At 34.1% G+C, this 288358-nt stretch overlaps 8 protein-coding genes and 1 long non-coding RNA gene across 19 annotated transcripts; 4 read left to right on the top strand and 5 right to left on the bottom strand.

Annotated features, from left to right (window-relative positions):
• Positions 1 to 1368: 1368 nt before the first annotated feature.
• On the bottom strand, positions 1369 to 24466 carry LOC148623239 (copper chaperone for superoxide dismutase-like). 2 transcript variants are annotated; one of them, XM_088564934.1, is made up of 7 exons: positions 24364 to 24466; positions 17734 to 17794; positions 17096 to 17227; positions 11694 to 11883; positions 9989 to 10028; positions 7270 to 7409; positions 1369 to 6331 (listed from the first exon to the last, which is right to left on the bottom strand). In XM_088564934.1, the coding sequence occupies exons 1-7, from the start codon at positions 24379 to 24381 to the stop codon at positions 6196 to 6198; spliced, it is 717 nt and encodes a 238-aa protein (XP_088421060.1). In that variant the 5' UTR covers positions 24382 to 24466; the 3' UTR covers positions 1369 to 6195. The 2 variants fall into 2 exon arrangements, with proteins under 2 accessions (XP_088421060.1, XP_088421061.1); XM_088564935.1 differs by lacking the exon at positions 24364 to 24466 and adding an exon at positions 23963 to 24085.
• LOC148623240 (uncharacterized) lies at positions 24374 to 57930 on the top strand. 4 transcript variants are annotated; one of them, XM_088564930.1, is made up of 10 exons: positions 24374 to 24505; positions 29946 to 30009; positions 38257 to 38366; positions 39498 to 39602; positions 40906 to 41030; positions 45252 to 45432; positions 48308 to 48414; positions 51462 to 51578; positions 52643 to 52764; positions 54139 to 57930. In XM_088564930.1, the coding sequence occupies exons 1-10, from the start codon at positions 24482 to 24484 to the stop codon at positions 56076 to 56078; spliced, it is 2895 nt and encodes a 964-aa protein (XP_088421056.1). In that variant the 5' UTR covers positions 24374 to 24481; the 3' UTR covers positions 56079 to 57930. The 4 variants fall into 4 exon arrangements, with proteins under 4 accessions (XP_088421056.1, XP_088421057.1, XP_088421058.1 ...); XM_088564931.1 differs by having other exon boundaries at positions 24475 to 24557; XM_088564932.1 differs by lacking the exon at positions 24374 to 24505 and adding an exon at positions 24564 to 25006.
• A 1002-nt stretch (positions 57931 to 58932) lies between these two features.
• Positions 58933 to 139977, bottom strand: LOC148623241 (leucine-rich repeat-containing protein 9-like). 7 transcript variants are annotated; one of them, XM_088564924.1, is made up of 35 exons: positions 139930 to 139977; positions 136722 to 136856; positions 133040 to 133261; positions 130975 to 131115; positions 129669 to 129732; positions 128105 to 128175; positions 127330 to 127509; positions 124804 to 124959; positions 123199 to 123291; positions 114224 to 114318; positions 112887 to 113018; positions 110287 to 110475; positions 106253 to 106376; positions 105715 to 105841; positions 104404 to 104464; positions 103901 to 103968; positions 103366 to 103472; positions 101488 to 101636; positions 99989 to 100175; positions 97561 to 97617; positions 93276 to 93407; positions 89899 to 90165; positions 88909 to 89019; positions 85796 to 86083; positions 84231 to 84353; positions 82630 to 82805; positions 80237 to 80300; positions 78867 to 79048; positions 78063 to 78136; positions 74114 to 74331; positions 72491 to 72559; positions 70136 to 70264; positions 68335 to 68482; positions 67448 to 67610; positions 58933 to 63081 (listed from the first exon to the last, which is right to left on the bottom strand). In XM_088564924.1, the coding sequence occupies exons 2-35, from the start codon at positions 136830 to 136832 to the stop codon at positions 63051 to 63053; spliced, it is 4509 nt and encodes a 1502-aa protein (XP_088421050.1). In that variant the 5' UTR covers positions 136833 to 136856; positions 139930 to 139977; the 3' UTR covers positions 58933 to 63050. The 7 variants fall into 7 exon arrangements, with proteins under 7 accessions (XP_088421050.1, XP_088421052.1, XP_088421048.1 ...); XM_088564926.1 differs by having other exon boundaries at positions 67469 to 67610; positions 139897 to 139977; XM_088564922.1 differs by having other exon boundaries at positions 139897 to 139977.
• Positions 139978 to 150561: 10584 nt separating this feature from the next.
• On the top strand, positions 150562 to 179255 carry LOC148623242 (dehydrogenase/reductase SDR family member 7-like). The gene is made up of 9 exons (XM_088564936.1): positions 150562 to 150694; positions 159700 to 159865; positions 160798 to 160950; positions 161324 to 161430; positions 163041 to 163233; positions 166547 to 166593; positions 168001 to 168120; positions 173233 to 173399; positions 179101 to 179255. The coding sequence occupies exons 2-9, from the start codon at positions 159754 to 159756 to the stop codon at positions 179165 to 179167; spliced, it is 966 nt and encodes a 321-aa protein (XP_088421062.1). The 5' UTR covers positions 150562 to 150694; positions 159700 to 159753; the 3' UTR covers positions 179168 to 179255.
• Positions 179256 to 181655: 2400 nt separating this feature from the next.
• LOC148623243 (uncharacterized) lies at positions 181656 to 213699 on the bottom strand. The gene is made up of 2 exons (XR_015919399.1): positions 213209 to 213699; positions 181656 to 184813 (listed from the first exon to the last, which is right to left on the bottom strand). It is a non-coding gene; the product is annotated as an uncharacterized LOC148623243 (long non-coding RNA).
• LOC148623244 (uncharacterized) lies at positions 193436 to 194786 on the top strand. Its single transcript, XM_088564938.1, has one exon. It carries the CDS (start codon positions 193847 to 193849, stop codon positions 194774 to 194776), a length of 930 nt encoding a protein of 309 aa, XP_088421064.1. The 5' UTR covers positions 193436 to 193846; the 3' UTR covers positions 194777 to 194786.
• Positions 213700 to 220308: 6609 nt separating the features above from the next.
• Positions 220309 to 232642, top strand: LOC148623245 (uncharacterized). Its single transcript, XM_088564939.1, has 4 exons — positions 220309 to 220498; positions 225058 to 225582; positions 228410 to 228564; positions 230785 to 232642. Exons 2-4 carry the CDS (start codon positions 225063 to 225065, stop codon positions 231034 to 231036), a joined length of 927 nt encoding a protein of 308 aa, XP_088421065.1. The 5' UTR covers positions 220309 to 220498; positions 225058 to 225062; the 3' UTR covers positions 231037 to 232642.
• An 8176-nt stretch (positions 232643 to 240818) lies between these two features.
• Positions 240819 to 261960, bottom strand: LOC148623246 (ras-related protein Rab-4B). Its single transcript, XM_088564940.1, has 7 exons — positions 261803 to 261960; positions 256139 to 256219; positions 251947 to 252061; positions 251198 to 251260; positions 248168 to 248322; positions 246509 to 246604; positions 240819 to 245037 (listed from the first exon to the last, which is right to left on the bottom strand). The coding sequence occupies exons 1-7, from the start codon at positions 261816 to 261818 to the stop codon at positions 244925 to 244927; spliced, it is 639 nt and encodes a 212-aa protein (XP_088421066.1). The 5' UTR covers positions 261819 to 261960; the 3' UTR covers positions 240819 to 244924.
• Positions 261961 to 280666: 18706 nt separating this feature from the next.
• Positions 280667 to 285787, bottom strand: LOC148623247 (uncharacterized). Its single transcript, XM_088571129.1, has 3 exons — positions 285324 to 285787; positions 282997 to 283199; positions 280667 to 282172 (listed from the first exon to the last, which is right to left on the bottom strand). The coding sequence occupies exons 1-3, from the start codon at positions 285508 to 285510 to the stop codon at positions 281870 to 281872; spliced, it is 693 nt and encodes a 230-aa protein (XP_088427255.1). The 5' UTR covers positions 285511 to 285787; the 3' UTR covers positions 280667 to 281869.
• Between the last annotated feature and the right edge of the window lie 2571 nt (positions 285788 to 288358).

Below are 288358 nucleotides of genomic sequence, written 5' to 3' on the forward strand. Positions count from 1 at the left end.
TTATAAATATGTTTTTCTTTACATTGTCTACTATACATGACAAATATGTTGTCGTACCAGCAGACAAAGCAAAAACAACATTGTTTTCGTCTGCAAAATGTATTACACCCAATGTTTATTATCAGAGGTAGACGTATGGAATAATAGAAGTAATAAGACCTATACTGCTACCACACTCTCCAAAGAAGACATAGTGGAAAACCATAAATCTGTGCTATCCTCTTTTGGTCCTTCTACCAAAGACGATGATTGTGATCTACCGTCTATGTACTGGATTTTTTAACTCCGCAAGAATCCATACAAACAACGTTACATAGCTGGATCTGCAAAATGTACCACCAAATTAAACCTCTTTCAAAAAATTTAACTACTGTACTCACAGCTGTCAAAGAGGGCATTCAGTTCTACCACGACACTTGTTACTCCCGTAGTGGTATCCATTCAAAGTGGATCATGAAAAATTCGAAAGATCTTCGGGAACCCTCAATTTAAGATTATTATCAGAATACAATAATATTTACCCTATAATTTTTAATTTAACTCTTTATACTTTTATTCCCATACCCAGTTAAAATCCCGACTCAGTACTTAGTAGAGATTCACGAGTATTGATTCGTTCAACGTGTCATAGTTTTTCTTTCCTCTTTCGTCTACCCTGAACTTGACTTTTTATAAGCAATTCGGTGGGTGTTTCTAGAAAAGCAGAGGATGCTTACCGTACAGGTACATATGGTTCATGCTCCCAGTTTTTAGTGGAGTCGAGTTGCTCATTTCCTTTTGTCACTTTGTATGTATTATTTTAGTTATTTTATGTTTTTTGTTCATCCTAAAAATAAGTGCGTCACAAGGAATAAAAATTCATCTTTGTAATGTTTAGTTTTTTGTTTTTTTTTTCTTCATGAAACCACTTCATTAGTAGTACCATTAAAAATATCCTATTGTATCCTTTGTGCCGGAGGAAAGGAAAGTCAATTTTTTGTTCTTTATTTATGTCCCTGATTTGAAACATATATTATGCATTATACTGACCAAATGGAATTTACATGTAATTTACATGTCAGGGGCGGATTCAGGCGGGTGTGCCCCCCCACCTAAAATTTGTAAAGCATGGGTTGTCAGGGGTAGATTTAGGCGGTTTTAGGTTGAAACTTTAATTTCTCACTAATTTTACCATAAAAGATACTTGTTGCACCTACTCTAGAACAATATTTAAAAACTTTAATCTCAAAAAATTTTTCGCCTCGCCGTGCTCGGCGAAATTTTAACTGTACGCCTCACCCAATCTAAAATCCCCTGTGGAAAGGAAATTCGCATTAAGTACTTGAAGGAACACATTTAGTTATACTTTTTAGAAATTATTTGCACACATAATGAAATATAATGTTTTATTTACAGTCTTTCCATACCATTGAAGCTGTCATCATCAAAAAAGATGCCTTGGGGGTAAAGCGTGATGTCATAAATCTCTTATGGTCTCAAAGAGACAGCATTTACACTACACAAAGACAGCTTGGGTGTCTGTTCAATAAAACAGTTAGGGTGGCAGACCTACCAAGGCCGTACTAATTCCAAAAACAATCTCCAAAGAAGATACTTGGCAAGTTAAATATTTTATTACAAGTATCAAATATACCTCACTTAAAAAAAATGTTATTAAAATTAAAGATTAAAACGGAATGCTGAACAATAAAACAAGCACAGGTGTTAAAGTACTGGATTGATCAAGTGAAATGGAAAGCTCAACAAATAACAGAAAATGATATCCCTTAGAACAGAAATCACAAAAAAGATCACAAGCATTTTCACATGCAAAGCATTATAAGGTTAATCAGTCTACTCTAGGTGTAATTAAACTCTACGAGGAGATAGCCAGACAAGCCATGATCATGTGTAATCTGGACGGACGGACAGGGGTATATTAATATGCCCCCGACTGTTTGTCGCGGGGTCATAAAAAATATTTGCCAGCTTGTATGTACTTAAGGAAAAGATCTGCAGTAGAAAACTTAAAATATTATTAAAAATGATTTTTTTCTAAATTCAAAAGGACTTACAAAGATATTTTTTAAATTTGAAATAACAGACAAGTCACGAAATGAAGGAAAATGACAAATGCATACTGCAACAAAAATATCTCAATTACACAATACATATATTTCATATGGATATAAGGGACCACTCAAATCAACCAGAATACACTCCACTGAAATATCAGGGGACCAAGTCTCATTATTTTTTTGGCTAATCTCCAAACCTTAAGGAAATGTCTAAATTTCCTCTGGAACACCAAATAATCTTTGAAACTGGTACTTGGTTTGTTTCTGAACAATTCTTTTGAGTATATATTTTATTTTATCTATCATTTTGTTCAGCATTCCTAAGATTTGAAAGTCTCAAAAACACTTCACTCTGAGAAATTTATGTAACTGATATTCTTGCATGACATCCGAGTATTAGTTGGGATTTAGTGTCTGTCCAGTACTACTTTTTCGTCTGATTCAGGTCAAAGTTTATTAAAAGTATTGGGTCATAGATTGAATGATTATGGTTTAACATCCTATGGCAGAGTTTTTGTACATTTCAAGGCGATAACAATTAACCAATTGAATAGAACCCAGGAGTTTCATTAATTTTTCAGACAGGAGGTACTTTACAGAAAGTAGGAGGTACCAAATAAATTCGGCAAGGGATCTGGGGGCTGCTTAAGGCCCTCAGTTGGTCCAGGGCATGGATCTTGCATGTTAGCCTTTTTGATATTTAAATTTTGACTTATAAATATGGGATTAAGTCTGCAATATTTGCTTAGGTTTTGTTTAAATATATGAATTTGAAATCAAGATATATGAATCATAACTGATTTAGTCTCAAAGTCCTGAAATCCAGGAGCTCCCCATGATTCCCACCAGATCCATTTCTAGACTGATGCTGTTGTTGACTGTTTAATACTATGCCATTTTATATGAAATTCTGATAAATGTCATAATTTGTTCTTAGTCTTTTATTTACTTGTTAAAAAATTTGAACACTAACACATACAAATAAAAGCATAGGAACAAAACTAAACATTTATTAAATGAGATTCCATATCATATGGTGGTTCCTAGTGCTGATTAAATAATTTTCATCATAATACTTTGTTGTTTATTGCCTAATTATTACTGTGACATGTAGTGCAATTGCATGTGTCTTATTGTGAAATGCTGGTCTTAAAATCATAGTCTGATAAGAAATTCTTTGCTTCTGAAAAAGAACAAGGCTGGTAGTTTTAGTCTGGTTGACTTCAAGACTGACAGAATTTTTTAAACATTACAATGTATTTATTTTCTATCATTACATGTGTATCTATAGCCGTGTTGAATCTCCGATCTTCTTGTGAGCAAAAGCCAGACACGTTCTTTTCAAACTTAGGGTTGCCAGAATATTTTTACCAATACTCTACCTCCCTGCCAAATCGAATGGTTGTCCCTTAAATCATATTCTGTAAATGTTTGCTTCAGGTGTTGACTCGTTGTCAAGGGTGCTAGTTAAAATGGCACTTGGTCAAAATGGCACCTATGTAAATAGTTAAAATGGCACCTAATAAAGTCAAAATGGCACTTATTTTCAATTTTTATAAAATGGCACTTGGTTTATTACTGTATTTTTTTGTGATATATTTTTTAATTAATTGATGTCCCTGCTGTAATATGAATATAATGCCTTATCATTCTAATCAAAATTTAATTTGTGAAAGTGATTCCACTGATAAAATACAGTGTAGTAGCAAATATCATCCACAGGACACACAAAGATCTTCAACAACTTCAATAACTTGGCATGAGGTTGACAATTGTAAGTTTCACTATATGATACATGTATAATAAAATAATCAGAAATTTTCAGTGTCTGTTCTTTTTAAATCCTTGGAATACAAGACAATTTGAAATACGGAAAAATGAACAAAAATGACTGATCATGACAATGCTTATCTTACTAATGCTGTACATATAGAATAAACACAACAAGCAATGAACACAGTCAACTGGAGTGTAGCTGAAAATAAATAAGAATTGCCATATAGACCCAACCAATGACAGAATAAATGTTTATTTTCATTAAACATACCAATGTGGATTCACACACACACACATTTAGTCATAAATATCACCAATAAAATATTTCTATTATTTATTTTATTTATTATTTATTTTCAAGAGTTAATTTCATTCAGAAAAGGAAATTTTGATTGCAAATTCATTAAGTAAATTAGTTTGGGTATTGGTTTATGGTTTATGGCTTTGCTAATTACCTAGAATTTATGGCTATGTATATTTAGTAGGTGATACAGGTATTTTTATAATTATTTAATTAGATTATTTCACTAGTTTAATTATCATCTTGATATGTCCTGATATCCACATTACTTTTGTAAAATGTTTTATAAGATTATTTACAAAGTAATAAACGATGTGATATTTACTTCTGTATTTTAATCTAGTTTTTATTTGAGATAAATTTCACACCTTATTTTTTAGGGGTATTTCATTTAATTTCACAAAGTATTATTATTACGTTATATATATTTCCCATTTTTATAAATAACTCAATGAAAATAATAAAATATGTGAACAAAATATTGTAAATGAAAGGACAAAATGAAATTTATTCAGGTGAAATTATAAAACATTTTTTATCAAAATTAATGCATGATATGTCCTGCAAAAAGAGTTTAATTTTACATCTATCCAAAATAAATAACCTCCAAAAAATACCAGGAAGAATACTAAATAAATGAGAGGATTTATTTTTATATTATTAAATAATTAAACATACATTTATGATGGGTGCCATTTTGACCAAGTGTCATTTTAAGTAAGTGCCATTATAACTAGAATTCGTTGTCAACACTGAAAATTCCTGCACTCGTCTGCACAAATCATAATAAATATCATGAAAAAAATGACGGGTATGGGACAATTTCATTTACGAACGGTATTTTTTTACACGTTTTCATACAATCTTGTTTAGCACAAAATAATCAATTGCTTTGACATTGTTAAGTCACCACATGTTTTCTATAAATAAACACTGTACGTTAAATCGTCATAGGTTAAAGGGCTTTACCGATTAGATTCCGATGCAGACCTCGACGAAGGTACCCATATAAACAATAAATCACGATTTTGGATACAAAGCCTACATACGGAATGATCTTGGATATCTATTTACTAGATTTTTCCTCATTATTTTTTTTTTGCTTTATTTTATTCTGCCGGTACCAGACGCTACTGTAGCCGGGTAAAAGAACCGGGTACCGACTCTAAATGAAAGCACTGATAAATCTGCTTTGTACTAGTCCAACACACTGTGCCAGGTTTTCATTGTGCTAGCTCACAGAAGTAATAGCCTGCTAGTAGGCATGCCACCACACTGGGACACAATTACACAATTAACTACACATGTGATAAGAATGATATCAATTACACAATACAGATTACATTAATTACACATGTGATAAGAATGATATCAATTACACAAAACAGAGTTGACAGATGTTAACTACACATGCAATAATTTAATGTTCCTCAAGGAGCTTGATTAAACAACAGAGATCATGCCATTAACAATTGCATCAAGTACATGTATGGGCACAACATTCAAGCTAAATAGAAATCAGAATTAGGCTGTTATCATTATACAATACAAATGACAAATGGCTACTGTTATCGTTATACAGATGACAAATGGCTACTGTTATCTTTATACGATACAGATGACAAATGGCTACTGTTATCGTTATACAGATGACAAATGGCTAATGTTATTGTTATACAGATGACAAATGGCTACTGTTATCTTTATACAATACAGATAACAAACGACTACTGTTATCTTTATACGACACAGATGACAAACGACTACTGTTTTCTTTATACGATACAGATGACAAATGGCTAATGTTACAGTTATACAGATGACAAATGGCTAATTTAATCGTTATGCAAATCATAAATGGCTACTGTTATCGTTATACCCATACATAATTTTTCCTTGGATCCATTCTTTGTCACATCACAAAATATGTGATTATTGAATTATTGTGTATAAATTAAAAGGGATGCTTGTTCTGATTATTTGTATTTTTTTCAAACTGATAACTAGAACTGATTTTCGTTCCAAATTTTGGTGATGTTCTTGGATGAACATGTTACAGTTTCATATTTTAGCTTTTCTGCTGACTCCAGCAACTGGTTTGTTTCTCTCATCCCAGACTGGTACCCCATCACAGGCACAAATTCTCTTAGTGTTCTGGAATAATCCAGCTGATCTAGCTACTATACCACACAGTAATCTAAAAGTAAAAATATTAACAAAAACTAGACATGACAGCAGTTTACATCATAAATACTGCAAATATGGTCAATGAGTAAAATGTATTTTATTAAAAGAATATACTGATCCTTTGTTTTGTGTCTAGTACACCCAATAATGAAGATCAGTTTAAATGTAACTCAGTAATATTATATATAAAAATAAATATAATATAATATAAATAATATATCCAAAGCTATAGAAAATAGCTTGAACACATCAAACACATAACAGTATAAAACTAATAAAAAATTAAATGTAGATCAAATCAAATTTGACCCCAAAATGCCAAAGTTAATCTGTAATAAGTATATACGTGTACATAAAAATCAAGAATTCCTACAGATCTATTTAGTTATATCAAATGCAACATCCACTTAATTATGTTGATTATTCTAAAGAAAATCATAATTTCAACTTGCAGGACATATTCCTCATAAAACTAATTTAATGAATTTAACCATTGACCATAGAATTCAGTTTGATTTCAGTCTGACAGAAAGTAAACAATCAATTTCCTGCACAAAGTCAATCATTACACATGATACTGGATACCTTATGCATTGCCGTTAGTAGTAGAGAACAAAGTCTAGACACTTCTGACAAGTAAGGATTGAATGTTGTTTTACATCTTGGTATATTTGAAAATTCAGAAAACAGTTTTTGACAAGTATTAAGATTTAACTAATGACATTTTTTTGAAAAAGCCAGATACCTTTTGATGCCTTTTTGTACTTTTACAGAGTACACTTGACTTATTAAAAGTAGCCTTGCAATAAAAGCAGGACTCCATAAAACAGTGAGGGAAATTAAAAGAAAAGTTTAAATTATTTTCTGGTTGATTTTTAATATATTAAATGTATGTTCTGTGATAATAAACCTGATAGAAGAAAGAATAATTCAAATATGTAAACTAACCTATCTTCTTCATCTGGTAGATTCTGGTTGTGTATGACACATGACCTTCCTATAATATCCCAGACTTTAAAGTTTTGGTTAGTAACTCGAAATTCTGCTCTACCATTCTCCGACTGGATATAACCTATTTCTCCAATACTCTGCAAAACATATTAAAATAGGCTCATTTGTAAGGGATATAGTTATGATACAGTTGTCAAATCGTTAAGAATAACATTTTTTTTGGTATTAACATTGTTTGCTAATAAGGTCTTTACATAAAAATAAAAACACTATCTTTTAAAGCAGTTTTTCACGTGACAAGGGTTGAGTCCTTATTGTATGACTGTATGAACCATGGTTCTCAACCCCACATGGGAAGAATTGGGATTGATTTTAGATATGATGGGGACATAACTTTTTGTAGGTTTAAACTGGAGTTGGCATTGTCAGTTAACAGCTGAATGTCCTTAGTTTGTACATTTGTGTAATTTATATTCAGTTTCTTTATTTCCATTTGTGTAATTTATATTCAGTTTCTTTATTTCCATTGTAACAAGGGACTAAGGCTTTTTTGAACTGATTTTTAGGTGTGTTTAATTGTGTAATATTTTTTCCACAGTGGCCAGATATGATAGGGGAGGGTTGTGATCACGTCAAAGTACTTTCACCCCAAATTTTTTGCACCTGAACCAAGTCAGGAATTTCTGGCCTTTGTATGCCTTGTTTCGTTTTCACCTTTAGTTTATTTTTATGTTACTAGAGTATATAGGGGCAAGTTGCAGCTTGCCCAGTATTATGAGGATTTCCTTGTAATTCACTGAAGACCAATGGGTGGCCCTGGGCTGACTTTATCTCGAACATATACATCATACCTATTCTCATTATATTTGAGTCCTCATAAAGGGATTTCTTTCTCTTTTCGTGAACTTGTTGGAAAAGAAAGATAAGAAAATCTCAAACACTGAGGCATGCAACAATATCATTAGTGCAATCCCTCAGCGATGCCTCAGGTTGGACATATTAATGAAGGGGTGGACAAGAGGGGGTACTTCATCCCTGCTTCCCTACCCCATGACAACCACCTCCCACCCTCCTGACCACCAATTTCCAACCCCTTTCATTTTATCCCTGGTTACGGTTCCAAACATAATCCCTGCTTCTAATATTTTTGACATGCAACTTTGACTTAAAATTTATTGGGATCAAAATCTAACTAGAGGCTCTAAAGAGCCTGATTTGCTCATTTGGTATCATTCATTACGTTCTATTTTTTGTAAAAACAGCCATGATTTTTCTGCGATAAAAATTTCACCTCCCCACCCCCCAGAAAAATACAATTATAAGAACTTTCATTGAATTCTATCTACTAGTTTCAGAGAAGATGACTTTTGAAAGTAGTAACATGAAAAATAGCAAAATACACCTAAAGGCTTTTAATTCCATCATGGGTAAATGAATTTCACAACAAGAGGCTCCCAGGAGCCTGAATCACTCACCTGGTTAAAGTTTGTCTTTCAAGGGCAATAAATTTAACAAGGAGTTGACCAACAATTTTGACTCAAGAAGACTTTGGTAGGACTATCATAAGGACTATCATCATTTCAGTGATTGAAAGTTTCTTTCTATCTATTATAGTTTTCAAGATATTGACTGAAAACTGTAAAAAAAACATTTTTCATCTTTCAAGGACAATAACTCTTACAAGGAGTCCACTGACAACTTTGATCCATGAAGACTTTTGAAGGCCTTATAATAAGGGTCATTTCAGCTATAGAAATAATTTTGCTAAACCTATGGTTTTGAAGATACATGCGAAAAACTACTGTCTGACCCCTTTGTTCTACTTATAGTAAAGGTGGCCATGTTTTTCGACGGATCAAAAATCCCCACATCAGTTCTATGCATGATAACCCAAGGAACATTCATACCAAGTTTGGTTCCAATTGGTCAATTTGCGTCAGAGAAAAAGATTTTTGAAAGAAATAACATTAAAAAAGCAAAAAACCGTGAAAAAGGGAAACTACTCCAACATGGCTAAACTGATTAAAACGACAATCTAAATCCCAGTAGATCTCGTCATGCTGAACACTTTTACCATGTCAGAATTTGGTTAAACCTAATGGTTTTGGAGATATATGCGAAATTCTACTGTTTGACCCCTATGTTTTATTTTTAGTAATAGCGGCCATATTTTTGACGAAATCAAAAATCCCCATATCAGTTCTATGCAGGATACCCAAGGAACATTCATACTAAGTTTGGTTCCAATTGGTCAAGTAGTGTCAGAGGAGAAAAGTTTTAAAAATTTTTTAATAACAACGACGACGACGGATGTCAATTGATGGCAATGGCTCACATGACTTTTGGCCAGATGAGCTAAAAAGATATATACAATTACACTCAAATTATTGTTCAGACATGAAATGTCTAAGGATGATGACAACTCTGACACTGACAACAGCCGACACCATTATAGGACCATTTTTTTTGCAGTAGTATAAAAATTCACATAAAATTTGTCAAATTTCTCCATTAGAGGTGGTGCACATCTTCAATATGTATTTAAACACTAAATAATAATATTTCAATACTTTTTGGGTTATAGATTACTCAAAGTTACTATCATTCACAACATACAGCAGAGAAATTGTGATGTGAACATGCTTAAATTGTAAGAAAAATTGGTAATACTTTTTCAGTGATAATTAATACCTATAATATCGCAAGATAAACTTACTTTTGAATTCTGTAAAGATTTTCCAAGAACATCACCACAACTATAAAATTAAAAGATTAAATCGTAGTAATAAACTGAGTTTGGACTTGTTGATATTCATTGGTGACAAACAAAGTGTGGTCACGGCAATTACCACACTCCCAATATAGAAGAGGGAAATCCTGGTAAGATCATATCCTATCAGTTTCTCTGTTAATACATAAATGTTTATGAAATTACTCAGCTGTCCTTTGGTTATTAGTATTTGCAATGAGTTTGTCTTTTACTGAGAAGATCATTAGCAAATAAGCATATATTGGGAGTGTGGTAATAGCCTTAACCACACTTCGTTTCTCACCAGTGAATATTAATTTGGTGTTAATATTTTTTTCATCTTAGATGAGTGTTTTCTCTTTAAATTTAATACATGATTCAAAGTAAAAGTGAATTTCTCCACTAATTACACCACACTCCCTGTACGTTTTATTAGAAAAAAATTCCCATCTCATAAATATGATTTGATGAGACTGAAAAAATAAATATCAAACTTTCCATATGATAAACTAATGCTTTGTAAAAGTGTACCTCAAAGTGTTTTCGTTTGTGTTGTGTTTACAACTTTAAAACTTCTGTAATATTGTTAGAGTTGTGTTTTGTAACACTGCCTGTGTAGTGTTTTTAAATTTAAGCCTTCTGTAAAATTGTTTGTGTTGTGGTTTTAACTTGATGCCTTCTGTAACACTGTTTGTGTTATGTATTTACCTTAAAAACTGTAACACACACTGATTGCATTTTTAACTTGACGCCTTCTTTAACACTGTTTGTGTTGTGGTTTAAACTTTACACATTCTGTAACACTGCTTGCGTAGTGTTTTTAAATTTAAGTCTTCTGTAATACTGTTTGTGTAGTGTTTTTAAATTTACACCATCTGTAATACTGTTTGTGTTTTTAACTTTACACCTTTTGTACAATGCCTGTGTAGTGTTGTAACACTATTTATTTTAAGTATTTAACTTTACACCTTCTGTAACACTGCTTGTGTAGTGTTTTTAAATTCAAGCCTTCTGTAACACTGTTTGTGTTGTGTTTTTAACTCTATGCCTTCTGTAACACTGTTTGTGTTGTGGTTTTAACTATATGCCTTCTGCAACACTGTTTGTGTTGTGTATTTCACTTGACACCTTCTGTAACAGTGCTTGTGTTGTGTTTTTAATTTTACACCTTCAGTAACACTGTTTGAGTTGTGATTTTAGCTTTATGCCTTCTGTAATACTGTTTGTGTTGTATTTTTAATTTTATGCCTTCTGTAACACTAAGTTGTGTTGTGGTTTTAACTTTAAGCCTTCTGTAATAGAACCCACTGTGTTGTATTGTGTTTTTAATTTGACACCTTCTGTAACACCGTTTGTGTTGTTTATTTAACTTTAAGCCTTCCATACCACTGTCTTGTATTGTGTTTTTAACTTTAAGCCTTCTGTAATAGAACCCATTGTTTGTGCTGTATTATGACCCTTTATATCTTTAGCACTCAACTGTAATAATAACTCTCTAACATTTATATCTTCCTTGGCCAGTCACTAATTATTCAAGCTCTAATTATTATCATTGTAATAAATATTCAAAGACTTCAAACCATGCCAGCAAACAAGTATCAAACAGCCATCAGAATTGAGAAATATGTCACATTTGACTCCATAACTGCCTGCAGCAATGCAAACAACTAACCTTGTACAGCCATCAGAAATATCCCCATACTCGTGAAGATAGACTCCATAATTGCCTGGAGCAAATCCATCTAAAGTACCATCTATTACACAGGTAGAATCATCAACTTGTACAAATCTAACAACACCCTTGTAACCCGAGTTAACACCTACATCCATTAAAGCTACTGCTGTGGCAAGATTTGGAGTACCTACAATATACAGAATTACTGTCATATCCCATCCACACTTTATCCCTCAATTTTCACCTAATTTTTCAAATTATAATTTATAATACTTGTATAAGGTGCTTAATATCATCAAATGATAAAATTCAATAACATTTTAAATGTTTTTAGCAAAAATGAATCATCAAATTAGAATTATATAATACTGTGAATGAATAAGCTCATTAAGATAAACCCCTGCTTTACATGGAGTGAAAAGTGGAATGTTATCAAAGTGCTGTAAGCACTGGATGTTTTTGATTCTTGTGAAATTGCAACATTGATTACATGATGTAAAATAAAACTGTGACCATACACTTGCATTTTACATATTATTATTAACTGTTTTTTTTTTCCCCATAGTATGTATAAACTGAATATCAATCCATACTACTGATCCAACCTCACACACATTTACAAATTTTGTTCCATTTCACCTTTTTCCCAAATTTTTAAACCTGTTCAAAAGTTAATGTGCTTTTACATTCAAAAACTATATTAACAGTGTATTTATCCTACACTATAATTATACTCAAATAAAACAAATTTTAGCTTAAGAAAATAATTTCCTTGATGAACAGAAGATTTTCAAAAACTAGACACTTTTATCAACTTGAATTTTCCTGCTTATTTTACTTGGTTAAAATCACTGCTTTTCACTTTCTGTTTATTAACGGTAAAATATTAATGACAGGATGAACATTTTGACTGATAAGTGTGTTAAATGGAACATTCTTAACACACTTTACAATTATTGACACATTACAGCAAGAACTTAATTCCCTAAATGCAAATTTATTACTAAATATCTTTCAATGTCAAATCTTCAGTTGATATGAAGATTAGATCTTAGTTTAATATTTTTGGGCTGAATAAATGCAAGAAATATATTTACTGGTTATAAAAGAGGTATTCAGGGGCGTAGCTGCCTATACGCAAATACGCAGTTTTAGATCTTAGTTTAATATTTTTGGGCTGAATAAATGCAAGAAATATATTTACTGGTTATAAAAGAGGTATTCAGGGGCGTAGCTGCCTATAAGCAAATACGCAGTTGCGTACTTTCGGAAAAAGTCACAAAAATAAAAACACACATTTTAAAGATGAAATAAAGGTTTTATGCAATGACTCACTGGGGGCCTTGAGCGACCCCCCCCAAAGACCCCTAGCCATAATTTTGCGTAGAAATAAAACAGGCCTAGCTACGCCCCTGGTATTGAATGATATAACAGGAAATACATTTGGACTATATTTTTGTGTAGTGTTCATAAATAGTAGGGAAGTTCCAGTGATGAACAGGTGACATAAGGTATTTTGATCATAAAGGAAAACTATAAGGTGAATAATTTCTCTCACTAAAAAATAATAACAATCTATCAAGCATATCTGATGGCAGCCTTTCTATGATATATCATTAAAATCCATAAACCTGCACATAATAAGTTTTCATATCTAAACCTCTTTAGATGGATTATCTCCCTCTGTGTCCTCCAACAATAATTATATCCCTTTATGCACATCTGCATAGGCAACCCAGCCTTCTTATAGAATTTCATCAAAATCTTTGGAACAGATTAAGATGTGTTACCCTTACAAGGTTATAACACTTTTAAAATTTGGATTCTCTCACATTGAAATCAAACAATTCTTTCATACACATAATAATAATAAAAATAACAAGACAATAACACAGTTATTTTACACTTCCCTGAGGCCCCCATACAATAACAAGACAGTAACACAGTTATTTTACACTTCCCTGAGGCCCCCATACAATAACAAGACAGTAACACAGTTAGTTTACACTTCCCTGAGGCTCTCACACAAAAACAAGACAGTAACACAGTTAGTTTACATTTCCCTGAGGCCCTCACACAAAAACAAGACAGTAACACAGTTAGTTTACACTTCCCTGAGGCCCTCACACAAAAACAAGACAGTAACACAGTTAGTTTACACATCCCTGAGGCCCCCATACAAAAACAAGACAGTAACACAGTTAGTTTACACTTCCCTGTGGCCCCCATACAAAAACAAGACAGTAACACAGTTAGTTTACACTTCCCTGGGGCCCCCATACAAAAACAAATATACACAGGTTAATTTCAACGCCACAAAAATACATAAATACATGCATACAAAGTTTAACATTATAGTACATGTAAATACAGTTGAATTATTCTTTAGCCTGTTGTTCCATTAGAAAAAAAAATTAATTTCTGTTGAAAAAGACTTATTCCTTTTGCACTTCTCATTCAATTAGGGAGTGTATTCCTGGGCCAGTAAACAATTAGGGAGTGTATTCCTGGGCCACAGTAAACAATTAGGGAGTGTATTCCTGGGCCACAGTAAACAATTAGGGAGTGTATTCCTGAGTAAACAAAAGTATGTCTTTATTCTTAATAGTTCTGTCTTAGGTTTAGGAATAAACAAAAACATTGTTCATGACATTTTGCGAAATGGTATGATTTAATTCAGAAACAAATTACATTTTATCTGCTAAATAAGATGGTGCTAACCCATTTAATCATTTGAAGATCAATAGGCACTTGTGATATATAATTCTATTCTCTAGAGGGTATCTGATGGGGCACAGAATTCTGCATCAAGTATAAGCCTGGCTGCCCTCTTTTGTAGTCTAAGTACATGTTGTAAATTTTCTTTTGTACAATCGCCTCAAATAGAACTACAATAGTCAATGAGTGACAGAAAATATCCTGAGTAAAACAGTTCTCTTGTTTCAAAGTTTAGATACTTTTTAACCCTGGGCAGAAGACAGAAGTCTACTAGAAATTTTTTAGCATACAATGTTTACTTGTTCTGACCAGCTAAGTGTCTGATTAATTTGGACTCCAAATAATTTTTCACATTCTGAGTTCTTCAATACCTCAGATTTTGTCAGTAACTCTGGGGCACTATTTTTTTTCACAAAATCTTTTGTTTAGTCCCAATAACAATACATTTTGTTTTACTACAATTGATAAACATTTTATTTCTACTACACCAATTTTGTATTTCATACGAGTCTTCATCATAACAAATGATCCGTTTTCAACGAATGAATTTCCTTGGCCGTTTCCACCTTTTTTTATAGAGTAAAAATTCATAACATGGAAACGTAAAATTTGACATTTATACAAATTGGAAGGGAGCTTATGTCAATAGATATGAACAATTCACCAAAGTATCATAAAAGATAGTGATAGTGTTTTTGAGTCATTGTCAGAAAAATTGAAAACCCCCCTTTTTTTAAGTATAAAGATTCATAACACAGAAATGAAAAATCTGAAATTTATAAAAATCAAAAGGGAGCTTGCATCAATAATTATGAACAATTCACCGAAGTTTCATAAAAGTAGGTGAAAGTGTTTTCGAGTTTTTGTCTGAAAACTTGAAAATCCCCCTCTTTTTTAAATAAAAAAATTCATAACATGGAAACGAAAAATCTGAAATTTATAAAAATCGAAAAGGAGCTTACATCAATAGATATGAACAATTCAGCAAAGTTTCATAAAAGTTGGTGAAAGCGTTTTTTAGTTATTGTCCAAAGTGTTGATGACGGATGGACAACTGTATACCATAATATGTCCCTTCTTAGACGGGCATATAAAAATCACAGTTACAGTTTTTAAAATATAGTGGAAGGTCATTTAGATAAACAAGGAACAATAATGGCCCAAGAATGGACCCTTCAGGAACACCATAATTGATTGATAATTCATCAGATAAAGTACACCCAGTTTGAACAATCTGAGTCCTGTTTTGTAAATATGTTGAAAAAATTTCAAAGCCTTTTAATTGCAACCATAAATTTCTTATTTTTTGCACAGAATTTCATGATCTACAACATCAAATGCTTATTTGAACTAAAAATACTTTAATTTTTAATATCACCTTATTCACTTCTTCTAAAAAATTTTCAGTGATGTTTATAAGAGCTGTTTGACATGAATGAAGATAGTACTGGGTGTAATAAGTTAGATTGTACTAAATATTTATATAGTTGCCTTTGCACATGTCTTTTACCGGTAATAAGTTATGAAATAGTTGGTAAGACTGAAATTGGTCTGTAATTTGATGGGCTGGTGATATCCCGTTTTAAATATAGGGAAGACTTTAGCATTTTTAAAACACCAGGAAACATTCCTCGGTCTATTATCGTGTTAAAAGAGAAGTTAGGGAATTGACTATTATTTGGGCACAAATTTTCAATAATTTTGGTCCAATTTTGTCTGTTCTCATAAATTTACTTTCATCAAGATACAAATCATTTACAGTTATAGGTGGAATTGTTATAACAGAGCACTTAGTTGAAACAAATTTCCTTTAATCACTGAAATTTTGTTCTGGTAAGTTCAGTTCACACATATTTCTCATTTTATTCAGGTATTGGGTAAAAATTTCATCAAATTCATGTGATAAGTATATCATTGTAGGAAGGATTTCTTGTGATCAGGATTCACTTCAAACCATAGTGTTTCAATTTTTGACATTTCAAATTCTTTTCTTCTATCATGTTTAATTTTTTCAGAAAAGTAAATAATCATTCCACCTCCAGCACAAATATTCCTATCTTTTCTATCTAAAATATTACCTGGACTTTCTATTTCACTGTCAGGTATTCTGTCAGTTAAAAAGGTTTCACAGTAACCAATTACATGTGGGGATTAATGGATTAAGGAGAGGTAGACCAGAAATAAAGACAGACAAACAGACAGGGTGATTTCAATATATGCCCTAAACTTTCCAGGGGGCATAATAAAAATCAAATTGGAATGTACCATATTGCATTACCAGATAATAATTCTCTCCTAATATCTAAAATATTTCTGCCAAGTAACATTAAAATACATTAAATGTTTGAGGAGTAACAGTCATTGAAGACCTCTGACTTACTTACAGAGCCACTGTATCCTTGAAGTATAGCCCTTGTTACCTATAAATATCAAATGTACCCCTGTAGTACAACCCTTGGTGACCTATGACTGACCTATAGAAACACTGTACCCTTGTAGTACAATCCTTGGTGACATATGACTGACCTATAGAAACACTGTACCCCTGTAGTACAATCTTTGATGACCTATGACTGACCTAAAGATCCATTTTACTCCTGCAGTACAATCCTTGGTGACCTATGACTTACCTACAGATCTACATTACCCCTGTAATACTACCCTGTTGAACTCTGACTTACCTAAAGAGCCACTGTACCCCTGTAGTACAGCCTTTTGACCTGATGTTTCTTCAATCATTCTGTTAATGTTTGTCACACTGAGATCAGATACAACAAGCAATGATCCAGACTTGATAGAAACTGATTTTATTCCTGTTACAAAACAATATAGTGTGATCTGTATGCTCAAATCAACAAAAAAAAATATGCACATGCTGTTTAATTAACATAAAAACTCTTGTAGATTTGCAGTTTTTGGTTAATCATATCTTATTCAACTGTAAAATTAAATAAAAAAGGTGTGTTAATGATTTGTTTGTGACTGGTATTCTTTTATGTTTTTTTCTTTTCTGACAAAAATCCTGCCTTAAATTTGGATTGCACTGAAGCTACTATCTTTCAGACAAGCAGCATGATTATGCTGAATTATAGCTCTGACCATATCAAGTGCTACTATCTTTCAAAGAAGCAGCATGAATATGCTGAATTATAGCTCTGACCATATCAAGTGCTACTCTTTCAAAGAAGCAGCATGAATATGCTGAATTACAGCTCTGACCACATCAAGTGTTGCCATAGATTAATACTTTCCAAATTACACATGTATGTACTTGTTTACATCTATATATGACAAGAGCTCAACCTAGTAGTACACTTACCTTGCTTCCCCTCCAAAGTTTGCTTTGCCTTTTGAGGACAACCCTCAACAGCAAATTCCATCTGAATAGAATAAAAAAGTAAAGCACATGTAATTATATCAAGTTGATAACAAATTAACCCCCAACTCCCAGAGAACTATCAAATTAAAAGCCTTGTATGCAACATTTTCATACTCGATTTAAAACTCAATGCTTCTGAAGTTGTAGCTTGTAACTTATTTGACAAATTCCACTTAAAGATAATAAACCTGACCACTTATTCATTGAGATCAAGCAAAATATAGGAACTTATAATCTTTGCACGAAAGCTTTGTATTAGAATTGAACAAGAAACAGTCAAGAAATTTCTGCTCTCTCTAAATGGTAGTACACAGGATTGGTCAATATTCACCCTCTGATTATCAAAAGAACAAATGTATGGCAAAAACTTATCAAAAGAACAAATGTATGGCAAAAACATATCAAAAGTACAAATGTATGGCAAAAAAGTTACCAAAAGCACAAATGTATGCCAAAAAGTTACCAAAAGCACAAATGTATGGCAAAAACTTACCAAAAGTACCAATGTATGGCAAAAAACTTACCAAAAGTACAAATGTATGGCAAAAAACTTACCAAAAGCACAAATGTATGGCAAAAACATATCAAAAGTACAAATGTATGGCAAAAACTTACCAAAAGCACAAATGTATGGCAAAAACTTACCAAAAGCACAAATGTATGGCAAAAATATATCAAAAGTACCAATGTATGGCAAAAACATATCAAAAGCACAAATGTATGGCAAAAACTTACCAAAAGTACAAATGTATGGCAAAAACATATTTTAAACTTTGGCATTACTTTATCAAAGTATGCTGATGTTGGGAAATTATTCAGAAACCATGGAAAAATGAGTAACTCAAATTTTTAAGAAAAGGCTTTAAACTTGATGAGACCAGTTAGTTTGATGACAAGGTTGGGTGGTAAATTCCACCCCTGGTATTTACTGCTTCAATTTATGGGTATTTACCAGACCTGCAAATAAGTCTTAAGGAAGCAAATACTAGCAAATAGTGGTCGATTGAACTTTCAGTAAATTAAAATCTCTAAAATAATTAAAAATGTGAAAACTGTTTTCTTCATTAATTGTATCAACATTACAATTGATAATCAAATTATTTACAAGTTTAAATCAAAGATTAGTATATTTTTTACAGTTTTATGTAACACTATAAATACTATGACAGTTTATCTTTAACCTCATATACAAATTTAAATTAAATGAAAAAAAAAACATCTATAATTGACTTATTGAACAGTATAATACAATCAATAATGACACAGTTAAAGCAGGTAAAAGTCTACATATGCACCTGGTCATAATTAAGTCAGTTTAATAAGTTAACAGTTGTAGTGAATATTCCAACCAACATCACGGAGAAACTGTGCGATGGTCTAGTTACCATCAAGTGGTAGAAGCATCCTTGGTGGTCAATGTGTCAGCCCAACACTACTTTCACTGCTCGAAGTACACCGTCTTCAAAGTCAGTTACAACAGTCTGTACTGCCATCTGGAGCTGTGTACTTTGGCAACTATCAAGAGTCTGGAATAGCTCTGTGCAGGTGTCTTGGTTCTTATTTGGTAGTAAGGCATAGACTGGTGCGATGGTAATGGAATTCTGATCGTGTAGAGCTGCTTGAATGGATGTGGTGCATCAGCAAAAGTACTGTTTATGTAGAAGGTAAAGGCATCAGCTAGGCATTGCAAACTGGCATAAGTACAAAAGACAAGCATTCTGTTGGCAGCATCTGGACCATTATCATACATCAGGCAAAGACTGTGGTGCTGGAGGTGTTGGTCTCTGGTGTCTCCTGATCTTTTCCAATTTTCCTCTTTGGGCAGCATGGCTTGGACATCATCTGTACAGTTGGCTACAACTTGGACAAAGATCTGGCTTAGCTTCTCTCTGGTGTTAGTGGCCTGCTCTTTCATGGTCAGTCTGGCTTTTGCGTACTGTATACTGGTATCAAATGATCATGGTTTTGGGGCTGGCCTACAGTTGGGTTGTCATTCTCTAAGGATGTACTGATGGATCCTTTGCAGTCAGTGCCGGATCTCCTCACACACTTCCACCACTGCAGTGTCTTTCTGGTAGCATGCTTAGTTTACACATACCCCTGGTAGCAGATTTTGACACCCCCCTTGTCGCTTCTGATGACCTCCTTTATTATAATGACTAAGGACAGAAGATGTTTTATTTTTATGAAATGAAGCTATATTTTCACTCAAAGTTTGTTTTCATTTAAAGCCATTTCTGAGCCTTTTCATGGTAAAACAATGTTTTTGTTTACTTTAATTGCAATCTATTAGATTTTATTATATTCTGTGTTGTTTCTAATCGTAAGTAAAAATAGTAAATATTTAAAACTAATTTTACAAGTTTGTCACATAAATTTTATATTTTTTTCATTATTTAACATTATCAATCTTACTGAATATCAATAATAAAACTAAAAATTCTATTACATATCATCTTTAATAATTTTTGAAATGCATGGCACCAATTTTTGTGACTTTTTTCTTTACAAATAGTGACTTTATTTCCTGTGACTTTTTTTTTCTGAGACTTTTCTTCTCTTAACCATTAAGAAAAGTGTGTTCCGCTTAATAGCTGTGAATTACAGGTAAAAAAGGTAAAACAGTACATAGGTGAAATGGGAACTTTTATACTTTATGTTCTAAAAACAAAACTGTAGACTAACGAGGTGGTGTTACAATGATTATGGGAAAATAGTTATGAAATCAATTCTTATCAGTTCTTTTTACGCCACTAATTTAAAATATTTGAATAATTTTCCAGTTATGACTTGTCTTGATCAAAAAATTATTTTAAAATGATAATAATAAAATATATGTCATTTTTTTCATGTTTTAGTACACATACAATTCAGGGATTATTAAAAAAAAACATAAATTGAGTTAAAAAATGAAATATAATTTTTTAAAAATAACTTTAATGAATGTATGTGCATAGGATAGAATTAAAACTAATTAACTTATTATCGAAGTACTTAATATACACATATGTAAACATGTTATCTTCATATTTTTTTGCAAATTCAATACCAATAAATTGACATTATATATTTTGGAGCATAAATAAATTTATAATTAAATGAAATAAGCTAAACATCATATAACTGAACATTAACTTGCTTATACTTACAGTTTTGTAACATATTACAAATTAGTTCTTAAAAATGCTATAACAATTTTTACCATTGAGGTACATGTATGCTAGTGTCACAACCAGACTTTTTTGCCAGCTTCAGTCTGACTACTGCAGTGAGAAAAATTGCATTCAATTTGGAGATGCAGCTTCACACATCTTTAAGCTTCACTGATTATTATATATGGTCTATGAACCATTACAATTGTGCTGCTGATCTCAGACTGAAACTGTCTTCCGCTGTTGCTTTTAATTTTGTTGGGATGGAATCATGCTTTTATTAGGATTTTGCTCAGTCTTTGTTGTATGTTAGTGAACATTTGAATGGCAACAGCTTAGATGGCCTATGGCCAGGTGAGGTAAAAAGAAGTGATTGAGTTTCAATTTCGATGTCGTACAATGTACCTTGTGTCTTTCCCTGTACCAGTAAAGAAAGGATATGATACTGTCCAGGATAAAAAAATAAAGTCTCATAAATAGAGTCTTCTGCAATTTTAATTTATCTTCAATAAAAATTTTGATAAAATGTGAAACAAGCATTGAAGTTATACAGATAACAAAAAATATCAGACTTGGATTTAGAGTACAGGAATTTTGATTACAAATTTTAGACCTTTTAAAAGCCAAAAATCAAATAAAATTATTTAAAAAAAAAAAAAAAAAAAAAAAACATTTCAAAAAGCATTAATTCTAGCCTAATCAACATGTTATTTTGTAAATGTGTACCAACTTTCAGCTGAAAATATGAAGTAATAATGAAGAAATTGGCAAAATAGTACACAATTTAGGTACAGGGAATAGTTGGTACAGCCGGGAGTGAGTGACTACGGATTTCGGCCACAAATTTTAGACCCTACCATTCTAGAATTATGGTTATATCGGCACTTGGTTAAATCAGCATCATGCACAGTAAAATCAGCTCCAAGTCTGGTTAAATCAGCACCTTGTTTTTTTTGTCATTTATCAGTTATAAAACAGTTATATCTAATCCCAGTTTATTTTCAGAATTTTATTAATATCACCACATACACAACAGTACTGATAAAACACATACTACACAACCATGTAAAGTTGTCAATTTGACCAGGTGCCGATTTCTACTTCAACAATCTACTGACCAACTTCAACATGCTGAAGATACTGTCACTTTTCTCTGTGCATGCTATTTACAAAATTTCCAAACTAAATGTCTCGAATGAATAACTCATAACAACGTTCACTGGTATACTGTTCCATAATTTGATGGTTCTTGGATAGAAAGATTGTCTGACTTGTTACCAACACTGAGGAATTTTGAATAATGAGTGTATGTTTCACAACTATCTGAGAGGTGGAATTAAGCGGTCTGTTTTAGAGATGGCAACTATAGAACAATCAATATTGTTTAACATTATTCATTTTGTGTCTGATCTTCTAAGGGCTAGGCTTCTCCAATTTAAATGTTGTATCATTATGGAGACACTGGATGTATTGTGGTACCTGTTTGTCACAAACGTTGCTGCATGCCTTAGAATCATTTCTATTTTGTTTATGTCATCTATAGTGTATGGATCCCAAATAGGCATACTCCAGTGATGGCCTGACTAGTGATTTATGGAATTGTATTGGAAACAAGACACTTCGGCACTAGGACAAATCGGCATCCGGACATTTCGGCATCAGATTGTTAGACAGCGCAGCATCGATATTTATTTCAATATTAAAGACTTTTAAAATTATGTCAGGCATGATTTTTTTCGATGATTTTCAACACAATTCTGGTGATTCTCGTAAAACAATGTACTATGTACTATGCTAGACTTTGTGGTTAAAATAAATTTGAAAAAAAAGAAAAAAATGTCAAAGAGACTACAATATAATCGAGAAGGAGAATTAACAATACATATGTAAAATAATACATGTATATATATAAATACATTAAAAACAAATTAGTATTTTTTGTAGAACTAGATTTAATAAAACTTTATTCTTTTTTCAGCTTTACCTAGGTTATCTAGACCAGGTAGCTCCAGTGTTCTTCAAGAAAGATGTGTATGTCACTAGCAACAACAACAAACATTTTGGTATTCTTTACTGACACACAACTTCAGCTTCTGGCTAAGGCCAAGACGTGGTACATGGACAGCACCTTCAAGATAGTCAACCACCCATGGCAGCAGATTTTTTCCATACATGCCTTTATTCATTCTGGTGACTGTATGAAGCAAGTACCATTGGTTTTCTGCTTTATGTCTGGCAACCAGCCATCCAGCAAGTCATGGATTATGTCTACCGCACCTGGATTAAAAACACAGTCTTCAATATTCACCACTGGTCCGTATTCATGTCATCTGTCCATACTAACAACGATGTGGAGGGGTGGCACAACCACATCAACAGTAAGGTTGTCACCAGGGGATCTGTTCTATTTTATTCAGTGCTTAAAAACCTGTTTATGGAAGCAGCAGACATTCCTTTACAACAGAAGATGGTGTCCAAAGGAAAACTACAACGCTATCAGCGAAAACACATATGCCAGATTCAGGGAAAGCTGTTTTCTCTTTGGGACCAATACTGTGCATCTACCATTTCCACATCAAGACTACTACAGGAATGTACAGCCATTTATGGTCCACCAGCCAAGTAAAGAACTTTCGTTAGTGTCAGAACTTTTAGAACATAATAATATTTCATGTAGTGCATATGTCTAGTGCTTATCTTGAGAATACCGAACTTTGTTTCTTGTCATTTCTTAAATGTATTGTCATGAATCTAGTGCTTTTTTCATAAATCTTATGTCATATATCTTGAACTGTATTTGAGAACATTATCATACATCTTATGACATATCTTGAACTGTATTTGAGAACATACATTGTTGTTGTTATTGTTACTTATCTGAATAAATTATATATCGATTAGCAGTGCTTTATTTATCATTTCACACAAATACTAAAGCTAATGATTGACCAAAAACAAGCAATATTCTTATTTTACTTAATATCATCCTATACACATACATTTAGCAAACAACTTACGAAACTATATATCTTGCTGTCAAAACAATTGGATTGTGTTCACTTCTCACTTGAATATACATTGTATACAAATCAAATCAGTTTCATGAAGCAAGACACATTACATGGTATTTACTGTGCTGTAGACAAAATACTATTTGTGTGTGCATTGGGTGCTGATTTGTCTGCATTGAGTGCCGAGTTGTCTAGGTCCCGAATTGTCTAAATAGATGCCGAAATGTCCCGGTGCCGAAGTGTCTAGAATTCGTAATTTATATTTTTTAAGTGCCAATTCAACCAAGTGCCGATTTGACTTGTTACCCCATTCTATTGTATTGTAGTACCAGTTACTTCGATCGTATAAATTCCCTGATAAGTTTTAGCTCTTTTATGTAAGAGATTGGAAAGTTTAAAAATCTTACTGTGCACGTTACGGACATATCTGAAGACTTAACAACCTCCGTTATCTTTCACTGGTTCATCTAACAGCTTATTAGCCGGGAACCAGTCTAGTCATTCGGTCCCTCTTTGGAATGTCCTATGTCAACGCCGAAAAGTCACGTGGTAAGTTCAACACCCGCTTTAAAATTTGAATGTTTCTGTGATTTCAGACTCAGTAAGTAATCAACAAACACTTCATTGCTCATCTTGCTAAGAAGTCTAGTAGATAAACCAAATTTTTAAGCGTCATTTTGTAACATGACGAGTTGCAGTATACGACGGAAAAAAAAATTCTTGGTGCTTTATTATTTTCGGCACCCTGACTGGCCTTAGCCGTCTTTAATTGTATATTTCAATATCAGATACATAAAAATGTAAACGTCTTAGTTATCTGAACTACAGTAATTCAGAGTGTTTTGATTTTCTGATGAATACAAGTTTAACAGGTTCGGAGCAAGTCCTGAAATTAGCCGACGTTTTGTGCTTGAACTACGGGCCAAGTACCTCTATCATGTCTATGGCAGTGGCTGCATTCGTGGACAGGCAGCCTCTACAGGTTAATCATCCACACATCCAGTTTGAGCCAGTAACACACGGAAATCATGATGCAAATGGTTCATTTATGTTAGTGATGTGGAAATTATGAGAAATTCTTTTTTTACAAATATATACAAAATGATACGAATACAATTTAAATTGTAACTGATGTAATAAATGATGATTAAAATTCAGTAATACAAAATACACATTTAACAAACTTGGAAGACTATTTTAAACAAAGTTTGCACATAGAGAAGGATTGTTTTGGCACATGATTATGGCCTCCACATTTTAAATCATGATGCTGCCATTTCAGACAGCAGATGTGAAACATATCCAATTACACTGATCCTTCTTTGTTCCATGCGTTTTTTAACACCTTAGTTACATTGTAATTATATTTTTGACCATGATTTAATTAATTTTTTTTTAAACATCTGGTAAAGATGATGCATCGACTTAGGCACCAGTCATCATAACTTCTGTGACTTGTTTTGTGTCTGACCAACATAAAACTCGCCCGTTTTCAAGTCCCACTATCAAATATCAGTGATTTAGCTATCGCTTGTCATTTTCGCCATTTACGAAAAGATTTCATTAATGATGAAAATGTTTTAGATCGTTTTCGTCACTGATACTTTGGAAAGTGTTCATAAAAATTCCATTTAAAAGGTATTTCAGATAAATTTTCGTCACCTTAAATATAAATGTTAATAGAAAGTTACATAATTTCACCTGGCCTTACACCCTGACGAGTTTATGACCCCACCTTTGGTAATTACATGTACCTGGTTAACCAGATGTGAAATAATTCTATTGTTGTTAACCTGGCATCCCTGATATGTGCATGGTTGATAATCCTTTAAAATAACCACAATTAATCAATCTTTCGATCATTAGGAAAAAAAAGATAATCCCAGGGTTCTCACTCATCTTCAGCCGGTCGTTTTCGACCACTGAAAAAGCTTTGAGTTTACTCGAGACATTTCTGATGACATTTCTGATTTTAAGTACGTTTAAAATGTAACTTATATATATCCTTATTTTAAGGATTAGTCTTGTTAAACAATTTTGATCTTTAATGGATGCCGACCTATATTTACTCCCATATAAAAACAAACCCTTCATGAACCTCGCACATATACATGTATATAGCTATCTATTTTTAGACATTTAAATGCACACATTATCTATACAATGTCTCTAATGTGTGACTGGTCATCTAATGGATTTCAATTAATTTTAACCAAATACTGGACAGTTAGGAAGTATTAATCAATGATAAATATTTATTTTATGATTCTCTTTTCTTCTTTAAATGGCCCCGTGCAGGTCCAGGTGTTAAAAGAATAGGCCTGAAGCAGCGCTAAGCTTGTCGTATAAGGGCGACTAAATAGTGCTCAGAAACCTAGCCGGGGGCTAGGCGCTCTGCCCACAGAGCAACTGGGATGTGTGCCCCAGGTGGTGGAATGGGGTACCCCTGGCGTGTTACATGCTGGGGTTGTCAGGCTATAATACGGAAAACCTGACCGCAAACCATAGTGGTGCACCGTGTTGGGAAAGATGCCACGTTCCTTGCACGTTAAGAACCCTGCTGTGGTATTCGATAGGAGTAGGAACCTTTGCGCTCCGCCACAGGAGGCTAAATTGCCCGACCTTACCCATCCCCCCTTTTTCCAGTGGCAATCAAAATTTGTCGACCCTATTGTCCTTGTGTCCCATCCTTTTTTTTTTCATTTCATGTTCATTTTATCATCCATTTCATGTTCATCGTCTGAATATAGCTGAAATATTGCTGCTCGGACGTTAAACCCCAACAAACAAACAAACAAAATCTTCTTGAAATGAAATCACAATAATAACAAACTTCTTCAATTTGACTCATGAACGGGGGTCAGGGTTACTAAAAAATTACCACCCAGCAGTAGGACATCATGGAGCAACTGCTTACAGAGTTCAAAATTCTACAGTTGACTATGCCAGTGTGGCCAAGCTCCTTTCTATATGTTTTGCTTTACACAAAAGTGACTGAAGCCCTAAAGATCCTAGCTAAAACCCTGAATATGCAGTCAAAATAGCATATAATGCAAACAGGAAACTGTTCAGTTTATTAAATTATAAACACAGTTTGGGATGACATTACATTTGCGAATAAGTTTGACAACATTTCTGTAACGAATTTGGCATTTCCGTCAAAATTCTGTATGTTTTTGACGTAAACCCAATGTATAGACAATTAGCCTAAAGAGGCTCCCTGTCCACAAATGTGTGAACAAGGAGCCACTGCTTTGGTAAATAATTTCTTTGGTGTACATGTATGTTGTAGTAGGGGCTTAATGATTAAAAGGTATATTACAACAAATACAAAAAATTAATGTCTGTTAAAAATTGATAAAAAAAATAAAAACTTTCAACTCTTATATAAAAATAGATCAAGTGTTTCCTTAACATGGTTCTGCACAACTGTCTTCATGAAGTCTGTCGGTCTGATGGACAAAACCAGCAGTATTGGGATTTGATCAGAAGAAACTCATTTTCTGGAAGTCTGGCATTGTTCCATAGCTTAATTGTGAAAGAATTGTAACTCTTATTAGATTAAAGCAACATGTTGGGACTGAAATATGAAAACAAAATTTGGTCCTGTTAAAGCCCTGCTTCTCTTCAGTCCAGTATTTCTTGAATATATGGTGGACCAAATGTCTACAATTTTCTGAAAGATCTTCATGAAGACTTTAATTTGGCCACCAAAAAAATCTGTCAGTGACTTTAACATGTTTCTTGACTCAATTCTTTAGGACTTTGAATAATTACAAATATAGGTACATTTACATTTTTGTACATGTAATTTTAGTATCAACTGACAAAGTTGATTTGTCGCATAAAGATTTTTTTTCCTGTAAGTGTACATGTTTTAAGCCCACACCAATTTTTATGGTCTGTTTACAGGGTTTTAGCTAGGATTTTGAGGGCTTTAGTCACTTTTGTGCCAAGCATAAACGACATATTATGGGCAGTAGATTTTTGTAAATAGTATTATAAACTATATAAAGACATATATATATTTATTTTTATTTTAAGTTTACAGATACATACATACAATAAATATAATAAATATTACAATAAAATAACTGTTATTTTCTATAAGAAAACGTGTGTTACATAATAAAATAAAATAATTACTGTTAGAGAAATAGGTTTTTTTACATCATGACAAAGCTTTGATGCATTTAGTCTAGAAATAGTTACAATTTGACAAAAGCTACTATTATGGTATGAGAAATTCCTCCTGTCCTTTCCCAAAGACCACACCTCAAAAGCCTCCTTCAACCTAAAACTCCTCAAATCAGAAGGACGGAGACAGATCTTTAGAAGAGAACAGACTAACGAAACCTTGAGTCTGTTCCTAAGATACATGTAGGTCTTGATCAGATTGTACCTACTAAATCCCCTCTTGGGTCACCAGATGATAAAGCTGAAACTAGACAGATAGAAAGGAGCTTGGCCACATTGGCAGTCATTTGAACTCTGTAAGTGGTTGCTCTGTGATGTCTTACTGCTGGGTGGTAATTTTTAGTAACCTTTGACCCCGGATCATGAGTCAAATTGAAGAAGTCCGTTATCATTGTGATTTTGTTTCAAGAAGAAAAGAGAATCGTAAAATAAATATTTATTGTTGATTAATACTTCCTAACTGTCCGGCATTGCGTTAAAATTAATTGAAATCCATTAGATGACCAGTCACACATCTGAGACACTGTTTTTTATAGTGTGTGCATTTAAATTTCTAAAAATAGATAGCTATATATGTGTGAGGTTCGTGAAGGGTTTGTTTTTATATTTTTTTGCATCCATTAAAGATCGAAATTGTTTAACACGACTAACCCTTAAATTAATTATATATATAAGTTATATTTTAAACGTACTTGAAATCGGAAATGTCTCGAGTCATCTCGAAGCTTTTTTTCAGCGGTCAAAAACAATCGGCTAAGACGAGTGAGAATCCCGGGATTATCTTTTGTGCTCTTAATGTAATCCTTTTTAGGATTCAGCGCTGCAGATATTTTTCGTGGCGGTCAAAACAATATCTCCAGCTCTGAATTCCAAAAGGGATTACTCCTAATGATCAAAATATTGATAAATTAATTGTTGTTATTTTGAAGGATTATTAACGATGCACATATGAGGCTTGCCAGGTTAACAACAATAGAATGTATTTCACACCTGGTTGACCTGGTAATTACCAAGCAGGGCCGCAGGGTCATAAACTTGTCAAAGCGTTAGGCCAGGTGAAACTATGTAACTTTTGATTGACAGTTTTTAACAACTTTTATATTTAAGGTGACGAAATTGTTGAAAATTTACCTTAAATACTTTTCAAATGGAATTTTTTTTATACACTTAAAATTTTAAATAACGAAAACGATCTAAAATATTTTTGTCATCTATGAATTCCTTTTGTAAATGGCGAAAATGACGAGCGCTAGCTTAATCACTGTGTTTGCCAGTGGGTCCTGTTAATTTCGATCCCTGGGCATATTGTGCACTTGAAAGCAGCTGTTTATTTTTATCATTTCAATCAATAGACACATAGAATGTACATGTTGTTAAAATTAGCCCGTTTAATTTACATTTTACAACAAAAGTACATTAATAAGTTGTTTGTACATTTAAGTTGAATAACTGGCATTTTTCTTCTATTTAATTGTACAACTGTATAATAAATTACTGTGGAAGTACTTTTATTTGTGGAACCAATTTTCATGGTTTAGGGAAAAATATTAGTAGGTTCTTGATTTTAACAACTTGACCTTATATATTTACTGGAAATTTCTTTTTCATTGGGAACCTAATTTCATGGTTTACCAAATCCAGAAAAACTATGAAAATTACATTTACCCTACTAATAATGATACTTTCACAATACTATTCACACTGTGAGACACTGTTAACTTACATGTACATGTACTAGTTTTCAGGCTCTTTGATGCATCTTGGTAGGTAATGTTTAAATCTATACTTTCAGATTACCTGTATGATGACATCCAAAAAGAAAAGAAAGTCAGATATAAGTGTTGCTTCATTGCTGAGTAAGTTTAAAGTAACTAGTGCATTTGCAGTGTTACATTTAATTAAAAGAACTTGCAGTGTAATCCCCCAAAAAGCACAGTTTCTTGTTTCCCACAATACCTTGAATATACATATACTGTACATGTATGCATTGTTCAATGTAGAAATTTGCACTAGGGGTCATGATGACACAACCATAGTCTTCATAAGTAATTCTGTCCAATGGTCAAACTGGAAAAATTGCATTGGACCAAAAATATTTCACATTTCTAGGACCTGAAGTCCAGTATCAGTATCCTTTTGGAACTTAGACCTTTGTGTGGAAGATAAAGTTCACTTATCTGGTCTGATTGTATACAAGGACATTTGCGGTCACATTGTGGTATGATGTTAATTTTTCCATATCCTTGAGATGAATTAAGTCATGATACAATGTATTTTTATGATATTGTTTAGAATATTTCCTGCTAGAGAAAGCTTGCTATTAAAAATAGCTATTAAAAAAAACTGACCCCTTCTGTTCTGAAAATGGGGAATCTTGAACGATAGCAAGTTGATGATGGAAATTCTCAAAATGAAAAAAATTTCATAATCAACAAGCTAAATTTTTAGATTCTGTTTCTTTTAATTTTTCATAACAAAAACATAGGTGTCACTCCGCATCTGTGTCATGGCAGAAAGTCAAGAAACGTTGCTTTTCGACCAATGATGTTTCATAGACAGTGCAATACAATCACGCAACAACCAATTTCGGCCTGAGAACTCAAATCTCTCTAAAGACAAGAAATATTTTACTCACACTGCATGGTCAAGAAATGTGAAAATCAACTTAAAGTTAGAAAAAAAAGGAGCCAAAAGGGGTATACAGTAGGTGTTTATTTAAAATTAATGTGGAGTATGCTTATTATTCCCTCCACTTGAAAAGTTGGGGTATATAGTGATCGGGGTGTCCGTCATTCTGTCTGTAACAAATATTTCTGTCACAGATTTCTTGGATTCTACCGGAGGGAATGATTAGGTATTAAGTAATTTGGGAAAATTTCCATCACAGTTTTCTCAGCACCCATTCGAAGGAATGATAAGTTTTTTTGGTATGTGGCTAAAGCATGATGATTTGTACCATGCCTTCTTTTTCCAGGTTGCTAGGTCATGTACTTCCTGTTTTCGAAGCGACAAATTTGACATGTGCAGTATTTGGAAATTTTCAGTTGAAGATTTCTTAGCACAAATTGGAAGGAATGTTTGGTGATATACACTGTAGTAATTAAATAATCTTTTAAGATTTTTCTATTTACAGATTACTGCTTTAGATAAAATATTATTTAATTATTTAAAATTACTGCTTGCAAGAAACCATGATGCCACTGAGGACATTCACTTTGAAGGTTACATGTACATAGCACTTTTGAATATAACAAGAATGGATTTTGATAATACAATGACCCAACTAAGGTAAAAAATATCAGAATATCATTACAATTAAGATTTCTGTGTGTCATATTTGGCGGAACAGGGGGTATATATTTAGAGAGCATTACTCACAGTTTTTCTAGTTTTTCATTTAATTTTGAAAATTGTTTTTTTAAATTTGTTTCTTATGAAGTTCGAATTCGGTTTTAAGAATATAAAATAGATAATCAGATTTTAAATAGCATTTAGCATTTTTATGTTAAATGGGACCAACTTGGGCCACACCCTTAAAACTTTATTTCTGGTATGATTTAATTATTTTTAGCTCACCTGGTGGAAGGTCATGTGAGCTATTGCCATCACTTGGTGTCTTTCGTCATTAACAAATTTTCAAAACTCTTCTCCTCTGACGCTACTTGATCAGTTGGTACCAAACTTGGTATGAATGTTCCTTAGCGTATCTGGCACAAACATTATGTTTATATTTTTGATCTGTCAAAAAAACATGGCTGCTGTTACTAAAAATAAAACATAGGGGCCAAACTGCAGTTTTTTGCTTATATCTTCAAAACTGTTAGGTTTAGCCAAATTCTGATGTGGGTAAAAGTGTTCATCTTGTGGTAAAAGTGTTCAGCATGATGAGATCTATCTGTGGTCAAATTTTCATTTTTATCAGTGAAGCTATTTAAGAGTTATTGCCCTTTTTCGATGTTTTTTTGCTATTTTTAATGTTATTTCTTTAAAAATCTTCTCCTTCAACCAGGTAAGTGATTCAGGATCCTGGGAGCTCCTGTTTCTACATGCTTGAAGATTATGACATGATTTTTGGTATGTAAGTTCACCATGATAAGTTACTGGTCAAGTGTATGTTTTGTTCCACTACGATGATATTTACATTGGATTAACTAAAGGTCTAAAGCCTGAAAAAACACTCTTTTTCATTTTTTTATTGGATACCTTCTATATGAATTTCTCTTACGAACAAATTTACTTGAGTATCCAGCATTGGGATGCGTGGTCTCTAAGGTTCTTTAATTTCTTTCAAAAGTTTTCTCCTCTAACACTACTTGACCAATTGGAACCAAACTTGATTTGAGTGTTCCTTATGGTATCCTGCATAGAACTGATGTGGGGATTTTTGATCTGCTGTTACTAAAAATAGAACATAGGGGTCAGACTGTAGTTTTTCGCGTACATGTTTATCTCCAAAACGGTTAGGTTTAGCCAATTTCTTGTAATAGCTGAAATGATCCTAATTATAAGGCCTACAAAAGTCTTCAGGGATATAAATTTTCAGATTACTCCTTGTAAGAGTCATTGTCCTTGAAAGGGGAAAAATTACTCTTTTTATGCCCCTTGGACAAACTGTCGGGGGGCATATTAATTTACCCTTGTCCATCCGTCTGGATTACACATGATCATGGCTTATCCGGCTATCCCCTAGTACAGTTATTGAACTACATCTAAAATATTTTACAGGATATTTCTACACATGATGAAGGTGTGCAGGGCCAAAAAGTTTCGATTTTCGTGAAATATTATGGAAATTGGTGATTGTTACACTTAGTCATTTTACTCAGAAATATATTGATCATGGCTTGTCCAGCTATCTCCTGGTACAGTGTTTTGAACTACATTTAAAATATTTTACAGGATATTTCTACACATGATGAAGGTGTGCAGTGTCAAAGGATTTTGATTTTTTTGTGAAAAATTAGGCTTAGTTATTTTCATCAGAAATAGGGCTATATGGGTTGTATGGCTATCTCCTCCTGTGGTTTTTGAACTACATCTAAAATATTTTATGCAGGATGTTTCTACACATAATGATGGTGTGCATAGGATCTTGATTTTCATGAAATATTATGGTACTGGGTGATAGTTGGACTTAGTAATTTTTGTCAGAAATATATATCAAGCAACAAAGTTGGGGATTTGTTATTGGGGGTATTAACATTTTTATGTGTCCGTCAGTCCGTCCATCAGTCCGCTTTTTCTCATCGCAACCAGTCTGGCACTACCAAACAGAATTTCATGACACTATGTGGCCAGAATACATTATGTAGATATGCCTATATTTAGGAATTTCTCATCCCCAAATTGATCCCCAAATTTTTCTAGTTACGGTACTAGAACAGTTTGTCATTGCAAGTCTTGGAAGGATTAAGCTGAACCAACAGACCATGAGTAGCACAAGTCTTGGAAGGATTTCTGAATCTGCAAACCATGTCTTCATACAAAAATAAACATGTTCCTAATTTGGCAATCCGGCGAGCGGGGGCATCATTAGTGTCTAACAGACACATTTGATTTACTAAAAAAAATCACTACTAACAAATGACGCGGGGGCTTCTGTGATTAACAGGGCTTCTAGTTTTTTTTACAGATTTAGTCAATGTCTTGAGAACTATGATAGATAGAAAAAATATTTTCAATTGCTGAAATGATCCTTATGACAATTCCTACCAAAGTCTTCTTGAGTCAAAATTGTTGGACAACTTCTTGTAAAATTTATTGTCTTGAAAGGCAAAATTCAACAAGGTGATTGATTCAGGCTCCTGGGAGCCTCTTGTTTTCATTGGATAACTCTTGAAAATCTCTGCTTGGCCAGCACTCCACAGTGTAGTTTAGTTTCACACTTTTGACTAGGGATGAAAAATGACATTAATGGAAACCAGTGGTTGCTATAGTGATTAAAAATGAAGAATCTATTGTTGATAAAACATTTTCTGAAAAGGGAGACTTTTCAAAGTATTCTGCAACTGTTTTATATATTTTCAATGTTGAAGGGGCTTTTTCTCAATGACAATTTGACTTCATTGTGAAAGTGAAAGTAAGTCAATTTTTTACCATGCTAAATTTAATAAGTGGATTATAAATTGAAAGAGCTCAAAATCTAATGGCGATGCAAATGAGGACGGGGTTTTCGAAGGAAAAAGTTTAGACAGTTTCAGGGCATGAAATATAAATTTATAAAAGATATTTTGCGGAAAATTTGATATTTTTAAACCTGATTTTATGAACTTTTTTGCAAATTTTCGCATATTTTTGCATGGTTTTTATGGTTACCCTATTTGTTGTGGGTAATTTTTTTCCAGAAAATTTTCACTGCACCCTGAAGGCCTTGGCTTGAGCTATTTCTAGATATATAGATTTAAAGATGCTTGACAATTTTTTAAAGTGATAAATGTTACAAAGCATCAGATAACAAGACCAAAATTAGGCAGTTCTACAATACTGTGGAGTGCTGGCTTCAAGGGAGCTGCCAATACCCCTACACATTTAAAAAAAATGCTTTACATCTTAGAAACTAGTGTTTTTATGCTATGCTTTGATACAAGGGTTAAAAAAAATGTAAAATATGGTATGGACACATGTTGTTGTTAGGTAGGAAGTTCCTAGCAACCAATTATGCTGATTTTTTGCAAAGTTAACAGAACAGTCATTGAACTGATTCATGTGTGAATATGGCTCTTGCCATCACAAAGAATTGGAATATATTTTTAAAAGCTAAATATTTGTGCAGGTTACATGTAAAATAATTATCCAGGCAACTTTTAAGTGCTCAATAAGCAAAGGTTTAATAACCTTAGACCTGGAGTGGACTTTTTAGTATTTGGTTCTCTGTTCATCCAGATTTCTGTGATTTTTCATGCGAAGAACTTCAAATGCACTATTTTGGCATAAAACCTGTGTTAAAAGCTTACAAAACCCCAAATTTAGGGTTTATAAGTACATATGGGTTGTCATTTTGTATGTTTTAAGTGAAAATTATCATTTAAAAGATGAATATAGCAAAACAGGTGAAATGCATATCTGCACTTAGGTATAAGGAAGGTTCTCCACTAATGAAGAGGAGATAGCCTAATATGAGAATGCCTCTAAAATTGTTATGAATTGTCCAATTTTGATAAATTTGGTATCATATTACTGGTAAGAAGGTAAGCTTTCAAGATATAACTAGAAAATTACAATATTTAATATTGCATTCTGCTTAAGCCAGCACTCCACAGTTTAGTTAAGTTTCACACTTTTGACTAGGGATGAAAAATGACATTAATGGAAACTGTTGGTTGCTATAGTGATTAAAAATGAAGAATCTATTGTTGATAAAACATTTTCTGAAAAGGGAGACTTTTCAAAGTATTTTGCAACTGTTTTATATATTTTCAATGTTGAAGGGGCTTTTTGTCAATGATAAGTTGCCTTCATTGTGAATTGAAAGTAAGTCAGTTTTTTACCATGCTAAATTTAATAAGTGGATTACAAAGTGAAATAGCTCAAAATCTAACTTGCGATGCCCATATGAGGAAGGAGTTCTTGAAGAAAAAAGTTTAGACAGTTTCAGAGCATGAAATAAAAAATTAAGATATATTGCGGGAAATTTGATATTTTTAAACCTGATTTTATGAACTTTTTTGCAAATTTTCGCATATTTTTGCATGGTTTCTATGGTAACCCTATATGCTGTGGGTAATTTTTTTCCAGAAAATATTCGCTGCACCCTGAAGGCCTTGGCTTGAGCTATTTCTAGATATATAGATTTACAGAAGCTTGACAATTTTTTAAAGTGATAAATGTTACAAAGCATCATATAACAAGACCAAAATTAGGCAGTTCTACAATACTGTGGAGTGCTGGCTTGCATTTATCAATCAGTTTTGGAATATCACTAGTTGTTTTTGAGTTTCATGTAAGGGGTTAAAATGGGCACAAAACATCTTATGAAAGACCTTCTGATTTTAATGAAGGAATTTTGCAAATTGTTCATCTTGATATGTACATGTACATGTATGCTAACTGATTTACTCTATCATTATCCCTTTATGAGATAAAGGGATCCAAAGTGGATCATAGAACTTTAAACTAAAATTGAATATCAAAACGTTGTGCAACAGTGTAATTGTGATTAGTGTAATTGATCATTTTTGCAATGTAATGGGTAATTTAATTAATTACATTCCAAGTCCATACCACAAAAGGAAGGTTTGCACAGATTTGGGGGTAATGGTCCTTACTGTCAAGGGACTTAAGGCAAATAAATAAACATATAGACATCGGCTTGACTTGAGTAGAAGTTGTTGTATCTCTATTATATTGTTTCTTCCAAACCGAAACATAGGGTTGGAACTGTTAAATGGGGGCTATGGTCTTATACTTTGAAAAAACTTTACATTAAATGAACATTTTTCCTTCTTTTTCTCTCCTGTGGGCGCACAGTTTTCCGTTGGTCAATCTGAATTTCCAGATTTTTTTTGGTTCTGTATCCTGATCTGTTTCGTTTATTTAAAGTACCAATGAACTTAATGGGTCACAATGTTCTAGGAAAATTACAGGCCATGGGACACAATTGTTTCTTTTAACCTTGCTGACACAGCAAAACACAGACAGAAAACAAACAGGCACTGCCAGCCAACCTGAAAAAATTTAAGTATATTGAAAATCGAGTATCCGTGGGTGTGGGCGTGGATGGTATAAGAAGCCTTTAAGATAGAAGTGTAGCAGCAACATCAAAATGAATGATAATTTGCATCTGCAGAATGTCATTAATAAATAAACAACTCTGAAAATGAAACTATAAAGTACTGTACTATAGTGAAAAATTGTGGGAGAACTTGATTTCAGTCTAATTCTTATGCTTAACTAAATGAAATTATATTTCAAATTTTACAGGATAGTTAATTACTGTATTTAGTTGATCATATTGCATTTTGATTCTTCTACATGTAATTTTACAGGAGTTATGGGGTCTTTGTTTTTATTTTTTGGCTGCAGGAGACATATGTATATCAATATGTCAAAAATAGTAATCTTACTATACATGTAGCATTGTAAGTCAATAGTAATCATACATGTAGCATTAACGGTCAGTAGTAATTATGCATGTATCTTTGACAGTCAGTAGTTATCATACATGTAGCATTGACAGTCATTAGATATCATACATGTAGCTTTGACAGTTGCTAGTAATCATACATGTATCATTGATAGTCAGTTGTAATCTTTCATGTAACATTAACAGTCAGTAGTAATCATACATGTAGTGTTGACAGTTACTAGTAATCATACATGTAGCATTGAGTCAGTAATCATACATGTAGCATTAACAGTCATTAGTAATCATACATGTAGTTTTGACAGTCAGTTGTAATCACACTTGTAGCATTGTCAGTTTTGTGTGGAGTCAAAGTCTGTAATATTCAGTAGATCTCCTATGACATTATTCAGATTTACTCATTATCATACTGACATAGATGATTTTTACACAATATGAAATTTTTGTTTCTACATATTTCAGTTACCTGCCAATTTGTGATCATGGTTTGCCACAAATTGACAACATAAAATTGTGTACTGTGAAGGATACAATGTACACGTGATTCTAAATAAAATGAATAAATTTGTTTTTATAAGGCATGCGTGTACATTGTTGTAAATTGTAGGCAGTTTATGTTTAACTCCTGGCGTCGGTTTCACAAGAAGTTGTAAGTGTGATATTGATCGTAAATTATGACGTCATGATGCTATTTTAGTTTATGACGTCATTACTTATGATCAACATTACACTTACAACTTTTTGTGAAATTGACGCCTGGGGTCAACTTCTAGTGAGTAGCTAATAAATGTAGCTATTAAAAATTTTAATGAGCAAGAAAAGTCTCATACGGTAAACACTAAAAATTCATTTTATGCAAATTTGGTCACTTCACTGAAAATGTAAAGCCTATTCCCTGAGTCATTTTATTTAATAAACAAAAATGGTCCCATGCCTTAAATTATATACTACTGGGGATAAATAAAGCCTATAAACCTATAAGCCTAGCTAATTAATAAACATAACTTATTTTTATTTGTAGGTATAGATGATGGGGAAACTTGTATATTTTGTCTGAGGAAAGATAACAATGAGGAGGACTATGGAAAGTTCATAAAAAAATGTGGTTTACAGGTTCATTACTTTTGTATGGTATGTATAAACTAGTAGAGGTACAATGTACTTGTATTCTATAAACAGACACAGCTAATACACATATTCTATTGACCAACACAGCTAATACACATATTCTATTGACAGACACAGCTAGTACTCATATTCTATAAACAGACACAGCTAGTACTCATATTCTATAAACAGACACAGCTAGTACTCATATTCTATTGACATACACAGCTAGTACTCATATTCTATAAACAGACACAGCTAGTACTCATATTCTATAAACAGACACAGCTAATACACATATTCTATTGACATACACAGCTAGTACTCATATTCTATAGACAGACACAGCTAGTACTTATATTCTATAAACAGACACAGCTAATACACATATTCTATTGACAGACACAGCTAGTACTCATATTCTATTGACCGACACAGCTAATACTCATATTCTATAGACATACACAGCTAGTACTCGTATTCTATTGACAGACACAGCTAGTACTCATATTCTATAAACAGACACAGCTAGTACTCATATTTTATTGACATACACAGCTAGTACTCATATTCTATTAACAGACACAGCTAGTACTCATATTCTATTGACATACACAGCTAGTACTCATTCTATAAACAGACACAGCTAGTACTCATATTCTATAAACAGACACAGCTAGTACTCATATTCTATAAACAGACACAGCTAGTACTCATATTCTATTGACAGACACAGCTAGTACTCATATTCTATAAACAGACACAGCTAGTACTCATATTCTATAAACAGACACAGCTAGTACTCATATTCTATAGACAGACACAGCTAGTACTCATATTCTATAGACAGACACAGCTAGTACTCATATTCTATTGACAGACACAGTTAGTACTCATATTCTATTGACAGACACAGCTAGTACTCATATTCTATAAACAGACACAGCTAGTACTCATATTCTATTAACAGACATCTTACAGAAATACATGTATCTGTTCACATCAAACAGAAATACATGTATCTGTTGGGATCTAATAGAAATATATGTATCTGTTCACATCTAACAGAAATACATGAATCTGTTCACATGTTTAATGAAAACATAATTAATGTTAAATTTTTGGCCATTTTCTGACTAATTATGTTTATTGCAGTTATTTGCAAGTGGTTTATGTCAGCGTGGAAAGACTGAAGATGTTGGTATTTATGGATTTCTACCTGATGATATAATGAAAGAAATCAAAAGAGGGTCCAGGCTTGTGAGTATACAGTAGTCAAATCTCAGTTCTTGACTCTAAGACCATTTAAATGAGTAATCTTGAGTTTAAAACTGAAATTCAGAGATTTCAAAATATTTTTCAATTTCCAGGATTGACTTTGACTTAATTATTGAAAATTGCTTACATCCTTCAATTGTATGTGTTTGATTAAAAAGGTTTTAGTTCGTTGTCAAATTCTGTTTTCATGTGAATTTATTTATCTTTTCCATTCAGCTGACTTCAAAGTATGCTCTAATTTATCCATAATTACTAATAATGACACCTTTTATGACCCCAGCACTTATGGCTAGGGCCCCGTGCAGGTCCGGGTGTTAAAAGAATAGGCCTGAAGCAGCGCTAAGCTTGTCGTAAAAGCCGACTGAATAGTGCTCAGAACCCTAGCCGGGGGCTAGGGCGTTTTGCCCACAGAGCAACTGGGATGTGTGCCCCAGGTGGTGGAATGGGGTACCCCTGGCGTGTTACATGCTGGGGTTGTCAGGCTATAATATGGAAAACCTGACCGCAAACCATAGTGGTGCACTGTGTTGGGAAAGATGCCACGTTCCTCGCACGTTAAAGAACCCTACTGTGGTATTCTTCCGGAGTAGGAACCATAGGGCTCCGCCACAGGAGGCTAAATTACCCGACCCTACGCACCTCTCCCTATTTCCAGTGGCAATCAAAATTTGTCGACCCCATTGTCCTTGTGTCTCATCCCTTTTTCATTTCATCATCATTTCATGGTCATTTTATCATCAATTTCATGTTCATCGTCTGAATATAGCTGAAATATTGCTGCTCGGAACCCAACAAACAAACAAACAAACTTATGGCTAGGGTTGCCATCTGTAGTCATAGCTAGGGTTCCCATCTGTAGTCATGGCTAGGGTTCCCATCTGTAGTCATGGCTAGGGTTCCCATTAGTAGTCGTAGCTAGGGTTCCCCATCTGTAGACATGGCTAGGGTTTCCATCTGTAGTCATGGCTAGGGTTCCCATCTGTAGTCATAGCTTGGGTTCCCATCTGTAGTCATGACTATGGTTCCCATTAGTAGTCATGGCTAGGGTTCCAGTCGGTAGTCATGGTTAGGGTTCCCATCTGTAGTCATAGCTTGGGTTCCCATCTGTAGTTATGACTATGGTGCCATCAGTAGTCATGGCTAGGGTTCCAGTCGGTAGTCATGGCTAGGGTTCCCATCTGTAGTCATAGCTTGGGTTCCCATCTGTAGTCATGACTATGGTTCCCATTAGTAGTCATGGCAAAATTAAACAAATTATTAATTTATGCTTTAATTTATTTTATAGCGATGTTACTGTTGTAAAAAGAAAGGCAGTACAATTGGATGTGTTGTTGGATCATGTAGTAAGAAATTCCATCTTGGATGTGGACGACAGAATGGTACCCTCCATCAGTTCTTTGGATCATTCAGGTAATAATTATCTTGGTGTTTTTATAGAATTTGTATTCTGCTCAGGTCAGTAATAGTCCTACTATTCCACTCAGGTCAGTAATAATCCTACTATTCCACTCAGGTCAGTAATAGTCCTACTATTCCAATCAGGTCAGTAATAATCCTACGATTCCCCTCAGGTCAGTAATAGTCCTACTATTCCAATCAGGTCAGTAATAGTCCTACTATTCCACTCAGGTCAGTAATAGTCCTACTATTCCACTCAGGTCAGTAGTAGTCCTATTATTCCACTCAGGTCAGTAATAGTCCTACTATTCCACTCAGATCAGCAATAGTCCTACTATTCCACTCAGATCAGTAATAATCCTACTATTCCACTCATGTCAGCAATGTTCTTTGTATCCCACTCAGGTCAGTAATAGTTCTATTTTTCCACTCAGGTCAGTAGTAGTCCTACTATTCCACTCAGGTCAGTAATAGTCCTACTATTGCACTTAGGTCAGTAATAATCCTATGATTCCACTCAGGTCAAAAGTGGGCCTACTATTCCACTCAGGTCAGTAATAGTCCTACTATTCCACTCAGGTCAGCAATGTTCTTTGTATTCCACTCAGGTCAGTAATAGTCCTACGATTCCACTCAGGTCAGTAGTAATCCTACTATTCCACTCAAGTCAGTAATAGTCCTACGATTCCACTCAGGTCAGTAATAGTCCTACGATTCCACTCAGGTCAGTAGTAGTCCTACGATTCCACTCAGGTCAGTAGTAGTCCTACTGTTCCACTCAGATCAGTAATAGTCCTACTATTCCACTCAGGTCAGTAATAGTCCTACTGTTCCACTCAGGTCAGTAATAGTCCTACTATTCCACTCAGGTTAGTTATGTTCTTTGTATTCCACTCAGGTCAGTAGTAGTCCTACTATTTCACTCAAGTCAGTAATAGTCCTATAGACCTACTATTCCACTCAAGTCAGTAATAGTCCTACGATTCCACTCAGGTCAGTAGTAGTCCTACGATTCCACTCACGTCAGTAGTAGTCCTACTATTCCACTCAGGTCAGTAATAGTCCTACTGTTCCACTCAGATCAGTAATAGTCCTACTATTCCACTCAGGTCAGTAATAGTCCTACTGTTCCACTCAGGTCAATAATAGTCCTACTATTCCACGCAGGTTAGTTATGTTCTTTGTATTCCACTCAGGTCAGTAATAGTCCTACTATTCCACTCAGGTCAGTAATAGTCCTACTGTTCCACTCAGGTCAGTAATAGTCCTACTATTCCACTCAGGTCAGTAATAGTCCTACTATTCCACTTAGGTCAGTAATAGTCCTACTGTTTATCTCAGGTCAGTAATAATAAGTTTTCTTCCGTCTGTATGTCTGTTCTATAAAGGTTCATTTAACTGGAGAACATTTCATTGTATATGTTTGTTTCTGTTACATGTACATTGTTATGTTCTTGTGCACAAATTATATACAGTTTTATTTCATATTTGTTATGTATATATAAAGTATTTTTTTAAGCAAATATTGAGTAAATTTTTGTTTATTTACAGTTTTTTTTGGACTATAAGTCAATTGTTTTTCATCACTTCAGGCATTTGTTTTATAGACCTTTGAAATTTAAAACCCATTGTTTTCCCAACCTGAGCTTACATAGTAAAATTATTTGTTTATATTCATTTGTCATTTGGGGGTACTGGCGATCAATTGACGAAGATAGTTGATCCATGCTGCTGTCAGTTTTTCAAATGAATATAACAATGTTTTATATAATCTATGCGAATCAGGATATACAACTTCAAAACCGTCAGAATATATAAACAAACAAAAAAATTCTTAACCAGAAAAACATCATCAAATTGAGCATTCCGGAGTTATCAGCCCTTTAATATGCAAATTTATGCCGACTTACAGTATGTTGTAACACATTTGCACAATCAATTAAAGTTGTGACCTAAATGGGTAGTTGTAAGCAGATTAAAACGTTAACAAATAATGTTTTTAATTTGAAATACCTAATCATGCGTCTATTATTAATTACCAGTTGTAATTATGACGGCTTCATCAGACTAATTTCACACTTCAGTGCTCATGCTTGACATGTTTATAATTTTGTGCACCTGATCTAAGGGCTCCAGAGTAATTGACACTAGATTAAACAAGCATTCTGAGAGTATTTCGAAACAATCCATAGTCCCCTACCAGCTGTTTATATCACTGACCCAAATACTACCTTGGATCATCAAGTATAAATGACAAACTGAGGAAATGACCTTGATTTTGAAACTTTGGAAAAAATCAGCAATGCTAAACGAAATGTATACTTGATCTGTAACTCATCAAGGTAGACTCACATACTGAAAATCAGCTCGATATCTGCAAGTGTTTAGAAAAATAGTGTGGGAAAACTTAAATTTCAGTAAATTTTTCAAAGTTCTAGGGCCATAACTGGGACAAAATCAGCAAAGCAGAATGAAATATAAACTTGATTTGACATGTATCAAGATAGACTCACATTCCAAAAATCACCTAAATATCTGCAAGTGTTTAAAAAATAAGTGCAGAAAACTTCAATTTTAGAGAGTAACTACTGTACTTTACCCCTGGCAGTAAAGTGGTGAGAGAGAATGTATTTATTTTACTCCTGGCAGGAAAGAGGTAAGAGAGAATGTATATACTTTAACTGTGGCAGGGAAGTGGTGAGAGAGAATGTATGTACTTTACCCCTGACAATGAAGAGATGAGAAGGGATGTGTGTATTGTGTACTTTACCCCTAACAATGAAGTGATTTTTTTTGTCTGGTTAAACTTGGAAAAATTCTTCATTTGAATAATTTGAATTTGGTGTGTAGCTTAAGGGTGCACTATACAGTTACATTAAGGCACACTGTTTCACACACCAAGTTACCCTTGTCAAATTTTGTAAAACTTAAAATTAAAAGTTGAAATTTGGTGGATATACTGTTTAAATGTAGATAAGCATTTATACATAGGCAGATGTAATATATCTTATGGTAAACAGGTGTGATTTAAATGAAAAATGGTATCTGGAACATTTCAGTCTCTCCTCAGCATCAGATGGTTGATTTTCAAAATACCTTATTTTGCACGAACTTTTGGGAGTAAAATTGTGAGAGATTGAATCGAAAAGGGTCTTATTATTTTTACCTTTTTTCCACCTACTCCTTGCATGCTTTCATCCTGTGGTAGTGTCTAAGTGCCTGATTTTTCATAAAACAGTATTTGGCTGTTAGTTTTGGGAAGGCACCCCGGATTTGTACTAAAACTCAGTAATATTTTTTTCAGTATGATACCATGGCTACAGGATTTTATAAGAATAATCACTAAATTACTTATAAATGACTTGAACCTCCACACACCAAGGATTTAAAAAATATGCACTTTTTTATGACAAAACACTAGAAATTTCTGTGTGGATTGCCTCAAAACAGCTTTATTTCAACAAAATGAGACCAAATTTTCAGAAATGACCTAACTGTATTGTACTACCTTAGATGGGTTGTACAGGTAGCATGTGTGTAACTTACCAGTATGTCTTGGTTACAGATAAAATCCTGTTTCCTAGACGTCTTTCTTTGAATTTTAAGGTTGACCATTTCATTTTTTTTCTGCTAAAAAATAAGGTTTGAGGATTCATATAAAACAAAATTTAAAAACTGATCTCAAACTAATACCTTCTTTAAACCAACTTATTAACTACCACTCTGTATAACATCCAAAGTGAAGTGACATATTTACCTTGTTTTATTTTGCCTGATTTTTTCTTGCTCACAATTTGCAAAACATTGCTTGCAGTTTGGTTTACAGTTAATAACATGAGTTAATAGGGATGTCCTACATATGTAGATTCTCTGTCATGGCTTGAGTTGATAAGGTGTCCTACATAAGCAGATTCTCTGTCATTGCTTGAGTTGATAGGGACGTCCTACATATGTAGATTCTCTGTCATGGCTGGAGTTGATAGGGACCTCCTACATATGTAGATTCTCTGACAAAACCTGAATGGCTCATTAGTCATTAGTCACATATGCAGTTTTAAGACAGGCACAAATCATGTGTTATACCAAGTATTGTATTGTTCCTGTTGGGTGAGACATCAGTGATATAAAAACTTAACGGTACATTATCAATAAAGTTAAATCTAATTTGAGTACAATAGCTCTTTACCTCATAGGCAAAGCCTAAAATCATATTACTGTACTATTTATTTTCAGATCATTTTGTCAAGAACATCGTCCAAGACAGATGGTACCAATATCTGATAGACTGGCCTTCTATGGCACTGCTAATGCTTTATGTGCTATTTGCATGAATTTAGTAGAAGCCAGAGCATCAAATGATACACTAAGAGCGCCATGTTGTCGTAACTCGTGGTTCCATAGAAACTGTATTCAGGTAAGCATTAAAAATAACACTAAACACCCTATCTCATCATAATTCATTTCCATAGTCATTGTATTTAGGTTAGTACATGTATTAAGTACTTCTCGGTCGAAGAATCAGGCAAAATGTATATAAAGTGTGGCACATGAAGTAAAAAACATAGAGATTTTATTGCATTATCCAAGTATTTTATACCTCATAACCTCAAGAAATTACTGTCAAAGTGTAAAGTTTGCCTTTTTAAAATATTGATAGTTCAAATTTAATTTAAATGCACTATTGAAAATTTTTCCTGATATAAGGAGTAAAAAAATATGGATGTCACCAATGCTTCAGGATAATTATCAGTTGTTGTCTAGATGTATTTGATTATACATGTATTTGAGGCAAAAAATGCCAAATTGAGATAAATGATGTGCCACTCATTGCCTGATTCTTACACAGAATGGTACTTAAAACTAACACTTTAAGCCCTATGTCGTCATAATTCATGGTTCCATAGACATTGTATTTAGGTTAGTATTAACACTAACGCTGAGTGCAAGGGTTCAAATTATTAATGGTCTAAGTCATGGACCCTCTCTTATCTACAAGCTTTAAATTTTCAACCCTTCAATCCCTTTATTGACTATAATGAAAATAATTGTGATTTTTTTCAAGTGGACTGACCATTATTTGGAAAGTTCAGAACCTTTCCCTCTTTAAAGTGAATTTGAATCCTTGGTCCTTGTTGCCATTAATCATGGTTCCTTACAAACTTTATTCTGGTGAGCATTAACAGCTAGATGAAAGTTCTTTGTTGAAGTAACTCCCAATTCAATAGAAATCAGCAAAGCAGTAACCATTACACTTAGAGCATGATGCAGTTGTAACTCATTGCATTTTGCTGAGCAGTAACCATTACACTTAGAGCTCCATTTTGTAACAAATCATGGTTACTTAGATACTGTAGTTATACTCTACGTGGAGGGTATATTTTTTTAACGTCTCAGTTTGCCCTGCTTTTGTCATCACTACTTATCTCAATAATATTGAACAGAATTTCATGAAACTTGGTATTTAGTAAGGACTCAATATGTTAACAATTTTTCAAAACTATTCTCCTTTGAAACTACTTGACCAGTTTGAACCAAACTTGGTATGAATGTTCCTTGGGGTATCATGCGTAGAATTGATCTGGAGATTTTTTATGCCTCGAAAAAAATGGCCGCCATTACTAAAAATAGAACATAGAGGCCAGACAGTAGTTTTTCACATAAATCTCCAAAACCGTTAGATTTAGCCAAATTCTGACAAGGGAGTAAAATTATTCAGCATGATGAGATCTATCTGTGGTCAAATTTTGGTGACAAATTTGTTGACCCATGTTGGAGTTGTTGCCCTTTTTGGACGTTTTTTTCTGTTCATGATGTTATTACTTTAAAAAATCTTCTCCTCAGAAACTGCTCTACAGAATTCAATCAAAATAGTATTTTTGTTTTAAAGGGCATCCTTAACAAAATGACCGTTTGGATTTTTGATCTGTTATAAAGCATTGCTGCCATTACTAAAAATAGAACATATGGGTCAGACAGTAGTTTTTTGCATATATCTACAAAATGGTTAGGTTTAACCAAAATCCGACACGTGGTAAAATTATTCAGCATGAAGAGATCTATCTGTAGTCAAATTTTGGTGAAATTTGTTGACCCATGTTGGAGTTATTGCCCTTTTTGGACGTTTTTTTTTTTCTGTTCATGATTTTATTACTTTAAAAAATCTTCTCCTCAGAAATTGCTCTACAGAATTCAATGAAAGTTGAATTTTTGTTTATAGGTTATCCTTAACGAAATGGCAGATTTTTGATCGCTGAAAAAACATGGCTGCCTTTTCTAAAAATAGAACAATGGGGTCAGACTGCAGATTTTTGCATACATCTCCAAATATGTTAGGTTTAGCCTATAGCTTTCAATTGCTGAAATGATCCTTATTATGAGGCTTACAAATGTGTCCAATGAATCAAATGGAGTCAAAATTGTCTGACAACTCCTTGTTAGAGTTATTGCCCTTAAAAGGCAAAAATTTAACTAGGCAAGCAATTCAGGCTCCTGGGAGCCTCTTCTTGTTGTAGGAGTTATGCTCCTTTGAACTAAGTTTTCCGAAGTACATGTCAGAAGCATCTTGTTCAAACTACTGAATAGAAATTCACTAAACATGCTTTGTAGTAAGGAAACAATATGTAATAGTGCTGTGGTCAATTCACAAAAAATCTGAAGTGTAAAATTAGTCCTAAGTTATGGTATCACAATACCTTGATATATAATGATATCATAACTTATTACTTCTTAATTTTTTTTTTGTGAAAAGGACTTCAGGCTATCAGTTCAGAGATGTATACTTATCAGGGGCGGATCCAGGATTTTAGATTTCAGTCAATATTTTTTACCGAGCAGAGCGAGGTAAAACATTTTTTTAGGCTAAATTTGTGAAATATTCTTCTAGAGTGTGCAATGTAGATATTTTTTGTGGTAAAATTAGCGAGAAATTAAAGTTTGAACCTAACAACGCCTAAATCTACCCCTGACAACCCATGCTTTGCAAATTTTAGTGGGGGGGGGGTGCACCTCTGCCTGAATCTGCCCCTGCTTATACTGGTAGCCTGTTATCAGCTCAGAGATGTATACCTGTACTGGTAGCCTGTTATCAGCTCAGAGCTGTATAGCTTATACAGGTAACCTGTTATCAGCTCAGAGATGTAAAGTTTATACAGGTAGCCTGTTATCAGCTCAGAGCTGTATACCTATACAGGTAACCTGTTATCAGCTCAGAGCTGTATAGTTTATACAGATAGCTGTGATAGCCAATATTTTCATACATGGTATGTTTCTGATCTTCTTTTTTTTTGTAGAAGCATGCATCAACTGCTGGGCTGTACTTTTTCAAATGTCCACTTTGTAATAACAAAGAACAGTTCCAGAATGAAATGTTGGAGTTTGGTATTTACATACCTGACCAGTAAGTTACAAAGGAATGTACATTTTAGGTGCATTTTAAATTAATTTCACAACAAAGATGAAAATGTTGAAATGACTTGATAATCTTTACAAAAAAAATGATGTTGATTATACAATTGACAGATTTATTTTATATGTACATTCTCTGAGTTTTTATTTTGACTTCTTTTAATCATTTTACACAATTATGTACTTGAATACAAAGATCTTGGTTTACAGGAGGACTGAGCCTAAAGTAGTCAGTGTGGCCTGACAATTACATGAATAATTGAACTTGTCATGCCAAATCTGAAAAAAATAGTGTTTTTGTTATTTATTTAACTAACCAGGACTAAGGTCCAGGTTATCTGTGTCAATTATCGTCAGACATGTGTTGTGTGTTATCAACTTTTCTTTAAAAATCTCCTCTGAAATCTTTCAGTGGATTGTAACAAAATTCGGTCACAAGCAATCTTTTGGTAAATACTTGAAAAATTAATTTGATTATATCAATCAGGCAACAAATATGGCATCCCTGTCTATTTATATAACACTGTAAGAAACTGTCTATTTCTGAGTCATATCTCAAAATCTATAAGGAAGAACTCTACAAAAGTCTCAATTGGGTCAATGGTGTAGGATGACACCTTGATAGGCAAAAAATGACTTTTTATCTAAGCTAATATCTAAAAGGTGGACCCAAACTGTCATTGAGGATATGATCCTTATGATAAGGCTTTCAAGAAACCTATAATGGGGAAAGTTGTAGGGTGACTTCATATTAGAGTTATTGGCCTTGAAAAACATAAAAAAATGATGAGGTTTATTTTTTTGCAGTTTCAGTACCTCAAAAGATTTGTGTGTACATGGAGTCATTTATAGACACTTGGTTAATTAAGAAATGTAACTTGTATAAAGAACTTTGGTTTGATTTACGTAGAATAAACCTCAAAGTTCATGACTTTGTTTATTGATCAGGTGATGGGAAAATCTTGTATCCAAGATAAAATAAAAAAGGCGGTATCTTTTCTAACAGTAAAAATTGTCATATTAAATTATTGTTTGATAACATTAAAATTAGTCCGTGTATCTTGAGAAAATTTTACAAAAAAGTTCAAAACATAAAAAGGTTTTTGACCAACCCTTTGTGAGTTCATAATGAGGCCAGAAACAAGCATTTAATGAAATTGAAGTATACAACTTTAGTATAGATCAGTGGATCTTAAGTATACAACTCTAGTATAGATCAGTGGATCAGTAGATCAATAGATCAGTGGATCGGTGGATCGGTGGATCAGTAGATCAGTGGATCAGTGGACCACAAAAAAGAAGCTAGTATTGATTCAAGGGACCATTTAAGGGGCCAAAAAGAGATCAGAAGCATTTTCCTGATGTTTGTACTATAAGTAGGTTCCAGGGGTCGCTCTGGGCTTCGCCAATGTCGCAATTTGTGATTTTTTATTTTATCTGGCGACAAAAATAGCCAGTTGGCGATTTTCTTGGCACCTAGGTTTTGTATATTGAAATTGACAGGAAGTCTATCAGCAACGGATATTCTCCCTAAATTTGTGTTGACACCTGGTCAGAGTTAATTGACTATGACCAATTTACGACTGAAGGCAATTAAAGGTAATTAGACCAGGCGACTGGACTGACAATATCGTCATAGGAGGTGTCAATCAAATGTAAATCTATTATTGAGCCAATCAAAACTTTCAATATCTGGTCAAAGGTAAACACAATTAAGGCCATGTGCACGTGGCTACACACATGTTTCACAGCCTTATTTAACCATGTAATACATTAAGAAACAGACTTACTTAATAACAGAATAAATTAAATCCAATTAACAATGATTATCCCATCAGGAAGTGTCTAAATACTTCAAAAAGCAAGAATTGATAAAAGAAAATGAATGACATTTGTTTACACTTTTGCCATGTGACTTTTTTGGCAGGAAAATTGGTAAACAAATAGAATGGGGATTCCCAAAATCTAATTAAGGAAATTCTATTCAGATATCAAGATAATTAAACAGGGACACTATTAATGGTCCATGGTACAAACTGTAGTTTGATTGAAATTTTATCACTTGAAAAAAAGAATCAAGTTTGTTAAAAATAATTAAAAAAAAAAAAAGTGAAAAAAAAAAGTAAATTATATTGTATTAGATAAATTAGACCATTAGGGGAACATGCATGTTTTAAAATCAGGGACTGTATGAGAATAGTAATATAGTCTTTGATAGAAGTAAAATGCCTGTTTATGGAGTAGTACTTAATATTTTATGTATATGAACCTGCTTTATACATGCATCAAGAGTGAATCTTGGGTACATGTATGTCATGAATGGAGAGGTTATTTTGATGAATTGAAAAAGATAATTCGTCAGTGAACTTAATACTGTCTTTTTTTTAAAAACTTTTTGCAACAAAAAATGGCAGCTGGTGATTTTTCTGGCGACAGAATTTTGGAAGCCAGAGCAGACCTTGGGTTCAATACCACTAAAGGAACGTTTTGATTGATCGTTAGCTTACCTGTACCGAAACCACTCAGTGTATTATTACTATGGTCACCATCTCCTTAGGGTATCTATTTTAAGACTAGAGCCTCTAGTTATATTTTATCAAGTATACATATATTTACAATAATCCTAAATGCCATTATCTGACTGGGATAAAGTAATTATACCCAACACAATGAGTTAATGTTTTTGACCTATCTGTAAGTTGCCTGTGCTTCCGTTATTGTGTCAAAACATGACCTAGATAGCTCCTCCATTTTTCAACTGATTGCCTTCAAACTTTGGTGAATGGTTAGTAGCTACAAAAGCTTGGATGGGATTGACATACACGGAAAACTGTCATGGTGGACCACATTTTTGTTTTGAATAAGGACTGGACTTTTCTAAAATGGGATTGACATACACAGAAATCGATCAAGGTGGACCACATTTTTGTTTTGAAAAAGGACTGGACTTTTCTAAAGAGTGCAAAACTGGGCATGAAGGGTGTTGTGAGCGTGCTTTAATGTGCAAAGGTACTTGATTGTTATGATGATATTTTTCAGGGATGCTGCATGGGAGACCGAGCCAAATGCTTACAATGAACTATTAGAAAGATACTTGCATTGTGATGCTTTAATATGTCGATGTCCAAATGGAAGAAAGTATAATCGTGATGGAGGGTAGGTTTATCTAGGAAAAAAGGAATACAGTCTTTTGGATTGGAGTCTTTATCAAATGTAATATAATTCATTGACAGACATCCAATAACTCACCTGAAATGGAGGGTTGACAAACATCCGCTTACCATCCTATAATGGTGGGGGACAGACATCCACTAACTCACCTGAAATGGAGGGTTGACAAACATCCGCTTACCAACCTATGATGGTGGGGGACAGACATCCACTAACTCACCTGGAATGGAGAGTTAACAAACATCCACTAACCCACCTGAGATGGTGGGTTGACTAACATTCACTAACTGACCTGAAATATAGGGTTGACAAACATCCACTTACACTCCTGAGATACGGAAGGGTGATAGACATCCACTAACTCACCTAAAATGTAGGGTTGACAAACATCCACTTACCCACCTGAGATATGATAGGGAGACAGACATCCACTAACTCACCTGAAATGTAGGGTTTACAAACATCCATTAACCCACCTGAGATGGTGGGTCGACTGACATCCACTAACCCACCAAAAATGGAGGGTTGATAAAAATCCACTTAACAACCTATGATGATGGGGTGACAGACATACACTAACTCACCTGAAATGGAGGGTTGACAAACATCCACTAACCCACCTGAGATGGTAGGTTGACTAACATTCACTAACTGACCTGAAATATAGGGTTGACATACATCCACTTACACTCCTGAGATACGGAAGGGTGATAGACATCCACTAACTCACCTAAAATGTAGGGTTGACAAACATCCACTTACCCACCTGAGATATGGTAGGGTAACAGACATCCACTAACCCACCTGGAATGGAGGGGGGACAGACATCCACTAGATGTAGAAAATAGGGTCAGAATTGAATTAAAAGTAGAAAGAAAAAATTGAAATCATGAAGAAAGACAATGAGTTCTACATGACAGAAATGAAATATATTGGTATCCTTCAGAAATTAGACATATTGGTCTTAGTAATGTAATATTCCTAATGTTCTAACAAGTAATCACATGTGTTATTGTGTATTATTCTCTTATGTGTGAATATATTTACAGGAAGTGGGAAATTTTGACATGTGACTGGTGTGGCTCTGCTGGAACTCATGAAGCATGTCATAGTCTGATCAAAGTTGGCAGGAATTTGGTTTGCCTAGAGTGTAAAGAAATTGATGATAAATGTAAGAAATGGCTTTAGTGATTACATTGTTGATCAAATATAGATAGATAGGATGTTATGATATATTTATAACATACATGACATAAGTAGGTTTGATTACTTCATCATTCTTTCTAACTTTAATACACACATCAAGGCCATACAGAAAACAATGCCTAGGTTCTTAGGCCACTTTAAAAAAAAATTGATGTGGGAGGAAGGCTTTTTTTTCTTTTTTTTCTCAAGAAATTTCATCGAATTGAACAATTCTGTAAACATACAGGATATTGAAAAGTTAAATAAAATGCTCCATGGCATTAAAACTTTACTGGAATATGAAATGTGGCAGGAATTAAGAACCATCTCTCTGCCATGAGCCTCATTTGCATCCTACTTTTTTCCTTTATGCCAAGCGTGCAGACGATTCCATTAACTAATTAAAAGTTGATTTTGAACTGGATATGAAAATTTATAAGATATCTGGTTTTTACCGTAATAAAAATCGCAGGTGCAGGGTTTTTAGGGATGGGGAGATTCTAGCATATTTTTTTCCCCAACCAGCCTTTAGAGGCTTATGAACCACTATTAATTATAAATATCTTGAATATAACAATAATATAAATAGATAAATAATATTACTTAAATATGAGGTTTGTAAAATCTGATAGTTTCATAAATATAGATTTAAGTTTCTAATTGATACCAAAATGAAAATAGAAAATTTTGGTAATTTTACAATATGAAAATATTCTGATACAATTATAAATACACTCATTAATGCATTGATGGGAAGATAGTTGTTGTCATACCTTATATTTCACTATGAATAATTTGAAATAGAATGGTGTGATGTCTTCATTAAACAATGAAAACAGGTCTCTGTTCATTACAGTTGAGGGTACCTACTTAGTGTAATCTGTAACTCAAAAGGTATTGAACCTTGCATAGTGGGGGTGGGGGGATGGTAGGGTGTTTGTAAAGGAGATGTTGCAAATAACTCAATAACAGTTGGGGGCAGGGAGTAAAATTGTTCAGCATGATGGGATGGACCTATTCCAAAATTTTCAGAAAGATCCGTAGACAGATGAATGAGTAATGGGTCCTAAAATAGATTATTTTCTTGAATTTTATATTTCCAACTTTGAAAATCTTCTCTTTTGAGAATACTAGGAGGATGACTGTAACCAAACATGGCATGAATGTTTGTTAGGATATCATTAACAATCTGTGTGAGGAGATTTTTTATCTGTTGAAAAAAAATGGAGTCCAGCTTTAGAAAGCTAAAAAGAATATTATTGACCAGGTGAGCAATTCAGGCTCTCTAGAACCTCTAGTTGTTTTCAGTCAGCATTATTAGGGCTAATCATAAGTAATGGAAGTTTTGTTTTTTTTTTAGCTCGAAAATCAAATAATCTGGGAAAGCGGAAAAAAACACCAGTAAAGAAAAAGAGCAAAGTAATTTTAGAAAGGAAAGAAGATGTTGATCTAGAACAGAAAGGTAAAAGTGAATATCCTGGCCCTAGCTCTGCACTTGTGAAGACAAGTATTACACAAGCAAATTCACCAAGTCAACTTTGCTGTCCATCAAGATTGTCACCAGGAATGGTGCTTAGATTATCTTATCAGGAGACTGATGATGAAGTAGATGTAGTAGAGGATGACGAAGTTAGTGTGAAAAGAAGACATTTTAGAAATATTCCTGCTGCATTAGGAAGTTGTGAAAAACTTAGTAAACAAAGGGGAAGGTCACGGCAAAGACAAAGGTCGAGGTCATCATCAAGTGAATACATACCATTATCATCAGTTCGGCAAAGATTAAGGTCAGCGTCTCGTGGCGCAAGAAATTCCTCACCTGAGTCATTTATCAACTCAAGCCAAAGAACTGCTCGTAGTAAACATAAAAGATCAAGATCGTCATCATCTGAATCTCCTATACGTAAAAGATTGAGATCAGCTTCTCGTGGCAGACAAAGGGAGCGATCACCAATAGTAAGGAGATCAACATCCCCTGTTAAGCATGGAGAACATTCCCAAAAACGCAGATCAACAGCTAGGTCTCCGAAAAATTTTTCACTTGAAACCAGTAGATCATTGTCACCAGATTCACAGCAGGTTTTGTCTCATAAAAGATCCGCATCTAAAAGTAGAAATTGTGTTACATCCCCAGCTACAAATAGTTCAAATAAATCACCATTGATGAAAAAATCTCTAGCATATGATGAAGTAGATGGATGTATGTCTTCAAACAGAGAGAAGAGAAGAAAGTCAAAATCTGAATCCCACCCTTTTTCTTCACATGGCTACAAAGTGAAAAAGAAGAGAAGGTCTTCTAAGAAAATGCTGATCAGTATGGAGGCAGAATTATCAGATCTTCCTCCTGAAGCTCAGCATGATATCCATATAATGACAGACTGTAACCCATTCAAGGCAGAGAAAAGGACCATAGAGGAAACAAATTCTCAGGATAATGGCCAGTCAGAGTTGACAATAAACTCTCAAGAAAATCTTAAAGTGAGAAAAAAATCTCTTAGTCCAATCAAAGGTTGTAACAAGTCACCGAAATCTGAGAAGACAAAAAGGCCGTATAAAAAGAAAAATAAAGTAGACTCTAAACAAATGCTAATAAACAAATGGCTAACATCTGGTAAATCTGATAATAAAGAGAACTACCAGACCAAATTTCTAACTATCAAATGGCAAGGCATGAAGTACATTAAAATGTTAGTATCACCACAGAACAATTGTTCAGACTCTGGCCAGACAATGTGTACAGATCAACTGAGCAGTCCAAAGGCTTTACAAACTGAGTATAAGTCCAGTCCGGTCCATTTACGCCAGTGTCAAGCCACTAGGTCCAGTCCAAGTCCTCGAGTGGCCAAATTGCGTCAAAGTCCAGTGACCAGGTCTAGGAGTCCACAGCAAAGTCCTCTTACTACTATACATACTCCAATCACTGCAGAAGAAATCTTAGAAAAATTGTCAGAGAAAAAGATCAGTGTTGTTAAACCATATCCCCTTAGAAACTCTCCAAAAAATGAAAATGGAAAAGCCAGATGCTCTCTCTCATCCAAGTTTATTGATGGTTCTCTTATGGAGAATGGATTTCCTGCAGTGACAATTCTAGAAAAGCAGGTAACGTATTCAGCAAAGGAGAAGTTAGGAGGGCATGGACCAGAAGATTCTGACACATTAGATTACATGGATGATGATTTTCTAACATCTGATGACTCGGAAGGCAAAGATGCATCTGATGTTGAGCATGCTTATGTCATTAAGTCTTACAAAAACATTTCAGGGTTAAACCAGGTGCAGGTTGTAATGCCAAGCGGTTTATGATGTTGGATTTCCTTGTAATGCCTAATTGTAATATAATATTGGATTTCTAGAACAATGTTTTGTGAAGTATTGTATTGATCAAATGAAATTATTTAGATATTAGTTGTTCTATCAACCTTCTCTTATGTTTTACCCATAGTTACCTTAACACTGAAGTGTCACTAGGAAATTTTAAAGGACATAAACTGAAATCCTGACAATCACTTGACCCTGGGCATAGTTTCACGAAGCTTTGTAGTAAAGATTATGTACACATAAATCATTAACAAACAAATGGGACTTACTTGTGCTTAAGTCTTACGTAAGCTTTGTGAAAAGATGCTGTGACCTCTAATTAACTGATAGGTTATGTGAAACAATGCAGTGACCTCTGATTAATTGATAGGTTGTGTGAAACAATGCAGTGACCTCTAATTTACTGATAGGTTATGTGAAATAACGCAGTGACCTCTGATTAATTGATAGGTTGTGTGAAACAATGCAGTGACCTCTAATTAACGGATAGGTTATGTGAAATGTTGCAGTGACCCATAATTAGGTGATTTTTGTATATATTTGTTTCTTCCTGGTATTGTCTTGTTGATCTGAACATTTTCATTCATCCTGTAATTGTAGTAATGCTTTGGGTTTCTGTCTATTAAAATTCAAGATTAGAAAAAAAAATAAAACTGAATGAAAAACTGTTATAATTGTTTAGGATAAAGTTAAATATGGCAGTTTTGTAAGGCCTTTATTTTTTTTAGCCATTCAAATCAATTAAAACGAAAATTTGCAGTCAGATTTTCAGGTTTTTTTTTCTCCCTTATTTGGAAAGATAAATTGCATTAGTTAATTCTTCAATTTAGTGTTGATTACAATTTGATATGTATCCCTTATATGACCTTCATACCTACTGATTCTGTGTGTATGTAAACCAGTGAAGGTCATGATAGCTAGAATGTTTGTTTTACATGTTGGTCAGTACGTGATGCACTCATGTAAGTTCATTTGACCTTTTTTTTTGTGTCCTTAAGGTTGAATTAATATTGTTTTCTTACATTTTGGTACACTTACTTCATACACTTAAGTATTTAGGTGATAATAAATGTCATAATCCAGAGTGATCTTTGCTACACTTTAACCTCAGGATTAAAAACTTGACCTGTTGTGTACTCGTTTTAATGCATGTACATGGAAAAAGAAGAGATACAAATTGGAAAAATGTTACTTTTTCCATAACTATTTCTCTTAATGAGGAGTTGATGTGAATAGAAAATTTTTATAACCCACAATAGTTTTTTTTCTTAAATTCAGACGTGTATATACATAGCGATCATACCCATGTTATGACATAGATATGATGGTGATTCAGATCCAGACGTGTATATACATAGTGAAAATACCCATATTCTGACATAGATATGATGGTGATTCGGGTCCAGACATGTATTGGTCTTGTGAAACTTCATAACAATAACCTCTTCAGAGGCTCTTAAAATGGTTGTGGCTGCTCAAAACCACCCTGAGATTTGCTTTTTGGTCACTGAATATATCACTATTATTTTGTTTTATGTATCACCAATACGAGAAAAACAGGTGAACAATTCAGGCTCAACATAGCTTGGTAAAATTTGAAAGAGATGTTTGCGGCTAAATGTATTTAAGATAAAATAGTAAAAAGCCAAAAAATGATTTAAATGGTAAGAACTCCATAATTATTTTGGTATTTTGATCCTTATGTATTGTGTTGGGTATACTCTACATGTATCGTGTCAGGTATTCTCTAGATTTATGTATGTTTTATCTCTAAAATTACTTGATAATGAGATTTATAAAGGATTAGTTTTAATCATAAATTCATGTAAAAATGCTGTTTTTTATATGTCTGTATAAACTTAAATGCTTCTATACACATTTGAAGATGTACATCAATATAGGGGCATTTGATCCATGATCAAGTTATCTCCCTTAGAACAAGATTCAATCACCAAATCTATTCATTTACAAATACAATCACCAGTACTTGTCCTTTTTACAAGTTCAAAACTGATTGAACTGAAAGTTTTTTTTTTTAGGATATTTATTTTAAACTCTTGCTTGCCAAATTAGTCAGGAGATAACTATTTTATTTACAAGAACAAATCACACAACACAAAGGAACTAAAAAGTACTTGCAGAAAACAAGAGCCAAGATGGAAGACCATAAATATTTACATTTAGTCCTGCATGGGATCGTTAAGATTTGAAACTGTTGCACTGTGAACATGTGATAATCCATTCCTGGAAGCAAACTAGACAACTGACATACTAATGAACGAACAAAAAAGTGCACAGATAGTAACTCAATTTAAATTAGGCATTTTCATGATATTATGCAACATGCAAAAAATCCTCCCCATATAAAAGTTTCTATAACTAAGAAATAAAAGGTATCAGGAAGTCATTGAAATAAACTGCTGTTTGAGGCAATTCAGGAAAGACATGTTAAGGCCATATGAGCTATTGCCATCAATCCATGTGTGTGGATTTTTGATGTGGCAAAGAAAAAAAAAAAAATGTCTGCTGTTACTTATAATAGTGTCAAACTGCAGAATTTTTCAAATCGAAAAGGTTACTCCAGCAATTCTAGAAGTTGTCTGGCTAACTATTTTCTGACTTGGTGCCATCCTGTTAAGGCGGAACCTTTCATGTTATAGTCCACATGCTGTTCTTAGACAATATGTGTCTTTTTCCTATTAATAGTACAAGTGTGGACACAAAGTTCTAAATGATAATTTTATATAATGCATTTTTTTTTCAAATTGTGTTAATGCTACAATTTTCACAAGAATCACCTTCAGTGCTAACAGAAGCTTTTTAACAAAAAAATCCATAGTAAAGAGTTATCATATCAATATTTTATTCAATAAAAATATCATGACATTAATAATAGGTTGTAAATATCACAGATGTGTTTAGTATAGCAAAAACAATTCATATCAATAAAAACTAGGCCAACCCATGAGGGAAGGAGGAATTTCTTTTTCAAAAGTTTATTTGTCCCCCACCAAAAAAAACAAGGAATTTTTTTACATTGTTCATAACCAGAAAAACATCGAGGGAAGTGCTTTTATGATTCTATTGATACAGCAATAAAAATGGGTAAATAGGCAGTCTTAAAAGAAATGAAAGAGGGTCTGAGAAACAATATTAAATCTGAATGGCCCAGAAAAAGGGATAACTTATTGGTTGATCACGACAATAGATCGTCTGAATATAGCTGAAATATTGCTGCTCGGACATTAAACCCCAACAAACAAACAAAACAAATGACAATAGAAAAGTTTGTAGGACAATATTTTATCTCATAATGGGAATAACAATTCAGCAAGTTATTGCCTTTGTCTATGTAGGTCAGACTTTTTAATTTTAATCTTCACCATATGGGATGGCAAATCCTGTATCTAAAAAGCTCTTAAATTTAAAAAATCCCAAATTGGACACCATAATAATTTTGAATTACAGTAATTGAAAATGTGGACAGTCTTTCTTAGATGAATACCTGTTGTATATAAACGGCCTGATGTGAATCTTTGTCCCCGTTCCCTCCTAACTTTGTTCACACAAAACAAATCCAAGTTGAATAATAAAGTGTCAACATAAAAAGTTCAGAAGAAAAAAGCAAGGTTCACAACCAAATATATCTGATGTCTTGTGTAAAATTTATACCAATACAGTATAAATTCTGTAGTTCTAGCATGCAACATATAAAAATCCAGTTGTCCTTTTCACAAAAAATCGTAAGAGTAAAAAAAGTCGTAAGTTGTGACGTCACAATACTTAACTCTACTATGACATCATAACTTACGACTAATTTTAGACATGATTTATTGTGGAAAGGACTGCAGCAGTTTTTCTTAGATAACTTGAAACAGTATTAAGTCATTCACAGAAATAGTAACTAAAATATATTAACAATTTATGGGAATGAAACGAAGTTTTAATAAAAACAAATGGAAAAAGTATTCATGTTTATAGGTATTTAACTTGTTAAAAAAAACTATTAACGAAATGTGATACTTTTCTTAAGAGTTTTTCTTTTATGCTGTGCTGCATTGAAGAAAGATTCAAGTATTTTTAACTTGGTCTTATATAAAAACCTATTATTTTATTTCCAAACAGGCTTTATTAACAAAACTTGTGGTTAACTCAGTAACCCTATCTATAGAAATGGTTAAATCGCTCATTAGACATGAGTTAACTCATTATGCTTGTAACTTATCAAACTGGGTATGCTGGTAACTTATCATTACTGAGTTTTACAAATTATCCTTAGACTCATGGTTTACTCAGTACGCAGGTAACTTATTAAAACGTTTGTTTGTTTGTTTGTTGGGGTTTAACGTCCGAGCAGCAATATTTCAGCTATATTCAGACGATGAACATTAAATGGATGATAAAATGAACATGAAATGATGAAATAAAAAAGGGATGCGACACAAGGGCTACAGGGTCAACAAATTTAGATTACCACCAAAAAAAGGGAGGGATGGATAAGGTCAGGCAATTTAGCCTCCTGTGGCAGAGCCTATGGTTCCTACTCCTATCGAATACCACAGCAGGGTTCTTTAACGTACAAGAAACGTGGCATCTTTCCCAACACAGTGCAACACTATGGTTTGCGGTCAGGTTTTCCGTATTATAGCCTGACAACCCCAGCATGTAACACGCCAGGGGTACCCCACTCCACCACTTGGGGCACACATCCCAGTTACTCTGTGGGCAGAGCGCCTAGCTCCTGGCTAGGTTTCTGAGCACTATTTAGTCGCTTTTTACAACAAGCTTAGCGCTGCTGCAGTCCTATTCTTTTGACACCCGGACCTGCACGGGGCACTTATTAAAACACATAGCTTACTCAGTATGCTGTAACTTATCTGAAGACACACTGTTTACTCAGTATTCTGTTATTCTGAAATAAAACCCTGAAAATGCTAATTATGTGACCGGTTACAAAAGAGAAACATGAAATTTGCAATTACCTCCATTTTGGAGTAAGAAAGCTAGCTTTCAAATTACCCAAAATATTTACTTCATAATTTAGTTTGAAACAACAAGATCTTTTTAATAATTGCACACAATACAGTACTGTGAAGGTACCAATTTTTGTGGTTTAGGGAACAAATATCAGTTCATGGATTCTTGAATTAGTGGATTTGAACCTCTATCAAACGAATGGGAAATTTCCTTTTCTTTGGGAACCAAATTTCCTGGTTAACCAAACCCACGAAAATTGGTACCCCATGAACAAAAATACTTTAACAGTAATTATGTCCATTAAACAACTATTGATCGTGACAAATCTAAGATAATATCATAATCATCATGACACAAAAGACCTTCATTTAAGTATATAACTCTCAGTCAAAATACTAGCTATACAAACAAAAACATGCAAGTTGTTTTTATACTGCTAAAGAAGTAAATATGTGAGTGGTACCAGTGTTCATGTTCTCCATGGTTTCATCACCAATTTTATTTCATAAGGAATATAAAATTTCTATTGAAAACTGAAGTGCAATTAAAGAATTTTGACAATAAAAAAGTAAATAACATATACCATGAAAATGAACATTGATGAATATCAATAATTTCCCAGTATTTCATCATAGGGCAGTTTCCTGCCAATGATGTATATAGTTCCCTGCGGACCATATTTAGAAAGAACACTGAATACCTGGGGCATGTTTGGACACTATCATCACATCATGATTTGACACAGCAAAGGTTTCTGACACAGAATGAATACAGTGAAATCCGTTAACAACTTAAAAGGGGAATAACTCTTAAAGCAGTTGAAGAAAGCAATTCAATTTGTATGCTGATCGAATTTGTCATTGCGGAAAGCTTTAAAAACTAATGTCCATCTCTCATGTTTTATTTTAACAACAGCATTCTTTCCAAATTTATCAAATACCAAAATCCTAATACATGTTTAACATATTCTAGACAAATAAAGGGTTATAACCAAAAAACTTCTTAATTATTACTAGAGAGAATAACTATTTCAACCAACTGTAAAGTAGAAGAGTTAACTAGTTTTCTAAGAAAATTAAGGCTAAAGGGAGCCTCATAAGTGAACAATATTTGAATTAATTAAGCTACAATTTATTAACTCGTGTGCTTTTTAACAAACTTCCCTATTCTGGGCCATTTTAATGATAATTCAGGTCAGTTATTAACAGAAAGCTCTTTAGGTCCCACAAAAAGGCAAAGAAATAAACATTTCATATCAAAACTTGTTAAAAATACTTGGTTTTGGCCTCTAATTCCAAAAATAGCTTGTGGTTAGAAAACTTTTCACTATAACTACAAAATGATGTCGACAGAACCTCGTGAGATTTTGAAGTGACATGTGGACAGACAACCTCACGACATAGACGTGACATGTCGACAGACAACCTCATGCCATCGAAGTGAAAGGTTGACGGACAACCTCATGATATTGAAGTGATATATTGACAGACAACCTCATGACATTGATGAGATATGTCAACAGACAACCTCATGACATTGATGAGATATGTTGACAGACAACCTCATGACATTGAAGTGATATGTTGACAGACAACCTTATACCATTATGATACATTGCTGTCCTGTCATAAATGAGAAATTTTAACATCAAAATAAATATTTGTTCCAATCACAGATGTTTAAAAAAATTAAGGTGTAAAATAAGATTAACAATTCTGACACAATACTTAAAATAGAATGACAGCCTCACTAACCATGGAAACATTTTCTCACTTTCATTATCAATAAATATAACTATTTACAACATTTATACATACATAAATTTCTCACATGATTTGTACTTTCATCACAAAAGCTTAAAACATGTCAATAGTTAAAATCAATAACGACATTTGGCAGATACAAATAATGTCAAAAATAAAAAGATAGAACACATCTCTCTTCATCTTCTCGAGGGAAAGGAATTTTTACTTCTCCATACTATCTTTTGTTGTTCTTAGCCTGGTTTATCCTGTAAACAGATTTCACAATACTATATATATCTTTAATAATGAAAAAGTCTCGGCATTGAAACTAAGACTACATTTAAAAATGACACTGATAAGTTGATTATGTTACATCATTATCAGCCTGTAAAAATATAGTCACGTTTGACTACTTCAATATTCTCTGTTTTAAGAATAAAAAAAAAACTCATAACTTAAGTCCAAATTTTCACACATAATGATAATAAGAATTGATACCAGGTAACATTTAATCTACTCTTGAGAACTCGAGCAACTACTTCCATTTTATGCATAATACTCTAGTTTATTATATACCAGTATGTTAATATCCTAATCAAAAATCAACCACACATGCAATAGTAATATGATTTTATCATCAATAATCAATCTCACAAAAGATAGAATTTTCATATCAGAATCAATTATCGACTTCACATGAGATAGCATTATTGTGTCCTTATCAATCATAAACCTCACATAAGATAGAAATATTATATCATCCACTATCAATCTCACATAAGATAGAGATATGATGTCCTCATCAATTATCAACCTCACATAAGATAGCGATATGATGTCCTCATCAATTATCAACCTCGCATAAGATAGAGATATGATGTCCTCATCAATTATCAACCTTACATAAGATAGAGGTATGATGTCCTCATCAATTATCAACCTTACATAAGATAGAAATATTATATCATCCATTATGAACCTCACATAAGATAGCAATTATGATATCCTCATCAATCATCAACCTCGCATAAGAATGTGCTTTTTACTTTTTGTACATTTGCAATAGTGCAATATTTACCCTTGGGTTTAGCATTCTAAGTCCCCAAAAATCTGAATTCTTTAAAGGAAACCAAAATAACATAACAAGGGGCGGTGAACAAATTTGGCATCCCATCCAATTTTAAAAGTTTATTCTGTGAACTCGTCATGTATATAATAAGCATGTTGCATTAAGGATATATATATATATATTGTATATACAGATGATAGCTAATGACCTGTGAAATTTAAAAGTTTCTTATTCAAGTAATTTAGTGCAAGCAAGAATGTCCCATAATTCTAATGCATGTATAAAACACTAAAATTGTTCTTAATAGTATAATATCACTATAAAGGGAACCAACACATACTAGAAAGCAGCCAGAGAAAAACAAAGCCAAGGGTGCACGCTATCTTTTTTATGATTTAGCCAATAAATGCACATTTGGTATCATTTCAAGGCTTATCATACTTGTTAAACATTGAATACTACAGTTTTAAACTAAGATGTAGACCAGGGGAGATTAATGTTTTAGACCATAGAACTTTATGGCTCTTGATATGTCTAATTTTCAAAACCAAAGTCGTATTATAGGACCTACCTACTTTCACTTCAAATTTCATTTGAACAGTTTTGGGAAAAGTTAGTGACCTTGAAATTTGCTGAATTGAACATAGAAACCGATGGGATTTTGATACTGGTATTACACCCGACTAAAATCTTGGCACAAATGTATAATTCTCTGTAGAGATTAGAGAGTAAAGAAGATAGTGCCAATCCATTCAGAGTTTGTAAACCAAATAGAAGCAGGGATACTGACCTAACTGTAACTAAATATATCAGATTACAATTAATGCTGTAAACACACATTGTCAACATACCTGCCAGAGATGTATTGTTATCTGTATAATAATATCTTACACTAAAACACTGCTATAACAGTTAAATGAATATCAAATTAAGTTTTCCAGAAGACAACAAAAGTGAAAAATATAGAAAAAAAATCATGCTGAACACTTTTACCCTATGTCAGGATTTGGCTAAACCTAACAGTTTTGGGGATATATGTGAAAAACTACTGTCTGATCCCTATGTTCTATTGTTACTAACGGCGGCCATGTTTTTTGATCGATCAAAAATCTAAACATCTCCTCTGAGCAAGATACCACAAGGAACATTCATATTAAGTTTGATTCTAATTAGTCAAGAAGTGTCAGAGGACAAGATTTTTGAAAAATATCATTAAAAATGGCAAAAAAATGTCGAAAAAGGGCAATACCTCCTAAATGGCTTGACAGATTAAAATGAAAATTGACCACAGATAGATCTCATCATGTTGAACACTTTTATGCACGGCAGAATGTGGCAAGGTGAGCTAAAAGGTCGATTTTAGTGATTTTAGTTGACCCCTTACAATTCAAAAACCATAAGAAAAATCTGAAATCTGATTGAAAAATGCAGGGAGCGATTTTCATAAGGAATCCAATGAAAAAAAAATGAATGCTGCCAAGGGCCTAAATCTCTCACCTGGGATATGAACAAAAAATGTCACTTTAACTCACATTTGGCCATTTATTATTAAGGAGTTGTCGGACAATTTTGACTCAAAGAAAAATTTGGTAGTACTTATCATAAGGATCATTTCATCAATTGAAAGTTACTTTTTATCTATAATAGTTTTGAAGATATTGACTGAAAACTACTAAAAACATCATTTTTCACCTTTCAAGGGCAATAACTGGTTTGGTCTTGCAGTTTCAGAGGAGAAGAGTTCATGACAACACCAAATGATGGCAATAGCTCACATGGCTTAACAGCCATTTTGAAAATGAGTGCCTGGAGAAGGTTTTTGTCATTACCATTCAACTCAAGATACCATATTTCCTTGGTAAAGAAAATATCGCTGAAATCCAGGCAAGTAAAATAAATGGTGGGGAAATGGCAGCTACCTTGGAAAATGTTCATGTTTATTCACAGATAAAAAATCCCAATGGTAATTTTATGCAGGAATTTAAAGGAACAATCATACCATCACTTCTATTCATTTTTCCTCCGTGTATAGAGATTTTTGAAATGATTGCAATGAAAATACAAAAAAAATGTAGAAAAAGGGCAATAACACCAATATTGGATGAAGAATTTTCACAGAAACTGATAAACAGGTAAATCTCATCATGCTAAACATTTTACGCATGTCAGAATCTGGCAAAACCCAACTTTTTGGGGAAATTTCGAAAAATATACTGATTAACCTATTTTTAGTAATGGTGGCCATTTTTTTATATGGATCAAATTAGTGGTCATTTTGTGCAGGATACCCTAAAGAGCAATCATGCTAAGTTTAATACTAAACAGTTCAGTAATTTTAGAGAAGATTTTTGAAAATTTAAACATAAAAAATTGCAAAAAAATATGAAAAAGGGCAAAAACACCTAAATCAGTCAACGGATATTCACGGAAGTTTGAACACATACACTTCTTGTCATGCTGAACACTTTTATCCCAATGTCAGAATTTGGCTAAACAATACGGCCTTGGAGATATTTGCCAAAATATTCTTTTTGACCCCTATGATCCATTTTCAGTAATGGCTGTCATGTTTTTACACAGATCATCAAAACCCAGCTTTCATTTTGTGCAGGATACCCTAAGGAACAGTCAAGCTAACTTTTCTTCTGATTGGTCAAGTAGTTTCAGAGGAAAAGATTTTTTAAAATGTGTCCGTAGACAGCAGTGGATGCAAAGTGATGGCATAAGCTCACATGGCCTTTGGCGAGATGAGCTAAAAAATAAAAGATTTTTTTTACCCCTTTAACTTCAGAACAGTTTAAGATAAGGTTATCCTGTAAACTGTAAAAAAATTTCAAAACAGAATTTCAAAAGGAGCAGAATGACATCTAAATCATAAAAATTGCATCAACAATAAGCTTTTTCCATCAATTCTAATGATAACACCTATTTTTCTCCCCACATTTCCAAAAAGGGTGGGGTTTAAACCTTAAAAAACTATAGGGTCCTTCGCCATGTCCCTAGGAAAAATGTGTTAAAATTTTAAAAAGTTTGGATAAGTTTCACTTAAGTTTTGGTAAATAAATAGTTAATGGCCGCCAACAATGACAACCCCTAACAAAGACCACAGTGTGATACCATTATATGACTGAAAATTATTTTGTTGTTGTATAAAAATCAAGTGGCTGTGATAAATAGCTGCAGAGAAAAATTTGTAAAATGGATGAAGGAACAGATACTGTGATCACTTTCTACCTCCTGAAACTAAGGAGGTACTAAAAATGGATTTGATCCGTTCATGTCAATAGAAATATCAAAATTAAAATCATCCTATTTGTTTTCAGGAAGTTGGTAGTATGTGTACTATATAACTAAATCACTCCTGTGGGTTATTAACATTAATCAGACAGTCTTCCTGTTAGCTAGTTAATCAACATTTCAATCTTAACCAAAGGATGACTGACAGAAACAAGTGGATAAAAAGTGAGCCGAAAAAAACTTATTCTGTGTGTATAGTTATATGTCTACATAGGTATGATGGAGTATGATTAGTTATTACTCTGGCAGGTTTGTTCAATAGCTACCTTGAAAACCATTCAACATACTCGCTCTGTGAAGGTGGCGTTACATATGGAATTTGATTAAGATAGTGACGCATGCCTCCATAACCTGGTGCTATAATAGTGTTTCCACGATTCAGACCTGTACTACCATCGGTTTTAGTGTTGCCTCTTCTTCTACCCCCACCTAGATAAAAATACAAGTGATGCTGATGACCACTCCTGGCATGAACTACATTACTTACCTTGACAGAATCCACTCTGTATAAAATATAAACCATTACTATACTCACAGTATTACAATCAGGTAGGTAAACATTCTGATATAATATTATGAATTCTCAATTTTTCTTATTTGACAAAAAATTATATTCAAGTCCTAAAATTGACTGCTGTTAATATACCACACTTCATTTAACTAATTAACAAACTATCCTTAATTTTAATTATTTAATTAACTATGATAAGTACTTCCCTCAGCAGTAAAATGTGAAAGAACTTTTATTCATTGGTTTCAAAGTTCATGTAATTGTTTCATGGATCCAGGCATTTCATTGGTTCATGTAATTGTTTCATGCATTCGTTTATTTGGAACTTATTTGTGTTTGAAGATTCTAAGTTCCGTTTCACAAGAATAAGGCAAAAATTGCTTACAACATTTACCTCACTGAGTTGAAACTGAAAACCAAATATCATATCATTTTAATCAAAGGGAATCAAGATATTGTGATGGACATTTTCACTAAAACTTATTTCAGACAGAAACCAAACATGAGCCCTATTATTATTCTGCCATATGCCAAATTTGAAATTAATTTGATCCTTAGTAGTAATCCACACCATTCAGAGATATTCAGGGGTTTCACTTTTAATTAAAAAAACCGAGAAATATGCTTATTGTATAGCATTACCTCTTTGTAAAGCTTCAGGTGTATTTTCATCATACATAATTCCACCATTCCACATTGGTGATGACCCAAGGTGCATTGTCGTCACTTTGACAGGAACCTGAGTTTTATACTGACTTATACCAGGCAATGTTCCTTCTACCATTGAAACCTGGTAACAAAAAAATAATAAAAGAAGAAATAGAACAAAAACTTAAGACTCTGATACATGACCTAGGATTACTACTATATCAACAAAACAGAGACATATGTCACAAGTATACATGACAGCACCTAGGAGTACTTCTATATCAACACAACACATATGTCACAAGTATACATGACAGCACCTAGGAGTACTTCTATATCAACACAACACATGTCACCAGTATACATGACAGCACCTAGGAGTACTTCTATATCAACACAACACATGTCACCAGTATACATGACAGCACCTAGGAGTACTTCTATATCAACACAACACATATGTCACCAGTATACATGACAGCACCTAGGAGTACTTCTATATCAACACAACACGTCACCAGTATACATGACAGCACCTAGGAGTACTACTATATCAACACAACACATATGTCACAAGTATACATGACAGCACCTAGGAGTACTTCTATATCAACACAACACATGTCACCAGTATACATGACAGCACCTAGGAGTACTTCTATATCAACACAACACATATGTCACAAGTATACATGACAGCACCTAGGAGTACTTCTATATCAACACAACACATGTCACCAGTATACATGACAGCACCTAGGAGTACTTCTATATCAACACAACGCATATGTCACAAGTATACATGACAGCACCTAGGAGTACTACTATATCAATACAACACATATGTCACAAGTATACATGACAGCACCTAGGAGTACTACTATATCAACACAACACATATGTCACCAGTATACATGACAGCACCTAGGAGTACTACTATATCAACACAACAGAGACATATGTCACGAGTATACATGACAGCACCTAGGAGTACTACTATATCAACACAACAGAGACATATGTCACAAGTATACATGACAGCACCTAGGAGTACTACTATATCAACACAACACATGTCACAGGTATACATGACAGCACCTAGGAGTACTACTATATCAACACAACAGAGACATATGTCATGAGTATACATGACAGCACCTAGGAGTACTACTATATCAACACAACAGAGACATATGTCATGAGTATACATGACAGCACCTAGGAGTACTACTATGTCAACACAACAGAGACATATGTCACAAGTGGAAAAATAATGCACAGCAAAAGTCATTTTTTGACTTGATTTTAGTATAGTTAATCATCCTTTCCATATCAAGGTCAAGCTATGCCTTAAAATTTTTCTAGATACAAATAATCATCTGTAGTCAAAAGGAAATATTTGGTCCATAGATCAACCTCATATATACCTGTTGTTGGTCCAAATATCAACCTTCCATAACCCTGTTGTTGGTCCAAATATCAACCTCCCATATACCTGTTGTTGGTCCATAGATCAAGCTTATGTATACATGTTGGTCTATAGATTAACCTTATGAATACCTGTTGTTGGTCCATATATCAACCTTACAGATACATGTTGGTCCATAGATCAATCCCATTTATTCCTGTTGTTGGTCCATATATCAACCTTCCATATACCTGTTGTTGGTCCATTAATCAACCTTCTACATAACTGTTGTTGGTCCATAGATCAAACTTACAGGTACCTGTTGTTGGTCCATAGATCAAGCTTACGGATACATGTTGTTGGTCCATTGATCAATTTTATGGTTACCTGTTGTTGGTCCATATAGTACAGTTCAGCTTTGGTTCTCTCTTCTTCAGTAACAGGTATTCCATCGATCACCAGTAACTGCTTCAGTTTATAAACCAGTAGAGGTCGGTGCATATGACGTCTGGCAGCCTGTTTAAGACAAAAAGTAATCTTCAATCTTCAGGTACAAATTTTCATTAGCTGATTGAGTTCAGGTTGCTCTCAAATTCTCAAATATGGGTTTATAAAAAAATATTACTTAGCTTGAAATTAAAGGCTCCACCAAAAGCAGCTTAATACAACTGCAAATCTTGAACCCTTAACAAGAGGAGAAAGTATGGACAAATCAATTGCCGGTTAACAGGTGATGCAAATCCAATCCATGATATTGTTTTTTTTATCAAATGTGTGTCATTTTTATTAACTGGGAAATTTGGAATAATCATGTAAATGTGCAAAATTTTAAACTTAAATTATGAATATTATATAACAAATAACAAGGAAAAGACAAGTAATAAACAACAAACTTTTAAACAACAAGAGGCTCCCAGGAGCCTGAATCACTCACCTGGTTGAATTTTGCCTTTCAAGGGCAATAAATTAAGCAAGAAGTTGTCAAATAATTTTGACTCAAGAAAACTTTGATTGGACTTATCATAAGGATCATTTCAGTAAATGGAAGTCTAAATCTACCATAGTTTTCCAGACAATGGCTGAAAATTGTAAAAAAAAAAAAACCTGTCATTTTCCCCTGTCAATGGCAATAACTCTTATAAGAAGGCATCTGACAAATTTTATGCCTGAAGACTTCTGTAGTCCTAAAAATAAGGACCATTTCAGCTATTGAAAGAATTTGGCTAAACCTAAAGGTTTTGGAGATATATGCGAAAAACTACTGTCTGACCCCTATGTTCTCTTTTTAGTAATGGGGGCCATGTTTTTCGACGGATCAAAATTCCCCACATCAGTTCTATACAGGATACCCAATGAAACATTCATACCAAGTTTGGTTCCAATTGGTCAAGTAGTGTCAGAGGAGAAGATTTTTGAAAGAAATAACAAAAAAATAGCAAAAAATGTTGAAAAAGGGCAATTACTCCAACATGGCTTAATAGATTAAAATGAAAATTTGACCGCAGATAGATCTCATCATGCTGAACATTTTTACCCCATCAGAGTTTGGCTAAACCTAACCGTTTTGGAGATATATGCGAAAAACTACTGTCTGACCCCTATGTTCTATTTTAAGTAATGGCAGTCATGTTTTTTGACAGATCAAAAATCCCCACATCAGTTCTATGCAGGATACCCCAAGGAACATCCATACCAAGTTTGGTTCCAATTGGTCAAGTAGTGTCAGAGGAGAAGATTTTTGAAAGAAATAACATAAACTAAAGGCTCAAGAGAGCCTGAATCACTCACCTGGTTTATCATCTGCTTATTTGAAAAACTTGAGGAACGAGACAGGTTACGTTAAAATCAACTAAACTGTCAAATGCAGGAAATGCTTTTCATAGCATTTTCATGACCTGAACCAGAATTTTGCTAAAGGCAATCTTCTAAAGGCTAGAAGGTCAGTAACTATAAGGGGATTTACCAAACATGATGTTAATCTATAGATCATTTGAGGAAACAAACAAAACTGAACAATAATAATACTTTATTTCAAGAGGGTAACACTGTTAGTTTACAACTAATCTTCCCTGAGGCCCTCACACAAAAACAAAAATACAGAGGTTAATTTCAATACTACAAAATGAGTACTAGAAAATATTACATAAATGCATACAAAAAAAGTTATCATTTAAAATTATAGTACGTAAGGACATCATATTTTGATGTAAAAAAATAAAGCAAATGACAAAACGACATTTAATCAATTTTTTGTTTAATGTCATAATGACCTTAGCAACGTGGTCAGTCTATATATAACCCTTCAGAATGGTGTAGCAACATGGACAGTCTATACACAACCCTTCAGAATGGTGTAGCAACATGGACAGTCTATACACAACCCTTCAGAATGGTGTAGCAACATGGACAGTCTATATATAACCCTACAGATTGGTGTAGTAACATGTGCAGTCTATATATAACCCTAGTGATTGGTGTAGTAACACGGCAGTCTATATATAACCCTAGTGATTGGTGTAGTAACATGGACAGCCCACAGATTGGTGTAGTAAGAAAGACAGTCTATATATAAATAACCCTACAGATTGGTGTAGCAACATGGACAGCCAACAGATTGGTGTAGTAACATGTGCAGTCTATATATAACCATACGGATTGGTATAGCAACATGGGCAGCCCACAGATTGGTGTAATAAGCATACTTATGGGTGTAGTAACATGGGCTTAATGTAATAAACTTACAGGATTATTGACTAAAGAGATTTCGATTAAGTTTACCACACCATCCAGTTTCTCTAACTCCTGTATTTCCTGTAGAATATAAAAAAATTAATTGAATACACTAAGTTTGTCTCACTGTATTCATCAACATACTAGTGAACTGTGACTGTGATATTATAATAACTTATGTAAAGATCATAACTCATTAAGGAAGTAGTACATTAAAAGATGCATTGAATGACTGGAGTGAAATATTAATAATATTCTATACAAGTACCTACAAATGAATGTGACAATCTCTATCATATACAAGTATTATATAACTGTAAAACATACCCCAAAAAAGTGGAATATTGTCCATATCTGGGTATAATCAGCACCCCTTTTCTAATCCGGAGATTGTAAAAAATTAAAGAATCTGCCCTGGAGACACAATATGAAAGAATGAAAACTTGTACCGAAAACTTATCAATAAATAAATAATTGTTCTGACACTTGATTTTAACATCTGTGAAAGTCCCACAAACTATTTAATCCATTTGTTTTCCGGTTGAAATAAGCAACACTATCCACTTATAATGCAATCTGTGATGAAATTTGAAAATGCTCTGAAGTGGACCAACATGGCAGAATCCTTAAATAATTGACAGCAATGATATTTTTTCACATAAAAAATTCAATCAAATAAGGAATACATAAGGAACAGATACCATGGCATCAAATTTTAACAATGTTTAACTGTCCAATATATCACTTGATATTTGATGTTTTTTTACTTTTCTTCAACACCTCATGTATATTGTTTTATAATTTGCACCCCTACATAGCAAAACTTTTTTTTTTTTTGCATTTAAGTGCAGATTATAAATGTTTCATTGTGGTACTACAATGTACATTTACAACAACTATCATATTAGCATGCCTAGTTCTATTACAATCAATCAGATGTAAAATATATTTTACTAAGTGTCTGTTAAATTTTTTTGTAAAGTTAAAAGCAAGATTCATTTTAATTGAGAAATTTATGGCATAACATTTTCACAAAAATATAAGAATAAAATGTGACATAAAATTACACACAATGGGGTATATAAGGGGATAGAGTGATAATTGGTTAGCTCAGAATAATGTGTCCGAGTAGGATAATATGCCTAGCTTTGAGTCAGAATAATGTGTCTGAGTGGGATAACATGCCTACATATAAACTGTTGCTTCTGTGAGCTAGCACAATACATATACAGCTCAGTGTGTCAGACTAGTTAAAGGCAGGGTCTGTTCAATTGTTCTCATCAAGTAATGCATGAAATATTTGCCATAGGACATGAAGTCATAATCAATCAATATATATCAATTACAAAATTGCACAAAGAAACGAAATTACACACTCAAAAAAGCACAGAATATTTATGAATTCTACACATAAAAAATGTGCACAATTTTGAGTGCGTAATTTCCCTTCTTGAGTGGTGAGTGAATAATTCAATTGCTGGTACATATTTGAAATCCTAGTGCAAAATTAGAAATATGTTCGTGCATTCCTAGTGTTTATTTTGAAATTTTTAGTGTGTAATTTTATATCACATTCTATTCCCATCCTTTTGATATGAATAGTGTGCCATAGAAATTCCCTTCCATGGAATATACCTGAACTCTGTTAGAACCTAAATAAAGTCTTTGGAGATGTTCTAAACAATGAAGATTAGATAAATCTCTGATACGGTTTTCTTCAATGTGCAGTTCTTGTAAATTCCACTGATTTACAAATGAAGTCTCTGAGATGCCTTTTATCTTATTCCTGTCCAGCACTAACTCTCTCAAATCATGTAGACCTTCCAATCCTTCTATTTTTAATATTTCATTACCTGAAATATAATATGACATAAAATGGTCATAATATAAGAAATCACTGACAGATAGAATTAACAAGGTTGCAATTTTAAACCACATAATCTTCACTTGAAGTTGATACTCCATTTTATATTTGACATTACAGATCATTAAACTATAAGTGTGGACTGACTGTTTGTCAGCCATATATAGGTGTCTTCAAAATATGAAAACAATAAGCAAAAACCACATTTGTTACAAATTTCCTTATGTAATGTCCTAATGATAGCATACCATGATAAAATAAATTGTGTAGTTCAACATGCTTAAAATGTACGAAAGTATTTAATTTCTCCATAAAAGGAGGTGGATATCTTCAATATGTAAAAAAATACAGAGCAAAGTTCAAATAATGTTGCTTTAATTTACAGTTAGCAAAAAGAAGATACCATTTACAACTTGAAGTGACATAAAGTTGCTAAGTTCAACATACTAAAAATGTAGAAAAAATTTATCACATTTCTCCATAATATTAGGTGGTGTAGGTCTTCAATATGTATATATAATTTCTGTGCAAGTTTGATATTGCTTTAATACTTTTTGATTAACAGATTACACAAAGTATGTAGTGTTAAGCAAGACGGACTGACGGATAAAGTGGAGCAGTTACTAGACTTGCTTTCATCGTTGATGACAGGTAAAAATTTAAATTTTAATGTCATGTCTCCTTTAACACCATTTAAACAGAGAGTAATTTACACATGTTTATAGAGTAATTGACATCGTTTTATACAGAGTAGCTATAGAGAGTAATTGACACTGTTTTATAGAGAGTAGCTATAGAGAGTAATTGACACTGTTTTATAAAGAGTAGCTATAGAGAGTAAGGCTAAAAACCACTAATTCCACTTCCCATAGGCTTCTATGCTAATTTCACAATATTCAATGGCTTCTCTGGACTTTACCTTAACTTTAACCTGCAGATGACTATATATCAGCATGATTCTACATATGTCAGCTCACAATCCTCAGAATGGCATGTGGGGTTAGCAGACTTGCAGTGCAGTACTGGTCACCGGAAGTGAAGGGTCTATAAATAGCATGGGAAATCCCAGTGTTTTCACTAGATAGGGGTATATTTAAAAATCATTATGGAGATTAGGCTTCACATCACAAGAAGCAAAATGCACCTATAAAATGTACAGAAATGTTTTTCCTTTCAGAAACTGTTTAAATTTTTTAAATAAGATGAGAACTTTTTTCACAGCACTATGAGGAACAGGGGTAATTTCTGCGTAGGACTATTTTTGTGTACGTTCCAAATGCTCATTGGTTGAATTGGTGGTCTGTAACCTAAAGAGTCACTTTTTGTCTTAGAAAAAATAAATAACTATACAGGTATCTTCCTACACACATACTGAATGCATTTGCAAAGTTTCAGTGAAATGTGACAAGCACTTTTTTAAATATTTGATTTTTAAATATAGGGTAACCAAGTTGTGCGAGCAAAAAAGTGAAAATATTCTACCATACTGAAATGCATTAAATATTTGCAAAGAACTTTTTCTGACTTTTCAAATAAAAAATATCAATCACAACTTGTTTTTTAACAATATTAATGAAGAAATAGTTTTAAAAGTAATCATTTTCTGAGAAATTGGTCTATTTTTAAAAATTTATTTCTGACATGCCTCCCCCTTTTTCTTGATCACATGTCAAAAATCCTAAATCTTTAAATTTTCACAAAAGGTGATATATTTGGCTTTAAATTTGTAAATACAGTGTTTTCACATTAAAACATGACCAGTAAAGGGCACCTAAAGCAAAAAAAGTGCTCAATAATGGATTTTCCATGTTGCCATAGGAGAATGCTTATATGGCCTTAACTGCAGTAATGAAAGTGAGGTTTTCCTCAATTCTAACCTAATTTTTGCTCAAATCTACACAAAACTTGATTTCAAGTGCTTATTACTACCATATTTAGGTAAATATAGCCCTCAAAGTTTAATATTTGATATTTTTACTAAATTTTCTACACTTTTTACAAGATAGGACATAAAAATCAGCCAAAAAGACCAATTTTCCATAATTTGGACCTATAACTTAAAAAAATGCATATTTTGAAGGATTTTTGTAGTGTATTCCTCTCATGGCAAAGTTAACAAGATCTTCAAGTAGTTTAAAGCTATTTCAAGAAACTTTTCATTTTGCCATGGCTTCATCTTAAGGCTAAAAACCACTAATTCCACTTCCCATAGGCTTCTATGCTAATTTCACAATATTCAATGGCTTCTCTGGACTTTACCTTAACTTTAACCTGCAGATGACTATATATCAGCATGATTCTACATATGTCAGCTCACAATCCTCAGAATGGCATGTGGGGTTAGCAGACTTGCAGTGCAGTACTGGTCACCGGAAGTGAAGGGTCTATAAATAGCATGGGAAATCCCAGTGTTTTCACAAGATAGGGGTATATTTAAAAATCATTATGGAGATTAGGCTTCACATCACAAGAAGCAAAATGCACCTATAAAATGTACAGAAATGTTTTTCCTTTCAGAAACTGTTTAAATTTTTTAAATAAGATGAGAACTTTTTTCACAGCACTATGAAGAACAGGGGTAATTTCTGCGTAGGACTATTTTTGCATACGTTCCAAATGCTCATTGGTTGAATTGGTGGTCTGTAACCGTAATTGACACTGTTTTTTTAGAGAGTAGCTATAGAGAGTAATTGACACTGTTTTTTTAGAGAGTAGCTATAGAGAGTAATTGACACTGTTTTATAAAGAGTAGCTATAGAGAGTAATTGACACTGTTTTTTAGAGAGTAGCTATAGAGAGTAATTGACACTGTTTTATAGAGAGTAGCTATAGAGAGTAATTGACACTGTTTTTTTAGAGAGTAGCTATAGAGTAATTGACACTGTTTTTTAAAGAGTATCTATAGAGAGTAATTGACACTGTTTTTTAGAGAGTAGCTATAGAGAGTAATTGACACTGTTTTTTTTAGAGCGTATCTATAGAGAGTAATTGACACTGTTTTATAGAGAGTAGCTATAGAGAGTAATTGACACTGTTTTTTTTAGAGAGTAGCTATAGAGAGTAATTGACACTGTTTTTTAGAGAGTAGCTATAGAGAGTAATTGACACTGTTTTTTTAGAGAGTATCTATAGAGAGTAATTGACACTGTTTTATAGAGAGTAGCTATAGAGAGTAATTGACACTGTTTTTTTAGAGAGTAGCTATAGAGAGTAATTGACACTGTTTTTTAGAGAGTAGCTATAGAGAGTAATTGACACTGTTTTTTTAGAGAGTATCTATAGAGAGTAATTGACACTGTTTTTTTAGAGAGTATCTATAGAGAGTAATTGACACTGTTTTTTTAGAGAGTAGCTATAGAGAGTAATTGACACTGTTTTTTAGAGAGTATCTATAGAGAGTAATTGACACTGTTTTATAGAGAGTAGCTATAGAGAGTAATTGACACTGTTTTATAGAGAGTAGCTATAGAGAGTAATTGACACTGTTTTTTTAGAGAGTATCTATAGAGAGTAATTGACACTGTTTTTTTAGAGAGTAGCTATAGAGAGTAATTGACACTGTTTTATAGAGAGTAGCTATAGAGAGTAATTTACACCATTTTATAGAGAGCAGATTTATTCATTATTACAAAAAATTAAATAGTTTTACTTATATAATTCATCCTATTAATTTACAGCTAAGCCCATAAAGGATACTACATGTTTTATCTTTTTACTCACCTTGTAAAAACAAAGCTTTTAAAGATGTCAGTCTTCCAAGTTGTAAGGAAGCCATATCTTTAATATTGTTATAACTACAATTAAGAACAAAGAAAAATACATCTTTTGTACTAATGGTCAACAACCAAACCAAACAGAACTATCTTTAGTAAGGGAACTAAATAACATTTGATGTTTGTAATCCTAAAATAATTCATATGTATGAACTAGAAATACTGTAAGCAAGCTCACAAAAAGAAAAACCGCACTTCAACTAGACATCAATGTACGAAGTTTGTTGGATTATCTCCCTTTGGCATTATCCAACAGTATATATATTCCTTCATATACATCTACATATGACATCCAACATTCCTATAAAATTACATCAAAATCCCTAGTGTTCTTTAGGAGGAGTTGCGCTTACGAGGTTTTACCATGTAAAACCCTTAAGTTGAATTATCTCCTCTAGAAGTCCATAGACAGTGATTATATTTCTGCATACACATCTGCATATGATACTAAACCTTCCTATAAAATTACATGAAAATCCCTTGACAGTTTAGAAGGAGTAGGGCTTACAATAAATGTGGACAGACAGAGAGATGGTGTAATTCCTATAAACCCCCCCCCCAAAAAAAAAAAACTTTGTAAGGGGATATAATAAATCAAATGACACGAAAATATTAAAAGACATTCTACAATATACCCCAAAAAGTCAACAATTTTCAAATCTTTAATGCCTTAAGCTGCGCATAATTTATGCCTTACTTAAAATACATTCTGAAACAAAGGAAATTTTTCAGACTGATGCATGATATTTACCCTAAATGTAGAACCTCTAAGTTTTCCATGACAGGAGCAAGAGAATCTGTACTGTTATTGTTGTTGAAGAAATCTCCTCCACGATTATTAATGACTGTACCAACAACAGAAACCCTCTTATTCTGAACTGGTTTTTGTCGAGGCATTATACACTCTATGTGATTGTGATTCAAACAAAGAACCTACAAAAAAAAACCCAACTCAAACATGCAGCACAAAAGAACCATCTACTTCTAAATGTGGAATAACAACTAAATATACAGCACAAAGGCACCAACTATCCTTAAATGTGAAGTAACAACTACACTGTGAGCAAGCTCACAAAAAGAATACCCCCACACATAAGTTCAACTTTCTCTCTTTGCAGTCATCTGACAGTAACTATATTCCTTCAGACACATCTATATACGATGCTCAACCTTCCTATTTAGTTTCATTAAAATCCCTTGAGCGATTTAGGAGAAGTTGTACTTATGAGGTTTTAAGTAGCTGTCTTTGTAAGAAGCATGAAATATCTGAAAAATGTGATACACCCCAAAAAGGCTACATATTTTTATTTTTGTAAATTAAGTTGTTTTATGGGTCTATACTATGAAATATGTAATTATTCATTCCAATCTGCCTGCTCTTAGGATATAATCAACATTGAAAATCCAGTAGATTCTATTGTATTTGAGCGTCATTTACAGAGTTATCTCCCTTAATTTTGAAATCTACTGTGCATTCTATATAATTTTTATCTCCTAGAGCATGGGTTATATGAAAAACCACATGTTATTTTCTGTTTACTATGACATTTCAAACAAAATATCAAAAATAAAAATATGTAGGCTTTTTACCCATGACTCACATTTTGCATGATCCTTAGCTGGAGTATTACTTAACCTAAATTTGGATTATCTCCCCTTGGAGTATCCCTACAGTAAGTATATTCCTCATGAACATCTATATATAATGTCCAAACTTCCTATAAAGTCTCATCAAAATCCCTTGAGCAGTTAAGGAGGAGTTGCCCTTACAAGAAATGTGGACAGACGGACAAACTGATGGGGTGAATCCTGTATACTCCCCCTCATCACTTTTGCAGTTGGTATAAAATACAGCACAAAGGCAACATATATACCAAAGTGTGAAGTTACAACTCAAAAATACAGCGAAAAGGTACAATCTATCCTTAATTGTGGAATAAAAACTCTAAACTACAGCATTAGGGTACAATCTATCTCTTAGTTTTGAGTAACAACTCAAAAATACAGCACAAAACTACAGTCTATCCCTAAGTGTGGAGTAACAACACAAAAATACAACACTAAGGCAACATTCTGCTGGCCATGTTGGCACCATTAATCTTTGAGTGTATACAAACTTACCCGTAAATTAGGAAGATGAACAAGTCCACTAAATGAGGTCAGATTGTTGTGTTCCAAGTTAACACTACAAGTAAAAATAATGATGATGTAAGGCAATGTATTTGATCACAAAATTACATCATAAACATTAGTATCATATTGCTCCTTGAAACCTCATCATGGTTTTTATATTAAGTACCATCCATATAAAATTCAGACAATGCACATATTAAAGTAATTCATGGTAGAGAAAAACCCACTGGACAAACAATGCTTTGTCAATCTACATATGCTATATTTTAATGTAACATGTCCTTTCCATATTCAGATCTGTAAAAAAGTGAATTTGGTGAGGTTTAAACATGCATGAATCACCTTCTGTCTGATTTTTTTTATAAAGACCATTACTTAATTAAAGAACCTTAGTGAGCACCATCTCATACCCCACATGTCCACATATTGGACTCTTGATTAAAAAGAATTTGAATTAAAAAAAAAACAAAGGGTCTTAATTCAATCTAAATAAAACATTAACTTGATCTGTAACTCATCATGGTACATTGTAGACTCACATACCTAAAATCAGCTCAATATCTGAAAGTGTTGAGAAAAAAATTCAGAAAAATGTCATCTTAATGAAATTTGCTAAGTCCAAGGCCTGTTATTTTTCAGTAAAAATTAAAAATCAGCAGAGCAGAGCAGAACAAAACATAAACTTGATCTGTAACTCATCATTGTAGATTCACATACCAAAAAAATCAGCTCAAAATCTGCAAGATTTTAGAAAAAAAGTCAGGAAAACTAATGATGGAGTGACGGTCAAAAACTTTATACCCTCTGCAAATTCACTATTAACTATAAATACTGTGAGCAAACTCACATAAATAATAACCACTGTTTGGCTAGGACATAACACTACTCACGTTAAACCCTTAGGTTTGATTATTTCCCCTTAAATGGATCTGATAATAACTACTTTCTTCATGAACTTTCATGTAACGCCTAACTCTCTCAAAATCCATTAGGGGGGTTTAAGAGGTTGTGCTCACAAGATGTGTGGACAGACAAACAGATAGACAGGGTGATTTCTATGCACCTTCCCAAAATTTGTCTGCTGGGCCAGGGTAAAATAAATGTTGAAAAAATAACAAGAAGCTCTCAAAGAGCCTGAATCACTCATCTGGCAAACCATACCTTATTAACTAAGTAAGTAAAGGTACCATGCTTTGTTACCATGTTGGACAAAAAAATTGCTGAAAAAGAGCATATACTGATTAATACTTTAAGTTCAAAAGAGTACCTAAGGTACTGTAAAATGTTGGAAATGCCTTAAAAGTGTTTTTAGAACCTCTGAGAAAAATTTGGGCAGGGATACCCCTATGCCCTGTTACTCCACAGGGTCTAAGGAGGCATTAGCCCAGTATACACTTGCTGAAAAAGAACATAAAATTAAGTTAAACCATGGCTATCCAACACTTTCATCATCACCATTCTTATCAGAAGACCATGTTTACTAAATAAACCAATTATCATTAAAATCATAGCGAGGATCAAAATTACCAGGAAAATGGACGCCCAGAATGATCTTTCATCACCATTCAACTTTTAACACCTAGTTTCCTAAAGAAGAAATCTGAGTAACTGGTGAAAATGGTTGTAAAATGGCAGCCATTTTGAAAACGGCCGCCTAAAAAATAATTTCAATACTGCCAGTCAACTCAGAATATCATGTTTATCTTGCGGTAGCTTTCATTTTCATTATTCTTCTATAGCCGAGGAAAAAATAGCAAAAAAAAGCATTTTGACCCTATGTTCTATTTTTAGTAACAGTGACCATGTTTTTTCACCAATCAAAAATCCAAATGGTCATTTTGTGCAGGATACCATAAAAAACAGTACCGGTAATACCAACTTTCATTAAATTCTGTACAGTAGATTCTGAGGAGAAGATTTTTGAAAGTAATAACATCAAAAACAAAAAAAAAAATCAAAAATAGCAATAACTCCAACATGGGTCAACAAATTCTCACAAAGATTTAACCACAGATAGATCTCATCATGATGAACACTTTTACCCCTGTGTCAGAGTTTTGTTAAACCTAACGGTTTTGGAGATATATGCAAAAAACTGCTGTCTATCTTTAGTAATGGCGGCCATGTTTTTTTAACAGATATAAAATCCAAATAGTCATTATGTGCAGAATACTTTAAGGAACAATCATCTTAAGTTTCATCCAAATCCATTCAGTAGTTTCAGAGGAGATGTTTGAAGAATTGTGAACATGGACGACGATGACAATGGACACCAAGTGATGGCAATAGAAAAAAAAGGATGTTTTCTCTTAAAGCTTTTTTGATAAATATTTTTTTACAAAAAAGCAATTTAAAAAATTGTAAAAATTTCAATAACTTACCTTCTAAGATTGAGGAATGTGTCATTAAGTCCAAGATCTACAATACGTATGGCACTATTAGGTAAATCTAACTCTCTGACTTCTTCAAAGTTAGAATGACCCAACTTCTCAGCAACAAAATCAGGTGTAAGTCTACCACCAAATGTATCCTTAGCTATACTACCTTCTGTTGCTTCCTGATAATAAAAAATGTCAGCTTTATCCTCAAAACCAACACATTTCAGTTTCATATAAAACTAAAAGTGTATAACAGCATCTGAAGAAAGATACAATGACCCTAAGATAGGTGGTGATGTGTAGTGATGTAGCTGAGCAAAGATACACTGACCCTAATGTTGGTGGTGACATGTGGTGATGTAGCTGTACAGAGATACACTGACCCTAATCTAGGTGGTGATAGGTGGTGATGTAACTGTACAGAGATGCAATGACCCAAAGGTGGGTGGTGATGTGTAGTGATGTAGCTGTATAGATACAGATACAATGACCCTAAGGTTGGTGGTGATAGGTAGTGATGTAGCTGTACAGAGATACAATGACCCAAAGGTGGGATGTGGTATGTGGTGATGTAGCTGTACAGAGATACAATGACCCTAATCTAGGTGGTGATGTGTAGTGATGTAGCTGTACAGAGACACAATGACCCTAAGGTTGGTGGTGATATGTGGTGATGTAGCTGTACAGAGATACAATGACCCAAAGGTGGGTGGTGATGTGTAGTGATTTAACTGTACAGAGATACAATGACCCTAATCTAGGTGGTGATGTGTAGTGATTTAGCTGTACAGAAATACAATGACCCAAAGGTGGGTTGTGGTATGTGGTGATGTAGCTGTACAGAGATACAATGACTCAAATGTAGGTGGTGATATGTGGTGATGTAGCTGTACAGAGATACAATGACCCATAGGTGAGTGGTGATGTGTAGTGATGTAACTGTACAGAGATAAAATTACCCAAAGGTGGGTGGTGATGTGTAGTTATGTAGCTGTTCAGAGATACAATAACCCTTATCTAGGTGGTGATGTGTAGTGATGTAGCTGTACAGAAATACAATGACCCAAAGGTGGGTTGTGGTATGTGGTGATGTAGCTGTACAGAGATACAATGATCCAAATCTAGGTGGTGATGTGTAGAGATGTAGCTGTAGAGATACAATGACCCTAAGGTTGGTGGTGATATGTGGTGATGTAGTTGTACAGAGGTACAGTGACCGGAAGGTGGGTGGTGATGTGTAGTGATGTAGCTGTTCAGAGATACAATGATCCTAATTTAGGTGGTGATGTAGCTGTGCAGAGACACAATGACCCTAATCTAGGTGGTGAAAAAGTTTTTTTTACATTTTTGAAATTCTGTACATGTGATATTTACATGTCACCTGCTTCCAGGTACCTACAATGCATGATTTCATTTAAATCATCTATCAAAGTGTATTGGAGTTCATTAATCTTTGAACCCTCCTCCTTTACTTAGATGTATCTATTCATTCTATTCAATGAACATCTTGACCAAAACCCAATATAATCATTACAGTTGAATAACAGTGCAAAAGTACTCCACATAACAAGTAGTTGTTATATAAAACATTTCCAATCACTCACAATTGCTAAGCCATCCAGAGCCTTCAGAGTTTTCAGGTGGTATATGATAAACAGTCTGTAGTTTTCCATCTCATGCACCACAGGGTTTCCATACAAATCCAAAATCACCAGATTTGGTAAAGACTAGAAAACAGAATTAAGTTATCATCATGTTTACCTGGTTAATTCCTTATCAAAACATGGTATCAGGGGATATAATCAAAACAGGGTATCAGGGGACATAAGTAAAACAGAGTATCAGGGAATATAAACAAAACAGAGTATCAGGGGACATAAGTAAAACAGAGTATCACGGGACATAATCAAAACAGAGTATCAGGGGATATAAATAAAAGTGTATCAGGGGATATACTCAAGAGAGTATCAGGAGATATAAACAAAACATTGTATCAGGGGATAAAAAAAAAACATGGTATCAGGGGATAAAAACAAAGTATAGTAACAAGGGATATAAACAAAACAATGTATCAGGGGATAAAAACAAAACATGGTATCAGGGGATATAAACAAAACATTGTATCAGGGGATAAAAACAAAACATGGTATCAGGGGATAAAAACAAAGTATAGTAACAAGGGATATAATCAAAACAATGTATCAAGGGATAAAAACAAAACATGGTATCAGGGGATATAATCAAAACATGGTATCAGGGGATATAATCAAAACAGGGTATCAGGGAATATAAACAACCCAGTCAAATAAAACCATTAGAAATTTATTTCAATATTGTGTTAGCATCCTCTATCTGTTTGTCTTATTTATTTATCTTTAAACATCCAGACTTAAGTAGATTTTCTATCTATAAGTGGTAACTATTTTCTATCTGTTAAACAATTCTCTGTAATGTGAGGGGGTGATATTGTGTATTTCATTATAGTTACACAATAATCTTTTATATAATTTTGATTTTTTTTTACAATTTTGTAAACAGTAGGTTAAGGGGTAATCAATCGGGGTGATATGGCTTTGCTATAAGTTCCATATGTTGCGGCTTATTGTTTTTTTTAATTTAAATTTGAATTTAATTGCTGTGGTTCTTGTCTCATGAACATTTTCTGATATCTTTGCTTTCATGAGTGTGTAATCAGAAACCTGTATAACTAGAAATACTTTGAGCAAGCCCAATTCAAATGGACTTAAATGGAAAACAATTGTTGATCTCCCTTTGGAGTCTTCCAACAGTAATTATTTTCCTTCATGTACATCTACATATGACACCCAACTTTCCTATAAAATTTCATCAAAATCCCTAGAGCTGTTTAGGAGTTGCGCTTAGGAAGTTATAACATGTAAAACCCATTATTTGGATTACCTACCTTTGGAGATCTCAGACAGTAATTGTATTCCTTCATGCACATCAATATATGTTACCCAACCTTCCTACAAAATTTCATCAAAATCCCTTGAGCTGTTTAGGAGGAGTTGCGCTTGCAATGTCGACAGACAGACAGATGAACACACAGGATGATTCCTATATACCCCCAAACTTTGTTAGTTGGGGGGGGGGAGTATAATGATCCAGGTGGACAGACGCACGAAATAAACTCCTAGAAGCATATTACCTTTAGATAGAAGATTTCTCTGACAGAGTTGAGAATATTATTTCCCATGTAAAGCTCCATTAATGAGTTCAGTTTTTGTACACCAGAAAGGGAAACTATTTTATTGTTCTCCAGTGACAAGTAAGCAAGGCCAGTCAAGTACTGTATTCCAGTGTCCTCCAATGTAGAGATATAATTAGAGTCCAGACTTAGTCTGCGTAGCTGTGTTAGTTTACCAATTCCCTCTAACTTGGATATACAGTTATTATCTAATGACAACTCTTGTAACTTGTGGCAGTGCTCAAGACCCTGATGGATAAACAGATAAATGTTAAGATAACTAAACAATCAGTACATCAATAGTACATAATGTTAACATTAGTCATTCCTTCCATCAGACCAACTGTCACATAGACTATCTTATGTATTGTCTTGTGGGCCATCTAATCAATTGTCACATAGACCAACTTATATATTGTCACATGGGCCATCTTATATATTGTCTCATAGGCTGTCTAATCTATTGTCACACAGACCATCTGTTATAATGTCACATGGGCCATCTAATCTATTGTCACTAAGACCATCTTATATATTGTCACATGAACTGTCCAATTTATTGTCCAATAAGGCATCTACTGTCACATAGACCATCTTATATATTGTCACATGGGCAATCAAATCTATTGTGGCATAGACTGTATAATCTATCATCGCATAAACCATCTTATACATTGTTATATGGACCTTCTTATCTATTGTCACATATACCATCTTATACATTGTCACATCGACCATCCAAAATTATTGCCACATAGACCATCTTATATATTATCACATAGACCATCCAATCTGTTGTCATATAGACCATCTTATATATTGTCACATGGACCATCCAATCTATTGCAACACAGACCGTCTCATCTATTGTCACACAGACCATCTGTTATAATGTCACATGGACCGTCTAATCTATTGTCACAAAGACCATCTTATAAATTGTTACATGGACAGTCCAATCTATTGTCAAATATACATCTTATATAGCATCACATGGATCATCCAATCTATTGTCACACAGACCATCTTTGATATTGTCACATGGACAGTCCAATATATTGTCACATAGACCATCTTGCACATTGTCACACTGACCATCCAAAACTTTTGTTGCACAGACCATCCAATCTTGTCACATAGACCATCTTATATATTGTCACATGGACCATCCAATCTATTGTTACATAGACTTTTATAATATGACATGGAAAGTCCAATCTATTGTCACATAAATCATCTTATATATTGTCACCTGTATTGTCCAATCTATTGCCATACAAACTGTCTTATCTATTGTCTCATAGACCATCTTTGATATTGTCACATGGACAGTCCAATCTATTGTCACACATATTGTCACATGGATCATCTAATCTATTGTCACATGGACCGTCTTATATATTGTCACATGAACCATCCAGTCTATTGACACATAGACTATCTTATATACTGTCACATCGGGTGTCTAATCTGTTATCACATAAACCATCTTTTATATTGTCACATGGTCAGTCTAATCTATTGTCACATAAATCATCTTAAATACTGTCACATGGTCCATCCAATCTATTGTCATGCATATTGTCACATGGTCCACCAATCTATTGTCATGCATATTGTCACATAGATTGTCCAATATACTGTCACATTGACTGTCAAATATATTGTCACATGAACTGTCCAATCTATTATCACACAGATTAATACATAGACTGTCTAATCTTTTGTCAGATAGACTGTCAAATAATTGTCACATGGACTGTCCAATCTCTTGTCTTATGGACTGTGCAATCTATTGTCACATAGACTGTTTAATTACTTGTCACATGGACTGTCCAATCTATTGTTAAAGAGTGTCTAATTAATTGTCACATGGACTGTCAAATATAATCTATTGCTTCGTAAATTGTCACATAGATTGTCTAATCTATTGTCACATGGACTGTCCAAAATATCATCACATGGACTCTCAAATAAATTATCATACAGATTGACACAAAGACTGTACAATTTATTGTAACATTAACAGTCCAATCTATTATCACACAAATTGTCACATAGACTTCTAATCTTATATATTATCTAAAATAATCTATTGCCCATGAACTGTCTTATTATTGTCACATGGACTGTCCAATCTCTTGTAACACGGACTGCCTAATTATTTGATGCATTAACTGTACAATCTATAGTAACATGGATTTTCACAATGTATAGTAACTTGGATTTCCACAATGTATAGTAACATGGACTTCCAATCTTTTGTCAAATGAGTGTTCTAATCTACTGTCACATGAACTGTCTAACCAACTGTCATATGGAATGTCAAATCTTTATTCACATTGCTTGTTCAATTTTTGTCATATGAATTGTCTAATCCATTGTCACATGGTCTGTCCAATCTATTATCACACAGATTGTCACTTAGACTGTCAAACTGCTTGCCACATAGACTGTCTAATCTTATGTCACACAAACTGTCTAATTAATTGTCACATAGGCTGTCTAATTAATTGTCAAATTGACTGTCCAATCTATTGTTACATAGATGTCATAGACTGTCTAATCAATTGTCACATGAACTGTCTAATCAACTGTCATATGGAATGTCAAATCTTTATTCACATTGCCTGTTCAATTTTTGTCACATGAATTGTCTAATCCATTGTCACATGGTCTGTCCAATCTATTATCACACAGATTGTCACTTAGACTGTCAAACTGCTTGCCACATAGACTGTCTAATCTTATGTCACACAAACTGTCTAATTAATTGTCAAATTGACTGTCCAATCTATTGTTACACAGATGTCATAGACTGTCTAATCAATTGTCACATGAACTGTCTAATCTACTATCACATTGACATACTAATATATTGTCACATGGACTATCTAATATATAATCACATGGACTGTCTAATTTGTTGTCACATGGACTATCCAATATATTGTCACATTGATTATGTAAAATATTATAACATGGACTGTACCATCTATTGTCACATGGTCTGTCCCATAAAATATCTTTATGGTTTATACAGAAAATTGTTATGGTTATGAGATTATTCTTACCTCAATCTTAGTAATATCATTTTCAGCAAATGAAGCCCATTTTAAATTTTCTAACCTCTCCAAACCAGAAAGCTTTGTAACATGTTGTTTATCCAGGTTCAAGGATGTCACCTGGAAAATGAGTCATCACCAATCAATTATTAAAACACTTTAAACTATTCAACTTGTAGTTTTTCACTGCCACTACATGCCTTTTTTTCTTTAATAGTTATATGAGAGGGAATGTATTGTGTTCATGAGAATGCTTCTTTACACTTGAAACACATCCTTTCTAGGTACTTTGTTTATGTATTCAGAATTAGTCTGATCTAAATGCTACACAGAAAAAAATTGCAACATATATTATTTGTGTGCTTTGAAATATGAATGCAAGACATATGATGCCATGTTTTCAAACATATGAAAATGCCATAATATAGCCATAAGAATAGTTTACTACATCCTCATTGACTTTACTAGTACATTTTGTTTACAGAGAGTAATTTTCAGCTCGGGGAAAGAAACTTATAAATGCTTAAAATCTAACTACAAGTAAATTTGCCCCAAATTAAATTGTCCCAGAACTAGATTCCATAATTACATTTACCGGTTCAACACATTTCAAAAAAAAAAAAAAAAAATGATAATTCCTAAATGTGAAGATAGAATTATAAGGATTAAACAGCTATTTTTGGTCGTTCATGCATGTATGAACATATATCTCCACTCCTAAACATTACATGAACAGCCTTAAGTTGTTAACTGAGTTTGGGAGCTCCAAGATCCATTCATACATGCAAGAACGACCGAAAACAGCTGTTTAATCCTAATAATTCTATCTCGACATTTGGGATTTTATTTTTTTTTTAATTAAAAACAAATCTACCAGTGGTTACAACCAATAGTTTTCAACATTTAATGGATGGAAAGTATTTCCCCTTTAAGTTAATTGTTTGGATACGAAAAGGTTTTAATCAGTTAATTGATAAAAGAGCAGTGAAAAGTTTTTACCTTATGAAACCAATGGCTATCATGATCATTGACTTTCTCCAACTTGTTACGACTGGTCTTCTCCAAAATATGTGGTGTTGTCATCAGACTAAGAGACCTTGGTTTGTTTGAATCAGTCCGTGTATGTGTCATTATTGACAGATGAGATATTCTTGACCCGGCAGCTACACGCAGGGCAGCAGTAGCTTCAGTTTCAGATACACAAGATCCGTCCAGTAATGTCAATGACTTTAATCTTCCTATAATTCTCAAACGAATATTCTCTGGCTGTAATGTATAGAGGATATAATGATTACCAGGCTATAATGTATCGTACTTCATTCTGCCAGAATTAATTACATATAATTTAATTGATTGTTTATTTCTTATCTGAGTAAGAAAGGTTATTTCCAATAAAATAACTTGGTACTGTGACTTCATTAGGTCTGCAATCACAAAGCAAATAATTCTGAACTAAACAAGGCTTTGATGAAGGGACAAATCCTAATTTTAATCAATTAGAAATTAAATTACAAGGATTGTTTTATTGAATTTTTTACCAATTCATGCTCGCATAACCAATTTTGGGGCAGTTAATGCTTGTTGGTTCAGCACTTCATAGTTCGTGAAATGTAAACTGCCCCAAAGTTGGTTGTTTTGCATAACCTGGTCAAAAATTGAAAATAATCCTTTTATAACATAATAAAATTAAACACGCAAACAATCAAACTGTTAACAGAAAACTAGGAAGTTTTTGATAACATTTTGCAACAAGAAATTCCACTTTTAACATTTTTTCAGCACAGTACAGATCACAAAGTGATCATACGAAAGCTTTTGGCAAACCAAATCTTCATAAAGCATTTGTGGGACATCATTATGTCGATATAAGCCTTGTTTCAAGGCTCGCTCAAGAACTGACAAATAATGCAATAAAAGCACTTGGTGACTTAAAATGGTCTTTGATTCATTGCTATTGACAACATTACCTGTTTTGTATAGTCATTATGTCAAATTCACATCAACACAAAACAAGAGGCTTCTAGGAGCCTAAATTGCTCACCTCATTAAATTTTTGCTTTTCCAGGGCAATAACTCTAACAAGGAGTTGTTTGACAATTTCAACTCGAAGGACTTTGGTAGGACTTATCATATGGATCATTTCATCTATTGAAAGTTTCTATCTATCTTTCATAGTTTTCAAGATATTGGCTAAATACTACTAAAAACATCACTTTTTGCCTTTCAAGGGTGCAAGACCACAAGGACTTTGATCCTTGCAGACTTTTGTAGGCCTTACCATAAGGATCATTTCAGCAATTGAAAGTTTCTTTCTATCTATCATAGTTTTCAAGATATTGGCTGAAATCTGTGAAACAAGAGGCTCGCAGGAGACTGAATCGTACATGGTTAGTTTTTTTTCCTTTCAAGGGCAATAACTCTAACAAGGAGATGTCCAATAGTTTTGTCTTAAAGAAAACTTGGGTAGGACTTATTATATGGATTATTACATCAATTGAAAGTTTCTATCTATCTATTATAGTTTCATGATATTGGCTGAAAACTGCTAAAAACATCATTTTTTGCCTTTCAAGGGCTATAACTCTAACAACCAGTCATCCTACTTCTTTGATCCCTGCACACTTTTGTAGGCCTTATCATAAGGAACATTTCAGCAAGTGAAAGATTCTTTCTATCTATCATAGTTTTCAATATATTAGCTGAAAACTTTTAAAATAAAGAACATGTCATTCTATGCAAAATACCCTCAGGAACATTTGTACCAAGTTTGATTCAAATTGGTTCAGAAAAGAAAATTTTTGATAGTAATGATGTCAAAACTAGCCAAAAAACATTGAAAGAGGGCAATAACTCCAACATGGCTAATTGAATTAACACGAAAATTTGTCAACAGATAGATCTCATCATTCTGAACACTCTCAACCGTGTCAAAATTTTGCTAAACCTAACAGTTTTGGAGATATATGGAAAAAACTTCTGTCTGAACCCTATGTTCTATTTTTAGTAACTGTGACCATGTTTTTCTGACAAATACCCACATGTAGAATAACCTAAGAAATATTCATACCAGGTTCAAGTGGTGTCAGAGGAGGTTCTAATTGGTTCGGTAGTTTAAGGTGAGAAGATTTTTGAAAGAAATAACATTAAAAACTGGGAAAAAATATCAAAAATGGGCAATAACTCCATCATGGAGGTCTTAAATTAAGGTCTTACTAACCACTTCCAGGTCAAATGGACACCCCCCTATGTAATACCAAAAACACACTGAACCTAGACTTATGCATTGTAAGTGCATTATTTGTGTGTATTCTGATTAAAAGTAGTCAAAATAAAGCTGAGAATGTGTACTTTAAAATCATACATGTAATTTACTACAAAAGTGTATGAATATTGTTTACATATGTGTCATTCTGTCAGTTAGCAGAAAAGGTAAAATTGTGGATTTTCAGTACTATTTATTCAAGTAAATTTTGTGAAGAATTTCTACAATCATCATACCATTAGCACAATGATTTTGAAAGCCTTATTTTCCAAGCTTCGCAATGGTATGCAACTATAAGATATCATTTTTCCTGGGAATTCACAGTGAAACTTTGAAAATTACTTTTTTAACATGTGAAGTAATGGAAATGTTGGAAGTGGTTAGTGAGACCTAATACATAAATTTGACTACAGATAGATCTCATTATGCTTAACACTTTTGCTCTGTCAGAATTTGGCTAAACCTAATGATTATTTAGGTATATGGGAAAAACTTCTGACTAACCCCTATGTCCTTTTTTCAGTAACGATAGCCATGTTTTTCAACAGATAAAAAATCTCCACATCAATTCTATGCTAAATACCAGAAGATACATTCATACTAAGATTTATTCTGTTTGGTCCAGTAGTTTCAGAGGAGAAGAATTTTGAAAAATTGTTAACGAGGACTGACAACAACGGAGAACAGTTTGGTACTGTGACATCATCAATGTGATTGGTCAGCAGTCAGGGATTCAAATAGTCCAAACTAATCATGTAATTTATGACAAAATTTCTAATTTGACTAGAAATTGGGTCTTAAACATATTTTATATTTCATAAGGACTGTTTTATATTTTTGATCAAATAATGTGCAATAACCAACTACATGAACCTTGAACAGGGACCATACACTGACCACAAATTAGTTATTGTGTACTACTTAGTTGTTATTGACTTGAAACACAGTTCTATTTCCCTGAAAACATTTCAAAATGACAGCAAACTTTATGAACATTTGAGAATAAACAAGAAGTTTTACATTTACTTCCTGAAATATTCATAGATTCATAACTGATAGTTAAATTTTAAAGTTAATAAAATCTGTGCTCCTGACTATAGTTCCCAAAGCTTACCTTTTGCCAATTATTATGCCTTGTATCCAGGATCAACAAGTTAGGTACATGCTTTCTTAAAATAGACAAATCTTCTCTCGTATTGCACAGTTTGTTCCAACTAAGATCCAGAAATTTCATCTTTGGCACATTCTAAAAAAAAATCAGTATGTAAACAGTAACAATTAGGGTTGAGCAAGGGATCTGATGTAAAAACAAAAAACGCAAGTTGTACAAGTTGGCTAAAGTGTGGAGGCACAACCATTAACTGTTAGGGTTGGTAAAGATTGGCTAGGGTGTGGAGGCACAACCATTAAATGTTAGGGTTGGTACAGATTGATTAGGGTGTGGAGGTACATCCATTAACAGTTAGGGTTGGTACAGGTTGAGTAGGGTATGGGGTACAACCATTAACTGTTAGGGTTGGTACAGGTTGGTTAGGGTGTGGAGGTACACCCATTAAGCAGTTAGGGTTAGTACAGGTTGGTTAGGGTGTGGAGGTACAACCTTTAAGCAGTTAGGGTTGGTACAAGTTGGCTAGGGTGTGGAGGTACATCCATTCAGCAGTTAGGGTTGGTACAGGTTGGCTAGGGTGTGAAGGATAACCATTAACCAGTTAGTGTTGGTACAAGTTGGCTAGGGTGTAGGGTAAAACCATAAACTGTTAGTTTTGGTAAAAGTTGGCTAGGGTGTGGGGTACAATCAGTTACTGTTAGGGTTAGGGTTGGTACAGGTTGGCTAAGGTGTGAGGTACAACCATTACGCAGTTAAGGTTGGTACAGGTTGGCTAAGGTGTGGGATACAACCATTAACTGTTAGGGTTGGTACAGGTTGGCTAGGGTGTGAAGGATAACCATTAGTGTTGGTGCAAGTTGGCTAGGGTGTGGGGTAAAACCATAAATTGTTAGTTTTGGTAAAAGTTCGATAGGCTGTGGAGGTACAAACATTAACTGTTAGGGTTGTTACAGGTTGGCTAGGGTGTAGGGTACAACCATTAAGCAGACAGGGTTGGTACAAGTTGGCTAGGGTGTTGAGGTTCAACCATTAACTACTAGTTTTGGTATAAGTTGGCTAGGGTGTGGGGTACAACCATTAACTGTTAGGGTTGGTACATGTGGGCTAGGGTGTGGGATACAACCATTAACTGTTAGGGTTGGTACAGGTTGTCTAGGGTGTGGGATACAACCATTAACTGTTAGGGTTGGTACATGTGGGCTAGGGTGTGAAGGATAACCATTAACCAGTTAGTGTGGGTACACGTTTGCTAGGGTGTGGAGGTACAACCATTAACTGTTAGGGTTGGTACAGGTTGGCTAGGGTGTGGGGTACAATCATTAACTGTTAGGGTTGGTACAGGTTGTCTAGGGTTTGGGGTACAACCATTCACTGTTAGGGCTGGTACAGGTAGGCTAAGTTATGGGGTACAACCATTAGCTGTTAGGATTGGTACAGGTTGGCAGTAAGGATACATAGTTGCACAGAAATAGGTGGTATAGGTTGGCTTTAGAGTCAGCCAATGTCAGGTGTTGGTTTCATTCCACCATGTTTATTTTCCTCCAAACTTTATTGACCATAGTTTTGTTTACACATTTACTGTGAACTTTTTGAGAAAATAAAAATGTGTTTATTTAATAAAAAAAAAGAACAGCTAGAAGCAACAAGAGGCTCCCAGGAGCCTGAATCGCTCATTTGGCTAAATTTTTGCCTTTCAAGGGCAATAATTCTAACAAGAAGTTGTCCGACAATTTTGACTCCATGAAGACTTTGGTAGGACTTATCATGAGGATCATTATAGTTTTCAAGATATTGACTGAAAACTGCAATAAAGAGCTGCGCTTTAAGCGCATGATACACCCATTGCCCTTTTAACTTGTCCTTATGCTTTTAATGAATTTAAATGATCAACTAGAAATACTGTGAGCCCTGTCAAATACCCTTCCCCCCAAAAAAAAGTAAATAAAAAATTTGGCACTATCAAGGCTACCTCAATTTTAACTAAGTTTGTTGTCTTGATTTCACCCATACATTTCTATCTTGTTTAAAACACACTTTTCTGACAAAGTTACCAAGTACCTTTTACATTTATTAGTCAATCATCATAACAAACGGTCTGTTTAAAACGATTTTTCAACGAATAAAATTTCCTTGGCCGTTTCCAGCTTTCTTTAAAGAGTAAAACTTCATAACACAGAAACATAAAATTTGACATTTATACAAATCGGAAGGGAGCTTACTTCAATAGATATGAATAATTCACCAAAGTTTCATAAAAGTTAGTGTAAGTGTTTTTCAGTAATTGTGCGACAACTTTTTTTAAGTATAAAAATTTATAATATGAAAACGAAAAATCTGAAATGTGTATATAAAAAAAAAAAAAGAAAAAAAGAAAAAAGGGAGCTTACATCAATGGTTATGAACAATGCACCAAAGTTTCATAAAAATAGGTGAAAGTGTTTTTGAATTATTGTCCGAAAACTTGAAAATCCCCCTTTTTTAAAATATAAAATTTATAACATGGAAACGAAAATTTCTGAAATTTATGAAAATCGAAAGGGAACTTATGTCAATAAATATGAACAATTCACCAAAGTTTCAATAAAGTTGGTGAAAGCATTTTTGAGTTATTGTCCGAAGTGTGGACGACAGACGGACAACGGTACACCATAATATGTCCTATCTTAGACAGGTGTATAAAAAACCTAATTTTTTGCCTTTCAAGGGCAATAACTCTTATATGGAATCGTCTGATAACTTTGATCCCTGGATACTTTTGTAGGCCTTATAATAAGAATCATGTCTCATTCTATCTATCATAGTTTTCAAGATATAAGGTGAAAACTGTAAAAAAAAAAATGTCATTTTTCACCTCTCAAGGGCAAGTAAAGGCGCCAATGTTTTTAACCAATCAAATATCCAAACAGTCACTTTGTTACGGATACCCACCCTAAAAAAAAAAAAATACCAAGTTTCATTGAATTCTGTACAGCAGCTTTTGAGAAGAAGATTTTTTAAAGTAATAACATCAAAAACAACAAAAGAGACCACAAAGGGCAATAACTCGAACATGGGTAAACAGATTTTCACTAAAATTTTACCACAGATAGACGCTGTATTCTTTTACCCTCTGTCAGAATTGGGCTAAACCTAACAGTTTTGGAGATATATGCAAAAATCTGCTGTCTGACCCCCTATTTCCAATTTTTAGTAATGGCGGCCATGTTTTTTAACCAATCAAAAATCCAAACAATCATTTTGTGCAGGACACTCTAAAGGAACAGTCATTATAAGTTTCATGCAAATCTATTCAGTAGTTTCAGAGGAGAAGATGTTTGAAGAAATTCGACGACGAAGACGAAAGCCAAGTGATGGCAATAGCTCACATGGCCTACAGCCAGGTGAGCTAAAAATAGGGCATTAATGGAAAGTTAAGTGATACCCTGCCACCTATGGGTGAAAAAAAGGTGGATGGTCAAATGTTCTCAATTTATCATCTGTAAACCATCAGGAGACAGAAAGGCGGGCGGACAGACAAATTAACACTCACATTTTTTACACAATACAAATGTACCTGACAACTTTGTGTGGCAGGGTTTACAAAGGTATGAAGTTGTTAAACATGAAGTGGTACATGTTGTCTTGTCTACCCCCACTTGTATCAGAGCCAGAGAACAACCTAAATAACTTACAATATCCTATAAAGCCACAAATCAATCCATCTATTGGCAGCTGAGATTTTTGTGAGAAATTTTTTTTTTTCACATATAGTGAAAAATGAAGTCCCACAAAACAGGAAGTCAATATTGACAGCACCCAACATGGCTTATATAATGTATGTCCCATTCTTAAGAAGCTACACGTCAAATTTAAAATCAAACAATAACTGTGACAAAATTAGAATGGACAGACAGACAGAATGACAGACAGACAAGGTGATTCAAATATACAACCCACTCATTGAGTAGGGGTACAATAATTATGTAATCAACAAATCCTATGGACAAGTAAATTATGAGGCCACAGGTGACTGCACATTGCACATAGAATAATTGACACTTATAATATCCTTTTCTAATATCTTATAAACAATAAGAGGATTTATCAGACAAAATTATCCTTAAACAATCTTCAATAAGGACAATATATTTTTGATGTATGAAGTAAGCAAATGACGAGGTTTTTTTACCTTTACAGCCTTGATGTGCAGGCTGTTATGGTGTCATTCAATGAGATTTACTTAATTTTTAAAAAAATGTTATATATTTTTTGTATCTTAGCTACAATGCAGTATCTTTTGACAAAAACTTACCTTCAATCCTTCCAAGGAAGATACTTTGTTGAAGCTGACATCTAAATATTCAATACACTGAAATAATAAAACAAATACAATGCTTCACATAGCAACTTGATATCACTACATAGGTCGAACCCTGAAAAGTTGGAGCTAACTTGATACCACTGCATAGATCGAACCCTGAAAAGTTGGAGCTAACTAGATACCACTGTATTGGTCAAACCCTGAAAAGTAGGAGTTAACTTGATACCACTGCATAGGTCAAACCCTAAAAAGTCGGAGCTAACTTGATACCACTGCATAGGTCAAACCCTGAATATCTAGAGCTAACTTGATATCAATGCATAGGTCAAACCCTAAAAAGTTGGAGCTAACTTGATAACACTGCATAGGTCAAACCCTAAAAAGTTGGAGCCAACTTGATACCACTGCATAGGTCTAACCCTGAAAAGTTGGAGCTAACTTGATACAGAATGGAAGTGGTGACAGATGTTAAAATCTTGTAAAGAGACTAAAAATTGACTAAATGTCTAGGAAAGATGATGTCAACGACAACATCACCATACTATTATACCCCTAATTTGATACCACTGCATTGGTCGAACCCTGAAAAGCTGGAGCTAACTTGATGGCACTGCATTGGTCGAACCCTGAAAAGCTTGAGCTAACTTGATACCAATGCATTGGTCAAACCCTGAAAAGTTGGAGTTAACTTGATACAAAATGGAAGTGGTGAAAGATGTTAAAATCTTACTATCTTAAAATAGACTAAAAATTGACCAAATGTCTAGGAAAGATGACGTCAACGACAACATCACCATACCATTATACCCCTGCACATTTTTATGGTTGTATCAAAATGTAAACAACAAAATTACTCCATTACATTAATTTTAGCATACTGGTACATTTACAAAACAAATAGAATACATAATAAATCACATTGTTCACTAAGAATGCTTTCAGCCTCTTGGCTCTTCAGATAGTTCATGAACGTCCTTTACAGCAACATAGCAACCATTGTAAATAATGATGCAATGTCATAAGAATTTGGTTGCAATGTACTTTCACTATCAATTTTAAAGTCGGCTTGAACATTTTATAAAGTGGTCCTCTTTGGTCAGACACAGTAGCTTGCTGTTTCAGGAATATTTAAAAAAAAAAAACAGGAATATTCGAAATTTTCCTTTCCCACAAGTATCGAAATGTCTACTACCAGTTGAATTTCAGACAAAGGGATCCCTTATTTGTTGTTTATGGACCCTTACTCGATGCATTTATTTGGAAGGTTTCTCCCTATCTAAATGTTATTAAATTTGTTTCATCAATGTATTCGCATGTTCCACATCTTTATCTCTGCATTTACTGAAGAAAAATTCATCATTTGAGAAACCTTTTGTGAAACTAATAATTATCTCAATATCTCAATAAAATTATATCTTATATCATTATCACAATATAATTACATGGTGTATATTGTTAAGTTGATATAATTATATCATTATTTTGATATTATCAATTTGTTTATTTTGATTAGGTATCAGTAAACCTAGAAAAGAAAGGAAATGAAAATGAAATCTAGTAAAGTCTGTGAAAGTTAGAGAACAAAAAAATAACTTTATTTCAGTTGAAATCATATTCAAATCAATGAACAGAAATGCAAAATGTCAAATAATAAATTGATATATTTAGAAAAAGAAAAAGACATCTCAAGAAAAAAACTGAAGGAAACTTGTATTTTATTAATACATGCTTAGTTTGGAAAACTTCCTTCTTTTCTTATATTATTTTTTATACTCTAGTTGTATATAGTTTGATGAAGTGAGAGAGATATGAAAAAAATACACCTTTGACAGCAATTTTTATAGTACTCCTATCCCAACATTAAATAGTGTTTTCAACAAGTTACTTGATTAATGTGGGTATCAAGGTACAATTTAGATTATAAAATTTTATTTAGGAAGGAATATTTCTGCATAATGGGGGATTAAAAACTGTTTTTGCTAGAGATATGATGAAATTGAGCATTTCTTCATTTGCAGAACTAGAGCTAATTTGAATTGGAACAAAGGTGTATTTTACAGATTTAGTCTTTTTCATTTCTTAGTTTACTGATACCTTTATTAAAATACTAAATTGGAATATACCATAATAACGATATAATTGTATCAAGTTAATGATATTAACTAAATTAAGGTAACTATATAACAGACAGAGAAACATGTAAATAATCATAAATTGATAACAATAATTATAAATATAAATAACAACACACTTTAAATATTTGGATGTCTCCTCTGGGCTTCCATAATATAGAGTACATCAACAACAATGCAGACAAAGAAAAAACATGAAAAGTACAGAATGTAATAGTTTTTGTGTTGGATCTTAGAAACTTGTCTTAAGTTGCTTGTTTGTTTTTGAAGTATCTTATCCAACTCACCATATGAGACAATTCGTCTAGCCTTGTCAACTCGTTACCACTAACAACCAGTCGTTTCAGATTATGTAGATTTTGTAATGGTTTTAACTTAGATAAAGCATTGCCATGGAGATTGAGTGATGTTATACTTGATACTGTATCTACACTGGCAAGTTTCAGGACTAAATCATCTGTAAGGGCTATTAACCTAAACAAAAAATATATAGGGTGTTAAAGACAACTATCCCAAATTGATGGCAATGGCCAACATGGCACTGCAACTGACCTGAAAATTCACCATAGGTCATTACAAAATCTCCTAGATGTGACACTTAAGTTCCCAGAATTTGATGCCAAATCTCCTGCATACAATCCAGAACCTTATCATATTCACTGTATATGTAAAAGACAAAGGCTCAAGGGACATTTGGTCACTTTGGGCTAATAATAGCAATTTCTTTCTCAGATCTTGTAATTTTACATTATCAAAGAAGTGTTTCATTATATCAGAGAAATTAACAAAGCTGTAGTCCCATGATAAGAGCAAAATGAGACAAGATTTATAATAATATTTCATAATCAGACCCATTATTTACATGATTTACATCATGATTTCATAGTCAAACCTATTATTTACAATTTCATGGTCAAACATATTATTTTCATGAACTACATTAAGATATATTCAAGGTTTACATTAAAAATTATAATAAGACCCCCTTTTGATATATATCAAGATTAGGATATAAAACCCATTCTAGTTCAGATGTGCAATAATTAAGGTCCCGGATCCTATGTGTGTGATTTTGGTTTAATATCAGGATTTTTTAAAGACCTACATGATGCTTAAGAATGTTCAACCAACACCTAATACACCTAGAAACAATATTATAATGATTGGTAGTACATGTAAGTCAATTACTACTATAGCCTGTACTCAATGTCAAAGCACATTAACTGAAGTTTGGTTGGCAGTTAGTGGCAGTACTGATTGAAGAATCAGTTAATAATTATACATTTGTAACAGTTGATGTTAAACCATTGGTATCAGCTGATTATTCAACAATTGTAACAGTTGATGATAAACCACTGGTTTGTTCCATCAAGAGATCCACCTTGGACGAGGTTTTGATTAATGTTCCATTAGGGAACCACCTTAGAAGAAGTTTATATTAATGTTACATCAAAAGACCCACCCAGGATAAGTTTTTGATTAATGTTCCATTAGGGGGCCACCTTGGAAGAGGTCTACATTAATGTTCCATTAGGGGACCCACCTTGGACAAGGTTTACATTAACGTTCAAGTAGGGGACCACCTTGAATGAGGTTTACATTAATGTTCCAGTAGGGGACCCACCTTAGACGAGGTTTACATTAATGTTCCAGTAGGGGACCCACCTTGGACGAGGTTTACATCAATGTTTCATTAAGGGACCACCCAGGACAAGGTTTACAATAATGTTCCAGTAGGGGACCACCTTAGATGAGGTTTACATTAACATTCCATTAGAGGACCCACCTTGGACGAGGTTTACACTGTGGTTCCATGTTGATCACATCATCATCTATTGACTTGTCATCATCAGCATGTGAAATTGTTGGTACTCTGCATTCTCTGTTGTCTAGCAACATCTCATTGAAGTAATTAAATGGTGATCGTGATCGAAGCTTGGAAAAAAATCACATGCCATATGATGATCAGATTCAAACTTACATTGTGGATAATAACCCCTTTATTATTCTACAATTTCAAAATTTTATTGCACAAGTAACAATAAACTGTTATCACAGAGATAAGTCTTGCCTATTGTCAATATAAGACTGAAAAAAATATGTTCTCAGGCACCACCGTATCCCTAAAAACCCTCCCCCATCTGCAATTTTTATTATGGTAAAATCCGGAAATTTTCATATCCAGTCCAAAATAGACTTTTAATTAGTAAACAAATTTGTCTGTGCGCTTGACAGAAAGGTAAAAAAATATGATGCAAATGAGGCTGTTATATAACATTGATCATTAAAAACATATGTCTCGTGGAGGAGAGATGTCTCTTATTTCTTGCCACATCTCATATTCCAGTAAAGTTTTAATGCCATGGAGTATTTTATTTAACTTCTCAACATCCTGTATGTTTACAGAATTGTTCAATTTGATGAAAGTTCCCCCCCAAAAAAAAGAAACTTGTTTCTGATCCCCCCCAAAAAAAAGAAAAATTAAGCCTCCCTCCCACATCAATTTTTTTAAAAAGTGGCCTGAGAATCTAGACATTTTTTTCGTATGGCCTAAAGGTGTGTTTGTTAAATATTATTTTTTGTGTTACTTTCATATTTTGTATAATAATATGAAATTACAAAATTATCATTTTTGTGTTACCACTACAAAATGCACTAGGCGACAAATGTATGAACAAGCTTCATAGAGTTTAATTAAGTTTCCTTTGAGTTCCCTCCTAACAAAAGTAAATGCAAAGAAAGAAGAACCAGAAAAAAAGAATCAGTGAAAAAATAATACAGTGCACCCTCGTTATATGGCCACCTTTTGGACCAGGCTAAATTGTGGCAGTAGAAGAGGTTGGGAATATATCGAGGGAACAAATTGTATAGAATCTATATAACTTTAGGAAAAGTGGACTTAAGAAATTTATGGCAATAAAAGAGGAAGCACTGTAAATCTCTTTCACTCATGCAGTGGATGGAATTCAAATAAAAATGTCTACATGAACTACTGTGAAAGTACTTTAATTTGCGGATACCAATTTTCATTGATTAAGGAAAATACACAAGTTTGTGGCTTCTTGAAATCATGGTTTTGAGGTTTTCAGTACAAACATCAATGGGAATCTGCTTTTCGTCTGGAACCAAATTTTGTGGTCTGGCTCACCCACAAAAACCATGAAAATTGGAACCCCATGAACAAGAGTACTTTCACAGTACAGGAAACCTTAATGTTAAACTTTTAACAATAAATTTTCTAAGTCAACAAACCAAGGCTGCCAGGGTATATGCATAAAATTGGCATGGATTTGTATTGCAATGATGGTAATGCATCTGTACTCCAAATAACATTGACTTAGCATAAGGGTTCATGATGAAATGAACTAATCAGAAAAAATAACATTAAACATTAAATTTTCTAAGTCAAGAGACCATGACTGTGGGGGTATATGCGTAAAATTGCGTGAATTTGTGATGCAATGATGGTAATGCATCTGTACACCAAATATCATTGACCTAGCATAAGGGGTTCATGTTTAAATGAACTTGTCAGAAAACTTATTAAGTTTGTGGACGCTGTCGTCGCCAGAAAAGGAAAACCTAAGTCTCGCCTTCTACGACTTTCGTTGCAGGTGAGACAATGAAACTTGCACATATCGATCTGCAGTAAAATATGACTTACTTTTGTGATATACTCAAATTCAACGACATATTCTGGTAAGACTAGTCTGTTGTCAAATAAATACCATTCACACTGTCTAGCACTGCATTCACATACAGTATCACACTCTACAGGAAAGAAGAGACTCATTCTGGTAATAACTAATGGCATAAAACGTTTCTTTAAGCTTATGCCTTTAGAAATTTTGGAAAATAATCTATAAATTTTAACTGTTACAAATTTCCATTGGGACCATCTTTATTGACATAAACTCTTGCAATAGAGAGATAGTAATTGTAATATTTGGAACTAGTTCAGAATCAGAGAAAGGTGCTTTTTTTTTATGCAAGATGATTTTTGTGATATTCTCAATTCATTTTTGAAATTTTAGCAGTGATCAACAATGGGACTAGGAGTTGTAAATGAAGTACATTAATCAAAATTGTTACCGCTAACTTTTATTAACAATTTGGTATTGAAAGATTAAAGGACCAAGTACTTTCGGGCATTCCAAGCACTTGTGCAAACCCTACTCACATTTCTTCAAAACACTTACCATTCATTACACACATTTTTCTTGGTTTGAAAACAGCATCTATTTTAGGGTAGGAACTTCTAGTTATTCTGTGAAAAAAAAAGACCAAAAATGAAGTGATCCTATTTATAATGCTTTTATTTGATGAAGGGATGACAGTATAACACTACACTAAACCTGAGTCCTGCAGCTGATTGCCTGTGGTACAAAAATACTTAGTACCATAAATTTAAATATACCATTTAAATACTATAAACCAGAAAATTTTCGAGTTATCTTTTTTTTTTGGCGATTTCTGAGATAAATTTACTTCGCACAGCTTTAAATTTGCAATCATTCTCCATATAATATTAGAATGTACTTCAAAGAAAATATTCACAACAGTTTAATTTTCGTCTTACAGCTCTTACCACAAAAATAAAACTGTTGCGAAAATTTCACATTTACAGTATTTAAAAATTAGTTTAACTATGAAGATTTAAGCTGAGAACAATGTAATTGATCTTTATTTAAATGTTACTTACTGTCTATCATCCAAAGCTTTCACACTTTTACCAAGATACACCTTAGATATTACTAATTGACCTGAAACAAACATTAAAAACAAATTTATGTGTTTTTTTTTCATAATTTTTTTCTAAAGTTTGTGTTTATCAATTTAGATTCAATATTTGTGCCAGGGTTTTACTTTGTCATGTGATCATTAAGTACTGTGTATAAATATTTCATTTTGATAAACACATAAATCTAAATTCATTGATCTTAGAGCATGTACCTGTACAGTGTATTGATTAGTGGTTAAGATCTACTTCTCTAATAGACATTGTGGCTATTACTGGTAAATTGTATTTTGGAGGTGTGTTTCACTCTGGAGTTTTGACTGGTCTAAAATTTGTATCTGCAGTTTCTGCACCCCCTATTACACATTAGGGGATGACCATATGATTCTGAGGGAGGGGGGTGGGGCTGACAGTTTTTGGAAATCAATATTCTGGGCCTGAAAAAGTTGAAAATAGTGATATCCAAGAACAGAAATGTCCAATAATTCTAAAAAAATTCAAGATATTGTTGATGAGGAAAAAGAGTTACACATGACAATGAAAAACACACCAAAATCAAAATAATAATACCATGTAGAGAGGATGACAAGGTGATTGTAAGTCCCCTCTCACAGAAGAGAGGATGACAAGGTGATTGTAAGTCTCCTCTCATAAAGGAGAGGATGACAAGGTGATTGTAGGTCCCCTCTCACAGAAGAGAGGATGACAAGGTGATTGTAGGTCCCCTCTCATAAAGGAGAGGATGACAAGGTGATTGTAGGTCCCCTCTCATAAAGGAGAGGATGACAAGGTGATTGTAGGTCCCCCCTCACAGAAGAGAGGATGACAAGGTGATTGTAAGTCTCCTCTCATAAAGGAGAGGATGACAAGGTGATTGTAGGTCCCCTCTCACAGAAGAGAGGATGACAAGGTGATTGTAGGTCCCCTCTCACAGAAGAGAGGATGACAAGGTGATTGTAGGTCCCCTCTCATAAAGGAGAGGATGACAAGGTGATTGTAGGTCCCCTCTCACAGAAGAGAGGATGACAAGGTGATTGTAGGTCCCCTCTCAAGAAGAGAGGATGACAAGGTGATTGTAAGTCTCCTCTCATAAAGGAGAGGATGACAAGGTGATTGTAGGTCCCCTCTCACAGAAGAGAGGATGACAAGGTGATTGTAGGTCCCCCCTCAAAAAAGGGCATAATAAGAGAAGAAAAATTACCGATTTACTATATATTAACTGTTATCTGCTTTAATCCTTTAATTATATGATATTAATGGCTATGTGTTACTTACCAAATCTAAAAGGGCAAGAATCACTGAATTCAGACTTCCTTCCATTCTTAGTTAAATGTTCAATTCTATGTCTATCTGCTAAACTCAAACTATTACTGAGTGATACAGCACCATCTCTACCCATTTCCTGTAAAATAGTTACAGTTAACACACAGACAAGAGTAGCTTATTGTCACTCTGTAGAGGAATTAAATATTTACTAAAATGTTTAATTAGTAAACTATATTTTTATTAAAAAGAAATCATTTTTTGTAACTACAGAAAGTAGATCTATTGATCATCAATACAACCAAGTCCAAAGTAAAAAAATGGTTTTAACTAAATAATGATAAATATAAAATACACAGAACTTGACCAGCATTGTGTTAAAGCTTGAACAGATTGGGTTGAGCAGCTCTATATATTATCCAAAACTTTGAGACAGACAAACAAACTGAAAGACTGATGAACAAGAGATAGAAAGATGTATTACAAAGGGGATCATTAAATATCCCTGACTTGTCAAGTACAGGTATAATACTTTAGTTTTTCTACTCACACTATAAGCTTCAGCCTCTAGAAATCCTTCCTCTAAAAGATGTCCAGGTTGATGAGCACCATTAGACAGTTGAGGGTCCTGCATCCAAAACAGATACTCTAGTAACTTTCTGTAACCTGTATTTCTATAAACAATATATCATATATAAATTCATGCAGAGTTTCAGGTGACAGCCCATTTAAATGATAATAAACTGGGCCCAGTTTCATAAAAATCCTCAAATTGAGATTTTCCCACATCCATCCTCAACTCATTTGAGATTTTTTTTACAAAACCCAGACCAGAAATGATTAAGTACATATAACACAGGGCTCCAAGTCTAACAACTCCAAGAAAAAAAAATACAAGTACATGTAGTGACTTTCTCCTATAAAGACAACCATTGAACCAAAAAAAAAATACAAGTAGTGACAAGTATGAAGACAACCATCGAACCAAAAAAACAAAACAAGTAGTGACAAGTATAAAAACAACCATTGAACCAAAAAAAAAATACAAGTAGTGACAAGTATGAAGACAACCATCGAACCAAAAAACAATACAAGTAGTGACAAGTATAAAGACAACCATCGAACAACAAAACAATACAAGTAGTGACAAGTATAAAGACAACCATTGAACCAAAAAAACAAAACAAGTAGTGACAAGTATAAAGACAACCATTGAACCAAAAAACAATACAAGTAGTGACTTTCTCCTATAAAGACAACCATCGAACCAAAAAACAATACAAGTAGTGACAAGTATAAAGACAACCATTGAACCAAAAAACAATACAAGTAGTGACTTTCTCCTATAAAGACAACCATCGAACCAAAAAACAATACAAGTAGTGACAAGTATAAAGACAACCATTGAACCAAAAAACAATATAAGTAGTGACTTTCTCCTATAAAGACAACTATTGAACCAAAAAACAATACAAGTAGTGACAAGTATAAAGACAATCATCGAACCAAAAAACAATACAAGTAGTGACAAGTATAAAGACAACCATCGAACCAAAAAACAATACAAATAGTGACAAGTATAAAGACAATCATTGAACCAAAAAAACAAAACAAGTAGTGACAAGTATAAAGACAACCATCGAACCAAAAAACAATACAAATAGTGACAAGTATAAAGACAATCATTGAACCAAAAAAACAAAACAAGTAGTGACAAGTATAAAGACAACCATCGAACCAAAAAACAATACAAGTAGTGACTTTCTCCTATAAAGACAACTATTGAACCAAAAAACAATACAAGTAGTGACAAGTATAAAGACAACCATCGAACCAAAAAACAATACAAGTAGTGACAAGTATAAAGACAACCATTGAACCAAAAAACAATACAAGTAGTGACAAGTATAAAGACAACCATTGAACCAAAAAACAATACAAGTAGTGACTTTCTCCTATAAAGACAACCATCGAACCAAAAAAACAATACAAGTAGTGACAAGTATAAAGACAACCATCGAACCAAAAAACAATACAAGTAGTGACAAGTATAAAGACAACCACTGAACCAAAAAACAATACAAGTAGTGACAAGTATAAAGACAACCATTGAACCAAAAAACAATACAAGTAGTGACTTTCTCCTATAAAGACAACCATCGAACCAAAAAAACAATACAAGTAGTGACAAGTATAAAGACAACCATCGAACCAAAAAACAATACAAGTAGTGACAAGTATAAAGACAACCACTGAACCAAAAAACAATACAAGTAGTGACAAGTATAAAGACAACCATTGAACCAAAAAACAATACAAGTAGTGACTTTCTCCTATAAAGACAACCATCGAACCAAAAAAACAATACAAGTAGTGACAAGTATAAAGACAACCATTGAACCAAAAAACAATACAAGTAGTGACTTTCTCCTATAAAGACAACCATCGAACCAAAAAACAATACAAGTAGTGACAAGTATAAAGACAACCATTGAACCAAAAAACAATACAAGTAGTGACTTTCTCCTATAAAGACAACCATTGAACCAAAAAACAATACAAGTAGTGACAAGTATAAAGACAACTATTGAACCAAAAAACAATACAAGTAGTGACAAGTATAAAGACAACCACTGAACCAAAAAACAATACAAGTAGTGACTTTCTCCTATAAAGACAACCATTGAACCAAAAAACAATACAAGTAGTGACAAGTATAAAGACAACTATTGAACCAAAAAATTCTAAAATCCGTAGAAATGTGGATGCATGTCATTTTGTACAAAATGAACAAAACTTCCCCAAAAAGTTGGATCCAACCACTGGAACACCCATTTTTACTTACAGAACTTATATTCTTAATCAAGGAAATGAAAACAGGAGTGGTAATGTAACTTTCATTCATAATAAAAATCACCTCTGCACCAACTGTCAGTACTATGATCTACAATAAAAACTGAATACTGTCTTTAATCTGGCCACCCCCTATGCAGTACCAAAAAACACACTGAACCTAGACATATGCATTGTAAGTGCATTATCTGTGTGTATTATGATTAAAAGTAATCAAAATAAAGCTGAGAATATGTTCTTTAAAATCATATATGTAATTAACTACAAAAGTGTATGAATATTGTTTACATGTGTGAGTAATTTGCCTCCATGCTGTCAGTTAGCAGAACAGGTAAAAATGTGGATTTTCAGTATTATTTATTCAAGTAAATTTTGTGAAGAATTTCTACAATCATCATACCATTAGCATAATGATTTTGGAAGCCTTATTTTCCAAGCTTCGCAACGGTATGCAACTTTAAGATGTCATTTGTCCTGGGAATTCACAGTGAAACTTTGAAAATTACTTTTTTAACATTAAAGTAATGGAAACGTTAGAAGTGATTAGTGAGACCATAAACTAAATTATGGTATATTTCAGAGAAATGCATAATTTGAGGAAAATTGCCTTTCCTGGTCATTATTTCCATTTTCCCATAAAATCAGTATAGTGATATTGGTAATCTGGCTATATTTTAAGCCGTGCATTGTGCAAGGTATTTAAAAAAACAACATAGCAACAAGATTTTTTATCAGTAACAGTGACTCATAACTTAACGTCATCCATGAAATACATAACGTCACTGCTTGGGATATTCAAATTACTCAAATAGTCACACAGCACAGACTTAGAATCACACAGTAATGAAATAGGTATGATATAAATTGTTGAAATCTGTTCTTTTTTCATAATGATAAATGATATTTACTATTACAACTTCTTGAATTATCATAGGTATCAATTTGGTGTGACAAGTTAGTTAAAATTGTAATTTTTTAGTAATTTATGTAAAATATCACTGAGGGGCATGATATAAAAATGACCATTTCTTTGTAGTCCTATGTCTGATTTTGATAGTTTTGGTCTTATTAGACTCACAATACCACAAGCTGTTATAAAATGTAAGAAAAGAAAAACATGTAAACTCATAAAATGTTTTTAAGGTCTCACTAACCACTTCTGGGTGAAATGGCCACCCCCTATGCAGTACCAAAAACACACTGAACCTAGACATATGCATTGTAAGTGCATTATTTGTGTGTATTATGATTAAAAGTAGTCAAAATAAAGCTGAGAATGTGTACTTTAAAATCATATATGTAATTAACTACAAAAGTGTATGAATATTGTTTACATGTGTGAGTAATTTGCCTCCATGCTGTCAATTAGCAGAACAGGTAAAAATGTGGATTTTCAGTATTATTTATTCAAGTAAATTTTGTGAAGAATTTCTACAATCATCATACCATTAGCATAATGATTTTGGAAGCCTTATTTTCCAAGCTTTGCAACGGTATGCAACTTTAAGATGTCATTTGTCCTGGGAATTCACAGTGAAACTTTGAAAATTACTTTTTTAACATGTAAAGTAATGGAAACGTTAGAAGTGGTTAGTGAGACCTTATGGCCTTTGGATTATGTCCCTTGGATTAGGAATTTGTAACCTTTGACTGCACTTGTATTTGTTGCTACTATTGTTGTGTGATCATTTTGTAGATATTTTTTTTAGACAAAACTACTTTATTATGTACCTATTACATGGATAGTACTCCCCCCCTTCTGGATCATCAACAATGGAAGACAACACATCATCAAATCTTGTCCGCAACATTCGGTTGTGAATTCTAATAATTCTGTGGATTTTGATTCCAGTTATATTGTGGTCTTTGTAATCACTAGCACAGAACCGGGAAAGAACTAAATCATGACAGGAAGAAAACCTGCAAAAGTCATTTTATCTTTAAATAGAGATTGATTTCTGGATGCTAATATTGATATTGCATATGTTCCCTTGTGAGTTATAATCTAAGAAAGCCTAATACTTTTACAATATTACAAAATAAGCTATAATTGTTTATCAAATTAGTAGTATAACTACCAGAACTTTTCTCAGGACTCTATCATCAATTCTTTATTTCCTATTTTCAGACTGTCAATAACAAACAAGACAATCAGAAAATAAAGTAACAGTACCGGTAATTAATAACATACACAAAAATCAATGAGTCAAGGACATACACAGAAATGAAAGACGATGAAACCCTCACACCACAAGGTATAAAAAAATATTTAATGTAAGGAATAAAATAATATTCCAGCAATTGAAACCTTTTCTGTATCTGCTATGGTTCTTAAAACATGAACAAAATGTTGCAAAAATGACTTTTTCAAGAGCAGAAACTCCTCAGAAGAGTCTTTAGTTGAAGGTTTTGTAGTGTTCATCATAAGGAAGATTTCACCAATAGAAAGTTCCATATTATTTTTTATGATTTCATGATATTTTCTAAAAACTGCAAAAAAGACATTATTCATCTTTCAAGGACCATAACTCTAACAAGAAGTTGTCTCATAAAGTTGATTTTATAGGCCTTATCATAATAATAATTTAATCAATTAAAAGTTTTTAGTTTTCAAAATAATGGCTTAAAGCTGCAACAAACATTATTGTTTGCCTTTCAAGGAAAATAACTCTCCTAAGGGGTTGTCCTACAACTTCAATCCAATGGAAACTATGAAGACCCCCATTATTTTTCTCTATTTCGCATAGTTTTTAAGATATACCTTGAAATGAGCATCTTCACCCCTATGTTCTATAAAAAGACATGGTAGCCATGTTTTTTTTTAAATAATAAAAATCCAATAATACAATTTTTTAGCATGATACCCATATAAACTAGAAAACAGTGCTCACTAACTTGATACCCCCAATTCTCTATTTAATAACATCCACCTTTAATTTGATTTGAATCAAATCCTAATATAAGTGGTGCACTATGAGAACATGTAATAATGGTTCAGTGAAAATTTCATTCAATTCCATTCAGTGGTATAGGAGGAGTAACGGATGAGAGATGGGTCCCCTTGTCCTCATATTAATAAATGACAAAGTATATGTTTTGCTTTGTGAAACCCCCAATTGATTCTGATCAAAATCTAAAATAAGAAGTGCACAATGTAATAAAAATGCTGTGAAAGTTTCATTCAATTCCATTCAGTGGGAGGAGTAAAGGATAAGAGATGGGTGCTCCCTGTGTAACAGATGGATGGACAGACACTATATAACCCCACCTTTTGCAAGTGGGGGGTATAATCATCATACTAACTTTCACTGAACTCTTGTTTAAGAGGAGAAGATTTGTAAACTAAATTGTTAACAGCTGTCAATGACATGAAAACAACAACAGATGCAAAGTGATGGCAATTTGCTAAATAAACTAATAAAATAAATGGCATAATCATATTCAGAAAAACACTAAGTTTATAAAACACTCAGAAAAAAAACTAGCCCTTCAAAAAGAAATCTTGGTTCTCAGGCCATTTTTCCTAAACAAAAGAAGTGATGGTGCTTTTCACAAAGACAGAAATAATGATGAAGGAGGTGCTAATTTGATTTTTTTTATTGTTGTGACTCTGCTTTCCTTAATGTTAAGATTCCCTAAATGATGTTCATATGTTTCTCGAAGTTTTATAAGGGAATGATGTTACCTTTCACTTAATGAGAAAAACAGAAAAAAGTGACAACAATCTAAAAAGACAAACACTTTGTAATTGCCATAAATGATTTGGTTTTATGTGCACAGAAGTGGGGAACTTTGAAGGTCAAAACGTTTTTATTGATTTGTACATGTATTGGATTCCCGTATTTTATATATTTATCTGTTCATGGAAAAAGAACTATACTACTGAGACTTTATAACATAATGGCAACATAAACTGGTGAACTGTGTCAGAATGATATCATAAAATATTGCTTCTATAAACAACTGAACAGAAATAAGACGTTTTATAATGTTGTTTTGATCCAGAAATATAGAGCACATTCTTTGAACAACTTAAAATTTAGTATTTGTAATGATACAAACGGTTATTGTTGTATACCTGTATGTCCTACAATAAATTGTCTTCTGAATTGAGTCATTTCATTAATTCAGCTTAGACTTCAAACCATGCTAAATTTTGGTCAAGAGTTTCTTTACATGCATGCATAAACAGAAATATTACTTTAGTTTTCAAAGTAAGCTCACAATCAAACATTAAATTATGCAATATTCAAATATATTTGAAAACTCTAGATTTCAGGGCAAAGTTTGATATTTAGTCCCAAATTTCTCACTTCAAACAAATTCCATACCATATATCAGAGGGTGATCCTTCCTCAAATCTGACATTTCCTCCTGATTCCAATTCTATCAACATTCTGTTTACAATTACATCAGCACTTTTCCTAATCCTGTCACCAGCCTCAGCATAAAAACTTTCTATTCTGAAAAATTGATACATGTATAATTAACAAGCAATATACATGTACAATTGCATAAGCTGCAATGGGCACAAGAAAACTTTTAAAACTACTTAGGTCTCAGAATATCATTAACTTCCATGGTAACTGCAATCAAAGTTTTGGGAAATTCTTGACATCTTAAATAGTTAAGAATAGTGACTGTTTTTATGAGAACATTTCATGAATCTCTGACACAGATTTCTTTAAGCCTATTATCAGTAAACCATGTTAAGTAATCAATGAAAAAAAGTGTGACAAAAATTAGATACAACAGCATAAGAAGTGGGTATCAGTAAAATCTTCCATGGAATCTAAAAACATTTGGTAACTTTGATCAGTCAGACATGTGAAAACAGGGCAAAATCCCACAGTATACCTCATACCCACTCTTGACCTAAACGGGATACCTGTTGGCCACTGTTGACCTTTAAATGATACCTGTAACCAGCTGTTGACCCCCAACAGGATACCTGTAACCTGCTGTTGCCCAAACAGGATACCTGATATCCACTGTTGACCCCAAAAGGATATTTGTAACCAGCTGTTGACCCCCATGGGATACCTGTATCCAGATGATGACCCCACAGGATACCTGTAACTAGCTGTTGACCCCCCACAGGATACCTGTTACCAGCAGTTGATCCCCAACAGAATACCTGTAACCCACCGCTGACCCCAACAGGATATTTGTAACCAGCTGTTCACCCCCTATAGGATACCTGTAACCAGCTGTTGACCCCCACAGGATACCTTTAACCAGCTGTTGACCCAACAGGATACCTGTAACCTGCTGTTGACCCCACAGGATACCTGTAACCAGCTTTTGACCAAATTATAGGATATTTTTTATCAGTAGACCAGAAGAAAATTTCAAATGTTCTACAAATTGCATTTACCAAAAACCCAATCCCACTGGTTGGAACACTCGTTCCCTGTTTTCCTGAAAATATCTCTTTATCGCTTTCATAAAATTTTCCTCAACTCAGGTTTTTACCCATCAAATGAAATTAAAGTTTTAAGGGAAAATTCAGGGATTTATGAAAAAAATTGAGAAATTTATGAAACAGGACTAAATTGTTGACCAATGAAACATGAACAAAAATGTTGAAACAGCTGTTGGAGTGGGGATACAAGTAAACAAATCATATACTTTGGTTTCACCTGAGACTCGACATGTTAACACTCACTCCTGACATTTTCTCTCCCATTTCCTGATTCTTTCTTTTATACATGTATGTTTACCAACAAATCCTGATGTTTCATCTAATTTCTGTGATTTTGCCTTAAAAAAAAACAATAACTGTATGTAACATTGTTTAAATTCTCATTCAATGTATTTTAATTTGAGCATTAGCTAAGACTATAATTTTAATTACATTGTTCATGGTAATGAGTAGAGTTAATTTTCATTACTTGTTTTTCTAAAACATTGTATGACAAATAGTTCATAACAATCATTAATAAAACAAGAAATTAACTTCATATTATAACACAAAAAGATGTGAGATCTTTAAAAAGAGGAGCAATTGTATAGTATTTGTCATGACATCATCAGAAGTAACCCCAATGTATAATGGCCTATATGATTCAATGTATCAAAGACAATAGTCATGAGGGAGATTCATTACCCAAGGATACAAACTATTACCTTCCACACTGCCACAGTCAATAGTCATGAGGGAGATTCATTATCCAGGGATACAAACTATTACCTTCCACACTGCCACAGTCAATAGTCATGAGGGAGATTTATTATCCAGGGATACAAACTATTACCTTTGACACTGCCAAAGACAATAGCAGGTACCACATAGTGAAAAATTGCCTGAATGCAGTCAGTATATGTTTTTTTATACTGAAGCGTTATAGTGACTTAATAATCCTTCTCTTCAAGAGAATTATCCAGCCTTGATCAGTTTTATACATCATTTGATGAGAGTTCCTTTACTTTGATAAGCAAATGAGATTTGGAGAACAATATGAAATATATCTGGTGGGTGAGACACTGTTCCCTTGGTCTTCAGTAACTGTTTGACAGAGATATGTCACACATAGTCACTGTTCCCTTGGTCTTCAGTAACTGTTTGACAGAGATATGTCACACATAGTCACTGTTATTTAATGTTTGATATTGACTGAGGCCACAGTGGTGGGGACATGAAACAGATATGATGAAGATATACACTTAATATGAGTGGTTCATAGTGACCACATCAGAAAGCTTAATATTGTTGACCTACCATAAAAGGTTCATACTAAACTGACCTCAACAGAAAACTTAACATTCAAAGTCACCAAACAATGACTGTGTTTATTTTTTGTGTATGAAACAGAAACAGTATTGTTATGTATTGACGCTAATGCAAAAGCCTAATAAACATGATTGAATTAGCACACGTGGTTCATACACTGGCCTCATCAGAAAACTTAAAATAAAAATCTTCACATGGACGCTGAAGCCTGAAAAGAAAAAAAACTTATTCCTGTCTTCCATAACTTTCGTCACAGGTCAGACAAAAACTGATGAATGGGTAAACAGAACAAACATGGCCTTTTGGAGTAATTAATTTAAATGTTACACTTGATTTAATATAGAAAATAAATACTACAGTAAAATAAAGAATCAACATTTCTATAAGATTCTAACAATTATTAATATAAAGCAAAGTACAATATAACCCTGCTTAATCAGACTACAGTATCACAACATCAATCAGTCAGTTTGTTGGTCTTGACTGATGAAATTTCAGAAGGACTTCTTGAGAAAATGGTACAAATATCTGGTACAAATTTTCTTTTAACAAAGAAATAAAATCCCATAAGTAGAAAACACTCTAACAAAACATCTGTCAATCAAAATGTCACTTATCATCAAGTTTTAGCAAGTCTGATTATGAAGATAGATTTCCGCTATTAACCCAAGTGTTCTCCCAGGCCTAAGGCCACAGTTTTTTAATTTATTGGTTTACAGATTTTTGAATGGAAGGAATCGGGTCGGTCAGTCAGAAAAAAAAATAATAAAATGGGAACCAGAAATGCATATCTACTTTTTAAATTTTTAAATAAAAACTTTTTTTATCTTCAAAGATTGCATTATCTAACCTGACATTGTTTAAAAGTGGGATTCTTTAATCTACTGTATGTACCTTCACACCATTTATAAACAAAATTCTCCAACTTTTTAAGTGTCCAATAAAACCAATGTGCAATACTTTAATGTTAATTTCCTCCATAGATTTCCTTACAGTATGACATAGTTAATAGCCTTAAATAAAGGTGGTCAAAAGTAATTAAAAGGTTAAGTTAAAATCAAAGTGGAAATTTGAGTTTTAAAACAGGGATGGTCTAAAATATGTACTGTTTAATTTATCATTGACCATTGTTTTGGTGTAAACGAATTGTATTACAGTAGGGCTAAGTGAAAAGTCAATATAGAAAAAAAACCTACAAAGTACAGGAAAAACTCAGGGAAAGAAAATAGAGTATATAGACAGATTTCTATATTACACAAAACATCATAGCTTTGGGTATCAGCCTTGTATTACATATTCCCAAGCAGGTGTACATCAAAACATGGAGGCTAAAAAATATAGTGTGCTTTCCTTTTGCCTCATGCTGTTTTTGTTTCTTGGCAAATGGCTACCATTTTTCATCAAAAGCACAGGGTAAATATCAAGCTATGACACAAAAAACTTGTTTTTGAAGAAAAACAGTATTTTCGTGAAATAATGCTTCAGAAAAGAGGTCTATTTCATGAACACAAAATAAAATGAGAGTAGAAAAAGTCTATCATTAGTTCAACCTGTCGTGATGTACCAACGCTCGTGTCTTTTTTTCTAAAATGGACCTAAAAATTATTTTTGACATTTCCTTAATTGGTAAACATGGTCAAGAGTTAGATTGTCTATTTTTTTTTAAATCATGAAAATTTAAGGTAAACTATAGAAGACTATGGGGCAAAGAATACAAGACTGAGACCTGATAACCACAGGGAAGTGGAAAGTCAGGTTTTCAGTAAGTGAATTTCAATTATCCTAGAAGCTTTCAAACAACAATACATGTATATCATATTTTATACTAAATGGAGCAACTTTAAATGAAATAAAGTAATGCAAGGCCTCAGTTTTTACTTTTATGGCATATTTTTACAAAATTTGGAAATTAGCAATGTTTTTATAGATTAAAAGATGACCAGTAGATTGCAATTGTTATTATTAAAAGTATTCTCAACACAACTATATAAGAAATAAATAGGGTGACTTAAATAGAGACTTGAAAATGGTGGAATTGCACTTGTTACACATGACGTATAAAAAGTGAAAAGTTTTTTGCATTTTCACTTTTATTCTACTTTAACTGCCCAACAGCCATTTGATTGATTAAAAGTGAAAACTGACCAATAAAACATTTTTTATTGCATAAATGACCATTTCTATTGGTACTTCCTCTCAAACTCTTATGCAACTTATAAAAAATTGGTGGTAATGACATATAAAAATGAATTTTCTTCAATAGTGTGTGAAGTAAGTAGAAACTTTGATGTTTTGCTGTGTATGTTATTTACTGTTCTTGCAAAATATCTACCTGTGTCTGTGAAATATATCTCATTTTGTAACTACTGAGTACATTTATACATGCCCAGGGTACCAAATTTGACTGAAAATCAGCATTTTGGGGTACTAAGATGTCTTTTTCATTAAAATAATGATAAATATACTACATTTTGACTCTATTTTAACTTCGTGTAAACAAGAACTTCAACTTATTGCAGTTGACTGTATCAGTAAGAAGATTTTAGATTATCAAGAGGCTCTCTTTTTCCAAGTCTATGAAGGTACACTTGGCGAAAAAGAACACTTTTCAAACAGGCCAGACTAGACTTCTTTCTTCTCTCACAGAATACATTAATTTATTTGCAAAACTGTTCTGTTGAACCTAGCTATAGGTCTGACCATTCTATGATAGTTTTAGATTTAGAGTTTCATCCATTTGTTCGTGGCAAGGGGTTATGGAAATTCAATAATTCTTTCCTGTATGACTCAGAATATATGAAAAATGTAAAAAACAAAATTTCAGATATTAAAAAACAGTATGCTGCTCTTGTTTACAACTTTGACAATACTGATACTATGAATAATGAGAATATTCACTTCAGAATAAATATGCAGCTATTTCTTGAAACTTTACTGATGGAAATTCATGGCAAAATAGTTTTAAAAAAAGGGAATCTGAGAAAAAGAGCATGACTTTAAAAACAGAATTATGCAGTTAGAAGCAGGTATAGATGAACATTCTATAAATGAATTAGAAAGTAAGAAGCATAAACTTGAAAATCTATGTAAAGAAAAGATAAGAGAGTAACTAATTAGGTCAAGGTTACAATGGGTGGAAGAAGGTGAAAAGCCTTCAGGATATTTTTGTGGACTGGAATTGAAAAATTTTGTAAGTAAAATTATTCCAAAAGTACAAAAAGATGATGGTCAAGTTATAAAAGATCAGTTTGAAATATTAAAAGAAGTGAAATTATTTTATGAAAACTTGTATCAATGTAAAGATTCTTATACTGGTTGTAACTTGAATGATTTAAAAAAAGATTTATATCAAACACAATATAGCATTTTAACTGGCGATGAACAAAACAATCTAGAGGGAAAAATTACCATCCATGAAGCAGGTGTTGGATTGAAAAAAAATGACAAACAATAAAACACCTGGATCAGATGGATTTTCAGCAAAATTTTTCAAATTTTTTTTGAAAGATCTTCAACACTTTGTAGTGGAATCTTTAAACTATGGATATAATACAGGTGAACTTTCTGTTACTCAGAAACAAGGAATTATTACCAAAAGGGAATAAACCTCGTCAATTTTTGAAAAACTGGCATCCCATTTCATTGCTTAATGCAGTATATAAGATTGGCTCTGCGGTTATTGCAAACAGATTTAAGAAAGTTTTAGACAAACTGATTGACTTTGATCAGACAGGTTTCATTAGTGGGCGTTATATCGGGGAAAATATTCGACTTATTGATGATATTATGCAGTATACAGAGGAAGAAGATATACCAGGTTTATTATTATTAATTGATTTTGAAAAAGCTTTCGATTCAATTTCATGGGAATTTTTACATTGTGTTTTGAAGTTGTTTAATTTTTGTGAATCTATCATTAAATGGGACAAAGTGTTTTACTCAAATATAAAATCTACTGTTATTCAGGGTGGAAATATTTCAGATTTTTTTCACATTGGACGTGGATGTAGGTAAGGAGATCTTTGTTCACCTTACTTGTTTATTTTATGGCCAGAAATTCTTGTTATCAAGATTTGTGGTAATAAGGATATATGTGGTATTCAGGTTTTGCAGACAGAACATAAAATGTCACAGTTTGCTGAAGACACATCTTTAATTTTGGATGGAGATGAAAAATCTCTTAGTGAATCTCTTATTGAACTTGATTGGTATGCTAAAATATCTGGCTTGAATATTAATGTTTCTAAAACCCAAGTAATTTTGATTGGGAGTAAAAAATATAGTAATGATATATTGTGTTCAGACAAAGATCTTTCTTGGGGTGAAACATTTTTTAAACTACTTGGTGTGAATTTTGACATTGATCTGAACAAAATAGTTAAATTAATTATTTTAACAGAATTTTGCAAATCAAATCATTGTTAAAACAGTTGTCAAAAAGAAACCTTACTGTTATTGGTAGAATTACAGTCATAAAGTCTCTAGTTCTACCAATACTAAACCACTTGATAATTTCTTTACCAAACTCTGATGAAGAAACTATCAAGAAAGTAAATGACCTCATGTTTACATTTATTTGGAACTCACCAGTCAATAAGGTTAAAAAAGATATTTTGTGTAAAGAATACTCAGAAGGTGGACTGAAAATGATTAATTTAAATGTATTTATAAATGCAATGAAATCAACTTGGATCAGAAGAGTTTGTCAAAAAAATTGTAAATGGCAAAATATTTTTATGTCTTATGTTGACAAAAACAAATTGTTTAGTTGTGGTGGTGCCTACATAAAAACAGTTATATCTAAAGATAAAAAATTATTTTTGGAAAAATGTTTTAAGATCTTGGGAAATGTTAATTGACAAAGAAAGAGACACGAATTGGGAATATTTTCTTTCAAATCCTATATGGTTAAACAATATTATTAAAATAGATAATGAGCCACCATCCTTCAAAGATTGGTTTGAACATGATATTATTTATATTAATGATTAGTATAATTCTGACGGTTCATTTTTTACTTTAGAACAGTTACACCAAAAGTATGGAATAAATATTGATGTTATGAAATACAATAGTTTGAGAGCAGCTGTAAAAACAGCCACAAAATATTTTATAAAGGTATCACTATTCTATGTAGACCATTTATACCTTCTGTATTTCAAAACCTTATTAGAAGTAATAAAGGGTCAAAAGATATGTACAATATATCAGTAAAAAATGAAATCTGTCCTAATGGACAAAAAAAATGGGGTGAACTACTAAGTGAACATACTTTAGAATGGAATTGTTTTTTTAAGCTTCCATTTGTAGTCACTAAGAATACTAAACTCCAGTCGCTTCAGTATAGAATAAACCATTACACACTTACTACAAATAAGCTTCTTTTTAAAATGAAAATTGTTGATGATCCTTATTGTACATTTTGTCACAAAGAAAATGAAACAATAGAACATTTGCTATGGAATTGTAACATAGTTCAAGATTTTTTACATAATGTTGAACAATGGTTTCTTTCACATGGTTTAAGTATTCCAATTACAAAACTGTGTTTTACTTGTGGTGATGTTTCAAAACTTTCTAAAAATGACCCCAAAACATATTTTTTAATATCAAGAAATATATTTATGACACAAGGTGTTTTAAAAATCATTTATCTATAGTAGCATTAAAATGTAAGTTGCAAGATATGTATAAGATAGAAAAAATGTTAGCAGTAAAAAATAAGTATATTACTAAGTTAAATAATAAGTGGAGAAAATTCCAAAATATATTTAATGTCTAGGACTCACAATGTATGTAAGTGAAATGAATGATTTATTAATGTATTTCAAATTAGAAAACAGGACTTCTCCTCTTTTGTTTTTGTTTTTTTTCTCTTGATTTATTTCTCCTTTATTTTTTTTATCATTTTTTATTATTCCCTGATTTTTTGTAAAACCCCCCATTATTTACAAAAATATTTTTCAACAATATATACATTTCTTATTGTGAACAATATAAGTTATGTGTTTTATGTAATGATGATTGTATATGACTGATGGAGAATTTAGAAAAAAAAAGGCTCTCTTGTGTTAAGGCTAAAAAAAAGGGGGTCCAAACTTGACTTTTTGTGAATATGGGCCCAAAAAATGAGATTTTGAAACAATTTGGTATTCATAGAACAGTTGAGGCATTTGTCTTTTCAATACAGACCACTTTTCATGTTTAAAAAGGTATCTACATTATTTTTTATCAAAACTTGTCTTTTTTTTTTTTTGCAAAAATTGAGATATTTGACTTAATATTGTTGTAAGGTTCTTATATTTCTTATATAAAAATTGGAACAAAATTCACAGGAAAGCAGGAGGACAGAGATATTTTATCTTTAATCAGGAAATTGAACACAGTTATGGAAAAACAACAACATTTAAAGATATCTGAAAGTTTTTATTAGTAATAGGTATCAGTCTTGTATTACATACTCATTAGCAGGTGTACGTCAAAACATGGAGGCTGAAGTGCTTTCCTTTTGCCTTTTCTTGTTTTTGTTTTTTGGCAAATGACTATCATTTTTCATCAAAAGTACAGGGTAAATATCAAGCTATGACACAAAAAACTTGTTTTTGAGGAAAAACAGTATTTTCATGAAAAATACTGTTTCTTAAAAGGAGTCTATTTTATAAACTAAAAATAAAAGTGAAAGTAGAAAAGTCTATTTTTAGTTCGACCTGTCCTGGTGTACCAACGTTCATGCCTTTTTTTTCTAAAATAGACATAAAAATTATTTTGACATTTCCTTAATGGAAAAATATGGTCAAAAGCTAGATTGAAACTCCCTGTTTATTTTTTTGATTATCATGAAAATTTAAGGTATACTACAGAAGCCTATGGGTCAAAGAATACTAGACTGAGACCTTTGATTTTCCTGACAATTACCTCCCCCTTATTTATCTACTTCCTGCTGGAAATAAAAACAAACCTACAAGGTTTTTAAACTCTTAAATCATTTACAGGAACTGTTAACATTCTTTTCAATTAAAGGTGTTTCGATTTTAAAATTTCTAGCCAGTGTTAACTTGTTTTCCAAACTATCAAAAGCCTTAAACATGATTTTATTGAAGCGGTGAAATATATTCTGCCATTTTTGTTCGATCTTCTTACAAACTTAATTGTGTCAAGTTGTTGAATGAACAAAACTAGAAACAGTCATTCTCTACAACTTTGTTTAAAAGTAAAAAATAATAATAGGAAAACTGAAATTCCAATAGACCCTTTTGTGCTAATGGTGGGGTAGTCGATGAGCATGTGTAGGGCATGCTCAATATACACTTCCGTGAGGAAAATACTTTTGTTCTACCTAAGCCCTACCTCGCAAAAGTGTATATCAAGCATGCTCACCAATTTACCACAAAGGGTCTATCTTATTTTTTTCTTATAGCTTGAGAAATCAGGTTGGCGGATCTGTAAACCAACAAATTAAAAAACTGTGACCCAAATAGCTCTATACTTCGCATTGCCCTAATTTCAAGCAGTATACTATCTGAAATTAATTTTGGTTATAATGTACTACGGGCATTTAGTGATCTCAAATATTGGGACAACACTGTTGAAGCATTAGAGATCTCTGCCCTCTCTTTATTGGTCCTTTCTTCTTACATCTTCATATTTTGAGTATCAATACTGGAATCTCAAAAAGCAGAGAAAAGACACTAAAAGCCAACAGTTACTGACAGAATAAAGATTTTTCTTCTTAAAACTAGACTGTATACAGGAAAAGCATGTCAGTAGCAAGAAGTCATGTTAAATATTGAGAGATAAAAAGCTTTTTTATGAATGTACCTTCTAACACATGTATGGTTAAGATTAAAACTGAAATTGGTTATATTAGAAAGAAATTTAAAGCTAGAGACATGTTAGTGGGTCAAGGTCACCTGTGATGCAAGGTCCAATTTTTCTAGGTCAACAACATCATCAAGATCAAGGTCAATGTTTAATTCCAAAATGTCCTCTAAATCTGTTTCAATCTACAATTTGATGATAACAAACAAAACAAATTTAAATAACAACTAAAAAGTACATAGAAAGATAAATTGTAAAACAGAAGCACTTTTGATTAAAAACATTAAAAGCAAATTACTTACAGTAAACACTACATTAAAATCCTCGAAGGAATAATGTGATTTTTTATGTTAATTCCAAACAATTAAGGGAACACAGCCTAATCTCTAGAAGTATTAAATTATTGATGGCATTGATGTCAGACCTAATAACCATGAATTAAAAAAAAGATATTTCCTTTAATCATCTATGAGATTCAATCTATGTATATCAGGAACAAATATTACATCATAATAACTACTGTAAATCATTCTGACCATTTAATTTGTTGTGATTCTGTAATTTTAGAACAAAGAATGATTTCAATTTTTGTGATATTGAAACTGTTTCAGTGTTTCCATAATGCCAGTTTCTATAATTGAGATTCAAACTCAGTCATATTTTTTGCAATAATGAATACATAATAATTTTTGAATCTATAGTCATAAGAATTTGAATGTGGTTGCTAGCAAGAGCTGATGTTTGCTTCTCAGTCACATATCATTTTTGTTTTCTTAGCACAGTTTTATAAGGCTCAGGTGACGTATTGTCATTGTTCTGTACTAGTATTTTAAGCCTGATGGTTAGGGAAGACTCAAGTAAGCTTATTTAAACTTTTAAGACAGCTTGGTTGTGCATTCAAGGTTTTCCAATTTCAAATATATACCATTTCAATGGACACAGCTCTGGTTTATAATTAAGGATATCGGAAATTTAGGTGGATAGTCTCTTGAAAGTTGGTATGGTGGTACAATTGAGTAGCCCAATAAAATAATGCACACAAATAAAATTGAAATCTGGTTCAAGTAATCATATCATTATCACTAATCAGGAAAAAAAACTTAATTTTCCAGCAGATCTCATGTAATTACATCCATAATGAACCTAGTGATTGTCAAGTTAATTAACATTTCTTAGTGATGCCTTATTATATCAATGGTCACTAAATTCACATTATAGAAGTTATTGGCCCACTTTGGTAAATGTGTAAAATTTTTAACATCTGCATTTGGGTAAGCCCTAATTTGTGTATTTGGACCAAAATATTTTGGCTGATTTTGTTGCATGGATAGTTTATACACCTCTCCCTTTAACTATCATTGCAGCAACTAATATCTATGGTCAAACTTTACTGAGTAACTGATGGATTGTAAGAAACAAAACTATATCCTGGCTATATTTTCTAGTGGTTAATAGGAGAAATTTCCATAAAGCTGGAATGGTGTCAATTTACCCAAAAAAACTGATCTGAAACTTTTTCAATGGAATTCTTTTCTTACTGAAAAACATAAATATAGAATTCCGTCTGAATGATCACAATAACAGTGTTATTCGATACTTTCTTAATTCTAAATAAATTTTTGGTATACCGTAGTTCTGTTCAGGAATTTTTTCTCTGTGCTAAAAAATGAAATGAATACAATGTATTATTAACTTACTTCTTTTAAAACATTATACAAGCCTTTGATTCTCTCATAAGGGAATTCCTCAAGTTTAGACTTATATACATCCATTTTAGACAGAATATCTGACATATTTCTGTGAACCGTCTTCACCCTCATGTTGTAGTACATTCTCTTCTTCATTACAGTGGCCTGAAATGTTACACAATCATAGATATAATGTAATGTCCATTTATTATAAATATATTGTAATAGAATGTCCATTTATTTAAAAAAAAATAAATAACAGCACCTCCATTTTATCATTGTTATACCACAGGCTGACCATTTATGTAGCAATATTTCAACACCAGTACCAGCAAGGGGTTAAACATCGACATAAATCCCTAGCCCGTGGTAAAACAATGATAAAGTGGAGTTTCCTTGATTGTTGATTTCAACTTTAATAGTTAAACAGTTATGGTGCTTTTTCCATATTTTTATAACCCAAGGTAACCTCTGCTATATTTGGCTCTTCCATTCAGTGAACAAACATTACAGAATTAATGCATGTTTTAAGGTTGAGTGTTCATTTTACAATGTACTGAATCACAGTGTAGGTGACGTAATAATACATTTTTTTTTCTTACTTACTGTAAGGCCTTTAATTTTTTTTTCAAAAAGGTCACCAAAGTCAGTTTATAATGTTTTACTTAATATGAATATTAATTTTTATACTTCTTCACTCTTCCTGAATGAATGAAAATGTATTAATAGTTTATTCACATCTAAATGATACCCGTTTACATAAAGAAACAAACTATACCCATTTTAGTGTATATAAGCTACTTATGGCAATAAAAAATCAAACATAGTTGTGGTCTCAAAACCTTGTAAGTATGTTATATTTAGCAAATAGTTAATTGTACGGAGGGTCATATGGCATTATATGCACTGGTATGTCATCCCTAAAAAATTAAATGGACTGAAGTGCAGCTGAGGTCCATATAATTTTTAAGGGCGACATACCAGTCCATATAATGCAAATGACCCTCTGTATGATTAACAATTTGCTATATCATACTTTTCCAGTGAACATGCTTCATTCAAAAAGGTACTCAACTGTACTGTGTGATGCTGAAGATATAATTTTTCTACAACATGCATGCCAATTTTGTCTTTTTTGGCTGTGCCACTGCAAATTTTGCAAATACATGTATGGACTGAGTCTTTTGACTCCTGTATAGACTAATGAAGAAAATCTGCCAAAAGACATTTTTATTTTGATTGAAAATCAAATAACGGAATTGATTCCAGAACTAGACTGTCAATGAAAATAAGCAACACCTACCGGTCCAATATAATTACCAGCCGGTCCATATAGCCTTTTATGCACTGATGCATTTTAAATACGGAAATATACGTATAATTTCTTTAAAGTATTATATTAAAGGAGAAGACCATGTTATTGTGCAAGTCATAAATATCGAAACTACTCCTTTCAATGTTCATGAAAATTAAATTGAAAAAACATTATTCCCCTTTTTTAATTAATTAATTGCGATTTAAAATTAGGCAATTTGAACTTCCTGCATCTATGGGCGCCACCATGATCAGCTGAGTCGTGACGTCACAAAGTCTGTTTGTAAAGTAAAAGTAAATAGGTAATTGATTATGATGTCCGAAGAAATCTCAAATTTGGAACTTTTCCCCTATAGTTTCAACCAAAATAAATAGAAGAAAAGATTGAGGCACAATATGTAAGTGAATGTCAGACAACGTCGACAAAAACCAGGATTTGCTGCCAGAAGACTAGTATGTCATAGGAAAATCTACCTCCAAAGAATGTTTGTGTTGCTGATCAAAAACTTTTAGAATATTCTCTTTTATCATTCCTGCAATCCTAATGTTGACAAGACAACATGTTTTGGTGATTAGATAAACAGGATCGTAGAAATATTTACTGAATATTCTTTGTTTACATATTATTTGCAGTACTTGTATCAGTACCAAACTGACTTAGTGACGTCACAAGCCAATTGGAAGGTTTCGGTTAAAATCAATAAAGTCTGCTTATGATCTTCCTTGAGAAAGGAGAGCTCTGCAAGATGGCTCTCCACTTACATTTCAAAGATTTCGAACTTTGCATAGCCTTGAGCATTTTATAAAAGCGTATTTTGCATTAAAAGTTATTTATTTTTGTTTACGTGGGTATGATTTATCATAAGAGCCGAACTTAATAAAGGTGGCCTTTCCCTTTAAATTATAAATATAATGTAATGGAATGTCAAGTATCATTATATTCATTCAAATTTAAATTTTCAGATGAAAACCAGAAAAAAGCCACGCCAAATTAAAGCACATAACATACTGGTCTTCCAAGTGAAAACATTCCATCATATCAGTTGGCATTTTACTTTGATCTGATGCAAAGAGCTATATTTCAAGGTTTTAACTCTTGCCATGATAAACATACCCAAATACTGTAGGTTAATTACTTGAAAGATAAGACTTGCAGTCTTTCCAACATGTGTTTTTACCATGCAATGTGTGTAGTTCAGTAATGTGTGGTAATGTACTGACCTCTGCAACATCCACAACTGTTTTACTGACATCATACGTGTCGAGTTTGGACAGAGTTGGAAGATGGTATAGAACATGCGTAGAGTAATTACAGAGGAGACTGACAGGTGAGGGTGTATACATGGGATCTTTCATACTCAGACTCTGCAGATGTGGTAACCTCATTAAATGAGTAAGTTCCTGAAATATAAACATCACATAAATATATCATTACTACAAATAGTTTTCAAAAACACACAGAGCAAAATTATTTGTTTGATTAAAGTTCCATTCTAGTTATCTTACAACAGGATAGATTAGTTATAGTTGATCTGGTGTGATACTGCCTGTGAAGACTACATAGTTTATCAGCGATATTTCATGCATTCCAGGACAAGAATATTTGATCAAACAGACTTTGTACAACACTGACAGGCTAAGGGAGATTTCTAGTAAGCTAGCTAACAGAAGTCAACAAGTAGGCATGTCAACCCACTCACAATATTCTGACTTGCAGCCAACCAATCACCACCCTATCTAATAAATAATTCCTAAATAACCCTTGCCTGGCTTAGAAGCAATGACTCCAATACTCAAGGAGTGCACACTATAACAAGATCCTCAAAGTGATCATTTTCCGTGGTGAAAAAGAGACGTCTGAGCTGTGTAAATAAGTTATGATTACACCAACAGATTAAGGCTATCTTCCCTGAGTGAAGTTATATTTATACCAATAGATTAAGGCTATCTTCCCTGAGTGAAGTTATGTTTATACCAATAGATTAAGGCTACCTACCCTGAGTGAAGTTATGTTATTCCCTGATAAATTTAGGTCTTCTAGTTTCTTGTTACCATCTAACGTGTGTCCTAAACACAAGGAAAACACCCATACATCACATGCATAGAATGATATTATAAATCCAGTAAATATATTCTACTATGTACAAAAGACAATCAAAGAACAACTACAAAATCAACAGAAAAAAATAATAGAAAACAACACATCTGCTATTGTTTTAGTTTTATGAAGTAAATATGGTTTTCCAATCATTGAAAAGAAACATCAAGGGCTTTAAATCTGAAGTCTGACAATCTATGTAACATTCTTTTTGACACAAATTTTCACCTATAAAAGGCTATATGTCTGGTGTATGAAGATTCTACATTGTAAATTAGGTAAAGACATGGAACTTTGACCATATGGCCTTCATCTTATAAAAATAAATAAGATTCAAGATAATCAAAATCAACAACTAGGTATTTATAAAGTTTAGTTTAAAGGGTGTGGACTGTAGAGGGGTCACAGCCATGTGACTGAAGGCTGTGGACTGTGGAGGGATCACACGGATGTGACTGAAGGCTGTGGACTGTAGAGAGTTCACAGCGATGTGACTGAAGGCTGTGGACTGTAGAGGGGTTACAGCGATGTGACTGAAGGCTGTGGACTGTGGAGGGATCACAGTGATGTGACTGAAGTCTGTGGACTGTGGAGGGATCACACGGATGTGACTGAAGGCTGTGGACTGTAGAGGGGTCACAGCGATGTGACTGAAGGCTGTGGACTGTAGAGGGGTTACAGAGATGTGACTGAAGGCTGTGGACTGTGGAGGGATCATACGGATATGACTGAAGGCTGTGGACTGTAGAGGGGTCACAGCAATGTGACTGAAGGATGTGGACTGTAGAGGGATCACATAGATGTGACTGAAGGCTGTGGAATGTAGAGGGATCACATGGATGTGACTGAAGGCTGTGGACTGTAGAGGGGTCACAGCAGTGTGACTGAAGGATGTGGACTGTAGAGGGATCACATGGATGTGACTGAAGGCTGTGGACTGTAGAGGGGTCACAGCAATGTGACTGAAGGATGTGGACTGTAGAGGGATCACATGGATGTGACTGAAGGCTGTGGACTGTAGAGGGATCACAACGATGTGACTGAAGGCTGTGGAATGTACAGGGATCACACAGATGTGACTGAAGGATGTGGAGTGTACAGGGATCACAGTGATGTGACTGAAGGTTGTGGACTGTGGAGGGATCACAGCCATGTGACTAAAGGCTGTGGACTGTGGAGCGATCACAGTGATGCGACTGAAGGTTATGGACTGTGGAGTGATCACACGGATGTGACTGAAGGCTGTGGACTGTAGAGAGGTCACAGCGAAGTGACTTAAGTCTGTGGACTGTAGAGGGATCACACAGATGTGACTGAAGGTTGTGGACTATGGAGGGGTCACAGCGATGTGACTAAAGGCTGTGGACTGCGGAGGGACCACAGCAATGTGACTGAAGGCTGTGGACAGTGGAGGGATCACACAGATGTGACTGAAGGATGTGGAGTGTATTACTGTACTTACCAATACTTGTGATTTTATTTTCTGCCAAATTCAACTGTTTCATCTTTATTAAGGAAGATAAATTCTGTAAAAATATAACTTTCAAATGTTAATTTCATAATGGATTGAGCCAAATTCTTTCAAGCAAATGGTAGATTAAATAATACTGGGTAGATGCTGAAGCCAACAAGGATCATTAAAAACAAATATTATATGTCGTTATTATGACATAGCAGGCATGTAAAAATATCAACATAGCTCTGTCTAATAATGGACATAATATGCCATAACGGTCATGGCTACGTGGAAAATATGACAAATTAGGTTTTAAAAAAAAACCTCTTTGCTACCATACCAGCATTAAGACCTGTTTGTTGGCTCTATCTGCAAACACTTATTTTTTGTCATCATCATGATGTTTTGCTGGTAGGTTTGCGTATCAGGGTTTTATTCATAAAAATACATCCTAGTTACTGCCTATCAACCAAAATGTTTGATCAGCATAGCAACAAGAAACATGATACAGAAGGTTAATTTGCATGCCTTATATCATAAAATAGGCATAATATAAATAAAATCATGAGCAATAAAGAATTACAATAGTTTGCTATGTATAAGAGGTAAAGTTCATCCCTAAGACACAATAAAATTATAAAACTATGATCACTTACAGCCCATTAAAAATATTTAGCAAAGTTTAAAGTCCACGGCATTTATTTATTTCCTGGTTGTATGAGTAAATCTAAGTTGCTATGCTGTACAATGTATACTACTACATGTAATAACAACAAAATTAATAAACCTGTTTAATTATAATTGTATTACAATGTATCTACAAACCTCTACATAAGTCATTTAAGGAGACCTAAACAGTGGGTGGCAGATGTTTAAAAAAATTCATCAATTTGAGAGTGCAAATTCCCCTTTTCTTAATAATGGACGTTGTTTTGTTATTTACTGATATTGTAAGAATTGCATAAATAAATTGCATAGAAAGCACTACAAAATTTAAAATAAAGAGAAATAACTCTTTGATCTGTTGATGACTTAATTGATTGGTTAGGGAACATATATTCTGAGCCATCCACTTTTGATACAGAAAAAAAACTCTGTTCTTTCTGACAACATAATGAGTTTAACATTACACTGGAACAAAAATAAATGGGATGATATTTATGCTGTGTTACCCATATCATAGGATCTGACTGGTTTCTACAATGAGTCTCTTAATTGTATCTGAGTGTTACATTCACCTGTTTATCTGTGATTTTATCGTAGTTTTATACAAGCCTCTATATTGGTGATATTATTATAGTTTTATACAAACCTCTATATTGGTGATTTTATTGTCATTCAGCCAGAGAACCTCCAACTCTCCTAAATGATTGATGTTCTCTATAATTTCAATCTGGTTACCATATAAATACAGCTTTCTTATATTTCTGTTGGTTTCTAAATTTTCAATTTTCTGAGAAAAAAAATGTAATAAAAATAATTAAAGTTTTTGCCTTCAAAAAAGGTCAGGTTCACCCATTCCAAAGTTCAATGGGGTATAACTCCCACAAAATTCAATGGATCATAATTTATTGGTAATATTTACAGCTACATATAATGTCCTGTCTGTTGGTATAACTTCCTACAAAGTTTCATGAAATTTTGTGCAGAGGATTCAGAGGAATCACACTTACTAAAGTGTGACAGACGGACATGACAAAAGCAACATGTCTCCCCACCACGGTTGGGTGAGACAATTCTTAAGTACTAAGGCAATACATTGTACCCTACCAGCTGTCAACAAGACAATACATAGTCCCCTACCAGCTGTCAATAAGACAATACATAGTCCCCTACCAGCTGTCAATAAGGCAAAACATTGTACACTACCATCTGTTAATATGGCAAAACATTGTACACTACCATCTGTTAATATGGCAAAACATTGTACACTACCATCTGTTAATATGGCAAAACATTGTACACTACCAGCTGTCAATATGGCAATACATTGTACCCTACCAGCTGTCAATATGGCAATACATTGTACCCTACCAGTTGTCAATAAGGCAATACAATGTACCCTACCAGCTGTCAATAAGACAATACATTGTACCCTACCAGCTGTCAATAAGACAATACATTGTACCCTACCAGCTGTCAATGAGGCAATACATTGTACCCTACCTTCCACAAAATTTATAGGAACTTTTTTTCCTGTTAATATGAACACTTATATAAAGTATCCTCACTACCTCAAATTTTTATCAAATTATGTCTTTAATTTGATTGGCTCTTTAGGTCATTCTGGGACACTTCCGACACTATTTTTGAATAATCCTTGATGTCAATATGTGTGCTGCAAATGTGTCATAAAGGCGTTGGAAGTAGCACAGTCCTGCCACACTTCGGGCACATATTCAAAAATTAGCACGCAAATTTGTGAATACAGTATTTCCACTCACGTAACAAAAACTGATATGTGTAGTTTTGTGAAAACTGTATTTCAATTCACATAACAAAAACTGATATGTGTAGTTTTGTGTACTGTATTTCCAATCACATAACAAAAACTGATATGTGTAGTTTTGTGTACTGCATTTCCAATCACATAACAAAAACTGATATGTGTAGTTTTTGTATCATATTTCCATTCACATAACAAAAACTGATATGTGCAATTTTTTGTACCGTATTTCCATTCACGTAACAAAAACTGATATGTGTAGTTTTGTGTACCTTATTTCCAATCATGTAACAAAAACTAATATGCGTAGTTTTGTGTACTGTATTTCCAATCATGTAACAAAAACTGATATGTGTAGTTTTGTGAATACTGTATTTCCATCATTACAGTGTATCCATCTGCGCCATGAAAACTGATTTGTTCAACGTGTCATAGTTTTCCTTTCCTCTTTCGTCTACCCTGGATTTGACTTTTATTAGCAACTCGGTGGGTGTTTCTAGAAAAGCGGAGGACACTCACCCTAACGGTGCACCTGGTTCATGCTCCCAGTTTTTAGTGAAGCCCAAGTTGCTCATTTGCTTTTGGTACTTTGTATGTATGATTTTAGTTACTTTATGTTCTTTGTTGTGTATGTCTGTTTTCCATGTCTGGTCTTTGTCCATGGATTACGTTCTTTTGATTACTGCTATAAACCTTGGTTCCATTGATTACTCTTCCACTCACAATTAACAAAAACTGATGTGTAGTTTTGTATACTGTATTTCCGCACACATAACTGGCATGTGTAGTTTCAATACTGTATTTCTGCACTCATAACTGATATGTGTAGTTTTGTATACTGTATTTCTGCACACATAACTGGCATGTGTAGTTTTGTGTACTGTATTTCAATTAACAGCTTCTGTATAAACATAACTTGAAGTAATTTTACCTTAACTTGACATTCACAAATCCAAAGTTCCTTGAGAAGTGCCAAGTTGGTCAGTCCATCAATCTTGGAAACAGGTTGACTCATCACAGTCAGTATACTAAGACTAGGAAATTGATTCAAACCAATAATCTTTGGAAATCCAGAGAAGAACATCTCAATCTTGTCAACATTACAGATGTCCCCATTCTGTAACTTACTGTAGTTAATGCCATTATTGGCACACTAGAAAATAATGAAAAAAACTTGAGGCTCCCAGAAGCCTGAATCACTCACCTGGATGTAGTCCTCAAAAACATCATTCCTGACAAAACAGGTTAAAACTGGTCACAAGTTTTCTAAGTACAAAATGTAGTAAAGCAAAATACTAATAGGGTAAGTCTCGTTATGTGACTTAATACTAATAGGGTAAGTCTCATCATGTGACTTAATACTAATAGGGTAAGTCTCGTCATGTGACTTAATACTAATAGGGTAAGTCTCGTCATGTGACTTAATACTAATAGGGTATGTAAGTCTCATCATGTGACATAATACTAATAGGGTAAGTCTCGTCATGTGACTTAATACTAATAGGGTAAGTCTCATCATGTGACTTAATACTAATAGGGTATGTAAGTCTCATCATGTGACTTAATACTAATAGGGTAAGTCTTGTCATGTGACTTAATACTAATAGGGTAAGTCTCGTCATGTGACTTAATACTAATAGGGTAAGTCTCATCATGTGACTTAATACTAATAGGGTATGTAAGTCTCATCATGTGACTTAATACTAATAGGGTATGTAAGTCTTGTCATGTGACTCTGTGGTTTCATGAGATCTAATAATCAAATGCATGGAGATTCATCATTAACACAAAATAAAGAAATACTGATTAAGAACAACAAATATCTAGTTCTACATGATAAAAATGTTAACTTAAGAAAAGCATAAAACAGAGGATTTCCCATTGAAATGTAGCATTTCTAGATTCCGAAGTCGAAGTAAACAATAAAATGCAGATTGATCTTCAGATTCCAAAACATTCTACATTGGAAATTCTGGAAAGGAAAATTAAACTAGAATTAGACTTACAAACATTATTAATTGGAAAGTGAATAACCAAAATACGATCATGAACAATTCATAGATTTAACAAGTGAATAACCAAAATATGATCATGAACAATCCATAGATTTAACAAGTGCATGGAACTTGTGTACCACACAAGTTAAATCTTTAACTTTTCTTGCAAGTAATTATATTTTGGTTATTTACGATAACCAACTGATCATCCTATTTATCATATAAAATATCAGATACAATGCAGATGTTCTCCGTAACTCATTGCCATTTTCAACATAAATTTTAAATTTTGTGATTGGTGGATTGATATTCATGTTGTGACCTCTCTTACATTTTTGTAGTGGTTGCCACTATTACTACTGAACTTTAGAAGATCATAACAATATGTTTTTATCAAAATTAGAATAACAATAAGGATATAGTGCCAATAATTTGACTACATAGAACATGACTGTAGCTGTAGTCTGATGGTCCAATGGTTCAACGGTTCAAAAGTCTGACAGTTCGATAGTCTGACAGTTCGATAGTCTGAGAGTTCAAAAGTCTGACAGTTCAATAGTCTGACAGTTCAATAGTCTGATGGTTTAATAGTCTGATGGTTCAATAGTTCGACGTTTCAATAGTTTGACAGTTTGATAGTCTGACAGTTCAATAGTCTGACAGTTTGATAGTCCGACAGATTTCTAAATAAAAGTTTTTGATTATGCCGATCTACCCAAGTAATTTAGTTGTTATACTCAAGAGTGGTGAAAAGAGAGGGTGAATTTTTTTCAGTTGTATTATCTATGTACATTTGAATGTTTTTGGCGAAACCATTTATTGTCAATTTATTGGAGATCTTTTTCTGTACTGTTACAAATCACATTTTATGGCTAAAATAAATAAAGACCCAAACAACATTCGGTAGAAAAATTTTATAACAGTACGTAGGCTGAGATAACCCCACATGCACCCCTACTCATCAACCAAAACATGATTTTCAGGTACCCTTATACCTCCCATTTACATTTCTTTTTGTCGCCAAAAAATAAACTGAAGCATTTTTGGCTACTTTTCATACCTCTTTGAGACAAAAATCAATTTTTAAGTTTTTTACGCCTATCAAAGGTAATTAGACCAGCTGACCTTGACTCACAATTCATTTAATTAGTCACCTTATGGGTGGTGTCAATCAGATGTAAATACATTATTGAGCCAATCAGAACTCACATCATTTGGTCAAAGGTAAACACCATCATGACCATGTGCATGTGGCTACATACAAGCTTCACAACCCTGTTAAACCATATGATGCATTAAGAAACAAATTTACCTTACGAAAGAATATATTAAATCCAATTTACAATGATTATCCCATCAGGAAGTGTCTAAAACACTTCATTATAAAAGAAAATAGATGACTTCTGTTAATGCTTTTTGATTTTTTTTGGCGAGAAATTCAGTAAACAAATAGAAAGCAGATTCCCCAAATCTAAATAAGGAAACACAGGAGGCATACCAAATTAAGTCATAATATTCAGATATCAAGCAGGAGTATAAGAAAATAAGAGAGATCAAAAAGGGACACAATTAATGGGACATGGCAGTTTGCTAAAAAATTTAACCCTTGAAAAAAGAGTATTAAGATTGTTGAAAATTAATAAATGAAAAAATCTGATTATATTTAAGATAAATTTAATAAAAGGTCAAAATGTTTTAAAATCAGGGACTATATGAATATATAGAAATATAATTTATATAACTTTATAATAAAGTCCTTAATGGATTAAATAAGCAGCCTGAACAAACAGACTGACACACAGAAGATGGACAGACAGGCCACTTCCTTAAATATAACCCCAAAAATGTGTTAGCTGTAAGATAAGATCCTGCAAAGAACAACTGACTATACAAACCACCAAAACAAACTCATTTGTATTAAATATCAATCAAATCTAATCTCTCCAATGGTAAATCCTGTATCCTAGACTGAAGTCAAATGCTACATACATGTACATGTATCTTGCAGCCCTTTCATTAAGAGGTGGTACCAGGTACTTTTACCCTTCTAAACTGTTGAAAGGTACAGCAGAATTTTAAAAATTCATACATTTTTATTAAACAAAATGATGAAAATACCTCCCGCAAAACCAAAGGTACCTGCATTGCAAAAAATTATGAAACCCTTGATCTTGGATATATAACTTTTGTTTTAGTAAACACAAAACTTTATTCTCAAAGTTTTAAATATATACTACTAGTTATACATTTTTATATCAATATAAGTACTGGTAATCTTGTTAAGATTTTTCTGGTGTTTCAACCCCTTTAATTTGTTATATCTTTGATTGTAAATATCAAATACTGGTGAAGCATAGATATTATTTAAGAGAAAAAACTACAACAAAATGTGTGATGGACTGAGAAAAAGAATGATACAATAAATCCTCAAATGAAAATATAGAGGGATCATATATAAACTTAGCTTCTTCGTTTCTCAAGTACAATATTGGCTTATGTCAAATCATTGGACTGTCGAACCATCTGATTACAGAACAGTCGGACTAAAGAGGCATCGAACTGATGGGTGGACCCAACATAGAACAGTAACTTTTGACTAGAAAACATTTGTCCTACCAGTTCTTTCATAGATTCCTCTTCATCCTCCTTCAAAGCCCTGGGTTGGTCTGTGACAGAAGACAGGGATGTGACATCTCCATTCAGATGTGAACTTGAGTCTATAGACATTGTGTTAACTTAATATCACCATATCTACAAAATATACATTGTATCAAAAAAGACTAAAATTGTGTTAATGAACAACTAATGTATCCTTTTTTTTCCATAGTCATGACATTTTTACATCAATATTACATATTTGTAAACCATGGCAATGAAATGCAATAATTTAACCTTTCAAAGTCAGGGAATCTTCTACTAGTTGAAGTAACTTCCATTGAAAATAAAAAATAAAAATGTCTACTAAATATGTTAATACAAGTTTACTGCATCCTACCTACATTTAAATTGAGCAATCTGAGTAACAGATCCATTTTCCAGGGTATGATGTTAACATTTTATAAACCTTGTCCTATTGGGCAACTTGATGAAAATTCTACTTGCCCAAATCTATGTTGTCCTATAGTAAATACGTGTTAAAAGATGAAAATTTAATTGCCTTCCGAGCAAGTATAATATAACTTTTACTTGTCCAAATGGTAGTTTCACTTGTCTTAGACAATAGGACAACCTTTAACGTCATTGAAATAAAGATAGCGTTATATGTATTGAATTTGACAAGTGTTCATTTTTACTTGACAAGTTACGGCAGTTGACAGAAGACATTTTATTCAGTTCTGTTGATATTGGTTTCACTGTTAAATTCTGTAGTATTTTTCATGGTTGGGTTAGCCATACATTTCTTCTATTTGGCAGTAAATTCTTATTATACATTTTCTAACATGCACTCTTATCCTGGCCTTCAAACTGTGCACAATGATTGAGATATTTTACGCTGAAACTAATTTCTTTGGTGGATAACTATTTTATAAATACAGGTTAGTTTCTTTTGTTTTCGTTGCTAACTTTTCGCTAATAATCTGCAGAGTAATGTTTTATCCAGTATGAGTAAGTGTGCGTTTTTGCGCCGCATGATGAATGAAAGATGTGTGTTGAATGAGTGGTTAGAAATGTTAAATATACTCTAGTATAAGATATATTTGTCTTAAACTTAGCTTTCAGCTAAAACCTACTATTTTTGCATAACTAGGGAATTTGCCGTTTTAAATAGACTATAAATAAGTTGGCGAATGAATGAGTACGTAATCGAGCGCACCGTATTGTATGTGTTAAATAGTTTAAAAGTTCAGAGTCTTATTATAACATTTGTGTAATTGTGGTCAATGAGATTTTTAACTGTATGAGTACAAATCAATTGTTACGGTGATTTAAAGGTTTCGTTTACTCAAAACCAATTATCTTGTTATACAGGTATAATTCACCAAATGTCAGGTACACTAAGACAAATTTAGCCTTTTGCACCTTGATGCAAGGTAAGCTAGGTTGCTATGGTTTTAACTATTTCTGTCATTTTGTTTTGCTATAATATTGACCCTTGTCTAACATGGTATGTAGTATATCTTTTGGTTTAGTAAGTTACTGATATTGCAGAGTTTTGCATTTCTATCGTGACTGTAAATGAAGTAGCTTCTAATCAGTATTTTATTCTTATTTTAATACTTCATACTTTTAGACAATGTATGAGTTACGAATAGTCATATAGAACATGCAAGCATACACACTTTGTTTTTATTTGAGCTAATTAGAATCACTTCATTATACGAAACACAATTTGTATACACAGTTATTAATAAAATGTAGATATTTGACATATGGTTACCAGATATCTTATGATTGTACTTATTTTTATAGGGCTTTTTCTTCGGATAAATATTGTGAACGATCCTGCCATATATTGCCATCTTATGAATAAAAGCTCTGAACCTAAGTGTGTTTGATTGATCAGCCCTCAGATGAAGTGCTGCTACAAATCTGTTACAAAAGCAATTTTGGGTTAATAGTGATATGACTGTACTTATATCTTACTTTACTGCCAAACTTCAAGTCTAAATTGCTTTAGCAGCTTGTTGCAATTATTACCTATTGTTCCCTATTTTCAAATTAGTGGAAAATAACACATTTAACACATTCAATGATTAATACTTATCAACAATGCATCACTTTGAACAAAAGATATTTAAGAAAAAAAATGAAAAGATATGGTGAAACACAACAAATGCACCAGCTTATATTGATATCAACTTAAATACAAAATGCATGTAGTAAATACTTTCAGAGATCATCAAAAGGTCTTCAACAAGTAAAAATACACCTTGAAGTAAACTCTGAAAGGTCTTGACAACAAAAGTAATCTACCCACAGTAACAGAATGATGATGCTTCTTTGAAATCAACAAATAATATGCTTTGCAGGGTGAAACTTGATACACCTGCAAATGTACATTCGATTACATGTTGGAATATTGGGTTTTAAAAGGAAACCATCTGTGTAATTTTCATTACATTCACAATAAAGTCAAGCAAGCATTGATAGTGATTGTGCCCATCTCTGGAAAACAAATATGAACGGCACTTTAACTTATTCTGAATTTGATGAGTATTCAAACACAACGAAAACATATCAGTACTAGTTAATCAAATATTTTAAATTCTTTAAATCAATGAGTAATTGTATATTTAACAAATTAATTAATTATTCTCATAAAAAGTAATTGCCAAGCAAAAAGAACAATGCATGTTTTTATTGCAACTTTTCCCCAGCTTTTTAAAATGATTTGCATGGAAGCCAACTCAATGTAATTTAGAGCTCCTGAAAAATTTGTATAAAAACACAGGCTGAAAAATTACCTTAAAGTGAGAGAATTACTTTCACCAGTGCTGATGTAACTACTTGTGGTATCGTCTATCGATTTGACAAAGTCCAAATTTGACCCAAACCCTTTAAAATCTTATACGAACAACTACATATCAGACAAAATAAACAAATTGTTCATGCAAGTAGTAAATCACTCCTAGGTTTACGTCATTGCGAGAAAAAGAGTAGAATTGTAACCTAATTTTGGAGAGTATCGGGCATATGACATGGTTACTTTATCGTACCTATAAAAAAAACACGAGCTGAAGCCAAAAAATTATAAAATTTGAAAAATGGGCAATACTTGGATTTCCCTATAAATCTGGCTGAAATGGATGTAAAGTTCATAATCTTTTTCGTCACACATGGCATTTTGTACCTCATGTCTTAAATAAAAATAACATTTTTGTACTTCGCACTTGTCTTTTTCCCAACTTCCGGTGGCCATATTGAAGCTATCTTCAAAGTTTTCATTGGCTTAATCTAAGTCACATGGTTATTACGTTCCCCCAGAAACAGGGAGGGTCAGATGAGGTTATACTTAACTATTTTTTAATATATAGATTGATTTTTTTTTCTTAGAAAAAAAACACTGACTCAAATCAAGTGAGGGCAGTCATTGAACTGTTTTATGACAAACTTTTAACTGCTTTTTCAAATCATAGTAAACTGAGATCTTTTGAAACAAAAACAAATGTTTCCAAATTTTGCAAAAATAAATTTGTTTACTCATCCAATGGAAAAATAAGAATAATGCTTCTATACTTTCCCCGTTACTCCACAAGGCAGATTTTCAAATAAGATTTTTTTAATTATTATTTCGGTTGCTGCATGTTTCATATGAATAAAAAAAAATGTGCTTGCGCGAAAAAAAATTCTTATCCGTATCTTTAATCTGAAAACCTGAGTCAATATCTTATCTTACAGTTGCCTTGCTATATTTGAAGTATCTAACGGAAAACATCAGATACCAGGGTACCAGGTTTTCCGTACCTTATGCTAACCTGGGTGGATTAGTGAATGCTAATGATCGATAATGCAAAAAAAAATCAAAACTTATAAGCAAAGAGATAGCTCAACACAATAAAACAAGAGGCTCTCAAGAGCCTGAATTGCTTACACCTGGTTGAATTTTGCCTTTCAAAGTCTTTAAATTTAACAAGAAGTTGTCGAACAATTTTGACTGAAGAAACGTTGTTAGGACTTATCATCAGGATCATTTCAGCAATTAAAAGTTTCTTTCTTTCTATCATAGTTTTCAAGATATTGGCTGAAAACTGTAGAAAACGCAATTTTCCCCTTTCAAGGCCAATAACTCTTACAATAACTCTAAAGGTCCCAAATATCGTGAACCACGCTCCATAAATTGGAATTATAACTTTAAAGTTCTTATGGATGCCGTCCAGGACTACGCAAGAAAATGGATAAAACGAGAACAAGAAGACATTGATTCTCTGTCAGAGTGGTTGAAGGCCGTAAGGTCTTTAATTTTGAAACGAATGAACGTTTTAAGTAGGTCAATGAGTGCCAAGGATACATCAGTTTTCAAAGATCCCGATGTAGCAAAAACATTGTCTACTATACATGACAAGTATGTTGTCGTACCAGCAGACAAAGCCCAAAACAACATTGTTTTTGTCTGCAAAACGTTTTATATCCAATGTTTATTATCAGAAGTAGACGTAGAAAATAATAGCAGTGATAAGACCTACACTGCTACCACTCTTTCCAAAGAAGAGATTGTGGAAAACCATAAATCGGTACTATCCTCTTTTGGTCTCTCTACCAAGGAAGATGATTGTGATTTACCGTCTATGTACTGGATTCCTAAACTTCACAAGAATCCATACAAACAACGTTTCATAGCTGGATCTGCAAAATGTACCACCAAACCTCTTTCAAAACTTTTAACATCTATACTCACAACTGTCAAAGAGGGTCTACAGTCCTACCACAACACTAGTTACTCCCGTAGTGGTATTAATTCAATGTGGATCCTGAAAAATTCGAAAGATCTTTTGGAGACAATCAGTTCAAGACTATTATCTGAATATAAAACCTATGATTTTTCAACACTGTATATTTCTATTCCCCATACTCAGTTAAAATCCCGACTTAAAAACATTATACATCGTTGTTTTTCCAAAAAAGATGGTACACCTAGATACAAATATACAGTTCTTGGTAGAGATTCCTCATACTTTGTAAGAAATAATTCCAAATCATCTTCCAAATATACAGAGGAAGATGTTTACAAAATGCTGGAATTTTTAATCGACAACATATTTGTCCAGTGTGGTGGACGTGTTTTTCAACAAACGGTCAGCATTCCAATGGGAACAAATTGTGCTCCTTTACTAGCTGACCTATTCCTTCACTCTTATGAGGCTGACTTTATAGCTGATCTGATCAGAAAGAAAGAATATTGTTTAGCTAGATCCTTCAATCTCAGTTTCCACTATAAAGATGACGTTTTATCTTTAAACAATCCTAATTTCGGGGATTTGATACATCGCATCTACCCAAAAGAACTTGAGATAAAGGATACTACAGACACTGTGAAGTCAGCCTCATATCTTGACCTACACTTAGAAATCGATGGTAAAGGAAAACTATTGACCAAACTTTACGACAAACGTGATGACTTTTCATTCAGAATTGTCAACTTTCCTTTCATCTGTGGCAACATCCCTTCGGCTCCTGCGTATGGAGTGTTCATATCACAACTCATACGTTATGCCAGAGCTTGCCGAAACTACGCAGACTTTTTGTATCGCGCTAGAACTCTAACAAATAGGCTTCTGGAACAGGGTTATGTTGCTACAAGATTGAAGTCATCACTACAGAAGTTTTATGGTCGTCATCATGAATTCGTGGATCGTTATGGTGTATCCATCAACACCATGAGAACTGATTTATTCAACGGGTCATAGTTTTCCTTTCCTCGTTTGTCTACCCCGGACTTGACGTTTTATGAGCAACTCGGCGGGTGTTTCTAGAAAAGCAGAGGACGCTTAGCCTACCGGTGCACCTGTTCCATGCTCCCAGTTTTTAGTGGAGTCCGAGTTGCTCATTTACTTTTGTTACTTTGTATGTATGATTTTAGTTACTTTATGTTCTTTGTTGTGTATATCTGTTTTCCATGTCTGGTCTTTGTCCCTGGATTACATTCTTTTGATTACCGCTATAACCTTGGTTCCCTTGATTACTCTTACAAGGAGTCGTCTGTCAACTTTTATCCCTGAAGACTTTTGTAGGCTTATAATAAGGATCATTTCAGCTATTGAAAGAACTGGCCAAACCTAACGGTTTTGGTGATATGTGCGAAAAACTACTGGTACGAGGACACAATTAATTTCGTAGTGCATTTCAACAGACCCATCTTGACATATAACAAAAATTTCACCGCTTCAAACTCAATCAAACTTCACGAATATGGAAACATGTATAAAAGCAGATTTCTATAAGAGTGCCAGAAAAATTCACCATCATTTTTTTATTTTTAGCAACTTTGTTCCATAGACCCCGTAGACATGAAAAGTGACCACTGCCAAATGTCCTAAATTTTTACCTTCTTTCATAGCACCAAATCACAACTTCAACAAAATTACAGAATGAAAAAAAAATCCCTTGTAACTTTGATCCTTGCCCTACATTTCTGCAGTAAATACTAAGCAATAAAGTTAATGGCGGCAAAGAAAAAAAATCAGGAAGAAACACCCTAAAAAATGAGTTATACAACGAAAAGTAAAGGTGAATTAATTCTGATCTCGTACCTATTGTCTGACCCCTATGTCCTTTTTTAGTAACAGCGGTCATGTTTTTCGACGAATCAAAAATCCCTACAACATTTCTATGTAGGATATCCCAAGAAACTTTCATACCGAGTTTGGTTCCAATTGGTCAAGTAGTGTCAGAGGAGAAGATTTTTGAAAGAAACAAAAAAAAAAGGGCAATAACTCAATATGGCTTAATGGATTAAAACCAAAAAAATGACCACAGATATATCTCATCCTACTAAATAATTTTATCCCATGTCAGAATTTATTTGGCTAAATCTAACGGTTTTGGAGATATATATATATGCGGAAAAACTACTGTCTTAACCCCCTGTTCTATTTTTAGTAACGGTGGCCATGTTTTTCGGCGGATAAAAAATCCCCACATCTTTTCTGTGAAGGATACCCCAAAGAACATTCATACCAAGTTTGGTTCAAATTGGTAAGTTGTGCCAGAGGAGACAGTGACATAGCCAGACTTTCTTTGAAGTGGAAGCCTAAATTCGACAAGGGGTCTAGGTGACCGTTCAAGGCCCCCAGTGGGGGACAGGGAGCGAAGCCCACGGCAACTCCTGGTGATGGGCGTTTTAGACCCATAAAAGTCAGTCAAAATTTATGCTGAAAAGGGCTTTACTGCGAAATAATTTTGTGGAAAATATTCTCTTTCAAATTTTGTAATACCAGCAGTTACCGCGATCAGGATAAAACTCAAATGAAGAAATTGTCCTCCCCTCCAATCTGATATGTTGTATTTTGTGTTGTTAGAAATGCCAATCCCTTCAGCACCTGCGTATAGAGTGTTCATATCGCAACTCATACGTCATGCCAGAACTTGCAGTAACTATGCAGACTTTTTGTACGACGCTAGACTTCTTACAATAGGACTTCTGGAACAGGATCGTGTTGCTACAAGATTGAAGTCATCACTACAAAAGTTTTATGGTCGTCATTACGAATTCGTGTATCCACCTGCACCATAATGACCGATTTGTTCAATGTGTCATAGTTTTCCTTCCCCGTTTTATCTACCACGGAATTGACTTTTTATGAGCAACTCGACGGGTGTTTCTAGAAAAGCAGAGGATGCTTACCCTACCTGGTCCATACTCTAGTTTTTAGTGGAGTCCGAGTTGCTCATTTACTTTTGTTGCTTAAATTTATACATATTATTTTTGTTATTTAATATTTTTGTTGTGTGTCGTCTCTGTCCATGGATTACATTCTTTTGATTTTTGCCAGAATCTTGGTTTCCTTAGTTACTTATTGTTCCTTATAGTTGTCTCGGAAATAATTGTTTCTCGACTCGGGTTCCATAGTTAACCTGCTTTGAAGCTCGTGAAAAAAAATATGCAACATATTCGTTCAACTATTTTGAATTGAGTTGGATACACTTTTAAATAAAGAATAGTCTATCAAGTTTTGAAGTCATCATTGCAATCATCATCACTTTGCTAAATCGTTATGGGAAACCCATTCATGTGTTGAGGTTATTTAACTTTTGATTAGGAAAGTGCTGTTCATTCAGCGATAGTACGCCTTAGTCTATATGTGTTCCTTCTATGAGGTCTGATTGATTTTATCTGTTTTTCAAACTTTCATAATGACATTGAATCTGTGCTTTATGTATGATATATATAAAAAAAATAGCAAATGGTTAACGTTGACATTTGACCTCTTTGGTCCAATCTGTATATTAGCTGACTTGTTGCTCTACAACACCATCTTTATTCATCACTGTGAAAGCCCTTTTTAAACGACAACTGGTCCACACACAGTATTATACATTGTATGTCATTTTTTCACATAAACTTAATCTGTCTTGAACTTCGTCTTCTTTTCTTCCTGTCTTTCTTTATTTTATTTTATTTTGTTTTATTTTATTTCATTTTCTTACATATTTTTTTCATACGCGCCTGGGAGAAGAGTTTTGAAATAATTGTTAACGATGGCCAGGTGAGCTAAAAAGAAAAAGAAACCATGTGATTTAGAAAAAAAGTAAAGATCTCTTGCATATTTGTTATGAATTATCAAAAACTAGTTGACAAACTCCCAGAAAATGGTGAATATAGGTGACGCAGACATTAAAAAGATTTATAATCTCCTAAAGAAACTTGATAATAAGTCTAAATCAGGTCAAACAAAACTTCCTTGAAAGTATTTTGTTGAATACTAAAAAATAGAACAACAAAAATCATTCTGATAAAAATAATAAATACTTTCAACATATCAGTAAAGTTTGAACGGAAGTAGTATATGTGCACGTTTGGGTTAATTATGATTTTTACGGTGGATTAACCCCAATGCGCATGCACATGACGTCACATCCGATGGCCGTGGACCGGAAGTGACCGGTAGAGGGAGGGACAGGAAGTGGACCTTTGATGACCGGAAGTAGACTTAGATGGGGGACCAATAAAGGGAACGTGGGGACCTATTGATATAGGAAGGGGGGTCTTAAAGTTTGGGGGGGGGACGACCTCCATATGTATCCTCATTAAGTGTCCTAATTAGTGTCATTATATAGTATAAACAGGTAAATATAAAAAGGGGGTGTATTATGACAAGAGTTATCTTTCTTTATTTATATTGCTTTTTAAATTTCACATTTTCATTATCGTTAACTCTTTTTTTTTAATTATTTTTGTAAGTTAATTGTGATTTCATTGTCTTTGTGTTATAATTGAATGGGCACTTTGAATAGATTTTAAATTTCGATTTGATTTTCTTTGTGTTCAATGGATTGTGTAATTTGAATAGATGTCTCACGGATTAGACAGATGTTATAAACTTTCCATTTTACTGGTGATTTCAATAGCCAGTGTATTGATTTTTAACTGCTTTTTATTGTGCTTTATGAATACATTACAAGTGCAAGGACGTGTTGTGTAATGTTTACCACTAAGAAATCAATTCTTATCATTGTTTTAATTATTTTTGTTTTAATATGTTTTGTATTCAGTTTGAAATTTTGATTAACCACTAATGATTATCCTGACTATCGTAAGGTGTACACGTTGTACATTTGGAATGTTAATAGTTTTTGAATGGTGTATTACCTTTCATTTCAGATTGTTATAGTCGACTTATTCATTACCTATTACAGATGAATTCTACCTTTCCATTTTTATGAGACTCTAGTGGGTAAATTCCTTTTTTCATACTTTCAATGTTTACATGTCGCGTGTACTAGATTTGACCCTTTATGGGGGTAAACCATTGATTTGTGGATTTTTTTCTCTCCATATTTTCACTCGTAGTTTGTTTCCTATGCCCCTTTTTGTTTGAGACTTGTGTGCTCGTTTAACTCTTTTCTTTTGTTATTATAAGGAGATTGAATTGCTATAATATTTTTGATATTTGCATGTCGCGTACACCCTTTGAACGAGTTATGACGCTCTACCAGGTAAATTCCTTTTTTCGTACTTTCAATGTTTACATGTCGCGTGTACTAGATTTGACCCCTTAGTAAACCATTGACCTACGGACTATATTTTTTCTCTATAATTTCATTCGTGGTTTGTTTCATTCGTCCCCTTTTTTGGTTTAAGTATTGTATGATCTGGTTTTTACAAGGAACTTTTTACTGCTATTGTATGTTTTCAAGTTACTTATATATGAGGCTCTGATAGTAACTATGTTATCGCTAACGGTTTCAATAGGTGTTATATGTTTTGAGCTACCCTGTTTTGTAAGGAGGTTTTTCTTTAGAATAGTTTTATCACACAAGACTGTTTTTCTTTTATATTTTATTTACAATTCATATTCATATATTCGTCAGGGTGTTGTCAAACCCGGGTCCTGCCCAATGGTCTATTCCATCAAGTGTTCTCCCCCCCTTTAAGTAATTTCACGATCCGATCTTCTGATGATTCCGATTAATGTGAGTAGTTTTGCCGTCCGAGTATCATTAACCTCAAGGCTGTTTTTTTCACTCTATTTAATCTTCCCTTCCTTTTGTTCACATGACTTCTAGTCTTTGAATTCGGTTTTCATTGTACATCCCGTATAGCTCCTGCTATTTCTTGATGAACTATCCTCTCAGGTTCTGGCACCGTAGATCAATATGATTCATCTAGTTGAACTTTTGTATCTTTCTTGATTTCTTAAGGTCATCGAGTTTTATACAAGGATGCACGATACTCCGCTCTGGTTTCCACTTGTATTTGATATTCTGATGTTGTACGTTTTACGTTCTTAATACAGCTGCACGATCTTTGTTCCGAACTTCTCTCTATACAGTTCCATTTATAGGTGTCACGTCTGTTCAATTGGCTTTTTTCTTTCTTCCAGCTGGTCTACCACGAGGTCTTTTTGGAGCCGCACTTTCTTTTGTCAGTTCATTCTTTGGTTTATAGTTGGCACATTCTGTCGTCCATTGCACGTGTATGGCATCACGTCTGGTGACTTCTTCTAAATGAATCCCTCGACAGGGGACTATCTTGTAAATCTTTATTGCTCCGGATGCGTCCATCTCCTTTGCAAGTCGGCCAAGAAGTGACCACATATCCTTTTTCATCTCTATTTATACTTTTTTTTCATCCAAGAACGCATCCTGAATTTCCCATGGGAAAATGTTGCTTCTCAATCTCAACTTGTTGGGAGTGTCCTGTTTCATGTCGATCAATAAATATCCATGAGGTTTGGCAGTGGCATACTCGTACGATTTCACAAAGTAGTTTGTCTTTTTTTTTTGGGAAACATTTGTTGGGCCATGGTCATGGCCTGTAATACGTCTCTAGGATTTTTAAACAGAACCAGGTAATAAGCATTCAGACTGATGGTTCTGTGGTACCTGTTTTTGTTGAACAGATTCTGAACCAGCAACATGACACTTATATTTTTATGGTGAGAATATTTCGTGAAAAGATGCGAAATAGATTCGGTGACCGAATTCATCATATCGTCTGTAATAAGCAAGTGTTTCTCTCTGGAATCCAAGGTGTCAAGGTCGGGGAGTCCTTGTACAAAGTCGACATCCTCCATGGTCCATAAATGGTCTGGTACACATCGTAGCACCACGTTATTCGATCGGGTCTAGGCATCATAATGTGTTTCACGTTTTGAACGAATCGACGTACAAACATCGTTTTTCCATTTCCGGTGGGTCCTGCTATGACACTGGTAAAAGGATGGGCCCACGGCATGAAATGGTCGTCCAAGTATCCTTTGGGTACGTCGGAAACAAGGGGATCGTCTGTTGGGTGTATGAAAAAGTTTTCGTCAGCTGGGTCCTTGGGTCAACCCAAATACCAACCATATTACAAAAAATTGAAATAAAATATTTGATAATATTACTAAATCAGGAATTTGTAATATTAGAAAATGAATTTTTAATATTAGAAAATGAATTTCTAAAGTGGAAGTGCGGTCTCATAGTTCCCATATATAAAGGTGGAACAAAAAGTACAACTACTCCGGAGAGTTATAGACCTGTTAGTCTTCTATCTGCTGTTTTAAAATTATTTGAGTGTTCTAAAATCACGTATTACCTCCCATGTTCTATATGAAAAATTCCCAAACCACCAAAGCAAGGATTTCAACAGTGTCTCGGCTCTATGGCAGCTTCCTTTAATCTACATGAAACTATATACCACAATATTGAAATGTCTAATAACAAAGTTCATATAGCATTCTTAGATAGTAAGAAGGCATTTGATTCAGTATGGAGGATGGGGATTAATGTACAAACTGTATAATATAGGGATACCAGATAAGTTATGGTGTATAATCAATGATATGCATACTGATACGTATAGCGCTGTTGTTGCTAATCAGTCCTGTTCATATTTCTTTCCTGTGTCACAAGGGGTAAGACAAGGGGGTGTGTTATCAGGTTTGCTTTACTTAGTCTTTATTAATGAAATGCTAACTAACTTAGAAGCTTTTAATAATAGCACAGGTGTTTATCATGTTGTTAGTTGTTGCCCCGCATTAGCTGATGATATTTCCTGTATTAGCCTGTCTCCTTTGGGGTCACAGAAAATGCTTGATGTGTGCTCGCAGTATGCTCATAAATGGAGATTTCACTTCAATGCTAACAAATCAGCAGTTCTACAGTTCACCACTAACTCTCATAACAATAAACTATTTTATCCGTGGAAGATCAGCCATGAGTTAGTTCCAATACAAGATGACTATATTCACCTAAGTGTGCAAATGAACTATGGATTCAAATCCTTAGAACGCACTACTAATGCCTACAGGAAAGGGCGTATTTGCATTCTTTGCGTTGAATCACTTCATTCCAAGTTCATTAATGTTCTTTTACGTTTGTATAAAACAATAGTGTTACCATCTACCCTATACGGACGTGGCGTATGGACTAACCTAAAAACTGCGGAAAAAACAATGCTTGAACTTTTTCAACATTTTATTGCGAAACAAATACTTAACTTAAAAACTAGAACTAGATCGCACATATGCGAAAGTCTGTTAGGACTCTACCCGATAACTGCTGCCATTGAATAAAGGAAATTAATATTTTTACATAAACTTGTATCGTCAGATGAAAACTGCTTAACAAAGATATTCCTTATTTGTCTCATTTCAGTCCTCGTTGATACGGAACGCACTCATTTTGGTTTCATTCCTGACATTTTTGAAAATTTGAAATTCTATTTTATTATGAGCTCCATGGGTATCTAAAAGAATTTTTTTACTGGCCATTTTCCTACTAAACGTGAATGGAAATCAATCGTGAATAACATTTTCCGTTGTGTTTGTTTATCAACCTGTACGAGTGTGATGAATCTGACTTATTTGAAATATTTCTGGGTAAGTTGGTAAATACATCTGATGAAATAGATTTCTTCAATTTTATGAGACTATGTCACGTTCATGTGGTGCAAAGCCTCGGACAATATAATAGGCTCCTGAGATTTGCTAATGCAGAAAATATAAACCCCACCCCATCCCCACCCATGAATAGTTAGTCCGTATCATGAAATATGTTTTGTAACATTCTTATTATATAATTTACATGTCACTGATATCTATTTGTAAATTTGTATGTCATTATATCTCTTCAAGAGGAAATAAAGGCAATGAATGAATGATTTTGGCTTGCCATAAGTATGAGTAAACTTGTGTTATGAAAACGCCATTCTTCATTATTGATATCAATAATATTAAATAGCATGTAATTCGTGTAATTAAATATTCATTAACATGTAAATGACTCGAATCGTCCAATTTTAGCACACATCATACACTCACGATGACATTCAAATTTTGCGCCATGATTCATTCCAAGTAAAGATAACTCCATCTGTTTTTGCTGGTCATGTGACGATAAGTCTAAGGGTTCAGTTGCTGCCAATAACCAGTGAAAGAATAGCCCAAACTTAGATGACGACAGAATAGTATCTAAGTGAAAGAACAAAGGTGGTGTCGCCACAGGTGTGTAGCATGACGTTAATTGTGAGGGGTTGACAGGGGGTATTTCATCCCCGCTTCCATCCCCTAGACCCCCGCTTCCCGACTCTTTAATTTTACCCCGCTTATAGATAATAACCAAATTCCCTGCTTCCCGAGTTTTCACTCCCCGTTCCCCGCCCTTCAACCACCGTTCCCCGTCCCCTCCATCACCGAACCCCTCCCCTTCAACCACTGATTCCCATCCCCTTTACCTCCGTATCCCCACCCTTGTCCACATATAGATATTTTGGACGCTTATCCTATCGGTGCATCTGGTCCATGCTCCCTTTTTGTAGCGGGGTCCGAGTTGCTCATTTACTTTTGTTGCTTTGTGCGTCGTATTTTGGTTATTTTATGTTCTTTGTTGTTTGTGTCTGTTTTCCCTGTCTGGTCTTTGTCCCTGGGTTACTTTTTTATTTATTCTGCTAGAATCTTGGTTCCTTTTATTACTCTTATACTTGGTTTCACCATACTGCTTTGGATCAAATACCATCGCGAAAACTTTGATGATCACACAAGTTGCTGCAAATGTTTTCAAATGAAGAAAGGGAGTTTTTCCCCCCCAAAAAAATGAAAGCGAGTATAATTGGTTAATAGCAGGATAGCAGGCTATCGGTTTTTTGAGAATTTAATGCACCGGAATATAATACGGCTAAATTATACATCGATGGAAAGCTTATTTCTAACTCTATCGAAAAGTAGATGTCATGCGCATGATTGTGGTCATGTACCTAGCAAAATGGGGTCAAATGTCAGTCAAGATTTTTATTTTCATATTTTAACAGTCGGAAATGAAAGGGCGACCTTGACCTTTGTGGTATAGAAATGTAAAATTAGAAAGTAAATATTTAAAAAAAAACACATTCTGAAATTATTCTTTAATATTTAACATTTGCAGTAAAATATTGAATTTTCTATTTATCTGTACAACTAATGCAATCGCAATCGTTCCGTGTATACGTAAGAAACAAAAATTCCCATTTGTTAAGCATATGTACTCCTATTCAAATGTTTTGGCACATCCGGAATTAAAACGTATCATACTCAGATTTGGTCCGAGTATTATAAATGTCACTTGAAATCGAAATAAGAAGGCACGAGACCGCAAGTGCATTTCAATATACACATTTGGGCAGATTAAAAAAATTCCACCGGCGCAAACTGAATAAAACTTCTCTGGCCTAAAGATATGTACAAACAGGATTTTATATATAAATTGTAGAAAATTTTACCGTCATTTTCTGAAATTAATACATATAATTCGGAGATGGGGTAAACATGACAAATAAACGGAGTTAAAAGTCCTAAATTTTAACCTTCTTCCACTGAACCAAATCACAACTTTTAGTCAGAATTGATTAATGACAAAAAATCCCGTGTAATTTTAACCTATTTCTACCAATTAGAGGCAAAACTTCAGCAAATAAGTTTCCAGTAAAAAATATGAAAAAAATGTGGAAGGTACCTACTACCAAAGTTGGAACTATATATACAACGAAAACCAAGGGGAATTAATTGTGTTCACGTACCAGAACACGAATTCAAAATTCTATCAATCACTTCTTGCAAACTAAACCAAAAAAATCCCAGCAGAATAAATAGTACACAACATAGCTAGAACTCTAACAAATAGGCTCCTGGAATAGGGTAATGTTGCTACAAATTTGAAGTCATCACTACAGAGGTTTCATGGTCGTCATCATGAACTCGTGGATCGTTATGGTGTATCCATCTGCACCATGAAAACTGACTTATTCAACAGATCATAGTTTTCCTTTCCTCGTTTGTCTACCCCGGACTTGACGTTTTATGAGCAACTCGGCGGGTATTTCTCGAAAAGCAGAGGACGCTTGCCCTACCGGTGCACCTGGTCCATACTCCCAGTTTTTGGTGGAGTCCGAGTTGCTCATTTACTTTTGTTACTTTGTATGTATTATTTTAGTTACTTTGTGTTCTTTGTTGTGTATGTCTGTTTTCCATGTCTGGTCTTTGTCCCTGGATTACATTCTTTTGATTACCGCTATAACCTTGGTTCCCTAGATTACTCTTTCATATAAAGGATACTTCTGCATACTTACCACGTCATGTACAAAAGCATTTATGTTCAATGTCGGTCTACTTTTGTCAACAGTTCCATTTTTGAATTCATCTGTTTTTATCATACCGCGGTAGATGCTTTTCCTATGTCGATTTTTCAATTTTTCATCAGTTTAGCAGCTTGTAGATGTGAACATAAAACATCTTTATCGGCATTGGACCTGTCAATAGGTTCATCGGCTTTGGTTTAATTATAGATGATTAATTTTCATAAATAACTGTCGATACGCAATTGCAACGACGATAAGTATTTCGTTGCATTATTAACTTTATCATATAAATAAGAAATTGTGCATTTCTTGTGGTCAAAATTGCCGATTTCGGAATCGATTGATACTGTATAAATTTAGTTCTTTGATGTATTCATCATACGCGGCCGTAATTTATGATTAAGAGACAAAAATTTAAACATTATAAACAAAGGGATTCAGATACAAATATATTCAGATGGTAATTAAATCTGATACTTTGACGTAGTAAGACGTATAACATATAGGGTCAACAATACGTAAATAATACATTACCTCTGTTAGTAGACAAGTAGTGAAACATCACCCCTTCTCTCCCACTCTCTCTCGTTTTTTTTTTTTTTTTTGACGAAATTGTGGAAGCTGGAGCTTCCGGGCTTCCGCCTAGCTACGCGCCTGGCCGCCCTCACAAAACGACAATTTGTACAAATTGTGACCACAATACGTTTGTAGGACAATTCTAATTTGAAAGTAGAATGATTTCCCTAAAAATTATATCAAATAAAGCCGTATTATATTTCGATGCATTAAACTCCGTTATTTGAAGACTTTTTAAACCCCTGCTATCCTACTAGAAAACATTTTTAAGTTATTGTGCGAAAACTGGAAACACCACCATTTTCTATGAATACATTTCAGTAACTCGAAACAGAAATATTTGAATTAAAAAAAAACAATTTACGATAGATAAATACACTTTTTCAATGTTTTAATTTAATTTATGCAGGCGTTTTCAGTTATCCTGAGAAAACGTGTCGGGCGGACGAGGGTAAAACAATATGCCCTAACTTTTAGTTGCGGGGCATAAAAAAGATACTAATATTTGGAGATACTTTTCAAAGTACAGCAAAATTAGGGCTTTATGTATGGTAGACCTATTTTTTCTGTCTAGAATAAGAGATGATTTATGATAAAGATACTTTGGAATTGACATAGGTCACCGTACTTGATTTGAAGATGAATTAGCCTTAAAGGTTTTATATAGATTATAAAGGGAATTTTCACTATTCTGAGGTTTATTCAAAATATTCGTCAACAGAATTTCTTAAATATCTGTAAAAAGATTGCTTATGTACGGAAGCCCTGTAGAGGTATTTTGAAATAATACTTACGATTCATTTGATTTTGGATATTGAGTTGCAACGGGAGAAAAACGACAACCAAGTTCTTACTGACAAAAACTCGTGTTTAGATCTCTCTGTGATAGAGTCCGTTTTAATTCGGTTGGCATGGTTGTTTTATACAAATCTTTAATGCACCTTGCAGCAATTACGTACGAAAGAATTGAGTATCTTGTCGTATGCGGCACTGACAAAAGCACTGCCTGTGTCATCAAAAAATAACAAGCGCTTCGTCGGGCGCAGCATGATACGTCCGCTGCTCGTTTAACCCTGCACCATATGGTTGACGTACAATTCATGTTTGACAAATGCTTAAAATGGTGAATTGACTAAACACTTCTGCACATGAAATGTCTTTTATAATCTTTCAGTTATGATTTGTTTAGTTTCAATCACGAAGACCTAAATTTGAATCAAAAACTTTAACCTTTCGCCTAAAAAATAGGCGTGAACATTTCCTCTCCGGGCTTCTATATGCCAGTCGACCCCATATATCCGGAAATCAAATATGGATAGTATATGGTCAATATTTTCTGCAATAACATATTAGTTCGTGATTGATATCGCTTTTAAATAAATATTCCGACCCCAAATACCTGTGCCTTTTCTCTATGATTGATATTAAATAATCCCCAATTTTCCACATCTTTCGTGGAATCCATCGGTTGTTTTCAAGTCTCTTAAAAAAGTGAAATCATTGTCCGATGATACTAAAATGGTTGTACAAGGCTGTTCTCTAGATCTGATGCCTTCAAAATATGTGTACACCGACACCTGTTGTGTCTATTCTGCAGATGTTCCAGCTATAAGTACAAGTTTTTTTTTCAAAGCGGAGTTACGACATCTTATAGGACCCCGAAAAAGTTATTGGCTAATAAAAACACCTAGTATTGTCGTAGGTATAAGGATTAGTGCTTTCTTTTTTTTTTTTAGACAAGTGCGATAACAACTGGAGTTTTAGGAGGTCATTTTCGTTACTAGGACATTAATTAGCATTTTTAAGTTTATATAACGGCAAAAATGCTGTCGTGATTCTGCGTCGTCGTCGTTAACTTTTTCGTTTCCCTGCGATAACTTTAATTGTAGTGAACCAATTATCATGAAATTTTACTACTTACCATTCTGAAAAAGGGACCAAAAGGGGTAAAATATGTGTTTATCTAGAATTAATGAAATTATAGTTATTTTATGTTCTTTGCTGTGTGTGTCTATTTCCCTTGTCTGATCTTTGTCCCCTGATTTCCGCTAGAATCTTGGATCTTGGTTCCCTTGATTTCTCTTTAATGAATTATTTTTGTAAATTGTTCTTCTATACAAGGGCTTAAAAAGTATGCTTGCAAATTTCAGTAACTTTTTTTAGATAATGTGGTACAAGCACTAACTGAAAACAAAACTTTTTACTAAATTTCATATTGTGCAATACTGTGTCAAAACCAGTTGTTGTATCCCTAATGAAATGTAAGTCCTTATGCTTAAGTGTGTGAAAACTAGTATTAAGTCCACGTTTGTTCCAAATGAACTCAAATGACTGTGTGGTCGTATCATGCTGCGCTGGGCGATTTTTTTTTATTAGGGCCCCGCCTTAGACGGGTCGCCATATAGTGATCAGTCTGTCCGTCCGTCCGCAACAAAATCGTGTTTGCTCTATATCTAGAGAACCGTTATGATTTCATACTTTATTCTAACATGTATATTAACCAACACCAGAGGGTCTGTCATAATGTATGTACAACTTCCTAGGTCAAAGGTGAAGGTAAAAAAACTTTCAGTTGACAATCCCATGTCCTGTGGTAAAGATCATGTCCACTCTATATCTTGAGAACCATTATGATTTCAATGTTTATACTTGACACGTATATTAACCAACACCAGAGGGTGTGTCATATTGTATGTACAACTTCCTAAGTCAAAGGTCAAGGACAAAAACTTTGGTTTCAGTTAACAACCCCATGTTCTGTGGTAAAGATCGTGTCCGCTCTATATCTTGAGAACCGTTATGATTTCTAAGTTTATACTTGGCATATATATTAACCAACACCAGAGGGTGTGTCATAATAACTTCAAATAATGCTTCATATCAGCTTATTTACCACATCTTATTGACAGCGGGGCCCACAGAGATGGCTCCCATCTCAATGATATCTAGTTATTAATAACTATAATTTCATTTAACAATTTGCTTTTGGTTCATTTTTTAATATAAATTTTAGTCTCCCTTCTCTGTCTTTTTTTCCTTTTCGGTTTCCCTTCTCTCCATTCTCCCGCCTCTTTCCCTTTCTTCCGAGCACACACCTTTTTCTCCTGTCTCCCTTTACCCTGTCCACCGTCCCATAGGTGCCAATGCAAGATTAGAGAACATGGTTTGTGGTGGTCTTGACGTCGCGCAAGATGTTGGTACCACTGAACGTAACGTCATTTAGTTAATGATTTTGAAGTCATTTTTTCAGGCCCCGTTCACATCGAGACCAATCGCAAATTAAACATGTGTGTGTTCATATCTAAATAATTTGAGTGAACTGCGATCGATCGCAATTGATCCTATCATTCTCATTGGTGCCGATGGCGGTCGATCGCAATCGGTCTCACTATTGCACTCACAGGCTAGCAGCCAATAATTGCCTAGATACCGATTTAAAAATTTACGACTTAGTATCTTGACATAGCCAACTCGTTTAAACGACTTAGTATCTCGTTTTAACGACATAGCTAACGCCAGTTATGTCGTTATAACGAGATACTAAGTCGTTTAAACGAGTTGGCTATGTCGAGATACTAAGTCGTTTAAACGACTTAGCTATGTCGTTATAACGAGATACTAAATCGTTTAAACGAGATGCCAAGTTTTTTAAACAAGTTAGCTATGTCGTTTAAACGAGATACTAAGTCGTTTAAACGAGATGCTAAGTCGTTTAAGCAAGTTAGCTATGTCGTTATAACGAGGTACTAAGTCGTTTAAACGAGATGCTAAGTCGTTTAAGCAAGTTAGCTGTGTCGTTATAACGAGGTACTAAGTCGTTTAAACGAGATGCTAAGTCGTTTAAACGGGTTAGCTAAGTCGTTTAAACGAGTTAGCTAAGTCGTTTAAACGAGATACTAAGTCGTTATAACGACTTAAAAATAAGTGAACACCTAGCACTAATGGGCTTCCGTACTAACGAGATCCGGTAATGTAAATACTTTCGTCTTCTGCGTCGTCTGTATTTGAGTTTGTCTTTAAAAATTTGCCCCTCGGGTATAACTTTATATGTTACTTATTTATCTATGAGTTTGAAGTTTTCACACTGTGTATTTAAATCTAAAAGGCACAGATCGCTAGTTAGACAAAGATCTAATTGATATATCGCCTTTTTGAAGTGCGACGACTTGATGGATGGACCGAATCGCTGGAATTCGTTTATAAAGCCGTGATTCGTTTCGCGGTATAGTTTCAGTAAATTAAAAGATTCTCCTCTAACAGCCTTCAGATTTTGGTTGAATGAGATTTCGCCACAAAAGTTAAAGAAATCTTCTGATGATTGAATAGACGCTTTCCCTCTAACAACGGTTAAATCAGATTGTTTTTTTCCCAGTTGGGTTGTTGTCTCTTTGGCATATTCACCATACCCATTCTCCTTATACGAATAGTTTTATGTCAATATCGATCTTTTTTTTTGCCCCATAAAGACATGTTTAAATACTTTTTTTAAAAACGTGTTAGTAGACCATTTTGTGCTAACAGTGAGATACTCGAAGAGCATGCTTGGAGGCTGATATTCTCTGATTCCATAATAACTATCCGAGCCCGTTTTCTTAAAGAATTTTCCTCTAATCCTTCCTCAATTCAAATCTCAACCAATCAAATTTCTTAAAAGTTGAAGCTTTGAGGAAAATTCAATTTGAGATTCTTTATGAAACCAGTGCAATACCAGTGCCCGTTTTTTTTTAAATCTCAAATTCTTCCTCAACCCAAATTAGGACCAATAAAATTATTTGAAATTGGAGATTTGAGGAAAAAATTATAAATGGAAGCGATCATGTACGGGGGTTTCTATGTTGTTTCTTGATTTACTACGTCCTTTTTGAGTAAAGACACGAGTTTTTTTTATGTGAAACCTTGAATCGCGTTTCCACGGCGGTAACATATAGACGTCTTTTAAATTATTTGAATTTGTCGAAGTTCAAGATTAAGTTTATGTGAAAAAATGAGATACAATGTATAATGCTGTGTGTGGACCAGTTGTTTCAAAAAGGGCTTTCACAATGAGTAAGTCAGCTGATATACAGATTGTACCCCAAAAAGGTCAAATGTCAACGTTACCCATTTGCTAGTCTTTTTATCATACATAAAATACAGATTCAAGATCATTATGAGAGATAGAAAAAAAAACAGATAAAAACAATCAGACCTCATAGAAGGAACACATATAGACTCAGGCGTACTATCGCTGAATGAACAGCACTTTCCTAATCAAAAGTTAAATAACCTCAACATATGAATGGGTTTCCCATAAAGATTTACCAAAGTGATGATGATTGCAATGATGACTTCAAAACTTTCCAAAATAGTTGAACGAATATGTTGCATTAAATAGTTTTTTTTCAAAAGCTTTAAAAGCAGGTTAACTATTGAACCCGAGTCAGGATACAATTATTTCCGAGACTACTGTAAGGAACAATGAGTACTCAAAATCATGTAATCCAGGGACAGAGACGACACACAACAAAAATATAAAATAACCAAAATAATACGTACAAATTTAAGCAACAAAAGTAAATGAGCAACTCGGACGCCACTAAAAAAAGGGAGCATTGGCCAGGTCCACCGGTAGGGTAATCATCCTCTGCTTTTCTAGAAACACCCGCCGAGTTGCTCATAAAAAGTCAAGTCCGTGGTAGATGGAAGAGGGAAGGAAAACTATGACACTGAACAAATCGGTCCTTATGGTGCAGATGGATACACCGTAACGATCCACGAGTTCATGATGACGACCATTAAACTGTCGTGATGACTCCAGTCTTGTAGCAACATAATCCTGTTTTAGAAGCCTTTGTAAGAAGTCTAGCGCCGTACGAAAAGTCGGCGTAGTTAAAGCAAGTTCTGGCATAACGTATGAGTTGTGATATGAAAACTCCATACGCAGGTGCTGAAGGAATAGACATTTTAAAACAATACAAAATACAACATATCAGATTGGGGAGGACAATTTCTTCATTTCAGTTTAATCCTTATTACGATCACTGCTGGTATATAGTTTAAGAAAAACATTTTCCACAAAATTATCCCGGAGTAAAACCATTTTCAGCATAAATTTTTACTAACTTTTATGGGTCTAAAACGCCCGCCCCCCATCAGCGGGACTTACCGGGGGCTTCTCTCCCTGTCCCCCACTGGGGGTCTTGAGCGGTCCCCTATACCCTTTGTCGAATTTGGGCTTCCACTTCAAAAAAAAAGTCTGGCTACGCCCATTTACATGTATATAGAAAGTCACCATACAATGTGTTTCATGTTTCTCGGCTACACGGTATTCATTCTGTGTTGTAGGTGAAGTTGAAAGTTCTGTTTATTGCCGGTGGTATATATCGTTCTTTCTGTTCCATGTTCTTCCTGTGTATCCCGTTGATTTTGGTGTTGGTCCAGTTGATCAGATTTCTCTATGCTGACTGTGATCTGCATCTTCAGCTGTACACTATTTTCGGACGAAATCCAGGTCAGTAGGAAGACTTCCAGATTTGACATTTAAGCAATTATTGATTACTAGTACATGCGGTAAGTTAAATCTGAATAGTTTATTGAATTTTGATAATGCCACTGTCCTGAACGAGCCCGGTTTAGAATTTTTTGGACCTGGTTTCGGTAACGCAAGATGGCGGATGAGCACCTCGACAAAAGGTATCATTCTGGTACGGCCTTATGCGTACCTGTAACTGCTTAAAATTGTAACGCACAAACAGCAATGATACTCTATTTTATTAACAATTCTCGTATACGGACGAAAATACCCTTGATCTCAACAGAACATCAATTGAAATCTTGTTAGTGAAAAAAAAACCAAATCAAGAGGAGGGTCGAGCATTCTTTCCATCATTTCATCTTCTAAGCACCCATATTTTTGAATGAAATTGTTGTCTATAATAATTTTATTCAGGCAAAAATCATTCCCGTATGAAAAATTATCAGTTAATTAAGTATAACTGCAAATTTGTGGTGTTTATAGAATAGTCAAGGACCTGGTTTAAATTAATCAATCATTTAGTGACCTTTAGCACTTTTCATTTGAAAAGTTTCCGGTTTAGATTTAAAAAAAAGATACTCGGTTTAGACCTTCCAGGTTCTGAGGACCCGATTGATATGTAATTACTGAGCTGCTGCTCCCAGGACGACGGCCCATTTTATGTATTTTAAAAAGAAGTATATGTGGTACAGTAATGGAAAACGGTGGAGAAATATGTTTGACTTAATATTATTGAAAGTGTTAAGCGTTCCATAAAAAAATCATTTGTATTTTCCTCTGTTGTCCTGTGAACGCGTGTGTTATCTTTTGACTTCTATTTGATATGTAATATTTAAAAGTTGTTGTTGTTTATTTTTTTATTGTTGTCTGTCTTTGATGTGCTATCATTATTATCTTAATCTGTGTAGAGTCCTTGAGAGGAAAGGTCGTGTGGATCACTGGTTCCTCCAGTGGAATTGGTGAAGCGCTTGCCTATCGACTTTCTGCTGCTGGTTGTAAAGTTATTCTATCTGCACGTCGGAAAGATCGATTGAAAGCTGTTAAACAAAACTGTATCAAAAGTATGTTTCATTGTAAACATTAAATCAGGCAAATGTTGATAACTAAAAGAAATCATTACTTCGTACCACACTCGCAAAAATAGGACACATACCATTCAAAATTGATGAAGTTAATAGAACACATTGAACTGCTTCTGATAATGAGAAATGTAATGCAGACATTAGCTGGCAGATACCTGTTTGCGTCAGTTTTCGTTCTTGTACGCCACTACTCATTGGCGCCAATAATGCTTTTGTGTAATTTTTAAACCTAACTAAATTACCAATAAGTTACAATGAAGTAATTAAGCTCCTAATTAATTATTTGTTATTATTTTAGGAAGTATCTTGTCTAGAGTTTGGTTGTTGTTTTTTTTTAATTTTTTTTTTATAGAAAATAGTAATGTAGACGCTGATGATCTATTGGTTCTGCCTGTTGATTTACTAGATTTCAGAAGTCACCTCAGTGCAATGGAGACAGCTTTAAAGTATTTTAAAAGGGTTGGTATCTCTATTAACTTCTTTGAGTAGTAGACTTGAGTTAAAAATGTAGAGGAATCTAAGAAAATAAAACGATAAACAGTCAAAAAGTCCTAATTAACAAAATATTGCACCGAAAAGATAACAATGATATGAGACATCATACTATAAACACTGGCAGACTTCGCACTATAGTAGACGGAACGCTGGCAGACATCATACTGTGGTAGATGGAGCACTGGCAGCCATCATACTATAGTAGATGGAGCACAGGCAGGCACCATACTATAGTAGATGGAACACTGGCAGACATTAGTTCATGTAAAAACTGTGACTTTATGGAACTCACTCTATATGAAATCTTTGATAATTCCACTCTGACAAAGACCGTCAAATTCTGGTTTTCTTTTACAGAAGAAAATTAACCCATCACATTCAGCTGTGGCATTGATAATCTAGAATTTTGAATTTAATTAGATTTACATGAAACACTTTTGGGACATTTATGTTCAGTTATCACTAATCTACACTCCTTGTGTTTTGTCGTTTTTCTACGACCGCAAACAATTGTATAATGGTATCACACTGTCCTTGTCGTCGTCTGTGTCATTGACCTCCACTGATTTTAGTTTATTTATGATCTCTAGATTTTTTAAGTAATTTTAAACATTGTACCTAAGGACGTTACGGAGGATCGTGTAGTTTTTGGAGGATTTCGCCACACTCTTTAGAATTAAGGCTGAAATTGATAGATACGGATTATTGTTAATCCACTTTTGTGGATTCTGATGTCAAGGAGTTCCTTTTGAAATTGAATTTTTAAGATTTTTTTTACAGGATAGAATTATCTTTAATCTCTTTGGAGTTAAAGGGGTACGAAATGGGACCACAACATAAAAAGTTCAACCTTTTTATCTTTGGTTCGATTTTATTTTTTTATTAGAATCCTCATGGAAATTTCTGTCTGCGGTTTTCAGTCAGATTTTAGATATCTCTTACGATTTTCTAGGTATGAGAAAAAAGGAGGTCACGTCCAAAAAACAAAATTTTATTTGGTCCGATTATGAATTTTCTTTCAGAAGATTCATCATGTAGATACTTACCTGTGTTTTTCAATCAGATTTAAGATATCCCTTACGATTTTCAGTTATACGGATCGAAAACCAAGGTCTTTGAATATTACCATTAAAGCAGACCTTTCTTCACCTTTATATGAATTTCAAATTTTGTACAACTTATGTCTAAATCAGTGGATTTGTCAATGATATACTGTAAGTTACTGTGCTTAAGTCGGTCAAAAACTGATATTGTGTCTACACTTGCCCCAAGTGAACAGAGTTGAACATGCTGCGGTCGTTTCATGATGCGTTCCGAAATGCTCTTTATTTTGTATTTGACTAAGCATATTCTGTGATATACAAATAAACAGACTTTACAAGATCGAATGTTATGGTGGGGAGCCTAAATTGTCAAGTTGGAAAACGATGTATACCTTACCTGTTATACACGACATTTGCTTAGTTCGAATCCACAGTGGTGTCAGACCTCGTGATAGTACGGCGCCCTAAGCACTTGGCTACAATCATCTGATCCGGGCCTCCTAACTGTAATTATAACGTCTCCTGTTATAGATAGATATACTAGTAAACAACGCTGGAAGATCACAGAGAGCATTGTTGGCGAAAACAAGTCTAGAGGTAGATGAGGAGATGTTGAAGTTGAACGTGTTAGGTCAGCTGTCGATAACAAAATCTGTACTACACCAAATGATTAATCAGAATTCAGGGCATGTTGTTGTTACCAGTAGTATTGCTGGTAAACTTGGTAGGTACAAAGTATTGGTTAGGGCTGTTTGAGAATATCTTTAAATTCAAAGGCAGGCATCTTAGTAATAAAATTGTGGGTTGATGAATGAATCATTCAGTTTGACATATAGATAGCTTATGGTACATTTACAACTTGTAGTTCAAATCGGCGACATTTTCGGGGTGGTCACCAGAGTGAGACAATGATTGTCAATCGCAGCCTTTATCCTGCATTAAAACAGCAGTTATGATTGAAAATTAAATATTATATTAAATTGTGATAATTATTGTATTGTCATGTAAGTAGTAATTTCAATATCAATACAAGTACAAATATTTCATTATCTCCAATAATAAGGTTGAAATTGCCTATATTTTATATAGAGATAATACACACAAATAATGCCTAGACATGAAAAATATTACTTTGTTAATCAAATGAAATTATCTTATATTTAGGGTGTCTATATAAATTGAAATAAAATAGCAGAACATTTTACATTTTGTTTTTTCTTATCTTAAGGCATTAAGATATGAAATTAGAAGATATTTTCAGAATGCCAAAAAGCTTACTATTAAAAATAATGTTTATTTTTTTAATTTTATTCATGGTATTGTAATTTTGAAAAATGAATTTTATTTTCTGATCGAAAATATCTCGCTGTGCCTTGTAAAAGGAACAATTAAATAAGAAATGAGACTCATCTTCGACACAGCTATTACAAAGTGGGCACATTCTCTCCGCTCAAGGGATTTGGTAATGTCTTCCTCTTTCAATCATAAGTTTGGTGAGAACTTGTTCTGAATCTGCAAATCATGGATCTATCCGTCATGTTACATAATTTATCTACATATGTTGGTCTTTCTCCCGTCTTGTATACTCACAGGAAAAAGCTAATTTAGAGTTTTTTTTATATTTGAGTTTTGTTGTTGGATACGCATATCATTAATTCTTAGCTCGATCTGTTTTAAATTTGCTTTAAGCATATTATTATTACTAAGTGAAAAAAACCATTGAATTAAAAGTTTCCGAACTTTTTTTGTCCATGGATTTGTATTTTTAGTTGATTCATAAATTTCATAAGCTTTATGTCTGAAGGAAGATGATTGTAAAATCCAATACGTAGCTTATCTTACTTTTCATTTTACAAAAATGGCGGAAGAATTCAAAATGGCCACCTTAAACAGAAATCTTGTATAAATCAATGGGTTTGGAATTTCCGTCTTGCATCTCGTCATTTTTTTAGTTATTAGGTCCTATTATACATCGGCTTTAGAAATATTTTTGCTGGTAAATATTCTTGAATTCTTTTACTGAATAATTGTATGTTTGTACCCTACAGGGTTAAAAACCCGATTCTCCAGAGTTATTGCCCTTTGAAAGGCAAACAATTACATATTTGTGGTTTTTACCTTATAATTTTAATACCATAATAGATCGAAAGAAACTTGCAGTCAAAGTTATGGTTAAGAAAGGCCGAATAGTATTATTTTGGGTACTTTTAGCTTGTATGTGTAACTTCGAAACTATAATAGATAGAAAGAAACTTTCAGTTAGAGTTATGGCTTAGATGGGCCAAATACATGCAGTACTATTTTGGGTAATTTTAGCTTATATATGGCACATGAAAACCATAATAGATAGAAAGGCCCACAATAGTCTTCATTTGATAAACGATGTATAGTAACTCCTTTTGAAGTTATTGTCTTGAAAATTGACGATTTTGTGGTTTTAGCTTATACTAGTAGGTGGGAAATTATAATATATAGAAAGAAACGTTCAATTCAAGTAGCACTAACACATTACACTCAATATTTATTATCAGAAGTAGACGTAGAACATAAATAGCAGTACTAAGACCTATACTGCTACCACACTCTCCTAAGGAGAGATAGTAGAAAACCATAAATCTGTGATATCTTTACCAAAGACGATGATTGTGATCTACCGTCTATGCACTGGATCCCTAATCACCAAATAATCCATACAGCTGGATCTGCAAAATGTACCATAAAACCTATTTCAAAACTTCTATACTTACAGCTGTTAAAGAGGATCTCCAGTCATTCCACGACACTTGTTACTCCCGTAGTGGGATTAGTTCAATGTGAATCATGAAAATTCGAAAGATCTTCTGGAAACCCTCAATTCAAGATTATTATCAGAATACAATAGCCTCTATAAAATCTACGATTTTTCAACTCTTTATACTCCTATTCCCCATCCTCAATTAAAATCTCAGCTCAAAAACATTATACATCGTTGTTACTTTAAAAAAGACGGTACACCTACATACAGATACAAATGTAGTACTTGGTTGAGATTCCTAAAACATTGTGAAAAAACGATTCCCAATCATCTTACAAATATACCGAAGAAGGTCTTTTCAAAAAGCTGGAATTTGTTATCGACAACATATTTGTTCAGTGTGGTGGACGTATTTTTCAACAAATGTTCAACATTCGAATGAGAACAAATTGTGCTCCTCCACTCGCTGATATATTTCTTAACTCATATGAGGCTGACTTTATAGCTGATCCGATCCATAGGAAGGAACATCCTTTAGCCAGATCCTTTGATCTCAATTTACGCTGTATAGATGACGTGTTATCGGTAAACAATCCTAGTTTCGGGGATTTTATACATCAAATCTACCCCCAAAGAACTTGAGATAAAGGATATTACATACACTGTGAAGTCATCCTCATATCTTGACACACATTTAGAAATCGATGGTAAAAGAAAACTATTGGCCAAACTATATGACTTTTTATTCATGTTTTCAACTTTCCTTTCATCTGTGGCAACATCCCTTCAGCGCTTGCGTATAGAGTTTTCATATCACGACTCGTACACTATGCAAGACCTTGCCGTAACTACGTACTTTTTGTACCGCGCTAGACTTCTTACTATAAGTTTTTTTTAACAGGGTTATGTTGCTACACTATTGAAGTCATTCGTTCTATTCAGAAACTTAAATATTTAATCCTTATCCAAAGTAAGATCTGTATCTATCAAGCGTGGTTGTTGTCTGCGGTCGTATCAAACTGTGTCCTACGGAGCATTTTGTTAAATATTTTCGCACACTGATAGATAGAAATGGTAAGCAGGTAAATTGTGTATAATCATTATAGCTATAGTTGTTTCATTTTCATGACTTTCAAGAATGGTTAATGTATAGATATAGGACTTATGTGAGCAATACGGGCTTCTTTGGACCTCTTGTTTCTGTGTAATTTTTCATTATGTCTATATGTCTATACGTTAAGTTTTAAAACGATATCTTAATTATGTTTTTACGTAAATATTGCTTTTCTTTTACCAAAAATAGGTGCCCCTGGTCTCGGTTCCTATAGTGCATCAAAACATGCCTTACACGTAAGTAAAGAAAACTTTATTCATTTCCGCAATCAACAATACAATATTTTTATGTGGAACATTAAATTTGGAAAGAAATATAAAGGTAGATACCTAGCATTAGCACTTTGTAGTTAATATTAATGTGATATTGTTTGCATTGTGTAAAACCCACAGTCTGATTCCTACTGAGACTAGATAAGCACTCTTACTGAGAGAGGATAAGGTTACCCACTGTCTGATTCTTACCGAGAGTGGATAAGGTTATCCACTACCTGATTCTTACTGAGACTGACTTCGGTTACCCACTGTCTGATTCTTATTTAGACTGGATAATGTTACCCACTGCCTGATTCTTATCGAGACTTGCTTAGGTTACCCACTGTTTGATTCTTATCGAGACTTGCTTAGGTTACCCACTGCCTGATTCTTATCGAGACTGAAAAATGTTATCTACAGCCTGATTCTTACTGATACTGACATAGGTTATCCACTTCCCGATTCTTACTGAAACTTGACAAGGTTACTCACAGCCCGATTCTTAGTGAGATTGGATGAGGTTACACACTGCCTGATTTTTACTGAGACTGGATAATGTTACCCACTGCCTGATTCTTATCGAGACTTGCTTAGGTTACCCACTGTTTGATTCTTATCGAGACTTGCTTAGGTTACCCACTGCCTGATTCTTATCGAAACTGAAAAATGTTACCCACAGTTTGATTTTTACCGACAGTGGATAAGGTTACTTACAGCCTGATTCTTACTGAGACTGGATAAGGTTACCCATGATCTGATTCTTACGGACACTGGATAAAGTTACCTACGATCTGATTCTTACTGAGACTGGATAAGGTTACCCACAGCCAGATTGTTACTGAGACTGCATAAAGTTACGCACGATCTGATTCTTACGGGGACTGGATAGGGTTAGCCACGATCTGATTCTTACGGAGACTGGATAAGGTTACCCACTGTCTGATTCTTACGGAGACTGGATAAGGTTACCTGCTGTCTGATTCTTACTGAGACTGGATAAGGTTACCCACGATCTGCTTTTTACTGAGACTGGATAAGGTTACCCACAGCCTGATTCTTACCGAGACTGGATAAGGTTACCCACTGCCTGATTGTTACTGAGACTGGCTTAGGTTACTCACTGTCTGATTCTTACCGAGACTGAATGAGGTTACCCGTTTGATGTTTCCTACGTTTTGATTTTTTTGGGTTTTTTTTCTGTCTGTTTGTTTGTTTGTTTTGTTTATTTTGGATGTCTCCTTCAAGGAATGCCAACATGCGATATCGATAGATGTTATACTAGTTACCAGGTAACAGGTTGATATCAACATTTTCAAAATGTTAGCATAGGTTTAATGAATGAAATATAATTTAAAAGAGTTCGAATTGACTGAGATATGTTTAATTTAGGGTTGGTATGAAGTTCTCCGGATAGAGGGATTTCATCACAATATTGGCGTAACAATGGTGTGTCCAGGTCCCGTCTTTTCAGAGGCATTGGTGCATGCCTTTACAGAACGCAGAGAGAAGGTAGTAATATAAATTTCTCACTCTAATCCACAAAATAATCAACATTAAAACCATAACAAACATAGTAAGTTATTATAAGATATTGACATTTGGTATTTCTTTGCATTGTAATGGAAGTCTGGTAGATCACTCTGAAAAGTATAGAAATAAACCACTAGAAGCATCCTGATATGTGATTTTATGGTAAAATGTTTACTCCAAGGGAAAGGTTGAAACTGGGACTAAGCACTTAAAAGAACCGTTGATTCTCTCAGATTAACTTCTCAGAAAATAGTTGATATCTTCAGACTAAACTTTCAGGGAACAGTTGATATCTTCAGTACCCTCAAGCTAACCGCTCATTGAACGGTTGATATCTTCAGTACCCTCAGACTAACCTCTAAGTGAACGTTTGATACCCTCAGACTAACCTTTAAGTGAACGTTTGATACTCTCAGTGCCCTCAGACTAACCTCTCATTGAACAGTTGATATCCTTAGTAACATCAGACTAACCTTTCAATGGACGATTGATATTTTCAGTACCCTCAGACTAATTTCTCAGTGAATTGTGGATACCCTCAGTACTTTCAGACTAACCTTTCAGGGAACAATTATTATCTTCAATACCTTCAAACTACCCTCTCAGTGAACGGTTGATACCATTAGTACCCCCAGATTAACCTTTCAGGGAACAGTTGATATCTTCAGTACCCTCAAACAAAGCTCTCAGTGAACGATTGATAACTTCAGTGCCCTCAGACTAACCTCTCATTGAACGGTTGATACCCTCAGTACCCTTAGACTGACCTCTCCGTGAACGGTTGATGTCTTCGGCACCATCAGACTAACCTCTCCGTGAACGGTTGATGTCTTTGGTACCATCAGACTAACCTTTCAGGGAACAGTTGATATCTTCAATACCCTCAGACTAACCCCTCAGTGAACAGTTGATATATTCAGTACCCTCAGACTAACCGTACAGTGAACGGTTGATATCTTCAGTACCCTCAGACTAACCTTTCAGGGAACAGTTGATACCCTCAGTATTCTCAGACTAACCTCTCAGTCAACAGTTGATATCCTTAGTACCCTCAGACTAACCTTTCAGGGAACAGTTGATATCTTCAGTACCCTCAAACTAACCGCTCATTGAACGGTTGATACCCTCAGTACCCTCAGACTAACCTCTCAGTGAACGGTTGATACCCTCAGTACCCTCATACTAACCTGCCAGTGAACTGTTGATATCTTCAGTACCCTCAAACTAAGCTCTCAGTGAACGATTGATATACCTTCAGTGCCCTCAGACAAAATCTTATTGAACGGTTGATACTCTCAGTACCCTCAAACTAATCTCTCACAGAACGGTTGATACCCTCAGTAGCCTTTGACTAACCTTTCAGGAAAGGTTGATGTCTTCAGCACCCTCAGACTAACCCCTCCGTGAACGGTTGATACCCTTATTACCTTCAGACTAACCTTTCAGTATACGGTTATTATCTTCAGTACCCATAGACGGTCTTTAGAGAACGGTTGATTCCCTCAGTACCATTAGACTAACCTTTCAGTGTGATGTTGATACTCTTGGTTTAACATCTCATTGAATGTTTGATACCTTCAGTACCGTTAGTCTAACCGTTCAGTGAACGATTGATACCCTTATACTAACCTCTAAGTGAATGGTTGATACCCTCAGTGCTTTCATACTGAAGTCTTATTGAACATTTGATTCCCTCAGTATCCTAACTAACCTTTCAGGGAACAGTTGATATCTTCAGTACCCTGAAACTAATCTCTAAGTGAACGTTTGATACCCTCAGTATCCTCAGACTAACCTCTAAGTGAACGTTTGATACCCTCAGTACCCTCAGACTACCCTCTTAGTGAACGGTTGATACCCTCAGTGCCCTCAGACTAACCTCTCAGTGAACAGTTGATATCCTTAGTAACATCAGACTAACCTTTCAGTGAACGATTGATATCTTCAGTACCCTCAGACTTACCTCTCAGTGAATAGTGGATACCCGTAGTACCCTCAAATAACCTTTCAGGGAACAATTAGTATCTTCAATACCCTCAGACTACCCTCTCAGCGAACGGTTGATACCCTTAGTACACTGAGGCTAATTTTTCAAGGAACACTTGATATCTTCAGTACTCTCAAACTAACCGTTCAGTGAATGGTTGATATCTTCAGTAACCTCAGACTAACCTTTCAGGGAACAGTTGATACCCTCAGTACCCACAGACTAACCTCTCAGTGAACGGTTGATTGCCTTAGTACCCTCATATTAACCTTTCAGGGAACAGTTGATATCTTCAGTACCCTCAGACTAACCTCTCAGTGAACGGTTGATACCCTCAGTACCCTCATACTAACCTGCCAGTGAACTGTTGATATCTTCAGTACCCTCAAACTAAGCTCTCAATGAACGATTGATAGACCTTCAGTGCCCTCAGACAAAATCTTATTGAACGGTTGATACCCTTAGTACCCACAGACTTACCTCTCAGTGAACGGTTGATACCCTTAGTACCCTCAGTATAACCTTTCAGTGAACAGTTGATATCTTCAGTACCTTCAGACTAACCTTTCAGGGAACATTTGATACACTCAGTACCCTCAGACTAAACTGTCAGTGAACTGTTGATATCTTCAGTACCCTCAAACTAAGCTCTCAGTGAACGATTGAAAAACCTTCAGTGCCCTCAGACCTCTCATTGAACAGTTGATACCTTCAATACCCTCAGACTAACCTTTCAGTGAACGATTGATACCCGCAGACTAACCTCTCAGTGAACGGTTGATACCCTCAGACTAACCTCTCAGTGAACTGTTGATATCTTCAGTACCCTCAAACTAAGCTCTCAGTGAACGATTGAAATACCTTCAGTGCCCTCAGACCTCTCATTGAACGGTTGATACCTTCAGTACCCTCAGACTAACCTCTCAGTGAACGGTTGATATCCTTAGTACCCCTCAGACTAACCTTTCAGTGAACGGTTGATAGCCGCAGACTAACCTCTCAGTGAACGGTTGATACCCTCAGTACCCTCAAACTAATCTCTCACAGAACGGTTGATACCCTCAGTACCCTTGGAATAACCTTTTCAGTGAACAGTTGATACCCTCAGACTAACCTCTAAGTGAACGTTTGATACCCTCAGACTAACCTCTCAGTGAACGGTTGATGTCTTCAAGACTTACTATATTTGGGATGGTTCCAATCTAAGACAGCTCACAAGATAATCCTTAGAGATTGGTTGAAATCAAGAGAATGATTAAAATTGAAAGACAAAGGGCTGTTAAAAATCTCAATATAAATCTCAGGAAATGATCGATATCCCAGACAACTCCCAGCGAATAGTTGACTTCCAAAAAATCACCAGGTAATGACTGAAATCCTAAGACAACCTCGTGGAATGTTGATATCCCAAACTAACCTCTGTGAACGATTGGAACGCGACACATTTTCTCATGAGGATACACCCATATGCCTGATATTATATGCCTATGACTAAGAACGAAGAAGTTACGACCCGGACAGGAAACTGCACAAGCAGACAGTGATTTCTATATACACGTCTGAACTTGTTTGTTGTTGGAGGGGGTATAATGAAATGGGGATTCTAGTAGCTGGTATCAAGACAACCCTCATGGAACGGTTGAAATCCCAAGACATCCCTTAGTTGTGTTCCAGGCCAACTCTCAAGGAATGGTTTAAATCTCAAGACATCACCGGAGAATGATTGAAAGCAAAAGACAACCCTTATGGAATGGTTGATATCCCGAGACCTCAGGGAATCATTGAAAGCCCACGACGCCAATTAGGGAGTGTCAATATCCCAAGGAGTGGTTGATTTCCCAAACAACAGGGACTGGTTGAAACTTTTGGATAACCTTTAGTTGTATCCCAAGTCAACATTCGGGGACTTGTTAAAATGTTTACCAATACCCAGGAATGTGCTATAAATAATGGTGTATTTGCTAAACTTTGACATAACAAAGTTAATGGATAAACAGGTCAGTAAATAAATTCGCACAATTATAAGCATTGAAGATCACAACTGATACCTGTAACATCGGACATCACAACTGATACCTGTATCACCGGACATCACAACAGACGCCTGTAACTTCAGACATCACAACTGATGCCTGTAACATCGGACATCGCATCTGATACCTGTAACGTCGGACATCACAACTGATGTCTGTAACATTGGGCATCACATCTGATACCTGTAACGTCGGACATCGCATCTGATACCTGTAACGTCGGACATCACAACTGATATCTGTAACATTGGACATCACATCTGATACCTGTAACGTCGGACATCGCATCTGATACCTGTAATGTCGGACATCACAACTGATACCTGTAGCATCGGACATCATAACTGAAATCTGTAACGTCGGACATCACAACTGATACCTGTAACGTCGGACATTACAACAGATGTCTATAGCATCGGACATCATATACCTGTAACATCTTGGTCACATCGCTAGTTATACTTTATGTCCGGACTATGGATAGTACATGTTTTATTTTTTCACTGAAACAAAATACTAAATGAAAGTTCTTTTGAGTTCGTACAAGAAAAAATGTGAGAAGCTGCCTTTTAAATCTTACATATCAAAGATAAATCACAGTTAATGCATTTTAATGGCGTATAAATTATTTTATTACTTTTTCATTATGTCACTTTTTCTCGTGTAATATGTATTTTTTACGTTTTTGAAATGCATAATTATTTTGGACCTTTTTTTTAACCTTTAGTTAATCATTGTAAGCAAGATTCAAATTAATCATTGCAACCAAGACTCAAGTTAGTATAATGTGTACTTACGTTAATCATTGGAACGAGGACTCAATTAATCAGTGGAACGAGGACTCAAGTTATTCATTGTAACTAGCACTTAAGTTACTCATTGTAACGAAGACTCAAGTAAATCATTGTAACGAAGACTCAAGTTACTCATTGTAACGAAAACTCAAGTTACTCATTGTTTGACCACACACTGATCATTGATGTTGACTATTTAATGATATTGATGTACCAGTATTTGATGATATAGATGTACCAGTATTTAATGATATAAATGTACCAGTATTTTTTTCAGACACTAGGAATTGAGACGAAATCTGATGAAAAACGAATGTCAGCGGAAAGATGTGCCCATTTGATGGCTGTGGCAATTGCTAATCGTCTTGATGAAGTGTGGCTATCCCCCAAGCCGGAACTGTTTTATCTTTATCTATACCAATATTTTCCTACCATAGCCAGACGGTAAGAATAATTCATCTCATTCTCTAACGCTTACCTTCCATATAAACACCTCTAACACTAAATTTCCATAAGCAGCTGATTAAATCATCTCTTCTAAGAGCTTGCCGAATCTACGCAGACTTTTTATATCGCGCTAGAACTCTAACAAATAGGCTTCAGGAACAGGGTTATGTTGCTACAAGATTGAAGTCATCACTACAGAAGTTTTATGGTCGTTATCATGAACTCGTGGATCGTTATGGTGTATCCATCAGCATCATGAAAACTGATTTATTCAACGGGTCATAGTTTGCCTTTCCTCGTTTGTCTACCCGGACTTGACTTTTTATGAGCAAATCGGCGGGTGTTTCTAGAAAAGCAGAAGACGCTTACCCTACCGGTTCACCTGGTCCATGGTCCCAGTTTTTAATGGAGTCCGAGTTGCTCATTTACTTTTGTTACTTTGTATGTATTATTTTAGTTAATTTTTTTATGTTCTTTGTTGTGTGTATCTGTTTTCCATGTCTGGTCTTTGTCCCTGGATTACATTCTTTTGATTACCGCTATAACCTTGGTTCCCTTGATTACTGTTTCTAACTCTTACCTATTAGATTAATCTTCTCTTATACTAACCTTCTATTAACAGAAGATAATAATCTTTTCTTACACTAACGCCCAATAAGCAGATGATTAAATCATCTCCAACATTCACCTTTCATGAACAGATGATAAAACCATCTCTTCTAACTCTTACCTTCCATGAACAGAAGGTAATACCATCTCGTCTTAGCTTACCTTCTACAAACAGAAGACAATATCATCCCCTCTAATGCTTACCTTCCATAAACAGAAGATCAAAATAGATTCTTTTACATTAACTTTCCATAAACAGAAGATGAAATCGTTTCTAACACTTACCATCTATTAACAGATGATTAATTCATCTCCTTTAGAACTTACCAACCATAAACAGAAAATTAAAGTAGATCATCTTACATTAATCTTCCAAAAACAGATGATAACATCTTCTCCTCTAACGCTTTCCTTCAATAAACAGATGATTAATCCCTCTCTAACGCTCACTTTCAATAAACAGTTGTTTTAACCATCTCCTTTCTTACGCTCACCTTCCATGAACAGTTGCTTTAACCATCTCCTCTAACGCTCACCTTCAATAAACAGATGATTGAACCGTCCTCTCTCTTACGCTTACCTTCCATAAACAGATGATTAAACCACCACCCCCCCCCTTTTCTAACGCTCACCTTACATAAACAAATGATTAAATCTTCTCCTCTAACGATCACCTTCCATAAACAAATGATTAAACCATACTCTCTCTTACTTTCCATAAACAGATGATTAAACCATCCCCGCTTATGCTCACCTTCCATAAACAGTTGATGTAACCATCCCCGCTTACGCTCACCTTCTATAAACAGTTGATTTAACCATCTTCTCTAACGCTCACCTTCCATAAACAGATGATAAAACCATCCCCTCTCTTACGCTTATATTCCATAAACAGATGATTAAACCGTCTCTCTTACCTTCCATAAACATATGATTAAACCATCCTCTCTAACGCTTACCTTGCATGAACAGATGATTAAACCATCCCATCTCTTACCTTCCATAAACAGATGGTTAAACCATCCCCTCTAATGCTTACCTTCCATAAATTGATGATTAAACCATCTCCTCTATAATGCTTACCTTCCATTAACAGAAGATAATACCATCTCCACTAATGCTTACCTTCAATGAATTGATGAATAATCCATCTCCTCTATAACGCTTACCTTCCATTAACAGAAGATAATACCATCTCCTGCAATGCTTACCTTCAATAAATTGATGATGTAACCATCTCCTCTTACACTTACCTTACATAAACAGGTAATTGAAATCATCTCCTATTACACTTACCTTACATAAACAGGTAATAAATCAACTCCTCTTACACTTAGCTTACATAAACAGGTAATTGAAATCATCTCATCTTACATTTACCTTACATAAACAGGAATTGAAATCATCTCATCTTACACTTACCTTACATAAGCAGGTAATTGAAATCATCTCATCTTACACTTGCTCCTCTTCCACTTGAAGATTAAATCATCTTCTCTAACACTAACCTTCCTATCGTCTCCTCATTTAATGATCTCATTTACGTTCCGTAAACAAATGAAATGCATAGCTCTGACATGGGCAAAAGTGTTTAGCAAAATGGAATATGTTCATAGCGAAATTTTCTTTAAATTTTGTTGAAACGTGTACATGTATATAGGAGATATAAAATTGTCCATTTTGACGCTTTTAGATTGCTATTTCCTAAAAAAATCTCTGAAACTATATCACAGATTTCTGCCAAACTCTTTGCGCATATTCCTTAGGACACAGAATTGAGCGGGGGATTTTTATCCGCAGATAAGCATGGCGGCGGTTACTTAAATAGGACATACATACAGATCAAACAACAGTTTTTATACGACCGTAAAATTTATGCGCAGCATGGCACGGTCACTCAACGAATAAATCTTCTACAAATTAAAACCAAGAAACACCAACTCTGATGGTTTTAGTTTTGAGTACTTCTCTTATACAATTGTTTGGGGGGGGGTGTTCTAATGCTACTGATGAGAGGTTTCTCATAGATACACGTATACTACATATCGGAATTTTCTTTATTAATATGACTTGTAATTTTTGTACTTTTAGAGAAACAAAAACAATCTTAGACTTATGACTCGGTTCAAAAGTATTGGTTTATCAACAGTCAGTGGCGGTTCCAGAAACTCTGAAAATGGGCGCTGACTGGTCTGAAAGGGGTCGCTGATTGGCCTAAAAGGGGCGTTGATTAGCCTAAAAGGAGTCACTAATTGGCTTAAAAGGGGTGTTGATTGAACTAAAAGGGGCTGCCGACTGGCCGAAAAGGGGTCGCTGATTGGCATAAAAGGGCCGCTCAAGTGATAACCAGTAATTTTTTGATACAGTCAACTAAACCTTTTGGCATAAGGGGGTAAATACCACACATTTGATCTCTGTATACTGTAAATGAATTCACAGTACCTCCAGTTACAAAGAAATACCACATTTTTAAATCAGAAAACTATAAATTATATACCACATTGATCTTAGAAGAACACAAGTTTATTATAAACACTTCTGATCCGAGTTAACCATAACTTATAAACCACAATTTTATCTCAGTAGAGCACCACTTCTATACCACCCATTAGACCTCGGCTGACCACCAGTTCTATATCGCACACATTTGACCTCAGCTGACCACCAGTTCTATATCGCACACATTTGACCTCAGCTGACCACCAGTTCTATATCACACCTATTTGACCTCAGCTGACCACCAGTTTGAGCTCAGATGACCACCAATTGCGATGTATATATGTACAAATTATTTGCAAACAGTTCATTATATTATAGTAGTGATGCAGGGGGGGGGGGAGGGGGTAACTTAACAGGTAAAAGGGTACGGGTGTGCAGCCCCGAAAATAAATTTTTACCCACCCCATTTATATTTTCTGACAATGAAAAACTTACACCCATTCATATATATGTAATGCATTTATGTAACCCATTCATTTATATGCATGGCATTTATCAGTATCTTCATACCACAACAGGATGCTGATCAGAACATATGACATTGTATCTAAAGATATGGAACGCCTAAACTGTCTGATGAGATACACATTTGTTTACGGTGTTGTCAATTTCATATTACTTGCTGTGGTTTTATAATTACATGTCATTTTGTATTTACGTTATGTAGGAACATCTTTACAGTATGTCGTTTTGTCTTTATGTTCTGCCATTTCGTCTTTACGTTCTGTCATTTCGTCTTTACGTTCTGTAATTTTGTCTTTACGTTCTGTCGTTTTATGATTACGTTATGTCAACATATATTTACGTTATGTGGATTTATCTTTACGTGCAGTGGTTTTCTTGTAACGTGAGGTCGTTTGAATCTTTACGTTATGTCGATCTCTAAATACATTATGTGCATTTTCTTTTCTTTACGTGCAGTGATTTCTTCTTTACGTGATGTGGTTTCTTCTTTACGTGATGTGGACAAAAATTTCATGATGACGTGTGACCCCGGAACTTTTCGATCTGGTGTAAACTTCAAATCAGTCCGTAAAAGACAAAATAGACGTCACAACTCCCGCGAAAATTCGATTCTATGAAAATGAAATGAATGAAAATTATGTTTAATACTGGGACCAGTTTTCTAGGGGTAGGGGTAATATTTAAACAATTTTTTTTTAAATTTTTTTCTTGAAAATTAGTTTTGGTGGTTTATTTATATAGAAAATAAATTTAGTCACGCAATAACTTGTAGATTCGAATTTATGCAAATTTTCGCGGGAGTCGAAATTCCTATGTTTTTGGAATTCAAAAATATATTCTGACTACGAAAATCGCCACAAGTCATCAACAGAGTCCCAGGTGTATCAATTTTGATAATATTGAACGTAAATAACAAATAAGCTATTTTTACTATAGAATAAACACTCTAGGATGACTGGGTAGACTACCCAAGTATATTTCGTTCAGCATTTTTCTAATCGGCGTTGTGACGTCTATTTTGCCTTTTACGAACTGATTTGAAGTTTACACCGGATCGAAAAGTTCTGGGGTCACACGTCATCATGAAAATTTTGTCCACATCACGTAAAGAAAAGTTTGTTTTGTTTGTTGGGGTTTAACGTCCGAGCAGCAATATTTCAGCTATATTCAGACGACGTAAAGAAAAGAAAATGCACATTAAGTATTTAGAGATCGACGTAACGTAAAGATGAAAAGACCTCACGTTATAAGAAAACCACTGCACGTAAAGATAAATCCACATAACGTAAAGATAAATCCACATGTCGTAAAGACAAAATTACAGAACGTAAAGACGAAATGACAGAACGTAAAGACGAAATGGCAGAACGTAAAAACAAAACGACATAATGTAAAGATGTTCCTACATAACGTAAATACAAAATGACCACATGTAATTATAAAACCACAGCAAGTAATATAAAATTGACAACACGTAAACAAACGTGTATCTCATCAGACAGTTTAGGCGTTCCATATAAAGACATCATTATCATGTCAGAGCTAATTGGATCTCTTCCTGCTTATCAGTCAAGTGTTAATCTTTATTTCCTTTAATAATTTTAAGGGTGATTTAATTGATGTCAAATCAATTACCATGTGTAAATATATAGCCTATTTGTCACATATACTGCAACTAAAATAACTATCTTTTTCATATATTACCTATCATAAAAAGTAGACTGATATGGGCCGCACATCTGTACCTACCCATTGAACTTAAAATTGAATGTTTCATCGGAGTATAAAACTAGATTTGTCTCACAAGATCAATCATCGCACATTTCTAATGCTTCATGAATGCCCAAAATGTGCGACCAGTCGATTATTTTACACGCCGATGAGATATAAATTATGAAGTTCTTTCGGCATATTTCTCCTATTTTAATTCATCTGTATCGGCAAATTTTTGTTTTTTATTGTAAGCAGCGGTCAATAAATTTGTCAGTGTTTCATCTATATACTCTTGAAACATCATTTATAAAAATGATTTCCAGTGAGATGATATACACAGTAAATGTAATTATTTGAAAATGAATAACGATTTGTGGTGTTTATTGAGTAAAACATTAGACCTTTATTTCAGATTGGGAAAACACATCGGTTCCAAACGTGTAGCTAAAGTTAGAGCAGGAATAGCAGATTTACACTAAAAGCATTTCGTATCTCGTATGTTTGTTGATGTAGCGGATTCTGTGTACAATCATTTATATATAATGTCAAATAAAGTTTATATACGTATTTTTTTTCATAAATTTCTTAATGTAAGCTTGAATATCTTTAAGTTACTTATCCAGCCTGAAAAAAAATGAGGTATTGATTAGTCTGTTATGCAAAATACACGTAGTAGAGACGGAGCTACGTCCTATATATGTAAACCCTCCAGTCATTTATACTTGACACAGTAACCTATCGTAATTGACATTTTGTAAATGACAATGTCATTTCTTACGTCATTTTTTCTTATCGTCGTATGACACGAAATAGTCCTGACGGAAGGTTGCTGATTAGGACGGATCACATTTTGGGCCTAATTGCACTTTCGGTTATCCAACTGCCCTGTCAAAATATGAATGGCTCACAAGATAGCTGAGGTCATTCACTTGGCATATTTGAGGGAGTAATCAAGAACCAAGGCCATAGCGGTAATCAAAAGAATGTAATCCAGGGACAAAGACCAGACATGGAAAACAGACATACACAACAAAGAACATAAAGTAACTAAAAGCATACATATAAAGTAACAAAAGTAACATGGACCAGGTGCGCCGGTAGGGTAAGCGTCCTCTGCTTTTCTAGAAACACCCGCCGATTTGCTCATAAAAAGCCAAGTCCGGGGTAGACAAACGAGGGAAGGAAAACTATGACCCGTTGAATAAATCAGTTTTCATGGTGCTGATGGATACACCATAACGATCCACGAGTTCATGATAACGACCATAAAACTTCTGTAGTGATGACTTCAATCTTGTAGCAACATAACCCTGTTCCAGAAGCCTATTTTAGAGTTCTAGCGCGACAACTTCAAATTTATAAGGAATGAAATTGAATTGCATTCGATATTATAACCTCCAAACCAGCAGGCCTGTTTAGAGGCACCATCTCAATATGCCGTAAACATTAAAAAATCGCCCATGTATTTTTGTAAAATTGAAACCTTAAATTTAAACTTCAAAATAATATTAATTTATAAAATCATTAATTCTCACATTTTAAAAGCACAATAGTTGCTTCAAAATAAACTTTAAGGGATGATGCAAAATACACATAGTAGCAAAACCGCAACTACGAGAATACTGTTCATTCATATAAAAAGAAATTACTGCACTCACGCATAGCATATCAAGAACAAGCTAATGCTTTTCATTTCTTAAAATGTCGAGACACTAATTTCATTTATTTGCGGAATAACCATCTTATTCAAGCATCTTTCTAAATAGATGCTTCCTAGGAAGACGGGAATTAAAATTGATTGCTTCTGACCTGACACGGAAAACGGAAGTCGGCAGTAGTGTACAACAATTGGATAAAAATCAATGATCCTAATTTTTCATTGGATAACACTTTTGGTCAGGTAATTTTTCATTGGATAACGTTTCATCGGATTAGAGAAGATAACGTAAAAAGAGAGCACCAGGTATTTGCTTTTCGGGATCTTCCGATACTTCGGAATTCCTCCCGACTTGTTGATTTAGAAAGGCTTAACGTTTCGTCCTGACAATTTTCTCCGCGGAAAATATAAGTCTTGATCGCCTTTTTTATGTTTACAGTCGTTACATTATCAATAATAACTATAAAATATCTTTTTATTACAATTTATTAAATGATATTTGGTATGACTATAAAAAAACACCATAGGTATGTCCAGAATAAACTGTCGAATGTGCAACTATAATGCCAAGCTTAAGAAAATATAGCTCCTATACTAAATTTTAGGTCCAGACTTCATACATGTCCTTGAAATGAGATCCCAAAAATTTGTATGATATGATCCATTAGGTCCAAATACACGTCATTTACGGCATGATTGTTCACTACCAAAGCACGATGTGCCATGAATAAGCTTTAAGGTCAAGGACAAAAACTGAACTTCATGTCGAAGGTCAGGCATTACACATTAAAGATCAACACGACATTAAAGCTTCTAATTGATACTACCTTCTATCAAGCAAAGGTATAGGTAAACCTATGTCCGTAGGTAATTCGTTTTTAATGTTATCATGAAAATTATAAACATATATATATATACAAGACTGTAAGCATGTGTCTGTTTCCACGTGCAACTTCGTCTCTAAATTTCTGCTGTTATAAGGCAAAATCAGTGAAAACAGGCCATCCTCTACGCCCAGTAAAGAGAGTGGCCTTGGGGTTCCCCCTGTACGGGATCGATCATTTAACTTCAAGGACGTTGGATTGGTTTTATGAATTTTGATATAGATTACTTTATTCGTGCGCAGCACGCATTTTTTTTTTCAAACACGGCACTGCAGCAAATGTTTTTTTTTATATATTGTTAATCATTTTTCGACAAATTGTCATGTTAATGTAGACCAATGATCACAACGCATTAAAATACGTGGGCGTTTGTTTGTAAACATAAGAAAAATATAGAAACAGGCGTTAACCAACTGTGGCTTCGAAAACGCAAAGCAAGATTTTATTTGAACAATTACATGTACATACATGTGGTATATAAATGAAGACAACTGATGAAATACTGAGTTATTATTGCAACATTAAATACTCATGACAAATGATCCTATCCAGATAAAAAAAAATAAACTGCATTTCAGATCAGTCTTTATCATCCACAAACAGATATGACTGGACTATATTTATGCATGCATATTTTAATACTACAAGGTGGTTCGGTCATGAAAACAGTTGTAATTGAGATAGTGCAACGATATGAATTCAATATAATATAGCTCAAACTGTTAAAGCTGCATTAGCTGTCATTTTAGTAAATTTTTGTTTCTTATGAAATTTGAATTATTTCTACTGCCTCTCCTTGATGTATTTTATCTAAAAAAAAATTGGCAAAATTAAGCGCAGGCAAAAGCTTTTTTGCCTAACGGCAGCTACGCGCCTGCTAAATTGTACTTGCCTTGTACAATTTCATTTGATATCCACAAATAAAATGCATTTCATACATGAAATAGGCGTCTATATATTTATTGTCTTGCAAGACGAAAAATCGACCTGGATAAGTTCGTATGCATGTGACTTCTGGTGACCTTAATCCGCGGATGTTTTGTAAGGGTCACTTCTTTAATAACAAATCTGATTGCAAAGCGAAAGTGGTTATTCAACGGCAAGGAAGACCGACGAACTCAAGCCGTAAAAGAACAAAGTTCGAATACAACGCATGGATCTTTTTTGGAATTTACGTATTGTGATATAATGCGACTCAAATATGGTCATTATTTATTTGAAAAAATTGAAATGAAATGAAAACAAGGCATGTGATTACCTGTGTATCCGTTATTGTTATTTTTTTTTTACCAAGGTTAAAGTATTTTCAATCAGGTGAATGTCCTTTCGGCAATTTTCGGAAGTAATAGCGAAAAATAATTAGATCTGACCTATCGATCTTCTTTGAACGTGGTTTTCATAATTTTATGTTTATATTATCAACATTTATTGCTTCAATTGCATTACTACAAACTTATTTCATCGAATCAGCCAACTTCAGTAGAATCAAGAACTGAACAAATTTGGCAGCTAATGCAGCTTTAACTTTACATTTAATAATTTAATAAAAATAATCGTATACATAAAGCAGACATTACGAAAATAATGTTCAACATCCAGAAAACAAAATGCCAAATCTTTACTGAATTTTCATTGATACCTCAAACGTTAAAATAGGAAGTTACAAAGACGGCAAGCATTTTTTTTTAAATCTATATAGTCATTGATATAGTCAAATGACGAAAACCTTTCTGTCGGAAGTGACGTATGCAGTTAGAGTGTATTACTGTATCAAGTTTTAACGCAGACGCACTGTGTGTGCTATAGGAAGTCTCGCGCACTCCTGTTGGTCGAGACATCTGCAATATAACAAAACAACAGGGCATTCTCGCTATAGACAAATGTTGTTTAATAACTCCATCCCTCAAATGTCATTGGCCATAGACAAAGCCTAAATCATATTAGGATTGATATACACCATTAATTCTAAGAGTAATCAAGGGAACCAAGATTCTAGCGGAAATCAAAAGAATGTAATCCAGGGACAAAGACCAGACATGGAGAACTGACATACACACAACAAAGAACATAATATAACCAAAATAATATATACAAAGTAACAAAAGTAAATGAGCAACTCGGACTCCACTAAACACTGGAAGCATGGACCAGGTGCACCGGTAGGGTAAGCGTCCTCTGCTTTTCTAGAAACACCCGCCGAGTTGCTCATAAAAAGTCCAGTTAAATATGCACCATACATTATTTTGAATGGTTGTATAGGTTTGGTGTGTCGTGCATGATATGTCATCCTGTTAGTGTCTAGCCCGATAGGTCATCCTGTCTTCTTGTGTCGAGTCCGAAAGTTCGTTTTGTCTTGATGTGTCAAGTCCGACACGTCATCCTGTCTTGATGTGTCGAGCCCGATAGGTTATACTGTCTTGATTTATCGAGTCTGACAGATTATCCTGTCTTGATTTGTCGAGTCCGGTAGGTCGTCTTGTTTTGATGTGCCGAATCCGGTGGGTCATCCTGTCTTGTTGTGTCGAGTCCGAGAGGTCTTCCGGACGTTTTGTGCCGAGTCGGATAAGTCATCCTGTCTTGATTTGTCGAGGCTTTCAGGTAATCTTGTCGTGATGTATTGTGCCCGACACGTCATCCTGTCTTGATGTTTTGAGGCCGACAGGTAATCCTGTCTTGAGGCGTCGTGTCCGATTGGTTATCCTGTCTTGACTTGTGAAGTCCGATAAGTCATCCTGTTTTGTTGTCTCAAGGCCGACAAGTAGTCCTGTCTTGATGTGTCGAACCCGACGGGTCATCTTGTCTTGATGAGGCGAGTCCGGTGAGTCATCCTGTCTAGACATGTTGAGTCCGATATGTCATCCTGTCTTGATGTGTCGAGACCGACAGGTCATCCTGTCTAAAAAGTGTTGTGCTTATACCCAGCCTCAAAGTCGTTAAGCCTTCACATTATTAAAGGCGTTTAGCCTACCCACTCTTAATGTGGTGAACGTACTCAGTTGTATAGGTGTCAGAGGTTCCCAATATTAGAAGTAATTATATATAATGTGCCTATCCATTGTAGAGTTGTTGAGCTTACGGTCGGTGTTAGCAGTCGGCCCACTTTACGAATTATCAGTAGGATTCATCACACACACATCTCCCAAATACTATGATTAAATACATCACAAGAAAAAACATAATCAGTATTGCGAAGTAAGAAACATATGGATATAAACACGATGCAACATTATCACACTGTTGGTCCGTTACCAATGCAACGAAACTGTTTTCCTTTGGGAGATAATCTGTTACTCCAAACCACTTGCTCAGTGTTGTGTTAGGTTCCGTGTTGAATCTCTGCAATGATACGTTTCTTGTTGCAGTAACACCATAAATATCTTCATCTATTTTTTTATAGTGTTTTATGAAAGTCGGTTGCTTTTTTTGTGCTCGTTTGATCCTCTCTAATGCTTTTTGGAACAAATTAAACAGTTTTATATGATGATCAATTTCATGTGAAGATTCCGGTGCAATCTCTATCGAATCCTGGCTGTCAATTGACATATCTTGACTTTCGATCGCTTGGAAGGCTAAATCAGTGTTCACTGAAATTAATAAGTATAAAATGGTCAATACTCCCACGTCATGTGTAGTCGACATAATCTCAAAATGTCATTTCTATGACATTGGTAATACCCTCAGATTTTAATATAAGCCTCATACCTCGTAGTTGATTCATCAAAATTATTATCAAACCTCATTTTTGTGTGGGCGGTCATTTCCCCAAATATCATTTTCTTATGATGGGGTCATTAAGCTAGATCTAATTTTTAATGTATTGGATATTACTCTTATCACGCCATGGGCTTTACCCGACGAATGTAGGACAAAACGTCACAGTATAGATTTTAGAGAGAATTAGGACAAAAAAAGTCAAAAGTAATATTTTGAGCAATTATCCACAAAAAAATGTGTTATAATTAAATTTTTCATTAAAAATATCAATATTTTTTTCTGACTTACGAATTACATTTGCATGGGGATAAACCTGTAAAAAACATTCAGCTTTTGTTTTTTGTTTTTTTGGATGTTATGATATTTTTTCCATTTATAGAATAAAAATGAAAAACTGCTAACTGTATTAATTTTGTGTGACCAAGGAATGTGTCACCTAATCGTTGTATGACTTCAACACATTGAAAATTTTACAAGATAAAAATGAAGAATTTATTGTTAAATACTCAACCTGAGTAGAATATTGACAAAAGTTATCGAAGTGGGTGAAATTATGGCTTCTTACAAACATCATAACAATGCACTGGAGACCAGTCTGTTTCCCTTTTCTTTCATTTTTTTTACTTAAAAACTATCTCTGTAGCATGGCTTCTGTGAATAAATAGGTACCACCTGTCACAAATGATGACTTTTTATAATTTTGTGACTTTTTCCCCTGACTTTTTGTCCCGTGACTTTTTGTTCTATGACTTTCTGTTCGTTTATTTTTTTTTTGTCTTTTTTTTTTGTCATGGAAATTATCGTACACCTCAGTTCCGTGTCTATAGACTCCTCAGGCCCATGTCTATCGACTCCTCAGGCCCATGTCTATCGACTCATCAGGCCCATGTCTATAGGCTCCTCATGCCCATGATTATCGACTCATCAGGCCCATGTCTATCGACTCCTCAGGTCCGTGTCTATCAACTCGTTGTAAACGAAGTTCTAACAGTTGAGCACCTACTATTTTTATTTTTCTATGTAAGAATTATGGGATTAACACTGATAGGGGTGGTATGTATCACATTTTCCGGTCAATTACATTTTGAAAAATTTTACTATAGTGCTATTGGTAATGTTTTTACTACTTAGACTTTGCATCTGCATGCATGTGAGGAATCCTACTACCTAATCCTAACTTGTGTCTATACCCCGTTTCTTCGTGACGATAAATTTAAGTTAAAGTAATTTGTCGGGACCTTGAATCAGATAATACTTTAATCTATAAATATCAGACAATACTTCAATGTATAATATCAGACAATACTTCAATGTATAATATCAGACAATACTTTAGTTTAAATACCAGACAATACTTTAATCTATAATATAAGCTAGATAAACTGTGAACAAAGTTCACTTGTTCAAACGCCCGCTCCCCCAATAAAGACAATATAGGAATCCTAAGAGTCATTCATATGAAAATACAAAAAAAAGAGGTCACAATAAGGCTTCTGGAACAAGTTATGTTGCAAAAAGATTAAAAGTTTTATGGTCGTCATCATGAATTCGTGGATCGTTATGGTGTATCCATCTGCACCACGAGAACCAATTTGTTCACCATGTCATAGTTTTCCTTTTCTATTGCGTCTACCCTGGAAATGACAATTTATTAGCAAGTCGCCGAGTGTATCTAGAAAAGCACAGGATGCTTACCCTATCGGTGCACCTGGTCCATGCTACCAGTTTTCAGTAAAGTTTGGATTGCTCATTTACTTTTGTTTCTTTGTGCGTGCTATTTTAATAAATTCACGTCCTTCGTTGTACGTGTCTATTTTCTCTGTGGCATTAATCTTTATCCTTGAAATGTTTTCTTTTATTGTCTGCTAGAATCTTGGTTCCCTCAATACGTGATTACTCATTGACACGGATTAAAACTGGGGACGTCTAAGCGCTTTTATATATTGTTAGATCTGCTCCCTATACTTCTAGTTTTTTTGCAAAGCATTTTTTTTTTGCATCATTAGACGTGAATAAATGACACGGAATTATGTGGATAAAATATTACATTCGAATAAATGACACGAGTACTAGACAAGAATAAATAACACGAATCTAAATATGACAAATATTCTGCAGATTACACATAAGTCAATAACACTAATATCACACGCCTGACATACATGTTATTTTCTTTGATTTGCACAATAATTATAGTCGAATGAATGACATTAATTTGATTCAGATATTGTTCCTTTGGAAATCAATATGTTCCATTTGCTAGTGTTTATCGATATACATCAAATACAATACTGAAAGAGTAATCAAAGGAACCAAGTTTATAGCAGTAATCAAAAAATGTAATCCAGTGACAAAGACCAGACATGGAAAACAGACATACATAACAAAGAACATAAAGTAACTAAAATCATACATACAAAGTAACAAAAGTAAATGAGCAACTCGGACTCCACTAAAAACTGGGAGCATGGACCAGGTGCACTGGTAGGGTAAGCGTCCTCTGCTTTTCTAGAAACACCCGCCGAGTTGCTCATAAAAAAGTTAAGTCCGTGGTAGACGAAAGAGGAAAGGAAAACTATGACACGTTGAACAAATTAGTATTCATGGCGCAGATGGATACACCGTAACGATCCACGAGTTCACAATGACGACCATAAAACTTCTGTAGTGATAACTTCAATCTTGTAGCAACATAACCTGTTCCAGAAGCCTATTTGTTAGAATTCTAGCGAGATACAAAAAGTCTGTGTAGTTTCGGCAAGCTCTGGCATAACGTATGAGTTGTGATATGAACACTCCATACGCAGGTGCTGAAGGGGTGTTGCCGCAGATGAAAGGAAAGTTGACAATTCTGAATGAAAAGTCATCACGTTGGTACATTTTGCAGATCCAACTATGTAACGTTGTTTGTATGGATTCTTGTGGAGTTTAGGGATCCAGTACATAGATGGTAAATCACAATCATCGTCCTTGGTAGAGAGACCAAAAGAGAACAGCACAGATTTATGGTTTTCCACAATCTCTTCTTTGGACAGCGTGGTAGCAGCATAAGTCTTATCACTGCTATTTTTTCTACGTCTACCTCTGATAATTAACATTGGATGTAAAACGTTTTGCAGACAAAAACAATTTGGTTTTTGGCTTTATCTGCTGGTACGACAACATATTTGTCATGTATAGTAGACAATGTTTTTTGCTACATCGGGGTCGTTAAAAACTGATGTAGCATTGGCACTCATTGACTCATTTAAAACTTCCATTCAATTCAAAATTAAAGACCTCACGGCCTTTAACCACTCTGACAGAGAATCAATGTCTTCTTGTTCTCGTTTTATCCATTTTCTTGCATAGTCCTCCACGGCATCTAAAAGAACTTTATAGTTATAATTTCAATTTATGGAGCGTGGTTAACGGTACTTTGGACCTTTAGAAAGGATATTACGCAGAGATTCGTTTTCGATGATGGACAAATCTCCCGTAACGACGTGACCGGAAGGACAATATTTAAATGGAGAGTTTTTGCAAGAACAGTCAGGTGGTTTAGCCTTGAAATCCTCAATCTCAAGGTTCTGCAATAGCCTTTTATAACTGAAAATTTTGGATGCAATGGGTGAAGTATAGGAATACGAAATAATTAGTATGGATTTGTCTTTGAAAAATGGGGAAATTTTGTTGGAAACGTTTTTGTAATGGAGGATGTTAGCTAAACTAATTGCATCTATACCTTTGTTGACAAACGGTAGTGGAAGAAATGGTCGTTTTTTTCATCTTGACTTTTCACACAAACTGGTTTAAAGAGTGTGGAAACCAATATCCAAAATGATGGCAACAAGCCTGTATAATGATGAGGTTGGTTCAGAAACAGGAGTGTCAAGACTTGTTTTGTAAAGGGAGTGTAGTAGAGTGAGAGTTTGTTTTTAATGTGATGAAGTCCAAGAGGTTTCTGTATGAAAGGAAGGAGACCATCTATGGAGACATCATGCAACTTAGGTGACGTATAGTGGTGATGCGAATGACTCTTTCCCGTCTTTTATTTTTGCCAAATAAATTCATCACATTTATGCTATTTTTATATTGGTCCACTTAATTGCTGGTTCAACACTCAAGTGAATCAATTTAAGTCAGTATCGCATATATTGATTATGAGATGCGTAGAAAGTAAGTAGTAATATATTGACAAGGCTTGCTCATACAATAGAAATCATTTGTCCGATGCGGAAAGGTTTCTGGATTTGTTCATCTCCATTAAGATAAATATGACACTAATAGAATTTCTAGGAATAGTGATATAGTTTCTACAAGCATCGGTTCAATTGATTTGGTGTATAATATATATATATATACATCTGAAAACAATATGATCACATTGAAGGATTAACTCTCAGAGCAAGCACTGAGCCAATAGTATGAGGGAGCGAGCACTGCCTTAGTCTGAATCAATACTATGAGGTAGTGAGTCAATGCTGGGAGGGAACAAGCATTAAGTCAATACTCTGAGGGAGCGAGGACTAAGTCAATACTGTGAGGGAGCGAGCACTGAGTCAATGCAATAAGGTAGCGAGCACTGAGTCAATACTATGAGGGAGAAACCACTGAATCAATACTGTGAGGGAGAGAGCACTGAGGCAATAAGGTAGCGAGTACGGAGTCAATAAGGTAGCGAGTACGGAGTCAATACTATGAGGGAGCAAGCACTGAGTCAATACTCTGATCGAGCGAGCATTGAGTCAATACTGCGAGGAAGCGAGCAAGCACATAGTCAATACTGTGAGGAGCGAGCACTGATAATATTATAAGGGAGCAAGCACTGAGTCAATACTATGAGGGAGCGTGCACTGAATCAAAACTATGAGGGAGTGAGCACTGAGGCAATACTATTAGGGAACAAGCACTGAGAATATTATGAGGGAGCGAGCATTAAGTCAATACTATGAGGGAGCAAGCACTGAGAATACTATGAGGGTGCAAGCACTGAGTCAATACTATGAGGGAGTGAGCACTGATTTAATTCTGTGAGAGAGCGAGCACTGAGTTAACACTATGAGGGACCCAACGCCGAATCAATACTATTAGCGAGCGAGCACTGAGTTATTACTATAAGGGAGCGAACACTGAGTCAATACCGTGAGAGAGCGAGCACTGAGTCAATACTATGAGGGAGCAAGCACTTGGTCAATACTATGATGTAGCTGATTCAACTTTGTTAGAGAGCGAGCACCAAGTCAAACTGTGAGGGAGGAGCACTGAGTCAATACTGTGAGGGACAAGTACTGAATCAATACTATGAGGGAGCAAGCACTGATTTAATTCTGTGAGAGAGCGAGCTCTGATCATGAGTCAAACTGTGAGGGAGCGAGCAGCGAGTTAATACTATGAGGGAGAAAACACCGAATGAATACTATAAGGGAGCGAGCACTGAGTCCATACTATGATGTAGCGAGCACTGAGTCAACACTGTGAGAGACAAGCATTGAGTCAATACTGTGAGGGAGCGAGCACTGAGTCATTACTATGAGGGAGCATATCCCACTCTCCGTCGATTTCTGAAACGGTTGATCTGAATTACATTGTGAACCAAACTCGACATTTAATCTAGGCACTTTCTGAAATTGCATCTAATATAGAAGAATCTAACATTAAAGCACAGTTATGGGATAAATATCCATGAAACAACAACCATAGTACCTAACCAAACTAGACGGTAAAAATGTCATCAGGGCAATATCATAGGCGTTTGTCTCAGAAGGAAATTCATCCTTATAGTTATTGTATGGTATACCGGTCATTTTTTTCTGAGACAAGTGCCTGTTATAAATATCCATGAAACAACAACCATAGTAGTTGATAAACCTGGACGACAAAAATATCACGTGATGGCACTGTCTAGCATTCAGCATTAGGACTACATGTTAAGTTGCGCTCTCATCGGCTCAAAAACACGGACCATTTGATTTTCTCGGCAGCTGGTATTTTGATGAGGGTCCGAATATTTTTCCATGTGATTAATACAATAAAACGTATTTTGAAAATTTATTTTCCCATCAGCATTATGTGGCCCTGTTTATTTTTTCCCATCGGCAGTATGTGGCTCCAGATTTTTTTTACTCAAAAGCTGACAATTTCGTTTTCAAGAAAATCTTAGCCCAATGAAAGTTAAATGACTCGTGGTCAAGAAATCAGCGAGCTGACATGGGCTTGTTATGTGTTAATAATTGAAACTTTTTGCCTGAACGTTGGGAGAACAACATAGAAAACAAGGGCCATGACAAAAACAAGTCAGGTTAAGCTTCTTTCATCCAGCCTAATAAAGTCAAGAATAGAAAAATACGGTCAGAGCTTTCTATTTGAAAAAAGATTGACAAATTATTTTATCCTAGCCCCTAAAAAATCGAATCAAATGGTAAAATAATTTTGATATTTGATACAAAAATAAGACCATGCTATCTTGAGATAGTACATTGGGGTTTATTTTAAGAATTGTGTAGTTGTCAGCCCGTGTTGTATGTGACAAATGAGAGTAGAAGTGCAAATATGTGACGATGAGATCTTAAGTGAACATATGTGGTTTTGTATGGTACAAGACAATGAGTGAAGGGTCAACATGTGTAGTGGTTTTAGTTCCTGTGACAAATGACAATGAGAGTACAGGTATTCATATGTTGTGTTGTCATCTGCGTTATTTGAGAATGGGAGTATATGTTGGCATATGTGGTATTGATAGTTCACTATGAGATGAAAGTGAACAATGTGGTGTTGTATAGTTAGAGACAATAATTACAGGCCAACATGTGTGGGGTTGTCAGCTCAGTGTGGCATGTAACACTGATAGTATGGGTGAACAAATAGTGTTGTTTAGTATGAGGCCGTGGGAGTATAGGTGAAGATATGTGGTATTGTCAGCTCCAGTGACATGTGATTATGAGAGCATAGTTGAACATGTGTGTTCTGTTCAGCTCAAGTGGCAGGTGGCGAAGAGAGCATAGCAAAACATATGTGTTGTGTTCATTTCCTGTGGCAGGTGGCGATGGGATCATATGTGAACATATGAGTTGTGTTCAGTTCCTGTGGCAGGTGGCGATGGGATCATATGTGAACATATGTGTTGTGTTCAGTTCCCGTGGCAGGTGACATTGAGATCATACTTGAACATGTGTGTTGTGTTCAGTTCTTGTGGCAGGTGACAATGAGATCATAGGTTGACTTATTAAAATTCACCGCATCCATTATTATTTAGTTATTATATTGTGATAGGGTGTATTTTTACTATTTTTTACTTGTTCCATTATTGTCTATTGCTTGCCAGCTATTGTGTATTCATTTTATTTTTCGTCGTCTGCTATATATGGTCTCTAATATGTTTTGATCAGTCATACTTCATTGAGCCTGGTTGTAATAGTTTTCTATTTTTACAATGCTAATTGTCACACCTGATTTAGTTCTCCGTGGTCGGTTCTGAATGGTCAGACAAAACTCATTGGGTTTTTAAAAATTATACTTGAAAATGGAAGTTCGATCTTAATACTAATATTTGAAATAATTCACATCCTCAGAAGTTTATCGCACAACTGTAATATAGACTTTAGTGCATATTTTGAGTGCAGAAGACAATATCCAAAGGAACACTCGATTGATGTGGCTAATAGAAGCACTTATCTCGTAAGTATGTTATCATACTATGTAGAGTGTAGAGCTTGAATGGCGTATGCAGTGTGTTATGTCCGTAGTTGGTAAGTTTGGCCCTTGGTCCTATTGATATGATATATGCGAGATCGTTTATGAATCTGTGAATGTATTATGATATGAATCTGTAGTTTGGTTGTATGAAAGATTATAGAGAGATTCTGTGAGCGGCTTTGACCCTTGCAGTTATGGGTCTGTATTTGACATCGCATGATAATTCTTTATACTAGTCTTTTTTATTGTATGCTAGTATCTACATTGTATTAGTACTTTCATCACGTGCTATATTGATATTTTTGAAAAATATATATATCTCATAGATCCATAGATCGTGTAATCAGTTTCTGTATGATGGGTTCATAGCTGTGATCCCAGTATTTGTTTTATTCCTTAATTTCAGGAGATACTATATGTACTGACCCTGTATGTTATACATGTAGCTGTAGACTATTATAACCTAGTCCCATAGATTGGTAGGTTTATATGCTTTATAGCGTATTTGGTTTTATATGAGAATTATCAAGCTTAGTATTTTGATAAAATATATGATTGTCGTTCATTCATATGTGAAGAAGTTTTTCTATTTATTTATAGCTATTATCTAGTATGATTGCTAGATTTATTTTGAACTTGAGAACTTTCATTGTCATTGTTTTCTAATTACATGTCTAGAGTGTGAACTGCATTCTATTAATGATAATTTGACAGCAAGTTGTTATACTTACTTATATAATTTGTGATACTGGAATTACTTCATTGTTGTATAGTTATAACTTCAGGGTTATTTATTTTACTGAATAAAAATCTAGAACCCTAGTTGCGTGTTTGATACGACCTGCTTTAATATTAGATATTAACAAATACTGAGAAATTTGTAGCAAGTCTACTTTTTACTATATACTAGTTGGGCTATGTTGGGTACTAGTACGATTATACGCCAATTTCATTAAGTATTTCAGTACCTATATTATTTGTATATTCTATTGAGATGGATTTGTGAACGTAAAAGTTTTACAATTTATATCCAAGTTTAGGTTGTGTATCCTAAAGGTAAGTTGTTGTGCATATACTTAAACTTGACCTTATTGTACTGCAAATATCATTTATTGTAGACCTCTAGGGTTTATTTTGGTTTTTTTTCTTTTGATAATTTATTTTGTAGTTCTACTCTATTTAAAGGTTTAAGGTTACTTTTTGAAGCATTTTTCACTTTATATGCCATCATGACGGATGAAGACATTTCAGCAGAGGATCGTGCATTCCTTAAGTTATTGAAGGAAGAGGTTAAATCAACACCAAAGGGAGATGTCCAAGGAGTAAAGGATTGGATGCGCAATTATCTAGCGTCAACTGGTGAACTTGAACCAAAGCCAGAACACTCAGATGAGCCTTCTAAAACCAGCGAGGACAATATACTCAGGATGAGGGATCCACCCAGAATAACCAACTTTTCTGGAAACAACAACAAAGGAGAAACCTCATATGAGCTGTGGCGCTATGAAGTTTGTGGACTACAGCAAGACAAATTATATGACCCAGAAAACATCAATTATGCTGTGAGGAGATCGCTAAAGGGTGATGCTGGAATGATAGCTATGCATCTTGGACCAAAAGCATCTTTACCAGAGATTATTCACAGGCTTGACAGTGTTTATGGAGCCGTAGATAGTATAGAAGATCTACTGGCCACTTTTTACCGAGCAAGACAAGAAGAAGATGAATCCGTCACCAAATGGAGTTGTAGATTGGAATACATCATTGGAAAAGCTGTAGACAAACAGATAGTTCAGAAGAGAGATACCAACAGCATGTTACACTCCATGTTATGGGCAGGACTTAAACCTGAACTGAAAGATGTATCGGGACACAAGTACGATTCCATTAAAGATTTTGATGAACTGCGCATAGCACTGCGACAGATAGAAAGAGATCATGAGGACAGGAAAACTACAAAGAAGCCCCAACCTGCCCGAGCAATAACAACATCTGCAGAAAATACATCCCAACCTAATGAGAATGGTGAATTAAAAGGAATGATACAGCAACTGACCACACGATTTGATAGATTGGAACGGACATACCATAATAACAGACAAGATGGATATTATAGAGGAAGCTATAACCAACAACCACAACGTCAGGAAAGACAATAGGAACCTAGATCTCAACGCCAATTAACACCAACTTCAAGAACTGAAACAGAGAAAGCAAATAAGATAGTATGTTATCGATGCGGCCAAGAAGGACATAAGAAAATAGGATGCGCTAACCCACCCAACAGTCACAAGGATTTAAACCGCCAGAAGCCTATGGAGCAGGGCCACCACTAGGCTTGAACCACTCAACGACAGGTCCTACACAAGAAAAGAAAAAGACCGTACCACTTGGATTATTTGGACAACCGACAGAGACTGAAGTAAAGCTTAATGGACAACTTGTTAAGACACTACTAGATACTGGATCTACTGTATCAACCATCAGTAATAGTTATTACAACACCCATATGAAGAGCAACTAGAAAACCTTCAACGTGTGTTCCAACGTCTCAGAGAAGCCAACCTGAAGCTTGCTCCTGACAAGTGTTCCTTTTTCAAACGCAAGGTCACTTATGTTGGACATGTAGTATCAGCTGAAGGGATAGAAATAGACCCAGAGAAGACATCCAAGGTTCACGACTGGCCGAAACCAACCAATCCTGAAGACATCAGACGATTTCTTGGCTTTGTTGGATATTACCGCCGATTTATCAAAGGATTTTCCAAGATCAGCCAACCTTTGAGTGAGTTGATGCCGACACCAGGAACCAAGAAGTCCAAGGCAAAACAGCAGAAACCATGGAATTGGGGTGCTGAGCAAGACAAAGCGTTTGAGAAGCTCAAACATCACCTGTTGACTGCACCAATACTTGGATATGCCATCAGCGACAGCCCATACGAACTTCATACAGACGCTTCTGGACACAGATGACTGGCATCATTATCATCTTTTGACTTCCAGATTCATTACCGTCCAGGCAGGAATAATGCAGATGCAGATGGACTTAGTAGGATACCACAGCAATTAGAAGGCACAGATTCTGACAAACGAGAGGTCATCTCTATCGAGTCTGTTCAGACCATTTGCAACTCCAACCTTCCCAGAGCATACATCGAGAGTTTGGCTGTCAACCCAGATGCACTACCTTTGCTGGAAGAAGAACTAATTGATGATGACATCATAGATTGGGCAGCTGTACAGTCAAAGGATCCAGTCATTCGACCATTTGTGAAGTATGTCACAGAAGGACGCAAACCTACATCAGATGAAGTTGGACCTACACCACTTTTGCGCCAGTTTGCTCACCTTGCTGTTAAGAACGGCGTGCTTTACAGAGATGTCATGATTGGAGACGACAGGAAATCTCAGCTGATACTACCATCTGCACATGTTAGTGTTATACTTGAATCACTCCACGACGACATGGGCCATCCAGGCAAGGACAGGACGATGTCGCTGGTCCGTGACAGATTTTACTGGCCTGGTATGGATAAGGATGTGGAGAATTGGATACAACAGTGCGGAAGATGCATAAGACGAAAAACACCTACCAATCAGAGAGCTCCACTCGTCAGCATTACGACACAGTTTCCCCTTCAGCTGGTGTGCATGGATTACTTAAAGCTAGAGCGTTTCAAAGGAGGATTCCAGGACGTTTTGGTTATCACGGATCATTTCACCAGATACGCTCAAGCAATCCCAACGAAGAATCAGAAGTTCTTTTTGACAATTTCATCCTACATTATGGTATTCCTGAGAAGATCCACTCTGACCAAGGCGGATGCTTCGAAAGTAACATCATCAAAGAACTTAGTCGTCTGATTGGAATGAAGAAATCCAGAACAACAGCATACCATCCGATGGGGAATGGGATGTGCGAGCGCTTCAATCGTACCCTCATCAACATGCTCGGAACATTGGAACAACATCAGAAGTCTAATTGGAAGGCGTATATATCACCTTTAGTTCACGCCTACAACTGCACACAACATGAGACCACTGGAGTTTCACCATACTTCTTGATGTTCGGGAGGAATCCTAGACTTCCAATCGACCTTGCATTTGGCTTGCGGAAGGAAACCAAGTTGCCAACCACGAAGTATGTGAAAGATCTACGTGACAGGTTATCACACGCTTACCAACTTGCAGCTGAAGCATCCAAGAAAGCTCAAGCCACACAGAAAAGGAACTACGATCAACGTGTCAGAGGTGCAGCCATCCAGAAAGGAAACAGAGTCCTTGTCAAGATAGTTGTATTTGACGGAAGGCACAAATTAGCAGATAAATGGGAGGATGTGCCATATGTGGTGTTAGACCAGCCAAATCCAGACATTTCTGTGTTTGAAGTCATCAGAGAGGACAGAGAAGGATGTGTAAAGAGACTCCACAGCAACTTACTGTTGCCTGTTGGATTTATTAGATCATTAGTAGACGATTCATCAGTACAGACACAGAAGACTAGACCACAACCGAAACCCAGGACACGTAAACAGACAACAGCTGAGAGACATGACACTGCAGATAAGTCTTCAGATGAATCTTCGGACGAGTCTTTGGACAGTTTTGAAGTGTTTCACCATGCACTGGATACAGAAGACGGTGAATCCACACTCACTGAGGAATCTACTGTAGATGAGCCAGTCCAAAATGTTTCAATTCAGTCTGGGGACGCCCATGCTGAAACGGAGGTAGTAGTTGATGATGTTGATCCACAGGAGGACACACCTGTTGATGTCGAGCATACTGAAACACCAGATACACCTCCAGTACCTGCCAGGAGATCTATGAGGGACAGACGACCACCTGCGTGGATATCTTCTGGGCAGTACGATATGTCAGCTGTTGGGACTGTTCGTCCTGTACCACCTAGACAAACCCAGTAAACATCAGAGTGGCAGCAGAAGGCTGAATTTCTCACCAACACCTTTATTTAAAAGTTTACAGAAAGAGACAGCTTTAGCCATTTTGGATGCAGTTAATAGCCACCACTAGTGTGAGTGAATGACAGGACGTCATTCTGCGCCTGGGGGGAGTGTGTGGTATAGCTGTATTTTTATCAATTTGTATTTGTGAACAATGTATTATTGTTAGTAGTCATGTATCCCTGTATGTGATTTATTTGTGTGATTTGTATTCAATTAAAGTTAGTTTTATCAATTTCATTGCTTGAAATTGTAATTTTATATGTTACTCTTGTGATTGTGGGTAGTTGACTCTAGGTTTTGAAGGAGTGAAGAAGCCATTTTTTGTCTAGTGGAAAATCTTATATTTACCTGGATTGTCTATCTGTGATAAAGCGATCTTAATTTGAGGTTTGTTTCTTATTAATAATTTAGTACTTATAACATTCAATTCTTTAAATCCTGAGAGTAAATGATCTTTATGCAGTAAATTGGTGATTGAGTTTGAATGCTTTGTATGATTGATTAGAGTGTTTTGAAAATCTTAAATAAGCTTTAGATTTAAACAGTTTCAACTAAATAACTTTATTGTAACAGTAAGATTTGCATAAAACTGATTAAAAACATTTAAATAACTTAAATGCATAATTTCATATGGATTTAGCATAATTCTGATAAAATGTATGAGTGAGTGATAAATCATTTCAATCTGAATAAATTTAATACTGCTCAGTTCTGGTAAAAAATGTGAATGGAAGGGAGATAACTATTTTTACTATATTGATTCAGTAGTTCATATGACCTGAATATTTATAGGTATAAATATTGGTACTTCAGCTGTATATTATAGTGATGTCCTGAAACTGAAGGCCATAGGAAACACAGCCTTTACACAAACATGTGAGGTATGTTATGCTTATGCGTTGTTTAACATGTTGTCTGCTCTATTTGTTACTGCAGAAAAACGTATGTCTGTCTGTATTTACATATTACTATTTTCAATTATTTGGTTAATTCACAGATTAATATCTGTGAGATTGATTTATATGTGTAGTTAACAAATGCATATAATACATGATATTATTTACATGGTCTATACATTTTGAATAAGAGTTTAAAATGGGATATTTATGTACGAAAGACATATTCGTAATTAGTTTTAGATTATAAGGAAAATATTGTTATTTTTCCTATTTTTGATTACCTTGAACATTTTATAATTCGCATATTGATCATACCACGTATTTACGATGGTTATTTATTATTACAGGGTATTTTTCATTGTTTCCTATGTTACGATGATTAATAAACAATACTAGAACTTGCAACCTGGGATTTGTGTTTTAATGCCAACCAAAACACGATTACAGGCTATACTAGTATCATAGCAGGGGCAAGTCCCTGTGATCTGTGTTGATATCATCCTGAAATGTATCGGACAATGTCGGGTGTTTAAGCGAACTTATACATTACTGCATGTGACAATGTCGCACGTGACAATGTCGGTGCTTAAGTGAACTTTTTCTTGCGACTGCCCCAACTTCGGAATTTCTGTCTCTATATGTCTTGTTTCGTTTTCACCTTCAGTTTATTTTTACTCGGAAGTCACGTGACTTCTGAGTCTTAAAACCATCTGAGGTCAATCAAAAGGGTTTCCGGTTGATAACCGCCATAAAAGTACTTCCATCTGGCAGATGAATATTAAAAATGTATCAAATTGATTATTTCGTATAAATACATTGTCTGTTTTTACAGTATACGATTGAAATTATGTTTTACATGATTGATTGTCAAAGAAAAAAATCAAATATATGTAGCAGTTTGAACTATATTTTGTTTTGCCTTTGATATCCATATTTGAATTCCATGCGATCGGCTACGATTAAAACTAAAAATAAGTCATCAAGATTACTCATTAAATTACACTATGACAATAAAGTTGAAAAAGATAGTGCTTTCCGTATAACCGTTACACCCTTCATTTCGTGTATTATAAAGCTATGACATCGTTGCTTTGAGCAGATAATTCGACTGTCTTTGTGGAAATAAACTATTAGAGTCCCCAAAAATCTTTCGTAACAAAGTGTTAGCCAATCATTTGTACGATATGAGTGACGCCGACCATTAGCTGACTGTCATTTATGTCGACAAAATACCCAAATTATCACGACTTTTTGAGATAATTTTTCGTGACTTCTATTTATCACGATGACAGAAATAGACTTCCATATGTTCCTAAACTTGGTTTAATTTTCGTTTTCGTATATACTCAATACTGTTAGACCCGGTTTGCACTCTTATGTGGTATTTGTAATACACGAAGGGCAGAGGAGTTTCTTAACGCCCTTGACTATCTTTTGGGGTCTCTCACGGACGGTGTAGCCCCGTGCAAGTCCGGGTGTTAAAAGAATAGGCCTGCAGCAGCGCTAAGCTTGTCGTAAAAGGCGACTAAATAGTGCTCAGAAACCTAGCCGGGGGCTAGGCGCTCTGCCCACAGAGCAACTGGGGTGTATGCCCCAGGTGGTGGAATGGGGTACCCCTGGCGTGTTACATGCTGGGGTTGTCAGGCTATAATACGGAAAACCTGACCGCAAACCATAGTGGTGCACCGTGTTGGGAAAGATGCCACGTTCCTCGCACGTTAAAGAAACCTGCTGTGGTATTCGATAGGAGTAGGAACCTTTGCGCTCCGCCACAGGAGGCTAAATTGCCCGACCTTACCCATCCCCCCTTTTTCCAGTGGCAATCAAAATTTGTCGACCCTAATATCCTTGTGACCCATCCTTTTTTTTCATTTCATGTTCATTTTATCATCCATTTCATGTTCATTTTCTGAATATAGCTGAAATATTGCTGCTCGGACGTTAAACCCCAACAAACAAACAAACAAACAAACGGACGGTGTAAAGCATTGAAACGTTTACACAGTCCCTGGGCATAGTCATACCCGTGAATGTGGGTCATGGTGTATTCGGGGAAATTAGTTGTCATGTGACCACGTTCATTGGTTAAATACATTATCACGTGATTTAATGTCGATCCATGACCTAGTGATCCAAGTTGTAATCTGTATATTGTACAGTCTACAGCATTTGCTGAATCTTTGTTCCGACAAAATACTTTTTGGGATAAAACAAACACTTCCAAGTGCATGAAAGACAGAAAAAGATACCTACCGTGAGGTAGGCCAATTTAATGGTGCACGCCAATCAATTGATGAGAAATCTCCAAGGCCGAAAAAATAATGTTATGTTTCCGATCACCATTCTAAAATGTTGTCGGGTCGGTAAGTATAGAATATCATATGACTTCTCATATGTTTGGTAACACACCATCCCCAGCTGTGGCAAATTACGGTCTCGGACTTGCAGTTGAACAATCTGATGAGGATGTTAAGTCTTTTGTTAATCATGATGTCTATGTCGATGACGGACTTGTGTCTGTGACAAGTACAGAACGAGCAATTAACCTTGTTAAGAAAAGTCAGAAAGAGTTGGGTGATAATGGGCATATTAGATTCCACAAATTTGTATCAAATAATCTAGAGGTGATGAAAGCTTTCTCAAGCGATGATTTAGGAAAGGATTTGAAAGATCTTGATTTATATTCTGACAATTTGCCAACTCAGAGAAGTTTAAGCTTATCTTGGGATCTTCACACTGAAAATTTTCTGTTTATGCTAGAAAATTAGGATAAACCAGCGACTCGTCGAGGTCTATTATCTGCAATAAACAGACTAATTGATTCGTTGGGTTTCATCTCGCCTATAACTATTAGTGGCAAAATTTTGCTCCGTGAAGTAGTACCACCAGGAACCGATTAGGATGAGCCTCTTAGCGCTGAACATTAAGCTAAATAAAAATTATGGCTTGAATCACTAAAGTCTATTCATAGCTTGGAAATTTTATGCCTAATTGTACCAGGATCTGTATCATCAATGAACAATCCTGAGGTTCATATCTTTTGTGATGCTTCTCAACAAGCCATATCGGCCGTAGCTTATCTGAAAGTACTTGATTCTTCAGGAGATACACTATCAGGCTTCCTTATGGGAAAATCAAAACTTGCACCCCTTAAGGGTCATACAATTCCTAGACTGGAATTATGTAGAGCTGTTCTTGCTTCAGAGTTAGGCGAAACAATATGTGATCATCTGAATTTTCCATATGATATGTGTCATTATTACACTAATAGCCAAGTAGCTTTAGGATATATTTGTTATACAACTCGTAGGTTTTTCACTTATGTAGTCAATCGTGTTGAGAAAATCCATAGGATATCTAAACCCTTACAGTGGTCATAAATTGTGTCTGACAAAAATCCAGCTGATTTTGGTATCCGATTTTTATCAGCTCCTAATGCAACACTTATCAACCAATGGCTTGAGGGACCTGATATGCCTTTTATTCAAGAACCTTTAGATTCACTAAAGAAACATCCTCTAATTTCACCAAATGATGATGATGAAATTCGCCCAGAAGTTGTAGTATTTTTGAAAACTATTGTAAGTGATCCTATAATAGGTACTCAAAGATTTATCAAGTTTTCAAGCTGAAAATCACTCGTAAAAGCAATATCATTCTTCCGACATTGCATTAAGTCATGGAGATCGAAGAGTTATGGCCAACTATTCTATGTGAATAAAAATGATCCAAGTTTTCGAAAGAATCTGAAATATACATTATCTGTCAGGTTCAAAGTGAAATGTATGGGAAAGAATTAGATTTATTGAAAATGCAAAAGCCAATTCACTTGGTATTCCAGCGATATATGTTGAAAACAAAACTTTGAAATCATTTCTCAATGAGCAAGGAACAGTTTGGAAATTTAACACTCCTTATTCGTCCCACATGGGTGGCTCTAGGGAGAGGCTCATTGGTATCGCTAGACGTATTATTGACTGCATTCTATATGATGCTAGACACAAAAAACTAACTCATGAGGTTCTATGTACATTCATGGCAGAAACAATAGCTATAATGAATTTTCGTCCGTTGGTACCAATTACATCTGACAATGATTTACCATGTGTCTTATCTCCAAATTCTCTATTAACAACGAAAACAGAAGCATGTGCGGAAGACTTTTGCCACTTGAACATTCGAGATATTTACACTTCACAATGGAAACTTGTACAAATTCTTGCCAAACAATTTTGGTCTCGCTGGAGACGTGATTATTTACAATCTTTACAACCTAGGAGAAAATGGCAACAAACTCAGAGGAATATTGAGAAAGGAGATGTTGTTATCCTAAAAAAATGATCAGCATAGAAACTTTTGGCCGCTTGGACTTATCGAACATGTCTTTCCGAGCAAAGACAACCTTGTAAGAAAAGTGCTTATAAGGACAATTAAAGATGGACGGCCACGTGTTTACGTCAGACCCATTATCCAAATAATTCTTTTGTGCTCTAATGAAATGTGAAAGGGACTTATGACTTTCATGAAAGGGTTATATAATTTTATTTTTTTTATTTTTTATATAGTTGGGTAAACTATATTTTTGATTATTTGAATTGTGTGCTTATTATTGTTTTGAGTGTAGTGATATGTTATATCAGACGGGGAGTGTGCTGTTTACATACTTTTTTATTAATAAAAGTTTAAATAGCTTTGTAATTGGTTTCATTGATTTGGGTTTTTATAAAGTTATATTTAGAATTTGATAATTTTAAATTTGTTCTCCTTTTTGACCTAGCGTGCGCTCATTTGCTAATTATTATACTTGTATCTTTGACTATTTTCTGTTTCATGTTTTATGTATGATTGTGTACCAATGCAGTATGATTTAACCTGATCAGATTAAATCTTACTGCATTGGTACAATCCTTTTGAGCCCCGTGCATGTCCAGGTGTCAAAATAGGCCTGCAGCAGCGCTAAGCTTGTCGTAAAAGGCAACTAAATAGTGCTCAGGAATCTTGACGGGGGCTAACGCTATGCCCACAGAGCAACTGGGATGTGTGCCCCAGGTGGTGGAATGGGGTACCCCTGGCATGTTACATGCTGAGGTTGTCGGGCTATAATACGGAAAACCTGACCGCAAACCATAGTGGTGCACCGTGTTGGGAAAGATGCCACATTCCTCGCACGTTAAAGATCCCTGCTGTGGTATTCGATAGGAGTAGGAACCTTTGCACTCCACCACAGGAGGCTGAATTGCCCGACCCTACCCATCCCTCCCTTTCATCTTGTGGCAATCAAACTTTGTCGACCCTATTATCCTGATGTCCCATTCCATTTTTTATTTCATGTTCACTTTATCATCCATTTCATGTTCATCATCTGAATATAGCTGAAATATTGCTGCTCGGACGTTAAACCCCAACAATCAATCAATCAAACCATCCTTTTGAGACAGACTGTAATGTAAGTTTTATTATTATATTTAAGGTTTATATTTCATGAGTGCTTAGGTATTTTTGTTTACAGATAGCTATTTTGATGATTTACAGCAAAATTTATTATGCACTTTTTTCATTCTTTTATGACTAGGGAACCCTGTCTGAATAACTTAGTATTATTATTTTGTGAGTTTCTTTTCAAAGTAAACTATTCATTAGCCCTTTTTTACTACCTTTGTATGACTTTTGGTAAACAACAAGATTCTGGCCTTTTTTTGTTTTGATAAACTTATTGATTTTTGTTTAACTTCAATATAGAATAAGTAATAACTAAAGGGAGATAATCAAAGTTTTTATCAGACTACACTCTTCCCTATATTGTATTGATTTTTGACTTATTGCTTATTGTGTGTTTTGATGAACTTCATTTTGTCAATAATTATATGGAGGGTTACTTTTTTTCTCTTTGTAGCTTTTTACCGCCTTGTGTTATTTCTACAAATCTACACAATCATGTCAACTTCACAATAAATGTTATTATGGACATAGTGTTATTTGTGGATATTATACAAAATGGTGATCTATCTATCAGTCACCTGGCGGAATGTTAGACCTAATAGGATGGTCTGTTTACTAATCCAGCAGTTCTAGAGATTGTTGAAAAACACATGGCATTGAGGAATCTGTTTGGTTATGGCGGAAGGAAAAAATTGAAAGAGAAGATTTGACAAGAAAATAAGCGTATCCTTTTGATTTATCATGATATTTTCCTTTGCCGAATTGTCAGAAGGTGGTAATTATAACCCTTAATCCCAGCCTAATCCTAGTTTAGAGCATTCTGCTTATCAAGATTTTGTACCAAACCAAGACTTTATTTTCAAACTTGATAATGAACTCATGAATCTTCCAAAAGATACTTATGTCAACAAATTAGTTGATCTGACAAACTCTTCTGATAACACTGATATAGGAGCATACTTGTGAGTCGTGCCTGTTCAATACAGGGGTGCCCGTTAGGGAAACTTATAACCCGAAAAAAAAAACAGTAAATAGTTCATCAACCGATAAGAATATTCTTCAGGCATTTAGATCCGGTGATCCCAATGGTATCGACGATATTTTTAAGTCAGACAATAAGCAAAAATCGTATTCTGATAATGCCAACATTAATTGTACACTTATAGAGCTTAGATCCGCCCTTCAATCAGCACTAAGTAGGATAAGTGACCTTGAAAATAATGAAAAAGTACATGTGATGCGTGATATGACCGTAAATGTGCACAATACGACAGTAACTTTTAACTTTTTACGCAAAAATCGAAGTCAATAGGGAAATTCGATTACAACGAATATGTCGCGAATATTAAGCTTTCGGAACTTGAAACGGCGCGACAAGCAAAGTTAATCGGTAGCTTACAGAAGAATGTGTCCGACTTAAAACTATCATGTCAACAGTCGTACGCTTCAGCTACCCAAGGGGAACCCCTAAAATCGAATGTTGTAACTACCAGTGAGAACTCTGTTAACCGCCATATAAGTGTGAAGTAAACCGATAAGTCTGCGCCTAACGGTAATGTGACGGGTGATGAACTTTTATCCGGCGATAACTCGAATACATCTAATAATAACGTGAAAGCCCTAGGGCTTCGACTTCCGATCAGAACACTAAAAGCGCTACATTAAGCAATAGTAACGGGGCCGAAACTTCGAATTTTAACGAATCTTCCAAGTCACATTCACCTAATGACACCACGTATCATATCCCTGTACGATCAGGCGGTAAAACTGACAATGTAAAATCTTACTGATAGCGATATGTTCTTTTCGGGCGTAAAGAAACGTAGCAAAACTCCTAGATTCTATTTGTCGAGTATTGACTCGAAATCAACACGAGAGGGTATACTCGCCTTTTTGGATCGTAATGTGTAAATATGACTTACCTACGGTTGTTCAATAGATACGAAGGGCAACGCTTCATATCGGCTAAATTACATGTTTCCCAAGATTGTGTTCATGTCCTAAGCGAGAAAAACTTTTGGCCAAACGGCGTATCTTGTCGTTAATGGCTGAGCGAACTTGAATGGCATAAGAGACTATCAGAAGCCTCTCAAGAGTATAACCACAATGCAACTTATATCAATTATCATGATTAAGTACATTATAATTTTAGTATTGTTTATGTTGCTATTTTTCCATCATTTATGAACAGTCATATAATTGTATCATGGAATGTAAGTTGTATCATGTCTTTAACAGTTTGCTTAGCGCACTTATTAATTTGACAAAATGTGATGTATGCATACTGTCTGAACACAAGTTAAAAGACTCATCGATAGATAATTTGCATAGTTTAGAGAATGGGCATTCTTGTATTGCAAAATCAGATCAGTTGCCACCTGATTATAAAGCATACCGTGGAAAAGGGGCATAGCAATATTATATAAACGTTCTCTACAATTCTCTGTAAATGAAATTTATGACACACACTCAGAAAGAATTGTAGGAATAGAGTTGAAAAATCAATTATTAAGTTCAATGTATATATTTGTTGTTTAGATTCCCTCAAGCTTGGACGAGTATAATACTGTGTTAAATTCCTGAGATATGTTACATGCATACTATAGAAATCAAGGGAATGTTTTGATTGCAATCTATTGTTAAAAGATAGATTGGTGTCTAATGCACTCAATCAAATCAATTATTGAAATTTACAAACAGAAATAATTTACGATATGTAGGTAACGAAATACATAACAAAGGTCCAAACTATACATTTGTAACAAAAAATCAATGTTAGACTATATTCTGTTTGATGATGTTGTATGCAGACAGATGAGGACTTATGAGATCCTTGCTGAAGGGGAGATAAGCAGTACTTCCGATCATTTACCAATATATGTATTGTATATATAAATTAAACTCTGATTCTCACATAGTTTTAGAACAGTGTTATAAACTTCCATCATGGCATCGTATAACCGACGCTCAAATTGATCTTGATCATTATCAAAAATGTTTAGTGGAGACCTTAAACGATTTATCCGTGGATATAGAAAGTGGGATTATAGATATTGACTCTGGATATGATGCATTTGTATCCGTCGTCATCGATGCGTCAGTGTGCTGTACCAAAAAACTGTTTCAATCCAAATACAAAACCATATTGTACTAATGACGTTAAAGAAGCGCACAAAGAGGACCACAGACTCCGTAGAATATGAATGCCCGAGGGGAGACCGCGGGGTTATCAGTTTGACAGCTACAAAAACTATAAAAAGGCTAACTACAATTGAAGAAATATCCAACAAGCTGCATGTGAAAACTTTGAGAAACAATGTTATGACGATTAAGTAGATATGCGGAATTAGACATTCGAATGTTCTAGAAGTCGCTTAAACGTTTTTCGAAAAAAAGGTCTAGTGTTTACCAGGAAATTATATATAATAACAAAGTATGTAATACTCCTGAGACTGTAACAAATGCTTTTGCCTCATACTTCGAAAATATTTACACGGAAAAAGATCATGATTTATTTTATTCTAATTTTAAAAGTGGCATATACAATATGTATGATGACATTTTACTAACGTGCAGTGGTAAAGAAGAAAACCTACCTGGTGGACTGATTACCGAAGATGAAGTTTCTAAAGCAATACTAAACTTGAAGCTAAAAACATCTCCTGGTCATGATCGAGCATATAAAATATGGTGGTAAAAACTGGTGCAATTCAATACTACGCTATTTAATCGTTTTGTATATGAAGGTCGTATCCCGACAAAGTGGAAGTGCGGTCTCATAGTTCCATATATATACAAGATGACCATATTCACCTAGGTGTGCAAATGAACTATGGATTCAAATCCTTAGAACGCACTACGAATGCGTGCAGGAAAGGGCGTATTTGCATTTTTTGCGTTGAATAAACTTCATTCCAAGTTCATTAACCCAAATGTTCTTGTACGTTTGTATAAAACAATAGTGTTACTATCTACCCTATACGGATGTGAAGTATGGACTAACCTAAAAACTGCGGAAAAAACCATGCTTGAACGTTTTCAACATTTTATTGCAAAAACAAATACTTAACTTAAAAACTAGAACTAGATCGGACATGTGCGAAAGTCTGTTAGGACTCTACCCGATAACTGCTGCCATTGAAAAAAGGGAAATTGCTATTTTTACATAAACTTGTATCGTTAGATGACAACTGCCTAACAAAGAAGATATTCCTTATTCGTATCTTTTCATTCCTCGTTGATACGGAACGCACTCATTTTGGTTTCATTCCTGACATTGTTTAAATTCTATTTTATTATGAGCTCCATGGGTACCTAAAAGAATGTTTATTTACTGGCCATTTTCCTACTAAATGGAATGGAAATCAACCGTGAATAATTCAGTTTGGCATGTGCAAGAGAAATCCCGCTCTAGTGGTGATGAAGACTTTCTTCGGTTTCGAAATGTCAAGCACCATTTTGGAAACAAGCAGAAAAAAATTATTATTTTGTTACAAAACTCTTAACTGATACTCCAAATATAACCGCTGGTTTATGTGTTCTGTGCAAGAGATTATTTTTGGACATATATGTTCACGCCTGCTGTAGCTGCCCTGCCATCAAACCAATACGAGACTCTTTTTGGGACCTTATTATTGAACATTTTCCGTTGTGTTTGTTTATCAACCTGAACTAGCGTGATGAATCCGACTTATTTGAAATATTTCTGGGCAAATTGGTAAATACATCTGATGAAATAGATTTCTTCAATTTTATGAGACTATGTCACGTTCCTCGGACAATATAATAGGCTCCTGAGATTTTCTAATGCAGAAAATATCAACCCCACTCCACCCCACCCATGAGTAATTAGTCCGTATCATGAAATATGATTGATTGATTGTTGGGGTTTAACGCCCGAGCAGCAATATTGCAGCTATATTCAGGCGATGAACATGAAAAGGGTGATAAAATGAACATGAAATTATGATGATGACATGAAAAAAGGGATGGGACACAAGGATAATAGTGTCGATAATTGCCATAAGATAAAAGGGAGGGATGGGTAAGGTCGGGCAATTTAGCCTCCCGTGGCGGAGCGCAAAGGTTCCTACTCCTATCGAATACCACAGCAGGTTTCTTTAACGTGCTAGGAACATGGCATCTTTCCCAATACGGTGCACCACGATGGTTTGCGGTCAGGTTTTCCGTATTATAGCCTGACAACCTCAGCATGTAACACGCCAGGGGTACCCCATTCCACCACCTGGGGCACACATCCCAGTTGCTCTGTGGACAGAGCGCCTTGCCCCCGGTTAGGTTTCTGAGCACTATTTAGTCGCCTTTTACGACTAGCTTAGCGCTGCTGCAGGCCTATTCTTTTGACACCCGACCTGCACGGAGTATCATGAAATACATTTTGTTGTAATATAGATAAACTGTATATTTAGAAGTCATGTAAGTTGAATTGTAACATTCTTATTATATAATTTACATGTCACTGATATCTATTTGTAAATTTGTATGTCATTATATCTCTTCAAGAGGAAATAAAGGCAATGAATGAATGAATGATTTTCTACTTTTTGCAGAGAGACAATCGTCAGACTTTATAATTATTTTTTTTCGAAATAACAAATAAAAACTTTTGGGTAGGGGATCTGAAGGAGGGTCGGTCGGGTGACCGGAAACATAACATATTTTTAGGCCTAATAGGATGGTCTATATATTACTCCAGCAGTGATAAAGGTTGTCTGGCTATTTTGTTGAAGAACACATGGCATTGAGGAATCTGTTGAGTTGGGTGGACCAATTAGCTGCTCATTACTGTAACATGAGGTTTAGGGGACTCTACATTATGCATATAGACATTATGTACACGTAAAAGTACTGTGTACATGTAAGTACATTCCCGAGGAACTCCAATGATTTTTAGTTTTTCTATATATGTACATATCAGACTGCATGTACTGACAACTTTTAATATGATTTTTAATTTCACCATTTTCTGTTTATGACTTCATGCCAATAAAGTAAAGTTTGTACATGTATATAAAATCTAATTTTAATCGCATTCATACTTAAACATTTGTTAAAAAGGGTGGGGTTTTATTAAGTATCAAGACATTAATACTACACACGTAAAAATAACTAAGTTTTGTTAAATTGTGAAGTAGATTTACAGGATTTAATAAAAAAAAAAAAAGATTCTAAAGTTAATGACAGTGTTGTGAAGTACTGAATGTACATAGAAAGGTAAATACACTGATAAACCATCTATGACATCCTGCATCTCTTTTCTGAATTATGACCTACACCGAGTAAATATAATCACAGATCCGCTATGTAGAAGTGGTACTAACATGGAAGATGTTGACCACTACCTCTTTCATTGTCCTTTATATATGTAGTCCAAAGACAAACTTTGTTTAATAATTTAAGCTGGCTCTGTGATACTTATCCACATTTGTATTTTTCAGCAGGTTATTTTTTCAGTATATAAAAGGGTCAAAAAGATTTCTTGATGTATGATTTGTGAATTAAGCTGATATTTTTTTTTGCTGTGTTACAGATCGTCACCATCACATCCCCTTCTCCAAACTATTTTTTCTCTCCAGTTGACTTTTAGTTACACTCATTACAGAAATGTATAGTTCGTATATTGTTAAAGCATGCTGTCTTATTCTATATGTATTCAATATATGTATATTGTATTTAGGAAAGGAATAAAGAAGTATGGTTTACTTTTGTCCAATCCATTTTGTTTTGAGCAAATAGAATTTGTTTAAACTGAAGCAAACTAATGTACATACATGTTATTTTGGTTCTTAAACCAAATAATACTGCAGTGCCTCTGGATATATTTATACTGCTGTAAAACAAGTACTGTAGTATAGGAAACATTTTTCAGGCTATTTAGAAGTTGATGAAATTGTTTTATACAAGATTTAGTTGAAATATTGATTTTGAAGTGTTAACTGTGAGCCAGTATCGATGGATTTAGCCTAAAAATCCTTCATATACCGGTATTGTAATTTTGATTCATAAGAATTTTGAATGTTTTCTGTAGGGTAAATGACTGTAAGTGGGAAACTTTACAGTTCTGCAGTTTTATTATCTGTTGATAAAGAGAACTGTTTAACTAGGACTAATGTAAAACAAAGACCATGTATATTGTACATTCTTAGCAAGTCACACACACCGACAACTAATTTGGTCCTAAGGAAGAGTAAATGACAGTTTTTTAAGGAATTGAAATGGGGCATGCCAAACCCTGAATCTGCCTATATATACTATATATATAATAGTGCCACCGCCAAAAATATTGCGGTCGTATATTGGTATGGTGCTAACAGCGGCGTTATCCTCGGCGGCGTCCGTGTCGTCATCGTCGTCCACATTCACTTGGTTTTCATGTGATGACTTTAGTTATGGTTGATCAATTGTTATGAAAGTATGATATGATTTTACTAACTACTAGAGGAATGTTTCCTATTTAATTTTGAATTTATGGCCACTACCGTTTTCAAATTAGGGCCATCCATGTAACTGACAGATACCACTGTTGGTGTCTGTTAATCTAAAAAAAAAAAAAAAACTGAGAGTCCAGAATTTTATCAAGCTAACGTACATAAAGTGAAATGGTCAATCCTTAACATGACATAACAAGTTCAACACATCCATGCAAGTACACCTTCAAGAAAGAACCATTGTCATATGTTATGACTTGTCTTATGGTTGTGGCAAACCATTGTGGAATTTGTTCCCCATTTATTAATGTCAGTAGATATTTAGTAACATATTATAATGGATATTTATCAATACATGTATAATTCAATTATTGATATCAATAAATGGAGGAGGTTTTTAGACAATGCAAACACGTTCAAGGCAAAACGTACGTATATTCAAATTTGCAATTCGAACAATACCAGTCTGCGTCCATACTTGCCCCTCGTGAAGTACCAGTCTGCGTCCACACTTGTTGAGAAAAAAAATAAATACGAAATGAAACGAAACAAAAAAAGAAAAGAAAACAAATTTTTAAACTAAAATTTTGAATCATCAGTATTGTGTGGATGTGTAGTTCTAGTAGTGGTGAAACCGCTGATCCCGTTGTAAATAATTAATCTTTTTGGAAATACAGAAAGAACAAATTACCATCAACGGATTATAATTTTTTTAAAATACCTATAAATATCTCACGACTTCCGAGGTTCAACGCCATCGGCGCTTTGATTTTTCATGTTACTCGAGTATATAGGGGCAACTCATTCGCTGCACGTGTGTATAATGTTTTGGGGCCAGCTGCATCCTGCCCTGTGATATGAGGATTTCTTATTTGTTCACTGAATACCAATGGGTGGCCTTGGACTGACATTTTCAAACCGGTGGGGTTTTTGTCTCCTTGACACATACACCATGTACCTATTCTCGTTTTATTATTACTGCATGTGACAATGTCGGTGTTTAAGTGAATTTGTGCGTTACTGTATGTGACAATGTCGGTGTTTAAGTGAATTTGTGCGTTACTGTATGTGACAATGTCGGTGTTTAAGTGAATTTGTTCGTTACTATATGTGACAATGTCGGTGTTTAAGCTGACTTATGCATTGCTGTAAGCCTCTTCGGCATATTCCGTTTAATACCTGTTTATATTAACCCTTTGACATGTGTTATTGTGGATATTTCAAAAAAAGTGTTTGTAGTTTTTATACGCCCGTCAATTTTGACGAAACTTTGAGATATTTTTATCCATGATCACTGGCTCCTTTTCGTTATCTTTAAAATTTCGATTTCACGTTGTCGATTTTTGGCACTTTTTCATAAAAAAAGCAGGATGGTTTTTCCGTTTTCACATTATAACTGAAAAATGCTTTCAGCGTTTGCCAGGAAACCTGGAGATTATCTTTGTATTCATTGTCACAGGCTCCCTTTCGTTTTCGATTTCGATTTCAAGCTTATGACCATCTTACGCCGTGACGAAGCTAAAGTTGCAAAACAAAGCTGTCTTAAGACCATCTTTATAAATATGATGATCAAAACGTGTTCTTGCGTCATTATGTACATTATATTTTTGAAAAAAAAGTGATGAATTGTACATGTAGTGTATTTCTGAATCCGTCACTGACTTCTTCTCGTAAATGATTGATATGGTGAACTGACAAAATCATTAGTCGATATCCATGGTCACGCGAAAAATGAAACGAAAGATATGATTTTAACACTTACATATCACAATATGTGAAGGACAAGCTTAGCAATAAGGTGTTGTTATTCGGTTCCGATAATAGAAAATAATACTTACTGAGAAAGAAACAAAATATAATCCACATGTCTTCTCATCTTCCCTCCTCAAATATTGATCTGCCAGTAGTAGTCCTGGTTATGAACAAAAAATCACTTTTTATCACTTTTTATCTTCCTATGGGAAATTCGTCATAGAATTGATCGTATAACGTGCATGACTTGGTTTCTACGGATTTTCACTGAATCCCTACCCATGTTATCATTAAGTAAAGTGAATGTTGACTTTAACTCAATCCATCACATATACAATGAATATATATCGCATACTACCAAACGGAAGTTAATTTCCCGTAATAATTTCTGCATTTTTACTTAAAGTATAAAAATGTCAATCATATCAATATGTCAGCATCGATTGACCTTTGCAACATACAACATCGGTAAACCAAATTTACACAGCTTAGCAGCACCGAGACAGTCGAAACTTTCAAACTATAATGAACCGTTCTTGCATATCGAACGCTTCAGAAATCCGATTCCAAATGTGAAGCAATATTCACGGATTGGTTAGCTAATAAATCATGTGTAGTAGTGTCAGACGTTGGAGATTAGGAACAATATAATATTGTGTTAATTATTGGAACATAAAATATCCGTCCTTTTTTGCTAGATAGGGCAGTGAAAGTAACACAAATTTCCGGGATGTGGTATAAAAAAAAACAGTGTTGAGGTCTTACTCATCCGTCCGTACGTCCGTCCGTAACAAATCGTTTAGAGGCTGTTAATTTGTTGTCTTTCGGTGTAGGCTTTTGGTATTTGGCATGAGGGTAGAACAGCTCAATATGATGTGTGGCATACATGTACCATAGTTGATGACCTGAAATCTTGAACTTTGACCTCTAGGTCAAATTAATGATTTTGCAATACTGGTTCGTGTCCGGGCTGTAATTTTATTGTCTTTTGGTGAAATTATTTGGTATTTGGCATAAGGATAGACCAGAGAAAATTTTCTGTATATTTTTTATCCTGGTCCTAGAGATGGTTTTCATATCAATGTTATCTAGTTTGAATGACAATAAACTGGTAAAAATAATTTTCTGTCTTTTTTTTCTAAATGTTTAAAATCATAACATTGAGGTACTCATCACCGATATCATGTGAGATGCACAGTGTACAAAAACGATCTTGTCTAGGAATACTTTGCCGTCTTCCTGTCTGAATTGGTAGGCGATGGCACCCACATCTAACTTTACATGTACAAAGATATTGCATCAAATAAATAGGTAATTCTACCAAATGTTTTTTTTTCAAAACAAAAAATCAGATTTAATACTTTCAAGTATAATTTATAATTTCTTAGTCTACCACTTGAAAATATTAATATTTTGGTCTTGTTTACATTAATTTTAAGCTTCCATGGGTCACAATAACGCTAAAAACTATCGAGCGTAAGTTGTAAGTCACTAATAGATTCTGCTAACAAAATAGTATCGTCAGCATACCCTTAATTTTTTTCTGTTCCAAAAAGGAGTTCACACCATTCAAATATAACGAGGAATGTAGAGGCGATAGATTTTTGCCTCGTCTTAGACCCATTCCACACTTAAATATTCCAGAATATTTATTTAAGATTTTACGTCGTCGTACATATTTTGAATGATACGGAAAAAAATCCGTTAATACCATTTTCAACGAGCTTAAAGAATAGCGAATAAATGCGCAAAATGTGTTTTTCTTCTTATTCTTACTAAGCATACAAACAAATATATGCGATCGTTTGTTGAGTACCCACTTCTAAAACCAGCTTGTTTCATGCATTATATCATTCTGTTTGAGATACGAATTTTTAGGCTGTAATTTTTCACATTTCTACTTGTATATGGGTATGATTGTACCCGCCGGGATTTAAGAACAAATCCACTATAGAAAATCATATTAAACAGTATCAACGTTAATACTTTTGTCATCACCCGTTGATTTGTTATTTTTTGGCATCTCTTTATAGCCTTGGCAATCTCATCTGTTGTGATTTTGCTATTTAATGTAACATTTTCATTATCGTCACTGTCATTCTGCGTCATAAAGTGACTTCTTAGTACCGGTATTTATATTTTTGAAAAAAATCAAATACAATGTATACAATTATTTGAAATATTAGTGCTTTCTCTTTTCTGGTCATTTTTTTTTAATTTTACTATCCATGGCCATACTCTAAAAAAGCACAAAGAAAACAGGTCGTCATTTTGGATTTTGGCCGTCCTATACACGATGCATAAATACGACGGAATCGTCAGTTCCGTTGCTTTCGGCGGAAATTACGAAAGCTTTTCACTTCGTACAAGAACTGTAAAAATACCGATGCGAGGAGACCCGAGGCAGTGGTTGTGAACGAGATCATTCCTGGGCAGTTGAAAATAAAAATAAGGTATGTAGCTAGGGATTTGACTCTATTTTTTTTTATTTTCAAGGTGAAGAAGGTAGTAAAATCCAAAATCGCGGCCTGTTTCCCTTGTGTTTTTTTTTTTAGTGTATGGCCATGGATAGTAAAATGTAAAAATAGTTAAAACAACATTTAAGTACATTTTTTGTCCATTTAATGGATCTAAATCATGAGTTTATTAGATAAAGGTAATTACAGACCTGTAAGCGTTTTGCCTACAGTTTCAAAATTATACGAACGCGCTTTCATGTCAGTTAACGGAACATTTTGATAAAATGTTAGTCCTTTCTTAGCAGCGTTCAGGGCTTTGGCTGCCAATCTACTCTGTTGAGAGTAGGAGAGGACTCGAAAGAGGCACTCGATATTAACAAATATGTGGGGTTATCTTCATGGATCTGTTCAAAGCTTTTGATTGATTTTCCCCAAAGAAACTCCAACATGATGGAGCCAGTGACAGCTCTCTCAGACTCTTGACCAGTTATCTGAGTGACAGAAAACAATACATCAAAGTTTGACAAAATGTAAGTTGCTTTCAAAATTTTATAAAAGGTGTTCATCGGAGATCTATTCTGGGACCTGTAATGTTTGATATTTTTCTCAACGACATCTTTAGTTTTTTTAATAAACCTACTTTGTATAATTATGCAGATAACAATACAGTCTCCTATGCAAATAATGATCCTATAAATTTAAAAACTGTACTTGAAAATGACAGCAAAACTCTTATAAAATGGTTTCATATCAACAAAATGAAAGCAAATCCTGATAAATTGCAGGCCATTGCTCTGCGTAAAAAAACTTAATTTTTAGTTTGACCACGGTAGTAATGTTAACATCGAAAGTGAAAAAGAAGTCAAATTATTTTTTGTAACAACATATTTTATGTGAGACATTGATAGTCAAATTACAGATATGTGCAGGAAAACAATAAGACAACTTGGTGTTCTCGAGCGTATCGGCCATCACTTAAACCGTCTGAGCAAAATTACTATTTACTATTCTTTCATTCTGTCAAGCTTTAGTTTTTGTCACCTCGTCTAGCACTTTTGCTCAGAGGCAAATTCTAAAAAGATTGAGAAAATTCAAGGAAGAGCTCTTAGATTTATTTATCAGGACAAAATTCTCTCTTCGTAAAGTTGCTAGAAAAACTGTTACTCCCGTTCCTTAAAATCAGACGTTTGGGAACAATAAGCATTGAACCATTTAAGATCATTGATAATGAAAGTCCAATATTTTTTACAAGATCGTATATCAATTAATAATAGTTCTTATAACTTCAGTTATACCAATACAGCAGAAATATCCAGAGTAAAAAACACTAGGTATGGTCTAATCCTTCAGACATTCAGCCCGAAGATTTGGAATAGTCCCCAGATGAACTAAGAAAGCAGACAAATATAAATCAGTTCAAGACCCCCATTAATACATGGGCAGGTCCCACTTGCTCATGAATTATTTGTAAATCACAATGGCTGAATGTCTATATGCATTATCCCTGTTTTCTTGGTTTTTTTTTTTAGCTTTTGCTTGCTTTTTCTGCTGAATGCCTTTGTTTTTCATTTTATGCTGCTTTATTTTCACCTGTTTTGTGTGTGTACTATGAAAGTGCTGTATCTGTTTACCCTATGTCTATCGGAAAGTGAACACATTTCATGTTTCTTTACTGAGAAATGATACAAAGCAATATTTCATACTTTTATTTATATTTACTCAAATATAACGATCTTGTTTACTCACATTAGTTCTATTTTTTTGTTTGTTTATCAACCGTATTTGCGATAAGCACAGTTTTATGGGGTTTCATGTCGACAACACTCCGAACTTGCCACTTACCGGATTTTAATCACTGGCAATATGACGGGAGTCGCTAGCAAAGCAGGACTTGGGGGTATGGAGAAACGGAATTCCAACCTGTTACGTTGTAGGAATAACGGCTCATCTGTTTCCCAGATAAAGCAAAACATATCAATCTAAGCTTTAAAGGCATCAATAAACAAAAGAAATTTCAGAATAAAAATAAAAAGAACGTCTTTTCTTGTAGAATACCAGTCTAAGGTGGTACCTTTTGATTTTAAATACTAATTCATCTTGGTTGGGTTGTTCTTTGACATAACGATAATTCTTCTATGCCAATAATATCCATTCCTGTTATATTCTCATATGTAATGTCATCCAATATTAAACCGGCATTACGGGTTTCAATCCGCGTATATTTCTTGATTCACTTTCCTTAAGTCATATATTGCACAAAGTTCAAAATGGCAAAAAAAGAAAAAGAATGTTTTCCTCCACCTCATCCATAGCATTTACAAGTCTGAGTGACGGTGAAAAGTACAGTTAATGACAGAAAAATGGGGAACGTTTCACCATTATAATTTACCTACCATGTATGGATCGACCCAATAAAATTGAAACATTAACACCATTCCATTAATTCATAATTCATTCATGAGACGGAGAAATGCAACAAATGGATCATTGCCCAATACAGAAGTAAAAGAGTAATCAAGGGAACCAAGATTCTAGCGGAAATTGGAAGAATGTAATCCAGGGACAAAGACCAGACAAACACTATAAAGAACATAAAGTTACAAAAATAACAAAAATAAATGAGCAACTCGGACGCTACTAAAAACTGGGAGCATGGACCGGGTGCACTGGTAGGGTAAGCGTCTTCTGTTTTTCTAGAAACACTCGCCGATTTTTCATAAAAATACAGTCCGGGGTAGACGAAAGAGGAAAGTAAAATTATGACACGTTGGACAAATCAGTTTTCATGGTGCAGATGGATACACCGTTACGATCCACGAGTTTATAACCCTATGGTTTTTACGTGCAATGCTTTATTTTTAGTTTCAATACGTTTTCAGTGTGTTTCATAAATATTTAGTTTAACGGTCTTATTTTTCCGTTGTGACTATTTCCCCCAAAGTAGAGGCAAATCGAACGGTTATAAGTTCATGATGACGACCAAAAAACTTCTGTAGTGATGACTTCAATCTTGTACGTATGAGATTAAGATATTTATTACATGAATGATGTATGTTTGTTTCGTAGGATCTTCGAGTCATGTTCTCGGTTTCGCTGGCGTATGTCCGTCTGCCTGTTGCATTTACTTTTTATGCCTGTCCCAAGTCAGGATTGTCTGGTCCTTCTGTCTCTTTTTCCACTAAAGTCTTCTTCCATATTGCTAATACAGTCTGAAAATGCATGTACTAGTACAATGTATTTCGCTAGGCCTGCGTGCAATGTTATCCTTTGTCGTGAGGCTTTCCTCGGTAGCGCTGCCGTTCATTGAAGACACGTAACGTTTCTTGTCGTTGATTGACCATGGGAGAAAAGAGGGATCTATGAAAAACTGAAAAAGCTCATCGGGGCCTGTTGTTAAAGGTAGTCAAAGTCATTGAAATTTTGCGTATCGACAAGACAACATTTAGTTCAGTCAGAGCCTTAATATACTCATATATCAGTCAAAATTCAAACTAAGTCTCACGAAATACATTTTTTCTAACAGCAATTGAAGTGCCAGAAAATGGTAATCGGCCCCACACCCCTTGTCGTAATGCCACCTATCCAAGGTGGGCGCGATCCTAATGATTTGTTTTGAGTACACATCATTTAGGCCTAGCTGCGCCCCTGACAATATAATAGCATATAACACATCATAAAACAAGCACAGTTTTTTGGCTACAACTTCTGCCAAGCCTAACAGGCCGCCAAAAATACCAAAAATAATCATCTTCATCTATCATTATTTTCTCCATACAGGAACGCCCTAAACTAAAAAAGAGTAATCAAAGGAGCCAAGATTCTATCGGAAATAAAAAAAATGTTACAAGCCAGGGACAAAGACCAGACATGGAAAACAGACATACACAACAAAGAACATGAAGTAACTAAAATCACACATACAAAGTCACAAAAGCAAATGAGCAACTCGGACTCCACTAAAAACTGGGAGCATGGACCAGGTGCGCTCTGCTATTCTAGAAACATTCGCCGAGTTGGTCATATTTAAAAAGTCAAGTCTAAAACGTAATGAAGAAATTTTAAAGGAAAATTTACACTAAATATATGTAGAAATAGAAGAACAAAGGGAAGAGCACCGTATTCTAGATCACTATTCCCTGCAAAGAGAAAGAGAAAACGATATTAGAATATGAATTCTAAATACATAATTCCAGTTAAACATACAAAATTCACAATTACAAATTAACATGACGAATAATATTTATAAATTGAGACGTAACTTGGCAATTACAGCAAAATTCAAACGAAAGCCCATCTCTGTGGGCATATAATCAGAGACCTATAATTATTTAATTATATTTAAATATAAAATTTTCTCCCGTCTGCACAATTTCTTTAGTTCTGAATTAACGAAACAACCTTATAACGAGAAAACATGTAATCTACTAATCTAGGAAAAATAGAAGTGGTAACTATCACAGCCTTTGTCCTACATTTTAATGCATATATTGTACATTAAAAAAGGGACATTACAGTGTCAACACTTTGTGCAGAAGAAATATTAGTACCCACATGCCCCAAAACAGTGTGTAAATTTTCACCGAAACAGGAATTCAATTTAGAGACCAACCATCGTAAAAGCTGATGACCCATGAAAAACATGTATCCCATTATTCACCTTTTAACAATTAGTACTTTTGACAATAGTTCTGAAAATGGAAACCCTGTATGGCCTCTTTCTTGAATGCGGGTTCAATACGTGTCGACTCCGTTGTGGAGCAACTTTAATATCCCCAAGTAACTTCCTGTCTGTTCAAAAACAAACAAGTTCGAACTGTCAAGTTCCTGGAAGATAAGTATCTTGCTACGCTGCTTTGATGCACGTTTTCTATGGGACATGAAAAATAGTGTTACTATAAAGCATCTGACAAGGCTTTGGTAAGTGATATTGTCCTATATATTTTGATTGGAATGAAATCAAGCAATGCATGAACCGCCATCGTAAGAACGTGTTTAGACCAGTGTGAATCAGAGTGGATATTTTTTCTGTGTACATTTTGTATTTTTAAAATAAAATAAATCAGTGAAAAATTTCCGTTTAAAATGTTAGCAATAATTTAACAATAAGATTTGTGTTTTATTGAGAATTAAACATAATCTAAGTATACGCTGTAAAGAGAATGGATATGGTGTCTAATGTCAGTACATTCCGGGTACGCAAAAACTTTTTTTTTTCAACATGTTTTTCCTTAAAATTACGTAAAAAATATGTTTTGTAACCAAAAAATTAGCCTGACAACCAGATTATCAAAATTGAAGATATTTCCAAAAATTTAAGCCATAAATGAAGAAAATCGGTCCAGTAATAGCTTGCGGAATGAATTTTGAAATAGGTATGATCTTTGACACATAGTTTTTCAGGCGGCCATTTTTCTCTAAGTATCTTCACTTCAAACGTTTGTACCAAATGACCATCATTTCTAATAACAATGAAAGTTGTATATTTAGAAAGAGAAATGTCTCATCTTCAATTACATATATTTTTTATTGTCATGCAATGGATTTTTAACCATTTTCTAACGTGTTAAAGTTGACTCAAAATTGAGAATTTTGCTCTCGCAAGAATATCGATAAACGCACTACCGACCTCCCTACTATTGGTGAGTTCATGTATGTCAAAAAGACAGCAACCCCACCATGATGAAAATTGCCAGCTCAAGGCCAATGAAAATTAGTCACATTTTCTTCTTCTTGAGGGGGAGGGCTGGGATTTTATTTCGTGTTAGAAAATTTTTTCGTGCAAGCATGAAAATGATAATTTGTTTTCAGCAGCAACTTGGAGTTATTTTTTTTTACTTAAAAATCTACATTGTTAAGTAATGGGAGAAATATTAAATCCCAATATTTGTTTCAGTGGCTGAGTAAAACAATCCCCCCCTGAAATTTGGAATACCTTTATTTAAAAAAAAATTAAATTGCAGGTCCCCCTCCCCCAGTATAAAAATAGTGGATGCCTTATTTTCTCTTTCAAAGTCCTTTGTCTTACCAGGGAGTGTTTATACATTTCTTAATTGTCAGATACATTATAATCCCTAGTCTCACTACTGCAAGGCTAGAAGTTGAATGATGAATATCATTATATACATGTACTAAAATGCAAGTCCTTCATGATAGAAAGAAAAGTATATAGATAAGAAGTTTATAGTGAATTGCAATGTTTTAAAGTTCAACAAAGTAATGAATACCACAAAAAAGTCTTTTTTTTTTTAATTTAAATATTTTTTATTCAATCTGTACATTTGTTAGTTGGATACACATACTACTGGTACCTTATCGCAGCCTCGTTAACGTTAGTATCATCATATACAGTATATACAGATGTTAGTAGATACAATTCACAATATAAATATACAACATATAATATTTTATTTGGATACCGAGGTAGACACATGATTGTATATGAAGGACATTACAGAATATCTATCTCAAAAAGGGCTTTGTATAGATTCAGTTAGATTACTAAAAATCAAAAATGTAAATAGGACTTGGAGCAGGAGTTTAGAGGAACAGCATTCAACCTCTAACTATTGGTAAAGAAATAAAAACCTGTGTTTCCCCTTACCTGCTCTAAAAAACTAGGGTCAGTAAACATTTTGCATGTATAAACAATAATAACTACACAAAGTACCATTGAAAGAAAAACAAAACAAAACAAAAAAATATATATGACCATAATGTACATGTACATATGCACCTACATGTATGAATCACAATCATATAGTTTATCCTGAAAAAAATAAACATGAATATACATGTAGATGTTATAATATGGTAGTTCATTGAAAATGCCTAGTTTGCTTAATAAAATGTTGTATAGATTTGAAATTTGTTCATTATATTCATCCCAAAGGTTTATCATCATCAAAAGAGTTTCTATTTTCATCTCATCAAGGAAAGACTATCTTTTAAATTAAGTCTGAAACTGAAGTGGGCATTAAAAAAAGTGAATAGAATCCTCAATTATCCATCCACATGATGGTTGTGTACATTGTTCTAGGGACTAAAATTAATGTTATTAATGAATATATAAAAAGTATGTCTAAAATACTTACGCCAATTCATTTTGTATATGTTAAATTCTTCAATATACATGTAGTTTTTGATTTTGGAAATGTACTTGACTCTTGGTCAGTAGGTGTATAAAAATAAAGGAGATTTGTGTGATCCTAAAAAATTACAGACCCATTACAATTTGGAGTTGTATGGGTAAACTCTTTACAGCAGTGCTGATTTAGCAGGTTGAGTAGTTCTGTAGGAAAATTTTGTATACTTGTATACAATCTGGTTTCCGAAAAGGATATTTGACTTTTGACAGCATTCTAACTTTGCATGTATTGTGTGATTTACTGAAACATAAAAAGAAAAAAGTTATTTTGTGCCATTATAGACTTTTCAAAAGCTTTTGACACTGGTTTGCGACCTGGACTATGGTCAAAACTTCTGAAGTGTTCTGTCAATGGGAAACTATACAAAGTAATTGTGAACATGTACAGTGATATGAAATCTGGTATTTTCAATGGTAAAGAAAACTCTTTTATTTCCCTTGTAATGTAGGTGTCAGATAAAGAGAAAACCTTTCATCCTTGTTTTCATTGTATATGAATGATCTAGAAGATTTTATGGTAGATAATAATATCATTGACCTTTCTTAATTATCACATGATGTAGATATAGAACTAAGAATTATTTCTTGATACCAAGTTTAAAAATAGACCAAATATCATGAAATTTTGTAATTTAATGAACAGTTAACATCTTCCTGATCTCAAGATTTTGTGCAAATTTATTCGTATCAACAAAAAATTAGACTCTCTGGGGTGATAATGTTAAATTAAATTTTCCAGTGCACCTCCTAATAACTTTACTTATTGTACATGTGTTTAATGATCACTCTCGGTGTTCTTAATTATATATATGTTCATCTGTCGTCGTTAACAGTTTCTTCAAACATCTTCTCTGAAACTACAGAATGGATTTGGATGAAACTTAAGATGGTTGTTCCTTAGAGTATCCTGCACAAAATGACTGTTTAAATTTTTGATCTGTTAAAAAACATGGCCATCATTATTAAAAATAGAACATAGGGGTCAGACAGCAGATTTTTGCATATATCTCCAAAACGGTTAAGTGTAACCAAATTCTGACTGGGTAAAAGTATTCAGCATGATGAGATCCATCCGTGGTCAAATCTTGGTGAAAATCTGTTGACCTGTGTTGGAGTTATTGCCCTTTTTGGATGTTTTTTACTGTTTTTTATGTTATTATTTTAAAAAATCTTCTCCTCAGAAACTACTGTACAGAATTCAATGAAAGTTGGTATTTTTTTTACAGGATATCCTTAACAAAATGATTGTTTGGATTTTTGATTGCTGAAAAAAAAACATGGCTGCTGTTTCTAAAAATAGAACAATGGGGTCAGACAGCAGATTTTTGCATACATCTCCAAATCTGTTAGGTTCAACCAAATTCTGACATAGGCTAATAGTATTCAGCATAATGAGATCTATCTGTGGTTAAATTTTTGTGAAAATCTGTTGACCCATGTTGGAGTTATTGCCCTTTTGGAACGTTTTTTGCTGTTTTTGATGTTATTACTTTAAAAAATCACTTCCTCAGAAACTACAATACAGAGTTCTATGAAAGTTGGCATGACTGTTTGGATTTTTGATCGCTGAAAAAAGCATGGCTGCGGTTTCGAAAAATAGAACAATGGGGTCAGACAACAGATTTTTGCATACATTTCCAAATCTGTTAGGTTTAGCCAATAGCTTTCTATTGCTGAAATGATCCTTATTATAAGACCTACAAAAGTCTCCAATGAATCAAATGGAGTCAAAATTGTCTAACAACTTTTTGTTTTGCCCTTGAAAAGCAAAAAAATAACTAGGACCTAGTCTAGGTGAGCAATTCAGGCTCCTGGGAGCCTCTTGTTGGATTCCTTATGAAAATCCCTGTTTTTTAACCAGATTTCAAATACATGTAGCTCTCACAGTTTTGGAGTTCTAAAGGACCAAAGGGGCCACACTTTAAAAAATCAAGTTTTTTTATTTTTGGTCCAAAAACTTTTTTTTGGCACCATCTTTTAGGCATATACACATGTAGCCCTTATCTATGGCATCATCTTTAAAGTGTATATCTCATATGTATGCCATGGTATCATCTTTAAGGCATATACCCCTTATCTATGGCATCCTGTTTCATTGATATACATCATTACATGTACATGTATGGATTGATTGGATCATTAGACGGACTATTGACCAATTGTACATTTGAAATATTTTCATTGATTAAATTAGAAACACATTTACAATGTATTGAAATCTTAATTAAGTGTTAACTTTGTTTAATTACACAATCAGATAAATATGAGTAATTGAATCATTAACTCTTATACATACATGTATGTACACAAGTATTATGATTATTCTTTCTAGGTAAAATGGTTTTTAAAAGATCTGAGTATGGGTTGAAGTACAAAAAGTCATATTTGGAGAATAACATTCCTGTTTATTATAATAATGTTGCCTACAGGACACATCGTAGGGAACTTGAGCATGCTCATACTCCTCTTTCTTGGGATTTTGAAGATACATCTGACTCCAGATCTTCTCCAGAAGAGGATATCAGTCTTTTACTGCAGAACAAGTTAAAACTAATAGAAGAGAATTTTCAGCAAGGCAAAATAGTTGGTACAGGAGAGAATGATCAGCATGGTAGGATAGAAGCTACAGGAGAAAAAGAAGATTTAGTTCATGAAGCAAAAACCAAACTAGAGAAGTATGAAAGTAAGGGAAATAGAAATACAGATGGTAAAAAAACTGATGTGAGTAAACTGGATCAGGATACTCAATTCAATGAAGATAATCTAAAACAATCAAAACTAAATGAAGAAAAAACATTCTGTAAAGACAATCAATCAGGATCCCAGAAAGATGATTTAAAGCTGTCCTTACAGTCAGGTATGTATAGATAACTAATGTCTATAAAAAATAAATATTACCTAAATTGCTTCATTGGATTTTTAATAAACTTTTTATGAATGTCAGACATCATATGTAGAATAAAGGCAAATAATGACTTTGGGTGCTTGCAAGGGAAGATGGTCAATCTTGTTAGTGTAACTCCGCCTCATCCACTTGACGGAATCTACCAAAATTTTACAGGATATTTCTTTATCCTCTTTGTGAGCTTTCTTACAGTATTTCTGGTTTCCAAATGTAGGTAGACATTTGATATCAACTTTAAAACGACCATTGGCTGTGGAGACAGAGAAGGAGAAATTAGGGCAAAGGGTCATTTAATAGAATATCTATGGCAATCCAAAGTGGACAAAAATGAGAATTTTCTAATATTAAAAAACGTTTTTTTTAATATTACAAATTTATTTTCTAATATTACAAATTAGATTTCTTATGTCACAAAACCCTTTTTTAATATTAAAAATTCAACTGAATTTCTAATATTAAAAACAATTTTTTAATATTAGAAATTGATTTTCTAATATCAAAAAATGGATTTGTTGTATTCAATTATGATTTTTTAATATTAGAAAATCATTTTGTAATATTAAAAAATGTGACTGATTTTGCAATATAGCAAAGTGATTTTTTAATATTACAAATTCATTTTCTAATATTACAAAAGGTGTGATGTTTTATAAAATTACTAAATCAGGAATTTGTAATATTAGAAAATGAATTTCTAATATTAAAAAATCTTTTCTAGTATTAAAAAATTGATTTTGTAATATTAAAAATTCATTTTCTAATATTACAAAATATTGATTTTTGTCCACTTTGGCTTGCCATAATATCCCTAGATCTGCCTTTAATAGTAAGTTGTAATAGAATGTCCCATACCTGCTTTTTAATAATAAGTAGTAACAGAATTCCCAAGATCAGCCTTAAATTAATAGTAGGTTTCATATCATAAAAGTTTCTGTGATAAAGCTGCATTAGCTGTCATTTTCGTAAATTTTTGTTTCTGCTGAAATATACCTTCACTTTGAATTATTTCAACTGAATTGTACTTTCCCTGTATAATTTCATTTGATATCCACAAATAAAATGCATTAAATACATGAAATAGGTGTCTATATATTTATTGTCTTGCAAGACAAAAAATCGACCTAGATAAATTCGTATGCATGTGACTTCTGGTGACCCTAATCCGCGGATGTTTTGTAAGGGTCACTTCTATAAAAACAAAGCTGATTGCAAAGTGAAAGTGGTTATTCAAGGGCAAGGAAGACCAACTGACTTCGAAAGTTCGAATATAACATGAGGATCCTTTTGAAATTTACGTATTGTGATATAATGTGGCTCAGATATGGTCATTATTTATTTGAAAACTAATCAAAAAGAAAAACAATAGACAATAGACAATTTTATTTGCACAAACACATTTACAGTAGATGGTTATGGCATGAACAAAAACAGAACAATGTAATGTACGTTACATATAAACTAAATTTATGACCATGGTGCAACAGTGATGTAAATCTGATCAAAATAGATAAATCTATAGTTTTAACATCATATATTAATATAATTTCTGTTAAAATAAATTGACTTCCGATTCCAACATTCATTCATGAATTTGATAGTTATTTTTAGTATTTCTGTATAGCTACTGTTTAGTATATATACTATATCTGTTGGTGTGAGATGAGGTTTTGATGAAGAAATTAAATTATGGTTGTACAATTTCATTCTGTATTGATTTCTTTGTGGTGTGTAGTGGGTGCACACCGAGAAGAAATGATATTCATCCTCTGCGTTCCCACTATCACATAATTTACAAATAGTTTTTTTTTCTCTCTATGGTTTTGCACTGACCCCATTCTTTGTCTAGTGCATGTGCACTCAAACGAAATTTACTGATAATAGATCTTTCTATTTTAGGTTTACATAAATCAATATATGGGAGTCCTTTAGACAGAATAAATATTTTACAGAAAAATGACAGTTTTTCACTCATAGCTAGTGAGCCTGCTAAATTTTGTTTAAACTGATCGTGTAGTCTTTGTTCGATTCTCTTGATATAAAATTGAAGATTATTAAGTTGTAAGTTAAGATGACAGAACCCTAGTTTATTGAGTATATCTTTTGCATGGGACATCTAAAAGTTGTTCTTTTTAACTTCTCTGAACATTTCGTAGACTAGTGTATCAGGGGAGTTAAGGATATGGTTTAAAAATTTAATCGTATTCAATTGAACTTTTAGATGTAGAGATGTTCTGTTTGTAGTTTTACTTCAAGGATTTCTATTATGAATTGTAAGTGTTCATATGGGTCAGAGGTCAGAGTCTTTCCAGCTCCCCAGACCTCACTTCCATATATATATGAAATGAAATGAAAACAAGACATGTGCTTATCTGTGTATCTGTTAATGCTATTTTTTTACCAAGTTAAAAGTAGTTTTAACCCATTTGAATTTCCTGTCGGCAGTCTTCGGAAGTAATGGCGCTAAATAATTAGATCAGAGCTATCGATCTTTTCTGATTGACAAAAAAAATGTTGTTTTCACAATATTCTGTAGGTATTATAGACATTTATTGCTTCAATTGCATTACTACTAACTTATTTCAATGAATCAGCAAAATTCAGTAGAATCAAAACTGAACAAATTTGGCAGCTAATGCAGCTTTAAAATTATATTGTTTATGTATATGACATAGTTAATTAAAGAATACTTTTGTAAATGTCATTGTTCACACTTTCATGGTTTTATCTGAAAGTTGGAAAGAAAAATAACGATAGGTAATTCGAATAAATCTTATTACAGATGAGGACAAGAAAAAGAAAAAAACCAGGCCTTCAACAAGAGCCAGACCAAAATCATCTCCAGTATATAAACCACCATTTCTCGCCTATGGCTGTGGAGACCGAGAAAGAGAGACTGGGGTCAAAAGGTCATTTAATGTCAGAGCCTCTAATGACGTAAGGCTTATTGGATCTGTATTCTTTGTAGAAGTTCACATTTTAAGTACTTCCATGTCAGATGTTGCAGAGGAAGGTTATCCAAATTTCTCTGAACCTTCATATTTATATGAAGATTGGAGATTTATAAACTACGTGTGGTTTTGATTGTAAAACACTCAAAGGCATCATGTATCAGTGTTTTGTTACCCATAATTTACATCTTATATCAGGCTGTTTTTCCAAGCAAAATAATTTTCAAAAGCATAAATATTTAGAAAGAAATTTCATCACACCAAAGTGCCTTATTTTCTATCCCAAACCCACATGATAGTGGACTTTTATTTGAAAAACAAAGATGAGTAACAAACATTGTGCTTTGTATGATGGATATTGGCGAAATATTTTTAAATTGAGTATGATAGAATGGATCAGAAAGAAATTTTAGAACTGACAGTTTTTTTACTACAAATTTAAGGTACCCTTGATATTTTGGTGTTGTTTCCCTAACAGTTTATGAAGTAGGGGCCATACAGTATGAATTACTCACAATCAGGCTTACGATGTTTTAATATTGTATTACATTATGGTGCTGTTGTCGTCGTCTTTATCCAAAAGGCAATAAATAAAACAAATATCCCATATCAAACTTTGACCTTTTCAAACTATAGTCATAAGGATTATTTCATCAATTGAATTTTTTCCTATCTATTATGATTTTCAAGTAACAATTACAAAAATCATGATTTTGGACCTCTCCATTGAGGAGTCATCATACAACCTTGATCAAATGGAGACTTTTGTAGAACTTTTCACCCTGAAGAAGGAAGTCACATTTTTAGCTCACCTGATAGGTACCAGTATCTTATTGCATATCCCTGAGCAGGTGTACGTCAAAACATGGAGGCTATAAAAATATAGTGCATTTTCTTTTTGCCTCTGTACAAACTTATATTTTGTCAAAAGATATGAACTATGACTTATTAAATAGAGCAAACATCACACTATAAGATGACAAACTTTATTGAAAGAAAATCTAACATAATAACATAAAAATGTTACATTGAAAAGGTTGATTTGATGAGTGCAAAATGAAAGTAAAAGTAATGAAAATGGCTATTTATAGTTCAAGACTACTTTTCTGTCCGATCTTCTTGGACTCACCCTACTTTCTTTGCAGGAAATTATTTTTTCACATGTCCTTAGAAATGCTACATAAGTGAAAGTTTTATTGGATCAATTTACATATTTAAAATAATCCTAAAAATATGCACTTCACTATAGAAGTCTATGGTAAAAATTAATACAATACTGAGACCAATAAGATATCATTCAGTAAGCTGACTCATAGTTCTTGTTTATCTTTTATATATCCTAACAGTGGCATCTTTAAAAGGATTTTATTTTTTGCTTATTAAAATTTTGATTTCAGAAGAAAAAAAATGAGAATGGGCTCCTTTGTAGCTTATATTTTCTTTAAAATACAGTTGGTCTTGACAGATTTAATTAGTCTATGGGAATATTTGATACATAAATTTATCTTGATTTATCTGTGATATGATTAGAATACATGTGTATATATATTGAGTGTATTTTTGGCTTTTGATGAAATTTGATTGCTGCCAGAATCAGTTTCTAAAATTATAAAGAGGACCAAACAGCAGTCTGTTGGCAGTTTACTCCACAGCAATAGGAAAAGGTGCTGTCATTATCACAGACAGCTCTGTGTTTGAGATTTTCACTGTGAATTAATCCTAAACAGGAAATGAAATATAAACCATAATGAATCTTGAACAGTCACCTATAATTTATTGTCCACAAAATAATAATAGAGTTGGAAAAGATTTGGTTCAGGAGTTCATTAAATAGTATGTGGAAAGTGTGATGTATGAATGAATGTACAGACATAATAAATGTTATATTGACTTGTCAAGCAGAAGTATCTGAGATAGAGTCAAGTTGTTAAGAATGGCAATTACTTCTTACCACTTGCTGAAGAGTTGTTGCCCATTGAAGAGAAAACTTAATGAATTTTTTCTTCAATTTTCAGAGTTCTGTAATTGTATTCATTCTGTGTCCAAAACCTTTGCTTTGTGAAATAATTAGTCACAATCCAAATTAATAGATGTGTCTGTACTGTTAAGGATGATATTTGCTGTCATATCAAGCTGAATCCAGTAGAGTTTTATTGTATGGTCAAGTACACATTTATTTCACTATTTAATTTTGTTTGCATTTCAGGTATATCCTGCTGCCATGAAGGCCTTAGTAAATCTTCATGAACAACAGAAAAAACGAGAGAAAAATCGTCGATGCTTGTCAGCTAGAGAAAGGAAGAGAAAAGCATTAATACAAGAAAAAGCAGGAAAAGAAGTTGCAGGATGGCAGTCAGAGTACCAACGAATGTACCCACAATACAATTACGATGAATATGCTAGATCTGCATCACGGTTACAAAACAGACCTCAATGCTTTAAACCATATAAATTCTAGATTATATCATAATATTGATAGACTTTTGCTAGAAAATGTTGTGATGATGTAATACTAGTAAGATGCACAACTTACAGTGTAATCACTTTGGTGGCAAGCCCTAGTTACTAAAGTGTTTTTAGGGAAGGGAAGGATAATCGTAGAAAAATATGTGAATTATAATATTATTTGTTTCACTATCATCACATTTCATTGGGAATGACTTTTAGGGAGCTTTGTTTACTTTAAGGGTATTTAATTGAGGGGAAAAGAGAAGTGTTAGATGTTACTTCCATAATGCTCCTATATTAGAAGGCAGTACCTGTGATCAGTGAGATTGTAATTCAGGGATGTGATGTATTATAATTCCCAAAACATGAACCCTGGGTGTAATGTTGAAGTAAAAATACATACAAATGTATAGTAATATTGCTAAGGACAAATATCTTTCTGTTGAAAATTTGTTGATAACAATTCTTGTTGCATTGCTACCTGCCACCAAACAAAAAGGATGTTGTTCCATTGAACACAGTCTGTCAGATCTACTACTGCTGTATTGTAATACAGGAATGTTATCGGTGTTTTATTTACAACACCAGTAATTGTATCTTGCTTTATCAAGTTGTTTATCCTGATTGTATCCAATACAAGTGAAACATTGAAAATTGTTTGTTTTCCTCCTTTACAAACATTTAAAAGTTAGTTTCATTTTATAAGACTTTCCTGTTACATTATGTAGCTATCTAATGGTACTTTTGTAGGACTTCACATGGTGATTTTCCCATCATGAAAATTTACCTATGTGTAAAAGTAAATTTGCTAAGTGTTCATATGTCCTTATCAAATAAGCACATCAATTGATGAAATCTTAGAGGGATATTTTTGTTATCAAACTCTCCAACCCCCCATGCTAGATCCATTTCCTGAGTCAATTATGAATTGGAAGGGTGCAAATTGCTTGTTAGATTAGTAGCAGCATTTTACTTGTACATGCATTTACATGTATCAACACAACATATATGCACCCTTTGCATGCATAGAGAGGGAACATGGTCACTATTATCTGAGATAAGATAACTAAAATGTGCATTTGGATTTTTGATTATATGTTACAATAGCACAGAATAAGGGCCTTTTTGGAATACTTTATACATACATGTATAAAGAAGAAATACATGTTTTTGAGTTGCAAATATAAACTGGCATGCATATGGTATCTTTAATCTCATAGCACAAGATTATAAGATTATAAAGCTCTTTTCATATGGTTACCAAGCAATCCCCAAATGTCTCATTAAAGAAAAAAAAAGAAAAAAAACGTGCAGCGAGACTAACTTCGACTGCCCTTACCAAGTGCAAAAGTGCAAATTTACACACGAGTAAATGCATTAACATGGATAAATTTGCACCACTGTGTAAATTTACATAAATGCAAATAAAATTTTACATGTGCAAGTTTTATGAGGAGAAGTTGGTTAATACATTATTACTTTAGACAACATTTGTTTGCTTTGTAGGAAAATGATGTCACTGTTGATTGATTTGTTGTTATTTCGAATGATATCTATAATGCTATTTTTGTTTTGCTAAATTTTATACAAATATTTTAGATAAAGATAAGAAAGTAGTTTAGAATGTTTACTTTATTTCTTGTACAGTCTGCAGATTTTGACCACACTGCAATGAAAAATGCCCTTACAATACAATATAATTGGTACCCTCAGAATACATTACCACTAAGTAGATAACCTCAGAATACATTATCATTAAGTAGATATCCTCATAACACATAATAGTACGTGGGCAGAGATAACCCCCCTCCCAGTGCACCCCCACTCATCAACCAAAGTATGATTTTCAGGTACTTTTATACCTCCCATTTACGAATCTTTTTATCGCAAAAAAATAAACTGAAGCATTTTTTTTTTTGCTACTTTTTGTACTTCGTTAAGGCAAAAATCAACTTTTTATGTTTTTTTTATTCTACGAGTTTCTTCTTTCTATAGAACGAAGTAAACGGACATATGTGTGCTTCATCATGTAGCCCAATGTTTCAGCTTTAAAATAATACCAAGAAAGTTGCGGTAACACTTAGAGTTTTGCGGTACCCCTACCCCGCCGAAAAATGTACCCCTACACCTCCGAAAAATGTACCCCTACACCGCCGAAAAATGTAGCCCTACCCCGCCGAAAAATCGCTTATATTGATATATTTTTCCATGTCAAAGAGTATTAATGTTTCAGTAAAAGATGGCTTATTGGGTATTTTTTGTTTAGTATTATCACAATTGATACTTCTGGGATTCTTTTGATGAATTTGGCGATTTTCGTAGTCAGAATTTATCCAAAAAAGCGAAAAAATGGGATTTTCGATTTTTCCGTAAAAAGTCCCATCAATTCGACTCTTCAAGTTATTGCTCAACTAAAACGTCTCAAATTTGGTATCACTCGATAAATAATTTAATTTCCTACACATATACACCACGAAAACCTAATTTTCAAGGAAGAGTTTTCAAAAAATGTAAAAAATATTACCACTACCCCTAGAAAACTCGTCTCAGTATCAAACAGATTCTAATTCACAGCATACCAACAGCGTAAAACTCATATTTTTAGGCATTCATAATGAAGGTGATGATGTTCCCAATATATCTGATCAATAAAGGCGCTTGCAATTTCTTTTTGGGGTAACAATTACTATAAAATCGTAAAAATGGAAATTTTCAGAATTTTGGAATTTCTTCTATATCAGCCGTTATTTCCCTTTTTTCAGAATACCGTAGTTTAAACAAGCTTTTGTGTGATACGGTACATTAATATAGTATCATAGCTTCAAAATGAGTCCAAGTAATAAATATTTGAACTTTTCTAAGTCAAGTTCGGTGAAAATTGCCACCCCTACCCATGAAAAAAAAAAATACCTCAGCACGAACTAAAATGTTAATTATTGATATATAAACGGTGTGCAATAGACATGGTGGGTACTATTGTTTTAATTATCGATGTATACAACATATCTTCTCATTTCAGGCGCGTATTTTTCAGTTTCAATGTGGCAATAATGAGTTTTTATAAAAAGGGGAATTTTCGGAATTTAATATTTCCATCCATTTCACCTATAATTGACATTTTTTTCAAATACCGTACTTCAAATAAGCTTTTGTATATTCAAATACAATTATATAGTGTCTTAACTTTGTAATGAGCCCGTGTAATACATATGTGAACTTTTCTAAGTCCAATTAGGTGAAAAATTGCCACCCCCACACATGAAAAGAATACCTTCGCATGAACCAAAATGTTAATATTTTTGGCATATAATCGATGTAAAAAAGACATGTTTAGTACTGTTGTTTTAATTATCGATGTATTAAACATATTTTCACATCCACACATGGAAAACAGACATATACAACAAAGAACATAAAGTAACAAAAATCATACATACAAAGTAACAAAAGCAAATGAGCAACTCGGACTCCACTAAAAATGGGTTCATGTTGAGGTAATTTTTTTCATTAGTAGGGGTGGCAATTTTTCACCTATTCGAACTTGGAAAAGTTTAAATATTTATTACTCGCGTTCGTTAGAAAGATAAGACACTATATAATTGTATTTGAATATACAAAAGCTTGTTTAAAGTACGGTATTCGAAAGAAATATCCAATTATAGGTGAAATTGAAGAAAATATGAAATTCCAAAATTCTCCCTTTTATGGAAAACTCGTTCATTATTGTCATATCGAAACTGAAAAATACGCGCCTGAAATGAGAAGATATGTTGAAAACGTCGATAATTAAAACAACAGTATACAATATGTCCATTGTAAACCGTTTATATGCCAAAAATTAACATTTTAGTTCATGTTGAAGCATTTTTTTCATGGGTAGGGTGACAATTTTTCACCTAACTTGGCTTTGAAAAGTTCAAATATTTATTACTTGGACTCATTTTGAAGCTAAGATACTATATTAATGTACCGTATCACACATAAGCCTGATTAAATTACGGTATTCTGAAAGAAGACAATATCGGTTTATATAGAAGACAATTCTGAAATTCTGAAAATTCCCATCTTTTCCGATTTTATATAGTTGTCACCCAAAATGAAAATCTATGCGCCTGAATTGATCAAATATGTTTGGAACATCATTATCGTAATTATAAATGCCTAAAATATGAGTTCTACAATGTCAGTATTGCTGTGAATAAGAATTCTGTTTGATACTGAGACGAGTTTTCTAGGGGTAGGGGTAATATTTTTAACAAAAATCCTTTCTGAAAAATTAAGTTTTCGTGGTTTATTTATGTAGAAAATTAAATTATCTATCGAATGATACCAAATTTGAGACGTTTAAGTTGAGTAATAACTTGTAGAGTCGAATTTATGTGACTTTTGACCGAAAAATCGAAAATCCCAATTTTTCGCATATTTTGATAAGTTCTGACTACGAAAATCGCCAAAATTCATCAAAAGAACCCTAGAAGTATCAATTGTGATAATACTAAACAAAACAAAAAAAAAACAAACAAACAAATAAGCCATTTTTTACTGAAGCATTAATACTCTAGGGGTTTTGACATGGAAAAATATATCAATTTAAGCGATTTTCGGCAGGGTAGGGGTACACTTTTCCATTTTACCACAAAAGCCTAAAAGTTACCGCAACTTTCTTGGCTTTATTGTAAAGACATTACGCTACACGATTGTACCTAAATTTGTTAAGTTTGTTTACACATGCTATCCCAGGAAGGCTTAGACGCTCATACAGTTGAGTCACAAAAATCTTGGCTTTTTGACGCAGTGGGGTACAAACATAGGCTTATGTCAGGATCAGACATGCGGTTGGTTTCATGTGATCATCTTACAATTACTTTTACATTTTATGATTATAATTACAAATCAATTACTAATTTCTTGCAATGTAATTTTAATTACAATTACTTTCATCATGTAATTGTGATTACTTTTCTAAAAGATAATATGAATGAACTTTATTCTCATAAACTACACATAGTTACAGAGAAAATATATTCAAATTACAAGCAATAGATGTATAAATAAGTACATGTATGAACAACAAATTAAGTATATTAGCTAGGAGGACTGAATTTATGAATTTTGTAAATCTACATAGTTTTTTTTTTCTAATATATCTGTACAATTAAACAAACTGTTAAACTTAGAAGTACCTGTATTTTTCGAGCAAAATTCCCGTAGATTTTTTTCATTCAGCTTTTAATGAGTTGCAAGACAGTATATAATGATACTCGTCACCGATGTCACCCGAGCCATAAAGATGGCAAAGTCTGTCGTTTCTAGCCACACCGTGACATCTACCCGTCTAGATTGGCAATCGATGACTTCCACATGTAAATTTGCATAATGTATACATAAAATTATTAGGCAATGCATTAATATAATGCTCAAATTTGTCTCCACTTTTAAAAATTCTATAACATAGACATTTTGGTGAAACATATATCTGTGACAAACAGAATTACTTAAACTGGTCTTTAAGTATTGGTTCAATATTTTTGATACCCATTTAATCAGTATATTAATAAACTCACATGTTTGACATGCCACAGTTATCAAGTATATCTTTTATATACATCAACTATTTATTTTCTAAACCATAGTTATTATAATTTTTTTATAATAATCTGTATAACAAGTGTGATATTTTACTATCTTTGTCATTCATAAGTCGACCCCAAAAATTAATCATACGTACTTTTGCGCTTAAAGCAATTGGATATTTTCCAAGCTCTGCATAAATAATAAAATCAGGTGTCAATTGTTTTAAATGCAACAACAATTTACAAAATTTAACAAAAAATCTTGGCTTTTTTACCCAGATGGGTACAAATATAGGATTATACTGAAAAAGAATCCGAGAATATTCCATGACAGCAAATTGATTCAGTAATGGGAGGCAAAAATCACCATGAAGTTAATGAGCGGGGGAAGTGCATGGTGGACCCTCCCAGCCCATGGACTATAACCACCAATTAGATACCATCAGAAAACATTACCACTACACCCTCAAAATACATCAGCACTAAGTAGATACACTCTTAAAACATTTTCACCAAAGATGATACCTTCAGAATACAGCAACGCTGTATAGATACCCTCAGAATTAGACATGCGGTTGATTTCATTGGAAATGTGATCAAATTACAACTACTTTTACATTTTATGATTACAATTACAATTCAATTACTAATTTTTTGCAATGTAATTAATTAAATTATAATTACTTTCATCATGTAATTATGATTACTTTATACTTTTTCCCAAAGATAATAACTAATACCACAAATTCAAACTTTATTGGTATATGTTTAATGAAACATTCCGTGGAAATGTGAGCACTTTTGAGGTAGATAATTAAGTCATCATGTTTTCAAAACATATGTACATGTAGAACAAAACAATGTTTGCAATTAATTAAATATTTGGATGTGTTTTTTTTTTTTTTTTGCATTTTGCTTTAACTGGACCTTCAATTAACTTAGAGGTGTCTTTGGTGACAGAATGACGAACACTAATAAAGTTTATATATATGTTTGGACAAGAACTCACTCATTTCCACTTGATTAATTTCACCTTGATTAATAGTGGAAACATTTAATAATATTTTTTTCATCAAGCTACCAGAGAATGAAGCACCAGACTACGATATAAACTTAACCAGCAGTTGTTTGTTTAGTACATGTAACTGAAATGGCTTTAATTTCACACCTATTTCCAATACAAGTACTTGATTGTGTATGTATGAAGTGTCGAAAAGTAAATGATTCAGAAATGACATTTTTATTATAATTTTATATGCAGCCGGCATATATTACCAAAGCATAATCAAGGAAACCAAGGTTAAAGCGGTAATCAACAGAATGGAATCCAGGGACGAAGACTGGACATGGAAAACAGACATACACAACAAAGCACATGAAGTAACTAAAATAATACATACAAAGTAACAAAAGCAAATGAGCAACTCGGACTCCACTAAAAAACTGGGAGCATGGACCAGGTGCACCGGTAGGGTAAGCGTCCTCTGCTTTTCTAGAAACACCCGCCGAGTTGCTCATAAAAAGTCAAGTCCGGGGTAGAAGAAAGAGGAAAGGAAAACTATGTTTGTTGGGGTTTAACGTCCGAGCAGCAATATTTCAGCTATATTCAGACAATGAATATGAAATGGATGATAAAATGAACATGAAATGAAAAAAAGGATGGGTCACAAGGATAATAGGGTCGACAAATTTTGATTGCCACTGGAAAAAGGGGGGATGGGTAACGTCGGGCAATTTAGCCTCCTGTGGCGGAGCGCAAAGGTTCCTACTCCTATCGAATACCACAGCAGGGTTCTTTAACGTGCGAGGAACGTGGCATCTTCCCAACACGGTGCACCACTATGGTTTGCGGTCAGGTTTTCCGTATTATAGCCTGACAACCCCAGCATGTAACACGCCAGGGGTACCCCATTCCACCACCTGGGGCACACATCCCAGTTGCTCTGTGGGCAGAGCGCCTAGCCCCCGGCTAGGTTTCTGAGCACTATTTAGTCGCCTTATACGACAAGCTTAGCGCTGCTGCAGGCCTATTCTTTTATCACCCGGACCTGCACGGGGCAGGGAAAAACTATGACACGTTGAACAAATCAGTTCTCATGGCGCAGATGGATACACCATAACGATCCATGAGTTCATAATGACTGTAAAAGGTTACATTAAAGGATTTTTAACATATTTAGAATTAACATCAGGGTGGAACTTTACTAAATCATATTAAAAAAAAAAGGGCGTCCCTTTTGTTGACAGAACAAGCAGAGAAATACTAGATCAAATACCAAAAAGAATCTCTTTCCCCAAAAGTTTTCAGAATGTAATCAAATAAAAGTAATCAGAGAGTAATCCTGATTACTGTCCAATTTGGTCCTGTTATTAATAAAATTAAACTACAAGTAATTATATTTCTACTAATTACTGATTACATCTAATTACATTGAAAGGAGTAATGGATGACAGCTGATTACAATTACAACTAACGATTACCACGTATCTGCTCAAAATACTTTATCAATAAACTCTCAGAATATATTATCACTAAGGATACCCTCCGAATACTTTACCACTAAGAAGATACCTTCGGAATACTATACCACTAAGTAGATTCCATCAGCAAACATTACCTCTATGTAGATACCCTCTGAAAAAATGACCACTAAGTTGATACCCTTAGAATACATTACCAATAAGTAGAAACCCTCAGAAAACACGACCACTACGTGGATACCCTCGGAATACTTGTTTGTTTGTTGGTGTTTATCGTCCGAGCAGCAATATTTCAGCTATATTCAGACGATGAACATGAAAAGGATGATAAAATGAATATGAAATAAAAAAAAAAAAAAAGATGGGACACAAAGATAATAGGGTCGACAAATTTTGATTGCCACTGGAAAAAGGGGGGATGGGTAACGTCGGGCAATTTAGTCTCCTGTGGCGGAGCGCAGAGGTTCCTTCTCGTATCGAATACCACAGCAGGGTTCTTTAACGTGCGAGGAACGTGGCATCTTTCCCAACACGGTGCACCACTATGGTGTGCGGTCAGGTTTTCCGTATTATAGCCTGACAACCCCAACATGTAACACGCCAAGGGTACCCCATTCCACCACCTGGGGCACACATCCCAGTTGCTCTGTGGGTAGAGCGCCTAGCCCCCGGCTAGGTTTCTGAGCACTATTTAGTCGCCTTATACGACAAGCTTAGCGCTGCTGCAGGCCTATTCTTTTAACCCCCGGACCTGCACGGGGCCCCTCGGAATACATTACTACTAAGTAGATACCATCAGAATACATTACCACTAAGTAAATACCCTCAGAATACATTACCGCTATTTAGATACCCTTAGGAAACATTACCACTACACGCTCAGAAAACATTACCACTAAATAGATACCCTCAGAAAACATGACCACTAAGTAGATACCATCAGAATACATTACCACTAAGTAGGTACCCTCAGAATACATTACCACTATTGGCACTAAGTAGAAACCCTCAGAAAACATTACCACTAAGTAGATACCATCATTTGACTTGACTGTCTACCGGTGATGCACTTTAAGTTCGTGTGACTGCCTGTCTACCAGCGATCCAATATAAATTCACTTGACAGAACCTGTACCAGTGATACACTTCTAGTTTCACTTGACTGAACCTCTACCAGAGATACACTTTTAGTTTTACTTGACTGGATCTCTACCAAAGATACACTTTTAGTTTTACTTGACTGGATCTCTACCAGAGATACACTTTTAGTTTCACTTGACTTTACCTCTATCAGAGATACACTTCCAGTTTCACTTGACCGAACCTCTACCAGTGATGCACTTGTAGTTTCACTTGACACGCTACCACTGCTCCACTTGTTGACTGAACCACTGCTCCACTTTTATTTGTCTGACAGTGATACATCACTAGTTCATCAAGGATTGACACGCTACCACTGCTCCACTTGTTGACTGAACCACTGCTCCACTGTTATTTGTCTGACAGTGATACATCACTAGTTCATCAAGGATTGACACGCTACCACTGCTCCACTTGTTGACTGAACCAATGATACACAGTTGTCTGACAGTGATACATCACTAGTTCATCAAGGATTGTTTAATAGAATGCTGATTGGTTTTGGTGATGAACCAAATCTTTACTTTGAAGAAAAACTAGCTGTCTTTAATATGAAATTAACTAAATTTAGTAAAGACAAAACACAAAATAAACAACATTTGATGAATAATGAATTTATTTCTAAATGTTGTCAAAACAACATCATCATATTACAACAAGAGGTGCATCCATCATATACTTAGACTAATTTAACATCTGTGATTCTACTCATATCAGCATGACCAACCATGTTCACATCTGTGATCCTACTCATATCAGCATGACCAACCATGTTCACATCTGCGATCATACTCATACCAGCATGACCAACCATGCTCACATCTGCGATCATACTCATACTAGCATGACCAACCATGTTCACATCTGTGATCCTACTCATATCAGCATGACCAATCATGTTCACATCTGTGATCCTACTCATATCAGCATGACCAACCATGTTCACATCTGTGATCATACTCATACTAGCATGACCAACCATGTTCACATCTGTGATCCTACTCGTATCGGCATGACCAACCATGTTCACATCTGTGATCATACTCATACTAGCATGACCAACCATGTTCACGTCTGCGATTATACTCATACCAGCATGACCAACCATGTTCATATCTGCGATCATACTCATACCAGCATGACCAACCATGCTCACATCTGTGATCATGCTCATATCAGCATGGCTGCCAATGTTGATATCTGTGATCAATCTTTGGCACCATTTAACCATTTTATTAGCAAGAGTAGGAAAATTGATTTCAAATGTTTACCAAAATTATTCTGTTTACTCAGCTGTGGACAGAAAAAAAATCCATTTAATATTTCATTAATACTTAACAATAAAACATTTCAAATAAAAATCTCAACTCTGCTGCTGAAATATTTTTGTGCTTGCACTACAAACTTTTTTATTTGTCAACAGAAAATCCCAGTTGACCCGTTTCAAAAGGAAAATGACCTATGCTATATCTACAATGACAAAAAATAAGTCAACAAGTATCTATTTAGCATGGATTTGTAAAAGATCTTTACTAAAATCACTTTTCTTAAAGTAAATATTACTTTGGCATATGTCTGACAATTACTTCAACATTTTTTTCAAGGATTTATGGTATAATAACTATTATAGAAATTTGTACTATGACAGCCTCAAAGCAATGTTATTAACAATACCACTCAGTAAGCATTTATATATGTGTAAATGTAAAATAACAAATAAATCTATCAACAAATAATATACATCCTGATAACTGATGTCAAATAATTATATACAAAAGTAACAAAGCAAGGATACATGTAACAAAACATAAAACTTGAATAGCTGTATTGGTTTGACATTGTAAGGTATGGTGAAGTCTGACATTGTAAGGTATGGTGAAGTCTAACATTGTAAGGTATGGTGAAGTGAGACATTGTAAGGTATGGTGAAGTGAGACATTGTAAGGTATGGTGAAATGTGACATTGTAAGGTATGGTGAAGTCTGACATTGTAAGGTATGGTGAAATGTGACATTGTACCATATTTTGTAGCAGGACAGTCTTACAATATGCCTTTCATCAACAGTAATTCTTACATTTTGACTGATCATATAGGGGAGGTTTTGGTTGATAAATTTCCAAGCAATTTCACCAAGCCTATTTCATACTATGTACTTGTAAAGGTGTTCTGTCCTCACAACTTAATGGTATCTTTTGTGGGGAACTCAACCAGCAATCACAGAGAATGAACTTACAGTAATAAATTTAAATAAAATGCTCCACATGGCACAGCTTGATATGACTGCAGATCAATTTGGGCAAGTATGGACACAGTATTCAAGCATGATAGAGCTATGAATTTGACTGTTACAAATATTTTAGCACTGCACAGCTAGGTATCTCACACAGAATGAAAGTTGTTAAAGAACTGTTTGGACATTTACCAATCATGATAAAATATCCTGTAACTAAATACACATTTGTGTTATGGAATCTTTGGGTACTAAAGGGATCCATACACTTAATCAAGTTATTGTTCAGATACCCAATGTCTATGGACAAATATGACACTGATGACCATATTGCAATACAATTATATTATTTTTGCTGTTGTCCACAGTTTTACACACAAATAAATTAAAATATGTTTAAATTTTTGAAAACCAAACTTTGTCAGAAAAAAAATGCATTAATCTATCACTGTGATTTGAACATTCAAGTAAGAATAAGAGAGGTACTGTAAAAACTGATTATAATAACCCTGCCACACATTACACACCTTACCAATCATACAAATCCACTATAATGGCATAATTATTATGGTATAAACAAGAGAGTGCTATAATGTAAGGGCAGATTTCTATAATGTCACAGACAACAAGAGAGTTCTATAATGTCAGAGACAAGGAGAGCTCTATAATGTCACAGACCAGGACAGAGTTGTATGTCACAGAGAAGGTGAGAATTCTATGATGTCACAGACAAGGTGAGAGTTATATTATGTCACAGACAAGGAGAGAATCACTGATTACCACAATCACTGCAGTGTAAAAGTACAATAATTCATTTTTATAATGTTTGGTATGTTATGCATTCATTTCCTTTAATTTTAAAAGAAATGCATGTATAAATAGTAACAAAAAACAAATAAATCTAATTTCAAATAAGAGCAGGGTTTTTCTGTACACTACAAATTATAAGTAAGCTCACAATGCTTATTTTTTTTTCTAGAGAAATCACTGATATAATCAAATATAGTGTCATTGAGATTTACTGTTATAATTAAGGATCCATTTTTATGCACTTTATGTATATGACAAAATCAATTTATGTGAAGCACATTTATCTCCAACTAATACAAAAAAATACACTGAAAAAATCAGGAAAATAAGATTTTAGGTTTGATGGATTAATCAGTTACATGGAATTTATTTACAGAACTGAAACAAGAAGAAATACATAGCTATATCAGATCTACATAATGTCAAAATCACAACCAAGTCACACTGTGAACCCACTGAAGGATCAGTAATGACTCCAATGTGGCACTGTGAACCCACTGAAGGATCAGTAATGACTCCAATGTGGCACTGTGAACCCACTGAAGGATCAGTAATGACTCCAATGTGGCACTGTGAACCCACTGAAGGATCAGTAATGACTCCAATGTGGCACTGTGAACCCACTGAAGGATCAGTAATGACTCCAATGTGGCACTGTGAACCCACTGAAGGATCAGTAATGACTCCAATGTGGCACTGTGAACCCACTGAAGGATCAGTAATGACTCCCATGTGGCACTGTGAACCCACTGAAGAATCAGTTGATAACTTAAAGCATATGAAATATGACTTTAATTTTCATAATAAAATTCAATGTTTATTGAGGAGTAAGTATGTGGAGAAATATCCAAATGTAATACGCCAAACTTTTGTAAGACCTAAAGAAGAGGCTCCAAGGAGCCTGAATCACTCACCTGGTTCAATTTTTGCCTTTCAATGGCATTTAATCTAACAAGTTGTCTGGCAATTTCGACTCAAAAGAATACTTAGGTAGGACATAAAAGGATCATTTCATCTATTTTAAGATAAGATTTTTGAAAGAAATAACATAAAAAATAGCAAAAAACATTGAAAAAGGGCAATAACATGAATAACAGATTAAAATGAAAATTTGACAACAGGTAGATCTTATCATGTCGAACACTTTTACTCGTGTTGGAATTTGGCTAAACCTAATAGTTTTGGAGGTATAAGCGAAAAACTTCTGTCTGACCCCTATGTTCTATTTTTAGTAATGGCAGCCAGTTCTATGCAGAATACCTAAAGGAACATTTATACCAAGTTTGGTTCTTATTGGTCAAGTACAGAGGAAAAGAGTTTACAAAAATTGTTAACAACGACGACAGTTATCAACAGACAACAAGTAATGGCAATACTTCACATGACCTATCACCAGGTGAGCTGAAAAGCCAACCTAAGCAAGATATTAGTTACGAATGTACTTAATCTAAGGATGAATCACAGTAAATATTAGAGTGTACTCCATATATAGTACGCAATGCATCTGTAGTAATATTCTAAAAAGCTTCACTTTTCAATTTTACTAGTGTGATCATTATATAGTTTAGAACCAAAAAGGTTACCTCCCTCTTCCTGGGAGGTATTAGAAATGAAATGCTGAATATAGACACAAGCACGACATAGAGAGATTACTGAAAGACAGTTAACAGTCACAGAATCCTTTCTTTTGTCTCTGTTGTTCCCGTTGTTGTAAACGACGTAGGGAGCTATCACCATACTGTATTCCTGATCCCATTCTCTCAGGATCCAGTTCACCTATAACAGACAAATTATTTCAACTCATGTAATTTACTACCAACTGATATTAAACTTGAAAGAACCATCCCTAAATTTATTTCAGAATATTTAAGTAAGTTGTTCTTTTAGAATATTTGGCTTTGTCCTTTGAGTGATGCAAATAAACATGAAGTAAAGGAAGGGAAATCAAGGGAACAAAGATTCTAGCAGAAATCAAAAGAACGTAATCTAGGGCCAAAGACCAGACAATGAAAACAGACACAAACAACAAAGAACATAATACATTACAAAACAACAAAACTAAATGAGCAACTGGGACTACACTAAAAACTGGGAGCATGGACCAGGTGCACCAGTAGGGAAATGGTCCTCTGCTTTTCTAAAAACACCTGCCGAGCTGCTCATAAAAAGTCAAGTCTGGGGTAGACGAAAGAGGAAAGGAAAACTATGACATGTTGAACGAATCCGTTCTCATGGAGCAGATGGATACAATGTAAGGATCCACAAGTTCATGATGATGACCATGAAACTTCTGTAGTGATGACTTCAATCTTGTAGCAACACAACCCTGTTCCAGACGCCTAATTGTTAAAAGTCTAGTGCGATATAAAAAGTCTGCATAATCACAGCAAGCTCTGGCATAGCATATGAGTTGTGAAAACTCCTTACCCAGGTGCTGAAGAGATGTAGCCATGGATAAAAGGAAAGTTCACAATATGGAATGAAAAGTCATTGCATTTGTAGTAGGGGTTAGATTGATTAAATAGAAGGAACTGGAGATCACTGGAGTGACACCTCCCCTTTAGGCATGTCCAGTGATTTCATCATCCTAACCCCTTTGTATGAACCTCGCATTCCAGTATCATAGATATCCAAGTTGTCTAAAAACCCAATATCTATGGCTGATGACAGGCTACTGACAACATAGCCACACCTGAAAACCCAATGTCTATGGCTGATGACAGGCTACTGACAACATAGCCACACCTGAAAACCCCATGTTTATGGCTGATGACAGGCTACTGACAACATAGCCACACCTGAAAACCCAATGTTTATGGTTGATGACAGGCTACTGACAACATAGCCACACCTGAAAACCCAATGTCTATGGTTGATGACAGGCTACTGACAACATAGCCACACCTGAAAAACCAATGTCTATGGTTGATGACATGCTACGGAAAAACAGCCACACCTGAAAACCCAATGTCTATGGCTGATGAAAACTTTTGATGCTGCATATAGAATATGTTTCATATCTTCTCTATTGCTTTTAATATTAGAAATGTGACCCAATAGGGGACTCATCCCAATAGTGGCCATTTTCTTTTGATTCAATTTGTGCCAGATACAAAATATTAAAACTACGTAACTCAAAGATAATTGGGACAAAAAAATTAGCTTCTTCAAAGGTGAAGGTTTTTTAAGAAATTGACAAACTACTACAGTGGATGTTTGGTCCAGTATGATGGATGTAGAAACAAACCTGATTCAATCTTAGTCAGAATATTCCTGGCACATTTTAAAAATGTTTCCTCTATATTTTCTCCAGTCAGTGCACTTGTTTCAAGGAACATTAACTCTACAAAAACAAATTCATAAAATAAATACTGGTATCAAATTTTGCAAAACATATTCAGATATTTTTTACATTAATGTTTGTAATTGTACCACATAGTTTCATGCCAAAAATTCCTTTAATTTTAAGACAGTTTTTACACAATTTCAGACACTGTATTTATTTATAAAAAAATATATATTTTTGTACGATTTTGCAGGATGACAGAAAAGAATGCTCTGTGTAACGGGTATGTTCTACCTTAATTAATATATATTGCATCCAATTTATCTCATATCAAAAAGACTATAATGGGATTATGGTTAAATCATAGCCTATAGGCTTGGATTCATGAGGGGAGGGGGACCCAGCGAATGCCCCAGACCCTCTATAATTGGGGAAAAAAATTAGAAGAGAATAAAATTTTGATTTTGTCAGTAATTCTACCACCAAATTGTCTTGCTTTGCTTCAAACAGCCTTGAATTATATTTACGCCCTAATTCCCTGAATTCCTGAATCCACTCTAAGCCTTTCTTACAAATTTTCCTGGGGTTATGGCATATTATAGCATATTTCACTCGTGTAATGGTAAATCACAGAATACCCTACAGACTTTACTGGGATCATGGTAAATCATAGCATATCCTACAAACTTTTCTGGGTATATGGTAAATCATAGCATATCCTACAGACTTAACTTGGATAATGGTAAATCATAACGTATACTACAGACTTTACTGGGATAATGGTAAATCATAGCATATCCTACGGACTTTACTTGGGTAATGGTAAATCATAGCATATCCTACATGATTTGCTGGGGTTCTTTACTGGAGTAAGGGTAATCATAGCATATCCTACAGACTTTACTTGGGTAATGGTAAATCATAGCATATCCTAAATGATTTGCTGGGGTTCTTTACTGGGGTAAGGGTAAGTCATAGCATATACTACAGACTTTACTTAGGTAATGGTAAATCATAGAATATCCTACATGATTTGCTGGGGTTCTTTACAGCGGTAAGGGTAAGTCACAGCATATCCTACAAACTTTACTTTGATAATGGTAAATCATAGCATATCCTAAACTTTACTGGGGGTAATAGTAAATCAAAGCGTATATTACAGACTTTACTGGGATAAGGGTAAATCATAGTGTATCCTACAGACCATACTGGTATATCATAGAAATGATTAAATATCAGCAAAAATGTACTGAAGCGTCAGCAGTGGTATGATTCAGAAAAATAAAAAAAAAACATGGTCTTAACACATGAAATAAAGATGATCTACAATGTAGTGAACTAAATAAAATAGATTGACCATAAAAACTAAAGATAAGGGATGTCACATAAAAAACTAAAGCACTCGCAATAAGAACTTCTACAGAAATTGGTGTGTATATCATTGTGCATAACACATAAAATTAACACTATTTATGTTCTGAATATGATCCAATATACAACTTTCATAAAAAGATATAATCCAATATAAAATTTTCATAAAAAGCAACAAATATTTAAATAATTATGATACATTTTCTTTGTTATGAAAGTTATTAAAATCTGAATTTTTATTTTTATTACCATTTTCTTGTGCAAATCTGCTTGCTTCTAGAAAAGTAACTTCTCTCTCTGATTCCAAGTCCTTTTTATTACCAACAAGTATAATGACAATATTTGGACTTGCAAGGGTCCGTGCATCTGTTAACCAGTTTGTTAGTGCATTGTAAGTCTCTCGACTGAAATACAGACAAAATCATTACAACATTAGGACAGGCAACAGACCATGCATTAGTTCTCATGTAAAATATTTACGAGCTCCAACAACTGTCCATAAAATTGATCGCCTAAATAAAAGGTAACCTAAATATATGTAAAAGATGACCCAAATAAAAGGTAACCTAAATACATGTAAAAGATGACCCAAATAAAAGGTAACTTAAACACATGTAAAAGATGACCCAAATAAAAGGTCACCTAAATACGTGTAAAAGATGACCCAAATAAAAGGTAACTTAAATACATGTAAAAGATGACCCAAATAAAAGGTCACCTAAATACGTGTAAAAGATGGCCCAAATAAAAGGTAACTTAAATACTTGTAAAAGATGACCCAAATAAAAGGTAACTTAAATACTTGTAAAAGACGACCCAAATAAAAGGTAACCTAAATACTTGTAAAAGATGACCCAAATAAAAGGTAACTTAAATACATGTAAAAGATGACCCAAATAAAAGGTCACCTAAATACATGTAAAAGATGACCCAAATAAAAGGTAACTTAAATGCTTGTAAAAGATGACCCAAATAAAAGCACATTATTTAGGTTATCACTGTTATACTACTATATAACAGCAAATGAATTCCTATCCTATCATCTTTTTCATTATCCAAAGGTTTTAAAGTTTAATAGAAACTGACAGTAAAAAATGAATAACAAAAAACTAAGTGTTAAAGACTAGCAGCTACATGGTTTGAAATTAGCATGAGCCCACTTGCCAATAGCCACTAAAATTGTGTGTGGGCTACTAGAATTTCTACTGTGATTGTAAAGAACTATACATATTGGCTTCCAAAATTTAAGCTGTGGACTATCAAGCAAAAACCCTGGCAGTTAATTGATTGATTGATTGCTGTCTGTTTCATGTCCAGTTGATTGATTGATTGTTGTCTGTTTAATATCCAGTTTATTGATTGATTGTTGTCTGTTTTATGCCCAATTTATTGATTGATTGTTGTATGTTTTATGTCCAGTTTATTGATTGATTGTTGTCTGTTTAATGTTCAGTTTATTGATTGATTGTTGTCTGTTTAATGTTCAGTTTATTGATTGATTGTTGTCTGTTTAATGTTCAGTTTATTGATTGATTGTTGTCTGTTTTATGCCCAGTTTATTGATTGATTGTTGTCTGTTTAATGTTCAGTTTATTGATTGAATGGTGCTTATTTTTTTTCCAGTTGATTGATTGTTGTCTGTTTAATGTTCAGTTTATTGATTGAATGGTGCTTATTTTTTTTCCAGTTGATTGATTGTTGTCTGTTTAATGTTCAGTTTATTGATTGATTGTTGTCTGTTTAATGTTCAGTTGATCGATTGATTGATTGATTGTTGTCTGTTTAATGTCCAGTTTATTGATTGATTGTTGGTTGTTTTATGTCCAGTTGATTGATTGTTGTCTGTTTAATGTCCAGTTGCAAATATTTCAAGGATAATCAGGATGAAGAGAAAAATCAATTAAAAAATATAAAATGAAAATAGGTAGGAATGGATAACAAGATGAAGAGCTGCGCTTTAAGCGCATGATACGCCCGTTGCCCTTTTAACTTGTCTTTATGCTTTTAATGAATTTATATTATGAACTAGAAGTACTGTGAGCCCTGTCAAATACCCTCCCCCACCCCCAAAAAAGTAAATAAAAAATGCGCAAAAAATTTGGCACTATCAAGATTACCTCAATTTTACTGAAGTTTGTTGTCTTGATTTTTCACCCATACATTTCTAACTTGTTCAAAACACACTTTTCTGACAAGGTTACCAAGTACCTTTTATATTTATTAGTTGATCATCATAACAAATAGTTCCTTTTCAACGGATAAAATTTCCTTGGCTGTTTCTGCCTTTTTGTAAAGAGTAAAACTTCATAACAAGGAAACGTAAAATTTGACATTTATACAAATTGAAAGGGAGCTTACTTCAAAAGATATGAACAATTCACCAAAGTTTCATAAAAGTTGGTGAAAGTGTTATTGAGTTATTGTCCGAAAACTTGAAAATCCCCCTTTTTTAAGTGAAAAAATTCATTACACAGAAAGAAAAAAATTGAAATTTATAAAAATCAAAAGGGAGCTTACATCAGTAGATATGAACAATTTCCCAAAGTTTCATTTAAGTTGTTGAAAGTGTTTTTGAGTTATTGTCCAGTGTGGACGACGAACGGACGGACAACGGTATACACAGGCAAAATTATTTTACATGATTTTCACACGAATTTCACCTGAATTGAGCAAATACACTAAGTGACAGAGTTCACATGAAATTCGGGTGAATGGAACCTTCACATGAAATTCACACGAAATGTTCACATGAAATTAATGTTAGTGAATTTCACATAAAAATCATGTTAATTTCATGTTAATTTCACATTTTTCAGATAAAAATAACACAATATGAACAGGATATTTGGCTGAAAGAGAAATTGTTGTATAATGATAGAGTGCCAAGTCAAAGACCAATAGTAAAATTCTTATTTGTACGGTGAATTCCATGGTCATTTCATTAGGGCACAATCATTTCCTATCATAGCCCAATAAAAAATCCTCTCATGTTGCACTGGGTATTTATACAACAAAAAGTTAATAATTCATGTTTATTACATTAAATGTCTCAAAATTTACTAAAAAATGCAAGTGAATTAGTAAAACAACACAACATCTTTAGCATCTTTAGTGAATCCTTCAGCTCTTTATTGATTAAAAAAATCACTCTTGAACTGTATAATTAGTTTCTATACACTAGAAAAATATTGGAAAAAACATTAAAACATAGAACCAAAATGAAGGAAAGACTGTAGGATTAACAACTGAAACATAAACCAATAGAATGTTTACACAAACCTGGTTATATCATAAACCAACAATGCTCCAGCAGCTCCTCTGTAATAACTTCTTGTCACTGATCTGCAAGATAAATACTTCCAAGTTATATTTAAGTATGATCATTATGCATCGTTAAAAACATACCAATCTATCAATCTTTTTTATAATTTAAAAGATACAGAATTCTTTTGTAAACTTTAATTACAGAAACATCCATTACACATTATTAAATACATGTATATACATTGTCTTTCCACAGTGACATCTTATGATTTATAAATTGGTTTTGGCAATTTTTAACATTGCACAGTAAAATGGTGTCAGCAGGAGAAATTTCCTTACATGGTAAAATGGTTTTAGAAGGAAAGATTTTATAGCATGGTAAAATGATTTTAGTAAGACAGATTCCATCAGTAGAATTTATGTTTACATGACATGATAGTACTCTCTTGACAGGATTCATAGAATAGCATTTAAACGGGACTAAACATCACCTGAACCTTTCCTGTCCTGCAGTGTCCCAAATCTACAGACAGACTCATCAAAAGACAGTACCTCACCTGAACATTTCCTACCCTACATTGTACCAGGTCTACAGCTAGACAGATTATTACAAGATAGTATCTCACCTGAACCTTTCCTGTCCTACAGTGTTCCAGATCTACAGCTAGACAGATTAACACAAGATAGTATCTCACCTGAACTTTACCTGTCCTGCAATGTCCCAGATCTACAGCTTGACGAATTATCACAAGATAGTATCTCACCTGAATCTTTCCTGTCCTGCAGTGTCCCAGATCTGTAGCTTGACTGACTTTCCTCCAACATTTACCACTTTGCTACCAAACTCTACTCCAATTGTGTGATTAGAATCCTGTTTAACTTAAATAGTAACAGTAATGTATTATCTTACTTCACAGTTTCTACACACCAGTGTTTGTGTTATCTTACTTCACAGTTTCTACACACCGTGTTTGTGTTATCTTACTTCACAGTTTCTACACACTATGTTTGTGTTATCTTACTACCCAGTTTCTACACACTGTGCTTGTCTTATATATCTGACTACCTATTATCAATGCACGTAACTTGTGTAACATGTATCTGATCACCCAGTTTCTACCATAGCAGTGTTAGATTACTAGTGATTTACTATATAATCAACCAAAATTTCCTACTATAGTAAGATCAATATATGTATTATATTTACATAACAATTTTTAAGTGACAACCAAGTCTAACATCTGATCAGCATCAATAGCAGATTGTTTGTAGAGGTTATTGCTGTAAATAACCCTATAAAATGTTGAAATATTCAGCGGTTTCAAAGGACGCTACATGTAATATGGCCTCTGATACCGTCTTGATCAAGTAAGATAACAATTGGGTAAGTATCTTCAGAGATGTAGGCCACCCAAAAAGTCACCTGAGAGACACTTGAGATATAAGCTATCCAAAAAGTCATAAATGAGACACCCAACAAATAATCATAGTGACACCAGAGATATAGGCTACCTAATAAATCATTAGAGAGACACCAGAGATATAGGTTACCCAATAAGTCATCAGAGTGATACCAGAGATATAGGCACCCCAGTAAGTCATCAGGGAGAGACACCAGAGATATAGACTACCCAATATCATGGACACAATATTAGTTTCTGACCCCATTAAGCATTGGGACTAACAATTCATTATGGATACAACTGGTTTAGACACAATATACCACAAAAATGAAATTCAATTGGATACTTTCAAAATCAGACCAAAAACTAACTACAGACTAGAGAGAGCCTGAGTTGCTCACCTTGTCTAAAGGTGAACTATTGACCTTACTTAGTTATCCAATAGGTTTTCATATAACAAAATAAATCTCTCAATAACTCCAACATCAATCAACAGATCTTCATAAATATATAGGCAATCAATTTTACCTTGTTAAAACTTGGTTAAACCCATTAGTTTCAAGTTATTTCCACTAATCCTCAATTTTTAGTAATGGTGACCATGTTTTTACACAGATAAAAAATCTCCTCATATAGATCGTTAAGGATATCCTATCAAACATTCATGCCATGTTTGGTTACAGTCCACCCTACTAGTAGTCTCAGAGTAGAATATATTCAAAGTTGGAAATGTAAAATTCAGGAAAAAATCTATTTCAGGACCCATTACTTGTTCGTATGTCTACAGATCTTTCTGAAAATGTTGGCATAGGTCCAACTTATCATGCAGAACAAGTTTACCAGTATTACCTGTCAGATTTTAGCTACAGTAAACCCCACTGTTTTTCAGTTATTCGTATAATTCTGCATTTTGACCCCCTATCATCTACTTTTAGTAAAGACGGCCATGTCTTTCTTGCAAGATCAAAAATCTCTATGCATAGATTATTAAAGATGTTCTACATAACATTTATGCTAAGTTTTGTTTCAATCCATCCAGTAGTTCAGAGGAAAAGATTTTCGAAGTTGGAAATGTAAAATTCAGCAAAAATATTCATTTCAGGACCCATAACTAATTCAACCATCTACGACACTTTCTAAAAATTTTGGCATCGGTCCATCTCATCATGCTAAACAATTTTACTCTTACTCCCTGCCAGATTTCAGCAAAACCCAACTGCTATTGAGTTACATGTATCTGCAAAATTCAGCAATTTGACCCCTATGTTCTATTTTAAGTAACAGTGGCCATATATTTATCCAGATCAAAAATCTCTCATGGACAGTTTGTTAAAGATTTTCTACATAACATTCATGCTAAGATTTGTTACAATCCATATATTGATAGTAGTTTCAAAAAGATTTTCAAAGTTAGAAATGTATAATTTGGGAAAAAAATCGATTTCAGGACCAATAATTCATTCATTCGTCAAAGGAGCTTTCTGGAAATTTTGTCATAAGTCCATCCCATTATGCTGAACATTACTCTCTGCCAGATTTTAACTAAAACCAACTCTTATTCAGTTATTTGCAAAATTCTGCAATTTGACCCTATGGTCTATTTTTAGTTACAGTGGCTATGTCTTTTTCCAGATCAAAACTACCCCACAAGGAATTTCAAAATACCTAAGGAATATTCATGCAAAGTTTGGTTACATTCTGTCAAGTCGTTTCAAAGGAGAAGAAGTTTGAAAAAATAAACGGAAGATGATGAATGACACATAGTGATGGCAATAGCTCACAAGGCCTCTCAGCCAGGTGAGCGTAAAATTGAATCATCAATTAACTTTTCCTATCGATTCTAATGACAACACCCTCTTTCCTCCTTTAAGCCCCCTATTTCCAAAAGAGGTGGGATAAAGACATTCAAAAACTATAGGGGCCTCTGCCATGTTTCTAGGAACAATGTGTTGAAATTTCAAAAAGCTTAAATAAGCTTTATACAAGTAAACGTTAACAGAAGCCATCAATAACAACAACAGGGTGATACTATCACAAGACAAAATAATATTATACAGTCGTATAAAAATCATTCATATTTGTCATTGGTTACATCTTCAATATGTATATTAACAATGTGCAAAGATTGAATAGGAAAGGTTCAATACTTTTTGAGTTACAGAATTTACTAAGTATTAACGCATGTATACCACAACATATAGTCACAAAAATGGCTAACTTCAACATGCTAAAGTTGAAGGAAAAAACATGTCAACTCTGTCCATAATTGAGATACACATTTTGAATATGAATATTAACATTGTACAAAGACTCAGTATTTTTTTAGTTGTAAATTTAACAATGTACCCGTCAATGTGACAGATGGACAGCTGGAATCAAGTGGCTAATAGACCTGCTTTTATTGTTGCAAGTAAAAACTATCTGTAAGAAGTAGAAAATAAAACTCCTATACATTACCTTTTGTTTGCTATTTTGGTCTTCATTTTTAATATTTTATTATTGAATAATGCAGTTTTCGGCATGAGCGAGTGATTAAAAATTTGTAATTTCCCGTCATGTGCCAGGAAATTAAAATGTTACTTGAAGACTCCCATGCTTACCATGTTTACCATGTCTACAGTTGTTATTCATATTGTTGATCAATTAAATACTTGTTGATTTACGAATGTTATTCTTATTTTAAAAGATTAGTTGGTAGTGTATCAACTAATCATAATGGGAGTGATATCGATGACACAATGACTTGATGACTGGAGGGGAGATCCTTGATGATGTAGTTCACATTGGGAGAATATAGGGTGTTGTTTATTTTTTATGGTTTTATTCATGGGAGAAACAGATTCTCCCTCATAGATATAGAGTCTCCTTCAATCTCTAGGGGATTAAAGGATTTCTCCACTCTCAATAGTTAAATTTAAATCTTGAGTGAAGAAATCCTGTAATCCTGGAACAGTGTCATGTCAGTACTACATTATACCATTAAAAGCCCATGGAACAGTATCATGTCAGTACTACTTTATACCATAATGAGCCCATGGAACAGTGTCATGTCAGTACTACATTATACCATTAAAACCCCATGGAACAGTGTCATGTCAGTACTACATTATACCATTATGAGCCCATGGAACAGTGTCATGTCAATACTACATTATACCATTATGAGCCAATGGAACAGTGTCATGTCAGTACTACATTATACCATTATGAGCCAATGGAACAGTGTCATGTCAGTACTACATAGTACCTAGTGTCATGTCAGTACTACATTAATGGGAAACCAACTTTGATATCCAGGAATTTCACTGTAACATAATCAATAATCAGAATTTTGTACAAAAGAATGTGGTTACATGGGAATTTATTTTTCTAATTTCTTACCATAAAATACAAGTAAAGTATGACTGGTGTATTTGGCAAAGTACCATTCAAGAGTTACTGTTCTATTTCACATCTGGAATGCAGGGGTGATCACTAGATCAACTTTCAGAACATTTTATGCTAAGTATTTAAGAGTGTTACCCTATTAACTTTATACTTCTGAAATACTTACATTTATTTTCTATAAATTGGTGCAAAATGCAGGATTTCCCTGTTCCTGCACTGCCTATCACAAGAAACTTAAAAAGAAAGTCTGAAAAAGAAAAAAAAAAATTTATCAATAAACTTGTACAAAGTTTAATTTAAACTTGTACTAAATATAGCTTAATCCTGTATTGAGTATACTAAGTATAGTTTTGAATTGTACATTAAGTATAATTTTAACTTGAATTAAGTGATGAGCACATGTGTCATATTCCTTTTTCATGATCTATAATTAAAGCAGTTGTTTAATCCGATGATCTAATTATTAATGGAAAAACGACTTCTTTGGTAATATACATAATACTTGTTGGGCACCTGTCATATAATCCTGTTAACTAATTAACAATCAGTGGTTGGCAAAGATGGGTCATTTTCAGCATTTTTGTTTAATATTAAAGATTTCAATGGGCCATTTTCTTACATTCTAAATAAAATTCTTTAACTTTATTGGCCATTATCAGCTTCAATGGGCCCATGGCCCTTGCCTTGCCCAATCACAGAACAATGTAGTAATACCGTCTACAATGGGCCATGGCCCTTGCCTTCCCCAATCACAGAACAATGTAGTAATACCGTCTACAATGGGCCATGGCCCTTGCCTTCCCCAATCACAGAACTATGTAGTAATACTGTCTACAATGGGCCATGGCCCTTGCCTTCCCCAATCACAGAACAATGTAGTAATACCGTCTACAATGGGCCATGGCCCTTGCCTTCCCCAATCACAGAACAATGTAGTAATACCGTCTACAATGGGCCATGGCCCTTGCCTTCCCCAATCACAGAACTATGTAGTAATACTGTCTACAATGGGCCATGGCCCTTGCCTTCCCCAATCACAGAACAATGTAGTAATACCGTCTACAATGGGCCATGGCCCTTGCCTTCCCCAATCACAGAACAATGTAGTAATACCGTCTACAATGGGCCATGGCCCTTGCCTTCCCCAATCACAGAACTATGTAGTAATACCGTCTACAATGGGCCATGGCCCTTGCCTTCCCCAATCACAGAACAATGTAGTACAATGTAATACCGTCTAGAGGGAAAATAACAGAAAAAATTAAATCCAAGTAATGGTTGACTTCTGTAATATTACTGTCATAGTGTCTATTTTCAATTAAGTCATTTTCGTCAAAAGTTCTTGCATGAAAGTCACCAAGAAGACAAATGTAATCAGAATTGTTTGAGAATGCAAAAAATTCCTGTTCAATATCAGAAAATGCTTCTTCAGATGAGAATGTTGTGTACTCTTGTGGGATGCAAATGACTCCAAATATTACAGGTTATCTGTTTTCAGAAGTTACTTGCTACATTTGTACTACATGATACATTTGTAATTGGTATCTTAGATATCTATATAACTTTCTAATTCATTTTTATAACCAATTATAATTCCACTTGAATGTCTTCTTGCAATTTGTTTCCTATTTTTCATAGAAAATTCAAAACCTGGGTAAAGCATCTAAGTTGTCAGTTTTAGTTTCTACAAAGCCAGCTATGACTTAATTCCATCTCCCCATTTGGAGAATCGGGCTGCTACATTCGCTTATCCCCAGTATGTCCAAGCAATACTGTCTTATTTCCTTCATGCAGTTTTACCTGTAGCATACATGGTTCGGACATTCCATGTGCCTATCCTCCTGGTGATCTTAGGGTTGGCTAGTGTGTCTTTCTGCATGTGAACTTCCATGTGGCTTTCATCCCCAGGCGTCATTGAAACATCATCTTGTAGAGTCGAAGCTTGTCTGATAACTGACCTACCCTTTCTTGTAAATTTCGACTTGTTTAAGATTTCCGTAACCATCTATTTTTTCCTGAGGTAAGCTGAGTAGCCTTACGCTCAACCTAGTACCTCCAGGTTCGTGTTTTCTTTCAGGGTTTTCCTTCCCTTAGACGACTGCAATTCTATTGCTGACAAATTCCATCTGTCCATGTTTTCTATCTGGGTTTGCTCCCATAGCCTTTGACTTTCCATTGTCAACCACAAGGCAGTGGCACTATCTAACCCATAGTTGGGATCTAGGTTTGCAGGTATCAGGGCATATCCACACACTGATGGGCCTGGCATACCGTGCATCTGGGGGCCTAGATTCCTCGAGACCTTGTGATTTGGCCTGGGGCTGCAGGGTGCCCAGTTGTCATCTGTCACCTCAGGGAGGATCCCATTTCTGGGTCATGTATGTCTTACTGTATGAGAGGCTATAATTGGCAGAGAAGACTTATGTAATCAACTTCCTTTTCACAGCAAGCTGCTATCAAACGATGTGGCTGATTGTGAGAGTGACAAGCACAGACACCATAATACACATATTGTATGCATCATACAGTCATTTGACAGACACAAAGCAAGCTATACATGTATGTATGTTGTCATCAGTGGCGGATTGAGAAAAAATATTGGGGGTGTCCTCAAATGAATGTCAATTGGCTTGATTTTTTTTCATCCCAGAGGCTAAAAACCACTAATTCCACTTTCCATAGGCTTCTATGCTAATTTCACAATATTCAATGGCTTCTCTGGACTTTACCTTAACTTTAACCTGCAGAGGACTATATATCAGCATGATTCTACATATGTCAGCTCACAATCCTCAGAATGGCATGTGGGCTTAGCAGACTTGCAGTGCAGAACTGGTCACCGGAAGTGAAGGGTCTATTAATAGCATGGGAAATCCCAGTGTTTTCACAAGATAGGGGTATATTTAAAAATCATTATGGAGATTAGGCTTCACATCACAAGAAGCAAAATGCACCTATAAAATGTACAGAAATGTTTTTCCTTTCAGAAACTGTTTAAATTTTTTAAATAAGATGAGAACTTTTTTCACAGCACTATGAGGAACAGGGGTAATTTCTGCGTAGGACTATTTTTGCGTACGTTCCAAATGCTCATTGGTTGAATTGGTGGTCTGTAACCTAAAGAGTCACTTTTTGTCTTAGAAAAAATAAATAACTATACAGGTATCTTCCTACACACATACTGAATGCATTTGCAAAGTTTCAGTGAAATGTGACAAGCACTTTTTTAAATATTTGATTTTTAAATATAGGGTAACCAAGTTGTGCGAGCAAAAAAGTGACAATATTCTACCATACTTAAATGCATTAAATATTTGCAAAGAACTTTTTCTGACTTTTCAAATAAAAAATATCAATCACGATTTGTTTTTTAACAATATCAATGAAGAAATAGTTTTAAAAGTAATCATTTTCTGAGAAATTGGTCTATTTTTAAAAATTTATTTCTGACATGCCTCCCCCTTTTTCTTGATCACATGTCAAAAATCCTAAATCTTTAAATTTTCACAAAAGGTGATATATTTGGCTTTAAATTTGTAAATACAGTGTTTTCACATTAAAACATGACCAGTAAAGGGCACCTAAAGCAAAAAAAGTACTCAATAATGGATTTTCCATGTTGCCATAGGGGAATGCTGATATGGCCTTAACCGCAGTAATGAAAGTGAGTTTTTCCTCATTTCTAACCTAATTTTTGCTCAAATATACACAAAACTTGATTTCAAGTGCTTATTACCACCATATTTAGGTAAATATAGCCCTCAAAGTTTAATATTTGATATTTTTACTAAATTTTCTACACTTTTTACAAGATAGGATATAAGAATCAGCCAAAAAGACCAATTTTCCATAATTTGGACCTATAACTTAAAAAAATGCATATTTTGAAGGATTTTTGTAGTGTATTCCTCTCATGGCAAAGTTAACAAGATCTTCAAGTAGTTTAAAGCTATTTCAAGAAACTTTTCATTTTGCCATGGCTTCATCTCAAGGCTAAAAACCACTAATTCCACTTTCCATAGGCTTCTATGCTAATTTCACAATATTCAATGGCTTCTCTGGACTTTACCTTAACTTTAACCTGCAGAGGACTATATATCAGCATGATTCTACATATGTCAGCTCACAATCCTCAGAATGGCATGTGGGGTTAGCAGACTTGCAGTGCAGTACTGGTCACCGGAAGTGAAGGGTCTATAAATAGCATGGGAAATCCCAGTGTTTTCACAAGATAGGGGTATATTTAAAAATCATTATGGAGATTAGGCTTCACATCACAAGAAGCAAAATGCACCTATAAAATGTACAGAAATGTTTTTCCTTTCAGAAACTGTTTAAATTTTTTAAATAAGATGAGAACTTTTTTCACAGCACTATGAGGAACAGGGGTAATTTCTGCGTAGGACTATTTTTGCGTACGTTCCAAATGCTCATTGGTTGAATTGGTGGTCTGTAACCTAAAAGTCATTGCAAAAGTTGAGTTCCCATTAATGGTGTGTTAATGAGTCATCTATAATATAACCTCATGAAAGCAAGTTTTAATTTCAATATAAAACTACACATTTAACAACAAATGGCAGGATCTATCTTTTTTTCTTCCAATTTTGAATTTTTTGTGTTTGCTTAAGGAATAACTGATATCATTTTAAATAGTTTCCATCACACTAATACAACTGAGTGCCTTACATTCTTTCTTCGAAATTTGTGTGTTTTTTTTGGGGGGGAGGGATTATTTTTTAATTTCCAAGAAATGCTTTGTAAGCTGGTCATGCCATGTGTTCGGAAAATGTGTAATAATTAGTGGTTTGATGACAAAACACCTGAAATCGATCATCTGATCAAAATATGAAAATGTAACTGTAAGAGCAGTAATTTTAAGAAGATAGACATATCCTTCTGACCAAATACACAGATTTTTTCTTGATGACATATACTTCGGAACAAAAAATACAAATTTATATATGGTTTGGAGTAGAATAGTTCTTTCGAAGCAAGGATTTTTAAAGTCTACTATAGAAATTGGTATTTCTGTTCATCGCTGAGTTGTTACTTGCATGCATAAGTACCAACCCCATATTTAGCAGGATTCTGCAGTGGTTTAGTATCTTTTAAAAGTGATGCTTTGAACAGAAGAGCGTCGTTGACTTCAGCTAAATTCAAAAGTTGTGACTTTTTTCAGCTAAAATACTAACATGACAACCTGCTCTAATTTGCTTTTGGAACCTTGATGACCTAAAAATGTTGTCCAGAGGTTGTTTTGACAGTTAAATATTGATCACTGTACTGCCATTTTGATGCCTCAGGATATTGCAATCCAATCAAGGTTAATTACGTAATTGAGAAAATGACACCTTGAAAAAAATGAGATTTGACAAGGGGGTGGTCCTGTGCGGGTATTTCAATAAGAGTTTGAAATTCTGGATATTTCAAATTTATACAACAATTTAAACATAAAGCTTTCACATTTTCTAAAAACATAATTCAAAACCCTATATTTATTAGATGGAGATGGTATCTTTCTTTAAGCTTCCCCTTTTATCGATTGAATGTGAAGGCTTTTCCATGTAACAAAACAATTTCTTGTATGGAAGCATTTTGTTGTATTTTCATATAAACATTGATTAAAAGCTCATTTCTTGTTATTAAAATGCTTTAGAATTAAAATTTTGAAGAGTATTTCGGTCATTCCATGTTCATTTCGGTCTTTCGAGCTGTCGCAGCGTTTCTATTCAATTTCTATAAGCGAAAAAAATAATGTCACGATACAGGAACACATTATGTAGCTGCGGCCCAATTAAACTTCTAATATCTTAATATAAGATTTCAATACCATATGTCTCCGACATTTCAGACCAACGACTTGAAGCATGAACCTAGTATACTTCTTAAAATCAGCAAAAGAGTATTCTATTTTCAATATACAATTTAGGATATTGACAGCTGACTTCCTTTGAGAAATTGTACTTTAGGAACGAAGCCGGAGAAACTGAAAAACCCGGACCTAAAAGGATTTGACTTTCACGAGATCCTGACGAATCGGACCTTAAGAAAAACGGACCGTACAGAATGAGACTACACAAAATCGGATAACCTCAGAATAGAACAATTTTATTTTTAAAGTCGTATATTACATATTTGTGAAAAGGCGACAAAACAGCTAAATGTATGGAAACGAATAGGTAAACATTTATCAAAGCTGGGGAGGTTAACTGTCTATTATTCATCTTTATTTGTATCATGTCTAATTTTAATTATTGTCCTGTTGTTTTACCTTTTTGTGAGGAAAAGAACACCTCAAAAATGGAAATTACAAGAGCGACCGTTGCCTTTCATTTAATAAGATTATTCTACATCATAAGAAAATTTGTTATCTAACTAAATCTGGTTTTTCAACTCATAAAAAAATTCTACACCAATTTAAATGGTGCACAGTAAAAATTGATCAAATTATGGAAGTCTATTTCTGTTATCGTGATAAATAAAAGTCGCGAAAAATTATCTCTAAAAGTCGTGATAATTTGGATATTTTGTCGGCATAAATGACAAATTTATCTCAAAAAGTCACGATAATTTTTCGCAATAGTTAAGATAATTATGTCGACCGTTCGATATAATTACATGAATTATCGTGACTTTAAGGGAATCGACGACAACTTGTGCCTTTGACATAAAATATTTTCACGATATATTATGACAACTTTATACTAATACAACGACCTTATGTGCTAATTATCATGACAAATCCTGATATATTATCTCAACTGGTCGTAAAAGTTATGATATCTGTCGACATGAACTATCGCAATTTTATAGTTCAAAGTTGTGAGCAATAATGACAATTTTATCTAAAAAAATCGCGATAATTTTTCGTGATAGTTATGTTGACCGTTCGAGTTCATTATCATGACTTATAGCGACACATGCCAATATGTAGCTTCGACATAAATATTTTTGCGATAGCTTTTTACCAATATCACGACATTAGAGCTAATTATTGTGACAAAATGGATACAAGTTATCTCAACTTGTCGTGAACGTATTGAAATCTGTCGACATAAACTATCGCACTTTTATAGTTTAAAGTTATGAAAATGCCAAGTAGTGTCAGCTACAAAATTTTTGCATTGTGATAAATCATGTTGACTTTTTTTGTGAAATAACTTGAATTGTTGACATATTATTTCGACGAACGCGAAATTTCGCGATAATTTATCGTTACTTACCACGAAAAACTAGCTTTTGTCGAGATATCAAGTCAATAAGTCAAATTAATTCACGAAAAAGTCAACATGATTTATCACAATGCAAAACGAACTGGTTGGTTAAGAAATAATCAAGGGAACCAAGGTTCTAGCAGTAATCAAAAGAATGTAATCCAGGGACAAAGACCAGACATGGAAAACAGACATACGCAACAAAGAATATAAAGTAACTAAAATAATATATACAAAGTAACAAAAGCAAATGAGCAACTAGGACTCCACTAAAAACTGGGTGCATGGACCAGGTGCACCGGTTGGGTAAGGGCGTCCTCTGCTTTTCTAGAAACAACCGCCGAGTTGCTCATAAAAAGTCAAGTCCGGGGTAGACGAAAGAGGAAAGGAAAACTATGATACGTTGAACAAATCAGTGTTCATGGCGCCGATGGATACATCGCAACGATCCACGAGTTCATGATGACGACCATAAAACTTCTGTAGTGATGGCTTCAATCTTGTAGCAACATAACCCTGTTTCAGTAGCCTACTTGTTAGAAGTCTACAAAAAGTCTGTGTAGTTTCAGCAAGTCTGGCATAACGTATGAGTTGTGATTTGAACACTCCATACGCAGGTGCTGACGGGATGTTGCCACAGATGAAAGGAAAGTTGACAATTCTGAATGAAAAACCATCACGTTTGTCGTAAAGTTTGGTCAATAGTTTTTGCTTACCATTGATTTCTAAGTGTAGACCAAGTTATGAGGCCAACTTCACAGTGTCTGTAGTATCCCTTATCTCAAGTTCTTTTGGGGTAGATACGATGTATCAAATCCCCGAAATTAGGATTGTTAAAAGATAATACGTCATCTATACAGCGGAAACTGAGATTAAAGGATCTAGCTAAACGATATTCTTTCCGTCGGATCAGATTAGCAATAAAGTCAGCCTCATAAGAGTGAAGGAATAGGTCAGCAAGTAGAGGACCACAATTTGTTCCCATTCGGAATGCCGACCGTTTGTTGAAAAACGCGTCCTTCACCCTGGAGAATTATGTTGTTGATAAAAAATTCCAGCACTCTGTAAACATCTTCTGAATATTTGGAAGATGATTTGAATTATTTCTTACAAAGTATGACGAATCTCTACCAAGAACTATATATTTGTATCTAGGTGTACCATCTTTTTTTGTTGAAAAACAACGATGTATGATGTTTTTAAGTCGGAATTTTAACTGAGTATGGGGAATAGAAGTATACAGTGTTGAAAAGTCATGCTTTAAAGGTATTATATTTTGATAATAGTCTTGAACTGATGGACTCCAGAAGATCTTTCGAATTTTTCAGGATACACATTGAATTAATACCAGTAAAGGAGTAACAAGTTTTGTGGTAGGACTGCAGACCCTCTTTGACAGCTGTGAGTATAGAAGTTAAAAGTTTTGAAAGAGGTTTAGTGGTGCATTTTGCAGATTCAGCTATGTAACGTTGTTTGTATGGATTTTTGTTGAGTTTAGGAACCCGGTACTTAGACGGTAAATCACAATCATCGTCTTTGGTAGAGACCAAAAGAGGATAGCACAGATTTATGGTTTTCCACAATCTCTTCTTTAGAGAATGTGGTAGCAGTATAGGTCTTATCACTGCTATTATTTTACACGTCTAACTCTTATAATAAGCATTGGATGTAAAATGTTTTGCAGACAAAAACAATGTTGTTTTGAGCTTTGTCTGCTGCTACGACAACATATTTGTCATGTATAGTAGACAATGTTTTAGTTTTTACAACGCGCTAAACTTCCCTCTTCCATTGCGGCTTGAATACACCAGTGGTGATTAAAATCATTTGCATGCATATTTGTCGGTAAACCAGCGGTCACATCAACACAAAGAACAATATACAAAAAGACAATCATTACCCATTGTTTAAGAAGAAACTGAATATTTTTCAACCAAGGACTGATATCTAAACAAAAAATTGAGACACATTTCCTCATACTTCCGATTAAGGAGTCTATTACACAGATATTTATGGCGTTTAAGGAAATCAGAGTAGTTAGAATTTGCTCCATCGTAGCGAATCAATTGTGAAATATAAACACTATATGCAGGTGATGAAGGGATATTGCTGCACAGGTAAGGACAATTTATAATATTTAAAGTCGTCTCTTTTATCATACATCTTTGTGCTGAGATGACCACTGTTGTCAAATTCGAGGCCTAGGTCTAAAAAAGATGCAGAACAAGCTGTTACTGTAGTCTCCTTTATCTCGAGCTCTGGTGGATATAATGACGGTAACCATTTTCCTTAAAGAAGTGTTGTGGATGGACAATACATCATCAATATATCTGTATGTAAAGTTAAAGGATTTGGCAACTGTGATTTTTTTATTCTATACGAGATTCTGAAGTATCGCATGAATATAAAACAAATCGGCTAGGAGAGGAGCACAGTTAGTGCCCATTGGAATGCCAACTTGTTGAAAAATAGCTCCTCAAAATGTGACAAATATGTTTTAAATGAGGATACAAAGATACAGTATTTTACTGCTGACTTTTACAAGATTTTCCTGGCTTTAGAAACGACAGTGTGTATTATAAGCAATAAGGTTATTTGTTTATAAAAGAGACTTTTTGGGGGGAGGGGGTGTGCTTATATCATGTACTACAACAAAGTCTAACTTTGACAGATCAGAAGGATCCTGTTGTAAAATTTTAAGATTTGATTTACACAATTAAACAATAATTCTACGCAGACTTTTTTTCTCCAAAAAATTCATTAAGGCAATGAATAAATTGAAAACAAGTATTTAATAGTTAATCCCTGTAGCAAAATGCAACCATAGTGGCGGACACAGCTAGATCACTTTCAAAGATACAGTAAAATAATGTGATACATTAGTGACAATCCGGAGGCTGTGATATAATCTGCCCTCTTTATACGTAGGTCGTTATTTCTCTATTATCAATAAAGTTGTCTAATTTTTCGCTGTTTACAAAAAAAAACTATTTTACAGTACTGGAAGGCTTGTTATTTTTATTAGGTGTTGGGCATCTTATGTAAATAATCAAAGTTATGTTGAGACTATGTACATCAAAGATAAGTTGATGCGAGGTTTCTTTCCAAACAAAGATACTTGGAGTCACGGTAAAGTCTATTGATTAAACACGAAAAAGATAGGAAAAGAAAAAAAAAAGAAAACAGTTATGACTTTCCAAGACAGCTAGAATTCTGTCCCTTGTCACTGGACAATACTTAAATTTCGTTGTCTCAACTTAAAACACCCAATTGTCTCCATTGTAAGACATCTCATCTGGCATGGACTACAAATCTACAAAAGATGCACATATTGCTTATGAATACCATATATAACATGTTATGTCAGTCTATATTGTATTGTGCAATATCTTGTTATGTTATCTGTTGGATATTAATATTGAATTAAATGCCCCCTCCCTCAATGGATTAATAAAAATTTGAACTTGAGAATTTGTATATACACTGGTCAACTTTACTCAACCTTGGCGTGGGTGTTAATCTTTGATATCACTAGTATGACCATTTGTGACAAAGATTGAAGTCATCACTACAGAAGTTTTATGGTCGTCATCATGAACTCGTGGATCGTTATGGTGTATCCATCAGCACCATGAAAACTGATTTATTCAACGGGTCATAGTTTTCTTTTCCTCGTTTGTCTACCCGGACTTGACTTTTTATGAGCAACTCGGCGGGTGTTTCTAGAAAAGCAGAGGACGCTTACCCTACCGGTGCACCTGGTCCATGCTCCCAGTTTTTAGTGGAGTCCGAGTTGCTCATTTGCTTTTGTTACTTTGTATGTATGATTTTAGTTACTTTATGTTCTTTATTGTGCATGTCTGTTTTCCATGTCTGGTCTTTGTCCCTGGATTACATTCTTTTGATTACCGCTATAACCTTGGTTCCCTTGATTACTCTTTAATCTTTTATACTTTTAAAATAACACTGGTGATGATCATATAGAAGGCAGATGTATATATCTGCGGAATCTTGCAGTTGAAATAATTCAGATCACCGGTAATAACTAAAAGAAGTAACTAAACAGTCTTCATAACTAACCTCTCGTCTATTGGTAATTTTAGAAATTACCTTTTATGTCACTAAGAACAAATACTTAATTTCGATCTATGATAATACATCAATTGTTTTGCTAGGGGCTAAGATAGAAATTATACTCCTGACTTTTCTCTTTGCACAATTGTGCGTACGATTTTTTAAAATTTCGTCTAGTTATCGCTCTAGTCCGTCCGCCTGTTTTTCACGCTTTAGGGTACCTAGTTTGTGTAAACTGCAGTTTTGAACCAATAATAATTCAAACATTGCACGGTGTTTATACACATATTGAAAATTTGCAATTTATTATGGAGAAATTTGACAAATCTTTTCCTACATTTTTAGCATGTTGATTTAGCCATTTTTCATCCCTATATGTTGTGGATTGTACCATCTTTGTATAATCTGAAACTCAAAAATATTAGAGCCAACATAATCCCAACTTTTCCCAGTGTATATATACATACGGGCATTTGACTAATATGTAATATGATGTTTTACCTGTTGATGCCATTTTTATGCAACATGTTAGGACTTATAATATCTGCACAAACAAAAACGCAGGAACATGACAATTGCCATTAAGTTTTATGTCCGAACCTGTGTCACCGTTATATATAGTCAGTACACAAATTTCTTCTATATATGCATAAGTACATTATAAACATTTAAAACCATAAACGTTCACGACCATACCCTCCTGTTCAATAATTATTCTTGTGACTGTGTTGCTGACGATTCTTTATTGGACGAAGCACACATTATACATAGAAGAATTAATTTTCAAACACTTCAAATTAATTTTATACCAAAAGTTAGTCTCAAAATGAAACCGTTCCAAACGTCATTGCAAGAAAGTAAAACCGTCAACCACGGCATTAAATGGTGACTATATTAGCGTGTAGGATTTGACAAACCGTCTCGAGTCAAAATGAGACAAATTTTGCTTTGTTTACATTCACTTTTTGGGAATGCTCAAGAAACAATACTGGTACCTCTGAAAACAGAAAGATTGATCATTTTACCACCGAATGATAATATTTTTTTTACATAGATTAAGTAAAATTTGCATTTTTTCATAGTTATTTATTTAAGCAACCCATGTTTTTCGAAGAAAATGACCGTTAATTAACAAACACGGTCGTTAGAAAAACCGTAACTCCGGCCTTGAAACCGTAGAATTTACGTTAACAATATGTGAATAAAACTATATCAAAATAAACTTTGAATACCGGTAAAATACAGTCATAGCGTTTTCCTGGATTTTATTGTAAATACACAGAACTGGCTCAGCCCCGGAAGGTATAAAACCACAGCCAGCTTTGATTTTTATCCCTTGTTTGTTTGTTTGTTTGGTTTTTTTTTTGTTTTTTGATACAAGACAAGACACGCTTTATTTAAAGTCGGCAAGACATAAAACATAAAACAATAAACATAAGCTCTTATGAGCTTTTGAACCGACAAACATAATAATTACAGTCATACGTAATCATGCTAGTAAGTAAAACAGGCCATACATATACACACAGAAGACATTTAGACAAACATAAAAACACATACTTATATCATTCAGTACTTACGGGCGCTGAATGGGATTTGATCTTTTTGTAATCAAAATCAATTTTGTGGGATAGAATTCAATTCTGTGTCACAATTTGTGAGATAAAATTCAATTTTGTGGGACAAAATTCAATTCTGTGTCACAAGTCAATTTTGTGTCACACAATTCAATTCTGTGAGACAAAATTCAATTTTGTATCACTAAAGTCAATTTTGTATGCAAATTAGTTCACAGAATCCTTTGGACATGCATATTTCTAGTATGATTTTCTTGGCTAATCTGACGATTCATTTCCTTTTTTCAGCAAAATTTGGGACAAATACATTAATACCAATTGTCTTGTCAAATTTTAACAAATTTGGTTGCGATTAACAGGTCGGGCAAAAGCATTTTATGGTTGAGTTGAAAAATGTCAGGAAATGGTTCCCAATAAATCGGAAGTAGAAAAATCGCGTATTTTAAAACCTCTTTTATCAAAAAAATCTCATAGAAAACGTATAATAGCAATTTTAGTAATTTCAAAACAGTTTTACTGTAGAATGCAACATGAAAGTTTTTTTTTTAATTTCTCTTAAAACAGCCTTAATCGTCCTGCGTTCCTCGAAGTAATCGGAAACCTGCGTCTGCGAGACCCGTGGTTACTATATCCAATGAGAAACCTTCTTTCAAAATCTTGATGAGAGAATTCATTTGCATATCTAAAAGATTCTGTAAACTGGTTTGCATACAAAATAGAATTATGTGACAAAGTTCAGTTTTGTCTCACAAAATTGAATTGTCTGACCCAAAATTTTCTTTAGTGAAAAATTCAATTTTGTTAGACAAAAGTCTACTTTGTGTCACAAAATTGACTTTTGTGACACAAAGTAGACTTTTGTCTCACAAAATTGAAAATTTGTAGTATGTTATAATAAATTTTGTTAATTAGAATTAATTTTTGTTGAACAAAATTCACTTTTGTCTGTACAAAATTGAATTTTGAGTACAAAACCACAAGAGTCCCATTCGGCGCGCCGTAGTACTATGATACGAGAATACATGCAGTTGAAGCATACAAACACTAAAAATACTACTACTACTACTAGCTAACGAATAAAATATAAGCAAATAAGGAATAAAGCTATCGTGCAAATAAAGCAATGTAACCAAAAAATAATAATTAAACTGAACCAAAATAAAAAAGTCTAGTATGTGTGGTTGGTATGCTGCATTAGTAAGAAAATTTTAGTCTGAATATTTGCAAACAAGACAATTTATTGGAATCTGCAATAAATTTGTGTATCTAAAATTATACTTCTGGTCTTTCTTTTCAACAAGATTCAATAAGACAGGAGTTGCTAAATTATTAAGTATTATAAATATTTCTATTGCCATTGTTCTTATTCTTTTTATAAACATTGTTGGCATTTTTGCATTGATTAAAAGATCTTCATATGTTGAAATATAGTCTTCATAAACAAATCTTAGAGCCCTTCGTGTATTTTTTTTCAATTTTTTTGAGTATCACCTTCTGAACAAACAGTTGCGTTTCATTTTCAGTAAAACAAGGAGACAAAGATCTAGACAATTACCAGAAAATGGATTATCTAGGAACAAAATTTACCATGAAATTAAAAAGGAAACCACAATTTGCACACAATAAGCCTGAATATTCATGAAGTTAAAGACTTAATATAGCAACCTGGATTCAAATGAAAGTGAGTTTGGACCAGGTGTGTTTGTTAACTAGTTGCAATCTTTTATAATTAAACAAAAATGTACATGTATTTCTCTGACCTTTATTTTTTGCCATAAAGAACGTCTGTACAGGAAGTCATTCATGAAAAAAAGCATATTTTTAAATGCATAGAAATGTGCATGATTCTAACGAAGTTAACATAAGGGAGGAGGTATTAATAAGAAGTTCATTCATGACAGAAACGCCATCTTTAGTCATAAAATTAGTAAAATTTCTACCCATTTCAAGACACTTGCTATGCCAAGGCCGCCCAAAATGACGTTTTTATTAAAGTAGTTAAGTGTACCCAATCGTTTACAATAAAACCAGATACAAAATGTACATTCCATTTCCGACTCTGAATACCTAACAAATGTTTTTTTTATCAAGTTAGGGTCGGTTGAAGCCCCTTTACCTGTCATGAAGTTCTGTAAGATAGAAAGAACGATGTAGGAACCCATTTATTTGCCTGTAGAAATAATTTTCATCTGACTACCCCTTCACATACACGAATCTTTCTTACGAATCTTTACGAATAATCGATTCTTAGCCATTTGCATAAATGTAAAAAACTCTCAACAACTCAGAAATATTCGCAACCATTCGTATCGACCCGCAAAAGAGGATGCAATTATTTTGACATGTTAAAAGTTTTTACCCGTCCACGAATCTTTTTTTTAATTATTTTAATCGTGAATAGCTCGCAATCCACTCTTAACCATTCGTAAGGCATGGTTAATCGATCACAAGACCTAAGAACTGATTGGTATGCTATTTTAACTGAAAGTTTTACGATTCATTTACGAAAGATCGCGTAGTAGTTTACGATAGTTTTTTCTATAGCGTGCACTTTGCCCAGGTTTGGTTGTCCTGCTAGTGGGCGAAGAAATCGGAAGAATTTTTGGTATAATATTGATTAATTTCACTCGTAAAACATGTCAAATGTTCAACTGAAGAATGCATAAGGCTGTTTGGCTTAAATTTACATGAGTAAATGCAACCCTCATTACCATTTGTAAAAACACTCGTAACTAAACCGCATATATTCGTAAAAAAAGTTCAGGGGCGTAGCCAAAAATTGATTAATATTGCAGAATGAGTAAAATATCATGTTTGTACATTTTTTTGCATGCACAAATTTTCGGTACATGCATGCAGCACCATCGAAAATTATTGGTACTGCTCTAGCACTACGCCCTTGTAAGTTATCGTCAACCATTCGTTAGCTTTGACCAAATCGTAACAATTCGCATTGCTTAACAATATCGTATGTACCCCCTGTAAATTGCTCGTATTTAACCCAAGGATTCGTGAACTGTTATAGTAAACGCATCGCATTTGTTCTTATTTTCATTCTTAGTGAGCACTAAAAAATCACAAGTGGCTTATTCGCAAGGTCGTGTTAGTTTTATGAATCTTGTAAATTTTGGAGATTCGACACGATTCGTAATAAAAGACGTAGCTAGGCCTAAATGGTGTGTACTCAAAACTAATCATTAGGATCGCGCCCACCTCGGAGAGGTAGCATTACGACAAGGGTCTGAGGCCGATTACCATTTTCTGGCACTTCAATTGTGTAAGAAAAAAATATATTTCATGAGATTCAGACGTGACGTGTCTTCAATGAACGGCGGCTCTGCCGAGGAAAGCCTCACGACAAAGGATAACATGCACTCAGGCCTAGCGAAATACATTGTACTAGTACATGGATTTTCAGACTGTATTAGCAATATGGAAGAAGACTTTAGTGGAAAAAGAGACAGAAGGACCAGACAATTAGCAACATCAAAGAAGACTTTAGTAGAAAAAAAGACTAACAGAGGGACCAGACAATCTTGACTTGGGACAGGCGTAAAAAAGTAAATGCAACAGGCAGACGGACATACGCAAGCGACTCGAAGATCCTACGAAACAAACATACATCTTTCATGTAATAAATATCTTTATCTCATACGTACAAGATTGAAGTCACCACTACAGAAGTTTTATGGTTGTCATCATAAACTTCGATTTGTCTCTATTTTGGGGGAAATAGTCACAACGTAAATTAAGAGCGTTAAAAGGAATATTTATGAAGCACACCAAAAACGTACTGAAATTAAAAATAAAGCATTGCACGTAAAAACCATAGGGTTATAAACTCGTGGATCGTAATGGTGTATCCATCTGCACCATGAAAACTGATTTATTCAACGTATCATAGTTTTACTTTCCTCTTTCGTCTACCCCGAAAGTGACTTTTATGAGGAACTCGGCGTGTGTTTCTATCAAAGCAGAAGACGCTTACCCTACCAATGCACCTGGTCCATGCTCCCAGTTTTTAGTAGAGTCCGAGTTGCTCATTTATTTTTGTTACTTTGTATGTATTATTTTAGTAACTTTATGTTCTTTAGAATGTTAGTCTGTTTTCCATGTCTGGTCTTTGTCCCTGAATTATTTTTTTCGATTTCCGCTAGAATCTTGGTTCCCTTGGTTACTCTTTAACTGTGTATTGGGCAATGATCATTTATTACATTTTCATAAATGAATTATGAATTAATGGAATGGGGTTAACATACATATCATTTTTATTAGGTCGATCCATACATAGTAAGTTAATTATAATGGTGAACTGTTCCCCGTTTTTCTGTCATTACACTGTACTTTTCACCGTCACTCAGACTTATATATATGTTAGGATAAGGTGGAGAAAAACATCCTTTTTTCTTTTTTGCCATTTTGAACTTTGTGCAATATATAACTTAAGGAAGGTAAATCAAGAAACGTATGCGGATTGAAACCCGTAATTCCAGTTTTAATATTGGATCACACTACATATGGGAATATAACAGGAATGGAAATTATTGACTTAGAAGAAAAATTATCATTATGTCAACCCAACCTAGATGAATTAGTATTTAAAATCAAAAGGTACCACCTTAGACTGGTATTCTACATCAAAAGACGTTCTTTTTTTTATTTTTTGCTGATTTTTCGATGTGTACGCAAGTGCGTCTATGCATATAGGGAGCTATAGAGTAATGAGCCATTACAGCCATGAGCAGCTCGAGCAAGGGAATTATAGTGATGTCACTGGAGCCGTGAGCAGCACACAGGTATCGACAAACGAAGTTTCCTGTTGTTTTGAAAAGCACTACGACAATTTACTTTGTCCTTTTCTCACATTTCGTTCTGAAGAGGCGGATTTGATTCTCTTCATTTTAATTTTCAAAGCACTTTCAAAATAAAAAAAAAAATAAAAAAAAATATCTAGCAATTTTCACATGAAAGCTTATCTGAAGGAAGAAAATGAAAACAATATGACAACGCAGCAAATCATAGTGTAATTTAGCGTTTTGATTTAGCAAGGACAAATTACCTGTGCTAGATAAAATTAACTGTGTATTAAAAATATTGCATTTTTTGGAAGCACATGCTAACAGTGCTACAATGTAGAAGTATATGCCACTGAAATTTATTTTGAATCCAAGGTATGTTCATTATATTGGGCAATCGCTCGACGATTTGGAGGCACAACCATTTTATGATCCCTTTATTAACTAATGACTTAAAATAACAGGAGTTATCTGTACAAACCTTTAAATACAGCTCAGTATGACATATTTCCTATAGTCTGTTTCAAACAAAATGGCGGACAAGTTTAACTTTTATACAGGGCCAGAATTAATACAGGGCAATTGCCCTGTATAAATTATGGTTGCTAAAACCTCCTGTTGTATTAAAGGGGCAATTTACATTGTATTTTAAGTCATCAGTTAATAAATAGTTATATTCATGAGTTTGTCTATTCATATTACGTTGCTAATCTCCTAACATCGACTATGATGACGAGGCTTTGACCACTAGTCAGATGTGTTGTACACGCTTACTATGTATATGTGAGTGCTCCTGTGCCGTACATAGATAGCCTTAATATGTATGTGGTGAGTGCTACTGTGTTGTACATAGATACCCTTAATTATGTATGCGGTGAGTGCTCCTGTGTTGTACATAGCTATCCTTAATTCTGTATGTGGTGAGTGCTCCTGTGTTGTACATACCCTTCCTATGTATCAGTGGCCGTTCATGTCAAAATGGGGATATTTCTATCGGCTTACTTTCAACAAGTACCGGCTTACTTTTCAAAAATATCGGCTTACTTGTTAAAAGTATCGGCATACTTATCAAAAGTATCGGCATACTTTTCAAAAGTAAGCCGATACAAAAACTTTATGCATAGTGAAAAAAGTATCGGTTTACTTTTGAAAAGTAACGGCTTACATTTTGTTTCAGATATTAACTAATCCAATGTTCCGTTACATCTGAGCATTTTCTCACCTAAACCACGCGATAGCTTGAACGCAAGGGATCTGCCTATAAACTATGTCTGTCCCATCAGGAGGTCATTAATGATGCTTAGTGAAGACTTTAAAATTAGTAGAGTTTCCTTTTATTAAATAAACAATCTCTCTATATATTGTACATAAAATCGCTTGTCCACTTTGGGCATGTGACAGTTAAAAATTCAGCTATAAATAATTAAAAAGATCAAATTAAAGAAGCAATATTATGAATTATGAATCAGTCAAGTAAGGCTGACATGTAATAATTAACTCATTTTATTAGTAGCAATAAGGGCTATAATAATTGATGCCTACATGTATGATGTATTGCATTAATTCAATTAACCATAATGGTATAAAATGTTGTCTCCTTTATTTAATCTATTATCCTGTTTATATCCTTATCCAAAAGTCTTAACATAGTCACCGCGAATTCCTTCTTTCTCTGAAAACCAACACAAATGATCTATGTGAGGCTTTCGTTCAAATTCAAGTTGCAGAGATGACGACGATAGGAGTTTAAAGACCTGTATATACCCCAGTGACTCTTTATGGTCGACCCTTTATCCCGCTTTAATATTGTAATTTATAGTTTAAATATATTACATAATTTAGAAGATTGAAATTGATAACCTAACAAAATAAAGAAAGAAAAAAATATGTATACTAATGAAACTATAACGAACTAAGTGATAATACAAAATATACAAAAATCATAAAAAAGTCAAAGAAAAATAAATGTTTAACGTACGAGGAAAAGCAAGACCAGGTGCAGTAAACCAAGTGAGAAATTTGGAAATAAAAAAAAATACGCCAAAGGTTGATAGGGGGTCGTTTTGGGAAAAGAAGAAAATAAACTGTAGATGCGCGTTATTGATATGGAAAGAAAAAAATAAAACCAAAGTATATGACCAGGGGGTTTGTGGAACGAAAAATTAAAAGTCCATAGGTAATGGACTGCTTGTAATTTTAAAGTTTGCTTAATATGTGTATGCAGTTTTAATGACAGAATGTGTGTGTTTTAATGGTGTTCAAAGCTGTGATGTGCAATGCAGTTTTGAGCTTGAGTAATATGCCAAAAGTGTATACAGAATGTCTTGTATCGGTCATCTTTAACGTGTCGGGCAACAGATATAGTGTCAAGTAGCAGAGATATAGATGGGAGAATACGATTATTGAACGTGATGAAAAATCATACTAAAGAATTATACACAAAACGTTGCAGCAAATAATTATATCAACAACTAAGTTAATGAGCATTCACAGTGCAAATCAAGAATTTTATTGTAAACTTTCGCAAAGGCAAATGCATTAGACCTGACAATAAAAAGGACCTGTACCCTTATGGTATAATCACATCTGGATCGCATAGAAGAAAGCGCGCGTTTAATTATGGGTTCACACCTTTGATACGATCGATTTGATTGGCTACACATCTCTGTAATCTCTGTCAAAAGTATCGGCATACTTTTGAAAAGTAAGCCGATACTTTTGAAAAGTATGCCGTTACTTTTTTCACTATGCATAAAGTTTTTGTATCGGCTTACTTTTGAAAGGTATGCCGATACTTTTGATAAGTATGCCGATACTTTTCACAAGTAAGCCGATACTTTTGAAAAGTAAGCCGGTACTTGTTGAAAGTAAGCCGATAGAAATATCCCTATTTTGATATGAACGGCCACTGATACCTATGTATGTGGTGAGTACTCCTGTGTTGTACATAGTTACCATTAATATGTATGTGGTGAGTGCTCCTGTGTTGTACATAGTCACCTTTAAAATATATGCACTGAGTGTTCCTTTGTTGCACATAGTTACCCTTAATATGTATTTGATGAGTGCTCATGTGTTGTACACACCCTTACTATGTATGTGGTGAGTGCTACTGTGTTGTACATAGTTACCCTTAATATGTATGTGGTGAGTACTCCAGTGTTGTACATAGTTACCCTTAATATGTGTGGTGAGTACTCCAGTGTTGTACATAGTTACCCTTAAAATGTATGTGGTGAGTGCTCTTGTGTAGTACCCACCCTTTATATGCATGTGCTGAATGCACCTGTTTTGTAACATTAATATTCATATGTGGTGAGTGTTCCTGTGTTGTAACTTTGATATGCATGTGGTGAGTGCCTCTATATTGTAACTTTGATATGTATGTGGTTAGTGCTTCTGTGTTGTTACCTTAATATATGTGTCGTGAGTGCTCCTGTTTTGTAACCTTCATATGCATGTGCTGAGTGCTCCTGCGTTGAAACCTCAGTATGTATGTGGTGAGTGTTCCCGTGTTGATGTTTTTCATTTAGGCAAACGATTGGCTCATTAATTTTGACCAAGAAAGTCCTTGAGACATTACTGTTATATCATCCAAACCTCTTCCGTCTCACACTAAATGTATAAATGTATTGTAAAAACTAAATAAAAACACTTATATTTTGAAGCAATGTTTATGTATATTTTACATTAAACATGCTATTAAGTTAAATATGTCCATCAGACCATGGTCTCATTCCACCATAAATGTAGTAGATCAAGACCATGGTCTCATTCCACCATAAATGTAGTATATCAAGACCATGGTCTCATTCCACCATAAATGTAGTAGATCAAGACCATGGTCTCATTCCACCATAAATGTAGTAGATCAAGACCATGGTCTCATTCCACCATAAATGTAGTATATCAAGACCATGGTCTCATTCCACCATAAATGTAGTAGATCAAGACCATGGTCTCATTCCACCATAAATGTAGTATATCAAGACCATGGTCTCATTCCACCATAAATGTAGTAGATCAAGACACTGTTATGGTAACTTACAAATCTGTGATAACGAACAAGTAATAATGTAAATCTTAATCAAAATGAAATTTTTGGATCAAATGATAACAAAGACTAAGTCCACTTGACATCAGCCCATTTTTTCTATTTTTTGTCTCCCGATTTCAGTGGAATAGAAAAATAAATTTTAAATATTTTAATGGTTCATTAAATTATGTACACAATTCAAGATTAGTAAAATAATGTTTCTTTTACTTTTTTGTACAACTTTTTCTAAAACATTTTTTTACACAATTACTACGTCTCTTCCGAACAGTGCCTGGTGTTCACATAGCTGTACTTTTATTAATAGGATTGAACGTAGTTTTATAATTTAATGTAATACAGGATTTTGAGGCTTGTTAACTTAAGATCTCTACATCTTTTCAGAACTTAATATTTTACAAAAATATGTGCTCATGATTTAGTGATTTTTTTGAAACACTTGTTTTAATCTCCGTCTCTAACCCGTATAAATATAATAATCTCTATCTAAACACTGGTTACTGCCTCAAGTGTTAGAGTCGTAACACTAACGATTTCTTAAGTGATATATTCAAAGACAAGTGCTGGGTTTTTACCACTGTTTTGTAAGCCTACGTACAAACTTTAATACCCTATGTCAACTTTGGCCATCTAACACAGCTGCATTGACCATTGATTGGGTGTCAAATTATTTCCTCTTATTTTCAAAACAAATATTTAAACAAACCAGCGAGGACTAATTCGTTATTCCTGTTACTTATGATGCCTGGAGAATGGAATTTAGGTTCAATTGAAGAGAGATTATAGAGTTTTAGGGCTTATTACTTTGTGAATAAACCTGTACTGTTGACAAAAATCCAGTAAACATCATGATTGTTAATTACAGTTTATTTTTCTGATTAATCTACCAAAACACCAATAACCAAAATCTGTAGTCTCAAACATCGTGATGTAACGACCTTTTAAACTCGGCAAATATTGTGGGAACGAAAAGATTTAATGGACACTACTATAGAATGTTTTCTAAAGTTTAAATAACTACTTTGTAAAAGTTTTGTTTTCAAACAATAAAAAGTTAATATCTTATGGAATCAAAGGATCAATACTGCAAATTTTGAAAGAATGGCAAAATATTAATTCTTACAAATTTTCAATGCTTTTTGACCACGGACAATTTGGCAAATAAACACCTCTAAGGGGTGTCCGGAAGCTTGCTGGAAAATCGTGTTTTTCGCACGGTATAATACTTTTTACTCTAATGAACGGGGGTAAATATCATTTAGAAAAAAAAAGAATTTCGATATTAGAACTGTATAAATCTTCAGCGATAATTATCGTTCATTTTACCAACAAAAAAATTCCAACATCTATAATTGGTTATTAATATCAGAAGTCAAGAGAACCAACCTCTTTACTTTATACATTTTAATTAGCTGTTATTACTTTACTCGATAAAAATCGAAAATACTTGTTGTCCAGTTTCGAATAATTAATCTCATCTGTCGCTTAAAAAAAGGGAAAACATGATAAATACAAACTAGTACTCTTTAAAAATTTTATTTATACTCAATACATAGTAGAAGTATTTGGATGAGAACATACTGTAATTATTGGACTGATTGGGCGCACTTTACATAGAATGTGAACTACTCGTAACTGTTTAACTTCATTTTCATTTCTACATAAATTTACTGATACGTGGATTGGCGCTAGGAACGGTACCCGCGCACCAGATTTTAAATCAAAGACTCAAGTCTTCCAAGTCGCTAATCGTCAAACTGATTTTGGCTAGGTTTCAGCATCCGAAATGACACAAATGCGATATGATCTAATATCGGGTGATTTCCGCTAGAATCTTGGTTCGTTCCCTGGATATAATTACTCTTTCGTAACCGTGATGATTAGAATGTTGCTCAATAGCAGGAAGTTCGGGTATTGTTTGCGTTCCACAAGTTTCTCTTTTTTTTTTAGCGATCTTTGGGTCGCTTGATATTGACCACGGGACCAGATTAGGAACCAGATTAAACAACTGGCAATCATTATATATAGGTCATTAACATTATCAGGGCCCTAGAAGGGTCTGAAAAATTCCCAACGATGTTAGAACTGTCAATGCAAATTTTTGGTCGTTCCCTCCGCGGGACTCGAACTCGTACCGCTGTGACATCTATGGCAACACCGCCTGCACCAAGTCCAGCGCCCTAGACCACTCGGCCAGTTAGGCTGGCTATTATAGCCTAGTTGGTCGAGTGGTCTAGTTCGAGTCCCGCGGAGGGAACGACCAAACATTGGGGCCCTGATAATGTGTATAACATATACAGTCAATTGAAACGTGCCCCTGTGTCTGAATCGGAGACTGGGTAAAGTTCAATGCTGACCGATCATTTCATCTTTTGATGTAAACTTCCCGTCCTCATACAAGCAAAATACGTAGAACACACTGGTCAGCAACATAATGTGGTTAAGTAATATATAATTATGTAAATCATATGCGAATGTAAAGTACTAAAATTACGAGTGCAAGAAATCGCTTGACAATATTAGCGACTTAAAAAAGGACATGTACGTCTTTTCGTCTGTTTATCGTAAACATCTACATACAGTATGTTGCTAAGTTCCTCGTTGTATAACATGTTCGCCTTTTTTTCGGTAGTATTTATTTATACATTTATTCGGTGCCGTGGATTAGAAACCAACAATAATTACTGTAATGACATTTTGTTAAAGCTATATTTACATGAGCTATTACAGGCGTTTCATATTCCTATTTTAAGCCACGTGAGATATCGTTATCGTTACTGTCTGGGCTACTGTCGTAATATCAGCAAAATCCATGACGCCGATAAATAGAATAACGTCATCTAGACAGAATATCACGTCTCGCACTATCGGGCTCACTGTGGTAGTTAGAAATTTCATAATGAATGGAGGTTGAAAATCGCAAAATATCAATTAAAGTATTTTAATTTCAACACCATAACAAACAAGCATAGGTCACTTCAAAACAGTCAGTGAATGTAAACGAACTGCAAGAAATAATCAATCACGATTTTCTACTCTCGCATGTTCTAGCGTGATTCTTTTTCTCATTTTAAGAATTAATTTTGCCGAAATTCCTTTGAATTTACGGGACGTCATGCTTAACCAAAAAAAATAGCTTAGCTAGTTCTCTTAATCAATGAAAAGTCTGAAAAGTGACAGCGTCATAGAAAAACAAAATTTCAAAAAAATAAAAAAAAACGAGAGAAAATTTGACGACACTATATGTCAAGAAATGGCGGTGGGAGAACAAAATGTATGTATGTTTTCTCGGAAGAAATGGGTATTTACACTCGTTGAAGATCGAAGATCTGGTTATCTTTTACTCATTAGAGAAATTCTTAGTCTTTCCACTCGTTTCGCAACATCCCACTCGTAAAAAAAAAGACATTCTTGAAAGATAACCCGATCTTTAAATTACACTCATTTAATCACATGGCTAAAATAGGAATACCCTTATCTTTAGTGTGAAAAGGAAACCAACATGACTAAAATGTTGTCTCAAAGCTAATAAAAACCCCGGATTTAGCTCTGTGTATCCTATGTTGTTACCCTGGTTACGTCCATAACACTATACATAACAGTAGATTCTCAGTAAAAATGAGTAATGAAGATAAATAATCTTCATCCATATTTAATAAGTTAGATATATAAAGAATATAATTCAACACTACTTGACTTAGGTAACACTGTACTAACAAAGAAAAAATGCAAGCTATTTTTGCAATAACATGACAAATTTACGGATATCAAACATGGATTTCTCAGTGATACTAGTACAAATATTAAACAGATGATCTTGGTGAGAATTCCGGTTGCACATTGGAGGGCGAGAGTTCCGCTGTACATTGGAGGATGATAATTCATACTGTACATTAGAGGATAAGTATTCCGGCTGAACATTGGAAGGTACATATTCCAGCTGTACAATGGAGGATAAGAGTTCTGGCTGTACATTGGAGGGCGAGTATTCCGGCTGTACATTGGAGGGCGAGTATTTCGGCTGCACATTGGAGGGTGAATATCCCGGCAATACATTATAAGGTAAATTTTGTATTATTAGTTGATGGTCATGTTGGTAAGACAGCTACAATTGCCTGGTACCGTCATAACTGCAGAGAATATCTCTTTTGTCCTACCACGATTATACACAGAACAGAATGATCACGTTGGTTGATCGTTCGATGGACTTTTTTGTGAATGTAATGTTGGTGTAATCGATGAGGTAGGTGTAACATCCGTTCTCTCATTCAAGATGTCTATCTTGGGTGAATCAGCACTTCTCTCCGACAAACAATCGCTGTCGTCGTCTTCATTTTCATGTGAATCATTCAGTAGATGTGATGAAGAGGGGTCGTCCACTAATTTCGATTGAGATGATGTAGATGGCGCTTCACTTAGTCGTTTAGCAGCGTCTTCTTCTCTCTTCGTCTTTCTCCACTTAGCACGTCGGTTTTTGAACCAAACCTTAAAAATATTATTTGGTAAATTAATTACTCATTAATGTCACATGACTCAAAGTTATACTTTGTAATTACTGCTAATATGATTTTATCGCCCGATTATACGATTTTGTGGATATTTTTATGGTGTATATTTGTTTAATATTGTATAATTACATCAAAATTAAGTGGGTTCTAACGATTTTCTGTGGAAAGATCAAAAGATAAAACAATAGTCCTGCTATTCAAATAATTTGTACCATAAATCATTAGGAGAAAATTATCTTGGTGACTGAGCGAACCAATAAACTCCATGCGAAGTTTGTTTTCCAAATAATGATGTTCCCTTCTGAATTTTATCAGATCTGTGATGTATTACTGAATTAGATGCTTTGAATTCTTATTCATATTCTGATATATCAGATATCATTGCTACCGTACCCGTATCCCAGTCCGGTATGCCCGAAGCAGTTAACTTGTGCTTCAAATAGCTTAGAACGGAAATTTGACAAAATCACAAAGAATTTGGCAAAATCAATTAGAGCAATCTGGTTACGTGGTACTTAAAAGGAGTAAACCACAGTAAGTGATGGATGACTGGTACCAAAACTGATGTCGTTAGGTATTTCCGCCCCCAAATGAATTAGTTATAATGGTGATTCACATTAATCTGTCCATGATCAAGCGTATTAAAAGCTTGACAAATCATCCATATATTCAGAAGTAAACATTAAACTGTTGGGAAATAGAGATATATATTCAACTAAACAAGTAGAATGAAAAGAGGAATGAATTTAATGCTATGTTACTTTTCCGGAAAGATTTCCATACAGTACAAAACATTCATACCTCGACTCGTTCTTCCTTCAAATCAATTTTCATGGCGAGTTCCTCCCTCAGCATCACATCAGGGTAATGCGTTTTGTTGAACGTTTTCTCTAATTCTTCCAGTTGTTCCTCGGTAAAGATAGTTCGGTGTCGACGTTTACGCTTGTGTCCAGCTCTAACGAAATCCGCTGGATTTATCAACCCTGGTAAGTGACCATAGGCAGCTAAAAATAAAAACAAAACAAAAAAACTGGTATGGTTAAGATCTGATAAAACTTTAAAAAAAAACATAGTCTGGTTAAAGTCTGATAAACTGTACAAAAAACATAGCCTGGTTAAAGTCTGATAAACTGTACAAAAAAAACATAGTCTGGTTAAAGTCTGATAAACTGTACAAAAAACATAGTCTGGTTAAAGTCTGATAAACTGTACAAAAAAACATAGTCTGGTTAAAGTCTGATAAACTGTACAAAAAAAACATAGTCTGGTTAAAGTCTGATAAACTGTACAAAAAACATAGTCTGGTTAAAGTCTGATAAACTGTACAAACATAGTATGGTTAAAGTCTGATAAACTGTACAAAAAAAACATAGTCTGGTTAAAGTCTGATAAACTGTACAAAAAAAACATAGTCTGGTTAAAGTCTGATAAACTGTACAAAAAAACATAGTCTGGTTAAAGTCTGATAAACTGTACAAAAAAAAACTATTATGGTTAAGTTCTGATAAAAGTGTAAAAAAGCCTTCTCCGGTTAAAGCTTCATCAAACTAAAAAATATGAATCGTGTATTAAAATAATTAACAGACGGTATTACTAAATGTTTGCCATTGGTCAGGGACAATATACACTCCCTACATTGGTAAACCTACTTTATACTCAGTTATTAATAGTAACTACTGCATCAATTTTGAAAACAAAACATCAAAAAGAATTAAAAAGTTTTTAATATAATAACTTAATCCAATAAAATGGAGAGGCGCTAGAGAAAATTGTTAAAAAAAACATTTGTTCAAATTATTTATCTGTTAAAATGTTATATTGGAAAATTACTTGAGCTCAAAGAATAAGGAAGGATTAACGTAATTATAATCCTTAAGTCAGGTATAATCCGATACGGTGTGTGAGAAGCTGTACCAACATTACTGTTTATCTAGCTGTAATAAAACTCTTAAGATCTGTCTGCTTTATTCAATTTACTTAATCTTCTCGTTTACTAATTCCTTTAATTAAAATCCTATATGTAAATAGATAAATCAAACTGAAAGTGATAATCTTGCTTCAATAATTCTGATATGTCTTTTATCCCCAACTCATCATTAAACAAAATATTCTTTTAAAATTTATAAGTATTTCATAAGTGTTGGAAACCTTACCATCTTCCCGGTGTACGAAAGTAGTTCATGGGATAAATAATTAGATTTAAAAAGTGACATGCTAGAGCTGCAATACAAAACGATGACAATGTATCATCGAACGACATCAGGATCTGTAAGTTGCAATGCTGCTATATTCTGAACAATGTAAGGTCAAATTAGGAAAGTATTACTTCAAATCATAATTTTGGGCCTAACCAACGTACTTAATAAGCAATATAAATGGCTAGAGAGACGCCCTGTAATACAGTAATCCGATACATTCTTTACATTATGAACTCAGACAAATCCATATAAGTTTTGATGTAAATTCCATTAGAAGTTAGAGAGTTAAGTCTACGACAATTGACTTTATAAAATGAACTAGCTGAATAAATCATGTAAACTCATCCCAAGATAGATTTTAGAGGAATTCTTTGGCCATATGAATTACATGGGTCAAGTTTCTTTATAGGTCAAGACAACAACACATTTCTGATCAATTGTTCGAGAGTTCTATTTAATTCCAAATAATTATTTCCCTAAGAAGGTTTGATGATGTTCTTTAATGTTTTGATGATCGTCATTCTGGTACCACAAACGTCTTCTAAAAGAATCAACGAATGTTTTGATGACTTCATTTATGGCAGAACTTCGGACAAAAATAATTCTGTCGTTATGTCAGTTTTATTACATATAAAATCTATTATTCTAGAATGTATTTAGGATTGTGTTTCTTATATCATCATTTTATAACAACCGAGTGGGAAATGAGGGCATCTGACGAAAGATGGAAGTTTGGCTGTGTTAATTTTAGTTTCCTAATATCAGTTTTACATGGTCCTATATAAAATCTAACTTGATATTCATATTGCATTTGTTAGATAAAATGAACTCATATCTTCACAATTAAAATAAATTATCAAAATATTTCATTATATTTGAATATTGAAACTAAAATAATAAATAATAAGTATAATAATAACAAAGACTTACCAAATATATCATGTGGTGTTGGTGGAAGACTTGTGTAAGGGAAGTACGGTCTTGGTGCCATTAGCGGTCTGGGTGCCAATATGTTGTCGATACTGAACAAAGAACTATTTCCTGCAGCAGCTGATAACATACCAGTATGAAATGACTTTATCTGCTCTGGACTGTAGTAGTATGGTAGGTGATGCATAGTCTCTCGTTAATAACAATATCAAATTATATATAAGTTCCAGGCTTTTTTCCTTCTATGAAGTCACTTTTCTTGAGAAGAGTTAATTGTAAATAAATATAAAATTTAAAATAAATTGGCGAATAATGATAAACCGCCAACTCTAGTCCATTAAGTAAAAAAACATTACACTTTCCCTTATTTAGATAATATTAAGCTGGTTAAAATCGCTTTCATCTTTTGTACAACCATGATTGATCGTGAATTTTAACCAATAAAAACTAGTTAATGTTCAGTAAGGAACGCCCACTCAATTAAACAAACAAGATATTGTGACTTTTGGGCATTTTTGTAAACTTTTAGAAATATTTGATGTATAACTGTGTTTAGATTATTCGATAAAAATATGACTATTTCATAATTATAAGAAGAAAAGTTTCTAGTTTCTTTCGTACACAATAACCCGGCCACTTACATTTCTCAACCGCAAAATAAAATAAAAAGAGAAAATCAACTTTATACCACATTGCTCGTTCTAAATAATTTCAATTTCGAATATTTTCTTAGCTATCAAACTAGATGAAGAATGTAATAGATTAACTTGTTGTATACTACCAGTGTATATGATTTATAAACCTCCACAAGGAGAGCATATGATAACAACACAATTGAAATCATTTTAAAAGTATTGAAAATTATTTAAAAATGACTGAGAAATATGAAATTACACTGGAAAGTAAAGAACACTTAAATTACTATGATTAAAAAAAGATATTTTGATGGTCAGTTAATCTGCCTGAAAAAAAAAAAATAAAAAGAGGAATAAAATCTCAGATACATCTTTAATTAAATTTTTAAAAAAGTAGGTGAATTGTGAAAAGTACAATTAAGTTTTCGTAGAAAACAACATTTTATCAGACACAAGAAAAAAAAACCCAAAAACCAAAAAAAAACAAAAAAAAAACACAAAAACAAAAACAAAACAAAACAAACAACAACTAGCGTATGTACACTAGATCCTATGTGAACTGGTCTCACGTGTGCTGATACCATGCATACTGGTCCCATTTAACACATTATTTGAAGTGAAAATATTAAAAATTGGGTGTAAAACTAGAAACAATGGATTTGGTCACCCCTTCATTAAAATAAAGAGCTTCGCGGAGCGCAAAATTATACGACCTCAGCATGTCTAACTCAACTGCAGACCACTTTGTTGAAAAAAAGTTTTATTTAGACAATCACACAAGCAACTACAACATATTTTCCCAATAAAAAGGATACATTTTTCTAATCCTTACATTATGGATTTACATGAAAATGATAGATATTCTTATATATTCTGCCATAAAAGTCTGTAGTTACGGTTACATGCTGATAAAAAGTAGTCAGTTTACATAACAAATTTCGGGTGCCTTTCCAAATTTATCTACCAAAAAATAGGTTTTAAAAAAATCAGACACTTTATAAATGTCATGAAAAATTAGCAGGCTTGGAAAAAAAACAAGAGGACCTTCTGCTAATTTTTCATAATTCTAATTATTAAATTTCATGCAAAATTATGCAGTGTTGAGAAACAGTCAGCTGGTACAGAGGAGAAAACCAGGTCCAGTGATGAACTGCGTCTTTCCGGAAAGCCCAAACATGCATTTTACTCCTCTTTATCTTCACAATTAAGTATTGCATCTATCAATGAACGAATGCTTTACTACCCACAATCAATATTTCCTCTAAATTTCACTTTTTATTTTTAAGATTACTAAATAAGACCGGGTCAACTTTGAGTACGAAACAGTACACTTAAGGCCCCAGCTGGTCCAGGGCAGAGCCCTGGTAGGGGATTCAGGGGGCAAAGCCCCCCCCCGAAGTTCCGCGGAGATAGCGTTTTAGAGCATCATTTATGCCTCTCCTGAATGTATTTTACCTAAAAAAAAAAATGGCAAAATTAAGTGCAGGCAAAAGCTTTTTTGCCTAACGGCAGCTACGCGCCTGATTTCAGAGGAGACGATAAGCTGTCATGGACATTTGGTCGAGGTAATAAAAAAGGACACTACATGTGTTTCTTTTTAAAACAAAGATAGTAATAAGGGGCGGGTTTGGGTGAGGGCGGAATGGGCGTACGCCCCCTCCTTTTCAAAGAAAAAAAAACGCAATCTGCTATATATTGTATTGAATATGGCAATTTATCATATTCATTAATTAAACATGTCATAATCTGATTTCCTTTTATACTGATTCTTGTACATTTGTAATTACGCCTCCTCTAACTAAAATCCTGGACTCGCCCCCGGTAAGATATAACGAATTAATACTTAACCGAAGCATCGGGAGAATAATAAAATATTGATCATTATCATTATCAAATTAATTGAAGATGCTAAAACTTATTCAAACAGGCAAAAAAATATGAGGAATCATCAATTGAATACTGCTTATATCACATATAACAGAGAAAGAAAAAGACAAACTGGATTCAGTTCTTAAAGTCTACTTGTTTTATTCCAGTTACACAAAGAGAACGAAATAATTCACACAGAGAAAATGAGTTGTCTACTGTTTGACCAGTAATTACAAAAACAGAATAAGAGAACAAGTCTACTGGTTTGATCAATAATTACAGTCTGAGAGAGACTAAAAGTTCTACTGGTTTGATCAATGATTACAGTCTGAGAGAGACTAAAAGTTCTACTGGTTTGATCAATGATTACAGTCTGAGAGAGACTAAAAGTTCTACTGGTTTGATCAATAATTACAGTCTGAGAGAGACTAAAAGTTCTACTGGTTTGATCAATGATTACCAAAAGAGTAATCAAGGAAACCAAGATTTTAGCGGAAATCACAAGAATGTAATCCAGGAACAATGATCCAG

Source organism: Perna viridis, chromosome 2 (genome assembly GCF_037379345.1).
Source record: "Perna viridis isolate PV_CMFRI_1.1 ecotype Kerala chromosome 2, ASM3737934v1, whole genome shotgun sequence".
In the NCBI taxonomy this organism is placed as follows: domain Eukaryota; kingdom Metazoa; phylum Mollusca; class Bivalvia; order Mytilida; family Mytilidae; genus Perna; species Perna viridis.

Excerpts from the sequence above, each read along its gene's own strand:
- LOC148623239 (XM_088564934.1), bottom strand. Across the intron at positions 17,228-17,733 it reads AACTTTGGAGGGGAAGCAAG|GAATAAAATCAGTTTCTATC; the intron begins GTAAGTGTACTA and ends GTTTTGTAACAG. Across the intron at positions 10,029-11,693 it reads ATTTCTGATGGCTGTACAAG|TTGTGGTGATGTTCTTGGAA; the intron begins GTTAGTTGTTTG and ends TTAATTTTATAG.
- LOC148623240 (XM_088564930.1), top strand. The coding sequence starts at position 24,482 with ATGTCAACGCCGAAAAGTCACGTG. Across the intron at positions 41,031-45,251 it reads CAGTTCTTTGGATCATTCAG|ATCATTTTGTCAAGAACATC; the intron begins GTAATAATTATC and ends ATTTATTTTCAG. Across the intron at positions 52,765-54,138 it reads TAAAGAAATTGATGATAAAT|CTCGAAAATCAAATAATCTG; the intron begins GTAAGAAATGGC and ends TTTTTTTTTTAG.
- LOC148623241 (XM_088564924.1), bottom strand. The coding sequence starts at position 136,832 with ATGTCTATAGACTCAAGTTCACATCTGAATGGAGATGTCACATCCCTG. Across the intron at positions 104,465-105,714 it reads TTCTTGCCCTTTTAGATTTG|GTCAATTAGTAATATCTAAG; the intron begins GTAAGTAACACA and ends TGTTTGTTTCAG. Across the intron at positions 97,618-99,988 it reads TAGACGAATTGTCTCATATG|TGTATTGAATATTTAGATGT; the intron begins GTGAGTTGGATA and ends TTATTATTTCAG.
- LOC148623242 (XM_088564936.1), top strand. The coding sequence starts at position 159,754 with ATGTTCTTCCTGTGTATCCCGTTGATTTTGGTGTTGGTCCAGTTGATC. Across the intron at positions 168,121-173,232 it reads TTACAGAACGCAGAGAGAAG|ACACTAGGAATTGAGACGAA; the intron begins GTAGTAATATAA and ends TATTTTTTTCAG. Across the intron at positions 173,400-179,100 it reads TTTCCTACCATAGCCAGACG|ATTGGGAAAACACATCGGTT; the intron begins GTAAGAATAATT and ends CCTTTATTTCAG.
- LOC148623244 (XM_088564938.1), top strand. The coding sequence starts at position 193,847 with ATGACGGATGAAGACATTTCAGCAGAGGATCGTGCATTCCTTAAGTTA.
- LOC148623245 (XM_088564939.1), top strand. The coding sequence starts at position 225,063 with ATGGTTTTTAAAAGATCTGAGTATGGGTTGAAGTACAAAAAGTCATAT. Across the intron at positions 225,583-228,409 it reads AAAGCTGTCCTTACAGTCAG|ATGAGGACAAGAAAAAGAAA; the intron begins GTATGTATAGAT and ends ATCTTATTACAG. Across the intron at positions 228,565-230,784 it reads ATGTCAGAGCCTCTAATGAC|GTATATCCTGCTGCCATGAA; the intron begins GTAAGGCTTATT and ends TTTGCATTTCAG.
- LOC148623246 (XM_088564940.1), bottom strand. Across the intron at positions 252,062-256,138 it reads CCAATTTATAGAAAATAAAT|TTAAACAGGATTCTAATCAC; the intron begins GTAAGTATTTCA and ends TTACTATTTAAG. Across the intron at positions 246,605-248,167 it reads CAGATTTGCACAAGAAAATG|AGTTAATGTTCCTTGAAACA; the intron begins GTAATAAAAATA and ends TTGTTTTTGTAG.
- LOC148623247 (XM_088571129.1), bottom strand. The coding sequence starts at position 285,510 with ATGCATCACCTACCATACTACTACAGTCCAGAGCAGATAAAGTCATTT. Across the intron at positions 283,200-285,323 it reads AACACCACATGATATATTTG|CTGCCTATGGTCACTTACCA; the intron begins GTAAGTCTTTGT and ends TTTTATTTTTAG. Across the intron at positions 282,173-282,996 it reads TGAAGGAAGAACGAGTCGAG|GTTTGGTTCAAAAACCGACG; the intron begins GTATGAATGTTT and ends AATATTTTTAAG.